Genomic DNA, 288,358 nt, shown 5'->3' on the forward strand with positions numbered 1-288,358 from the left:
TGTCTATGTACAGACCCAGCGTGCGACAGAGCTGTAGGTGTTGTGACCCGTTTTTGTTGGTTATGTTGTCATAGTTGTGTCTAGGGGGGCATATGGGGGAGAGAATGCTGTCCCCTCCAGGTAGGTGTTGGTCCCCCTGTGTGCTGAGGGTGCCAGGTTCTTGTCCAGTTCTGGCATTTAGGTCGCCACAGACTAGTACATGTCCCTGGGCCTGGAAATTGTTGATCTCCCCCTCTAGGAAGGAAAAGCTATCATCATTAAAGTATGGGGATTATATTGGGGGGATATAGGTAGCACACATGAGAACATTATCTCTGTTAAGATAATTTCCTTATTCATTTCTAGCCAGATATAAAATGATCCTGTTTTGACTCATTTAATAGAGTGGGTTAGGTCTGCTCTATACCAAATTAGCATACCCTCTGAGTCTCTTCCCTGGTAGTTTGATGGATGCAACTACCAGCTCTCTGTAACCTAGAGGGCAACCAGTAGGTCCGTCTCCTCTATACCACACACCTGGTAGTTTGGTGGATGGGACTACCAGCTCTCTGTAACCTAGAGTGCAACCAGTGGGTCCATCTTCTTTATACCATGTTTCTTATAGGATGACAATGTCTGTATTTCCAATTTCTTTGATGAAGTCTGGGTTCCTGCTCTTTAGGCCAAAGGCAGATGACCTCTGACCTTTTATATTCCAAGATGAGATAGTAAAAGCTTTCCATGTTGTTTTTGTGTGGTTTAGGTTCCGGACCATCACAGTAGGTGTGAGCAGAGCATGTTGAGCAGCTACATTGGGGTTCGATAATTATAACAACAACAAAAAAAAATGGAGAAAGTATATTATTTTATAGTAGTACAGAAAGATTTGGTTTTACAAGTAATACTGTTTTCCTCATACAGGTAATGGTCATGCCCCCAAGACTAAACTCCTCTGTTATTGGTTATGGCGAGAGGTTAGCATGTCTTGGGGGTATGACCTTTAACCCTTCTGTAACTTTCTCACTCATCACTATTCACGATTCATTTAGGACTATGTGTAATCATGGTAGTATCTACATGAATGTAGAAGTGGTGAGAAACATATACTATTATATTATACTAAAAATGTGACTCCAAAAAGACACAATACATTATTTACCATTCATTTCTTTTTGAGCACAAATTAATCTGAAACACAAACAAAACAAAAAACAAATGCATCCAACAAGTTTGTCGAGTCACAAGGTTGATGTAGTCATTGCGTGCTAGGAATATGGGACCAAATACTAAACTTTATTTATACCAATATTTAGGGGTGTCAATAATTTGAGCCCTACCTTTGAGGGGAAAAAAAGTATTACTTGTTAAACAAAATCTTTCAAATGTGCAAATGTATTAGTATAAAATAATATAATTTCCCCCAAAAATATTGAGCATACAATATAGCTCAGTATATGAATTGTTTACTGTATATAGTCATTAGTTTGTACAGCACTTTGATATATCAGCTGATGTAAGAAGGGCTATATATATACATTTGACTTGATTTGTGTGTGTGTGTGTGTGTGTGTGTGTGTGTGTGTGTGTGTGTGTGTGTGTGTGTGTGTGTGTGTGTGTGTGTGTGTGTGTGTGTGTGTGTCACCTTACCGAGGCAGGGGTAATCTGTGTTTCCCCCCATTGTAGATGGGAGAGAACTTAATAATCATGTCATGAATTATATATTATGACCAGTAGAGGCCACTGTTGCACCACCAAAGTAACTATGCTTCATGATCTATGATGAAGCACTTACTCCAACTTGTGGGGTAGATCATATTAATCAATGCAAAAAACTCAGGCATGAATAAACTACCAATTACTTAATTTCATTTAATCCCTTAATTCATCATTTTGACCATTATTGTCATCCACACCACGCAGGTGGTATTCACAACTTTTTCCCAAGCAAATCAAACCGTCAACCACAACATGTCCACACTGATTCAAACACCTGGGATGGCAGGTAGCCTAGCCATGGGCCAGTAACCGAAAGGTCGCTGGATCGAATCCCCAATCTGACAAGGTAAAAAAATCTGTTGTTCTGCCCCTGAACACGGCAGTTAACCGGTAGGCCGTCATTGTAAATAAGAATTTGTTCTTAATTGACTTGCCTCGTTACATAAATAAAACAAATCATGGAGTGGTTTGTTGATTAAAAATGTTTGTTTAATTTAAACAGAATTGTCACATACAGAAAGGCACATAATACATGGGAACGAAAGCACAGATCAAATTCATAATCATTGCATGTACATTTTCAGGTTTATCAAAACGGAGGAACAAAGAATCTCAGTAATGCTTTATTTTACAACCCACCGTTTAGCAGGAAGTGTAGTTACTTACAAATTAAAACGGTAATTACGTGATAATTGCATTTAACACTTCGGTTTCGTTGAGATTCATTGAACCAATCAAGTACCATCTAAGGGTTACAAAATACCTCTTCTGGAGTGACCTGAATATTGTAACCCTAATACCATCTTAAACCGGGTTGTAAAATACCTCTTCTGGAGTGACCTGAATATTGTAACCCTAATACCATCTTAAACCGGGTTGTAAAATACAACGTTACCAGAATCCCATATTGTATATAGTCAGCAGCAGATGAACAACTAACAAGTCTGAGGTCAACACAAACAAACCAACAAACTAGAGGTGAAAGGTTATTAAAACAAACAAATATTAGATATGGTCCGTATTTGTAATGGAAAGTCCTCACAGATACCAGTTAGATACTAGTCCTCACACAGATACCAGTTAGATACTAGTCCTCACACAGATACCAGTGAGATACTAGTCCTCACACAGATACCAGTTAGATACTAGTCCTCACACAGATACCAGTTAGATACTAGCCCTCACACAGATACCAGTTAGATACTAGTCCTCACACAGATACCAGTTAGATACTAGTCCTCACACAGATACCAGTTAGATACTAGTCCTCACACAGATACCAGTTAGATACTAGTCCTCACACAGATACCAGTTAGATACTAGTCCTCACACAGATACCAGTTAGATACTAGCCCTCATACCAGTCTCTCCTCTCCTCAGACTCAGAATCACACATCAGTCCATAGACTCTTTTCAAGGCTCATCTTGAAGTACACCTGTAGTGTCCTCTGTCCACTGTGGAGTACACCTGTAGTGTCCTCTGTCCACCTGTAGTGTCCTCTGTCCACTTTGGAGTACACCTGTAGTGTCCTCTGTCCACCTGTAGTGTCCTCTGTAATAGAGTAGCTGGGCCGTTCCACAAAGTGAGTGTCTTTTGGGTCCCGTTGAAAATCCCAGTTATTTTGTTGCTTTGAGGTCATTTCTGAAGATGATTATTTATTGTGATTAGTCTTTAGGTCTGTCGCTCATTTTAAGGAAAAGGTGTGGAGTTAGTTGTCCAACTGAATGTATTCAACTGAAATGTGTCTTCCACATTTAACCCAACCCCTTTGAATCAGAGGTACGCTTTACACACATCGACAGAACAGTTAGTAGAACAACAGATTTTTACCTTGTCATCTCTGGGATTTGATCCAGCAACCTTTCGGTTACTGCCCCAACACTCTAACCACTAGGCCACCTGTCGCTCGGTCAACCCTGTTACATGAACTGAACTCTCGTTTTAATAAGGTGGAACTACTCCTTTAAAAAAAAAAAAAATCAAACGAAACATTGACCATCTAATAGTTAAATCATAGTCAAAGCAGGTGAGCTGGTCCTGCTCTTTTTGGCCGTTTTCTGGCGTTTTCTGGTGTTTTCTGGCGTTTTCTGGCGTTTTCTGGTGTAAAAGTGAGCGTGAACATTGCATTCAACTGCCCCTCCCTGTTGCACACACCACCTTCCGTTCCACCTGTCAGGAGGTTTATGGCTGATTTGAGAATAAATCGTAACAACCATGTAACGGTCAACCCCGTTACTTTATTTGGCACTTAATATAGTACTTTTCTTTCAATTTAAACTCTTGAGATGGTAAAACATGTTGGATTTATTAAGTTTATGACAGAATGTAAACATTTGTTGAAATCAAAGTTGTTTTTAAAAACCTTTTTAAACCAAATTTACACTTCTCAAACGTCACTGAATTGGTGGAACGACCCAACTATCACAGGAAAAGTGTTTCTCAGCGGGATGGTAAAATAACCCTGATATCACAGTGTTGTAGACAGTCCACTCTACTCAGCTATTCAGATTATTTATTACTATTGGAACTCTGTAAAACCGCATGAATGAAATCCCATGAGATATGTGAGTAGTGTAAGAGACTGAAGAAGAGACACCGTCCATATGTCTTTATGCTGTTTTTTTTTACGCTGTCTTTATATTGTCTTGATGTTTATGGAGCGATAACCTGGTGGGAAAACAAACTGATAATCCCATTGGATTGATTTTGTCTCAGGCAGAAGAAGTCTTATCACAAAACCTCAGTGGCCTTAGTAAGGATTCATCAGGCAACCATATATATACCCCCCCCCCCCCCGCCCAGACAGCACCTCATCACTTCTCTATAAATTATTTTCTAAATAAAAACAACAAAGAAGTCGTAAAAAAAAAACATGTATCAAACAACATATTGCACTTTTAACATTTATCCAATAAAATAAGTAAACAAACCAAGTCCGTTTTAAAAGACGTACGTGTGACTGCAGGCAATAAGGATGAAATGACGAACGTCTGTCCGTAAGACATGAAACAAAGTCCATAGGGTACGTCCCAAATGGCACCCTCGCTATATAGTGCACTACAGGCCCCATAGGGCTCTGGTCTAAAGTTGTGCACTACAGGCCCCATAGGGCTCTGGTCTAAAGTAGTGCACTACAGGCCCCATAGGGCTCTGGTCTAAAGTAGTGCACTACAGGCCCCATAGGGCTCTGGTCTAAAGTAGTGCACTACAGGCCCCATAGGGCTCTGGTCTAAAGTAGTGCACTACAGACCCCATAGGGCTCTGGTCTAAAGTAGTGCACTACAGGCCCCATAGGGCTCTGGTCAAAAGTAGTGCACTACAGGCCCCATAGGGCTCTGGTCAAAAGTAGTGCACTACAGGCCCCATAGGGCTCTGGTCAAAAGTAGTGCACTACAGGCCCCATAGGGCTCTGGTCAAAAGTAGTGCACTACAGGCCCCATAGGGCTCTGGTCTAAAGTAGTGCACTACAGGCCCCATAGGGCTCTGGTCAAAAGTAGTGCACTATAAAGGGAATAGGGTGCCTTTTGGGAAACAATCATTAAAAACATAAAACAAGATGTCCATGTGTATGTGTGTGTGTGTGTGTGTGTGTGTGTGTGTGTGTGTGTGTGTGTGTGTGTGTGTGTGTGTGTGTGTGTGTGTGTGTGTGTGTGTGTGTGTGTGTGTGTGTGTGTGTGTCCATGAAGACCGATGAACCTCTCCGACCATGAGACAACAGTGAGGCAACAGAACTGTGCACACTTGATGATTATGTTCCGTGACCAATCCGCCAATCCCCTCAGAGACAAGGGAGATTGAGATCCTATTGTATAATGAACAGTAAGTTAGTAACCGAGGTTTAACCAAGTCCCCGGTCTAAAACCATCAGTCTCGATCCCACTTCTTCTGATCTTCATCACTTACAAATACATCATTCTGATGGAGTTCTGACTGAGTCCGGAGACCACTTGTTACAGTGTGACGGTGGACTGCATCATCCTCTTCTGACCAATGGAAATCTTAGGAGTGAACAGGAAGTAGTTTCTCGTGATATGACTTAACATTGCGAGAACCAGCATGAATCAAGGATTACAACATTCTCAGCAGACTGTTGTTATGGTGTCTGTTCTAGTTGTGTGTTCGTTCTTGCACCTCACATTGACTTGATATTCAGTGTTATTCTGCCTGGTGAGATTAACCAGTCAGTGACCATGTTTTGACAGATCCATTCTCCCCCACCAGGCAGCACCAGGACCAACGGTATACAGTAGAACCTTACCACTGTAGGTTCTAATCACCTATAAATATACTATTTTGATGTTCTGCGCTCTGAGATCCATCCGGAGATCATTTGTTGCAGTGTGTGGTTGTGGACAGCATTAGGCTGACACCAGGACACTCTCCATAGCACGCTGAAAATGATCCCAGTTCTTCCAGAATAGCACCAGCAGACACATGCCCAGGAAGGTGCCCATCACGTGGCGTCGGCTCCTCAGGAGGGGCGCGGCGAACTTGGCGGCTGTGGAGACGCACACGAGGATCACGGTGACGAGGGCGAGCATGATGTTGATGCTCTTACCCAGAAGCACCCTGGCATCACTGGACTCGAGCTGTACAGTTTGTTGTTGCTGCTGCTGGAGCTCTAGCTTAGAGACCCGCGTCTGACACGACTCTAGAGCTTCCTATAGAGGTCGGAGGGTGAGAGGGAGGGAGAGAGAAGGAGGGTGGGGGGCGAGGAGGGGGAGGGAGGGAGGGAGGGAGGGAGGGAGGGAGGGAGGGAAACAGTGATCAATAAAGCATGTCTAGCTAACACAGCCTTGGGTTTAAACAGAGGAGCAATGGGATTGATTTCATATTGAAGGAGTTTATATACCCCTTTAACATGTCCAGTCCTCCTTCTCCTAGAATAGATTAGTACTTTATTGTTCATCTTGGAAAGCAAATTATTTTGCTTCCAACCTTCCCAGACACACTCATGACACATTTTGTAAGCACAGAGTGAACTGTAGTGCAGAGCCTCTAGTGCAGAGCCTCTTTAGCCTTGCTCAAGGGCACATTGGTAGTTAAGTAAGTAGTAACTTGTCTCGGCCAAAATGGTCCATAACAATGGCCCATAATGTAGGAGCTGTTTCTGTAGTGGGAGGCAGCTTGACGTACAAGTGCACCGCCAGAACAGGGTGCTATCTATCGTTTATTACCAGACCTTGGTAAAGGATTGTATGTAGTTATTATCCAGGGTGAAAATACATTTCTTCCAGCTACAGGACCTCCTAAGCGGAACATGTTGAGCGGTCTAATCATAGAATGACATATAGAATCCCTATTTGAACCACAACCAGTCATGATGTTTTTATCTGACTGTCAAACTATCACTTCAAAAGGCCCCTGTAAAGACTGCCTGCACACTTTCGTCCACTCTAAAATAATTCTCACAGCCATACAGTGCACTGTGCACCCTGCATTTGATGAATGAAAAGAGATCTCCCTGATTATCCATCTCCCTCTAGTAGGCCCGGTAAACTACCCTCTCCTCTCCTCTCCCCTCCCCTCCCCTCTCCTCTCCTCTCCTCTCCTCTCCTCTCCTCTCCTCTCCTCTCCTCTCCTCTCCTCTCCTCTCCTCTCCCCTCCCCTCTCCTCTCCACTCCTCTCCTCTCCTCTCCCCTCCCCTCTCCTCTCCTCTCCTCTCCTCTCCTCTCCTCTCCTCTCCTCCTACAGTACCTGTATATCCCTGGCTCTCTCGTAGGCCTGGTAGGCTACTCTCTCCTCGATGCTTGCCAGCTCCTGTTTCAGGTCGGCTGTTTCCGCCTGGTGGAGCTCTGTCAGATCATTCAGCTGGTCCTCCAAACGCTCATACCTACCAGGAAATAGAAGAAGAATGGGTTATTCACTCATACCCAACAGGAAATACAAATGTATACACAATGGTGATTGGTCAGTCACCGGAAATTTAGGTACATAGCAACAAGAACCGCTGGAGACAAGCAGAACAAAACAGCCAAATAAACAGCTGTTTTCCCAGCTTGGCATATAGAGGACTAACACCGTCTGTGTACTATACAAGTACAACCTAAGGTGCTGAGCACGCCAGCCATGTTGTTCCTGCTGTTGTAGCTGATACTACCGTGTTTAAATGGAGGTTCCCATTGCTGTGTGTTCTAACCTGTAGCTCACCTCCAGTAACATTCCTACAACATTCCTACAACACTCTGTAATGGGATCCAATTGCTGCCATGTGCCAGTAGAGTTACTGAGCGTAAACACACCTGTATCTTTCCTCCTGTAGCGTCTGGGTGATGAAACCGTAGTCTTTCTTGAACTGGGTCCTGAGTGTCTCCATGTCCTCCTCCAGCTGCCCCTGAGTCTCCCTGATCTCCCTCACCTCCTCCATGGTCAGGTCATGCCTCCCCTGGCCGTCCCCAACCTCCAGGCTCTGTCCAGGAGTCACTGCAGCCCCCAAACCCCCTTCTAGACCCAGGCCAACCCCATGAGCCAAGGTGTTCCCGTTGCTGTCCGCAGACAGGGACGTGCCAGAGGAACACTCGTCGTCGCTTGTGTACTTGGGGGTCGTTGTGGCGGCGGGGGTCGCTGTCTTCCCATCCCCGATGGTGCCGCTCAGGGCCCGCCCAGTGCCTTCACAGCGGAAGGAATTGGGCGTGTCCAGGGAGGTCTTGAGGTGGGCGATGTTGTCGGCACTGCCAAACTTATTCCTGGAGAAGGAGAAGATGAACTTTCATTATCTATCGTCATAGAAACACAGAGGTCAATGAATGATGTCATGATGATTCCATATCCACTGAGACAAGCTGTCTCTTCTGTCTGAGACCCAGAATCAATCCCAGGGGGCTTTGTTAGCTCACACACACAGGTCAATGTATGGTGACCTGATAAACACGCACGCACGCACGCACGCACGCACGCACGCACGCACGCACGCACACACACACACACACACACACACACACACACACACACACACACACACACACACACACACACACACACACACACACACACACACACACACACACACACACACACACACACACACACACACACACACGGTTGAAGCAGCACAGCATCAGTACCTGAGGAGGTTGGCAAAGTCCCGGGGCTTGCTGAAGAAGAATGGCGGTGAGAGTGAGACACCAGGCCCTACAGTCTTGATCTTGTCCGTGGGGTGTCGTCCACTACCGCTGCTCACGTTGCTCATGGTGAGACTCAGCCTGTCCTTGGAGGTCTCCTTGGGACTGCTGTGGTGTTTGGAGCTGGCGTCCTTCTCACTGCTGTCCTTCATCTTCTTATGATACTGCTCCAGCTTCTTCTGCATGTTGGCGATGCTGTGTCACAACACACGTCACAAAAGACTGTATCAAATGCATGGTTGGGTTTGGTTAAAAAGAGGTATCAAGAAGCTGGGGAATGTTTTCAACGTTTCAAGTGTATTGATGTGCTTGTTTCTGCAAGACCACTGTAGCTATTCAACATGCTTCTGACATATAGTTATTTAAGCAATAAGGCCCGAGGAGGTGTGGTATATGACCAATATACCACGGCTAAGGGCTGTTCTTAAGCATGACGCAACGCTGAGTGCCTGGATACAGCCCTTAGCCGTGGTATATTGTTCATATATCACAAACCTCTGAGGTGCCTTATTGCTATTATAAACTGGTTACCAACTTAGTTAGAGCTGTAAAAATAAATGTTTTGTCATACTCGTGGTATACAGTCTGATATACCACAGCTGTCAGCCAATCAGCATTCAGGGCTTGAACGGTCCAGTTTATAATTGGATTTAAAGTGCATTTAACCCCAAGTCACAACAGCACTTCACAACATAAAAACAAGGTTACAGAGAGGTAATATAAAACAGTACCTGTGGGCTGACTTCTGGTTCTTCTTCTCAAACACCTGCTTGATGCGTCCCACCTGCATTTTCACATTTACAGAATTAGACATTCAGCAATAAGACGCTCCTATCCAGAGTGACTTGCTATCAGTGCATTCACCATAGGTAGGTTTAACAAACGCTTATTAAACTTTCTTCAGTACTTCTTCTTCAGCCACTATATTCAGCATAATCAATGCCAGCAAGAAATGAAAAGTGTTAGTCAGGGTAAGAAAAAGTTGAGTTATCCACCTGCTGCTTGTCGGCACTGTTCACCAATTTCAGGTACTCTGCCACATTGTCGTCGCGAGCCTCCTGCTCAATCTTCAACTCCTCAGTCACCTAAAATAACAGAACGAATGTTATTATCCCCATATGGACATTCTGCTATGGCCTTGTGCATGCACTAAGAAATATCAAGATGATCAAGATGAACAAGACAAGACAGTCAAAGAAAAATAATAGTTCAGTCCATGTGTGATTCACTGAGAACTTCCTGATTTACCCGGAGGATCTTCTGCTGCAGGCTGTTGAGTCCGGGGGGCAGGGAGCGGTAGGAGGAGTCTAAGCTGCGGTGGGAGGAGTCTAGGTAGCGTTGGGAGTCTGGGATACCGCTCAGATCCAGATCTAGGTTGTTCTCCGAGCTGCCTCGACACATCGACTCCGGAATGTTCAGGCTGTTCCCTTCGCCACTGCTCCTTTCCGCCTGGAACACAACCACAGAACCTTCAGTCAGACACACTGGGAGGAACACAACCACAGAACCTTCAGTCAGACACACTGGGAGGAACACAACCACAGAACCTTCAGTCAGACACACTGGGAGGAACACAACCACAGAACCTTCAGTCAGACACACTGGGAGGAACACAACCACAGAACCTTCAGTCAGACACACTGGGAGGAACACAACCCAGGAACCTTCAGTCAGACACACTGGGAGGAACACAACCACAGAACCTTCAGTCAGACACACTGGGAGGAACACAACCACAGAACCTTCAGTCAGACACACTGGGAGGAACACAACCACAGAACCTTCCGTCAGACACACTGGGAGGAACACAACCACAGAACCTTCCGTCAGACACTGGAAGGAACACAACCACAGAACCTTCAGTCAGACACACTGGGAGGAACACAACCACAGAACCTTCAGTCAGAGACACTGGGAGGAACACAACCACAGAACCTTCCGTCAGACACTGGAAGGAACACAACCACAGAACCTTCCGTCAGACACACTGGGAGGAACACAACCACAGAACCTTCAGTCAGACACTGGGAGGAACACAACCACAGAACCTTCCGTCAGACACACTGGGAGGAACACAACCACAGAACCTTCCGTCAGACACACTGGGAGGAACACAACCACAGAACCTTCCGTCAGACACTGGAAGGAACACAACCACAGAACCTTCCGTCAGACACTGGAAGGAACACAACCACAGAACCTTCCGTCAGACACACTGGGAGGAACACAACCACAGAACCTTCCGTCAGACACACTGGGAGGAACACAACCACAGAACCTTCCGTCAGACACACTGGGAGGAACACAACCACAGAACCTTCCGTCAGACACACTGGGAGGAACACAACCACAGAACCTTCAGTCAGACACTGGAAGGAACACAACCACAGAACCTTCAGTCAGACAGACACTGGAAGGAACACAACCACAGAACCTTCAGTCAGACACTGGAAGGAACACAACCACAGAACCTTCCGTCAGACAGACACTGGAAGGAACACAACCACAGAACCTTCCGTCAGACACACTGGGAGGAACACAACCACAGAACCTTCAGTCAGACACTGGAAGGAACACAACCACAGAACCTTCAGTCAGACACTGGAAGGAACACAACCACAGAACCTTCCGTCAGACACACTGGGAGGAACACAACCACAGAACCTTCCGTCAGACACTGGAAGGAACACAACCACAGAACCTTCCGTCAGACAGACACTGGAAGGAACACAACCACAGAACCTTCAGTCAGACACTGGAAGGAACACAACCACAGAACCTTCAGTCAGACAGACACTGGAAGGAACACAACCACAGAACCTTCCGTCAGACAGACACTGGAAGGAACACAACCACAGAACCTTCCGTCAGACACTGGAAGGAACACAACCACAGAACCTTCAATCAGACAGACACTGGAAGGAACACAACCACAGAACCTTCCGTCAGACACTGGAAGGAACACAACCACAGAACCTTCCGTCAGAGACACTGGAAGGAACACAACCACAGAACCTTCCGTCAGACACTGGAAGGAACACAACCACAGAACCTTCCGTCAGACACTGGAAGGAACACAACCACAGAACCTTCCGTCAGACAGACACTGGAAGGAACACAACCACAGAACCTTCCGTCAGACACTGGAAGGAGCACAACCACAGAACCTTCCATCAGACACTGGAAGGAACACAACCACAGAACCTTCCGTCAGACACTGGAAGGAACACAACCACAGAACCTTCCGTCAGACACTGGAAGGAACACAACCACAGAACCTTCCGTCAGACACTGGAAGGAACACAACCACAGAACCTTCCGTCAGACACTGGAAGGAACACAACCACAGAACCTTCAGTCAGACAGACACTGGAAGGAACACAACCACAGAACCTTCAGTCAGAGACACTGGGAGGAACACAACCACAGAACCTTCAGTCAGAGACACTGGAAGGAACAGAACAATAGAACCTTCAGTCAGAGACACTGGAAGGAACAGAACAATAGAACCTTCAGTCAGAGACACCGGAAGGAACAGAACAATAGAACCTTCAGTCAGAGACACTGGAAGGAACAGAACCACAGAACCTTCAGTCAGAGACACTGGAAGGAACAGAACAATATAACCTTCAGTCAGAGACACTGGAAGGAACAGAACCACAGAACCTTCAGTCAGAGACACTGGAAGGAACAGAACAATAGAACCTTCAGTCAGACAGACACTGGAAGGAACACAACCACAGAACCTTCAGTCAGAGACACTGGAAGGAACACAACCACAGAACCTTCAGTCAGACAGACACTGGAAGGAACAGAACAATATAACCTTCAGTCAGAGACACTGGAAGGAACATAACAATAGAACCTTCAGTCAGAGACACTGGAAGGAACAGAACAATAGAACCTTCAGTCAGAGACACTGGAAGGAACACAAGCACAGAACCTTCAGTCCGACAGACACTGGAAGGAACAGAACAATAGAACCTTCAGTCAGAGACACTGGAAGGAACAGAACAATAGAACCTTCAGTCAGAGACACTGGAAGGAACAGAACAATAGAACCTTCAGTCAGAGACACTGGAAGGAACAGAACAATAGAACCTTCAGTCAGAGACACTGGAAGGAACAGAACAATAGAACCTTCAGTCAGAGACACTGGAAGGAACAGAACCACAGAACCTTCAGTCAGAGACACTGGAAGGAACAGAACCACAGAACCTTCAGTCAGAGACACTGGAAGGAACACAACCACAGAACCTTCAGTCAGACAGACACTGGAAGGAACACAACCACAGAACCTTCAGTCAGAGACACTGGAAGGAACACAACCACAGAACCTTCAGTCAGAGACACTGGAAGGAACACAACCACAGAACCTTCAGTCAGAGACACTGGAAGGAACAGAACAATAGAACCTTCAGTCAGACAGACACTGGAAGGAACACAACCACAGAACCTTCAGTCAGACAGACACTGAAAGGAACAGAACCACAGAACCTTCAGTCAGAGACACTGGAAGGAACAGAACAATAGAACCTTCAGTCAGACAGACACTGGAAGGAACACAACCACAGAACCTTCAGTCAGACAGACACTGAAAGGAACAGAACCACAGAACCTTCAGTCAGAGACACCGGAAGGAACACAACCACAGAACCTTCAGTCAGACAGACACTGGAAGGAACACAACCACAGAACCTTCAGTCAGAGACACTGGAAGGAACACAACCACAGAACCTTCAGTCAGAGACACTGGAAGGAACAGAACCACAGAACCTTCAGTCAGAGACACTGGAAGGAACAGAACCACAGAACCTTCAGTCAGACAGACACTGGAAGGAACAGAACCACAGAACCTTCAGTCAGAGACACTGGAAGGAACAGAACCACAGAACCTTCAGTCAGACAGACACTGAAAGGAACAGAACAATAGAACCTTCAGTCAGAGACACTGGAAGGAACACAACCACAGAACCTTCAGTCAGAGACACTGGAAGGAACAGAACAATAGAACCTTCAGTCAGAGACACTGGAAGGAACAGAACCACAGAACCTTCAGTCAGAGACACTGGAAGGAACAGAACCACAGAACCTTCAGTCAGACAGACACTGGAAGGAACAGAACCACAGAACCTTCAGTCAGAGACACTGGAAGGAACAGTACCACAGAACCTTCAGTCAGACAGACACTGGAAGGAACAGAACAATAGAACCTTCAGTCAGAGACACTGGAAGGAACAGAACCACAGAACCTTCAGTCAGAGACACTGGAAGGAACAGAACCACAGAACCTTCAGTCAGACAGACACTGGAAGGAACAGAACCACAGAACCTTCAGTCAGAGACACTGGAAGGAACAGAACCACAGAACCTTCAGTCAGACAGACACTGGAAGGAACAGAACAATAGAACCTTCAGTCAGACAGACACTGGAAGGAACAGAACCACAGAACCTTCAGTCAGAGACACTGGAAGGAACAGAACCACAGAACCTTCAGTCAGAGACACTGGAAGGAACACAACCACAGAACCTTCAGTCAGAGACACTGGAAGGAACAGAACCACAGAACCTTCAGTCAGACAGACACTGGAAGGAACAGAACCACAGAACCTTCAGTCAGAGACACTGGAAGGAACAGTACCACAGAACCTTCAGTCAGACAGACACTGAAAGGAACATAACAATAGAACCTTCAGTCAGAGACACTGGAAGGAACATAACAATAGAACCTTCAGTCAGAGACACTGGAAGGAACAGAACAATAGAACCTTCAGTCAGAGACACTGGAAGGAACAGAACCACAGAACCTTCAGTCAGACAGACACTGGAAGGAACAGAACAATAGAACCTTCAGTCAGAGACACTGGAAGGAACAGAACCACAGAACCTTCAGTCAGAGACACTGGAAGGAACACAACCACAGAACCTTCAGTCAGACAGACACTGGAAGGAACAGAACAATAGAACCTTCAGTCAGAGACACTGGAAGGAACAGAACAATAGAACCTTCAGTCAGAGACACTGGAAGGAACAGAACCACAGAACCTGCAGTCAGAGACACTGGAAGGAACAGAACAATAGAACCTTCAGTCAGAGACACTGGAAGGAACAGAACCACAGAACCTTCAGTCAGAGACACTGGAAGGAACAGAACCACATCTTTATTTATCCATTTGTTTTATTTATTTAACTAGCAAGTCAGTTAAGAACAAATTCTTATTTACAATACTGGCCTACCGGGGAACAACAACAGATTTTTTTACCTTGTCAGCTTAGGGATTCAAACCAGCAACCTTTCAGTTACTGGCCCAATGCTCTAACCACTAGGCTACCTGCCACCCCAACAGTGACAATGGTGTCACAGTACCCAGTCCCACCACACAATGGATTTACTAACACTTTACATAAAGTGAAAGGGGGATACCTAGTCAGTTGTATAGGGAAAGGGGGATACCTAGTCAGTTGTATAGGGAAAGGGGGATACCTAGTCAGTTGTATAGGGAAAGGGGGATACCTAGTCAGTTGTATAGGGAAAGGGGGATACCTAGTCAGTTGTATAGGGAAAGGGGGATACCTAGTCAGTTGTATAGGGAAAGGGGGATACCTAGTCAGTTGTATAGGGAAAGGGGGATACCTAGTCAGTTGTATAGGGAAAAGGGGATACCTAGTCAGTTGTATTGGGAAAGGGGGATACCTAGTCAGTTGTATAGGGAAAGGGGGATACCTAGTCAGTTGTATAGGGAAAGGGGGATACCTAGTCAGTTGTATAGGGAAAGGGGGATACCTAGTCAGTTGTATAGGGAAAGGGGGATACCTAGTCAGTTGTATAGGGAAAGGGGGATACCTAGTCAGTTGTATAGGGAAAAGGGGATACCTAGTCAGTTGTATAGGGAAAGGGGGATACCTAGTCAGTTGTATAGGGAAAGGGGGATACCTAGTCAGTTGTATAGGGAAAGGGGGATACCTAGTCAGTTGTACAACTGAATTCCTTCAACTGAAATGTGTGTTCCACATTTAACCCAACTCCTCTGAATCAGAGAGGTGCTGGGGGGGGGGGGCTGCCTTAAATCGACATCCACGGCGCCCGGGGAACAGTGGGTTAATTACCTTCCTCAGGGGCAGAACAACACATTTTACCTTGTCAGCTCGGGGATTCGATCCAGCAACCTTTCGGTTCCTGGCCCAACGCTCTAACCACTAGGTTACCATACTTAATAAAGGACTCATAAAGGGTGTGTAAGTAGTTTATAAACTGGTAATCATTAGCTTATATATCATTTATGGACCTGCTTAAACTACAGAACCGCAAGTCAATCAGACACTCAGAGAAATGGATTTCAAAACCAAAAGGATGTTTACTGGGAATGAGAAACTGTCTGACTCATGAAGCCAACTAAGTCACAGAGAGCTGTGGAGGCCAGCTGGCCAACATCTAGACAATAATACAATGTCCCATTCAATCCCCTGACTGACGAGACACACTCCCCTGGAAAGCATGAACATATCTAGATTGACACAGAGGCTATTCCAAATATGTGTTCCAAATACCTACTTTTCTGTGTGTGTGTGTGTGTGTGTGTGTGTGTGTGTGTGTGTGTGTGTGTGTGTGTGTGTGTGTGTGTGTGTGTGTGTGTGTGTGTGTGTGTGTGTGTGTGTGTGTGTGTGTAAATCCCTTATTTGTCACGTCTATTATATTTTGGGACCCAGCTCCTAATTTCTTTACGCTGTGGCAGGATGATGGCCATATTATGAGTAATGATTATGAGAAATGGAGCCCATACATCTAGGTCAAAGATAATGACAGAGCAACACACACACACACACCCCCAGCGACACAGTCAGAAAATCCCCCTACTGTACTAGACAGTAAGCCATGGGTTTTACTGTGCTGATGCACCACTCTCCTATGACATCAACATGTTTCTCATGAATGCACCACACTCAGAAAATCTCTACTAGCAAGTAGCTAGTCATTGGTTTCACTATAATGCACCATTTTCCCATGACAACTACACAATGTACTTATCTTCCTATGACAACTACACAATGTACTTATCTTCCTATGACAACTACACAATGTACTTATTTTCCTATGACGACTACACAATGTACTTATTTTCCTATGACAACTACACAATGTACTTATTTTCCTATGACAACTACACAATGTACTTATCTTCCTATGACAACTACACAATGTACTTATCTTCCTATGACAACTACACAATGTACTTATTTTCCTATGACATCAACTGATTGTTATTATTTCTCTACGGCAATCATGTCAACTCATACTTTTCAAGTTCCTATGGAATCAACACATACAATTCCCCTCCCTATTAGGACTAGTAAGTGTTTTTCATTTGTTTTTACTGTAATGCACCATTTTCCTATGGTATCAACACACTCTTAACATGCCGATACAGTTTTGTATTTTAGGGAAGTGAAACAGCGTTACTAATCTGATATTTACATACCATGCTGACACCGGCAACTTAGAGATAGAATCTACACCACAACTGACTAGAAACAAACATAGGCCTTACATTTAAGAAATCGCTCAAATCGCTCAATTAATATTGGTTGGGATTAGGGTTTCTGTTGCAATGTGGTGTTCACGTGGCCTTCACTAAAGTACGGCCTGCTACAGAGCTAATCAAGATGAAGTGGACAAACCGTTGAGTGAGAATATTACATGATGTGTAAATATTAAACTTCATAATTACGAGAAGAAAAACAAAGCTGTAACACGTCTGTAAGTGTTTTAATATTTTATAAGATTGAGGTGACAGGGCTGAAACCATAGCAACCACAGTACGTTCTAATTAAGAGAAAAGACAAACACACCACCAACAAGCTGCTAAATCTTTATCAGTGTAGGTTCACAAAAAGCATGTACTGTTAGCCTAACCTTTTGCAACACTGATTATGACGGCAATGTGAGGTGAACACAGACATCATAAAACATACGACTGTAGGAGAAATGTTGTAACTTAACCCCTCGATCAATGTACAAATGACCCTCTATGCCCTTTATAATGCACTACTTTCACCAGGACCCAAAGGAAGTAGAGCACTGCAAAGGGCATAGGGTGTCATTTGGGACAACTCAATGTGAGGACAGACAGAACAACAACACAGCCTTATCCTTGATCAATGAACTGTCACACAGTTGGCTGGTTCTCAGACCAGCACTTAGGCTAACAACCACTAAACGCGTGGTTTTGGGTGTGTGTGTGTGTGTGTGTGTGTGCGTGCGTGCGTGCGTGCGTGCGTGTGTGGGTGTGGGTGTGTGGTGGCCCAACCAGACTTACCAGTCCTTCACTACTATTTAACATTTCAGCACATTATAAGTTACATGACAGCTACCTGCCTCATGACTGTCTGTCAGGTGAAACCTTGAGAAGGTACGGGTTACACAAACAGACTGGTTGTTTTGACACACACACACACACACTCACTAACACAAACAAAAAGACACACACACACACACACACACTCACTAACACAAACAAAAAGACACACACACGCACGCACACACGCACGCACGCACGCACGCACACACACACACACACACACACACACACACACACACAAAGAGAGAGACACTCACTAACACAAACAAAAAGACACACACACACACACACAAAGAGAGAGACACTCACTAACACACACAAAAAGACAAACACACACACACACAACCACACACACACACACACACACACACACACAAAGAGAGAGACACTCACTAACACACACAAAAAGACACACACACACACACAACCACACACAACCACACACAACCACACACACACACACAACCACACACACACACACACACACACACACACACACACACACACACACACACACACACACACACACACACACACACACACACACACTCACACACACACACACACACACACACACACACAGTCACATTCAGCTCAACACTTCTTCTTTTCATTCCTGTCACTGTCAGTATTTTGGTATGTTATAAAACTGTATCAAGCTCTTGGTAGCCTATATTTAGTAACACCAAATTGCTGTAACTCTGAAATGTGTGTTCATACAACATTTATACTGCCACCCAAGGGTTAGATGTGTTTTATAAGGCCACAACAAAGGCATACTAATATAAAAATTACTCAAGTCATCATTCACCAATCAGTTACTATCGGGCAAAACATAACCCAAAACACAACCCAAAACACAACCCAAAACATAACCCAATACACAACCCAAAACATAACCCAAAACACAACCCAAAACACAACCCAAAACACAACCCAAAACACAACCCAAAACACAACCCAATACACAACCGAAACCAACTGCAAATGCATTCAAGTCACAAACTTGATGTAGTCATTACATGCAAGAAATACGTGGAGGGGAAAAAATCTACTTTTGACTACTTTGATAAACCATTTGTGCAAATACACATGGGGAAATAGATACACTATATATACAAATGTATGTGGACATCCCTTCAAATAAGTGGATTCAGCTATTTCAGCCACAACCGTTGCTGACATGTGTATAAAATCGAGCACACAGACATGCAATCTCCATCAACAAACATTGGCAGTAGAATGGCCTTACTGAAGATCTCAGTGACTTTCAACATGGCATCGTCATAGGACGCCACCTTTTCAACAAGTCAGTTCGTCACATTTCTGCCCTGCTAGAGCTTTCTCGGTCAACTGTAAGTGCTGTTATTGTGAAGTGGAAACGTCTATGAGCAACAATGGCTCAGCCGCAGAGTGGTAGGCCACACAAGCTCACAGAATGGGACCTCCGAGTGATGAAGTGCTTAGTGTGTTTAAATTGTCTGTTCTCGGTTGTCAGCACAAAAACTGTTCGTCAGGAGCTTCATGAAATTGGTTTCCATGGCCAAGCAGCCGCACACAGCCTAAGATCACCATGTGCAATGCCAAGCATCGGTTTGAGTGGTGTAACGCTCGCCGCCATTAGACACTGGAGCAGTGGAAACTCGTTCTCTGGAGTGATGAATCACGCTTCACCGTCTGGCAGTCTGATGGACGAATCTGGGTTTGGCGGATGCCAGGAGAACACTACCTGCCCCAATGCATAGTGCAAACTGTAAAGGTTGGTGGAGGAGCAATAATGGTCTGGGGCTGTTTTTCATGGTTTGTGCTAGACCCCTCAGTTTCAGTGAAGGGAATTCTTAACGCTACAGCATACAATGACATTCTAGACGATTCTGTGCTTCCAAATTTGTGGGAAAAGTTTGAGGAAGTCAATTTCCAGTTTCAGCATGACAATGCCCCCGTGCACAAAGCTAGGTCCATACAGAAATGGTTTATCAAGATCAGTGTGAAAGAACTTGACTGGCTTGCACAGAGCCCTGACCTCAACCCCATCAAACACATTTGGGATGAATTGGAACGCCGACTGCGAGCCAGGCATAATCACCCAACATCAGTGTCCGACCTCACTAATGCTCTTGTGGCTGAATGGAAGCAAGTCCCCGCAGCAATGTTCCAACATCTAGTGGAAAGCCTTCCCAGAAGAGTGGAGGCTGTTATAGCAGCAAAGACCCATAATTTTGGAATGAGATGTTCGACGAGCAGGTGTCCACACATAACTGTACCACCTATCACACTTTCACAAAAAACATGAAGACATGGCTAAAGGTCAATCAGATTTGTGAACATAATCCCTAGCTGTGTATTGCCGCTTTCCATGTTGTCTGTTGTCTGTAGCTTGTGAGGTGTGGAAACACTTGGTTGCTTTTATGGATTTTGTCTTGTTGCTTTTTGTTCTATGTTGCTCTGTCTGTATGCTATGTCTTGCTTGTCCTATGATGCTCTGTGTGTGCACACTGCTCAATGATTGTCTGTATTGTAATTGTTTTTAATAACCTGCCCAGGGACTGCGGTTGAAAATTAGCCGGCTGGCTAAAACCGGCACTTTTACTGAAACGTTGATTAATGTGCACTGTCCCTGTAAAAATAAAATAAACTCAAACATACTTTTGGTCATGTACTGTACATATAGTGCTTTCATTTCTAAACGGTAAAATAGATATGTATGAAAATACCCATGAATAAAAGGTGACACTCTGTACTGTCGCCTCACATGAAACATTTGATCTCAAAGCCAAAATGCTGGAGTTTAGAGCGACATTGAACATTTTAGCTTCATTGTCCAAATACACTGAGTGTACAAAACAGTAGGAACACCTACGCTTCCATGACAGACTGACCAGGTGAATCCTTATTGATGTCACCGTTTAAATCTACTTCAGTCAGGGTAGATGATTGAGTGTAGGGGAGGATTATTTTTTTTAAAGTCTTGAGACAATTGAGACATGGCTTGTGTGTGTGCCATTCAGAGGGTGAATGGGCAAGACAAAATATTTAAATGCCTTTGAACAGGGTATGGTAGTAGGTGCCAGGAGCACCGGTTTGAGTGTGTCAAGAACTGCAACGCTGCTGGGTTTTTCACACTCAACCGTTTCCTGTGTGCATCAAGAATGGTCCACCACCTAATGGACATCCAGCCAACTTGACACAACTTGGGAAGAATTGGAGTCAACATGGGCCAGCATCCCTGTGGAACGCTTTCCATACCTTGTAGAGTCCATGACCCGACCAATTGAGGCTGTTCCGAGGGCAAAAGGGGGAGCAACTCAATATTAGGAAGGTGTTCCTAATGTTTTGAAGTTACTATTTTTCTGTCTATCGTAGCATGTAGCTACTGTATCTGTCATTCTATCGTAGCATGTAGCTACTGTATCTGTCATTCTATCGTAGCAGGTAGCTATTGTATCTGTCTATCGTAGCATGTAGCTACTTTATCTGTCATTCTATCGTAGCAGGTAGCTACTTTATCTGTCTATCGTAGCATGTAGCTACTGTATCTGTCTATCGTAGCATGTAGCTACTGTATCTGTCATTCTATCGTAGCATATAGCTTTATATTTTTTATTTAACCTTTATTTAACTAGGCAAGTCAGTTAAGACCTAAGACAACAACATAGCAAGGCAGCAACACATGACACACAGTATTAGGGAAGATCTGTCTTGCCGAAAAAGGTTATAACCAGAAAGGTTAACATCAGTATTCAAAACACTCTTCCTTAACCACGTCTCAATAATAACCAACACATCTGGATTGGAGCTGTGAACCCACACTTTCAATTGTTCCATTTTAAGTAATAAGCTTCTAGTGTTAACGTGCAGAAAACCCAGGATTTTACGGGAGCAGAAATCAGTGAAACAGATATCAGAGCATAAGTCAGATTTGGGGCTAGCAACAGTAGATGGGCCAGGGTGTACATGCACACTTCCAGATATCATCAACAGTAAAACAATCAAAGCACGGCAGAGGACAGGGAGAGCTCTGCAGTGCTGATTTATGACATCTGAATGTGCACCAGATGGCAACAAGATCATATTGTACAGTAATTTCATCAGGTAACATGAATACAAAGCCGGCGAGAGGTGGTTAGAATAGGATGGGAGGCCAAAAGTCTGTGTAACCAATAGAGAGTCAGAGTCCCGAGTGTGGGAACAAACAGTCTGTCCCACGGTTGGGTAAAGAAAGTTTCTAGTCAACAAAGTATGAAGGAGTCATGAGGAAAAATGCACAAGAATGTAATATATAATGACTTGAGGCTAGCCATTGTAAGTTCAGAGTCACTCGCCCCAACAGTGTGTGTGTGCTGGAGGCGAGCGAAAGCTCGGGAGAGAGGGGGGAGTGTGGTGGATGTACCTGTACCAGACAGGGGGAGACAGGCCAGGGCAGACGGTGAACAGATCGCCAGGTGGAATCCAAGCAGCAGTGCAGCAGGCAACGGGAGTAGGTGTCACAACCACTTGGAAGAAGCTTTTATTTCTGGAGTCAGATTTTTTGTAGAAAATGCAGGTAAATGGTCTTTGAACAGCAGGAGGGGGCTTCAGAGGACTCTTCAAAGACTCCTGACACTTGTTGGGCTCAAAGGCCTTGTACTTCACACCTTAGTGCTAATTGAATTTGTATCTGGTCTGTCCTTGCAAGCCTCGGGGCCTTAACTCAGCATTCAGTCCCCATAAAATAAAACATAACATTGTAATGTACTTTATTTCTATTTTCAATTTTTCTTCTTGGCTTACAAAATAGCATCAGACCAAACACTACTCACTCAGTTCCAGGATGGATGCTAGCTAGTAGCTACCTGCTACGTACCCTCTGTCCTCAGGTCTCAGGTTTGCTAGAGCACCCTCTGTATATCTTGGAAAAAGAAAACCTTGGAAGCAGTAATCTCTCTGGTTAATTTTGGTCAAAATTAGGTTGTAGGTTTGGAGATTTGATCTGATATGAAGGCCATGCTGTGGAGGGTAGCATCCTGCATATGTACCCGCCGAAAAATCCAAGTTGATCTAACTCCAGATCTATCCTTTTGTAAAAAAAAAAATGTAAAAAATGTGAGAGCTCACATTAAGCTGTGTCTCTCTCTCTGAGGGGGGCGTGTCTCTCTGTAGCTACTGTATCTGTCATTCTATCGTAGCAGGTAGCTACTGTATCTGTCATTCTATCGTAGCAGGTAGCTACTGGATCTGTAATTCTATCGTAGCAGGTAGCTACTGTATCTGTCATTCTATCGTAGCAGGTAGCTACTGGATCTGTAATTCTATCGTAGCAGGTAGCTACTGTATCTGTCATTCTATCGTAGCAGGTAGCTACTGTATCTGTCATTCTATCGTAGCATGTAGCTACTGTATCTGTCATTCTATCGTAGCATGTAGCTACTGTATCTGTCATTCTATCGTAGCATGTAGCTACTGTATCTGTCATTCTATCGTAGCAGGTAGCTACTGTATCTGTCATTCTATCGTAGCATGTAGCTACTGTATCTGTCATTCTATCGTAGCAGGTAGCTACTGTATCTGTAATTCTATCGTAGCAGGTAGCTACTGTATCTGTCATTCTACCGTAGCATGTAGCTACTGTATCTGTCATTCTATCGTAGCTACTGTATCTGTCATTCTATCGTAGCAGGTAGCTACTATATATCTTCCTATCGTAGCATGTAGCTACTGTATCTGTCATTCTATCTTAGCATGTAGCTACTGTATCTGTCATTCTATCGTAGCATGTAGCTACTGTATCTGTCATTCTATCGTAGCATGTAGCTACTGTATCTGTCATTCTATCGTAGCAGGTAGCTACTGTATCTGTCATTCTATCGTAGCATGTAGCTACTGTATCTGTCATTCTATCGTAGCAGGTAGCTACTGTATCTGTAATTCTATCGTAGCAGGTAGCTACTGTATCTGTCATTCTACCGTAGCATGTAGCTACTGTATCTGTCATTCTATCGTAGCTACTGTATCTGTCATTCTATCGTAGCAGGTAGCTACTATATATCTTCCTATCGTAGCATGTAGCTACTGTATCTGTCATTCTATCTTAGCATGTAGCTACTGTATCTGTCATTCTATCGTAGCATGTAGCTACTGTATCTGTCATTCTATCGTAGCATGTAGCTACTGTATCTGTCATTCTATCGTAGCAGGTAGCTACTGTATCTGTCGTTCTGGGGCGGACAAGGTACAAATCTGTCGTTCTGCCCCTGAACAAGGCAGTTAACCCACTGTTCCTAGGCCGTCATTGAAATTAAGAATTTCTTCTTAACTGACTTGCCTAGTTAAATAAAGGTTAAAAAAACGAAAATAATAAATTCTATCGTAGCATTTAGCTACTGTATATCTGCCTATCGTAGCACAGTATAATATGTAGAAAAACTGGAGAACAGACAACCACAGCTATGTCCGTCTCTCTCTCCAGCCTTCCTCTCTCAACATCTCCCTCTCCATCGCTTTCTCCAACCTCTCACTGTGTGTCAAAGCCTCGCTAAACAGAAACCTCTTTCTCTGCAGAGAACAACCCATTGTCCAGCCTCTGGCCCGGGATTTGGACTGCGGTCCAACGGACCACCTAATGCATATGGATCCTCTGTGCTGAATCAGTCATTCAGTGTCCTGAATCCTGTGAGTGTCCTGAATCCTGTGAGTGTCCTGAATCCCTGGGAGGGACGAGTTTAATCTTATTATAATATCTAAGATGGCGCCTATGTGACAACTCCAACAAAACACTGTATTTTAAATCCTTCGGAAACTCAAAATGGTCCACTCAGTCAGACTCCGAGAGAGAAGCTGGTCAAGTCCTCTCTGATGAGGAATTGCAGAGAAGTGTGTGTGTGTGTGTGTGTGTGTGTGTGTGTGTGTGTGTGTGTGTGTGTGTGTGTGTGTGTGTGTGTGTGTGTGTGTGTGTGTGTGTGTGTGTGTGTGTGTGTGTGTGTGTGTGTGTGTGTGTGTCAGTCTGGTCCGATTACAAGAGGTGCATTTGAGTTCAGAGAGCAACACAAACACTTGTCTGTGTCAGCCTCAGAGTTACCCAGAACGCATTGCATGTTGGTCTGACTCTGGCACCACTGGAAAATGCTTGAGGCAACATTTCTTTGATTTCATGCCTTTGGTTCGAAACAAATCGTTTTGGCTATTTTAGGTTTATATTAAAGCTGCTAATGGGGTTAAAGTACTGAAAGGTGCTATGATACGGAACATAGAAACAGACATAGATTAATTGAAGGGAGAGGTTTGGTACTCGGATGACTGCTATATTGACGACGCTTGACTCGACACTAATGGTATAGCCTGCAGCTGAGGCAAAGCCCGACACGACCGGGTCAGAAAGAATAATAGAAAGAATAAAATAAATAATAATTTAAAAAACGAAATGAGTACATTGACATTTACTGAGCACTTGCTCCTTGTCACGCTAGAACTTATGCTGCTGTTCATCTCACGTGTCTACTTTCCGTTTTACAATCTGTACTTTTCCCTGGATGAGAGGCTCTTCTAACTGAATCAAAGCTCATAAGAAAGTGCACCAACTGTACTTTCAAGTTGCCGTGGGGACGCCCTAATTTTCACTTGAGCTGTGCGTGCATATAGCCTATACCAGGGTTAGTCAACTCTTACCCAACAAGGTCCGGAGACTGCTGCTTTTCTGTTCTACCTAATAATTAATTGCACACCTGGTGTCCCAGGTCTAAAGCAGTCCCTGATTAGATGGGAACAATGAAGAAATGCAGTGAAACTGGCTCTCGAGGTCCAGAGTTGAGTTTGAGGGGCCTATACTCTTGAGGAGGCAGAGGCCAGAGGGAGAGGAGGGGGGTGTGGAGTGGGGTTCATATGGGCAGGTGCCCCCGGACTGAGGACTCCTGGCCCAACAAACAGAGAGGAGTGGAAAGAGGATTCGGAAAAAGGAGAAATTATGGGGGCGTGCAATGTTTGGGTCTCACAGGGCCATTTCCACTGCAGAGATTTACACCGGTGCTTGGCCTAAAAAGTGTCAGACATTTGTGTTACCGTGGCTGAGGCAGGGGCTGGCCAGAGAGGACGCTACTCTAACCCTGTCTGCTCTAGCACGAGGGCTCTAGATTCATAGTGTTTAGCAGGCAATGGTGTCTTCAATATGTCATGTTAGGTAGGTGTATAATTTATTAGCTGGAGGGTGTGGCAACAACAAACTCAACCTGCCTGGTGACACACACACACACACACACACACACACACACGCACACACACACGCACACACACACGCCAATCTGAGTCATCTATCCTGAGTTCTTCAGTTTAGTGGGTCAGTCAAAAGAGATTGACAACCAACGCCAACTCAACACAACCCACCCCAACACAACTCAATCCACCCAAACACACCCCAACACAACCCACCCCAACTCAACACAACCCACCCCAATCCAACCCACCCCAACACAACTCAATTCCCCCCAACACAACTCAATCCACCCAAACACACCCCAACACAACCCACGCCAACTCAACATAACCCACGCCAACACAACTCAATCCACTCAAACACAACACAACCCCCTGCAACTCAACACAACACAACCCAATCCAACCCAACCCACCGCAACTCAACTCAACCCACCCCAACACAACTCAACCCACCCCAACACAACTCAACCCACCCCAACTCAACCCACCCCAACACAACTCAACCCACCCCAACTCAACCCACCCCAACACAACACAACTCAACCCACCCCAACACAACTCAACCCACCCCAAATCAACCCACCCCAACTCAACCCATCCCAACCCAACCCCACCCAACACAACAACACCCAACAACACCCAACACAACCCAACCCAACCCTCCCCAACCCAACCCTCCCCAACCCAACACAACACAACCCCACCCAACCCCCACCCCAACCCAACCCCACCCAACACAACACAACCCGACACAAACCTCCCCAACCCACCCCATCACACATCATCATCCAGGCCCAAGGAGGTATATCTTCAAATCAAATGTATACAACAGGTGTAGACCTTACAGTGAAATGCTTACTTACAAGCCCTTAACCAACAATACAGTTTTAATACAAATAAGAGTTAAACTAAAGTAAAAAATAAAAAAGTTACACAATAAAATAACAAGGCTATACAGTGCCTTGCAAAAGTATTCATCCCCCTTGCATTTTTCCTATTTTGTTGCATTACAACCTGTAATTTAAAACTTGTTATGGCTTGGGGGCAGTATTTCGACATCTGGATGAGAAGCGTGCCCAAAGTAAACTGCCTGTTACTCAGGCACAGAAGCTAGGATATGCATATCATTGGTAGATTTGGATAGGAAACAGACTAACGTTTCCAAAACTGTTAAAATAATGTCTGTGAGTATAGCAGAACTGATATGGCAGGTGAAAACCTGAGGAAAATCCAACCAGATATATTTTGGTATATTTTTGATGTGTGTAGTTTTCAATTGAATGCATATACAGTATGTAATGGGTTAGGACCCAGATTGCAGTTCCTATGGCTTCCACTAGATGTCAACAGTCTTTAGACATTGTTTCAGGCTTGTTTTCTGAAAAATTAGGAAGAATGAGACCATTTTGTAAGTGGACTGTAGAATGAAGCGGAGCTGGTTTGCGCACGTGACCGATTGTGCACCCTTTGTTCATTTTCCTTTCTATTGAAGACGCTATTGTCCAGTTGAAATATTATTGATTATTTAGACAATAGACAACCTGAGGATTAGTTATAAACATCGTTTGACATGTTTCGACGAACTTTACCGGTACTATTAGGATGTATTCGTCTGCATGTTGCGACCACCAGTGGAATACTGAACAAAACGCGCCAACAAAACAGAGTTTTTGGGACATGAAGAGGAACTTTATCGAACAAAACAAACATTTATTGTGTAACAGGGACTCTTGTGACTGCAACCAGATGAAGATCATCAAAGGTAAGTGATTCATTTTATCGCTATTTCTGACTTTCATGACTCCTCTACTTGGCTTGAAAATGCTTGTATGCTTTTGTAAGCGGGGCGCTGTCCTCAGATAATCGCATGGTATGCTTTCACCGTAAAGCCTTTTTGAAATCTGACACAGCGGCTGGATTAACAAGAAGTTCATCTTTAAGCCGATGTATAACACTTGTATCTTTTATAAATGTTTATTATGAGTATTTCTGTATTTTGAATTTGGCGCTCTGCAATTTCACCGGATGTTGTCGAGGTGGGTCGCTAGCGTTCCGCCTGCACCACTATGATTTATACCTGAAATATGCACATTTTTCTAACAAAACCTATCCTATACAATAAATATGTCATCAGACTGTCATCTGATGAGGTTTTTTCTTGGTTAGTGGCTATCAATATCTTTATTTGGCCGAATTGGTGATAGCTACTGGTGGTGAGAAAAAATGGTGGACAAAGAAAAATGGTGATTTTTGCTAACGTGGTTAGCTAATAGATTTACATATTGTGTCTTCCCTGTAAAACATTTTACAAATCAGAAATGATTGCTGGATTCACAAGAAGTGGATCTTTCATCTGGTATCTTGGACTTGTGATTGAATGATATTTAGATGCTACTATTTAATTGTGACGCTATGCTAGTTATGCTATTCAGCTTTTTTACTGGTGGGGGAGGTGGGGGTGCTCCCGGATCCGGGTTTCTGAGTCGGTAGAAGTTAAATAAAGTCCACCTGTGTGCAATCTAAGTGTCACATGATCTGTCACATGATCTGTCAGCTCAGTATATATACGCCTGTTCTGAAAGGCCCCAGAGTCTGCAACACCACTAAGCAAGGGGCACCACCAAGCAAGCGGCACCATGAAGACCAAGGATCTCTCCAAACAGGTCAGGGACAAAGTTGTGGAGAAGTACAGATCAGGGTTGGGTTATAAAAAAAATATCAGAAACTTTGAACATCTCACGGAGCACCATTAAATCCATTATTAAAAATCGAAAGAATATGGCATCACAACAAAACTGCCAAGTGAGGGCCGCCCACCAAAACTCACGGACCAGGCAAGGAGGGCATTAATCAGAGAGGCAACAAAGAGACCAAAGATAACCCTGAAGGAGCTGCAAAGCTCCACAGTGGAGATTGGAGTATCTGTCCATAGGACCACATTAAGCCATACACTCCACAGAGCTGGGCTTTACAGAAGAGTGGCCAGAAAAAAGCCATTGCTTAAAGAAAAGAATAAGCAAACACGTTTGGTGTTCACCAAAAGGCATGTGGGAGACTCCCCAAACATATGGAAGAAGTAACTCGTCAGATGAGACTAAAATTGAGCTTTTTGGCCATCAAGGAAAACGCTATGTCTGACGCAAACCCAACACCTCATCACCCCGAGAACACCATCCTCAAAGTGAAGCATGGTGGTGGCAGCATCATGCTGTGGGGATGTTTTTCCTCAGCAGGGACTGGGAAACTGGTCCGAATTGAAGGATGGTGCTAAATACAGAGAAATTCTTGAGGGAAACCTGTTTCAGTCTTCCAGAGATTTGAGACTGGGACGGAGGTTCACCTTCCAGCAGGACAATGACCCTAAACATACTGCTAAAGCAACATTCAAGTGGTTTAAGGGGAAACATTTAAAAGTCTTGGAATGGCCTAGTCAAAGCCCAGACCTCAATCCAATTAAGAATCTGTGGTATGACTTAAAGATTGCTGTAAACCAGCGGAACCCATCCAACTTGAATGAGCTGGAGCAGTTTTACCTTGAAGAAAGGGCTAGAATCCCAGTGGCTAGATGTGCCAAGCTTATAGAGACATACCCCAGGAGACTTGCAGCTGTACTTGCTGCAAAAGGTGGCTCTACAAAGCATTGACTTTGAAAGTGAATAGTTATGCACTCTCAAGTTCTGTTTTTTTGTCTTATTTTTTGTTTGTTTCACAATAACAAATATTCTGCATCTTCAAAGTGGTAGGCATGTTGTGTAAATCAAATGATACAAACCCCCAAAAAATCAATTTTAATTCCAGGTTGTAAGGCAACAAAATAGGAAAAATGCCAAGGGGGTGAAGACTTTCACAAGCTACTGTATATACAGGGGGTACCGGTACCAAGTCAATGTGCAGGGGTACGGGTTAGTTGAGGTAATATGTACATGTATGCTACCGTTCAAAAGTTTGGGGTCACTTAGAAATGTCCTTGTTTTTGAAAGAAAAGCAAATGTTTTTGTCCATTAAAATAACATCAAATGGATCAGAAATACAGTGTAGACATTGTTAATGTTGTAAATGACTATTGTAGCTGGAAACGGCTGATTTTTTAAATGGAATATCTACATAGGCGTACGGAGGCCCATTATCAGCAACCATAATTTTTTACTTAAGCCATATGTTTGACACCCCTGATGTAGAACCAACCAACAACACATCCCCTGCCAGACAACTTGTTGTTTGGCCAAGGTCAGAGCCAATAGAGCACTCTGTACTTATAGAACATATTGCTCTAATACCTTGCACTGCGAATCCCTAGAATCAGTGATTTGAGTTTTAATTCAATTTGATATATTAACTAACATTAGGCTCATATGTACACTACGATGGGTGCATTAAGAAGGGCCAGTTATACTGCTGTTATAATCTGCCATAGACTTGGATGGATATCTATACTACAATCTGCCTAAATTTAAACACTTCCAGTTCTTATGCCTGGACGATGGAGTTTAGCACGCCGATTCTAGATTACGACAATGGACGCTCCAAAACTGGAATCAGTCAACAAGCAAAGTTCGAAATATGTTCTACTCTCTTGTGGCTTTGAGTCTCTAGTGCAGGGGTCAGGAACCTTTTTGACTAAGAGAGCCATGAAAGCAAAAAATTCTGAAATTTATTTCAGTGAGAGCCATATAATATATTTTAAAAGTGAATTCAACTAAATGTCAGTATAATAAGCCTCAGAATTTGTCGAAGTGCCGCTTTACATTCGACCGTTTTATCGATGTAATTTTGTCATTGCAAATTAGACACACCGCAGAACCTGCTCTCTCCACAAAGGCGAATTCTTCGGTCCATTCGTCCTGAAATGTACGATACTCGTCATCTTTTTTTCTTTTCGCCATCTTCTTCGTCGAAGGGTTAACTTTGAGCTAATGACCGAGCAGACTGATTCAAAAGGAGGCGTTTACCTGTTTTACCTAGCAACGGCCAACGTAGGCCAGTATCATTTAATTAAAATAATGGAAAATTGCTCCTGCAGCCCTGAACAGGACATGAGCAGTGAAAAATCGATGGATGGATTAAAACAAGTGAGAATAGGCCTCCCGGGTGGCGCAGTGGTCTAGAGCTGCGCCACCAGAGTCTCTGGGTTCGCGCCCAGGCTCTGTCGCAGCCGGCCGCGACCGGGAGGTCCGTGGGGCGACGCACAATTGGCTTGGCGTCGTCCGGGTTAGGGAGGGTTTGGCCGGTAGGGATATCCTTGTCTCATCGCGCTCCAGCGACTCCTGTGGCGGGCCGGGCGCAGTGCGCGCTAACCGAGGGGGCCAGGTGCACGGTGTTTCCTCCGACACATTGGTGCGGCTGGCTTCCGGGTTGGAGGCGCGCTGTGTTAAGAAGCAGTGCGGCTTGGTTGGGTTGTGCTTCGGAGGACGCATGGCTTTCGACCTTCGTCTCTCCCGAGCCCGTACGGGAGTTGTAGCGATGAGACAAGATAGTAATTACTAGCGATTGGATACCACGAAAATTGGGGAGAAAAGGGGATAAATTTTTTTATTTTATTTTAAAAGTGAGAATATTTTGTTTTATCTGAGAGCCAGATGCAATCATCAAAAGAGCCACACCTGGCTCGGGAGCCATAGGTTCCCAACCCCTGCTCTAGTGAAGCGGGTAGAACCCATGTCAAACTTTGCTTGTTGAATTGAATTGCATTTATTTGGGTTAAAACATATACAGCAAGAAGCACACTGTATTCCCAGAGTTTAGCAGTTGTTTCCAAAGTGGTCATTCGATGGTAAATAACTATGAGTTATGTCATAAATAGTGTGAATAAGCCATATACTAAAGAGTATTAAACTGATAAATAAGGGGCGGCCATTTTAACATATTGAGCTGTGTGTGGTTGGGTAGCTAGAGGGGGAAGGACAAAGTTAAACTGATAAATAAGGAACAGACATTTTAACATAATGAGCTGTGTGTGGTTGGGTAGCTAGAGGGGGAAGGACTAAGTTAAACTGATAAATAAGGAACAGACATTTTAACATAATGAGCTGTGTGTGGTTGGGTAGCTAGAGGGGGAAGGACTAAGTTAAACTGATAAATAAGGAACAGACATTTTAACATATTGAGCTGTGTGTGGTTGGGTAGCTAGAGGGGGAAGGATTAAGCCAGATCCACACTGAACCCATTGTACCTCCACAGGGAATGTTTTCGTGAAATACACACACAGACATTTTCTTAAGCAAACAGGAAGCTATGGCCCTTTGTTGTTATAAGGATGTATATTCTGCAAGTCCACACCAATAGACACAATAGAGAGACCTTATCTGTTCTATCATAACAACCTTAATACAAGCACATCATTTTTTGATTCATTACAAGTGGGTAAAGGTAGGACAGGGACTCCTCTCTCTATCTCTATCTCTCTCTCTCTCTCTCTCTCTCTCTCTCTCTCTGAGAACAAAACAGCCCTTCATTTCACACCACTGCAGAGAAGAAGAACACACATTATGAGAGAGAAGAAGGATCCTGTGGTGCTTTATTGGTATTCCTTCCAGGCAGCTGGTCAAAACTGATCCTCATGGAGACAGACACACTCCTCTCCCCTAATGCTAGAGACATCCCTCTAGCTAGCCTCAGTGGAACGAGGGAGAGGGGGAAGGAGAGAGAGAGAGACAGACACACTCCTCTCCCCTGCTGCTAGAGACATCCCTCTAGCTAGCCTCAGTGGAACGAGGGAGAGGGGGAAGGAGAGAGAGAGAGAGACAGACACACTCCTCTCCCCTGCTGCTAGAGACATCCCTCTAGCTAGCCTCAGTGGAACGAGGGAGAGGGGGAAGGAGAGAGAGAGAGACAGACACACTCCTCTCCCCTGCTGCTAGAGACATCCCTCTAGCTAGCCTCAGTGGAACGAGGGAGAGGGGGAAGGAGAGAGAGAGAGACAGACACACTCCTCTCCCCTGCTGCTAGAGACATCCCTCTAGCTAGTCTCAGTGGAACGAGGGAGAGGGGGGAGGAGAGACAGACAGACACACTCCTCTCCCCTGCTGCTAGAGACATCCCTCTAGCTAGCCTCAGTGGAACGAGGGAGAGGGGGGAGGAGAGACAGACAGACACACTCCTCTCCCCTGCTGCTAGAGACATCCTGTTAACTAGCGAAGGGGAAAAAAAATAGATACAGTTACATATCAATATTATTTTGGACAATATTATATTGATATTTTGACTCAAAGTATCAATTTGCTTGGTAGTGTTAGCTCGCGCTAATCGGCTGTACCTGCACCAAGACTGGTATTTGTCATCCTATAGCTTGTCCTCCATTTTCTTTTTTAAATAGTTCGCCAGCATGTTTTCAGCACTTTTATTTCCATTACTTTTATGGCTCTCTTGTCTCTCTGCAGCAGACATATACTGAACAATATGTTTGAAACATGGGACGTGGACTAGACCTAACACACATGGGACGTGGACTAGACCTAACACGCATGGGACGTGGACTAGACCTAACACACATGGACTAGATCTAACACACATGGACTAGACCTAACACACATGGGACGTGGACTAGACCTAAGACACATGGGACGTGGACTAGACCTAACACACATGGGACGTGGACTAGACCTAACACACATGGGACGTGAACTAGACCTAACACACATGGGACGTGGACTAGACCTAACACACATGGGACGTGGACTAGACCTAACACACATGGGACGTGGACTAGACCTAACACACATGGGACGTGGACTATACCTAACACACATGGGACGTGGACTAGACCTAACACGCATGGGACGTGGACTAGACCTAACACATATGGGACGTGGACTAGACCTAACACACATGGACTAGACCTAACACACATGGACTAGACCTAACACACATGGACTAGACCTAACACACATGGACTAGACCTAACACACATGGACTAGACCTAACACACATGGACTAGACCTAACACACATGGGACGTGGACTAGACCTAACACACATGGGACGTGGACTAGACCTAAAACACATGGGATGTGGACTAGACCTAACACACATGGGACGTGGACTAGACCTAACACGCATTGGGACGTAGACCTAACACGCATTGGGATGTGGACTAGACCTAACACACATGGGATGTGGATTAGACCTAACACACATGGGACGTGGACTAGACCTAACACATATGGGACGTGGACTAGACCTAACACACATGGGACGTGGACCTAACACACATGGGACGTGGACTAGACCTAACACACATGGGACGTGGACTAGGCCTAACACACATGGACTAGACCTAACACACATGGACTAGACCTAACACACATGGGACGTGGACTAGGCCTAACACACATGGGACGTGGACTAGACCTAACACACGTGGACTAGACCTAACACACATGGGATGTGGACTAGACCTAACACACATGGGACGTGGACTAGACCTAACACACGTGGACTAGACCTAACACATATGGGACGTGGACTAGGCCTAACACACATGGGACGTGGACTAGACCTAACACACGTGGACTAGACCTAACACACATGGGACGTGGACTAGACCTAACACACATGGGACGTGGACTAGACCTAACACACATGGGACGTGGACTAGGCCTAACACACAGACAGACAACCTGGTTCATTCAGGAACTAATCAATAGCATATTAACAATACATAGGGTGACCTTTCAACACATAACCCTCCCAGAAGCCCTGCTCTCCCCTGTGGACTGACAGAGCACAGAGTGGAATCACTTTTAGACCTAGTTAAATACTGCTATCTCTATTAGACTAAATCAAGTGAAAATACTACTTAAAAGGACTGAACTCAACTTTAAATTGTCTCCTTCATGTCGACAGCATCCTCGTTTTCCAAACTTGCTGGTCTACATATAGGGCCTACATAGTAGTGAAAACAGCAAAACAGTGAGTGGAATTCTACTCTCCTTCAACAACAACAAGGGGAAAAGGGGATGAATGCTGCATTGAGACCAGAAAATCAGGAGTCAACATCCAGCCATGTGTATCATATAGACTAGACCTACTGTAGGCCTCCAGCCATGTGTATCATATAGACTAGACCTACTGTAGACCTCCAGCCATGTGTATCATATAGACTAGACCTACTGTAGGCCTCCAGCCATGTGTATCATATAGACTAGACTTAGACCTCCAGCCATGTGTATCATATAGACTAGACCTACTGTAGACCTCCAGCCATGTGTATCATATAGACTAGACTTAGACCTCCAGCCATGTGTATCATATAGACTAGACCTACTGTAGACCTCCAGCCATGTGTATCATATAGACTAGACTTAGACCTACAGCCATGTGTATCATATAGACTAGACTTAGACCTCCAGCCATGTGTATCATATAGACTAGACTTAGACCTCCAGCCATGTGTATCATATAGACTAGACCTACTGTAGACCTCCAGCCATGTGTATCATATAGACTAGACCTACTGTAGACCTCCAGCCATGTGTATCATATAGACTAGACTTAGACCTCCAGCCATGTGTATCATATAGACTAGACCTACTGTAGACCTCCAGCCATGTGTATCATATAGACTAGACTTAGACCTCCAGCCATGTGTATCATATAGACTAGACCTACTGTAGGCCTCCAGCCATGTGTACAGCCTGAAATGATTGACACCCTTGATAAAGATGAGCAAAAATCACTGTATAAAATATAATTCAAACACTGAGCTATATTGTATGCTCAAAAAAATACTACTACTACTACAATTGTTCAGAGACATTTTTTGTTAAACAAGCATTTTTTTTCTCTCGAAAAGGGTAGGGGTCAAAATGATTGGCCCGTCTGTTTTTCAATACCTCACCTTGCGAGGATAACGGCACTGAGCATTTTTCTGAAATGTTTTATGAGTTGGAGAACCCATTGGGAGGGATTGTAGACCATTCCTCTGTACAGAATACTTCTATATCATTGATATCCTTTGCCTGCGCTTATGGACTGCACTCTTCAAGTCAAACCACAGGTGTTCAATGGGCTTCAAGTACGGAGACTGAGATTTGCCATTGTAAATATGTAGATTTTGTGGTCAGTATACAATTTCTTTGTGGATGTTGATGTGTGCTTAGAGTTATTGCCTTGCTGGAAGATCTCTCCTGGCAAACAGGTTTTGGAGCAAAAATAACCTGGTAGTGGATAAAGATACCGTTAACAACGGCCCCAGGACCAGTGGAAGCAAAATAGCCCCATAACATCAAAGATCCACCATATTTGCAGTAGGTATGGGGTTATTTTCTGCTCATACATTCTCATTTCGACGCCGAACCCACCACTGGTGTGCGTGTCCAAAGAGCTCTATTTTCATGTCATTCAACAAACGTAAACGCCCGGGGTTTGCTAAACAGCCGTGGCTCTTGGATTGAAACTGGTGTTTTGGTCATGAAAATAGAGCTGTTTGACTACGCTCACCAGCAGTCGGTTTAGCATCTGAAATATACAGTCATTTTTGCTAATCTTTTTCAATGGTGTCAATGATTTCGGATCCCACTGTATGTACTGTAGGGCCAAATCAGTTTAAACCAAGAGCCACCGTTGTAAGGAAAGCTGGGACATTATCAAGTTATGGAAACACGGACACATTGTCTAACAGCAACAACAAAAAATATGGTGAGCAAAAAAGGCTGAGTTCCAGTAGGGATAGTTACAGTCCATCAATCTTCTGAGAAAGTACTATAGACCTCAATCAGTAAAAAAAAATAAAAAAAAATAAATAAATTGACCTTTATTTAACTAGGCAAGTCAGTTAAGAATAAATTCTTATTTTCAATGACAGCCTAGGAACAGTGGGTTAACTGCCTTGTTCAAGGGCAGAACAACAGATGTGTACCTTGTCAGCTCGGGGATTCGAACTCGCAACCTTTCGGTTACTAACGCCCAACGCTCTAACCACTAGGCTTAAATCGTAGACTTAAAGACTAGAGCCACAGCTGCAAGGAGGCTGTGGAAATGTAAAATACTGTAAAACAGTACTGCAGTCTACAGCACGAGCTGAAGGAGGGCTTGTATCACCGCTGGGCCCCCCCAATCCCTGCATCTAGTTGAAGTTGGGGATTTCAAGGAAAAGTGTAGTCGTTTTCTACAGAAAGAAGGAAGGAAATAATGAAAGAAAGGAAAGGAGGAAAGCAAGTTTCAAGTTTAAATTAGAGGTCGACCGAGTATGATTTTTCAACGCCGATAGCGATTATTGGACAACCAAAAAAAGCCGATACCGATTAATCTGCAATTTTTATATATATATATATAAATATATATATTTGTAATAATGACAATTACAACAATACTGAATGAACACTTATTTTAACTTAATATAATACATCAATAAAATCAATTTAGTCTCAAATATATAATAAAACAGGTTCAATTTTGGTTTAAATAATGCAAAAACAAAGTGTTGGAGAAGAAAGTAAAAGTGCAATATGTGCCATGTAAAAAAGCTAACATTTAAGTTCCTTGCTCAGAACATATGAAAGTTGGTGGTTTCTTTTAACATGAGTCTTCGATATTCCCAGGTAAGAAGTTTTAGGTTGTAGTTTTTATAGGACTATTTCTCTCTATTCCATTTGTATTTCATATACCTTTGACTATTGGATGTTCTAATAGGTACTTTAGTATTGCCAGCCTAATCTCGGGAGTTAATTGGCTTGAAGTCATAAACAGCGCAATGCTTGAAGCACAGCGAAGAGCTGCTGGCAAATGCAGTAAAGTGCTGTTTGAATGAATGCTTACGAACCTGCTGCTGCCTACCACCGCTCAGTCAGACTGCGCTGTCAAATCATAGACTTAATTATAATATAATAATACACAGAAATACGAGCCTTAGGTCATTAATATGGTCAAATCCGGAAACTATCTGTCACATTCCTGACCTGTTTTCCCTTGTTTTGTATTTATTTAGTTGGTCAGGGCGTGGGTTGGGTGGGTTGTCTATGTGTGATTTTCTATGTTGGGATTTTGTGTTCGGCCTGGTATGATTCTCAATCAGAGGCAGCTGTCAATCGTTGTCCCTGATTGAGAATCATACTTAGGCAGCCTGGGTTTCACGTGTGTTTGTTTTCCGTGTCAGTAGTTGTGCCACACGGGACTGTTTGTCGGTTAGATTCTCTTTTGTTATTTTGTTTTGTGTAGTGTTCAGTTTATTTGATAATAAAACATGGACACTTTCCACTCTGCGTCTTGGTCCGATCCCTCCTACCTCTTCAGACGAAGAGGAGGAAATCAGCCGTAACACTATCATTTCGAAAACAAAACATTTATTCTTTCAGTAAAATACGCAACCGTTACGTATTTTATCTAACGGGTGGCATCCCTAAGTCTAAATATTGCTGTTACATTGCACAACCTTCAATGTTATGTCATAATTATGTACAATTCTGGCAAATTAATTATGGTCTTTGTTAGGAAGAAATGGTCTTCACACAGTTCGCAACGAGCCAGGCGGCCCAAACTGCTGCATTCACTCTGACTCTGCTTGCACAGAACGCAAGAGAAGTGACACAATTTCCCTAGTTAAAAGAAATTCATATTAGCAGGCAATATTAACTAAATATGCAGGTTTAAAAATATATACTTGTGTATTGATTTTAAGAAAGGCATTGATGTTTATGGTTAGGTACATTGGTGCAACGACAGTGCTTTTTTTGCGAATGCGCTTGTTAAATCACCTGTTTGGCGAAGTAGGCTGTGATTCAATGATAAATTAACAGGCACCGCAATGATTATATGCAACGCAGGACAAGCTAGTTAACCTAGTAATATCATCAACCGTGTGTAGTTAACTAGTGATTATGTTAAGACTGATTGTTTTTTATAAGATAAGTTTAATGCTAGCTAGCACCTTACCTTGGCTCCTTGCTGCACTCACATAACAGGTAGTCAGCCTGCCACGCAGTCTCCTCGTGAAGTACAACGTAATCGGCCATAATCGGTGTCCAAAAATGCCGATTACCGATTGTTATGAAAACTTGAAATCGGCCCAAATTAATCGGCCATTCCGATTAATCGGTTGACCTCTAGTTTACAAAGTTTTTTTATTTTATTTAACCTTTATTTAACTAGCCAAGTCAGTTAAGAACAAATGTTTATTTACAATGATGGCCTACCCCCGGCCAAACCCGGACGACACACGACAATTGTGCGCGGACCTCCCAATCACGGCCAGATGTGATGCAGCCTGGATTCGAACCAGGGACTGTAGTGCGCACAAGTACAGTGAAATGCCTTTCTTGCAATCTCTAAACCTAATGCAGTAATCAATATCAACGTAGTAGATCAAAAACACGAGATAAATAGAAAATAAGAAATCAGATTTGTTATCTTATATGACCTGAAGAAGACACAGGTCATCCTGTTCCTCGTCGGACTGCCTCTTGAGTGGTTTTTCCACTACACAGGGTTTGCTCCAATACCATATTTCCAATGTACAGGGATACTGGAGTGATAGAGGTAGATATGTATAGGGGTAAGGTGACTAGGCATCAGGATATATGATAAACAGAGTAGCAGCAGCGTATATTTGTATTTATTATGGATCCCCATTCATTCCTGCCAAGGCAGCAGCTACTCTTCCTGGTGTCCGGCAGAATTAAGGCAGTTATACAATTTTAAAAACATCACAATACATTCATTACAGAATTCCCAACACACTAATGTGTGCCCTCAGGCCCCTACTCCACTACCACATATCTACAACACAAAATCCATGTGTACGTGTGTGAATAGTGCGTATGTCATCATGTTATCATGCGTGTGTGTGTGTGTGTGTGTGTGTGTGTGTGTGTGTGTGTGTGTGTGTGTGTGTGTGTGTGTGTGTGTGTGTGTGTGTGTGTGTGTGTGTTTATATATAGAGTCATGTGAGTGTACATGAAGACAGAATAAATCAAATTTCTAAAATATAAATACAATTCAAGGCTCAACTCAGATAGAGCGGGTAGCCATTTAAAAAAAAAAGCTATTTAGCAGTCTTATGGCTTGGGGATAGACGCTGTTCAGGAGCCTGCTGGTGTCAGACTTGATGCACTGGTACTGCTTGACGCGCGGAAGCAGAGAGAACAGTCTATGGCTTGGGTGGCTGGAGTAAACGTGAATGAAGTGTGAGGAACTTAAAGGAATAAGTAAGCACCAGTCAGACAGCTTGTGAATGTTAAAGGTGTAGTAGTATAGTATAGGAGTAGGTCTAGTTATAAAGGCTTGTGAAAACCTGACTTGGCATAGATTAAGTACAGGTAATTCATTATCGGCAGAAAGAAGGAAGTTAAGCATAAACGTAAGGAGGTAAAGAAGTAAAGAGGTAATGAAGAAGAAGTGAGAACCAGTCAGACAACTTACGAATGTGAAACTTTAATCGTGTCATTAAGTATAACCGCTAGTTGAGTTATGACGTCTTAATATGTTGAGCTCTTAGTCAGGGGGATTATCAAGGTACATTATAAAGTGACAACCATAGTTTGAGTTATAGGCCTCATAATGTTCAACTGTATTGCATCCTGGTTAAAAGTTGTCCGGCTGGCAAGAACAGGAAAGATAAGTAGGCTACAAGGTTATTATAGTAAACAAAAACTGAAACTAAAAAAATATAAATTGGAAGTTAAAAACTAAAACAATCCTGAAACTATTATCTTTGGCTGCAAAAATACAATAAAATTAAAAATTATTATTATGTTTAGTTTGAGTTTTTCTTCATTCTAAACTTTGGAGAAAATCTACTGGGGTTTTCAAGCTGTTATTATGCGGTCCTTGAGCTTCTGAATCTGGCGGGTAAATGCTGCCAGTAGATGCCGATGCGGCAAATAGGCCTAGCTAGTGCATCACTAACACTAGCTATCACTAGCTAGCAGGGAAGAAATCTGAGGGCGAGCACGGAGCGTGACTGGGCCAAGCTAGAACAGCTTGTGATGTTGCTGGAGCCATTCGCAATCCCCACCGACCCACTTCAAAGTGACAGCCAGTCACTGTCTGATGTGGTGCCATGCATTCTCAACTTTGAGGCACACTTGCAGTCACCTACTGCTGCAAAACAGTTGGCACGGATCCTCCTGAAGTCACTGCATGAGTGCTTCGCATGCATACTTAAGTCCTCTGGCAGCAAACTTCGATCCAACCCCTGCAGCAGCTTGCCTGATGACCGAAGTGTGTCTCTGGCACTTCGCTCCACAGAGATAGAGCCACTGATCAGGGAAGCAGTCTTTTGTACTTCAGCAAATGAGAGAGTACAGTCGTGTAGCAGAAGGACCCCAGCACGATGCCAGCACGTTGAATCCAGCAAGAATCTCAACCACAGAAATATAGCTTCCTCGCATAGAAGATTGAGGGTGGTGCGGTCTGCACAACGCATGACCGGGGGCAAACTACCTGCCCTCCAGGACACCTACAGCACCCGATGTCACAGGAAGGCCAAAAAGATCATCAAGGACATCAACCACCCGAGCCACTGCCTGTTCACTCCGCTACCAGTACAGGTCAGTACAGGTGCATCAAAGTTGGGACCGAGAGACTGAAAAACAGCTTCTATCTGTAACGGTTGTCTTTCGGTGAGAGAGTGGACCAAGGCGCAGTGGGTGATGAATACATAATGATTTATTTGACAAGACGAAGATGAAACAAAATACACTTGAATAATTAACAAAATAACAAACGCAGTCAACAGACCTGGACACGAACTTACATATAACGTGAAGAACGCAATAACAGGAAAACTGACTACATAAAACGAACAAACAAACAAAACCGAAAACAGTCCCGTGTGGCGTAACATACACTTACACAGACACAGGAGACAACCACCCACAAACAGTGTGAAAACACCTACCTTAATATGGCTCTCAATCAGAGGAAATGAAAACCACCTGCCTCTAATTGAGAGCCATATCAGGTCACCCTTAACAAACACAGAAACACACAACATAGACTACCCACCCAAAACTCACGACCTGACCGTACTAAATAAATACAAGAAAAAAGGAAAACAGGTCAGGAACGTGACACTATCTCAAGGCCTTCAGACTGTTAAACAGCCATCGCTAACATAGAGAGGCTGCTGCCTACATACAGACTTGAAATCATTGGCCACTTTAATAAATGGATCACTAGTCACTTTAATAATGCCACTTAAATAATGTTTACATATCTTGCATCACTCATCTCATATGTATATACTGTATTTTTTACCATCTATTGCATCTTGCCTATGCGGCTCTGTCATTGCTCATTCATATATTTATATGTACACTAACGTTCAAAAGTTTGAGGTCACTTAGAAAGGTCCTTGTTTTTGAAAGACTTTTATCCATAAAATTTTGTCCATTAAAATAACATCAAATTGATCAGAAATACAGTGTAGACATTGTTAATGTTGTAAATGACTATTGCAGCTGGAAACGGCAGATTTTTAATGAAATATCTACATAGGCGTACAGAGGCCCATTATCAGCAACCATCACTCCTGTGTTCCAATGGCACATTGTGTAAGCTAATCCAAGTTTATAATTTTAAAAGGCTAATTGATCATTAGAAAACCCTTTTGCAATTATGTTAGCACAGGTGAAAACTGTAGTGCTGATTAAAGAAGCAATAAAACTGGCCTTCTTTAGACTAGTTGAGTATCTGGTGCATCAGCATTTGTGGGTTCGATTACAGGCTCAAAATGGACAGAAACAAAGAACTTTCTTCTGAAACTCGCCAGTCTATTTTTGTTCTGAGAAATTAAGGCTATTCCATGTGAGAAATTGCCAAGAAACCGAAGATCTTGTACAACGCTGTGTACTACTCCCTTCACAGAACAGCGCAAACTGGCTCTAACCAGAATAGAAAGAGGAGTGGGAGGCCCGGTGTACAACTGAGCAAAAATAGCTTTTCTTTCATAAACAAGGACATTTCTAAGTGACCCCAAATTTTTGAACGGTAGTATATATATTCTTATTCCATTCCTTTACTTAGATTTGTGTGTATTAGGTAGTTGTTGTGGAATTGTTAGATTACCATGTTAGATATTGCTGCACTGTAGGAATTAGAAGCACAAGAATTTCGCTACACTCGCAATACCATCTGCTAAACATGTGTATGTGACCAATCAAATTTGATTTGCTTGTGTTTGAGGTCACTGTCCATTTGAAGGGTCAACGTGGCAGGGCATTAAGTGACCTGTGTGAGCTGCGGAAATACCTGGAATAGGTAAAAGGGGAAATGTTTACTATGTCACCTCTCCAGTTCTGGCAGGTAAGCATGGCTGTTAACTCTAATCTGTTCTCTGTGGCAGTGGATCTGGTTTCTGTCCCTGCATCCCAAGCATTTGTGGAGAGAATATTCAGCCTGTCATCAGGCTTGAGAAACCGCCTCTCTGGAACCCAGAGTCTTCTTGAAGATAAACCAGAAAATCGTGTTTGGTTGAACGGAAACTCCCCCTACACAAACACAAGCTGGCTGTGACACGAGAGATTTGTGAAGAAGTGTTGTATTGTTTATGTTTTTGCCGTTGTTGCAGCTGTTTTCATCAACCCTATTTGAACGGGTTAGATACATGTTTAATATTACAGAAACATAACTTTACATAACATAACTTCATTTGTTGTTTCCTCTCTCTGTCAGATAAAGTTAAAGGTACTGGATTCTTCTTACATCTAATACTAAAGTTTTTTTTTAAAGAGTTCTTATCCTTTAAATCCACATTAGGATAGTTTTAATATTTAAACCTAACCAAACCTATGTCCTGACCATGGAGTTGTATGGAGTCCTCTAGTGGCCAAAAGTCTGTGTTAGCATGGGGGACTTCCAACTTCATTGGCTAATCCCTCCTGATGTCCCGGTTGGCATGACTTGATGACCCGGTTGGCATGACTTGGATTCCCAGTTGGCATGACTTGATGACCCGGTTGGCATGACTTGATGACCCGGTTGGCATGACTTGATGAGCCGGTTGGCATGACTTGATGACCCGGTTGGCATGACTTGGTGTCCCGGTTGGCATGACTTGGTGTCCCGGTTGGCATGGCTTGGTGTCCCGGTTGGCATGACTTGGTGTCCCGGTTGGCATGACTTGATGACCCGGTTGGCATGACTTGGTGTCCCGGTTGGCATGACTTGGTGTCCCGGTTGGCATGACTTGGTGTCCCGGTTGGCATGACTTGATGACCCGGTTGGCATGACTTGATGAGCCGGTTGGCATGACTTGATGACCCGGTTGGCATGACTTGATGACCCGGTTGGCATGACTTGGTGTCCCGGTTGGCATGACTTGATGACCCGGTTGGCATAACTTGATGACCCGGTTGGCATGACTTGATGACCCGGTTGGCATGACATGATGACCTAGTTGGTATGACTTGGTGTCCCGGTTGGAGTCGTGACAGCCGGGTCATCAGGAGGGATCAGCCAATTCATTTTATTTGTGAAGAAGATAATTGACTATTTAAGAAGGCGATGGCCGCCTCAATGGCGCTGCCCATGCTCTCATAGACGCCATCATGACACCGATACAGAGATGTATGTCTATCGCCTTATGTCGTACTGACCCCCCCAGTGGCAAGAAGTGACATCCTAAAAACACATAAATGGCTCCTAACACTAAAACTGAAACTAAGCAATATACAAAAGAAATAGAAATGTTTTTATCAAACTTAAACTAAATAACAAATTCTAAATCATGTCTGAAAATATTAAATCACAAAACTATATTAACCTTGGTAGGCTAAGGGATAAAACATGTATATCAATGCAGATACATTTGCCTATAAAGTATATCAAGCATAGGCCTACAGTTGGATTGCAGGCCAGTGCAATGCATTAAGGACATTGGTGTTAGACAGATCCACAGATGATGCAATCTCAATCGCTCTCCACACCGCCCTTTCCCACCCTGGACAAAAGGATCACCTATGTGAGAATGGTGTTCATTGACTACAGCTCAGTGTTCAACACCATAGTGCCCACAAAGCTAATCACTAAGCTAAGTACCCTGGGACTAAACACCTCCCTCTGCAACTGGATCCTGGACTTCCTGACGGGCCGCTCCCAGGTGGTGAGGGTAGGCAACAACACATCTGCCACGCTGATCCTCAACACAGGGGCCCCTCAGGGGTGCGTTTGTAGTCTCCTCCTGTACTCCCTGTTCACCCACGACAGTGTGGCCAAGCAAAACTCCAACACCATCATTAAGTTTGCTTACGACACAACAGTGGTAGGCCTGATCACCAACAACGATGAGACAGGGAGGAGGTCAGAGACCTGGCAGTGTGGTGCCAGGACAACAACCTCTCCCTCAACGTGAGCGAGACAAAGGAGCTGATCGTGGAATACAGCAAAAGGAGGGCCGAACACGCCCCCATTCACATCAACGGGGCTGTAGTGGAGCGAGTCAAGAGTTTCAAGTTCCTTGGTGTCCACATCACCAACAAACTATCATGGTCCAAACACACCAAGACAGTCATGAAGAGGGCACGACAAAATCTTTTCCCCCTCAGGTGACTGAAAAGATTTGTCATGGGTCCCCAGATCCTCAAAAAGTTCTACAGCAGACTGGTACTACATCCTGACTGGTTGCATCACCGCCTGGTATGGCAAATGCTCGGCATCCGACCGTAAGCCGCTACAGAGGGTTGTGCGTACGGCCCAGTACATCCCTAGGGCCAAGCTTCCTGCCATCCAGGACCTAAATACCAGGCGGTATTAGGCCCAATTTTTTTTCAAAGACTCCAGTCACCCGTCATAACGTTTCTCTCTGCTACCTCATGGCAAGAGGTACCGGAGTGCCATGTCTAGGACCAAAAGGCTTCTTAACAGCTTCTACCCCCAAGCCATAAGACTGCTGAACAATTCATAAAATGGCCACCCGGACTATTTACATTGACACCCCCCCCCCTTTATTTTACCACTGCTGCTACTCGCTGTTTATTATCTATGCATGGTTACTTTACCCCCACCCACATGAACAAATTACCTCGACTAACCTGTACCCCCGCACTCGGTTCCCGGTACCCAATGTTTATAACCTCGTTATTGATATTTTATTGTGTTACTTTTTATTTTATTTTTTACCTTAGTTTATTTAGTAAATATTTTCTCAACTCTATTTCTTGAACTACATTGTTGGTTAAGGGCTTTTAAGTAAGCATTTCACAGTAAGGTCAACAACTGTTGTATTCGGCGCACGTGACTAATAAAATTGGACTTGAAGTGGGATCTGTGTAGCTATAATTGAGGTGATAAATGTCAAAAGTGACCAGATGAACCATGTGGATGTTAATGTTTTACTCATATTGTGAAGGAGAGGTGAGACAGTGAGTGATCTAATAAAAGGAACTTGGACTTGACACTTTTAACAACCAGGTCAAGACATCACTCAGGTTCAAACATGATAAACAGCCTGGAAATAACCAGTCAGTCAACAGTCATACAAATCAGTTAATCCATGAAATGTAATTTGCCCTGAAGGCACGATCGCTACAGCAGAAAGAGAAACAACTTGCTCTCGCTTTAACAGTTGAGTGAATTTCTGGTTTGTAATGTCTCCACAAACAATCACGAGACACACCGTGCTCCAGGCAGGAGGAAACAGTGTGTGTGCGCGCGCGCGTGTGTGTGTGTGTGTGTGTGTGTGTGTGTGTGTGTGTGCGTGCGTGCGCGCGCGTGCGTGCGTGCGTGCGTGCATGCGTGCGTGCGTGTGTGTGTGCGTGTGTGGCCTATAAGAGGGTTTTGTTTTAGATTTGCATGATGGCCTAGTATTAGGATCAGTGTTCAACGATGACTTCCTTAATTGTGCCACTCTGATATTAACAACCATTTAAATGCATCTTGAAACATAAGGCTGTTTTATCCTCTACTTGAAATAAGGCGTAAACTATCAATACAATTACCAAGTGCTCAAGTCGTTTACATAATGTGCACAAGTTCATGTTATTCAATAAGACCCTCGGGGATTTCATAATACTTGTACAGCTGTAACATTGTAATAACATGGAATGAGCTAAAACTCTCCAGCTGTTAAAACATGTATCTGACTCCTAACATGTCTATACACCTGTTAAAACATTTATCTGACTCCTAACATGTCTATACACCTGTTAAAACATTATTCTGACTCCTAACATGTCTCTACAGCTGTTAAAACATTATTCTGACTCCTAACATGTCTATACACCTGTTAAAACATTTATCTGACTCCTAACATGTCTATACACCTGTTAAAACATTATTCTGACTCCTAACATGTCTCTACAGCTGTTAAAACATTATTCTGACTCCTAACATGTCTATACACCTGTTAAAACATTATTCTGACTCCTAACATGTCTATACACCTGTTAAAACATTTATCTGACTCCTAACATGTCTATACACCTGTTAAAACATTATTCTGACTCCTAACATGTCTCTACAGCTGTTAAAACATTATTCTGACTCCTAACATGTCTATACACCTGTTAAAACATTTATCTGACTCCTAACATGTCTATACACCTGTTAAAACATTATTCTGACTCCTAACATGTCTATACACCTGTTAAAACATTTATCTGACTCCTAACATGTCTATACACCTGTTAAAACATTATTCTGACTCCTAACATGTCTCTACAGCTGTTAAAACATTATTCTGACTCCTAACATGTCTATACACCTGTTAAAACATTTATCTGACTCCTAACATGTCTATACACCTGTTAAAACATTATTCTGACTCCTAACATGTCTCTACAGCTGTTAAAACATTTATCTGACTCCTAACATGTCTCTACAGCTGTTAAAACATTTATCTGACTCCTAACATGTCTATATAGCTGTTAAAACATTTATCTGACTCCTAACATGTCTATACACCTGTTAAAACATTATTCTGACTCCTAACATGTCTCTACAGCTGTTAAAACATTATTCTGACTCCTAACATGTCTATACACCTGTTAAAACATTATTCTGACTCCTAACATGTCTCTACAGCTGTTAAAACATTTATCTGACTCCTAACATGGCTATACACCTGTTAAAACATTTATCTGACTCCTAACATGTCTATATAGCTGTTAAAACATTATTCTGACTCCTAACATGTCTATACAGCTGTCATTTGGAGCAGTAACCATTGTAATAGATCAGAACAGAAGAACAGAAAACGGAACAGAGAAGAGAGAACAGAACATTGCTTTCGACACCAGAAGGGCACATTTGCATTGAACCAAAACCATTCTACTATGTTATTTTTTTTAACTGTTAAAAAAATGTAAATCACAGTTAAATACAATTTTCTTATTTTTTCTCAAATATCAACCAAACATGTATTAGGAAATTATGAATGGTATGATTGACTTTTTTAAAAATTTGTTAAAAATATGAACAGGGCTGAAAATAATAGACGAGTTTCCCCTAAAATGTAATGAACACAAGCAATGGTACACAATGTAGCCTACATACTAGAGAGCCTCAATACGCTAAGATAGCAGACCAATTCATGCGCGCAAAAGCCTACATAAGAAATGAATGACCCAGTGAGTAAAATCAGATTTGATCAGATTTGAACGAAAACTGGGACACAGCAGGTGTTCGCATATTGATGCTTTCGCTGCACTATGATGACGATACAGTACAATGCCTCCTTATGTTTGAGCAGCGTAGGCTATATGGAGTAGAAGAAATAATGAAAAAAGTCGTTATTACCATTTCGTTCCGGCTGTTAAGGTATTTTTCGACTTCTGATAAACTTCTCACTGCTGAGTCAGCGGTGGCCATAATCATCGAGTCGGTCTCGCGGTTGGGTTTAGGAATTTGAGTCGGTGTAGTGTTCCGTTCACGATGTTTCATCATTTGTAGTCTGACACGATCCTTGTCGACCGACCCTTCACACAGACTGATATGACCATTCTCTCTCTCCTTCCAAAGCCGAAAACACTAAACAATGTGCACCCAGACTCCGCCCAGTTGAAGGTCTGCTGAGCAGGAGGAGGAGGTTAACCCTATCGTTCTGCCGTGGGTGAGGTTAAGGACACAGCCGACGCTTAAACCGACCAGCCAAAACCTACAACTGACCTTTACCGTAACCCTAACCTTAACCAATAAATTCTGAAATTAAATATCAGTTTGGGCGTCATGCGTGTCCTTATAACATTTCCCTGCTGTCATTCCACCCTCCACCATACTGGAGACTGACTTAAGCTGTTTGCAAACGTCTCAGCCTATCATAATCCTATCACTACTCCAACCATTCCAAACATGTTAAACAACAGAAACTGATGTCACCATAATAAAATCTGAAAGGACAAATGTAGGCTGCCACAGTAGTCTCTTCTCGCACGCACACACACACACGCACACACACACACACACACACCTTATCTAACCCATTCCCCCTAGAGCCAGTATCAAACAAAACAAAGCTAGCCCTCAAAGCAATTAAGGACTAGAAACAAAAAGGACAAAGGACAGTGCCTTGAGTGTTTACTCTTTACGCATAGAGATCCACCCTACCAGGACCAGAGGCCATGGGATTGGGAACAGGCCAACCATTCTAGTCTTGGCCAAGTCCCACAAGCCTTTTTCATTCATGTATTCATGTAGATTGCTTAGTGTTTACGACTAGTTTCATCCGCCCAACTCGGTGGTTCTCCAACTGTGAAACTGTGAAAATATAAATGTGCTTTTAAGGTGTTGAAAGTCTTCCTACCTGAATAGAATACCTTATCTGTAATCCACACAGGCGTGTTGTTGCTGTAATCCTTCCTCTCTTGATTTACTGGTGAGGCTTGGGTTGTGCCTAAAATGACACCCTATTCCCTTTATAGTGCACTACTTTTGACCAGAGCCCTGGTAGTGCTCTATAAAGGGAATAGGGACCAGAGCCCTGGTAGTGCACTATAAAGGAAATAGGGACCAGAGCTCTGGTAGTGCACTATAAAGGGAATAGGGACCAGAGCCCTGGTAGTGCTCTATAAAGGAAATAGGGGCCAGAGCTCTGGTAGTGCACTATAAAGGGAATAGGGACCAGAGCCCTGGTAGTGCACTATAAAGGGAATAGGGACCAGAGCCCTGGTAGTGCACTATAAAGGGAATAGGGACCAGAGCTCTGGTAGTGCTCTATAAAGGGAATAGGGACCAGAGCCCTGGTAGTGCACTATAAAGGGAATAGGGACCAGACCTCTGGTAGTGCACTATAAAGGAAATAGGGACAGAGCTCTGGTAGTGCACTATAAAGGAAATAGGGACAAGAGCTCTGGTCAAAAGTAGTGCACTATAAAAGAAAAAGGGTAACATTTTGGTTACATGCAAAAACATATTTTTTGAGTGATGGGTCACCAGAATGGACACAGACAAAGAACAGGGCCCATACTCATAAAGAGTCCTGATATAGGATCAGTTCTGATTATATGGACAAGGAGGACCTGATCCTAGATCAGCACTTCTACTCTGAGATTCCTTTTTGAATACGGCGTAATGCAGTACGAGATAGTCCCACTACCAAAAGGCAATTGATTGATAATACGATAGGGACCTTTTTTATTTATTTAACTAGGCAAGTCAGTTAAGAACATATTCTTATTTAGAATGACTGCCTACCCCGGCCAAACCTGGACGACGCTGGGCCAATTGTGCGCCACCCTATTGGACTCCCAATCATGGCTGGATGTGATACAGCCTGGATTCGAACCAGGGACTGTAGCAACACCTCTTGCACTGAGATGCAGTGCCTTAGACCGCTGCACCACTCGGGATCCTTGCAGAATCGGTACAATCAGCTTTGAGGATATTGGATCCCTGGCTACCTGACAAACACAAGCCAGCAACGTATTCACTAGGTCATCAAGTTTTAATGTGCTTACCAATGAGTTTCATTAGTAGGACACGTTCACCAGGTGGCTACAGCAAAGCAGGGATTAGGGCTACAGTCAGTGTGTGTAGACAGGGTCATAGTAACACACACACACAGGGGTGTATAAGGGGTTGTGTGTGTGTGTGTGTGTCTGTGTGTGTGTGTGTCACTGCTACCCCCTCATAAAATATTGATCGACAAATACGACTAACTGTAAGTCTATGCCATCCCTTTCACTGACGCTTCTTCCACCTTAGACATTAGACTGAAAATAAACACCAGAAGAAGCTATCAGATACCTTGAGATACACATTTTGCATTATTGAAAAGATTCAAGGTACCGATATGGAAATAATCTGTGGTGGATAACAGATGAGCTATAATAATAGCGTTTCCCCTATATTTATATATTTTTAATCGTGGCCACCTGTCACGTTCCTGACCTGTTTTCCTTTGTTTTGTATTCATTTTAGTTGGTCAGGGCGTGAGTTGGGTGGGTTTGTCTATGTTTGTATTTCTATGTGGGGTTTTGTGTTCGGCCTGGTATGATTCTCAATTAGAGACAGGTGTGTATTGTTTGTCTCTAATTGAGAGTCATACAAAGGCAGCCAGGGTTTCACTGGTGTTTTGTGGGTGTTTGTTCCTGTGTCCTCACAGGACAGTTGAAGGTTAGTCTCATTTGTTGTTTGGTAGTGTATTGTTTTGCTGTTTTCATTAAAAGATGGCTTATTTCCCTCAATCCGCATCTTGGTCCTATCCATGCTCCTCCTCGTTTGAGGAGGAGAACAACAATGACTGCCTTTACAGAAACACCCACCACAACAGGACCAAGCGGATTGAGGAGAGAGAAAAGGAACTACAGCAATGGGGAAAAGAGGAATGGACTTGGGAGGAGATTCTGGACGGAGAAGGACCCTGGGCACAGCCAGTGGAGTGTCGCCGCCCCAAAGCGGAGCTGGAGGCAGCGAAAGCGGAGAGGCGGCATTATGAGGCGCTTGCAAGGCAGAGTGGCTGGAAACCCGAGAGGCTCACCCAAAAATTTCTTGGGGGGGGGGGCTAAAGGGGAGTGTGGCGAAGCCGGGTTGGATACCTGAGCCAACTCCCCGGGCTTGCCGTGGAGTAAGAGGGCGTCGTACTGGTCAGACACCGTGTTATGCGGTGAAGCGCACGGTGTCCCCAGTACGCGTGCTTAGCCCAGTGCGGGCTATTCCACCTTGCCGCACTGGGAGGGCTAGGTTGGGCATCGAGCCGGATGCCATGAAGCCGGCCCAACGTATCTGGCCTCCAGTACGTCTCCTCGGGCCGGCGTACATGGCACCAGCCTTACAGGTGGTGTCCCCGGTTCGCCTGCATAGCCCAGTGCGGGCTATTCCACCTCGCCGCACTGGCAGGGCTACGGGGTCCATTCAACCTGGTAAGGTTGGGGAGGCTCGGTGCTCAAGAGCACGTGTCCTCCTTCACGGTCCGGTATATCCGGCGCCACCTTCCCACCCCAGCTCAGTACCACCAGTGCCTACACCACGCACCAGGCTTCCAGTGCATCTCCAGAGCCCTGTTCCTCTTCCACGTACTCTCCCTATGGTGCGTGTCTCCAGCCCGGTGCCTCCAGTTCCGGCACCACGCACCAAGCCTCCTGTGCGTCTCCAGAGCCCTGGACGCACTGTTCCTTCTCCCCGCACTCGCCCTGAGGTGCGTGCCCTCAGCCCGGTACCTCCAGTTCCGGTACCACGCACCAGGCCTAGAGTGCGCCACGAGAGTCCAGTGTGCCCTGTTCCCCGCACTCGCCCTGAGGTGCGTGCCCTCAGCCCGGTACCTCCAGTTCCGGTACCACGCACCAGGCCTATAGTGCGTCTCAGCCGGCCAGAGTCTGCCGTCTGCCCAGCGGTGCCTGAACGGCCCGTCTGCCCAGCTCCGTCTGAGCCATCTGTCTGCCCAGCTCCGTCTGAGCCATCTGTCTGCCCAGCGCCGTCTGAGCCATCTGTCTGCCCAGCGCCGTCTGAGCCATCTGTCTGCCCAGCGCCGTCTGAGCCATCTGTCTGCCCAGCGCCGTCTGAGCCATCTGTCTGCCCAGCGCCGTCTGAGCCATCTGTCTGCCCAGCGCCGTCTGAGCCATCTGTCTGCCCAGCGCCGTCTGAGCCATCTGTCTGCCCAGCGCCGTCTGAGCCATCTGTCTGCCCAGCGCCGTCTGAGCCATCTGTCTGCCCAGCGCCGTCTGAGCCATCTGTCTGCCCAGCGCCGTCTGAGCCATCTGTCTGCCCAGCGCCGTCTGAGCCATCTGTCTGCCCAGCGCCGTCTGAGCCATCTGTCTGCCCAGCGCCGTCTGAGTCATCCGTCTGCCACGAGCCATTAGAGCCGCCCGTCTGTCCCGAGCCAGTAGAGCCGTCCGTCAGTCAGGAGCCGCTAGAGCCGTCCGTCAGTCAGGAGCTGCCAGAGACGCCCGCCAGTCAGGAGCTGCCAGAGACGCCCGCCAGTCAGGAGCTGCCAGAGACGCCCGCCAGTCAGGAGCTGCCAGAGACGCCCGCCAGTCAGGAGCTGCCAGAGACGCCCGCCAGTCAGGAGCTGCCAGAGACGCCCGCCAGTCAGGAGCTGCCAGAGACGCCCGCCAGTCAGGAGCTGCCAGAGACGCCCGCCAGTCAGGAGCTGCCAGAGATGTCCGACAGTCCGGAGCTGTCCTACAGTCCGGAGCTGCCCTACAGTCCGGAGCTGCCCTACAGTCCGGAGCTGCCACTCAGCCCGGACCTGCCGGAGTCCCTCAGCCAGGACCTGCAGGAGTCCCTCAGCCAGGACCTGCCGGAGTCCCTCAGCCAGGACCTGCCGCCCCTTATCCCGGTGCTGGTCCTTATCCCGGTGCTGCCCCTTATCCCGGTGCTGCCCCTTGTCCCGGTGCTGCCCCTTGTCCCGGTGCTGCCCCTTGCCCTTGTCCCGGTGCTGCCCCTTGTCCCGGTGCTGCCCCTTATCCCGGTGCTGCCCCTTGTCCCGGTGCTGCCCCTTGTCCCGGTGCTGCCCCTTATCCCGGTGCTGCCCCTTATCCCGGTGCTGCCCCTTCATTTAGGTGGGGTTAGTGGGAGGGTGGTCATTGGGAGGGGGATAAAGAAGCGGGGATTGATTATGGTGGGGTGGGGACCTCGTCCACCGCCAGAGCCGCCACCGTGGACAGACGCCCACCCAGACCCTCCCCTAGACTTTGTGCTGGTGCGCCCGGAGTTCGCACCTTAAGGGGGGGGGGTTCTGTCACGTTCCTGACCTGTTTTCCTTTGTTTTGTATTCATTTTAGTTGGTCAGGGCGTGAGTTGGGTGGGTTTGTCTATGTTTGTATTTCTATGTGGGGTTTTGTGTTCGGCCTGGTATGATTCTCAATTAGAGACAGGTGTGTATTGTTTGTCTCTAATTGAGAGTCATACAAAGGCAGCCAGGGTTTCACTGGTGTTTTGTGGGTGTTTGTTCCTGTGTCCTCACAGGACAGTTGAAGGTTAGTATCATTTGTTGTTTGGTAGTGTATTGTTTTGCTGTTTTCATTAAAAGATGGCTTATTTCCCTCAATCCGCATCTTGGTCCTATCCATGCTCCTCCTCGTTTGAGGAGGAGAACAACAATGACTGCCTTTACACCACCACTGCAAAACATTTCAAATAGAAATGATGCACCAAGAATACCAGAAATAGCATCTCTGACTCTGGAAGACTGCATTGTGGGTAAATAATTGCCCCTTTTCTGATCCTCACAGAGAGAACATTAATGCAGATTGGTGACCTTCCCAATTTAAACAAACATCAGTCCAGCAGCTCAATCAATAGAAATTGCAATTCTCATGTCGTGTATCACCTACTAAAACTGTATGAAATTAAGCAATATCACTTCTTTCAAATTCTATTACAATTTAAATGCGTATAGCCTTTGCGCTATACACTCTTTTTTAGCTGCTATACATAGCCTATATAAAGCTGCTTATAGACAGATCTCTTCGCTTTATAGCTTATAGCCTCTCAGAATACAAGTGGGGGTATGGGTTGGACAGGCTAATGGGACACTTGATGTAACCATTTAGCTGAGAGCATGTGTTTACCTCCAATTCACCTCATCTACAGATCAATATCAGTGAAATTCCATGGTAACAGAATGATGCAGACTCAGATTTTTCCACTTTAGAATGTACGTCAGACAAAAATCAATGATTGCAAAGTTAAACAAACCAACTCTATGCATAAGGATTCTTTTAAGAACATCCACAGAAAATGTGCATAAAAACACATGTACAGTGAAAGTATTCTGACCCCTTCACTTTTTCTACATTTTGTTACGTTACAGCCTTATTCTAATTTTTTATTTTTTTTATTTAAATCCTCATCAATCTACACACAATCCCCATAATGACAAAGCAAAAACGGGTTTAATAATAAAATGTAGCAAATTTATTTTTTAAAAATAAACGGAAATATCACATTTACGTAAGTATTCAGACCCTTTACTCAGTACTTTGAAGCACCTTCGGCAGCGATTACAGCCTCAAGTCTTCTTGGGTATGACGCTACAAGCTTGACACACCTGTATTTGGGGAGTTTCTCCCATTCTTCTCTGCAGATCCTCTCAAGCTCTGTCAGGTTGGATGGGGAGCGTCGCTGCACAGCTATTTTCAGGTCTCTCCAGAGATGTTCGATTGGGTTCAAGTCTGGGCTCTGACTGGGGCACTCAAGGACATTCAGAGACTTGTCCTGAAGCCACTCCTGCGTTGTCTTGGATGTGAGCTTAGGGTCCTTGTCCTGTTGGAAGGTGAACCTTCACCTCAGTCTGAGGTCCTGAGCACTCTCAAGCAGGTTTTCATCAAGGATTTCTCTGTACTTTGCTCCGTTCATCTTTCCCTCAATCCTGACAAGTCTCCCAGTCCCTGCAGCTGAAAAACATCCCCACAGCATTATACTAGAGGCAACCATGCATCACCGTAGGGATGGTGCCAGGTTTCCTCCAGACGTGATGCTCGGCCTTCAGGCCAAAGAGTTCGATCTTGGTTTCATCAGACGAGAAAATCTTGTTTTTCATAGTCTGACAGTCCTTTAGGTGCCTTTTGGCAAACTCCAAGCGGGCTGTCATGCTTTAACTGCGGAGTGGCTTCCGTCTTGGTAATCTCGCTGACCAAGGCCCTTCTCCCCCAATTGTTCAGTTTGGCCAGCTCTAGGAAGAGTCTTGGTGGTTCCAAAATTCTTTAATTTAAGAATGATGGAGGCCACTGTGTTCTTGGGGACCTTCAATGCTACATAAATGTTTTGGTAACCTTCCTCAGATCTGTGCCTCGACATAATCCTGTCTCGGAGTTTACGGACAATTCCTTCGACCTCATGGCTTGGTTTTTGCTCTGACATGCACTATCAACTGTGGTACCTTATATAGACAGATGTGTGCCTTTCCAAATCATGTCCAATCAATTGACTTTACTACAGGTGGACTCCAATAAAGTTTTAGAAACATCTCAAGGCTGATAAAGGGAAACAGGATGCACCTGAGCTCAATTTCGAGTCCCATAGCAAAGGTTCTGAATACTTATGTAAATAAGGTGTGTGTTTTGTATTTGTAATACATTTACAAACATTTCTGAAAACCTGTTTTTGCTTTGTCATTATAGGATATTGTGTGTAGATTGATGAGGTAAAAAAATTATTGAATACATTTTATAATAAGGCTGTAACGTAACAAAATGTGGAAAACGGAAGTGGTCTGAATACTTTCCGAATGCACTGTACTTGAAGAATAGTGCAGATGCAAAGTTTGGAACAGAATGACAGCAAAAACAGAGCAAACCGTCATTCTGCACTGTTCCTCAAGTAAATGTGGTTTTGCACAATTTTTTGTGGAAACGGTTCAAATTCATCCTTGTGCATTGAGTTGTATGGTTTGTTTAACTTTGCAATCATTGGTTTTTGTTTGACATACATTTTAAAGTTAAAAAACTGTTACCGTGGATTCTGTTACCATGGAATTGCCCTGATATTGATCTGTAGATGGGGTGAATTGGGGGTAAACATAATCTCAGCTAAATGGTTACATCATTAAGGGTGCGTTCGTAAATTCAGAATAATTGACACATTTACAAACGCTGAACACCCGTTGAATATGGCCGATGTCAGTAAACGTTGGCAAAAAAAAGCGTAATTAAATTGTTGCCAGCGGCACAGTTACAGTCACCAATGCTCTGGATAACATGAAAACAGCCTAACCAGCTCTGCTAGGGAGAGTAAACTGGTCAGAGTGAGGCGTTCTCTCATTTATGTCTAGAAGTAGCTAGAAAGCTAGCCAACGTTAGCCAGTTAGCTTGAGTGCTTGACTGCCGTTGTGAGGTCAGAACGCTCGGACTAACCCTACTCCTCGACCAGAGCGTCCAGTGTGTGCGCTTTGACCGCTCTTAGAGCGAAACGCTCTGAATTTACGAACACCCAGTGGGCACTCTGAGCACACTTTGGCACTCCAGATTGATTTTACAAACACACCCCAAGTATCATCATCATTCTTTTACCATGGAATTGCAACACAAGCGTTCCATAAAATAGTTATCGAACTTCTTGAATACGAGTAAAATCTTGGAGATGGGGGAGGTCACCATCAATAAATCTTAAAGTCAGTTTCCCAGACTCAGATTAAACATGGTCCTGGACTATAAAGCACTTTAAATGTAGAATCGCCATTGATTTTGAAACCAAGACTTTGATCAGTATCTGGGAAACCGGACCCATATGTATTGAACTCCGGAATTTTCTCTGCCTCCTAATTTACCCTGAATGTAATACAGACCAGTTGAACCACCATCGTACACTACACAACCAAAAGTATGTGGACACCTGCATGTCGAACATCTCATTCCAAAGTCATGGGTATTAATATGGAGTTGATCCCCCCCTTTTCTGCTATAACATCCTCCACTCTTCTGGGAAGGCTTTCCACTAGATGTTGGAACATTGCTGTGGGGACTTGCTTCCATTCAGCCATAAGAGCATTAGTGAGGTCAAGGCTGGCTCGCAGTCGGCGTTCCAATTCATCCCAAAGGTGTTCAACAGGGGTTGAGATCAGGGCTCTGTGCATGCCAGTCAAATTCTTTCACACCGATCTCGACAAACCATTTCTGTATGGACCTTGCTTTGTGCACGGGGGCATTGTCATGCTGAAACAGGAAAGGGACTTCCCCAAACTGGTGCCACAAAGATGGAAGCACAGAATCGTCTAGAATGTCATTGTATGCTGTAGCGTTAATATTTCACTTCACTGGAACTAAGTGGCCTAGCCAGAACCATGAAGAACTGCCCAAGATTATTCCTCCTCAACCAAACTTTACAGTTGGCACTATGCATTCGAGCAGGTAGCGTTTTCCTGGCATCTGCCAAACCCAGATTCGTCCATCAGACAGCCAGATGGTAAAGCATGATTCATGACTTCAGAGAACAAGTTTCCACCGCTCCAGTCTCTAATGGCGGCGAGCTTAACACAAACTCCAACCGATGCTTTGCATTGCGCTAGGTGATCTTAGGCTTGTGTGCAGCTGCTTGGCCATGGAAACCAATTTCACAAAGCTTCCGACAAACAGTTTTTGTGCTGACGTTGCTTCCAGAGGCAGTTTGGAACTCAGTAATGAGTGTTGCAACTGAGGAAAGACAATTTTTACACTCTACACGCTTCAACACTCGGCAGTCCCCGTTCTGTGAGCTTGTGTGGCCTACCACTTTGCAGCTGAGCCGTTGTTGCTCCTAGACGTTTCCACTTCACAATAACTTACAGTTGACCGGGTCCACTCTAGTAGCGAAGAAATTTGACAAACTGACTTGTTGGAAAGGTGACAGCCTATGATGGTGTCACATTGAAAGTCACTAAGCTCTTCAATAAGGCCACACTACTGCAAAAATGTTTGTCTATGGAGATTGCATGGCTTTGTGCTCGATTTTATACACCTGTCAGCAACGGGTGTGGCTGAAATAGCCAAATCTACTAATCTGAAGGAGTGGCCACCTACAGTACGTACATAAAAGTACCAATTTGTAAGTCGCTCTGGATAAGAGCGTCTGCTAAATGACTTAAATGTAAAATGTAAATGTATCTGGCGTCGCTCAAGTGACGCCATAACACAATTCCCCTTTGATGTGAAAAGCTAATGCAGTAATCATAAAAGGAAACACCTATTTGAAAAGGTGATTTTTTTAAACATTTATTGTAAAATAAATGTGATTGACAATTGAAAGTTTCAATTTTATTTTCAAATGACATCACAACTGTTTCAGTAACTACATGTCCGAAAGCTGGAATTCTTGTAATATGCTATTGCCCATGATAGCTTCTTCTTCTTCTTCATTTCATTCTATATACATATTTATATATACACACACACACACGATTCTATGAGTTCCACATGTTGCATATTCCATATGTTCCACGTTCAAGAAGAGTCGACTCATGATGCAAGCCTGTTCCTTCGGACTGGCAAACAAACTATAACATCTAAAAACGGTTATAACCTTAATACACTGACCAAATATCATCATCATCATGACAAACGCAATTCAAATTTTTACAAAATAAAAAAGCGCAAAGTTGAAAGCAGATGAAGGGGCTGTTGGAAAAAAAAGAAGCTAACGGCTCCTCTGTCCGTTCACTCATCAAAATACAAACAAAACCAGAAACACAAAATGAAAGGATGAAGAATAAAATAAAGCTGTACACATGAATAAAAAAGCTCTACGATGCTTGACTGATTCAAAGTTCATTTTGTGAATGGACAACGCTAGGCAAGCCTCGATCTGTGTGTACTAAATAGTCTTCTGAGCTAAGAGGGGGGGGGGGGGACAAAGAGGAGGATTGTTTCAGCAAGTCGTCGTCAGATTCCATTGAGAAAACCTTTAGATTCTGTTGAGGGGAGGTGGTCAAAATGCAACCAAACTGGTTCCTGTTTCAGTTGGCACCAAACAGAAAGAAAACAGATAGAAAAACAGGCAGGTACTACCTGAACCTGTCCAATAAAATAAATGCTCCAATGGTCCGTCGCAAAACGTTTTGCTAATGGTGTGCCCTAATGAACACGACCCGGCAGTTTTACCCCCCCCCCCCCTGAAGAATGTTAACGTTTCCATGGCCGTTTGCCTACATTGGCCTGCAGGTGATGTTGCCATGGTGAACAGGTGATGCTGTTACCATGGTGACCTTGTGACGCTGGTGGTTGCCGTGTTAGACCAGGGTCGGAGTGGGGTCAGGTCAGAGGTCAGACGCCAGTGCCCACCTGGCTGTTGTAGTCAGTGGACTCCATCTTGAGGATGTAAGGGATGATGCTGTCTATCTGTACGTTGCCGATGAGGCCAGTAAAGAACAGCTCCTCTGTCACCGCTGCATTCATAAGCCGCAGGGCAGGAAGACGAAGCAGCAGCTTGGATAACCTGAGGGGAAAGAGGAAGGGAGGGCTGTTATTAATGGACAATATATCCATACATTCCATGCCAATAAAGCATTTGAATTTGACAATTTAATTGAGAAGAGGAGAGACACAGAGAGATACAGAGAGACAGCGAGAGAGCGTGATACAGAGAGAGAGAGAGCGATAGAGAGCACAATGCTTTGCCAGTGATGTACAGTGAGACATAGTGATGAGTAATGAGATGTTATAATGAGATGTTATAATGAGATGTAGTGATGCGTAATGAGATGTTATATTGAGATGTAGCGATGCGTAATGAGATGTTATAATGAGATGTAGTGATGCGTAATGAGATGTAGTGATGCGTAATGAGATGTAGCGATGCGTAATGAGATGTTATAATGAGATGTAGTGATGCGTAATGAGATGTTATAATGAGATGTAGTGATGCGTAATGAGATGTTATAATGAGATGTAGCGATGCGTAATGAGATGTTATATTGAGATGTAGCGATGCGTAATGAGATGTTATAATGAGATGTAGCGATGCGTAATGAGATGTAGTGATGCGTATTGAGATGTAGCGATGCGTATTGAGATGTAGCGATGCGTAATGAGATGTAGCGATGCGTATTGAGATGTAGCGATGCGTAATGAGATGTAGCGATGCGTAATGAGATGTAGCGATGCGTAATGAGATGTAGCGATGCGTAATGAGATGTAGCGATGCGTAATGAGATGTAGCGATGCGTAATGAGATGTAGCGATGCGTAATGAGATATTATAATGAGATGTAGCGATGCGTAATGAGATGTAGTGATGCGTATTGAGATGTAGTGATGCGTATTGAGATGTAGCGATGCGTATTGAGATGTAGCGATGCGTAATGAGATGTAGCGATGCGTAATGAGATGTAGCGATGCGTAATGAGATGTAGTGATGCGTATTGAGATGTAGCGATGCGTAATGAGATATTATAATGAGATGTAGCGATGCGTAATGAGATGTAGTGATGCGTAATGAGATGTAGTGATGCGTAATGAGATGTAGTGATGCGTAATGAGATGTAGCGATGCGTAATGAGATATTATAATGAGATGTAGCGATGCGTAATGAGATGTAGTGATGCGTATTGAGATGTAGTGATGCGTATTGAGATGTAGCGATGCGTAATGAGATGTAGCGATGCGTAATGAGATGTAGTGATGCGTATTGAGATGTAGTGATGCGTATTGAGATGTAGCGATGCGTAATGAGATGTAGCGATGCGTAATGAGATGTAGCGATGCGTAATGAGATGTAGCGATGCGTAATGAGATGTAGCGATGCGTAATGAGATGTAGCGATGCGTAATGAGATATTATAATGAGATGTAGCGATGCGTAATGAGATATTATAATGAGATGTAGAGATGCGTATTGAGATGTTATAATGAGATGTAGCGATGCGTAATGAGATGTTATAATGAGATGTAGTGATGCGTAATGAGATGTTATAATGAGATGTAGCGATGCGTAATGAGATATTATAATGAGATGTAGTGATGCGTATTGAGATGTAGCGATGCGTATTGAGATGTAGTGATGCGTAATGAGATGTTATAATGAGATGTTATAATGAGATGTAGCGATGCGTAATGAGATGTTATAATGAGATGTAGCGATGCGTAATGAGATATTATATTGAGATGTAGTGATGCGTAATGAGATGTTATAATGAGATGTAGTGATGCGTAATGAGATATTATAATGAGATGTAGTGATGCGTAATGAGATGTTATAATGAGATGTTATAATGAGATGTTATAATGAGATGTTATAATGAGATGTTATAATGAGATGTAGTGATGCGTAATGAGATGTAGTGATGTTATATTGAGATGTAGTGATGTTATATTGAGATGTAGTGATGTTATAATGAGATGTTATAATGAGATGTAGTGATGCGTAATGAGATGTTATAATGAGATGTAGTGATGTTATAATGAGATGTTATAATGAGATGTAGTGATGCGTAATAAGATGTTATAATGAGATGTAGTGATGTTATAATGAGATGTTATAATGAGATGTTATAATGAGATGTAGCGATGCGTAATGAGACGTTATAATGGAATGTAGTGATGCGTAATGAGATGTTATAATGAGATGTAGCGATGCGTAATGAGATGTTATAATGAGATGCAGCGATGACTAATGAGATGTTATAACGAGATGTAGCGATGCGTAATGAGATGTTATAACGAGATGTAGCGATGCGTAATGAGATGTAGCGATGCGTAATGAGATGTTATAACGAGATGTAGCGATGCGTAATGAGATGTTACTGACCGATATGAGTCTTCAGGGTAGGTCCGAGTTACATAATCCTGTAGCTCCATGTAGGCTTTCTCCTGGAAACGCTCAATCTGTAGGGTGTTGTCTATACCTGGGTGGTCTACGACACACACACACACACACACACACACACACACACACACACACACACACACGTACGTTAAATAAAAGGAAATGTGGTCTACAGCAAAGAGAAACACAGAATCGTTCACCATGGTTACCAAACAACTGTCCCTGACAGTGTGCATGATTCCATTTCACCGCTATTATAGTTTTATAGTTGTCCTTCATTATAGTCAGGGGCGCAACTTTGTTTTTAGAATTGGGGGGGGTGGGGGGACGGGGGGCATAATTATTTTATTTTTAATTCAGTCGGATAAACATTCCAAACAGCCTACCCGACTGCTCAGCACACCGTTGCCTCATTTTGTATCACATTCCAATAATAAAACCGGGGGGGGGAGGGGACAAAAATGCAACTTCAGAATGTATGGGGGGATAGTTGCACCCCCCCTGATTATAGTCGCCGCCCTCCTCCACTATAGTCGTCTATTATATTTTGCAGTAGGCGTTTTCATATCAAACATTTCTTGGCAAAGACACACAGAACAATTAGATTCAACAAAAGGAAAGGGCGCAACTCTCCAGTATTGATTATAACTCTCCCTTTATGTACACAGTTAACCCAGAGAGAGACCGGAGTTACTTGACTTTGTTTAAATAGTTAACCCATAGGGAGACCTGGGTTACTTGACTTTGTTTAAATAGTTAACCCAGAGAGAGACCGGAGTTACTTGACTTTGTTTAAATAGTTAACCCATAGAGAAACCTGAGTTACTTGACTTTGTTTAAATAGTTAACCCATAGGGAGACCGGAGTTACTTGACTTTGTTTAAATAGTTAACCCATAGGGAGACCTGAGTTACTTGACTTTGTTTAAATAGTTAACCCATAGGGAGGGAGACCTGAGTTACTTGACTTTGTTTAAATAGTTAACCCATAGGGAGGGAGACCTGAGTTACTTGACTTTGTTTAAATAGTTAACCCATAGGGAGACCTGAGTTACTTGACTTTGTTTAAATAGTTAACCCATAGGGAGACCGGAGTTACTTGACTTTGTTTAAATAGTTAACCCATAGGGAGACCTGAGTTACTTGACTTTGTTTAAATAGTTAACCCATAGAGAAAACTGAGTTACTTGACTTTGTTTAAATAGTTAACCCATAGGGAGACCTGAGTTACTTGACTTTGTTTAAATAGTTAACCCATAGAGAAAACTGAGTTACTTGACTTTGTTTAAATAGTTAACCCATAGAGAAACCTGAGTTACTTGACTTTGTTTAAATAGTTAACCCATAGGGAGACCTGAGTTACTTGACTTTGTTTAAATAGTTAACCCATAGAGAAAACTGAGTTACTTGACTTTGTTTAAATAGTTAACCCATAGAGAGACCTGAGTTACTTGACTTTGTTTAAATAGTTAACCCATAGAGAAAACTGAGTTACTTGACTTTGTTTAAATAGTTAACCCATAGAGAAAACTGAGTTACTTGACTTTGTTTAAATAGTTAACCCATAGAGAAAACTGAGTTACTTTACTTTGTTTAAATAGTTAACCCATAGAGAAAACTGAGTTACTTGACTTTGTTTAAATAGTTTGCTGAGAATCTGGGAACTGTTGTCTGAAGGGCAGCACCTAGCTACACTAAGAAGTGATGTGTGACAGAGGACAAGTCGCCATGCTAACGCATAGGGCGCACACGTTTAAACCAATTACAGCACTTTTCCCCGACAATGAATCACGTCACATCACATATCCTTCCTTTTCTCTTTCATCAGCACGTTTCCCCCTATCATTTACATAATGAACACGACTCCAATCCCCCAACCAGTTCTGAAGAGAACCAGGTCTTTGAGTTAGGCATAACTCCTAGGCATAACTCCTATGTTACAGAACTGTAAAAAAAAAAAAAAACACGAATGGCTCGCCTGTTTACTTCTCTTCCCACTCTCCCTCCTTGCTGACTGGCAGCACCCAGCTACACTAAGAAGGTGTGAAAGTACACAGGCACCTTCTCTTTTGTTTTTCCCATCAGACACCAGGGTAAGACGAAGCAGCACAACAATCGTGGTCATCTTGACTCATCTTTCTCAGAGTGTGATAGAGATCTAGCCAGTCAACGTGTCGTCTCAGCGGGTCCCTTAAAAAGCAGCCAGCACCTCCCAGCTGGCCACATACACAACCACAGAGTCACTGTATGCAGCCATGGCACACCAGAACCGCCCCGCAGCGAGACTGGACGGCTTAATATGCCACAGGGACACACACACACACACACTTTTTATCCACAGAACAATTCGTCATGTTACTGCATAAGAGTCACTGTGTGCATGTTTAAACCAATGGCCGTGTTCCAGACAATCTTCAAAGCAGTCACACTGTATCCTATTGATGCGGTTAGTGACGTGTTAAACACTTGGCCAGGCCGGGTGGGCGTTGTGTGATGATTTTGTACGCGGTTGTTTTTTCTTTGCAGATGCTCTGGGACGTGGCCAACGATATCACTTTTTCGCAGCAGTGAGTTGCATCATGCATCGTTCTTTCATAACAACAACCCATAATTAACCTGTAAGCTCCTCTCTTCATCCCTTCTCCCCCTCCTCCCCTCTACTCACCAGGGCTGAAGAGGATGATGGCTTTAAGGTAGGCGTATTCATAAACGTCAGGGGATAGCTTGGCCATGCTGTTACAGAACTCCTGCATCCTCCAGATGTGTTCCATCACCAGCTTCACTCTCTCTGGGGACAGCTTCTCTGTAGGGGGGGGACAAGTCAATGAAACATGATAATTACACGCTGCTTTGTAGACCCTTTTTTTAAATGGTAATTCACATTTTATTTAGCAAATATAAATCACCAGCAAAACAGAAATACATAGAAAATGAAGTTTTACAACCCTCATCCCAATCCCAACGAAGACTTAAAAGCATCTTGCTGGTAAATATTGTGAAGAATATATTGTATTCATTTTTCACCATCACCTCCTGTACCATCTTGTAGGCTGGTCTGAAGGTGGTTGATGATGGCAGCCAGGATGGTGGAGACATTCATGACATTGGAGCATTGAGCCAGGCCCAGAGCAAACAGCTCGTTCCAACACGCCTTCATCAGGTTAATGTCATTATCCTGACCACTGGGAGATAGAAATGAAGAGGATTTATTACATAAATCATTTTTTTAAAATAAAAACTGGGTGGTTTGAGCACTGAATTCTGATTGGCTGAAAGCCATGGTATATCAAAACGTTTAGTTTTATTGCTGTGATTACATTTGCAACCAGTTTATAATAGCAATTAGGCACCTCGGGGGTTTGTGGTAATTGGTCAATATACCACTCCTCCTCAGGCCTTATTGCTTAAGTATATTTAATATGATAATGTATATTTTTTACTTGGTGATTTAGCAGTGTATTTGATCATTTAACAGATACAATACCAGTGGATACACTATTTTAAAATCATGGAGGATAACACATTATACAATTTATCTGCATTTTGGTTCACTGACTTTGGTCAGTAGGCAGGAAAAGACTTAGTGATAAACAGATATATAAAAGTTTACAACTACATTAGATAGATGAATGTAGACTAATAGAATAACAGCGGTACGCATTAGCTAGGTACTCACCCCAAGGCTTGGAAGGCAGGTATGGAGCGTGCCCAGTGCATGGACAGGAAGAGGAGCCGGGAGGCCGACTCACAGATGTAGTTCACATTAAGGTACTCCGGCATGGGCAACGGCATCATTAGCTAGAGATAGAGGGATAAAGAGACGAGAGAGAAAGAGAGAAAGAGAGAGAGAGATAGAGGGATAAAGAGAGAGAGAGAGAGAGAGAAAGAGAGCGATAGAGATAGATAAGAGAGAGAGAGAGACAGAGAGAGAGAGATAGATAGAGATAGATAAGAGAGAGAGACAGAGAGAGAGAGCGATAGAGAGAGAGCGATAGAGATAGATAAGAGAGAGAGAAAGAGAGCGATAGATAGATAAGAGAGAGAGAGAGATAAATAAGAGAGAGATAGAGATAAATAGATAGGAGAGACTTGAACAGTTTCTAAACGTCTCAGCCTATCACAATCCTATCACTACTCCAACCATTCTAAACATGTTAAACAACAGGTAGCGATAGAGACGGCATGACATGAGGGAGAAAGAATGGGCCTAGACATCATTAGAGACAAGTCTGAAACTTGATTAAATAATGAAGTACACTTTATTAATCCCGACTTAGTCCCTCATGATTCTTGAATCACTCTTTTTAAAGACACACTGAGAATACATCTACCTTCCTTCAAAATAACTTTAATTGCTCGGCCTCCGACCGCAAGGCACTACAGAGGGTAGTGCGTACGGCCCAGTACATCACTGGGGCAAAGCTGCCTGCCATCCAGGAACTCTACACCAGGCGGTGTCAGAGGAAGACCCTAAAAATTGTCAAGGACCCCAGCCATCCCAGTCATAGACTGTTCTCTCTACTCCCGCATTGCAAGCGGTACCGGAGTGCCAAGTCTAGGACAAAAAGGCTTCAACAGTTTTTACCCCCAAGCCATAAGACTCCTGAACAGGTAATCAAATGGCTACCCGGACTATTTGCATTGTGTGCCCCCCCCTCCCAACCCCTCTTTTTTTGGTTAGAGCCTGTAAGTAAGCATTTCACTGTTGTATTCGGCACACCAGACAAATAAACGTTGATTTGAATGAACTTTCAATCAGATGTTATGGTAAGCTCCTGACCCGTTGAGAGGAGTAGTGTCCCAAATGGCACCCTATTCCCTATATAGTGCACTACTTTTAACCCAAACCCATTGGGCTCTGGTCAAAAATAGCGCACTATATAGGGAATAGGGTGCCATTTGGGATGGACTCTGGGTGTTACGGGCGTTGTCCCCAGACCCTCACCTTGAAAGGGACGTGGCTGTCTAAGAGTAGAGGCCCCTCCAGCTCCACCACGGGGCCAGACTGGTCTCCTGACATCAGCTGCATGGTGGCTTCCAGAGAGTCTCCTGCTGAGCCGTCCCCAGGGTTCAGGGCCTTGGCCAGAGTGTCAAACGCTCTGGGGGGTGGTGGGGGAGACACAATGGACAGGTCAGTTCACGATGTAGGACCCGTAATAATCCCTAAGAGGGCTCCACCGTCTAGTCTTTTCCTGGAACTTGATTGGTCCAAACCCAATCATCTCCTCGGCTACTTCTCAACCGTTCCCTCCCCTCAGACCTTCTTCAAAACATTTTGAGAAGGAGGTGAGGAGAGAGGGATTAAGGAAAGGGATTAAGGAAAGATGAATAGATAAAAGAACAGATCTGATCATTATGTGGTTCCTTTGTAAACCTGTGACTCAGTGATGAACACATTACCTAAGAACACAAGCTTGACAGTAAGGTTATTCTGATGGCAAATCTGAAACCAGCGAGTCTTGCGCAACCTAATTAAGCATGCACACACACACACACACACACACACACACACACACCTCCGGCAAGTCAAACTAGAAACCTTAAAGGGCAATTCCACCGCTTTTCATCCTTACGTTTATATTAAGTTAAAAAGTTCTGCCCCATGTGTTAAAACATTTTAAAAACAGCGATTTTCAAACACTATGGGATTTGCTGTAACGTGGGGAGCAAGAAAATACCCTTCATCTGGCTAGAAACTTGTGGAAGGTTTTGAGTGAAAAAATATATATTCTTTTAATGTCACAGAGAAGCATTTCTTTAGGACCTTTTCTTCTTCTCTTTTTAACCACAAATCCTAGAAACGCACTGTATTTACACACAGTAGCAGTGACGGAAAAGCACTGCATGTAGGTTTGGTGCTGAAGATAATGAATATGAGGATGAAAAGTGGCGGAAAGAATCAATTTGAGCCCTATAATATAAAGAACCCCAAAGATCCTTCTGATACACTCAGAACATCTAATATACCTGTCGGTTAAAAGATCAGTACAGCTATTAGTCAATTCATGTTGCATAATTATATTACATATTTGACTGTACTATAGTTGTATTGGTGTTTTGTGTCCTTGACTTTTTAGGCTATATTAACAATGTTATAAAAAGTTTATCATAAAATGTAAAAAAAATAGATATATAAATCCGGTATGAAACCTCTCCTCACCGGGTGATGTCACAGGCAGTCTGTTCGTCTCCTTGGAGATCCGTCATGGAGCTGTCTCCATTGCTAAGGGTGTCTTCCGCGCCCATCAAGTCATTGCTGTCGGTACCATCGTTCATCTCCCGGGCCTTGTTCAGGTGGGCCAGTGACGTCACCACGTTGGCCAGCGTGCTCAGGTCGTCCTGACACGGGTCATTCTACGGAGGGGCACCAGGGACAATCAGCTCCATTATCAACAATCAAAACATTTCTATTAAATCACCTCATCTTTAAGGTTATTACAGACAGGTACAGTTGAAGTCGGAAGTTTACATAAACCTTAGCCAAATACATTTAAACTCAGTTTTTCACAATTCCTGACATTTAATCAGAGTAAAAATTCCCTGTCTTAGGTCAGTTAGGATCACCAGTTTATTTTAAGAATGTGAAATGTCAGAATAATAGTAGAGAGAACGATTTATTTCAGCTTTTATTTCTTTCATCACATTCCCAGTGGGTCAGAAGTTTACATACACTCAATTAGTATGTGATAGCATTGCCTTTAAATTGTTTAACTTGGGTTAACCGTTTTGTGTAGCCTTCCACAAGCTTCCCACAATAAGTTGGGTGAATTTCGGCCCATTCCTCCTCACAGAGCTGGTGTAACTGAGTCAGGTTTGTAGGCCGCCTTGCTCGCACACGCTTTTCAGTTCTGCCAACAGATTTTCTATAGGATTGAGGTCAGGGCACCGTGATGGCCACTCCAATACCTTGACTTGGTTGTCCTTAAGCCATTTTGCCGCAACTTTGGAAGTACGATTGGGTCATTGTCCATTTGGAAGACCCATTTGCGACCAAGCTTTAACTTCCTGACTGATGTCTTGAGATGATGCTTCAATATATCCACATAATTTTACTTCCTCATGATGCCATCTATTTTGTGAAGTGCACCAGTCCCTCCTGCAGTAAAGCACCCCCACAACATGATGCTGCCACCCCCGTGCTTCACGGTTGGGATGGTGTTCTTCCTCCAAACATAACAATGGTCATTATAGCCAAACAGTTCTATTTTTGTTTCATCAGACCAGAGGGCATTTCTCCAAAATGTACACTTTGTCCCCATGTGCAGTTGCAAACCATAGTCTGGCTTTTTTATGGCGGTTTTGGAGCAGTGGCTTCTTCCTTGCTGAGCGGCCTTTCAGGTTATGTTGATACAGGACTCGTTTTACTGTGGATATAGATACTTTTGTACCCGTTTCATCCAGCATCTTCACAAGGTCCTTTTGGTGTTGTTCTGGGATTGATTTGCTCTTTTCGCCCCAAAGTACGTTGATCTCTAGGAGACAGAACGCATCTCCTACCTGAGTGGTATGACGGCTGCGTGTTCCCATGGTGTTTATACTAGCGAACTATTGTTTGTACAGATGAACGTGGTACCTTCAGGCGTTTGTAAATTGCTCCCAAGGATGAACCAGACTTGTGGAGGTCTACAATTTTTTCTGAGGTCTTGGCTGATTTCTTTTGATTTTCCCATGATGTCAAGCAAAGAGGCACTGAGTTTGAAGGTAGTCCTTGAAATACATCCACAGGTACACCTCCAATTGACTCAAATGTTGTCAATTAGCCTATCAGAAGCCGTGACATTTTCTGGAATTTTCCAAGCTGTTTAAAGGCACAGTCAACTTAGTGTATGTAAACTTCTGACCCACTGGAATTGTGATACAGTGAAATAATAATAATAATAATCTGCCTGTAAAAAATTGTTGGAAAAATGACTTGTGTCATGCAAAGTATGCACAAAGTAGATGTCCTAAGTGACTTGCCAAAACTATAGTTTGTTTGTTAACAAGAAATTTGTGGAGTGGTTGAAAAACGAGTTTTAAATGACTCCAACCTAAATGTATGTAAACTTCCGACTTCAACTGTATATATGCTACTTTATCCATTATATGCTACTTCATCCATTTCAGCTTCATGATTTTAAGATTGAATTGCTAGATGTTGTAAATGTCATCCCGACAAGCCAGATCATTCTACAGAGGGGCACACAGAATACTGTCTATCACACATTTTGTATTAGAGACTGTGTAGGAGGTCCTTGAGGGAGCCAGGTCAGAATGACATATTAGCAACAGAATGCTATATTCTCAATCATGTTCTGTGCAATCTGTTTAGAAAATGTTCTGTTTGAAAATGTTGCAAATAACGCAGATGCCAATGAACAATACACACAAAGCTATCTATTAAAAAATGTTAATTATGTGTTTTTATTGACTGGCAACTTTGTTATTTGCAAATGTTTTGGATCAGATTTTAAAGAACATGTTCTTGGTAATATACCAACCCTTAGCACAGTGTTCCCCAACCCTGGTTCTCCAGTACCCCAACAGTGTTCCCAAACCCTGGTCCTCCAGTACCCCAACAGTGTTCCCAAACCCTGGTTCTCCAGTAGTCCAACAACGTTTCCCAACCCTGGTTCTCCAGTACCCCAACAGTAGTTCCCAACCCTGGTCCTCCAGTACCCCCAACCCTGGTCCTCCAGTACCCACAACAGTGATCCCCAACCCTGGTTCTCCAGTACCCCAACCCTGGTTCTCCAGTACCCCCAACAGTGGTTCCCAACCCTGGTCCTCCAGTACCCCCAACCCTGGTCCTCCAGTACCCACAACAGTGATCCCCAACCCTGGTCCTCCAGTACCCCAACAGTACACATTCTTACAAGCACACATGATAATCCTCAAGCCCTCAATGAGTTAAATGAGGTGTGTTTGTCCAAGGCTATAACAACGTGTACTTTTGGGGATACTGGAGGACCAGGGTGGGGAAACACTGTTGGGGATACTGGAGGACCAGGGTGGGGAAACACTGTTGGGGGTACTGGAGGACCAGGGTGGGGAAACACTGTTGGGGATACTGGAGGACCAGGGTTGGGAAACACTGTTGGGGATACTGGAGGACCAGGGTTGGGAAACACTGTTGGGGATACTGGAGGACCAGGGTAGAGGAACACTGTTGGGGCTACTGGAGGACCAGGGTGGGGAAACACTGTTGGGGATACTGGAGGACCAGGGTAGAGGAACACTGTTGGGGCTACTGGAGGACCAGGGTTGGGAAACACTGTTGGGGTACTGGAGGACCAGGGTTGGGAAACACTGTTGGGGATACTGGAGGACCAGGGTAGAGGAACACTGTTGGGGCTACTGGAGGACCAGGGTTGGGAAACACTGTTGGGGTACTGGAGGACCAGGGTTGGGAAACACTGTTGGGGATACTGGAGGACCAGGGTGGGGAAACACTGTTGGGGTACTGGAGGACCAGGGTGGGGAAACACTGTTGGGGATACTGGAGGACCAGGGTTGGGAAACACTGTTGGGGGTACTGGAGGACCAGGGTGGGGGAACACTGTTGGGGATACTGGAGGACCAGGGTTGGGGAACACTGTTGGGGATACTGGAGGACCAGGGTAGAGGAACACTGTTGGGGCTACTGGAGGACCAGGGTAGAGGAACACTGTTGGGGATACTGGAGGACCAGGGTTGGGAAACACTGTTGGGGATACTGGAGGACCAGGGTTGGGAAACACTGTTGGGGATACTGGAGGACCAGGGTTGGGAAACACTGTTGGGGATACGGGAGGACCAGGGTAGGGGAACACTGTTGGGGCTACTGGTGGACCAGGGTTGGGAAACACTGTTGGAGTTACTGGAGGACCAGGGTGGGGAAACACTGTTGGAGTTACTGGAGGACCAGGGTTGGGAAACACTGTTGGAGTTACTGGAGGACCAGGGTGGGGAAACACTGTTGGGGTTACTGGAGGACCAGGGTTGGGAAACACTGTTGGAGTTACTGGAGGACCAGGGTTGGGAAACACTGTTGGAGTTACTGGAGGACCAGGGTGGGGAAACACTGTTGGGGTTACTGGAGGACCAGGGTGGGGAACAATGTTGGGGATACTGGTGGACCAGGGATGGGGAACACTGTTGGGGTACTGGAGGACCAGGGTTGGGAAACACTGTTGGGGTTACTGGAGGACCAGGGTTGGGGGGTACTGGAGGACCAGGGTTGGGGGGTACTGGAGGACCAGGGTTGGGGGGTACTGGAGGACCAGGGTTGGGGGGTACTGGAGGACCAGGGTTGGGGAACCCTTTTGGGGGTACTGGAGAACCAGGGTGGGGCTGGAGGACCAGGGTTGGGGAACCTTGCCTTAGCAATTACCAAATGAAAGTGAGCCATCTGTTGTGTGCTGCAGTTCCTCACCGATTCAGGGGATGTGGGGGCCAGGATGCTGTTCTCTAGCTTGGGAAAAGGCTGCTGGATGTTCAGGAGCATGCTCGACTCCAGCAAACTGGCTGACCTGCAAACACATACACACTTCAATTCTACCTTCCAATCACAGAGATCTCAAATGGCTCTACAGTTGGTTGGTGAAAATAGGTGGTCCTCATTCTGTTAACGCTCTCCACATCTTCTTGTCTTCATCTGCAATGGTCACCTAATAATCCCCAGTTTACAATTGGCTCATTCATCCCCCTCCTCTCCCCTGTAACTATTCCCCAGGTCGTTGCTGCAAATGAGAACGTGTTCTCAGTCAACTTACCTGGTAAAATAACGGTAAAATAAATAAATAAATTTTAAAAAAAATGATCTGAATGAAAACCATCCAAGTAAACCCCAGTCTAAATGGTGAGCTACTACCACCATATTGTTTTCACCTGTCAAGTATTGTCCAATCAGATGAAGGGGAGGAGACACCTATTATGCCAATTGCCCCACTGCTGAAGCAGGGGTCAGCCACGGGTCGATCCTTTCTTGAGCGGATGTTCGGGGGCGGAACATAATGACTAATAATGTATACACTGCAAATTGACCGCAAGAAGCCCAAACAGATATAATATTTAAAGCAAAATCATTTCAAATGTCGTTGTTTTTTGGCTCAGAAAACTTGGGGTGGGGGGGGAACGACGACAAATAACCATGGCATCAGAGCCTAAAATTAACACCCACCACCTGCCAAACGCGGGCAGATTTTGGCATTGGCGGTAAAGAATGTCTAATTCGCCAGCCACGTTGGCGTGGCAACACTCTGGGCTCTACAGTGCAAGGCTTTAGTAGAGATAGTCAAGTATGGGAAGTAGCAGTTGTGATTTATAGCTAAATAAATGTCGCAGATAGCTGTTTTCAAAGTATTTCTGCAATTTTGGTAATGCACAAAGAAATCTGAATCCTAACATTATCGCTATCCCACCTCGCGCAGCAACACTGCCTTTCTGGGGGGCACAGAGCACTGAAAGATGTGTTTTTAGACAATGGGCACAAAAGTTGGTCCAATTTACTCGAACATCTACTAAAGTGAGACTTGGTCGTCATGTTCCTTGGCTAATTACATTGTTTTGTTCACAAGCTTAGCTGATTTTCTGTTTGAGTGTGCTCCCACTGCTAGCAAAAAGAGACATCGTTGGCCTCTACTAGCGACATTCTCACAGGCACACATGATGACTCAAGTGGCCTTGTTACCAAGGTAACGTTAAAGGAGCAGCTAGATATTTGTCTGATATTTTTGTTAAAATACTTAGGTCACAGAATATTAAATAAAATCTAGTAATATTACTTCTTACTAGAAATACATTTCTTGTTTTAGAAACATTACTAAGCATGCTCATCCATTTTTTTTGGTGTAATTATGGCAAAACAAATATTTTGGTTGATAAAAAAAAATTAGAGTGGCTGGTAGATTGTCTAATCTACCTGCCCCAGTGGCTGTTATAAAATATATATATGTTTTAGGCCCTGTCTGACATAGAGAATGAAAGAGGCCTCTTCTTTGTATCTGTCCCATTATGGCTCCTGTGAGAACATTTAGGCCATCTCCATTTTGAAGTACTCAATGTTCTTCTTCTACTACTACTTCTAAGAGTTGGTAAATAAACAAAGAGCGCATTACTGCCACCCAGAGTGTCTTGTTTGAACATGTATAAAGCCAAGGTTGGCAATTTACTGCCACCTACAGTTATGGAATGTTGGCTCACGAGTTAAAATTGGCTGATACCTGCTGATGACCTGGGCCCAGTTTTTCAAAAGTGATCCATCTCGCCGATAAGATGAAATGCATAGAAATAGAATGAACAGAACGGACGAATCATTGACTTGCATGGGGACTCACGTTCTATTTATTCTATTTAATTAATCCTGTCCGATAAGCAAAATCCAGATAAATAGCTTTGGAAAAACTGTGCCCTAGATGGAATTATCACCTAACCTGGCAATGCATCCCACACAGAGCTAACGGAGGAGTATGCACTATGTGCGTTTTGAGGCCGGGTTTGGTACGACCCTCATGCTCCTATATTCAGCCACTTCAACCCAACTTCCTAATTGAAATAAATTGAGTTTTTTAAATTTAATTTCACCTTTATTTAACCAGGTAGACCAGATGAGAACAAGTTCTCATTTACAACTGCGACCTGGCCCAAGGTAAAGCAAAGCAGTGCGACAAAAACAACAAAGAGTTACAGATGGGATAAACAAACGTACAGTCAATAACACAATAGAAAAATCTATGTACAGTGTGTGCAAATGTAGTAAGATTAGGGAGGTAAGGCAATAAATAGGCCCTAGTGGCAAAATAATTACAATTTAGTATTAACACTGGAGTGATAGACGTGCAGATGATGTGCAAGTAGAGAATACTGGGGTGCAAAAGAGCAAAATAAATAAATAATAGGGGGATGAGGTAGCTGGGTGGGCTATTTACAGATGGGCTGTGTACAGGTGCAGTGATCGGTGAGCTGCTCTGACAGCTGATGTTTAAAGTTAGAGCGGGAGATATAAGTCTCCAGCTTCAGTGATTTTTGCAATTCGTTCCAGTCATTGGCAGCAGAGAACTGGAAGGAAAGGCAGCCAAAGGAAGTGTTGGCTTTGGGGATGACCAGTGAGATATACCTGCTGGAGCACGAGCTACGGGTGGGTGTTGCTATGATGACCAGTGAGCTGAGATAAGGCGGGGCTTTACCTAGCAAAGACTTTTAGATGACCTGGAGCCAGTGGGTTTGGCGACAAATATGTAACGAGGGCCTGCCAACGAGAGCGTACAGGTCGCAGTGGTGGGTAGTATATGGGGTTTTGGTTGACATAACGCATGGCACTGTGATAGACTACATCCAATTTGTTGAGTAGAGTGTTGGAGGCTATTTTGTAAATGACTTTGCCGAAGTCAAGGATCGGTAGGATGGTCAGTTTTACGAGGGTATGTTTGGCAGCATGAGTGAAGGAGGCTTTGTTGTGAAATAGGAAGCCAATTCTAGATTTAATTTTGGATTGGAGATGCTTAACGTGAGTCTGGAAGGAGAGTTTACAGTCTAACCAGACACCTAGGTATTTGTAGTTGTCCACATATTCTATGAACCGTCCAGAGTAGTGATGCTAGTCGTTGGCCCCGTCATTGCTCAGTGTGAATGGGGCCCTTTAAGCCAGCTGTAGTACCTGGCTGTCTCCTTGTAGTACCTGGCGGTCTCCTTGTCAGTGACGAAGGTGGGCGTGGCAGCCAGGGGACTACACAGGTTCTTCCTAATGTAGATCTTCTCTGTAGATGCAGCACAGTTGATAGACTTCTCTCTGGAGACCTCCACCGGCTTCCTCTCACACTGGACAGCTACACAGACAGAGAAGGGGGGGTTGATCCACCATGCTAGCTAATGTGCATGCTGATTCACATAATGACTACATTACAGTCAAACTGGGCAGAATCACTGATTTACAAAACCCCATCCCAAATAATGCCATCAATATTAGCGATTCCGCACCTCAACCTTGCCCAAACCGATCCCTCTCAAACATGTTGTCTAATAAAAGCAACTCAGGGCATTGTGGAACACTGCAGATGTTGACACAAACAGAGAGGACATGATTCCTTGATTTCCATGTTTGATCAACATAATATTTCAGTATGTGAACGTCAGTAAGTGGGCAGGTACTCACAGTCCTGTTTCATGCCCAGGACCATGCAGCGCTGCAGTCTGCAGTACTGGCAGCGGTTCCTATGGTGCTTGTTGATGACACATTCTCCAGACCCCCGGCATGTATAAACCAGGTTCTTCCTGATGCTGCGCTTGAAGAAGCCCTTACAGCCCTCACAGCTCACTGCCCCGTAGTGACGGCCTGGGGCCGGAGGAGGAGAGGGAACAGAGTCAGTCACACAAGGAGAAGAGAGGGGGTGTGTGTGTACAAGTTAAACTGTATTTCCTTCCTACCTGAGGCCCTGTCTCCACACACCACACAGTACTCCACCACAGGCTTGGCAAGTGCCTGGTCTGACCCTTCTGTCACAAACTGGAAATACAACACACACAAAAAAAAAGCAAAACAGGCATTCATATCAGATGTCAAAGGTACTTTTAGGGCCTGTTTCCCCGACACAGATTAAACATAGTCCTGGACTAAATGGACTGCCGGTCTCATCCAGAACGCAGGCTAATATGAATTAGAGAGGTGTGACCCCATCCATCAGCTGTATACCAAAACGGGCAAGATTGTATCTGCCCTGGGGACACCAGCCCTTTGTGACTAACAGCAATAGTCTAAGTATGTACAAAGTAAGACTAGACCAGGGGTGTCAAACTCATTCCATGGAGGAACTAGTGTCTGCTGGTTTTATTATTCTCTGTCAAGTTGTGTCCAATTAACCACTTCTCTACACATGAGTAGTGGCCTTTATGGATAGGGCTACAATGAAATGTTTCTTCACACACACATCTATGTTACTTCAGTTCCTTTTCTTCTTCTTTTTTTACAACAAAATCATACATAGACAAAACAATAGAGAACCAACTTAACATGTACATACATTTCAACAAACATGAATGACATCACACTTCCTCAGATCCACATGTTCCCACTGTATCCACACCCAATGTTGTTTCTAATGCTCGTTAGACTCTGCCCCATTGGACTTCAAATTGTGTTGTTGCTTTAATTTATTTTACTAGGTAAGTTGACTGCGAACACATTCTCATTTACAGAAACGACCCGGGGAATAGTTACAGGGGAGAGGAGTGAATGAGCCAATTGGAAGCTGTTTTGGCACTTGCAATGCCAGGGTTGTGGGTTCAATTCCCACGGGGGACCAGCACAAACAAATATGAAAATGTACACACTCACTACTGTAAGTCGCTCTGGATAAGAGAGTCTGCTAAATGACATAATTGTAAAAATGTAAATGTCCGTAGACAGATTATTAAGTATTTGATTCTTCCATTCCATTAATGTCCGAGTAACATTTAACTTCTAGTATTACACCTAAATGTTTTTCTTACAGAAGAAATAAGAAAAGTAGTAACTGAAAGTGAAGAGTTTGGAGATGATGGGGAAAATGAGTAAAGTTCAAAGTTCACCTGACAAGACTGAATCCAAACATTACAGTTGATTTTGTGCATTTTAAATGTACTGTACTTTTAGCCACATTTGTTGATAACGCAATGTGAAAATAATCTATATACATTCCACCTCTTTAAAGTGTGCACAGTCCCTACATAATTTCTATGAACTTTTATGATTTAAAGAAGAGTCTTCAACCATAAGGTGTTTTTTTAAGCTCTCCTAGCTGTGCCGTTGAGGAACTAGAGAAAGCACACTTGTAGTTGTTTAGGTTGGAAAACAATCCTGCATCCCCGCCAACACACAATTACAGTTGTTGTTTACGCAATCCAAAAACAGTCCATTATAAATCCCAATCCGGGTCAGGTGGGCATCATTTGAAAGCTTGTTCTATTGGCAACACGACTAGCTAAGTTATAAAATCCAATCTTACAGTGTTAGGCTTTCACTGGGCAATTCAGAGAAATATCATGTTGGTGCTCATAGAAAGGAGTCATGCGTGCATTCAGGTCTGTGTTCCACGGAAAATGTTCTTCACAATAAACAAACATAGGCTCATTCTGTTCAGAACACCACAGGGTATCGAGTACCACAGGATGAGTCATAATACCCATAAAACCTAGGGGGTCAAACAAGGAAATGGTTCCATTATTCATTTTTCCCATAGGAGATTTTAGAAACCCTATAAATAAGGGCTGTGTTTTTTGTAGGCTTACCCTGGCGTGACGTTTTGATAACTGTAAATCTCTCTAGGACAAGGTGACTTTTATCAACATAGTCACCTGTATTATCCCCACAAAAATGAAATGCTAATTATCTTATAGTGTGACTATCATAAAAAAACTACAAATGTCATGATGATCTGGAGGAGACTGCCAAATTGAGGAAAACGTAAGAATCTCTGGAATAACCATGTAATGTTAGCTAAATTTAGTAATGAATAAATTGGCGACATTTCTTTCAATTGATAATTCTGTGAACTGTTTTGTTCAAGTTTTAAATTGACACAATACCTGTTAGCAAAGGTGTCAGCTAGAGATGACATGCAGGAGCTTGCAGGGATTTGTAGTCTCGCATGATGTCTAATTTGATGCTAATTAGCATTTTCGAATCTGAGAGTAAATAGAGCCGAATATATTGATATAAGTCACCTTGTCTGAGAGATTTACATGGTTATCAAAACATCACGTCAGGGTAAGCCTACACGAAACACAGCCCTTATTTTAAGTGTTTCCTAAACTCTCCATGGGAAAAATGTATGGTGAAAAAACAAATTTCATCTGTTTGACCGCTAGGTTTTATGGGTATTATGACACCTCCACCGTGGGGCTCTATGACGCCATGTCATCTTGTAACTGTACATCAAACATAGTGATCATAAACGTTGACACTGTGTATGACATGAGTTTTATGATATGGAAACATAAAGTGCATATTTGGGCTTACGGGTGTTTGGCTTGCTTGTATTACAGCAAAGTGGTATTTATTATAATCCTTGTCTCATCTTTCAAAATACACAGAGTTCTCCAAATTTACAGCATTTCCCCTCACAGTTGTCCAATTAGCAGGACGGATGGGGGCAACCTCTTGTCGCACGGTGCTTAAGTTCAGAATGGTCAATCAAAACCCATACAGAGCTGTGAAGCACAGAGCCAGAGCTCTGACGTCATTTACTGTACAGTCACTACGTTCCAATTTAGGCACTTATCAGTGCCCAAATCTGACATTTTGACCCGTTTATGGGTATGAGTGTAAAGGGCTACGACTTAAACAACCAGGTGAGTTCCAAACTAGTCAGTGACATTATTTGATAAATCAAGTACAAGGGACTTGTCTAAGCCTGTAGAAACTACCCTCCATGGATACAGTTTGAATTCTGCTGACTAGAATATCATTGGTGGTGCAGGTCAAGGCTTCTACCTGGATCTGCTGGCCAGACAGGTCAGGTGAGGCAAACAGCAGCTGGTTGACCCCTGAACCGTCTGGGGCCGCCAGGATCATCTTTCCCGGGGACGAGGCCTCTTGCTTGGCTAGGATTACCTTGCCTGGCGTAGAGTAGTCTGCATTAGCCAGGATAAACTGCTGCTTGCCACCAGAACCCTGCTCCAACGCCGTCACGATCTGGATCTTCTGGCCCGTCGCCTGGTCCGTCACGATCTGGAGGGGAAGGGGAGGAGAAGAGTCAAGTCAAATGAGAATGACAGAAACCAACAAGTAATATTGGGTCTGAAGCTAATATGCTCCGTTTTTTATTATTATTTGTTTTATTCTGAACATAACCACTATATTTTGGGTCCGTCCCACTGTTCTGACGAGCAAAATAAAGTTCTGAACCAGTTTGAAACCAAAATCAATTACTTCCCCAATCAGTGCGGATAAAGCAGCTAAGCTAGTTTACATGCGTGATGGACAGACAAATATAACCTATGGCGCAAGATGCGACTGACATTTTGTGGCTGGGGAAAGAGCGAGAGAGGGTTGAGGAGGCTTGAAACACTGGGCATCTTGTTATCTTGTGGGTGAAGAGTGGCACCAGAATTAAAAACAAGTTTGACCTTTTGTAGTAAATAAATCCAACGTGAAACGTGATAACTTGGGCTACAGTATCCTTAATTAGCATTGACAAAGTTAATCCATTCTTCTGTAGCAAAATTTTCTCCCCATCTTATGAATCACGTTAGTAATGTCAGTACAGTTCCCTATGCTTCGGATGGGGGAGGGGCAGGCAGCCTAAACACACACACCGGCAAAGATTTTCAGCTTGCAGATAGATACTGTAATACATTTGAGTGACAAAGTGGGGTCTTTGCATAGGTGCTTTGTTGCGTTTTTACGTGGTACTAGAAAAATGCCTGGAACGTAAAATAACGTTATTAACCAGTTCCCATTATTTTAAAATGACGGTTCTTTTCCAGAACAGTATGGATCACTTTTGTTCCAGGTTCTGTTTCTGTTCCTTGAAAATGTGCATTATTTTTCTGTTTTCGGATCTGTTCCCTAAACCGGTTCCAATCCCCGGTTAGGATACTGTCTGAAGCTAATACGCTCCATTAAGGGTTGTTGAATGCTGATGATAAACAGTATTCTGTTTATAGTGTCCCGTACCTTTACAATGGAATCCAACCCTGAAGCTAATAGTTCTGCTACTTGCTAACCTTAAAGTCATACGAAGCTACTCGCCATGCATATGTTGACTCATAAAAGCCTTGACCTAGGGAGAAGAGATGACCTGAGACATGGATGTCACGCCATTGGAGTCTACAGCCATGTCTCAGGGTCCCGGTCCATTATATTACCTGGATACGATGTCCCATCATGCCACCGTCAGCTGACACCAGCTGAATCCTCTGAGTGTGTCCGTCCATGACGCCGATTCTGTTTCCTTCTGCTGCTCACATCAAAGCCCCATAAGGCACATCAAACTGCAGTAGAGGGAAGGAATGTTTCACACAGTTAGTAGTTACTCAAGGGTATGCATTCATAATCAAAAATAAATATGTTGTGATCAGAGCACGGTTCCAGTAGAGTCAAGGTTGAGAAAATCTGCATTGAAAGCTTTTTGTTGTGCATTGCATAAGGAAGACAACATCAGGAAACAGTATGTATATGCATACAATGAGTGGGACTCATACAGTGATCCTTACGTGTGTTTGAACATCTGCCAGTTCTAGCAACATTTGGACATCTCACTGTACTTGTGCACGTGACATTGGAACATGTTTTGAGGTGCCCATGTCCTAACTTCAGCTAGCTATCTAGCTAACTTAGCTAGAAAGAGTCAAATACAGGAAGCTACCTAGGAAGTTCATGGCTTCTTATGTGAGCAAACATGGTTGAGTTAAAGTAAATGTTGCGCAGCTAGTTAACCTTTGGGGGATGCAGGGTTATATGAGCAACTATTGACAGGTTAGCTGGCTAACGTTAGTTAACTGTGGCGCACACCGTGAAATGCAATGTCGCACGGCCTAGCGTGCTAAGCTAACGTTAGCTAGCTTCTGCTTTTTTGGCCTTCTACGCCAAGTTGATAAATATCACACAAAATGTAGCTCGTTATACATAAATAGCCATGGGTGTAAACACAACAAATAAGCTCTGGTCTAGTAGTTATTTAAAATCGATGCGGAAGATAAAGGTATTTCTTTTCCTGTGGGTGAAAGGTCAACATTGAAGGGTTAAAGAACGCTAGGGTTCAAGGCCCATAGGAGAACGCAGCGAACGGCGGGACTATCGCGTTTGGCAACAAGGCTCAGATCGCACACATTTGCAACGATTAAAGGTTATTGTTAGTCTGTTACAATTCAACATTTAGCTAGCTGGTTGTGTTCATACTTACAAACATTAGTTCTGGAAATCAGGACGCTTTATTTGCGCTAGTTTGAAGATCGCTAACGTTACTTAGCATCTGCGCACAGGATTCACACAGAACACTCGCTACCCAGCAAACACGTTTTAGCCAATACCTGGCACACGAATAGCGACTTGTTTGATTTAAGGTCAGATTTAATTACGTTTAGTGTCAAAGCACCGACTATCCGTGTGGTTTTGATATAATATCCTTACTTGCCGGTTTTGGTGCACTGTCTTGGTCCGGAACCGTTAGCTAAGGCTGCTAGCTACGTTAGCTAATGGCAGTTTAGGCTGCTGGCTTGGCAAATGTATTCTTCCTCCTTGTGTTACATGGCGGAGCTGACCAACGTGTCGTTTGATATGAGCTTTTGCGCGCACAATCCAGTTGTCTTACCTGTTATTGTGCGGTGCTCGTATTGTGTGTCGATGTTTAATAAATTAATGCTATTTTTTCTGTCTGCTGCTGCTTCAGGGAGGGTCAGAGTTCGTGACCTTTTTTCTCAAAACACGTTGTGTTGCTCACGCGCAGTAGCTTGGACACGGGCATGGCTAGACGGAAGGTCCCTGCTATCCAATAATGTGTATACACCATGGATGACTGACAGGGGGCGCTGTAATTGAAGCCATCTTGGTACTCCTCAATTGTAAAATATTTTGGAAGCTATAGAAAATGCATTTATTGACGTCTACATTCGTTTTGACGCATTAATTTTGTATTACAAACCCCTTTAGCCATGGATGTCGATTAAGTCAGCCCCCGCACATCTCTGATTCAGAGGGGTTGGGTTAAATGCGGAAGACACATTTCAGTTGTACAACTGACTCGGTATCCCCCTTTCCGTTTCCTTTAATGCATTGTTCTAAATTGTGTCATGTAAGCTAAACAAACAAGAACAAGTAACATTTTGCTTAAATATATATTTTTTTATACTGATGTTATTTTCCCAACTACAACTAAGGTATGAACGCCAAATGTGCTTTTTTTAAATATAAAATAATGGTTAAAATGCTGTGTAAAAGGCTTACTGTCACGAAATTTGGCATGAATGACCAGTTCCCTAAGGACATTGCAGAACGGCGTAAAGTTCTGTATCCAATTTAAGGAAAATAGAAAGGGAAACGCGTAGCTCGCGTTAATAAACTGTATTGATAACCAGTTGTTCAGAGACAGACTACTCCATGGCTATTTTAAAAATTACAACGTTTTCAGGAGGCGGCAAATAAGGAAACACACAATACTAGTCTGGTTATGGATTGTAATTATAAACTCAGCAAGAAAATAAACGTCCTCACTGTCAACTGCGTTTATTTTCAGCAAACTTAACATGTGTAAATAATTGTATAAACATAAGATTCAACAAAAAAATATATAAACTGAACAAGTCTCACAGACATGTGACTAACAGAAATGGAATAATGTGTCCCTGAACAAAGGGGGGTCAGAATCAAAAGTAACAGCCAGTATCTGGTGTGGCCACCAGCTGCATTAAGTACTGCAGTGCATCTCCTCATGGACTGCACCAGATTTGCCAGTTCTTTCTGTGAGATGTTACCCCACTCTTCCACCAAGGCACCTGCAAGTTCCCAGACATTTCTGGGGGGAATGGCCCTAGCCCTCCGATCCAACAGGTCCCAGACGTGCTCAATGGGATTGAGATACGGGCTCTTCGCTGGCCATGGCAGAACACTGACATTCCTGTCTTGCAGGAAATCACGCACAGAATGAGCAGTATGGCTGGTGGCATTGTCATGCTGGAGGGTCATGTCAGGATGAGCCTGCAGGAAGGGTACCATATGAGGGAGGAAGATGTCTTCCCTGTAATGCACAGCGTTGAGATTGCCTGCAATGGCACGCTCAGTCCGATGATGCTGTGACACACTGCCCCAGACCATGACGGACCCTCCACCTCAATCCCGCTCCAGAGTACAGGCCTCGGTGTAACGCTCATTCCTTCGATGATAAACGCATATCTGACCATCACCCCTGGTGAGACAAAACTGTGACTTGTCCGTGAAGAGCACCTTTTGCCAGTCCTGTCTGGTCCAGCAACAGTGGGTTTGTGCCTATAGGCGACATTGTTGCCGGTGATGTCTGGTGAGGACCTGCCTTACAACAGGCCTACAAGCCCTCAGTCCAGCCTCTCTCAGCCTATTGTGGACAGTCTGAGCACTGATGGAGGGATTGTGCGTTCCTGGTGTAACTTGGGCAGTTGTTGCCATCCTGTACCTGTCCCGCAGGTGTGATGTTCGGATGTACCGATCCTGTGCAGGTGTTACACGTGGTCTGCCACTGCGAAAATGATCAGCTGTCCGTCCTGTCTCCCTGTAGCGCTGTCTTAGGCATCTCACAGTATGGACATTGCAATTTATTGCCCTGGCCAAATCTGCAGTCCTCATACCTCCTTGCAGCATGCCTAAGGCATGTTCACGCAGATGAGCAGAGACCCTGGGCATCTTTCTTGTGGTGTTTTTCAGAGTCAGTAGACAGGCCTCTTTAGTGTCCTAAGTTTTCATACCTGTGACCTTACCTGCCTACCATCGGCAAGCTGTTAGTCTAAACAACCGTTCCACATGTGCATGTTCATTAATTGTTTATGGTTCATTGAACAAGCACGGGAAAAAGTGTTTAAACCCTTTACAATGAAGATCTGTGAAGTTATTTGGATTTTTACGAACTATCTTTGAAAGACAGGGTCCTGAAAAAGGGACTTTTTTTGCTGGGTTTATTTATGTTTATTTTTTCTAAATTTGCAAACATCTCAAAAAATATATTTTCGCTTTATTTATTAAACATTTAATTGACTAGGCAAATCAGTTAAGAACAAATTCTTATATACAATGACGGCCTAGCCAATTGTGCGCTGCCCTATGGTACTCCCAATCACGGCATTATGGGGTAATGTGTATAGATTGATGACTTTTTACATTACAGCCTTATTCTAAAATGTGGAAAAGGGGAAGGGGTCTGAATATGGTCCCGTGTGGCTCAGTTAGTAGAGCATGGCGCTTGCAACGCCAGGGTTGTGGGTTCAATTCCCACGGGGGGACCAGGATGAATATGTATGAACTTTCCAATTTGTAAGTCGCTCTGGATAAGAGCGTCTGCTAACTGACTTAAATGTAATGTAAATGTAATACTTTCCGAATGCACTGTATATACAGTACCAGTCAAAAGTTTGGACACCTGCTCATTCCAGTTTTTTTTTTTTGTGTGTGTGTGTGACTATTTTCTACATTATAGAATAATAGTGAAGACATCAAAACTATGAAATAACACATGGAATCATGTAGTAACCAAAAAAGAGTTAAACAAATCAAAATATATTTTAGATTCTTCAAAGTAGCCACCCTTTGCCTGGATGATAGCTTTGCACACTCTTGGCATTCTTCTCAACCAGTTTCATGAGGTAGTCACCTGGAATGCATTTCAATTTACAGGTGTTCCTTTATTAAAAGTTAATTTGTGGAATTTCTTTCCTTAAGGCTTTTGAGCCAATCAGTTGTGTTGTAAAAGGTAGGGGTGGTACACAGAAGATAGCCCTATTTGGTAAAAGAAGTACATATTATGGCAAGAACAGCTCAAATAAGCAAAGAGTCCATCCTTACCTTAAGACATTAAGGTCAGTGAATACAGAACATTTAAAGAATTTTGAAAATGTCTTCAAGTGCAGTCGCAAAAACCATCATGCGCGATGATGAAACTGTCTCTCATGAGGAATACCACAGGAAAGGAAGACCCAGTGTTACCTTTGCTGCATTGGGAACTTATCCAATTAGAGGTACCAGTCTCAGAAATTGCAGCCCAAATAAATGTTTCAGAGTTCAAGTAACAGACACATCTCAACATCAACTGTTCAGAGGAGACTGCGTGAATTATGCCTTCGTGGTTGAATTGCTGCAAAGAAACCACTACTAAAGGACACCAATAAGAAGAGACTTGCTTGTGCCAAGAAACACGAGCAATGGACATTAGACGGGTGGAGTCCAAATTTTTGATTTTTGGTTCCAACCGCTGTGTCTTTGTGCGACACAGAGTAGATGAACGGATGATCTCTGCATGTGTCGTTCCCACCGTGAAGCACGGAGGCGGAGGTGTGATGGTGACACTGTCAGTGATTTATTTAATTCAAGGCACACTTAACCAGCATGGCTACCACAGCATTCTGCAGCGATACGCCATCCCATCTGGTTCGCACTTATCTATCATCTATCACTTATCTAACAAACTATCATTTGTTTTTCAACAGGACAATCACCCAACACACTTCCAGGCTGTGTAAGAGCAATTTGACCACGGAGAGTGATGGAGTGCTGCATCAGATGACCTGGCCTCCACAATCACACAATTGAAAAGGTTTGGGATGAGTTGGACTGCAGAGTGAAGGAAAAGCAGCCAACAAGTGCTCAGCATACGTGGGAACTTCTTCAAGACTATTGCAAAAGCATTCATTATGAAGCTGGTTGAGAGAATGTGAAGAGTGTGCATAGCTGTCATCAAGGTTAAGAGCATCTACTTTGAAGAATCAAAAATATATTTTGATTTCTTTAACACTTTTTTGGTTACTACATGATTCCATGTGTGTAATTTCATAGTTTGTTTTGATGTCTTCACTATTATTCTACAATGTAGAAAATAATAAATATAAAGAAACCCTTGAATGTGTAGGTGTGTCCAAATTTGACTGGTACTGTACATATACACTACCGTTCAAAAGTTTGGGGTCACTTAGAAATGTCCTTGTTTATTTTTAAAAAGCACATTTGTCCATTGGAATAACATAACATTTATCAGAAACAGTGTAGACATTGTTAATGTTGTAAATGACTATTGTAGTTGGAAACGGCAGATTTTTTATGGAATATCTACATATGCATACAGAAGCCCATTATCAGCAACCATCACTCCTGTGTTCCATTGGCACGTTGTGTTAGCTAGAAACCCCTTTTGCAATTGTTATCACAGCTGAAAACTTTTGTTCTGATTAAAAAAGCAATAAAATTGGCCTTCTTTAAACTAGTTGAGTATCTGGAGCATCAGCATTTGTGGGTTCGATTACACGCTCAAAACGACCAGAAACAAAGACCTTTCTTCTGAAACTCGTCAGTCTATTCTTGTTCTGAGAATTGAAGGCTATTCCATGCAAGAAATTGCCAAGAAACTGAAGATCCTGTACAATGCTGTGTACTACTCCCTTCACATAAAAGCACAAACTAAGCAAGAGGATAAGTACATTAGATTGTCTAGTTTGAGAAACAGGCGCCTCACAAGTCCTCAACTGGCAGCTTCATTAAATAGTACTTGCAAAACACCAGTCTCAACGTCAACAATCCCTGATGTCTCTGGAGCGAGACTGCGTTTTGTAAACTTTACCTTTTGCACACGCACTTCACAGAGTAGGCATTCCTAATGGAAAGATGCAAATAAAGCAAGTGACGAATCACAAATCTAGAGCCATCGTTATCCTGCACATGTAATGTGTTTCCTTGTGTCTATCGTCAGAAAAAACACCAATCAACTGGCCTCACTGGCTGGACTGTCCTTTCCTTAAAAACACAAGGCAAGAGATTTACGAAGAAAGATCACAGATGTTACACTGGTGCTGAGACCAGTCTTATTGTCTTCGCTGGACAGCTGTTACACTATCACGAATCATTGGCTTAGAAGGAATCCTTGGGATGTCCCTACCCCATGGTCATGGCTAGAAGGGATCCAGCTGTTGCCAAATTCACATCAGATTTGACTTTTCGTCCAGTGGAGGCCGCTCAGAGGAGGACCATCCTAAGTGAATTTCATAAAAAATGTAAATAGTGAAACATAAAAAAAAAAAACATTCATAAAACTATACTAAATATATTCATGTCAGCAAATAATTGATTACAACACTGTTTTGCAATGCTCTACAGTAGCCTCAACAGCACTCTCTGGGGTAGCACCATGGTGTAGCTGGAAGACAGCTTGTTTCCGTCCTCTGGGTATATTGACTTCAATACAAAACCTAGGAGGCTCGTGGTTCTCACTAGAGGTCTTCATGGATCCACCTGTCTCCGAAAACCCGAGATTCGATCCGGGACCCGAGGGAGTCCAGATCCAGAATTCTAAATGCGTGTCACGGGTCTGGGTCGGATCTGATAGGATTGTCTTGGGTATGTGAAATTTTAACTGGCCCGTACAGACCAAAATGCAACTGCTGAGGTAGAGAGAGACATTTTATAATTTATGCTGCTGCTTTTCACAAGAGTGAAGCCTGTGGATCCAGCCTGTTGTTGGCCAATAGCTTGTTGTTGGCCAATCATAAGTCATCAAAGCGGCATTAGGCTGCAGTCATAGAGCCTCTGTGTGTGGCAAAAGTTAGGAGATCTAATCAATGGAAGATGGAATTAAATTGACGTAATTAAAAGTTGAAGGAGAAGGATAGGCTACAACGACCAAGAGCCAACAGGCAGGCTGCTACTTAACATGCTGAATGGAGTTGTGATTTGTAACTGTAGGATGACAAAGCACATGCCCTGCAGCCTCAGTTAGCCTAGCTAGCTTCTCCCGGTTTGATGCAGTCCAACAGGTACTACATAATCATATTTGATGATGAATAAAATAACCTAGCTATGGCAGCTATTAGTCTACTATAGCACGAGTCAGCTTTGTCGGTTGCTCTCTCGTCTCTCCCTCCCTCCTCCCTGTGTCACTCGCTCACAGTACAACCTCCCCCTTCTCTCGCGCTTTATCAGCTCCGGTTAATAAAGTAGCTTTAAAAAATAAAATACTTTTCTGCTGCTTCCCTCACTCTGATCGGGTCTGGATCTGACCAGATCGATACGGAACGGGTCTAGCTGTCCTCAGGTCCGTTCAGAAGGGGTCTGGTTGTGCTCGGGTCCATTTAGAACGGGTCTCTATTTTTAAAAATGGATATATCCACGACGGGTCCAGTTGGGAAAGCCCCAAGTCTATTTAGGAACGGGTCCCAAAAGTTGGACCCGTTCCTAGGTAAAGACCTATAGTTCTTCTCATCCCCTTCCATAGACTTACACAGTAATTATGATGACTTCCAAAGGACATCCTCCAACCTATCAGAGCTCTTGCAGTATGAACTGACATGTTGTTCACCCAATCAAAGGATCAGATAATTAATCTAGTACTGAAAGCATAAGCTACAGCTAGCTAGCACTGCAGTGCATAAAATGTGTTGAGTAGTTGAGATGCAAGAGAGAGAGAGAGAGCTAGCTATATTTTGTTGTATTTTTTTCCCACTTTCACTTACTTAGCTAGTGAATGCAGCTAGCTAGTTTAGCCTACTCAAACAGAGAGGGATTCTATGTTAGCTAGCTGGCTAAGGCTATCCAACACAGGAACTCTTCCAAGTCAAGGTAAGCTTTTAGTTGTATTAATTTATTGCCACCGGGCCCTCCGGTGTAAGTGCTAAACTGCTTGCTGTACACTGTGCTGCATGATTGTAGCGTGTTTACTAACGCATTAGTTTTAGTAGCTATGTTGACAATGACGTTAGCTAATTATGGTGACAACGATGTAGGCTGTGTGTAGCGGTTAGCAGTTATGGTATGAAGTTTTAGCTTGGAAAAGTTTTTTCGCCTGGTCACAGACAGCTGTTGTGTTGTGCACTGAAGTACACAAGCGAAGGAAAAAGGTGAGAGGAGGAGAACTGTTCAAAGTAAAGGGCAATCATAGAGATTATTCAGAACTTGATACTAATCACTTAGACCACCAAACTACAGTATCCTTCACCCAATTTGAGATCTCTGAGATTTTCTTTAAACCAATCAAATAGCCTAGTTTGCACCGTCAGAAAAAACAAGACGGGAATTCTGTCCCAGGCCCACAATTCTGTCCCGTTAGCCTACTGTTGATGGCATAAGAGATGAGACAGCGAAAATACGACAAGTGTTTATTAAAATAGGCACATAGTGCAGAAAAGGGTAATCAGACCAGTAAATATAAAATATATGTAAACTTGATTTATTTAAAATTCTATTTAAAATCAGTATCCATGATAGCAAAATGTTAGAGTTTAATAACTAGGATCGAGTGCTCTAGTGCCTAATAAAGGAATATTGAAAGGTAAACTGTTAGGATTTGATTTATTCATTCCACAGAACAAGTGCAAAGGCCCATGTGTTCATGAGTGAATTCCCCACCCCACACACACAAATGCATCAATGTTTTTCAGGTGCCCGTAAACAAACAGACGTGTCTGTACTACTGTATTGTACTACTGTATTAGCTGTATTGGTGTGAATTATGCTCTCGTTGTGTTTTCCCCTGATGACATAACTGCAATGGCATGATGAAAAGAGGTCTTATGTATCAACAACATTCCATAGAACAAGTCCTGTGATAAAACCACACATTTATTTGACTGTTCTGCATAATGCATTAAAATAAGATATTCAAATCAACCTTAACGGCAAATACTAAAAATGCAGATGTCACCAACAATGACATGTCTGAAACAAAACTCTACAGCTCTTATGTACAAGAGATGAGGGCTGACGGCATTTGAATTGGTAAAATAAGGCCAAATATGGTCTTCCACCATGTATAGTGACTTTAGCACCTGGGTTGATCCACGAAATAAGTGGCTTTTGCGTCTCTGACATTTTAAGTAGAAATTGTGCCCAAATATTGCATTTTAAAAGCCTGTTATATAAATTTTGGGCTCCCGAGTGGCCCAGCGGTCTAAGGCACTGCATCTCAGTGCTAGAGGCGTCACTACAGACCTTGGTTCGATTCCAAGCTGTATCACAACCAGAAGTGATTGGGAGTCCCATAGGGCGGCACACAATTGGCCCAGCATCGTCCTGGTTAGGGTTTGTCCAGGGTCGGCCGTCATTGTAAATAAGAATTTGTTCTTAACTGACTTGCTTAGTTAAATTAAAATAAAAAATTGAAGTGCCCTTTAATATATAGCACATGGATAATTTAATAAAAACATATTTTTCATATAAATAAAGACTTGCTAAAGTGCCAAAATGCAGAAATTTGTCATCCCTCCGTGGACCATCTATGACATCTATGAAGATTTTAACACACTTTAATCCCAACATTTATCCAAGATTTCACCATCATTGTAAAGCTCTAGTTATTTTGTTACTTTGACAAAGTAATTTCTGTAAATGTATTTATTTAATGTGATTAGTGATTCATTTACGTCTGTCCCTCATTTTGTCAACCCTGTTATGTGAGCTGAACTCTCATTTTAATATGGTGAAACTATTCCTTAAAATAAAATGTTCTGCTAAATAAATATATAATATTCAAACCAGTGTATAAGCAGGTAAGCTGGTTCTACTCATTTTGGCCATTTTCTGGGCTTTTTAAGTGGAAAAGTGAGTGGGTCGAACATAACATGTCAACCCTGTTACACATTGATGGGTTGACATACAGGCTAGAAATGTTTTAACAATAAAATAAAACAAAAATCTGAAGTTTACTTTCAATTGCTCATCCATGTGACACACAACAAACTTCTATTCCTCCTGTCACAAGGGGATTTATGGCTGTTTAAAGATGAAAATCGCCAACCCGCTTACAGCCGACCCTGTCACAGCCGACCCTGTCACAGCCGACCTTGTCACAGCCGACCCTGTCACAGCCGACCCTGTCACAGCCGACCCACTTACAGCCGACCCACTTACAGCCGACCCACTTACAGCCGACCCTGTCACAGCCGACCCTGTCACAGCCGACCCTGTCACAGCCAACCCTGTCACAGCCAACCCTGTCACAGCCAACCCTGTCACAGCCAACCCTGTCACAGCCAACCCTGTCACAGCCAACCCTGTCACAGCCAACCCTGTTACTTTATTTTGCACTTATACTATAGTATATTTTTATTCAACCTCTTGAGATGGAAAATATATATATTTTCTGAAGTTGAACATGTGCTCTTCATGTTCATGTTCAAATGAGGTGAAATCAAACGTTTTGTTTCACCACGTTACACTGCTCAAAAAGGCACCTAATTGATGCAACGACCCACCTGTGTTCTATGACCCATAATCCCACCCAAAAATCTGCATCATGTCAACAGTAAAAATTTGCATTTCATTTTTGCTTAGAAATCCTTCATTGGGGATATAGGTATGCTTGCATCAGAAATTAATGCCTCCACTGTGCTCTTATTGGTTTTCAGTAGAGACATATTAATTGTATTACAATACAATTACAAAATTCACATCATCAAGCAGTGACACGGCCACACCTTCATAACGTCACTGCTTAGGTACAGTGCATCGACTGCAGGCACAGAGAATGATGGTTAGAGCACCATGGCTTCCTTGAACGCATCTATCCATCTGTCAAAGACAAATAACACAGTTAGTAGGCTATCACGTATGTGTATCACAGTTGAGAGTATGGTATCAGCATGCTTCAGTTCTTAAAAGACCTTCGCTTGAAAAACAAGGGGGGGGGGGCGCAATAGTACTGTTTGTCCATTTTGAGATGTCGTAGCCAGTTACACTTCCTCAAAATAATCTGAATTAATCGAAGATAACTTAATAAATCTGTCATTAATTGACATTTTTGCGCAATTTTACATCTAACTAAAGTGTTTGGTGCAGTATTTTTCAATTAAAAAATATGCAGGAAAACGACTCGTCTCTTGTTCAATGACAAATACATTATTGAAGAATCTCTACTGTTCACCAATCACCGACAAAGGTGCGTAGACTTCAGCTTCGTACTTCGGTTTGCCTCCAGAAAAAAAATGGTGTGCCCGAACAGCCAAAAAACACCTCACCAAAGTCCAAAACGAACAAAAACGTCACAATATGTCATCATATTATATGCACAAACTGTTTCGGCTGGGAAGCATGTGTACATCTTTAAGCGGGAACAAATATGTATCCTATAGAGAAGCTGCAATATTATGTTCAGGTAAACTTTCCCCTGTAACTATTCCTCAGGTCGTTGCTGTAAACGAGAAAGTGTTCTCAGTCAACTTACTTGGTAAAATAAGGGGTAAATAAATAACTCTTAGAGGTAAAGTGAAGTACTGCCGCTTATAGCTCATCTCCCCAGCCCTTAAATCAATGACCTTGTTGCATCCCCCCCTTCCCTCTTCAAAAGGACCACAATGGAAATAAGCTTTTAAGTTTTGTGTTATCCTTGATGATTTTCTTAAATTGTATTTGGAGGCGTCACCGGCTGGAGCCGCCCTTATGTATGTATTTTTTTTTTAAATGGTCTAATATATTCAATGAATCAGCATCATATGATTGGCATTCAAGCCTTCTGTACTCTACCTTTGGGCAGTTTGGCTGTCGTCTGCCTTGAAAATGTAATGCAGCGTGTTTTTGTGATAGAGCTTGAACTGCTGCTTCTGAACTGCCGGTCCTGCCCCCTCTTCCTCCTCTTTCAACATGAAGCCCAGCAATGGCTGGCTCTCTAACGCTGCCACGTCCTATGACAGACAGGAGAGAGAGAGAGCGAGACAGGAGAGAGAGAGAGAGAGAGAGAGAGCGAGACAGGAGAGAGAAGTTGGATTTTGGTGAATTAAATTACTCAAACACTTATCTTTTTCATAAAAAAATAATTTAAAAAACTATAGCAGAACAGAACTGAAATAATGTCTCAAAATATAGAATAGCAGAGGCATGAGTGTTATGTGAGTAACAGGTGTAGAAAACATTTAGAAGGTCTTTGACAACATCTTGATCAGATGTAGATTGTTAGGTAGATTGTTAGGTTAGATTACTTGTTGGTTATTACTGCATTGTCGGAACTAGAAGCACAAGCATTTCGCTACACTCGCATTAACATCTGCTAACCATGTGTATGTGACAAATAAAATTTGATTTGATGTATTTACAATACAGTCTACGGCAGCACCTACCTCACTGGCAGCGTACGTATACAGGACTTTGTTCTTGATGACGAACCAAAGCCTCTTCCCCTGCTTCTTATTGACCTTTGACCTCTGCAGGTAACCACTCATAGACGAGTTGTCTGTGTTTGCTGTCACCTGAAAACAGTAAAGATCATTGGATAACGTCACTGACTAATCATCAGTAACATATCGGTCGTGTTCAAATGGGCACCGAATGGATGTAAACAGTCTGAACCGGGGAGATATCTGAATCTGAAATGCTAATTGTCCATTATGAAAGGTTTTACTATGGTGTCACTGTTCCCTAATGAATACGAACGACTCTGATTGAACTTTAGACCGGTAGACTAGTCACCTCCTTGAGGGCAGCAGGGATCTTCTTCGTTTTCCTGGTGAAAGCAAAGGAGGATTTTCCAGGGGAGAGCATTGCAGACAGGGCCTTTTCACCTGGAAAAAAGGGGAACGGACAAAAGAAACATCCTTAATGACTGGACCCAAAATGTATATAGACAAGTCCCTTTTCTGATTAAAACGGCACATAGGATCTTTTTCCATCAAGAATGTTATTACATATTAAAAGCCAATCCATCAGTTATTGACATCACGTCATTGTTGGAGATACTTTCGGAGGTACTTGTGGTAATCTGTAAAAAAAAATGGCTTCTGAATCTGCTGTTCTGTTTGGTTTATCACCTGCAGGTCTTGTGTCCAAATACATTGCTGATGCAGCAAATGACACGTTTATTGTCATAGTATGCTGTGGTGTAGCCCTGACAACTAACAGATGATCATGGTGACCCAAAGTGAACAAAGAAGCAAATCACTGTGTCATACTGGCCAGTGGTTGCCTCATCTCGTATGGCATGAACACAAAAAAGATAGAGGCTAGGGCACTGGGCCCTCTACTGTGTACCAGTGTGTTACATGGAGGCAGGCCTTACGCCTCTGCTGGCTATGATCACACACTACGGCCAGCTGGTTATTTAATACACACACCACACACACACACACACACACACACACACACACACACACACACACACACACACACACACATCTTACTTCTCTGCTGCTGTAGTACAATAAAGCACTGATCACACACTCTGGCCAGCTGGTTCTTCAGATACTCCAGACAGTGTTTGTTGGAGGAGCAGGACTGGCACACCACCTATAGATGGTATACAAACATGAATTACTATACCACGGCATTGTTGAATACTCGTTTCTGATTGGCTTGAAGGGCATTCTAGAGTGTGCGATATTTGCAATGACATTATATCTACTGCATACACAGAAACATAAACCAAAAAAGTTGGAAGGTTCAAACATAAACCAAATGGTACAGCCTTTCTTAATGACTGTGTGTGAAATTCTTAAACCCACTGAGGCATACTGTATGTTCTGTGGTCCCAGTGGAAGACGCCCCTCATCCATAGCGATACAGTATAATAATGTTTTAATTAAAATGTTCTTAATAATACTCTATGTAATTGTACCCCTCACCTTTCCACAGGCTCGGCAGTGGTGTCGTCTCCAGGTGAGGGTGAACTCACAGGTACAGACCATACACATGGTGGCCCTTGGGTCTGGGATCCAGATAGGGGCCTTAGAACCCAAAGAGGCCCCACTGTCACTGTCCTCAGACCCAGTCTGCACATAGAATAGAATAGTATAGAACAGAATAGACTTTATTGTAGAATATAATAGTATAGAACAGAATAGACTTTATTGTAGAATAGAATAGTATAGAACAGAATAGACTTTATTGTCCAATTTGTGAGAAATAGAACTCTGTCTACTCCCCATCTCAACCCCTCTGTAATACCTTATTCAAAGCCTGCAGGTATAATGCACTATGACGCAGTTATAATGCATCGTAACGCTTGTCATGTACGATCCCCTTATAATGTGCTATAATTATGTCATCACTACCTCCTCCAGAGTCTTGCTGGAGATGAAGGAAATCTTCTTCCTGGTGTAGTCATTGATCGCTGTGGAGATGGCCTCCAGCCAATCATCTCTCTCAACCGCAGAACTACAGTAGAAGAAGACAGGACGTGTCAGACTACTGCTGAACTAGACATGAAATTATTGTTTAATTCAAGGTTAAATAGATGGGTAACACTTTACTAGGCCAGCAGGTTTAATGTATTATTATGCAGTTACAATTATTTAAAATAATTGTTGTAATTAGGGCTGTGGTGGTCACGAAATTTCGTCAGCCAGTGATTGTCAAGCAAATAACTGTCGGTCTCACGGTAATTTACCCTTAATTAACATAAACACATTTAGCAACTCCTGGCTTCCACACAAGGATTGTAGGCTAATAAATCCATGTAATATAGCCTACACCTTCACAATAAATTCATTATGATGATTTGAAATAAAGTCGCTTGAAAGGCATGAGCTCTGCTTAGTTTTTTTGCGCAGGCTGTACACACGCCAATAGTCTATCATTCACAATTTGACAAGTACTTAATAATGCCTCGAATTTCATCCCCTTTGTTGCGGTAACGCACCATAAACAAATCAATGCCTTTTGCGGCCCGGAGTGCTGTGTTGTGCCCTTCTCCCTGTGTGTGCGGCGCAATCTGAAGCGTCTCTCACTCTCACCGCTCTCCGTCACGTGATCGGGTCTTTCTTATAGGCTACAAATTAAGACGGACACATCCGGGACACAACCGTGCGCGTCCTTATCCAATTACGAGTTGCATATTGAAGATATTTTTTCGTCAGCCAACAAGATGAGTAGGCCTAACAAACAGCAAAAGTACTAGCCTATGTCAATATACTATTCCCCATAGTACAACCTATTCCTATTGACCTATTCTATTCTGTGCGAGAAATAAATATTCCAAACATAGTCTGTGACAGTTGTGGGATGCGATAGATCCCAAATGAATACAAACCTGTTTTATGCAATGTGGCCGACTCAACAGATTAGAACGTTTAGAATAACATGTTGATAAACTATTAGGCTATTTCTTCACATTATAAAAGGGCAGCAATGCGCACATGGTAGTAGGCTATAAATTTAGCGGGGAAAACACCATTATCAAAAGTGACCGGAAATGCAATTATCAATCAATCAATCAATTTTATTTTATATAGCCCTTCGTACATCAGATAATATCTCGAAGTGCTGTACAGAAACCCAGCCTAAAACCCCAAACAGCTAGAATGCAGGTGTAGAAGCACGGTGGCTAGGAAAAACTCCCTAGAAAGGCCAAAACCTAGGAAGAAACCTAGAGAGGAACCCAATTATGCACGTAATGCTTTTATTATAAAAGGTGCATTTTTTATGGTGAAAATGATCTTCCCTAAACTTGAAACTAACGCTGCTTATAAATACCAGTTAGGCTCTACACCCCTTGTAAAGCGGATTAATGTGCTTCATTTTAAGAAGATATTTGGCCACTTTAGTTGTGATACAAACCTTATTAAAATAGGCCTATGGGCTATGCTACCTGAGGTGTGATACAAACCTTATTCAAATAGGCCTATGGGCTATGCTACCTGAGGTGTGATACAAACCTTATTCAAATAGGCCTATGGGCTATGCTACCTGAGGTGTGATACAAACCTTATTCAAATAGGCCTATGGGCTATGCTACCTGAGGTGTGATACAAACCTTATTCAAATAGGCCTATGGGCTATGCTACCTGAGGTGTGATACAAACCTTATTCAAATAGGCCTATGGGCTAGGCTACCTGAGGTGTGATACAAACCTTATTCAAATAGGCCTATGGGCTATGCTACCTGAGGTGTGATACAAACCTTATTCAAACAGCCCATAGGCCTAGGCTACCTGAGGTGTGATACAAACCTTATTCAAATAGGCAGACTATTCTTAATTTAATCTCGTCTTAAAATATACAAAATAATATATGTGTGACATTTGTTTTGAATTAGAATTGACCGTTATCATGCACCTGTATTGAAACAGGGGCAGCAGGGAAAAATACATGTCATCTATGCACTTAAATAACGAATGGAGGACGTGGTTTATTTTCATGCCAGCCAGGTAGGCTATACTCCTGTTGTAAATATAAGCATGGTGGTAAATATTAGGAAAGCTGAGAAATAAATGTAGTAGGCCTAGCCTATAGAAAGCTGATGGGATCCTACTCCTTTTAAGGCCATCACTCTGTTCTCGCACAATTGCATAGCCTATAGAAATGTTGCGCAACATGAGCTCTCATGGGCTCTCATTGAAGTGCTTGATTAGATTTTCTAAAACATTTGCATTGATGTCATTGTGATTAGGAGGACAATAGAGTGCCGAGTATCAGGCAGTTAAGCAAGTTTGGTAGGCTACTAATGACCAGCATCAGAGCTTAGAGACTAAAGGGTCATGTGCCCTAGTCATAAGAATGTATGAACCCTGTTATAATGTCTTATAATAATCTCATACCGATCCTGACTAAATGCCGCCAGCCATGTTCAATAATCCCTTTTATAAGAGATTATATAGCTTCATACATGCTTATAATCAGTATTATAACCTGGGTGGCTCGAGCCCTGAATGCTGATTGGCTGACAGCCATGGTATATCAGATCGTATACCACGAGTATGACAAAACATTTATTTTTACTGCTCTAACTAAGTTGGTAACCAGTTTATAATAGCAATTAGGCACCTCGGGGGTTTGTGGTAAATGGCCAATATATCACAGCTAAGGGGTGTATCCAGGCACTCCGCGTTGCATCGTGCTTAAGAACAGCCCTTAGCCGTGGTATAAACCACACTCCCTCAGGCCTTATTGCTTAACTATGAAGCATTACCACTTGCTCTATATTGTGACCGGTTCTCACCTGCCAGAGAGTATGAAGGAGCGTTCCACACTCTCAATGGTCAGCTCATTCTGAAAGGCCTCTTGGCTGGGCTTGCTGACCTGCAATTACATACATGTTTAACATAACAACTATTACAAGTTCTCTTTCCAGAGAAATAACATCGTTTTGTGGTGGAACATTAAAACTATAATCTCATCTGAAATTGATCCATACTGCTTTATGTGGCTCTGGCCAGAATTAGTGCACTATATAGGGAATAGGGTGCAATTTCAGACAGTTTATGAGCTCTCACCTTCATCCCAGTCAGAGACAGCATGTTGTTGAGTTTGAACTGGCCAGATTGAACAGGTGTGGTGTACAGCAATGTGTCGTTGAACTGGTTGAAAAAACAAACAAAAAAACATGTATTCACTGGAATTGCTCATCGAGACAGCAACACGCGAGAGTAAGTTTCAAGATTTATTAGTCGTCTGTTCAGGATACACATGGTATACGGCATCCAGCAAAATGCTTACTTGCAGGTTCCTTCGCAACAATGCAACAACAATAAGAAGTAATATCCCTCTAGTGGTGCGGGGGCTGTGCTTTGGCAAAGTGGGTGGGGTTATATCCTTCCTGTTTGGCCCTGTCCGGGGGTATCATCGGATGGGGCCACAGTGTCTCCTGTCCCCTCCTGTCTCAGCCTCCAGTATTTATGCTGCAGTAGTTTGTGTCGGGGGGCTAGAGCCAGTTGGTTATATCTGGAGTACTTCTCCTGTCTTATCCAGTGTCCTGTGTGAATTTAAGTATGCTCTCTCTAATTCTCTCCTTCTCTCTTTCTTTCTCTCTCTCGCAGGACCTGAGTCCTAGGACCATACGTCAGGACTACTGGGCATGATGACTCCTTGCTGTCCCCAGTCCACCTGGCCTTGCTGCTGTTCCAGTTTCAACTGTTCTGCCTGCAGTTATGGAACCCCTACCTGTCCCAGACCTGCTGTTTTCAACTCTTAATGATCGGCTATGAAAAGCCAACTGACATTTATTCCTGATTATTATTTGACCATGCTTGTCATTTATGAACATTTTGAACATCTTGGCCATGTTCTGTTATAATCTCCACCCGGCACAGCCAGAAGAGGACTGGCCACCCCTCATAGCCTGGTTCCTCTCTAGGTTTCTTCCTAGGTTTTGGCCTTTCTAGGGAGTTTTTCCTAGCCACCGTGCTTCTACACCTGCATTGCTTGCTGTTTTGGGGTTTTAAGCTGGGTTTCTGTACAGCACTTCGAGATATTAGCTGATGTACGAAGGGCTATATAAAATAAACTTGATTGATTGATTGATTAATAAAATATAAGAATGTAAATTAAATGGCTCAGTAGAAAATATATATTTTTGCATAATTATAATACAGGAAAGCACAGTTTATAGTCCAATATTTACACATCCTTTGGGGAAGGGGGATTGGGGGGGGCTAGTGTTTAAATTGTGCAGTATTTAGCAATAATAGTCTGGAAGCAGCAGTTGTGATGTGTGTGTGTAGCATGAATTTCACTGAGTGTACATAAACACTTTCCATGACATACAGTGCCTTCGGAAAGTATTCAGACCCCTTTCACATTTCGTTACAGCCTTATTTTCCTCATCAATACATTTTTGCTAATTTATTCAAATAAAAAAACTGAAATATTACATTTGCATAAGTATTCAGACCCTTTACTCAGTACTTTGTTGAAGCACTTTTGGCAGCGATTACAGCCTCAAGTCTTCTTGGGTATGACGCTACAAGCTTGACACACCTGCATTTGGGGAGTTTCTCCCATTCTTCTCTGCAGATCCTCTCAAGCTCTGTCAGGTTGGATGGGGAGCGTTGCTGCACAGCTATTTTCAGGTCTCTCCAGAGATGTTCTATCGGGTTCAAGTCCGGGCTCTGGCTGAGCCACACAAGGACATTCAGAGACTTGTCCTGAAGCCTCTCCTCTGTTGTCTTGGCTGTGTGCTTAAGGTAGTTGTCCTGTTGGAAAGCGAACCGTCGCCCCAGTGTGAGGTCCTGAGCACTCTGGAGCAGGCTTTCATCAAGGATCTCTCTGTATTTGGCTCCTTTCAGCTTTGCCTCAATTCTGACTAGTCTCCCAGTCCCTGCTGCTGAAAACATCCCCACAGCATGATGCTGCCACCACCATGCTTCACCGTAGGGATGGTGCCAGGTTTCCTCCAGACGTGACACTTGGCATTCAGGTCAAAGAGTTCAACCTTGGTTTCATCAGACCAGAGAATCTTTAGGTGCCTTTTGGCAAACTCCAAGCGGGCTTCGCACACATTTCTAAAAACCTGTTTTCGCTTTGTCATTATGGGGTATTGTGTGTAGATTGATGAAAAAAATCAATGTAATCCATTTTAGTATAAGGCTGTAATGTAACAAAATGTGGAAAAAGTCAAGGGGTCTGAATACTTTCCAAAGGCACTGTAGACTGACCAGGTGAATCCAGGTGAAAGCTATGATCCCTTATTGATGTCACTTGTAAAACCGACTTCAAATCAGTATAGATGGGGAGGAAACGAGTTAACGAAGGATTTTTAAGCCTTGAGACATGGATTGTGTATGTGTGCCATTCAAAGAGGGAACGGGCAAGATAAAAGTGAAGTGCCTTTGAATGGGGTATGGTAGTAGATGCCAGGCGCACCGGTTTGAGATAAGAACTGCAAAAATGCTGGCTTTTTCACACAACAGTTTCCTGTGTGTATCAAGAATGGTCCACCACCCGAAGGACATCCAGCCAACTTGACACAACTTGGGAAGCATTGAAGTCAACATGGGCCAGCATCCCTGTGGAACGCTTTCAGACACCTTGTAGAGTCCATGCCCCGAAGAATTGAGGCTGTTCTGAGGGAAAAAGGGGAGGTGTTCCTAATGTTTGGTATACTCAGTGTGTGTGTGTGGTGTAGTGTAGTGTGTATATGTGTGTGTGTGTGTTAGTGAGTGCATGTGTGCTAAGGTGTGGAGAGTCAGAGCAGGTGGTCAGTGCAGTTCAAGTGTTCAGTAGTCTGATGGCTTGTAGATAGAAACGGTCTCTGAGCCTGTTGCTATCAGACCTATGAGGGGCGAAGAGAATCTTTTCTTCCCACACTGCTGACGACTATTTTAGTCCTCTCATACAGCAGGCTTTTTGTGAGGGGGAAAAAAATGTTTTCAAGGACCCGTACTTCACACGACTATAATCTCATGCTCCGATACATGTGGTGGGAGAAAGGAAGGAGACACCGCTGGGTAGTGTTCAGTAGGGACGAATCAGAAGGCACTATCAGAACGAGTCAAATTAAGAAAGGCTCATTTTGTTTCCTACTCACCAGGAAGAACATCCTGGGCTGCATGACCTTCCTGGAGAGCTTCATCAGTACACCCTCTTTCAGGAACACCTGGAACACACCACACATCAGAACACCCTCTTTCAGGAACACACCACACATCAGACACTCTCTTTCAGGAACACCTGGAACACACCACACATCAGACACCCTCTTTCAGGAACACCTGGAACACACCACACATCAGACAGCCTCTTTCAGGAACATCTGGAACACACCACACATCAGACACCCTCTTTCAGGAACATCTGGAACACACCACACATCAGACACCCTCTTCCAGGAACACCTGGAACACACCACACATCAGACACCCTCTTTCAGGAACACACCACACATCAGACACCCTCTTTCAGGAACACCTGGAACACACCACACATCAGACACCCTCTTTCAGGAACACCTGGAACACACCGCACATCAGACACCCTCTTTCAGGAACACACCACACATCAGACACCCTCTTTCAGGAACACCTGGAACACACCACACATCAGACACCCTCTTTCAGGAACACCTGGAACACACCACACATCAGACACCCTCTTTCAGGAACACACCACACATCAGACACCCTCTTTCAGGAACACACCACACATCAGACACCCTCTTTCAGGAACACCTGGAACACACCGCACATCAGACACCCTCTTTCAGGAACACACCACACATCAGACACCCTCTTTCAGGAACACCTGGAACACACCACACATCAGACACCCTCTTTCAGGAACACCTGGAACACACCACACATCGGACACCCTCTTTCAGGAACACCTGGAACACACCGCACATCAGACACTCTCTTTCAGGAACACCTGGAACACACCACACATCAGACACCCTCTTTCAGGAACACCTGGAACACACCACACATCAGACACCCTCTTTCAGGAACACACCGCACATCAGACACCAGGGATTTAACTCTTTCATGAACACCTGGAACACACCACACATCAGACACCAGGGATTTAACTCTTTCAGTTACACACCACACATCAGACACCAGGGATTTAACTCTTTCAGTTACACACCACACATGAGACACCAGTGATTTAACTCTTTCAGTTACACACCACACATCAGACACCAGTGATTTAACTCTTTCAGTTACACACCACACACCAGTGATTTACCTCTTTCAGTTACACACCACACATCAGACACCAGCGATGTAACTCTTTCAGTTACATACCACACACCAGTGATTTAACTCTTTCAGTAACACACCACACATCAGACACCAGTGATTTAACTCTTTCAGTTACACACCACACATCAGACACCAGGGATTTAACTCTTTCATGAACACCTGGAACACACCACACATCAGACACCAGGGATTTAACTCTTTCAGTTACACACCACACATCAGACACCAGTGATTTAACTCTTTCAGTTACACACCACACACCAGTGATTTACCTCTTTCAGTTACACACCACACATCAGACACCAGCGATGTAACTCTTTCAGTTACATACCACACACCAGTGATTTAACTCTTTCAGTAACACACCACACATCAGACACCAGTGATTTAACTCTTTCAGTTACACACCACACATCAGACACCAGTGATGTAACTCTTTCAGTTACACACCACACATGAGACACCAGGGATTTAACTCTTTCAGTAACACACCACACATGAGACACCAGTGATTTAACTCTTTTAGTTACACCTGGAACACACCACACATCAGACACCAGTGCTATAACTCTTTAGAAGCCAATCCATAATCAATGAAGAACCCAAATTCCTATCAGTGAGCCAGGGAGGTCCCTGCAGATACCCACCCTCCCAGGCAGGACGATTTCACGGTGTCCGTTCAGACGGCACTGAACCTGAATCAGCTTCTGGAAGTTATCCTGAGAGAAAAGAGGACAACAAAAAGAGAGTGAATATTCCACCACAACTATAATCATAAAGGCAGTGAATTAAAAATAAGAGTAAAACTATGTTCTTCTATCTCACCCCCTGTTTCATGATGTCATTGGCATGGTTGGCCACCTCCTTCACGATGCCCAGAGCGGCTGTGGGTGGATATGGAGATACAGGGATTAGGCTACTATTATTATTACTAATATAACACATTTAATACCCCAGACTTTCTGGTTCACTTCTGTCTATTACAGCTACTACGTTTGTCGTGCTCTCTACAATAAATGTTGAGACCCCCCTGTGCTGTTGAGGGGAATAAGTCTTAGAATGATTTTATGCAGAGGACATCCTTGACCATAATACCGAGGGTTTTGCTTTACCTTGTGTGTCTTTGTAATCTGCCGAGTCTGGAGACAAGTTCTTCAGGTAGTCTGAAATGACACACCATTTTAGAGAACATAAAAACATATTCTATCCAATGATACTACACTAGGAACCGTGTAGCAGGTCAATAGGTCAATTCAGGTGCCTTTGTTACTACACAGGACAAGTGCCTTGAATTGTATAGGAAATTCTTGTAATGTAATTGGACCGTGAAAATCCTGACCTACAACAACCAAAAAGGTGCTTGTGAAATGGAATTATACAAGAGTGATGTGGTGAAAGACATTTTTTCACATTAGTCTCGTGCCCTCCCTAAGCCCTCTGACATGTTAAAGCTCGTTATGTCATCAAATCAGATTTGGACCAAGCTTCAAAATCTGAGTATGAGTGGCTTGAGGAGTAGCTGAAAAATTCTTGACATGTTTTGAACGTCTTTGACCAGTAGATGGCGATGTGACACCATTTAGCTTACTTCACAAATTTGCTTCACATAGTTCCCTCAAATAATTTGTATTTATTAAGGATCCCAGCAGCTACACTTCCTGGGGTCCAGCACCATTAAGGCAGTTATATACAATTTCAAATATTACATGACATTCGATTTCATAACACTTTTCACAACATATTAAGTGTGTTCCCTCAGGCCACTACTCCACTACTACCACACATCTACAACACAAAATCAATATGTACATGTGTGTGTGTGTCTTATCATGTGTATGCGTGTCCGTACCTGTGTGTGTCTCTTCACAGTCCCCTGTTGTTCCCTAACGTGTATTTATATCTGTTTTTAAAATCTGATTCTACTGATGGCATCAGTTACCTGATGTGGAATAGAGTTCCATGTAGTCATGGCAGTGACTAGTACTGTGTACATCCCATAGTCTGTTCTGGACATGGGAACTGTGATGAGACCTCTGGTGGCATGTCTTGTGGGGTATGCATAAGTGTCCAAGCTGTATGCAAGTAGTTTAAAAAAAACAGACATTTCTGTGCATTCAGCATGTCAACACTTCTTACAAAAACAAGTAGTGATGAAGTCATGAGAGCCATGAGAGATTTACGTGCATATTACTAATGTTAGCTCTCTGTTTACATTGAAGGGCCAGCCTTGCTGCCTTGTTCTGAGCCAATTATAAATGTTCCTAAGTCCCTCTATGTGGCAACTGACCACACGACTGGACAGTAGTTCAGGTGCAACGAAACTATGGCCTGTAGGACCTGCCTTGTTGGTAGTGTTGTTAAGAAGGCAGAGCAACGCTTTATTATGGACAGACTTCTCCCCATCTTAGCTACTGTTGCATCAACATGTTTTGGCCATGACAGTTTACAATCCAGGGTTACTCTAAGCAGTTAAGTCACCTCAACTTGCTCAATTTCCACATTATTCATTACAAGATTTAGTTGAGGTTTAGGGTTTAGTGAATAATTTGTCCGAAATACAATGCTTTTTAGTTTTAGAAATATTTAGGACTAACTTATTTCTAGCCACCCAATCTGAAACTAACTACAGCTCTTTGTTAAGTGTTGCAGTCATTTCAGTCGCTGTGGTAGCTGACGTGTATAGTGTTGAATCATCCACATACATAGACACACTGGCTTTACCCAAATTACCCATGTAATTATTAAAGATTAAAAATAGTAACGGGTTTAGACAGCTGCCCTGGGGAATTCCTGATTCTACCTGGATTATGTTGGAGAGGCTTCCATTAAAGAACACCCTCTGTGTTCTGTTAGACAGGTAACTCTTTATCCACAATATAGCAGGGGGTGTAACGCCATAACACGTACGTTTTTCCACCAGCAGACTACGATCGATAATGTCCAAGGTCGTACTGGGGTCTAACAAAACAGCTCCCACAATCTTTTTTATCATCAATTTCTCTGAGCCAATCATCAGTCATTTGTGTAAGTGTTGTGCTTGTTGAATGTCCTTCCCTATAAGCGTGCTGAAAGTCTGTTGTCAATTTGTTTACTGTAAAATAAGCATTGTATCTGGTCAAACACCATTTTTCCCAGAAGTTTACTAAGGGTTGGTAAAAGGCTGATTGGTCGGCTATTGAGCCAGTAAATGGGGTAGTGGAATGACTTTAGCTTCCCTCCAGGCCTGAGGGAACACACTTTCTAGTAGGCTTAAATTGAAGATATGGCAAATAGGAGTGGCAATATAGTCCGCTATGATCCTCAGTAATTTTCCATCCAAGTTGTCAGACCCTGGTGGCTTGTCATTGTTGATAAACACAAAAAATGTTTTGCCTCTTCCACACTCAAAATTACAATGATTGTCTTTCATGATTTGGTCAGTTATACTTAGATGTGTAGTGGCTGCATTTGTTGCTGGCATGTTATGCCTGAATTTGCTCGTCTTACCGATTTAAAAGGTGGGAGGAGTTGTTTACGGTAATTATGTGTAATGATTTAGCAATCTTGTTACATCTCTCTGTGCACTTTTTAGTAGTCTAATCCTGATATTGTCCAGGAACACGGCCCATAATAAACAGTGTACCTGTGAGCAGCATCTGATATTGAGGGATCCTCTGAACAGGTTTCAGCAGGTAATGCCTCAGAGCCAGGCTGGCACAGCGAGGACCAGCCTGAGACACAGAGTCGGAAAAACATTATTTACAACACACACTAGCAGACCCAAACATGCACAGACAGAAAGTCACACACACACACACAAACAAACAAAGCATATCACAAACAACGCCTTCAACTTCAAGCAACAAAACGGGTTGACCCAGTGAGACGGTTTACCTCAAATTCCCGCACCACTGCAGCGAAGGCTGGATTCTTCCTGCTATGCTCATCTAGTAGGGCCACATTCTTGTCAAACTCTCTGATGTATGTGGAATACATCTTCAGATAAGGCCCTTTCTTCACAAAGACGTCCGCTAGACGACCATGTTCGTCCCTGATCAATGAAACAAAGGCTCAGACATTGAGAGAGCGATGGAGTTTCTGATTTATTTCAGTTAGAGCTATCATAGTATTGGTGAAAGATGCAACATTTAGCCAGTCAAGCTTAGATTTACCGCGTGATTAGATTTTGATGTGTGGTTTACCTCAGGACTGATAGATAGTGATTTATGTAGGTGTAATTCCTTCGTCACGATTAATTAAAAGGGATGTTGATGGAGATCAGTTAGTGGTGGCTCTGATCATAGAGATTGATTCACTCTGTTAAATTTGAATTACACCCTTTTCACACTACTGAGTCAATCCAAGACCAGCTGTACTGAGGTGACCTGGCTATGCATCCACTACAGATACTGGAACCTTGCTGGAAAGGACAATTCGAAAACATAACGTCCGTTCCAGCACAGATCGGTTCAGGTTGGCACGGTACTGTGACAATTCTATTGTTCTAAACTAGTACAGTACCACTGGGCGACCCTCTCCTCCAGCTCTCTGAGCAGGTCCTGGTTCAGTTCGTAGAGCTGGGGCAGATAGTACAGGATCTGGTTCAGAATAGCCTCCTCTATAATAGGCTTCCCACTCGGACGAGAAGCCTTCGCCACCGCGTCACGGAAGTCCTGTAGGGGGATGGACGGGTCAGACGTAAAGACAGACAGACAGACACACACACCACAGACACACACACACAGACACACACACACAGACACACACACAGACAGAAGGAGTCTGTATATTGTGGCTATTCTTTTTAGAGAACACAGAAAAGTGTTAGGCTACAACCACATCAAACATTCTACATTTTGAACATTTCAGTGCACTTTAGATCTGAAGGACGAGTCATCCTCGACCTCTGACCTCTATACCAAGCAGTCTTCCAATAAAGCCCTGTTACCAGGAACCCCCCCCGCACACCCCCAGTCCTTAAAGAGTAGAGGGTAGCAGGAGGGGAGGGGATGATGAGGCACAGCTAGGGCGGCAGTGAAGCTGCTTACTACAGATTACAACACATTCCGCACCAGATTGGCTGTAAGGGGCCCAGGCCCTGTGGCAGGGAGCTCATGTAGTTTACATCTGCTGCTCACAGTCATAATACACTGCTCAGCTTAGATGGGGGGGTCAAGGTTCAAGTACTGGGGGGTGGGTGGGGGGGGGGGGGGGGGGGTGCACAGGACACCCCAATAACAAATCACGGCTCCACTATATGAATACCAATATGCCCCATCACCCCCCCCCCCCCCCAACCAATACATGTTCTATTACACTGGACACAAGTGTAGCTGATTTTGTTAAAAAGGGCTGATTGGTGAATCAAACACACGCCTACAGCATAACTTCCTGTCTCTCCCCCACAGTGTGGTTTCAGAGACAGTGACTCAGTCAGTCATGGTTCATCTGTGGCACAGCCTACAGCATAAGTCTCTCACTTCATATCCTGTGCATACCTACCACCTCTTAGTCCTTGGAATGTACTGTATGTGTAAACAACGAGAAAAAATAAACTAGTCTTGTGCAACTAATTCAAAAAAAATCCCTAGCTGAACCTAGACGTCAGCTATTATACTATTACAATTTGTTCAGATTCTGGTCTAATCAGAAAATTACTGGTTAAAACTACTGGTTAGACCAAAACATACAGTCAAGCTCTGAGTTCAACACACACCATTAAGTGACTCCAGCTCAGACCAGCTATGTATGTATGTATGTATGTATGTATGTATGTATGTATGTATGTATGTATGTATGTATGTATGTATGTATGTATGTATGTATGTATGTATGTATGTATGTATGTATGTCTCTCTCTCAAATACACATGGCGCAGTCTGGAGAACATACAGGAGTTCTCACAAGAGGAAAACTATACACTGCAGACAAACACAAACCCACAGGACTGGAGACTAAGATGGCTTCATACAACAACAACAACAACAACAACTGTGTTGATAGGCTATCAAATATGTAGAGAGGGGTTAAGTGCCAGAATACTCACGATATGGAGAAGCTTCAGGACGTTGACAAATACATTCTCGGAGCTCATGATCTCTCTGGCGATGTGGACTATCTTGTTCCGCTTGGCACCACTGGCAGCCTAGCACGGACACAGGTACAAACACGTCAAGTAAATCCCTACATTTCACCAAGGTTATTGGTTCAATACTCGCAGGGATCAGATCCTAGAAATGCATGTGTCACTGTTACCGTAAGTCCCTTTCCATACGTAGAAACGTCTGCTAAGTGGCACATTCACAGTGTCTCACCTCCCTGTCCTCAGGCTTCTCAGCATCTCACCTCCCTCTCCTCAGTGTCTCACCTCCCTCTCCTCAGGCTTCTCAGTGTCTCACCTCCCTCTCCTCAGGCTTCTCACCTCCCTCTCCTCAGGCTTCTCAGCATCTCACCTCCCTCTCCTCAGGCTTCTCAGCATCTCACCTCCCTCTCCTCAGCCTCTCACCTCCCTCTCCTCAGTGTCTCACCTCCCTCTCCTCTGGCTTCTCAGTGTCTCACCTCCCTCTCCTCAGGCTTCTCAGTGTCTCACCTCCCTCTCTTCAGGCTTCTCACCTCCCTCTCCTCAGGCTTCTGTGTCTCACCTCCCTCTCCTCAGGCTTCTCAGCATCTCACCTCCCTCTCCTCAGGCTTCTCAGCATCTCACCTCCCTCTCCTCAGGCTTCTCAGCATCTCACCTCCCTCTCCCCAGGCTTCTCACCGTCTCACCTTCCTCTCCTCAGGCTTCTCACCTCCCTCTCCTCAGTGTCTCACCTCCCTCTCCTCAGTGTCTCACCTCCCTCTCCTCAGTGTCTCACCTCCCTCTCCCTAGGCTTCTCAGCATCTCACCTCCCTCTCCTCAGCATCTCACCTCCCTCTCCCCAGACTTCTCAGTGTCTCACCTCCCTCTCCTCAGGCTTCTCAGCCTCTCACCTCCCTCTCCTCAGGCTTCTCAGCCTCTCACCTCCCTCTCCTCAGGCTTCTCAGCCTCTCACCTCCCTCTCCTCAGGCTTCTCAGCCTCCCACCTCCCTCTCCTCAGGCTTCTCAGCCTCTCACCTCCCTCTCCTCAGCGTCTCACCTCCCTCTCCTCAGCGTCTCACCTCCCTCTCCTCAGCGTCTCACCTCCCTCTCCTCAGCGTCTCACCTCCCTCTCCTCAGCGTCTCACCTCCCTCTCCTCAGCGTCTCACCTCCCTCTCCTCAGCGTCTCACCTCCCTCTCCTCAGCGTCTCACCTCCCTCTCCTCAGCGTCTCACCTCCCTCTCCTCAGCGTCTCACCTCCCTCTCCTCAGCGTCTCACCTCCCTCTCCTCAGCGTCTCACCTCCCTCTCCTCAGCGTCTCACCTCCCTCTCCTCAGCGTCTCACCTCCCTCTCCTCAGGCTTCTCACCATCACACCTCCCTCTCCTCAGTGTCTCACCTCCCTCTCCTCAGTGTCTCACCTCCCTCTCCTCAGTGTCTCACCTCCCTCTCCTCAGTGTCTCACCTCCCTCTCCTCAGTGTCTCACCTCCCTCTCCTCAGTGTCTCACCTCCCTCTCCTCAGGCTTCTCAGCGTCTCACCTCCATCTCTTCAGGCTTCTCAGTGTCTTACCTCCCTCTCTCCAGGCTTCTCAGGTTCTCACCTCCCTCTCCTCAGGCTTCTCAGCCTCTCACCTCCCTCTCCTCAGGCTTCTCACCTCCCTCTCCTCAGCGTCTCACCTCCCTCTCCTCAGCGTCTCACCTCCCTCTCCTCAGCGTCTCACCTCCCTCTCCTCAGCGTCTCACCTCCCTCTCCTCAGCGTCTCACCTCCCTCTCCTCAGCGTCTCACCTCCCTCTCCTCAGCGTCTCACCTCCCTCTCCTCAGGCTTCTCAGCGTCTCACCTTCCTCTCTCCAGGCTTCTCAGGTTCTCACCTCCCTCTCCTCAGGCTTCTCAGCCTCTCACCTCCCTCTCCTCAGGCTTCTCACCTCCCTCTCCTCAGCGTCTCACCTCCCTCTCCTCAGCGTCTCACCTCCCTCTCCTCAGCGTCTCACCTCCCTCTCCTCAGCGTCTCACCTCCCTCTCCTCAGCGTCTCACCTCCCTCTCCTCAGCGTCTCACCTCCCTCTCCTCAGCGTCTCACCTCCCTCTCCTCAGCGTCTCACCTCCCTCTCCTCAGCGTCTCACCTCCCTCTCCTCAGCGTCTCACCTCCCTCTCCTCAGCGTCTCACCTCCCTCTCCTCAGCGTCTCACCTCCCTCTCCTCAGCGTCTCACCTCCCTCTCCTCAGCGTCTCACCTCCCTCTCCTCAGCGTCTCACCTCCCTCTCCTCAGCGTCTCACCTCCCTCTCCTCAGCGTCTCACCTCCCTCTCCTCAGCGTCTCACCTCCCTCTCCTCAGCGTCTCACCTCCCTCTCCTCAGCGTCTCACCTCCCTCTCCTCAGGCTTCTCACCGTCTCACTTCCCTCTCCTCAGTGTCTCACCTCCCTCTCCTCAGTGTCTCACCTCCCTCTCCTCAGTGTCTCACCTCCCTCTCCTCAGTGTCTCACCTCCCTCTCCTCAGTGTCTCACCTCCCTCTCCTCAGTGTCTCACCTCCCTCTCCTCAGTGTCTCACCTCCCTCTCCTCAGTGTCTCACCTCCCTCTCCTCAGTGTCTCACCTCCCTCTCCTCAGTGTCTCACCTCCCTCTCCTCAGGCTTCTCAGCGTCTCACCTCCATCTCTTCAGGCTTCTCAGTGTCTTACCTCCCTCTCCCCAGGCTTCTCAGGTTCTCACCTCCCTCTCCCCAGGCTTCTCAGGTTCTCACCTCCCTCTCCCCAGGCTTCTCACCGTCTCACCTTCCTCTCCTCAGGCTTCTCACTTCCCTCTCCTCAGGCTTCTCACCTCCCTCTCCTCAGGCTTCTCAGGTTCTCACCTCCCTCTCCTCAGGCTTCACAGGTTCTCACCTCCCTCTCCTCAGGCTTCTCAGGTTCTCACCTCCCTCTCCTCAGGCTTCTCAGGTTCTCACCTCCCTGTCCTAAGGCTTCTCAGTGTCTCACCTCCCTGTCCTCAGGCTTCTCAGTGTCTCACCTCCCTGTCCTCAGGCTTCTCAGTGTCTCACCTCCCTGTCCTCAGGCTTCTCAGCCTCTCACCTCCCTCTCCTCAGGCTTCTCAGTGTCTCACCTCCCTCTCCTCAGGCTTCTCAGTGTCTCACCTCCCTCTCCTCAGGCTTCTCAGTGTCTCACCTCCCTCTCCTCAGGCTTCTCAGTGTCTCACCTCCCTCTCCTCAGGCTTCTCAGTGTCTCACCTCCCTCTCCTCAGGCTTCTCAGTGTCTCACCTCCCTCTCCTCAGGCTTCTCAGTGTCTCACCTCCCTCTCCTCAGGCTTCTCAGGTTCTCCTTTGCTAGAGGAGGAACTCTCCTCATCCTCTTCATCCGAACTCTGAACCATGACGTCCTCATCCGACTGACCATCTAGCGGGCCAACATCCTCATCTATAGAACTCCTGTTGGAACAAGAGATGATCAGTAGGAACAGACACACACACACACACCTGCAGAAACATCCTGAAACTCACAGTCTCACACCTATGGGGAAGAAGGGGTGGGAAAACAGAGTGTAACCTTGAAGTGTATAAATGTGAAAGAGGGAGAGAAGGGAACTGGGGAAGTGAGATTAGTAACAAAGTGAGATTAGTAAAACGCCTGAGTAAACATATCATTAATCATGGAGGGGGGGGGGGGGGGGGGGGGTCTTTTTAACTGAAGAATCATCATCATGTCCAGTAGTATTCCATCATGCACTGCAGTGACCACACAGTACACACATTAAATAGAGACCGACCAGGGAAAACACATTTTACTAGTCATTCCTTCACACACACAACTCAACATAAAAGAGCAAGACAAAAAGCAATGCCTTGGGTCATTTGAGGGATTTGGCTAGATGCCACCTCTGCTGCCAACCCAAACATAACAAAGGACTTATCCAAACCAGTCACTCCTCCCTACTCCTAGCTGCTTGAACTTAAGGAAATGAAAGGTGTAAGCCACAGGTCAACCCAAACATTAGAAAGCCCCGGTTCCAAACCGGTAACTCTACCCTAATCCTAACCCCTAGCAAAAGGCTAGGCAGAACTCTTGACAGGGGCTGGTAGGATTTGTTTAGAACTGGGCCACAGCAAATGGCTACCTGATGTAGTCTCCTTCTATGTGCATCCTGAGGCAATATACCCTGTTTACAGTAGAGATGCTTCTATGGCTGTTTTGTAGAAGTGAGCAGTACTGACTTAAACACTGAGCCATTGGTTCAAGGCACAGAACACAGTAAACATTTTTCAAACGCCAACTGATTTTTAGTCAGGCCATTTTTAGTGCGACCGATAACACTGATACTATACCCTTAAAGTCTGCACGGAATAGACCTAGATGGTAAAATGGTCACAACAAACCTCTAAAAGAGTGAGACAGTGATGCAAGACTATAGTCTCTAAGTAACTGTCACAAAAATGTAAATGTACGGAAATGTTGCTTATGTTTCTGAGGGAAGGGTCATCAAACAACATCCCTCATTACACGAAACTCACAGCAGCTGGATATTTTGGTGAATCTCTGAAAGATGTGTCACTCCCGAACATGCTTTAGTGCCAAGCTAGTGCCAGCTCACCAGACTGAAGTTTCCATTAACACTACATACTGAGCATACTTCCCCTTAGTCTGTCATGACTCAGAATCACTCCCACAAAGCCCTGTTTTTCAGGTGATATTTTTCACCTGAAGACTTTGATTTATTGAGAATACTATTCGAATCGCCCCCCCCCCCCCCCCTCTTTTGTATGGAACTACTTTTCATAAGACACGTTTCATCTGTTGGCAAGCTGCCCAAGAATGTATATAGCCTGTCTTTTTACTGTTGTTTTATTTCTTTACTTACCTATTGTTCACCTAATACCTTTTTTTTGCACTATTGGTTAGAGCCTGTAAATAAGCATTTCACTGTAAGGTCTACTACACCTGTTGTATTCGGCGCACGTGACAAATAAAGAGACAGAACAGGCTTTAGTACCAGTCTTCCTCCCCAGACAATAAGAAGAATGATTACCTCTCCATGCTGCTGTGCTGTTCACTGCGTCTCTTCAGGGGATGGTACGGCTCCAGTTCCTCGTAGATATTGGCATTATCATACAGGTGGTTGTGGCACTCCGACTGGTCCGGTGGTGTACCCACCCCCAGCTCACTCCCCCGTAATCCTAGTCCAACAGGCTGGTTAAAATAATCAGGTATCGCCTCGTAATAGGGTACATTTTCATACTCCACAGCCTGCTCCGCTCCGGGGTAGTGGATCTCATCCCCGTCCACGCTCTGCTCCGCCCCAACCCCGATCACCCCCAGCTGGGGACAGGAGAACTTGTGGGCGTCCCCCACCCGAATGCCCAGGCGTTCCTGGAAACAGACACCACTGTCTTGGAATACATCATCCGCATATTGTTCTGCCTCAGCTGCAGTGCTATCTAGAGACTGGCCTCCCTTGGCTAGCAGCTTGGGCAGCATCTTGACAGAGAGTTTCAGATCGAGAAGCCTCCGGAAAGAGTTCCGTTTCTGTCCCTCAGAAGGGGTCAGGTCGGCAGAGGAGAAGGACTTGGCCTTCTGCTTCCCCAGGCTGGAGGGCTTGGATGGTGACAGCGTTTCATCTGTTGGCAAGCTGCCCTTTGTCTGTGTGTTGTCCGTGCTCCTCTTACGGGATACAGGAGACACCAGCGTCTGAAAGATGCTGTTCCTTTTTGGTTTATCCTCTCCCGGGGTTGCAGGGAGCTTTCTCATAGCTTTCGTGGCCTTGGTGAGGGCACCTCCATCATCGTCACTATCGGAAGTCTTTCGTTCCGCCACTTCTCTCTCTTCTGACAGTTCATTCTTCAGTACCCTTGCTGCTGGGGAGCTGCGTCTCTGCGGTTTCTTGGGGAAGCCGGCCATCTTGTTTTGAGCACTCGCGTCTTCTTTGTAACTCCCAGTGGTTGTTAAGGTGAGGGGAAAGTGGCAGTTGGAGCTGAGCTTCAGCTGGTTGGAAAGACTGGTTGAGAGAGGATGACAACTAATCTCACCATGGATCTCCTCCTCTTCATTCCTCCCTTCCTCCTCCTCTTCCTTGTCCACTGAACACTCCAGTTCATAGACACCGTCATCCACCCATCTCAGCTCTTCCTCCTCTACATCCTGAGGGAGGTGTAGACAGGAAGAGGAGGGGAGGAGGTGCAGAGGGGAGGAGGTGGGGAGGAGGTGCTGAGAGGAGGAGAGAAGGTGCAGAGGGGAGGAGGTGGGGAGGAGGTGCTGAGAGGAGGTGGCAGAGGAGGTCGGTGCTCCTCTCTCAGGTTCAGAAAGAAAGGCTTCCTTTCTGGGAGGGGGAGCAGGAACAGGTGGTGGGCCGGGTGTCCTGGAGGATGGGAGACCCTCCCAGCTATCATTTGTACTGGCAGGACTTTCTACGATGTTGTGTGCCCGAGAAGCAGGTGCGTTGACAGACAGAGTTGGGCTGCTCTTCCTCTCCAGTGACACCTTTTTGACAGTCGTTTCCCTCCCTTGCCTCCCCTCCTCTGGGACTTCCTGTCCAACCAGAGCAGACTTCCTGGGTTTCCGTGGTACTGGGACAGGGAGGGGCTTCCTAGGGGCAGCTGGGTTTTGATTGGATGTGCCAGTGTCTCTGCCAATCCCTGTGGAGCTGGTGGGATCTTCCTGTTCTCCGTGACCAATGGCATTAGAGGAGGTGGCGACGACGTTACCGTTGGTTTCATTGCTATGCGTTCTCTGAGGAAGAGGGCGCTTTATGTCAGGGCGTGATGATGGCCTCACAATGTCTGAGTTGAGGTTCTGTTTCGGGTTTAAGAGGTGGTTATTGGTGGACAGCAACACAACCTGTACGCAAATGTCTGGTAGAGTGTTGTTGTTGATTGTTTTCCTCTTGTTGTTGACCCCTTTGTTCTCTCCAGATTGAGATCTGGGAACAGGCTTTATTCTGGATTCCTCCGTTTTGCCATTGTTATGCAATGTTTTCAAGTCCTTATGAATTGTGTTAATCACTGTATCCGTGATCACTGTATCCGTGATACTGTTCCCAACACACAGACAGTTCTTCTGGCTACACAGACAGTTCTTCTGGCTACACAGACAGTTCTTCTGGCTACACAGACAGTTCTTCTGGCTACACAGACAGTTCTTCTGGCTACACAGACAGTTCTTCTGGCTACACAGACAGTTCTTCTGGCTACACAGACAGTTCTTCTGGCTACACAGACAGTTCTTCTGGCTACACAGACAGTTCTTCTGGCTACACAGACAGATAGGAATAATATAATCCCAATCAGGTACTGTATTCCTGGACTTCAGAAGACCTATACTTGTAGACATCTCTGATGGTCTCTGAGAATAAGTCTGATGGTGATGGACAGTCTTTGAGGAAAGAGGTTTGGAGTCCATAGCGGCGGGGAGGCATGGTTTGGGTAAGCGTGGTGGTTTGGACTCCACAGAAGTGATGAGGCATGGTTTGGGTAGGCATGGTGGTTTAGGGGCCAGAGCTGGTTTAATCGTCTTTGGTGTACAGAGGGAAGCCTGAGAGAAGACATCTCTTTTGGGGGTCGAGGAGGGGGAGGGCCCTGGCCTCTGCGGCTGGGCATTCTTTGGTTTGGGGGCAACTGGTGGTTTCTGCATGCCTGGAGAGAGCGAGTGAGGGAGAGATGAAGAAACTGGTGTTAGAAATAGACAGAAACGGGCTCCATCCTCAAGACATCAAGCACTCATAAATGAAAGAAAAAAGGTAAAATTCTCAAGATTAATTCAAGTATAAGAAAATACTGAAACTGTAAAATAATAATCCATTAAACATTTAAATGCTCTGAAAAGGCAGACAGATGCTGGGTGAAAGAGGAGAAAAAGGTCAGTCCTGTTGTAAAGGTTAACAGGTTTTGTTTGTGTCCTGACGATCAAATAGGCCCTTCACCAAGTACCACAACACCACTCAGTGGGTTTGAAATACCAGGCATATCACATGACTGTTGTTTTCCACACACACACACACACACACACACACACACACACACACACACACACACACACACACACACACACACACACACACACACACACACACACACCTCAACAGTACAGTAATCCGAGGTCCGGCGCGCTATCGACTGTGCCGCAAAAGCATGCTCGAGCGGCAGAGTCGATTTCCGCGCTTATAAACCCAGGGTCGTTACAATATTAATGGCCCAGCCAACAAAGCAGCGGTAGGAATTACTATGAGGGGGAGTATGGAGCTGGTGCCTGGTCAGTGTGACTACTGAGTGGTCACGTAGACAGAGTAACTGTGTCCCAATTCTCTACCAGTCTGCCCTAAATGTGCACTTGCTCACTTTTCTTCGTGGATTTAAAAGAAACTGACTGATGTAAGAAATATGGTGGAAATTCCCTCTAGTCTACATCCATTCTTAGGTCAATTGGACCAATCCAATGCTCCAGGCACGACGACAATCAACACTAGACGAGTGTATTGGAGCCACCAAACAGCTCCAATTATTACTTTATACCAAATAAAATAGATTTTAATAAATGTATCATTGTTTAAATAACAATATTAAACGAATATGTATAGGTTTGTGTAATGTCTATTCTCTACACAGGTAAATGAAGCTTGTTTTACAAATTCGACAACCCAAACGACATCGATTGACACTTCTCATCAACTTTGTGCCAGTCAACAAACCTGCGCTCTTGACGATGAATCCTGCCGCACAATCACACTCCTCCGGCTTCTCAAAACCTTTCAACTCAACCCAGGGAAACCGCTGGTTTTCTTCATTCTTCCTTGAGACCCATTGTCAACACTCAAGTGTGGCATCAAAACTTTGTAATTAATCTTGCGATCTGCCCTTTAAAGATGACGTTATATTTCCACATTTGATCTTGAACTGGCAACAGTCGCGATGCACTGATCCACCCCGATGTTATCAACTGTGATGAGTTTATTGCTGGTCATTCACACAATGTCCACTAGGGGTCTCTTAAAGCACCAATCAGCACTTGAAACAAAAACTAAATGTTGTCCCGCCCTTGTTTCTGTTATAAAGCTGAGTGATTGGGCTGAAGAAATGAAACTACTCACAAATTCATTGACAACTATGGATGCGAGGACTGACCATCCATGATATCACAATTACAGTCTTAACCGTGTTCTGAGGCTATATATTGTTTGTTTACATTTACTTTGTTTATAAACATTGGAGTAAAACCAGCTTTTGGGGTTCTGATGGGGTAGAACAGTTTAACTAAGATCATGAGGCATTTTCCTAAGTTATATTCATCAAGAATCCATGGGTACATATCCTTCATTTATAAGTCCAAAAATGTATGTAGCAGGCTAACCTGTGGAGAAAATAGTCATTTTTGGTCGTTTATTGAATATACCAACTTTTCAATATAGTGGAGGTAGTCAAATCTCGTTTTTTTATTATTGGGTTTCACCTAAAAGGAAACTATTTGTCATTGATATTCAAATACAGGTCTCAGAAAAAGAACCTAAAACTACAACAGTTAGTTAAATTAGTGTAAATATATGATCATTAGCAGATTGTTTGGAGGGCTCTCAGATATTCATCTTAATATAGCCTATACCCTATAATGTCAAAGTGGAATAATTATAATTTTTTGACATTTTTACCAATTCATTAAAAATGAAAAGCTGAAATGTCTTGAGTCAATAAGTATTCAACAACTTTGTTAAGTCTAAATAAGTTCAGGAGTAAAAATGTACTTAATAAAGTTACATAATAAGTTGCATGGACTCACTCTGTGTTCAATAATAGTGTTTAACAATTTCAAACACAGATTCAACCACAAACACAGCGGAGATTTTCCAATGCCTCACAAAGAAGGACACTTATTCTAGACCGGGATTTTTTTTTAAAAAGCAGACATTGAATATCCCTTTGAGCGTAGAAAAGTTATTAATTACACTTTGGATGGTGTATCAATACACCCCAGTCACTACAAAGATACAGGCGTCCTTCCTAACTCAGTTGCTGGAGAGGAAGGAAACCCCTCAGGGATTTCACCATGAGGTCAATGGTGGCTTTAGAACAGTTACAGAGTTTAATGGCTGTGATGGGAGAAAACTGAGGATGGATTAACAACATTGTAGTTACACCACAATAATAACCTAAATGACAGAGTGAAAAGAAGGAAGTCAGTACAGAAAAAAAATATTCCAAACCATGCATCCTGTTTGCAACAAGGCACAAAGGTAAACCTGCAAAAAATTGGCAAAGGAATTAACTTTATGTCCTGAATACAAAGCCTTATGTTTGTGGCAAATCCAACACATCACTGAGTACCACTCTTCATATTTTCAAGCATGGTGTTGGCTGCATCATGTTATGGGTATGCTTGTCATCGGCAAGGACTAGGGAGCTAAGCACAGGCAAAATCCTAGAGGAACACCTGGTTCAGTCTGCTTTCCAACAGACACAGGGAGACAAATTCACCTTTCAGCAGGACAATAAACTTAAACACAAGGTATACACTGGAGTTGCTTACCAAGAAGACAGTGAATGTTCCTGAGTGGCCTAGTTACAGTTTTGACTTAAATCAGCTTGAAAATGTATGGCAAGACATGAAAATGTCTGTCTATCAAAAGTCAACAACCAACTTTAATTAAATATAAAAAATAATGTGCAAATAGTGTACAATCCAGGTGTGGAAAGGTCTTAGAGACTTACCCAGAAAGACTCACAGCTGTAAATGTGATTCTAACATGCATTGACTCAGGGGTGTGAATACTTGTGTAAATTAGATATTGTTGTATTTTATTTTCAATAAATTTGCTAATATTTCTAAAAACATGTTTTCACTTTGTCATTATGGGGTATTGTGTGTAAATGGGTGAGAAACATTTTTTATATTTAATCCACTTTGAATTCAGGCTGCAACATAACAAAATGTTGAATAAGTCAAGAGGTATGAATACATTCTGAAGGCACTGTAACTACATGAGGGACATTGAATCACCTCAACATTAGGGTAGACCACTTTTAGCAGCTTAAACTTGACTAACACATACATTTTCATAAGGTTATACAGACACACTTTACACACAGTTCTTATACATGTGTAGTACCTTTGTGATTATTTACATTTAGCAGCAAATTTTGCATAGGACTTTGTAAATTGCTTTATAATTGCATAATAATGGCATTATTACAATGTGTAATAACAATAATACAATGAACAGTCACTATTTCTCTTGCGTACAGTCGTTATAAAAACTCTCAGCTCATTGCAATGCAATTCAAGTTTTTATTAAGTGTCGAAAGGAAACTAAACGTAAAAAACTGCCGTCTTGAATCAACTACAGCCAAGCTAAGTGGGAAATCATGTTAGTTTGTATTCGGAGTAAACTAAGCCATTTAAAGATGGTATAGTGTATGTTTGAGACAAGAACAACTCCCCTCAGATGGACAAAGTGTTTCAAAGTTGTTTTTGCAAAGCATCCAACTTGCTGTTTGCATGTATGCAAATGGATTTGAATTACTCTGCAGTATTTTCAGGTATCATAAAATGAATTGCAGCGTTCTACCTTTTCAGTGGCATGTTGAAAGAGTCATACAGCAGTTGAGCATCTCAACTTATTTATACTTCTCTGTACAGAATATCATTGATTGGTTGATTTGACTTGATTATCTACACCTGGGGTATGTTCAGGAGAACGGACATTTACAGAATGTTCCTGTCATGCCCTGACCTTAGAGATCCTTATTATTCTCTATGTTTGGTTAGGTCAGGGTGTGACTCGGGTGGGAAATTCTATGTTTTCTGTTTCTTTGTTTTTGGCAGAGTGTGGAGAAGGACCCCGGACGCAGGCCGGAAAGTATCGCCGTCCAAGGGAGCAGATGGAGGCAGCGAGAGAGGAACGGCAACGATACGAGAAGTTAAGTCAACGACGGAAGCCCGAGAGGCGTGGGGGGGGGGGGGGGGGGCACCCGGGGAGATTGGCGGAGTCAGGGTTTAGACCTGAGCTAACTCCCCGTGCTTACCGCGGTGAGCGTTTGACCGGTCAGGCACCGTGTTATGCGGTGATGCGCACTGTCTCCAGTGTGCATTCACAGCCCGGGGGGCTCTGTCCCAGCTCCCCGCATTTGCCATGCTAGAGTGGGCATCCAGCCAGGACGGATTGTGCCTGCTCAGCGCTCCTGGTCTCCGGTGCGTCTCTTCGGTCCAGGATATCCTGCGCCGGCTCTACGCACTATGCCTCCAGTGCGCCTTCACAGCCCAGTGCATCCTGTGCCAGCGCCCCGCACTTGCCGGGCTATAGTGAGCATATAGTGAGCATCCAGCCAGGATGGGTTGTGCCAGCTCTATGCTTCAGATCTCCGGTGCGTCTCCATTGCCCGAAGCCTGCAGTGATGATCCATGGCACAAAGCCTCCAGTGACGATCCATGGCAAGAAGCCTCCAGTGATGATCCATGGCACGAAGCCTCCAGTGATGATCCATGGCACGAAGCCTCCAGCGACGATCCATGGCACGAAGCCTCCAGCGACGATCCATGGCACGGAGCCTCCAGCAACGATCCATGGCCCGGAGCCTCCAGCGACGGTCCCCGGTCCGGAGCCTGCAGCGACGGTCCCCAGTCCAGAGCTTACAGGGGGGGTTCCTAGCCTGGAGGCCCCGACGACGATTTACGATCCGGAGGCCCTGGCGACGTTCCCCGCCCCAGAGACGCCACCGAAGTGGGGGGAGCCTCAAGTGGAGCGGGGTCTGTGTCCCGCACCGGAGCCTCCACCGAGAGTAGATGCCCACCCGGTGCCTCCCCTATAGGTTCAGGTTTGCGGCCGGAGTCCGCACCTTTGTGTGTGGAGGGGGGGGGGGGGGGGGGGGGGGGGGGGGGGGTACTGTCACGCCCTGACCTTAGAGATCGTTATTATTCTCTGTTTGGTTAGGTCAGGGTGTGACTCGGGTGGGAAATTCTATGTTTTCTGTTTCTTTGTTTTTGGCCGAGTGTGGTTCCCAATCTATCATTGTCTCTGATTGGGGATCATACTTAGGCAGCCCTTTTTCCCACCATTAGGTTGTGGGATCTTGTTTTCTGTTTAGTTACTGTTGCCTGACAGAACTGTGCATTTTCGTTTTCAACTTTGTTATTTTGTTTGAGTGTTTTTTAAATTAAAATCATGAACACTTTCCACGCTGCACCTTGGTCTACTCTTTCCACCACCAACGAGAGCCGTTACAGTTCCGATATAAATGTATTGTGTAGATGAAATATGACTATCAGATAGACTGGAATAGAATAGGAGATTGTGTTTGCTCTAGTCGTTCTATTTCTATCTGCAACATGCAGTTCCTCCTACAGCCCTGCCTTTAATTGAATCCGATCGTTTCTGTTCCAGATACAACCCTCCCATTAGTTAAAATCTGTATTCAAATATATTTTTTTAACATTTAGTAGTTGCTTTCACAGATCTGTTTTCAAATAGTTAAAAAAAATGTTTTTACTTTCTTAGATTTATTTTCAAATGCCTTTTCTGGGATCTGTATTCAAATAATTGTAGTCACCTCCAAAGTAACTATAGTTACATTCCACAAAACATGATTAAAACTATAGTTATTCCAGGTTTGGTAGCGACTTCAGATTTCCCATTTAACTCCACAAATCAAATACATGCAACATCTGGCAGTCTGTAGGTGCAAAATAATTATGGAAGATTGAGTCCCATGACTTGGGGTAAAGTCAAGGCCCTTACGTACACACATTTCATTTGTTATACATGACCATAATGTCATCATCATTAATAATAGACTAGATGTAGTTGAAGCTTGATATTTGTCATCACAGCTCATACCACTGGTCAATAATACAAATAATAGCCCACAAACTTCTTTGAAATATTTCATGTGCATTTCAGCATCACATGCTGTGCTTAAATTGAACATTTCTCTCTGTCACCAGTGCTAATTAAAGCCAGTAAATAACTGAGTTTAGTGGAAAATGAAGGAATGCGTGGGAGTTCCTTTGCCGGGTCACAGATTTCTATGAGGAAGTAGGGGAAGAAGCTAACGTCAGCACTCTTATCATCAGAATATTTCTCACTCTGAACATTCCACAGTATAAACTATTCTAAAAATCCTCATTAGGCAACACTGAGTCACCCATAGTTCTCTCTCTCTCTCTCTCTCTCTCCCAGTCTCTCGTTCATCATTGGTTGATACACAGTCACTTTATCAGTCAGGAAGTGTCTCTCTCAGCTGAAACAGTATGATGTCACAACAGGAAGAAATGGGATAGCTCTGGGTTTGATATAATTGTACTGGTAGACAGATAACAGTAGATCATCATTCAGGGGTTTTTCCCACTTTGAAACAGTTTTCATTTGTTCCTGGAGGATATGAAGACAGAGAATATGGAAACAACAGTCCACATATTGACAACAGTCTTTATTTGTAGACCGTAGAAAAATAAGGAACATCTTTCCATGACGCAACTGAGTTCTATAAAGTGCTGTGATTTACAGTATGTGTAGCATTGCTTCGTTGAATTCAACTCAGTCAAAACAAGACGTGTGCAAGACAGTTATCGATGTAATACAGATCTCAAATCAAATCAAATCAAATGTATTTATATAGCGCTTCGTACATCAGCTGATATCTCGAAGTGCTGTACAGAAACCCAGCCTAAAACCCCAAACAGCAAGCAATGCAGGTGTAGAAGCACGGTGGCTAGGAAAAACTCCCTAGAAAGGCCAAAACCTAGGAAGAAACCTAGAGAGGAACCAGGCTATGAGGGGTGGCCAGTCCTCTTCTGGCTGTGCCGGGTGGAGATTATAACAGAACATGGCCAAGATGTTCAAATGTTCATAAATGACCAGCATGGTCAAATAATAATAATCACAGAAGTTATCGAGGGTGTAGCAAGTCAGCACCTCAGGATTAAATGTCAGTTGGCTTTTCATAGCCGATCATTAAGAGTATCTCTACCGCTCCTGCTGTCTCTAGAGAGTTGAAAACAGCAGGTCTGGGACAGGTAGCACGTCCCATGACATCATGACATTTACAGTGTAGTGCACCTAATATTAGACTTAGTGCCTCTCTCCCAGCAGACTGTCCATGTCCAGCCAGCTAGCCCAGCTCTGGTTGAGGTTTTTCTCCAGTGTCTCCTGATGACTTGTGACACCAGAAAGGACCTTACCTTGCAGGTCTGACATGAGCCGACTTTTGTTCAGTGTGTGAGTACGGGCAGTGAGGCTGCAGCAGAAGTCTTTTTGGCTTTTAGCAGAGTGATGTCTCTCTTTAACGTGACCGATGATGTCACAGGTCCCTGAGTCAATTTCCTGGAACACAAAGAAGTCAGCTTTACAATACGTGTTAGACATTTTAAACATAGATGTCACTCAGGGATTCTTGAAAGTTGGGAAAATCCTTGTCTGGCAGGGAAATGTCATGAAAAAAAAAGCATTTTGTTTAATCATTTGAACCTAACAAATTACATTTAAAGGGAAATAAAAATATATATTTATATTTGTTTATTAATTTCCATGTGGGCTCTCTGACAGAAAATGCTCTTGTCCGGTGCAAAAGATTACAATTTAAAACTTCCCCAAAAAGTGTCACAGTTTTTTTGAGAATATATTTACTTGCAAATATTTTTCTAAAAGCTGTGATTCCCCCCAGAAATGGTCAACTAAAATCCTAAATGAATCAGGAATGAGCAGGGCCAGCTATAACATAAGGACCCCTTATTAATGTCCTCATTACATGTAGTCAACAAGACCATTGGTGGTCTGTAAAGTTCTCTACTTTTGATTGATTTAAACAAACAATATTGAAATCACCATGGTCACTACCATAACCTGTCAACTCCATCTCCCTGAGATATTAAAATAGAATATAGATGTTGGTTTAAATGAGTTCATTTTAATTAGGTTTTAGAGTCATAAAGCAACTGAGGAAAAAACTAAATTGTATTCCACTTGAATGAAGAAGGAAAATAAGCAATTTTGTCAACTTTGTCAGATTTTTGTCTAATGTCAACTTTGTCAGATTTTTGTCTAATGTCAACTCTGCCAGAGTGCTGAAAGATCTGACAGAATGGTTATATTTGGTTGGACATTGTGAAATGAATAATTTTTCATATTTTACAAATGTTTGTTTTGAACTTTTACTTTTAAAAGACAAGAACATGTCTGTTTTGAGTATCTGTTGTCAATTCCTTCACTGAATGCTAAGATCGTTAAGATCGTTTCTTTGGGGGGGGTAAATATTCAGAAAAAATATGTTTGTCATTGTCCTTTAATATATGCTTAAACTATTGAAGTACTTGCTGTGCTAGACGTAAGATATACTGTTTATAAATCTGATTTTATGTTTTGAATCTAGAAAAACATGCCAAAATGCTAATGAAATTAGCCCTGGAGCATTATACAGTGGTATAAACCAAAATAAAAAGACTTTTGGAGATTTGCATGACATATTTTGAATAACTCTGTTAGAATGAAACAATCAAGGCCTTTAAACACTTGTTGAACAAAAAAAACATTAAATAAAATGCCATATATGGTGTCTGACAGAGTTGATATAAATCAATTTGCATTTAAAATGTTGTTAATATTAAGAAAAACTATTCAGGGGATACAAAGTTGGGATTGTCCAGTCTTTCAAGAATCCCTGCACTATTGTCAGTATGGGTAAGAATGAGGTAGTGATAGTTGATAAACCAGTGTCACAAGCACAATATTGGGTAAGTGGTATGAGAACAGGAGGTCAATCACAACGTTAAGTAATGATACTAGAGGTAACAGGGGGTAATACTTGTACCACAGAGTATTAGGTTTATGTACGTACCGCTCACTGGTTTGGGACTTTTCCCTTCTCTAACAGGGCAGGTGTTCCATGAGAGATGTCTCTTCGTCCATCAGGGACTTTTCCCTTCTCTAACAGGGCAGGTGTTCCATGAGAGATGTCTCCTCGTCCATCAGGGACTTTTCCCTTCTCTAACAGGGCAGGTGTTCCATGAGAGATGTCTCCTCGTCCATCAGGGACTTTTCCCTTCTCTAACAGGGCAGGTGTTCCATGAGAGATGTCTCCTCGTCCATCAGGGACTTTTCCCTTCTCTAACAGGGCAGGTGTTCCATGAGAGATGTCTCTTCGTTCATCAGGGACTTTCTGAGCCCCCTGGTGGCCAGGTGGGTCCCCAACAGCTGGACTCTTCACCTGGGCACTGCCAACACAGGAGAGAGGGTATTGTTCCCGTTCAACTCAATTGAACGGCCAACTAACATTTACTCCTGAGGTGCTGCTCCCTCGACAACTACTGTGATTATTATTATTTGACCATGCTGGTCATTTATGAACATCTTGGCCATGTTCTGTTATAATCTCCACCCGGCACAGCCAGAAGAGGACTGGCCAAACTCTCATAGCCTGGTTCCTCTCTAGGTTTCTTCCTAGGTTTTGGCCTTTCTAGGGAGTTTTTCCTAGCCACCGTGCTTCTACACCTGAATTGTTTGCTGTTTGGGGTTTTAGGCTGGATTTCTGTACAGCACTTTGAGATAGCAGCTGATGTACGAAGGGCTATATAAATACAACAACAAAAAATTATAATAATATTCAATTAATTTTCTCAGAAGTCGTGTGAAATATGATCACAAGAAGCAGCACCCTGGTCCCTGGAGCAGGTTACGGGTTTAGCAAGTGCCTTGCTGAAGGGCACAATGGCAGTAGGTAAGTATCACTTCAGTAGCTTTTACCTGAACTTGTAGTCTGAGGGCAGGCTCTGGCCCTGTCTGTAGTCCCCTCTAGTTTTAGAGATCTGCTTGTGGAGATCCCTCACTGAGCAGCTGTAGCCGTTGAAGATGTAGTCAGCGAACAGCAGCTTCCCTCTGATGTACATCTGTTGAATGAATAAACAGAAACATCTTATAGACTGACGGAGACTTGTTGATAATGATTGTTTCCAAAGGAAATTAGCAAAAAAAAGTTTTTTAAAAAAAAGTAAAAAAAAAAAAAAAAGACACCCACTTAAAATGACTGTAACTCAACAGCACAGCTTTATCCTAATCCTCTGTTTCTCGCTGTTCTGACCCGCCATCGGTCCTAAAGTATTTTATTCAGCTTATTTGAACCAGCCTGAATGCTGAGCTCACCATTGTTTCCCTTCTCTGGTTTAACCAGGGTTCATCCTATCTAGGCAAGCCAGATGTCAGTCAGTCATTCATATTGTAACCTGGTCTCAGGTTTACAACAGAAGAACCTGACTAGCCTGTTCTTCATTAGTTAGTCTACAGCAGCGGCTGTTCCTGTACGCAAACGGTAAGAGAAGAAGAGAAAGTCTATAAGCCTATATACATAACGTCTCATACGTGTCGGCAGTGTTCCACGTCAAAATAACTATGTGCCACTTTGATTTATAATTCTGGTATGTAGATCCATCAAAGAGTCTTTATTAAAGACAGTTACGTTATTAGCATATTGAAGACAGACAGAGTGAAACTATCTTATCTTCACGCCCAGCCAGGTTGGCTCATTTTCAGTAAGTAGCCCTTTCCTGCAGTCAAATGCCTTAGAGGCCTCATGGGTGGAATGTTATTAATATGTTGTCTTAATTTCATAATTAATAAAGATTTTTTTTTTTAAACATGACAAAAATCTGGTGTTTCAATGTCAAACAGTTTTGTTATGTTTCAGTCTTCTGTGATGTATATAAAGTGTAATATTTGAATGCAAACTCAAAATGTAATACATTTCTACTCTATATCTGACATGGTACAGGTGTCTTCTTTTTTTAAGCCCAGTACCGTGTGTGTGAGGTGTATACTTCTGTTTCAAAGTAGATTTGTTTGACTACCAAGAAACACTCTGTGTGACCCTGATTTAGCCCACTGCAGTAATAGGATAACTGAAGTTCTTGTAAAAGGTAACTACCTTCACAGTAAGACCAAGCTGGTTTCATAATGATGTCAAAGCTCTTGGATTAGTGTTTCTTTGCTGCCATCTACAGTAATATGTGGATATCAGGTGAATAAGATCAGGGCTATGTGCTGATCCTTCACACAGAAGTGTGCACTCATTCACTCCCTCTTATGGATTTTAACAGCATCTGATTGGTGCAAGCAAGGTTGTAGCTTAGGGAGATTCCATCATATTACTTCCACCAGTCCATTCATTTTAAATCCGTGAGGGGGAGCGTATTAGTACGAGTAACAATTGGGCAGAAGGGTTTTTAGTGAATCGGACCACAGCCAAGCAGTCGTGGCTGAGAGAGAGACAGCTTGTCGTGGCTGAGAGAGAGAGAGAGAGACAGCTGTTGACCAACTGGTTGTGGCTGAGAGAGAGACAGCTGTTGACCAACTGGTCATGGCTGAGAGAGAGACAGCTGTTGACCAACTGGTTGTGGTTAAGAGAGAGACAGCTGTTGACCAACTGGTTGTGGCTGAGAGAGAGACAACTGTTGACCAACTGGTCGTGGCTGAGAGAGAGACAACTGTTGACCAACTGGTCGTGGCTGAGCAAGAGAGAGAGACAGCTGTTGACCAACTGGTCGTGGCTGAGCGAGAGAGAGAGACAGCTGTTGACCAACTGGTCGTGGCTGAGAGAGAGACAGCTGTGACCACCTGGTCGTGGCTGAGAGCGAGAGAGAGACAGCTGTTGACCAACTGGTTGTGTTTAAGAGAGAGACAGCTGTTGACCAACTGGTCGTGGCTGAGAGAGAGAGACAGCTGTTGACCAACTGGACGTGGCTGAGAGAGAGACAGCTGTTGACCAAATGATTGTGGCTGAGAGAGAGAGAGCTGTTGACCAACTGGTCGTGGCTGAGAGAAAGAGAGAGAGAGAAAGCTGTTGACCAACTGGTCGTGGCTGAGAGAGAGAGAGAGACAACTGTTGACCAACTGGTTGTGGCTGAGAGAGAGAGACAGCTGTTGACCAACTGCTCGTGGCTGAGAGAGAGTGACAGCTGTTGACCAACTGGTCGTGGCTGAGAGAGAGACAGCTGTAGACCAACTTTTCGTGGCTGAGAGAGAGACAGCTGTTGACCAACTGGTCGTGGCTGAGAGAGAGCAGTTGACCAACTGGTCGTGGCTGAGAGAGACACAGCTGTTGACCAACTGGTCGTGGCTGAGAGAGAGAGAGCTGTTGACCAACTGGTCGTGGCTGAGAGAGAGAGAGCTGTTGACCAACTGGTTGTGGCTGAGAGAGTGAGAGCTGTTGACCAACTGGTCGTGGCTGAGAGAGAGACAGCTGTTGACCAACTGGTCGTGGCTGAGAGAGAGAGAGCTGTTGACCAACTGGTTGTGGCTGAGAGAGAGACGGCTGTTGACCAACTGGTCGTGGCTGAGAGAGAGACGGCTGTTGACCAACTGGTCGTGGCTGAGAGAGACAGCTGTTGACCAACTGGTCGTGGCTGAGAGAGAGAGCTGTTGACCAAATGGTTGTGGCTGAGAGAGAGGCAGCTGTAGACCAACTTGTCGTGGCTGAGAGAGAGACAGCTGTAGACCAACTTGTCGTGGCTGAGGGAGACACAGCTGTTGACCAACTGGTCGTGGCTGAGAGAGAGAGAGCGGTTGACCAACTGGTCGTGGCTGAGAGACGGAGAGCTGTTGACCAACTGGTCGTGGCTAAGAGAGAGACAGCTGTTGACCAACTGGTCGTGGCTGAGAGAGACAGCTGTTGACCAACTGGTCGTGGCTGAGAGAGACAGCTGTTGACCAACTGGTCGTGGCTGAGGGAGACACAGCTGTTGACCAACTGGTCGTGGCTGAGAGAGTGAGAGCTGTTGACCAACTGGTCGTGGCTGAAAGAGAGAGAGCTGTTGACCAACTGGTCGTGGCTGAGAGAGAGACGGCTGTTGACCAACTGGTCGTGGCTGAGAGAGAGACGGCTGTTGACCAACTGGTCGTGGCCTGAGAGAGAGATATCTGTTGACCAACTGGTCGTGGCTGAGAGAGAGAGAGAGAGAGAGAGACAACTGTTGACCAACTGGTTGTGGCTGAGAGAGAGAGACAGCTGTTGACCAACTGGTCGTGGCTGAGAGAGAGTGACAGCTGTTGACCAACTGGTCGTGGCTGAGAGAGAGAGAGCTGTTGACCAACTGGTTGTGGCTGAGAGAGACAGCTGTTGACCAACTGGTCGTGGCTGAGAGAGACAGCTGTTGACCAACTGGTCGTGGCTGAGAGAGACAGTTGTTGACCAATTGGACGTGGCTGAGAGAGAGAGAGACAGCTGTTGACCAACTGACCAGAAACATCCCAGGGGCGGCATTGTGTCTCTGCTGCAGCAGTGCATTGTGGGCAGCTGGGCAGGTCTTCCCTGTAGACAGCTCATACCTCACCAGGCGGAACGAGTCCAGCTGACTCTGAATATGAGGACAAAGTCAAGCATGAAAAGTGTGTGTGTGTGTGTGTGTGTGTGTGTGTGTGTGTGTGTGTGTGTGTGTGTGTGTGTGTGTGTGTGTGTGTGTGTGTGTGTGTCAGCGCCTAGTAATCTCAAGAGTGGAATTATATAGATACATTGTACGTCCCGATATGGAATGTACCGTCATGTAAATGTATGTAAATCAACCCCCGTGTAAATGGTCCTGTTCTTATTCATGTAAATGTGTGTAAATCAACCTGAGTGCATGGCATTGTCCTGTTCTTATTCATCCTCTCGTAGAGCAGCTCCAGCATGTCCTCATTGGGCAGCAAGGGGATGTGAGGGGCGAGGGGGGTCTGGTGCGGGCGTGTCACACACACCACCAGGATCTGTTCACTGTGGGGGGGCTGGCCCCAGATGAAGGCATCATACTCCTGATCTGTCAGGATTGGCATGGTCCTGGAGCGACAGCGACACAGCCTGTGAGTCCGGCCCTCTAACCCCAGGAGAGCGGCCCTGAGCTGGGCAGGACACGGGCTGTAGAGGGGGTAAGGGGTGGAGGGACTGGAGGATGTGTAGTGGGGGAGTTGGGCAGCGAGACGGAGCTCCGGACTGCATCTCGGGATCACTACAGACCTGGGGTGGAAAGAATAGAACATGGTTATCATCATAGGACAGAAGGAAAGGGAGGAAGTAGTCCTTGTTAGGGTCAGAAGAAGAAGAAGAAGCAGAGTTGTCTCTGGCAGTGACAGAGGTATGGTTCGGGTTCTGTTCTTACTCCAGTCTGATGTTGCTGTGGACTCTGAAGGTCCCTGACTGTGTGAAATGAAGGGGCTCCTCTCTTCCCTCCTTGCCCTGCCTCTTTGGAGAAAATGTCCTGTTGACAAATCAATAATACTCTTCATCATCAACAGAATCATCATCATCATCATCATCAAGACTTCAGTCTGAACATAATTGTCCACAAACAATTTGTTAATTTACATATCGTCGCTGTCGGATGAAGACCTTGTGAGTCCCCATTTTATTTTATTGTTTCACGTGTTGAAAGCAGGAACTCCCCTCAATGTGCTCTGAGAATGTCATAACTCTAGGACCCACATTTATTTCTTCAAAATAGCTTCTGAAGTTTCAGAATTGTATTTTCGCTAATAGGAAAATATGGCTGTTTTTTTTTACATCTCCTGAAAAGTTTGTTTTGGAAATAAGAGATTTTCATCTGGCAGCAACGATATCCAAAATCCCTCTTTTTCTATAACAACACACATCAGTCACATCATGTTACCATGACAACTTGTGGGTGGAGCCTGGCAGGAGGACATCTGTAGGTGCAGACAGAGGCAGGTGTCTGGTGCTGGCAAGTAGCGCAGTGCTTCCCCCCTCTGGTAGACCCCGGGTACTGTCTGACAGCCCTGTGGTGGGGTGGAGGGAGGGCAGGGCTGCTGACTGGCCCTCTCTCTTCAGTCTGGGCCGCATTGGACCATCAGACATCCGCTCTATATCTGGGCACTTGATACCTGATGGGCAACAGAAGATGGTCAGGACTTCATGAAGGAGACTCATAGTGGGTTTGTGGTCCTCTGTAGCTCAGTTGGTAGAACATAACGCTTGCAACGTCAGGATAGTGAGTTTGATTCCTGGGGCCACGATGCATAAAATGTATGCACACATGACCGTCACTTTGGATAAAAAAATCTGCTAAAGGGTATATATTATTATATATGATAGGAGCTCCCGTGTGGTGCAGCGGTCTAAGACACTGCAGCTCAGTGCTAGAGGTGTCGCTAGAGACCCTGGTTCGATCCCGGGCTGTATCACAACTGGCCGTGAATGGGAGTACCGTAGGGCGGCACACAATCGGGCCGGGGTAGGCTGTCATTGTAAATAACAATTTGTTCTTAACTGACTTGCCTAGTTAAGTAAAAATGTAATAAAGGAGATGACGTATATAACTAAGAACCGGAAAGTAATCACAAACCTTTTGATGATGCTGTACTTCATATAAGATTTAGAAAAAGCTCCAGTGGAACTCTTCACCCTTGACCTGTTATTGTAAAAGAGAATAATTATGTCTCTAATAAACACATTTAAATAAACCCTTTTGTACCTGTGGCGACCCGGTAGAACTCCAGCCAGTCGTCCAGGATATTACATATTCTTCTCTGGAGTCTTTTCAGCTCTCGTCCTGCCCGTCCTCCTCCTCTCCTGAAGGGACAGGGTTCTTCCAGCTTCTCCACCTCCCGGGTCAGCACCTCACTGGAACGCACTGAAACCTGGTGCATAATCAAAATCTTATTGTGTATGAATGTTGGTCAAGAGAGACTAGTACAGACATTGGAAACACCACTCAATGAGATGAAATCCTAACTGATGTCTTCTTAGCCAGGTCGTTATTGTAAAATATGGGTTCTCAAGGAGCTTCTTAGTTAAAGAAATGTGATAGATCCTCTTTAAAATGTCTTACCCTCTTGCTGTCTCTGGGCTGGTCCTGGTTCTTCTGGTGCTTCTTACTCAGGGAGAGCTCCTGGGCTGCCAGAGAGGTGAACGCCCCCTCAGTCTGCAGACAGGCCTGGAAGACAGCACGTAACTCATACAAATCACCAATCAGATTCACTAGTCACCAACCGTTCACCAATCAGATTCACCAGTCACCAACCGTTCACCAATCAGATTCACCAGTCACCAACCGTTCACCAATCAGATTCACCAGTCACCAACCGTTCACCAATCAGATTCACCAGTCACCAACCGTTCACCAATCAGATTCACCAGTCACCAACCGTTCACCAATCAGATTCACCAGTCACCAACCGTTCACCAATCAGATTCACCAGTCACCAACCGTTCACCAATCAGATTCACCAGTCACCAACCATTCACCAGTCAGATTCACCAGTCACCAACCGTTCACCAATCAGATTCACCAGTCACCAACCGTTCACCAATCAGATTCACCAGTCACCAACCGTTTACCAATCAGATTCACTAGTCACCAACCGTTCACCAGTCAGATTCACCAGTCACCAACCGTTCACCAATCAGATTCACCAGTCACCAACCGTTCACCAATCAGATTCACCAGTCAGCAACCGTTTACCAATCAGATTTGGCCATCACCAGCCATCATCAACACATTAAGCCTGAAATAGCTCTAATATATCATCATCATCATCATCATCACAGTGTTTTCTCACGGCTTCTTTAGTTGGGATGATGTTGGGCAGGGGGGACAGTGGGAGCTGGACACTCTCATTCTGACTCTTAAAGCTGAGGGTGGTACAGGTACCGCTCAACATCCGTACGGAGATCTGATCAGACACCTGGGAAAAAATAAGAATATAACGAAAAGTTATGGAATGCCACTTCGCTTAAAAATATCTTAATCTTAACTAAACCCGATTTTAATCCTATCTTAATCCTAACTAAACCCTATCTTAATCCTATCTTAATCCTAATTAAATCCTATCTTAATCCTAACTAAACCCTATCTAAATCCTATCTTAATCCTAACTAAACCCTATCTAAATCCCATCCTAATCCTATCTTAATCCTAACTAAACCCTATCTTAATTCTGTCTTAATCCTAACCTAATCCGATTTCAACCCTATCTTAATCCTAACTAAACCACAAGAGAGATTCCTAATTGGCATAAATAAATTCTCACCTCTGATGATAAATGTACTGGATGGCTGTTCCTCTATTCAAAGTTATGATTACAATAGAGGCAATAGCCCACTTTAGAACTGAAATGGACCGATCAGCCATGATGACGTAGTTGGAGTATCACAGTATCAGTGGGTAACATCGTCATGCCCCACATCCCCTGCTTTGTTACAAGCCCCCGTACCGCTGTCCCAGAGGCTATCATATGACGGCGTTGCCCAGCAACTGGGACTTCCTCTTCTTCTTGACTGAGCTTGTCAGTGAAGGGCCTTACAGATATAGGGATTACAAACAGTAGTTGTGGACTAAACTGGACTATAGCCTATTATAAACTGGTTGGGTCAAGCCCTGAATGCTGATTGGCTGACAGCCGCGGTATATCAGACCGTACACCACACCTCCTCGGGCATTATTGCTTAATTAGCTTACTCTTGGTTTCTTTACTTTACCTTAAATTAGGTGAGGTCAGATTAAAAAGACAACTATGAACGGAAATTTTCTCATTTACGTTGATCTACATCCTGTATTGACTGAACTGAAATTAAGTTGACCCCATGGAACCCTGGTCCTCACCTGAATGACTATCCTCTCCTTAACCCCAGTCTGCCAGATCCATTCCTTAGTGACAGCTCCTTCTGGGTCACACGTCATCCCACCACGCTGATCCCACACAGCAGTAACAGTCCCACTACAGACAACAACAGTTCACAACAGGTCGCAAGTAGATCCATCTATGTCTGCTTTACTCACAGCAGACATACTCACAATAAGCACACAGTGTTTACTGCCAGCTAACATAATCCCCGGGGATCCATTGATTAAAGACCAGTGGAGGCTGTTGAGAGGAGGACGGCTCATAATAATGTCTGGAACGGAGTCAATGGAATGGCATCAAACACATGGAAACCATGTGTTTGATGTATTTGATACCATTCCACCGATTCGGTTCCAGTCATTACCACGAGCCGGTCCTCCTCAATTAAGGTGCCATCAACCTCCTGTGATAAAAGATCCTTTCATGTGATCTACGCCTCGAACTAACCAGTAGTAATCCACTGATCCAATCTAAGGCTTCCTCATACAGAGGTTCGGTTTGCTTCTAGCAGAATTTGGCTAGGCTGTCTGTGCTCGCATACTCCCGAAAGACCTTCGCTTTAAAAACAAGAAAATATATTACTATTACTACTAGTAATATTAATATTACTATTGTTAGACCCTCTTGAGCCACCGTAGCAAAAACATAGCCAGAAACCACTTCCTCAAAATAGTCCAAGATAATCTAAGATAAATCAAGACATCTGTCATTCATTTTGGCATTTTTTGTAGAGGTCTTAGTCAAGCAATTTTACATCTAGCTAAGATGTTTGGTGCAGTATTTCTCAAGTGAAAAAAAAAAAGCATTACAACTAATCGTCTCTCGTTGAATGACAAGAAACACTTCATGTTCCCACTCCTACTAGGAGTAGTAGTGTTGACCAATCATCGTAGACATCGGCTACTGAACTTCGACTTGCCTCAAGAAACAGTGTTGTGTGCAAGAACAGCCGGGGGGGGGAACAGCCCGGGGGGGGGGGACAGCCGGAGACCAACATGAACAAAAACGTCACAAACTGTTATGATAATATATGAGTGAACTGTTTCGACTGGGAAGCATGCGTCAGCCTTAGCTGAACCAGGAACCTAGCTCAGCTCAACTCATTCATTAGTAATAAATAAATGGGTCCTTCGAGTCAGATACTGTACATACTGTTATTAGTGCCCCTATTTCTGTTAACTTTATTGTTTGAAAATTCTGTTGAATCTTTAACCATTTACCATGTGTTTACCTGAGTGGGTGTGTGACGGCGCCCCGTCCTACTGCGGTGATGCTGGCCAGTGTAACAGGGCTGAGTTGGTCACTGAACACGTTAGTATAGAACCCTCCACAGGACAGACCCGAGTGGCTCTGACACACTGCTACAAAACCAGACGGGTAGCTGGGAAGGGTCAAGGTGACGGCTAGATTGACACATTTAGATTTAGATATTAGAGATTTAAACATCAGTGTTGAGTTTAATTTTAGGAAGATGTTCCCCTCCCCACTGCCCTGATTCCTTGCCTTCACAGATCTCAGACAACTGGTTTCTAGTTTCTCTCATATAGCTTTCCCATACCTAGTGCTGTCAGATCTGTGAAGATTAGTGAATGAGGTCAGTAGCAAAGTAACATCCTGGAATGAAACAGCTTTAGTTGGAAACGTGAGAAAGGATACTATAGTAAGGAGGAACCATCATTTATCCTGTAGTGTAGTTTCTGCCGCGGTGAATCTTGGTCCTCCTGGTTCACCTCTGGTATCTGAGGGTAAGGCCAGGTCTTGCCTCCTCCTCCGCTTCCTCCTCCTGTCTTCTTCTGGTGTTTAACATGTGGCTTGGCATCCCCATAGTGACGGAGGATGGGTGGTTTGTTCAGCCCACTCTCTGCCTGCTCCGTTGTCTGTTTTCTAAATGAAGTCATACTGTATCATACTCAAGTCATACACATGGACAAATTGGCACACTCAAAGGAATTGAAAGAGCCATTAGGGTGACATGGGGATATGTTGTGTAGCAGGAAAAGCTGTGGAAATAGAATACAATATTGTAGAGGGAACAGCAGGGAAGTGAACCCAGGTCGCTGGCATGAATGTCAAACACGCATCGTACCAATGCGATGAACCTGTTTGGTGGGGATTGTAACATGGCTAATAACATAGTGAAGATCTCTACAACATAATAGAATAGAATAGACGTTCATACATGGGTATCTTAGCCAGTTGTAGCCTCTCTACCACCCAACGACACAGCTTAGTCCACTGAGGTTCCTCATGGATTGGCTCCTTAGGCTGGACGATCCAACCTGCATGTACAATACAATACTACTTTATTGTCCATAGGCTACAGCGTATAATGGGTATTTTTGTTCTGAAACCCCCCCCCCCCCCCTTCGCTGATAGCGCACATCTCACACACGGTAAATAGAAGCACAGTGTCAAGCAGTAGTGTAGTCAGCGGCCCCTGAATGGAGAGCATGTTGTGAGGTTAAGTGCATTGCTCAAGGGCACAATGTGGGTACACTAAATGTCCATCTACCACACACTAAGTCAAATGATAAGATAACACGTGCCACTTAACAAATTGCTTTTCATCCAAAAGTTACTTGCTGTACAGTGAGCGCATACATTTATTTTATGAGTGTGTATTCTCCCTGCGGGAATTGAACCCACGACCTTGGCTTTGGGTTCCAGCTGTGGCTCAGTTGCTAGAGCTGATAAAGCTGAGGCAGCACTACTACTGCTCTGTACCGTACATTTTTTAACATTTAATTATTTTTAAACTAGGCAAGTCAGTTTTAAGAACAAATTCTTATTTACAATGACGGTCTACACCGGCCAAACCTGGACGACGCTGGGCCAATCGTGAGCCGCCCCTATGGGACACCCAATCACAATACCAGATTCGAACCAGGGTGTCTGTAGTGATGCCTATAGCACTGAGATGTAGTGCCTTAGACCCCTTCGTCACTTGGGAGCCCCTAATCAGGTATATTGTCTGCATAGAAATGTCTAGGAGTAACATAGTGTGTGGGGTAATGTCCTACCTTGCTCTTCATAGGTTTTTGAAGAGATGGAGAAACTTATAGTTGTGGCCACATGAGCTGGAAGGAAATTGTTGAAAAACAGCTTGATGGGAATGTCAATTTGGACACAAAAGACACTAGCCTACATGTATTTCCTCAACCCTAGCCTGCATGTATTTCCTGAACACTAGCCTGCATGTATTTCCTGAACACTAGCATACATGTATTTCCTGAACACTAGCCTGCATGTATTTCCTCAACCCTAGCCTGCATGTATTTCCTGAACACTAGGCTACATGAATTTCCTCAACCCTAGCATACATGTATTTCCTGAACACTAGCCTACATGTATTTCCTGAACACTAGCCTACATGTATTTCCTGAACACTAGGCTACATGTATTTCCTGAACACTAGCCTACATGTATTTCCTGAACACTAGGCTACATGTATTTCCTGAACACTAGCCTACATGTATTTCCTGAACACTACACTGCATGTATTTCCTGAACACTACGCTACATGTATTTCCTGAACACTAGGCTACATGTATTTCCTAAACACTAGGCTACATGTATTTCCTGAACACTAGGCTACATGTATTTCCTGAACACTACGCTGCATGTATTTCCTGAACACTAGGCTACATGTATTTCCTGAACACTAGCCTACATGTATTTCCTGAACACTAGCCTACATGTATTTCCTGAACACTAGACTTCATGTATTTCCTGAACACTAGGCTACATGTATTTCCTGAACACTAGCCTTCATGTATTTCCTGAACACTAGCCTACATGTATTTCCTGAACACTAGACTTTGTGTATTGTTAAAGGATCACTTATAGAACTAAGAGGGAGCTTCAAGAGAATCATCCACCCGTTGTTTCAGTAACACCCATAATACCCCAGATGAGTGTGAGTGAATTATTAAGCAGGGAAAGTCAAAAGGCAGGAACTGGTTTTAACTGACTAAGGCCTTTTATAAACACCTGTGGCCTGTAGACCAACAATCTCTCCTGTAAACCAACCTCTCTAAGTAATTTTCATTACTTATCCCAGGTCTAAAGTGGCCATGGTGAGTTTGGTTAATTAAAGTAGATGGCCTGTGGAATTGTACTGTGTAAATGTGAGACTTTTTTCAAAGTCATAATTTGACTTCCTATTAGAAAAGATGTCAACTAATGCAGTGGGTGAGTGATGACGAGTTCATGTTGAGGGTTCACCTTTTTGTGCATGGGAAACTGAGGATCTTTTGCGTAAATTGGAGTCTTGAGGCTGCCTCTCAGACCCATTTTCCATCTTGGACGGTTTCTGTTTTGTCTTTCTCTTTCCCGCCATCTGCCGAAGAGTGTCATCGAAATTCATGGAGCACTTCGACTTGCAAGGTTTCCCGCCATCACCACTCCCGCTGCCGACACCCAACTTCCAAGATGGTTTGACATGAACTGCCCCTGCGGTCAAATCCTTCCATGAGTAATTCAGAACGTTCACAAGGCCGTGTGGAATACATCCCTCCTCACTCCCTTCATACTGCAAAAGCACACTCCCCAACTCGCTCAACAACTGAGGGGCCATATGCTTGTATGCATCCATCGGGTCCATGTCATCCAACCAGTCTGCTGGCACCGCCGCGGCCTCCGGATTCCTCTCATCACCACCCATGTCCAACGCTCCGTTGATAGAGGGCCAGGTATCTGGTTTACCAGTGGTAGAGGGATTATTTTGCACTTTGTGTGCATTGTCTTCATTCTTTGCTTCATATTTGTCATCGTTAACACACTCACTGTGAGCGCATAGAGTTTAAATTAGAATAGAAAATATTGAAATTAAGGTTTGTTAATTTATAAATCATAAATCAAGCACACACAAAACAGACATATAATTCTGGCCTGGGCAACTCCAGTCCTCGGGGTGGGCCTGATTGATGTCACAGTTTTGTCCCAGCCCCACACCAGAATTTAATAATCAACTAATCATGATATTCAGTTAAAAATGCAAGTAGTTAAGTCAGCTGTGTTTGCTAGGGATAGGAAGAAAGGTGGTGCACCAATCAGGCCGCCGATGACTGGAATGGCCCAGTCCAGCACGGTCTAACATGTAGAATGACTGGAATGGCCCAGTCCAGCACGGTCTAACATGTAGAATGACTGGAATGGCCCAGTCCAGCACGGTCTAACATGTAGAATGACTGGAATGGCCCAGTCCAGCACGGTCTAACATGTAGAATGACTGGAATGGCCCAGTCCAGCACGGTCTAACATGTAGAATGACTGGAATGGCCCAGTCCAGCACGGTCTAACATGTAGAATGACTGGACTTGCCCAGTCCAGCACGGTCTAACATGTAGAATGACTGGACTTGCCCAGTCCAGCACAGTCTAACATGTAGAATGACTGGAATGGCCCAGTGCAGCACGGTCTAACATGTAGAATGACTGGACTTGCCCAGTCCAGCACGGTCTAACATGTATAATGACTGGAATGGCCCAGTGCAGCACGGTCTAACATGTAGAATGACTGGACTTGCCCAGTCCAGCACAGTCTAACATGTAGAATGACTGGAATGGCCCAGTGCAGCACGGTCTAACATGTATAATGACTGGAATGGCCCAGTGCAGCACGGTCTAACATGTAGAATGACTGGAATGGCCCAGTCCAGCACGGTCTAACATGTAGAATGACTGGACTTGCCCAGTCCAGCACGGTCTAACATGTAGAATGACTGGACTTGCCCAGTCCAGCACGGTCTAACATGTATAACGTCTATATGAGTTTAGCCTACCTTCTGATTGGTGCCAAGCGCACGCCCCCATTTGCTAGATCAAAGCAATGCTCCAAGGGCATTCTGGGGCACTTCTTACGTCCCAGTCCTGTTGGCTGAAGAAGTTGTGAAAATGATTATCCATTGTCCCAGTTTCCTCTGTTGCATGATATAGTTAATAATAAATAGTATATTTATTGGTTACCTGATCAAAGAAATACAGAGGTCCGGGTTTAAAATCTGTCATCATCATTTGTAAATAATTCCACTCAGTTATACATTCCATAAAAGTGTTGATTAACTCCCCACATGATCTACATCTGGTGTTAAAGACAAAAATATGAATCCCAGCAGAATCTCTAAGCTTGCACTGGGTGCCTGAATAATGTTCGACAATCCACCTCCCCGTTCATCTACTGTAAATGTAACCTTTATCCCTTTGAGTTTGCTGAAGCTTGTTGCTTGGATACACACACTGCGCCCGGCCCGTCTCCAAATGAGTTTACGCACCATAAATGATCGGCTCATGGCAACAATCTGAAAGCATAACACCGACCATACAAACCACCGCCTCGTTCGGCTTCTAAAAATAGATTGCGGCTTGATCGCTTGATATTTTGCAAAAACGAGTAATGCGGCACAAGGTGGTCGCGGTCACCCAGTGCGCAGAGCGAGCGCAGTAACTTGAGATGAAAGGCTTGGGGACATAATTGGATGAGAATTGTTTAGAGAGAAAGTGGTTATTCGATTCTGGCCTGCTTCCGTTATGGACCATTCACTGAGTGAGGAGATCAGTAGGGACCACATGCCAGGCTATTGGCTCATGATTTATATTTTATGTAGCCTTTTAAATGGCTGCTTTTCTTATTGTTTATACATGTCTAATTATATTATATTGAGCAACTAATGTCACTGTGTCGATTTGTGTCGATTTGTAAATGACAACATGATCATCTATTTGACTTAGATTATACATAATAGTTCCTCTCCTACTATAACCTTGAAATAGGCCTATTATGATGAAAGACGAACCGCCTCAATAAAAGTTAGTAGCATATACTCTCCAGACTTTAAGCACTACACTCCTATCTTGTCACTTGAGAAATGAAGATAGGACGGGCTTAGTTTTCTCTATTGAGGTCAAGCAGCTGCACAAAGTGCCTAATAGCTCATTATTGGCTCAGCTGCCTGTCTGCCTCGAGCACAGTTTCAGAATGTGGCCACTGGAGGCTCCCAGCAGTTTATGCGTCACTTCATTCCGAACGCCGATGATGGCGGAGCTCGAGATAGTGCAGCCTGAACCGGAGGCGCCCGAAGTTCTCAATGGGGACGCCGACGAAAACGAAGCGAAAGAGGACGCGGAGCCCTCGGAAACAGGGAAGAAAAAGAGAAGAAAAAAGAAGAAGAATAAGACCGCTGTCCCAGGTAAGAAAAAATGCATGATAGTGAGGATAAATTCCCGTTTTGGACATAGCGCATTATTGAGGGGTCCCCTGTTGTGCCACAGCGTAAAAAGACCAGTAAAAATGAGAAGCATGGGACTTTACTACCTGTCAGAAAGTGATAATGTTCTGCCGCAGCTGTCACGGCTGTCCCGCACCTGGAAGTGAACGGGTACCGGTGCCGTTATGAGGGCTAAAGGGGAGATGCACATCTGGAAACGGGACAATGCCTCTCTCGAGGCTTGAAATCGCTTCTTCTATTGGTTTAATGGAATGCTGTCAAATTCGAAAATTGAAGAATGTTGCAGCGATGACATGACAGTCATATTAAAGGACTTTTCAGCACTTGTCTTCTTGCCTGTTAAAAGAGCTCCACTAGGGAGGAAAAAAACCATGCGTTTAGCACTAAATGAATTGCTGACAAGACTATGTGACAAGCATAGGCTATACATTATCTTGTAAAAACACATGTGGGCATGATATTATTTTCTGGTGTGTGTTAAACTATGTATCTATATAGTCCTGTTTCTGAAGGGCTATAGATGGCATGGCATAATGCTGCAGGGTACCTACATATGCCCTTGGGATATTGATTCTAGGTATAGATACAAATTATGCATTGCTCCTGCCAAGTTCTGTTCACAGTAGATGCACTTTCTCAAAATGTATCAATTTACCCACTTTAAATGTGTGTGTGTGTGTGTGTGTGTGTGTGTGTTGCGCACACACGTGCGCTTGGGTATTTGTGTGTGTGTTGCATGTGTGTGTGTGTTGCATGTGTGTGTGTGTGTGTGTGTTGTGTGTGTGTGTTGCATGTGTGTGTGTGTGTTGCACGTGTGTGTGTGTGTTTGTGTTTGATTGTGTGCGTGTATGACTTTGCAGCAGGGACAAATGAGTCTGAGGGGGATGGAGATACGGGAGGAGGTGTTGGTGATGTGACGAAACAGTTGGAGCAGCAAGCCCTGCCTGAGGACATAGATAAGGAGGATGATGGAGAGGAGGGTATGAGTCTATGACTTCATCATTATCATCATCATTCACCATTGTCCTTCTCATACTCAAACTCAACATGTGACCTGCGACATGAGTTTGGTGTCATTTAGTGTTGTGCGTTCACCAACTAGCTACATCACCTGCTAGCATTCTAGTGGCCAACGTGACTGACTGAACCACTTCTCAGTTCCTCTTTCACTTTATCATCCTTATCGTTCTCATACGGATCTTGAAGTCCCGATTTGGCCCTTAATAAACCTAAACAAATGTATAATTTGACCTGTGACGTGAGTTGGCGTCTGCTGCTGCTGCCCATTACAGTGACTTCTTAAGTGCGAACAGTTAATTACAAGCGTACGTGAATTGTGACTGACCACGTTATGTCACGTTTGGTTAAGAGAATCTAAAAAGTGTATGTTTTCGACAGATGGAGAAGAGGAGGAAAACTCAGCAGGGAAGAAGAAGAAGAAGAAGAAGAAGAAGAAGGGAGGTGAGTTTGTTGTCGTTGTCATGGTTTCTCCCTCTGCATGGTTTGACTTCCTTTTGTTACCGTGTTTATATGTCTCGACTTGATTAGTTATTTTGCTTGAGAAGAGGTTTCCCCTACTAGACTTTTACTGCATCTGTATTAGTGATAAGAGTGCATTCGGAAAGTATTTAGACCTGTGAACTTTTTCCACATTTTGTTACGTTACAGCCTTATTCTGAAATGGATGAAATAGATCTTTTAAACCCTCTCATCAATCTGCTCACAATACCCCATCATGACAAAGCAAAAACAGGGTTTTATCAAATGTAGCAAATGTATTAAAATTATAAAACTGAAATATCATATTTACGTAAGTATTTAGACCCGTGTTAAATATCAGGGTTAGGGATAGTTATATACATGGTGTTATGCAGGTGTAGCAGGTGTCTAAGCTTTTATTGCCATACACCATGTACCATGTGTTGCTAATAGCAACAATGTGTTGCACATCTGCAGACGCTAACCTCTCTCTCATACACCCTGTACCATGTGTTGCGACCATATGGGACCATGTGTTGCTAATAGCAACAATGTGTTGCACATCTGCAGACGCTAACCTCTCTCTTCTCCCTCCTTCTCTCTATCTGACCCCTCTTTGCCCTCTTCCCCTTGTCCTCCTCTCTTCTCATCCTCCCCTCTCTCTCTCTCCCTCCATCTCCCTCTCTCTATCTGACCCCTCTTTGCCCTCTTCCCCTTGTCCTCCTCTCTTCTCATCCTCCCCTCTCTCTCTCTCCCTCCCTCCATCTCCCTCTCTCTATCTATCTGACCCCTCTTTGCCCTCTTCCCCTTGTCCTCCTCTCTTCTCCTCCTCCCCTCTCTCTCCCTCCCTCTCTCCATCTGACCCCTCTTTGCCCTCTTCCCCTTGTCCTCCTCTCTTCTCATCCTCCCCTTTCTCTCTCTCCCTCCCTCCATCTACCTCTCTCTATCTGGGGAACAGTGAAGGGACAGACTGACCCTCCCACTGTCCCTATTTGTGAGCTGTATCCCAGTGCTATCTACCCAAAGGGAGAGGAATGTGAATATCCTCCATCTAAAGACGGGTATGTCACCTCTACCAAGTCCATTGGCCTTATGTAGTGTGATGGATATACATCTTATGTAGTGTGATGGCCATAGATCTTATGTAGTGTGGAGGCCATAGATCTCATGTAGTGTGGTGGCCATTGATCTTATGTAGTGTGATGGCCATAGATCTTATGTAGTGTGGAGGCCATAGATCTCATGTAGTGTGGGGGCCATAGATCTTATGTAGTGTGGTGGCCATAGATCTTATGTAGTGTGGTGGCCATAGATCTTATGTAGTGTAAATGGCCATCGATCTAATGCAGTGTGATGGCCATCGATCTTATGTAGTGTGGTGGCCATAGATCTTGTGTGGTGGGCATATATATTCTGTTATGTGGTGTCCATATATCTTATGTAGGCTGGTGGCCATAGATCGTATGCAGTGTGGTGGCCATAGATCTAATGCAGTGTGGTGGCCATAGATCCAATGTAGTGTGGTGGCCATAGATCTAATGCAGTGTGGTGGCCATATATCTAATGTAGTGTGGTGGCCATAGATCTTATGCAGTGTGGTGGCCATATATCTTATGTAGTGTGGTGACTATAGATCTTATGTAGTGTGGTGGCCATAGATCTTGTACAGTGTGGTGGCCATAGATCTTATGTAGTGTGGTGTCCATAGATCTAATGCAGTGTGGTGTCCATAGATCTTATGTAGTGTGGTGTCCATAGATCTAATGCAGTGTGGTGTCCATATATCTTATGTAGTGTGGTGACTATAGATCTTATGTAGTGTGGTGGCCATAGATCTTGTACAGTGTGGTGGCCATAGACCCTATGTGGTGGCCATACATTTTATGCAGTGTGATGGCCATAGATCTTATGCAATGTGGTGCGTGGCCATAGATCTATGGCCGTGTGATGGCCATATATCTTATGTAGTGTGGTGGCCATAGATCTTATGTAGTGTGGTGGCCATAGATCTTATGTAGTGTGGTGTCCATAGATCTAATGCAGTGTGGTGTCCATAGATCTAATGCAGTGTGGTGTCCATATATCTAATGCAGTGTGGTGTCCATAGATCTAATGCAGTGTGGTGTCCATAGATCTAATGCAGTGTGGTGTCCATATATCTAATGCAGTGTGGTGTCCATAGATCTAATGCAGTGTGGTGTCCATAGATCTAATGCAGTGTGGTGTCCATATATCTAATGCAGTGTGGTGTCCATAGATCTAATGCAGTGTGGTGTCCATAGATCTAATGCAGTGTGGTGTCCATAGATCTAATGCAGTGTGGTGTCCATAGATCTAATGCAGTGTGGTGTCCATAGATCTAATGCAGTGTGGTGTCCATAGATCTAATGCAGTGTGGTGTCCATATATCTAATGCAGTGTGGTGTCCATATATCTAATGCAGTGTGGTGTCCATATATCTAATGCAGTGTGGTGTCCATAGATCTAATGCAGTGTGGTGTCCATAGATCTAATGCAGTGTGGTGTCTTTAGATCTAATGCAGTGTGGTGGCCATAGATCTAATGCAGTGTGGTGTCCATAGATCTAATGCAGTGTGGTGGCCATAGATCTAATGCAGTGTGGTGGCCATAGATCTAATGCAGTGTGGTGTCCATAGATCTAATGCAGTGTGGTGTCCATAGATCTAATGCAGTGTGGTGTCCATAGATCTAATGCAGTGTGGTGTCCATAGATCTAATGCAGTGTGGTGTCTTTAGATCTAATGCAGTGTGGTGTCCATAGATCTAATGCAGTGTGGTGTCTTTAGATCTAATGCAGTGTGGTGGCCATAGATCTAATGCAGTGTGGTGGCCATAGATCTAATGCAGTGTGGTGTCTTTAGATCTAATGCAGTGTGGTGTCCATAGATCTTATGCAGTGTGGTGTCCATAGATCTAATGCAGTGTGGTGGCCATAGATCTAATGCAATGTGGTGGCCATAGATCTAATGCAGTGTGGTGTCCATAGATCTAATGCAGTGTGGTGTCCATAGATCTAATGCAGTGTGGTGGCCATAGATCTAATGCAGTGTGGTGGCCATAGATCTAATGCAGTGTGGTGTCCATAGATCTAATGCAGTTTGGTGTCCATATATCTAATGCAGTGTGGTGTCCATAGATCTTATTGAGGTCACTGTGGTTTACAGATCATCATACTTCATACTCTAAAACATAATATAAATATTGGATGTGCCTCAGTCACCCAAGATAACACAATAACATGTTATTCACAATAAGGTTCCTTCTCGTTCACAATACCAGGTCTCTCTTGCCAATGAGATTTAATCGCAATGACACCAGGTTAAATCAAGGTTAAATGAAACGTATGCACACATATGCGTACGCACACACACACACATATGCACACATATGCACACATATGCACACATATACACACATATACACATTTACACACACACACACACACACACACACACACACACACACACACACACACACACGCTATGTTAATCTATACCTGCATTATAAACTGCAGTGTTTGCTGCTTCCTTTCCTGAAGGTGTTTGACATCCCAATCCCATTAGAAGATAAAGAATGTGCTGTCTGTGGTGTGGATGTGTGTGTGTGTGTGTGTGTGTGTGTGTGTGTGGTATGTGTGTGTGTGGTGTGTGTGTGTGTGTGTGTGTGCATGCTTGCTTGCCTGTATGTGTTTGTGTGCGTGCATATTTGTATGTACATGCCTGGGTGTGTGTGTCTGCATGTGTGCCTGCATGTGCGTGTGTGTGCGCGTGTGTGCGTGCACGTGCGTGTGTGTGTGTGTGTGTGTGCGCCTGTGCGTATGTCTGTGCGTGTGCGTGTGTATATGTGTGTGTCCCAGGCGCAGTGCAGCGTGGCGGACCACCCATGAGGAGAAGAGGGTCCTTGACAAGGCCAACGAGGAGATGTGGAGTGACTTCCGTCAGGCTGCCGAGGCCCACAGACAGGTCCGAAACTACATCAACACCTGGATCAAACCTGGGATGACCATGATCAACATCTGGTGAGGGTCATTTGGTTTACTATATCATACAGGCCCCTTGGTACGAACTGGCCTGACAGTAGTGTACTGCGTTGACGTTCACTTTAGTCAAAAATTGTGTATTGTTGTAGTTGAGTAATTTGAGCTATTCTCAATTCTGCTCTTGTAGAGTAGCAGTACTGCAGGTTTTTGTTCCAGCTCAGCAGTAAAACACCTGATTCGGTTCATCAACTGATCTACTCCTTCATTAGCTGAATCAGGTGTTTCACTGATGAGCTGGTGCTGTACCCTCCTCAGTAGCCGCATCGAGGATCATCGAGTGAGTCTGCATTAACCTACATGGTTACCCTGTGTTGCTGAAGTTGTCATGTCCTGAATGTGACACCTGTCCCTGTCCCTGTCTTTCCCTGTCTGTCTGATCTGTCCCTGTGCCTGTCTGTCTGGTCTGTCCCTGTCTGTCTGGTCTGTCCCTGTCTGTCTGGTTTGTCTCTGTCTGTCTGATTTGTCCCTGTGCCTGTCTGTCTGGTCTGTCCCTGTCTGTCTGGTCTGTGCCTGTCTGTCTGGTCTGTCCCTGTCTGTCTGGACTGTCCCTGTCTGTCTGGTCTGTCCCTGTCCCTGTCTGTCTGGTCTGTCCCTGTCCCTGTCTGTCTGGTCTGTCCCTGTCTGTCTGGTTTGTCCCTGTCTGTCTGGTTTGTCCCTGTGCCTGTCTGTCTGGTCTGTCCCTGTCTGTCTGGTCTGTGCCTGTCTGTCTGGTCTGTGCCTGTCTGTCTGGTCTGTCCCTGTCTGTCTGGTCTGTCCCTGTCCCTGTCCCTGTCTGTCCCTGTCCCTGTCTGTCTGGTCTGTCCCTGTACCTGTCTGTACCTGTCTGTCCCTGTACCTGTCTGCCTGGTCTGTCGCTGTCTGTCAGTGAACGACTGGAGGACTGCAGTAGGAGGCTAATCAAAGAGAATGGTCTGAAGGCTGGCCTGGCATTCCCCACGGGCTGCTCTATCAACCATGTTGCTGCCCACTACACCCCTAATGCTGGTGACCCCACAGTCCTGCAGTACAACGACGTCTGCAAGATAGACTTCGGCACGCACATCAACGGTCAGTGAGCACACACTGAGTTTCAGTTCAGTTCAGTCTGTAGTTTTGTTTTGTGTTCAATCAATCAATCAATCACATGTATTTCTATAAATAGACTGGCAGGCACATCAATGGTCAACACTGGCACTGAGTTCTGTCAATCAATCAAATATATTCAGCAGGGTTGTCACAAAGTGCTTTACAGTTACCCGGGCTAATGTCTGTATCTGATGGCACTTGCATTTTACAGCAGTAATAGCCAATCCGCAATACTGAAGGTTTTTGATCCAGCATTTTAATGCTATTACACCTGACTCAACTAATCAACTGACCTTCAACCCCTTGATGAGCTGAATCAGGTGTTTAACTGCTGAACTGGGACAAAACCCCGGCAGTGGTGCAGTTCTACAAGGATCACAATTTAAAAGTCTTCCTTTATCTTGTGAGACTTTATTTAGATGTTATATATTAAAATAGAGCTGTAATGATCTGATACATTGTAATCACACTTCTTACCCATACTTTTGTAAATACCACCTGAAACAGGAAGGTGAGATGAAACTTTACGTCATGTCGTTGTACTTGGCTGATATTCATGTTTGTCTGTGTTTCAGGTCGAATCATTGACTGTGCCTTTACCGTGACCTTTAACCCAAAGTACGACAGATTACTGGAGGCTGTGAGAGACGCTACCAACACAGGCATCAGGGTAAAACAACCCATTTATCCATCCATGCACTATGACTTTGGTTCCCATTGTTCAGTGGGTTAGACTAGAGCATGTAAAAAAAAAAAAAAAGACCCTTCTTTTCAGCCAATCATCAGGTTTAAATGGACATTTTGACTATGGCCCCTCCCACTCAAGGTTAGAGTGGTTATAGTTGTTGACAGATGAAGAAGCAAGTTTGGCTTGCGACCAGTGTGTTTTACTTTTATGATGTGTGTGTGTGTGTGTGTGTGTGTGTGTGTGTGTGTGTGTGTGTGTGTGTGTGTGTGTGTGTGTGTGTGTGTGTGTGTGTGTGTGTGTGTGTGTGTGTGTGTGTGTGTGTGTGTGTGTGTGTGGTGGTGACCAAGAGATAATACACCTCTGGATATGGACACATCTGCCTGGTTCTTGCCGGACCTTATGTAGTGGGGTTAGACCAAAGAAGACCGTCTGTAGTGGGGTCAGATCAAAGTAGACCGTCTGTAGTAGGGTCCGACCAAAGTAGACCTTCTGTAGTGGGGTCAGACCAAAGTAGACCGTCTGTAGTAGGGTCCGACCAAAGTAGACCTTCTGTAGTGGGGTCAGACCAAAGTAGACTGTCTGTAGTGAGGTCCGACCAAAGTAGACCTTCTGTAGTGGGGTCAGACCAAAGAAGACCTTCTGTAGTAGGGTCAGACCAAAGTAGACCGTCTGTAGTGGGGTCAGACCAAAGTAGACCGTCTGTAGTGGGGTCAGACCAAAGTAGACCGTCTGTAGTGGGGTCAGACCAAAGTAGACCGTTTGTAGTAGGGTCAGACCAAAGTAGACCGTTTGTAGTGGGGTCAGACCAAAGTAGACCTTCTGTAGTGGGGTCAGACCAAAGTAGACCGTCTGTAGTAGGGTCCGACCAAAGTAGACCTTCTGTAGTGGGGTCAGACCAAAGTAGACTGTCTGTAGTGAGGTCCGACCAAAGTAGACCTTCTGTAGTGGGGTCAGACCAAAGAAGACCTTCTGTAGTAGGGTCAGACCAAAGTAGACCGTCTGTAGTGGGGTCAGACCAAAGTAGACCGTCTGTAGTGGGGTCAGACCAAAGTAGACCGTCTGTAGTGGGGTCAGACCAAAGTAGACCGTTTGTAGTAGGGTCAGACCAAAGTAGTCCATTTGTAGTGGGGTCAGACCAAAGTAGACCATCTGTAGTGGGGTCAGACCAAAGTAGACCGTTTGTAGTGGGGTCAGACCAAAGTAGACTGTCTGTAATTGGGTCAGACCAAAGTAGACTGTTTGTAGGGGGGTCAGACCAAAGTAGACCGTCTGTAGTGGGGTCAGACCAAAGTAGACCGTTTGTAGGGGGGTCAGACCAAAGTAGACCATCTGTAATGGGGTCAGACCAAAGTAGACCGTTTGTAGTGGGGTCAGACCAAAGTAGACCGTTTGTAGTGGGGTCAGACCAAAGTAGACCGTCTGTAGTGGGGTCAGACCAAAGTAGACCGTTTGTAGTGGGGTCAGACCAAAGTAGACCGTTTGTAGTGGGGTCAGACCAAAGTAGACCGTCTGTAGTGGGGTCAGATCAAAGTAGACCATCTGTAGTGGGGTCAGACCAAAGTAGACCGTCTGTAGTGGGGTCAGACCAAAGTAGACCGTCTGTAGTGGGGTCAGACCAAAGTAGACCATCTGTAGTGGGGTCAGACCAAAGTAGACCGTCTGTAGTGGGGTCAGACCAAAGTAGACCATCTGTAGTGGGGTCAGACCAAAGTAGACCGTTTGTAGTAGGGTCAGACAAAAATAGAGCCAGCATTAAGTCACATCTACAGCCATCCGCTGAGACAACTCTAGCTAGCTGTTTTTACAGTGCACACAACATCAGGGTTGTGGGTTCAACTCCCGCATGGGCCACATAATACTGAATATATCTGTTAATGTTGACAGTTCTGTAATCCGCTTTGGATAAAAGCTTCTGCTAAATGACCATATTTTGGATGCTAGCTAACATCCTAAGAGGATATGTGATGTAACTCTCACTCCCCACTCGTCTGATAATGAGCTCTGCAGAGATGGTTGGTTGATGTTTGCTTGTGTAACTGTCAACTCTTGTCTATTTTGTGACCCCTGTGGAGAGAGCTTGTGTAACTGTCAACTGTTTTCTGTGCCAGTGTGCGGGGATAGATGTGCGCCTGTGTGATGTGGGTGAAACCATCCAGGAGGTCATGGAGTCTTATGAGGTGGAGATAGATGGGAAAACATACCAAGGTATCAGTCTCTCTGTCTCTGTCTCTGTCTCTCTCTCTGTCTCTCTCTCTCTTTGTCTCTCTCTCTCTTTGTCTCTCTCTCTTTGTCTCTCTCTCTCTCTCTTTGTCTCTCTCTCTTTGTCTCTCTCTCTTTGTCTCTCTGTCTCTCTCTGTATGTATAATATATATATATATATATATTACTGTATGTATATACACAGTGCCTTGCAAAAGTATTCATCCCCCTTGGCGTTTTTCCTATTTTGTTGCATTACAACCTGTAATTTAAATAGATTTTTATTTGGATTTCATGTAATGGACATACACAAAATATTCAAAATTGGTGAAGTGAAATATAAAAAATAACTAGTTAAAAAAAAAGACAAAAAACTGAAAAGTGGTGTGTGCATATGTATTCACCTCATTTGCTATGAAGCCCATAAATAAGATCTGGTGCAACCAATTACCTTCAGAAGTCACATCATTAGATTTTTTTTAAATTGAAAGAATATGGCACCACAACAAATCTGCCAAGTGAGGGCCGCCCACCAAAACTCACGGACCAGGCAAGGAGGGCCTTAATCAGAGAGCAACAAAGAGACCAAAGATAACCCTGAAGGAGCTGCAAAGCTCCACAGCGGAGATTGGAGTTTCTGTCCATAGGACCACTTTAAGTCATACTCTCCACAGAGCTTTGCTTTACGGAAGAGTGGCCAGAAAAAAGCCGTTACTTAAAAAAAAAAATAAGCAAACACGTTTGGTGTTTGCCAAAAGGCATGTGGGAGACTCCCCAAACATATGGAAGAAGGTACTCTGGTCTGATGAGACTAAAATTGAGCTTTTGGTCATCAAGGAAAACGCTATGTCTGGTGCAAACCCAACACCTCCCATCACACCGAGATGTTTTTCATCGGCAGGGACTGGGAAACTGGTCAGAATTGAAGGAATGATGGATGGCGCTAAACACAGGGAAATTCTTGAGGGAAACCCGTTTCAGTCTTCCAGAGATTTAAGACTGGGACGGAGGTTCACCTTCCAGTAGGACAATGACCCTAAGCATATTGCTAAAGCAACACTCGCGTGGTTTAAGGGGAAATCCAATTGAGAATCTGTGGTATGACTTAAAGTTTGCTGTAAACCAGGGGAACCCATCCAACTTGAAGGAGCTGGAGCAGTGTATGTACACTTCTGACTTCAACTGTATATACACATAGATATATTACTGTGTGTATGTGTATATAGATATATTACAGTATGTGTATGTACAGTTGAAGTCGGAAGTTTACATACACTTAGTTTGGAGCCACTCCACAAATTTCTTGTTAACAAACTATAGTTTTGGCAAGTCGGTTAGGACATCTACTTTGTGCATGACAAGTAATTTTTCCAACAATTGTTTACAGACAGATTATTTTACGTATAATTCACTTAATCACAATTCCAGTGGGTCAGAAGTTTACATTCGCTAAGTTGACTGTGCCTTTAAACAGCTTAGAAAATTCCAGAAAATTATGTAATGGCTTCTGATAGGCTAATTGACATAATTTGAGTCAATTGAAGGTGTACCTGTGGATATATTTCAAGGCCTACCTTCAAACTCAGTGCCTCTTTGCTTGACATCATGGGAAAATGAAAAGAAATCAGCCAAGACCTCAGAAAAAAATTTGTAGACCTCCACAAGTCTGGTTCATCCTTGGGAGCAATTTCCAAACGCCTGAAGTTACCACGTTCATCTATACAAACAATAGTACGCAAGTATAAACACCATGGGACCATGCAGCCGTCATACCACTCAGGAAGGAGACGCGTTCTGTCTCCTAGAGATCAACGTACTTTGGTGCGAAAAGAGCAAATCAATCCCAGAACAACACCAAAAGGACCTTGTGAAGATGCTGGAGGAAACAGGTACAAAAGTATCTATATCCACAGTAAAACGAGTCCTATATCGACATAACCTGAAAGGCCTCTCAGCAAGGAAGAAGCCACTGCTCCAAAACCGCCATAAAAAAGCCAGACTACGGTTTGCAACTGCACATGGGAACAAAGATCGTACTTTTTGTAGAAATGTCCTCTGGTCTGAAAGAAGAATAGAACTGTTTGGCTACGACCATCGTTATGTTTGGAGGAAAAAGAGGGAGTCTTGCAAGCCGAAGAACACCATCCCAACCGTGAAGCAAGGGGGTTTGCTGCAGGAGGGTCTGGTGCACTTCACAAAATAGATGGCATTATGAGGCAGGAAAATGATGTGGATATATTGAAGCAACATCTCAAGACATCAGTCAGGAAGTTAAAGCTTGGTCGCAAATGGGTCATCCAAATGGACAATGACCCCAAGCATACTTCCAAAGTTGTGGAAATTGGCTTAAGGACAACAAAGTCAATCCTATAGAAAATTTGTGGGCAGAACTGAAAAAGTGTGTGCGAGTAAGGAGGCCTACCTGACTCAATTACACCAGCTCTGTCAGGAGGAATGGGCAAAAATTCACCCAATTTATTGTGGGAAGCTTGTGGAAGGCTACCCGAAACGTTTGACCCAAGTTAAACAATTTAAAGGCAACGCTACCAAATACTAATTGAGTGTATGTAAACTTCTGACCCACTGGGAATGTGATGAAATAAATAAAAGCTGAAATAAAACATTCTCTCTACTATTATTCTGACATTTCACATTCTTAAAATAAACTGGTGATCCTAACTGACCTAAGACAGGGAATTTTTACTAGGATTAAATGTCAGGAATTGTGACAAACTGAGTTTAAATGTATTTGGCTAAGGTCTATGTAAACTTCTGACTTCAACTGTGTGTATATATATATATATATATATATGTATTTTTTCTTCCTATGTAGTAAAGCCAATCAGGAACCTCAATGGCCACTCCATCGGCCAGTACAGGATACACGCAGGCAAGACTGTCCCCATCGTCAAGGGAGGAGAAGCTACCAGAATGGAGGTGGGTACTGACTGGTGACTGACTGGTGACTGACTGAGTATTGACTGGTGACTGACTGAGTACTGTCTGATGACTGAGTACTGACTGAGTACTGACTGGGTTCTGACTGGGTACCGACTGGGTACCGACTGGGTACTGTCTGGGTACCATCTGACGATTGACCGGCGACTGACTGGAGACTGACTGGAGACTGACTGATGATTAGGGCTCCCGAGTGACACAGTGGTCTAAGACAATGCATCTCAATGTAGGAGGCGTCACTGCAGTACCTGGTTTGAATCCAGGCTGCATCACATCCGATCATGATTGGGAGTCCCATAGGGCAGCGCACAATTGACCAAGTGTCGTCCTGGTTTGGCCAGGGGTCGGCCGTCATTGTAAATAAGAATTTGTTCTTAACTGACTTGCCTAGTTAATTAAAGGTTAAAAAAAAAAGACTGAGTACTGACTGGTGGCTTCTTTCGCTCATTTGAACAGAGGCCTTTTCAGATGTTACCTCAGTACCATGTAGTTAAACTTCTTCTTTTCTTATTTTTTTTTACATCACGTCTGCGACAACATACTCAAGCTACACATCTCCTCTCTTGCAGGTTCATTCTGTTCAAGTGAAATTATATATACAAGTAATAAAATCCTAATTATATATACAAGTAATAAAATCCTAGAGTATAAATAAAACCCTTAAGGAAGTGTAATAGCGAGAACATCTCTATAGAGTTACAAGATGTCGAGATCAGCTCAGATTAATATCTCGCACGCACGCACGCACGCACGCACGCACGCACGCACGCACGCACGCACGCACACACACACACACACACACACACACACACACACACACACACACACACACACACACACACACACCTCCTTAGTCACCTCCTTCAGTTCTTTAATTACACTTTTAGCCACATTATTGCACCTTTAAAATCACATTATTACACTTATAAGCACATTACCAGCCGGAAGAATCAAGTAGCAATTACATTTCTAAACACATCGAGTTCTCACCACTCAAAGTCAATTAATGACCAGTTAACTCACTAAAGCAGATATCAGCTAGATACCTGCCACATATCTTTAGAGATACCTAGATACCTGAGGATCTAAGTATATTGCCCAGATAAGGACCATATTGGTGAGGTCACAGAGGTCAATTAGCCTGGTACCAGATTTGTCTGTGCTGTTTTGCCAACTCCTAAGGTGTGAGAATGACCACATGAGTTGGCAACATAAACAGATCCGGGGTTTCAGGCTTTAACCACCCACCCTGACACACACAGCTGCAATGCTTAACTCCGTTTGGACAGAACTGAACATTTTAATTGGCGGGCTGCTGAGTGGTACGTTTTTGCTGAGGTTTTCAGCTAAGCCAGGAAGCGATGGATGGAGTTGCTGATGTGCCAGGTTAGAAGGTTTTATATTTAGCTGGAGTGAGTGGTGTTGGGTTTGGGCCATTACCCTCTTTGTGTGTGCGTGTGTGTCTTTGTGTGTGTGTGTGTGCAGGCTTGCTTGCCAGCATGTGTGTGTGTGTGTGTGATCATAGTGCTCTCTGTTCTGCTGGAGTGTCAGCAGGGTGTGATGCGAGGCTGCTCTCACTGGAGTGGACTTTCAGCAGGGTGTGCTGTGAGGCTGCTCTCACTGGAGTGGAGTGTCAGCAGGGTGTGCTGTGAGGCTGCTCTCACTGAGTGATTATCTGAGCAGAGAGGAAGGGTGTCAGTGTTATCAGCTAATACAACAGGGCCTTGAATCCCCACCACCTGATATGGTGCTTTTCCATTGAGACTTACCCCCACACCAGTGGGACGGGTCGGACTTACCATTGCTTAATGGTACACTATAAGAACACAATTAGAGATGACTTACTGTAATGAACACTATAAGAGATGAGTTTCTGTAATGAACACTATAAGAGATGAAGTTACTGTAATGAACACTATAAGAGATGAGTTTCTGTAATGAACACTATAAGAGATGAGAGTTACTGTAATAAACACTATAAGAGATGAGTTACTGTAATGAACACTATAAGAGATGAAGTTACTGTAATGAACACTATAAGAGATGAGTTACTGTAATGAACACCATTAGAGATGAGTTACTGTAATGAACACTATAAGAGATGAGTTACTGTAATGCACACTATAAGAGATGAGTTACTGTAATGAACACTATAAGAGATGAGTTACTGTAATGAACACTATAAGAGATGAAGTTACGGTAATGGCCACTATAAGAGATGAGTTTCTGTAATGAACACTATAAGAGATGAAGTTACTGTAATGAACACTATAAGAGATGAGTTACTGTAATAAACACTATAAGAGGTGAGTTTCTGTAATGAACACTATAAGAGGTGAGTTTCTGTAATGAACACTATAAGAGGAGTTACTGTAATGAACACTATAAGAGATGAGTTACTGTAATGAACACTATAAGAGATGAGTTACTGTAATGAACACTATAAGAGATGAAGTTACTGTAATGAACACTATAAGAGATGAAGTTACTGTAATAAACACTATAAGAGGAGTTACTGTAATGAACACTATAAGAGATGAAGTTACTGTAATGAACACTATAAGAGATGAAGTTACTGTAATGAACACTATAAGAGATGAAGTTACTGTAATAAACACTATAAGAGGAGTTACTGTAATGAACACTATAAGAGATGAAGTTACTGTAAAGAACACTATAAGAGATGAAGTTACTGTAATGAACACTATAAGAGATGAGTTACTGTAATGAAGACTATAAGAGATGAGTTACTGTAATGGACACTATAAGAGATGAGTTACTGTAATGAACACTATAAGAGATGAGTTACTGTAATGAACACTATAAGAGGAGTTACTGTAATGAACACTATAAGAGGAGTTACTGTAATGAACACTATAAGAGATGAAGTTACTGTAATAAACACTATAAGAGATGAAGTTACTGTAATGAACACTATAAGAGATGAGTTACTGTAATGAAGACTATAAGAGATGAGTTACTGTAATGAACACTATAAGAGATGAGTTACTGTAATGAACACTATAAGAGATGAAGTTACTGTAATGAACACTATAAGAGATGAAGTTACTGTAATGAACACTATAAGAGATGAGTTACTGTAATAAACACTATAATAGATGAAGTTACTGTAATGGCCACTATAAGAGGTGAGTTTCTGTAATGAACACTATAAGAGGAGTTACTGTAATGAACACTATAAGAGATGAGTTACTGTAATGAACACTATAAGAGATGAGTTACTGTAATGAACACTATAAGAGATGAAGTTACTGTAATGAACACTATAAGAGATGAAGTTACTGTAATAAACACTATAAGAGGAGTTACTGTAATGAACACTATAAGAGATGAAGTTACTGTAATGAACACTATAAGAGATGAAGTTACTGTAATGAACACTATAAGAGGAGTTACTGTAATGAACACTATAAGAGATGAAGTTACTGTAATGAACACTATAAGAGATGAAGTTACTGTAATGAACACTATAAGAGATGAGTTACTGTAATGAAGACTATAAGAGATGAGTTACTGTAATGAACACTATAAGAGATGAGTTACTGTAATGAACACTATAAGAGATGAGTTACTGTAATGAACACTATAAGAGATGAAGTTACTGTAATGAACACTATAAGAGATGAAGTTACTGTAATGAACACTATAAGAGATGAGTTACTGTAATGAACACTATAAGAGATGAGTTACTGTAATGAACACTATAAGAGGAGTTACTGTAATGAACACTATAAGAGGAGTTACTGTAATAAACACTATAAGAGATGAAGTTACTGTAATAAACACTATAAGAGATGAAGTTACTGTAATGAACACTATAAGAGATGAGTTACTGTAATGAACACTATAAGAGATGAGTTACTGTAATGAACACTATAAGAGATGAGTTACTGTAATAAACACTATAAGAGATGAAGTTACTGTAATAAACACTATAAGAGATGAAGTTACTGTAATAAACACTATAAGAGATGAAGTTACTGTAATGAACACTATAAGAGATTAGTTACTGTAATGAACAGTATAAGAGATGAAGTTACTGTAATGGCCACTATAAGAGATGAGAGTTACTGTAATGAACACTATAAGATATGAGTTACTGTAATGAACACTATAAGAGATGAGTTACTGTAATGAACACTATAAGAGATGAGTTACTGTAATGAACACTATAAGAGATGAGTTACTGTAATGAACACTATAAGAGATGAAGTTACTGTAATAAACACTATAAGAGATGAAGTTACTGTAATGAACACTATAAGAGATTAGTTACTGTAATGAACACTATAAGAGATGAGAGTTACTGTAATAAACACTATAAGAGATGAGTTACTGTAATGAACACTATAAGAGATGAAGTTACTGTAATGAACACTATAAGAGATGAGTTACTGTAATGAACACCATTAGAGATGAGTTACTGTAATGAACACTATAAGAGATGAGTTACTGTAATGCACACTATAAGAGATGAGTTACTGTAATGAACACTATAAGAGATGAGTTACTGTAATGAACACTATAAGAGATGAAGTTACGGTAATGGCCACTATAAGAGATGAGTTTCTGTAATGAACACTATAAGAGATGAAGTTACTGTAATGAACACTATAAGAGATGAGTTACTGTAATAAACACTATAAGAGAAGAAGTTACTGTAATGGCCACTATAAGAGGTGAGTTTCTGTAATGAACACTATAAGAGGAGTTACTGTAATGAACACTATAAGAGATGAGTTACTGTAATGAACACTATAAGAGATGAGTTACTGTAATGAACACTATAAGAGATGAAGTTACTGTAATGAACACTATAAGAGATGAAGTTACTGTAATAAACACTATAAGAGGAGTTACTGTAATGAACACTATAAGAGATGAAGTTACTGTAATGAAAACTATAAGAGATGAAGTTACTGTAATGAACACTATAAGAGATGAAGTTACTGTAATAAACACTATAAGAGGAGTTACTGTAATGAACACTATAAGAGATGAAGTTACTGTAATGAACACTATAAGAGATGAAGTTACTGTAATGAACACTATAAGAGATGAGTTACTGTAATGAAGACTATAAGAGATGAGTTACTGTAATGGACACTATAAGAGATGAGTTACTGTAATGAACACTATAAGAGATGAAGTTACTGTAATGAACACTATAAGAGATGAGTTACTGTAATGAACACTATAAGAGGAGTTACTGTAATGAACACTATAAGAGGAGTTACTGTAATGAACACTATAAGAGATGAAGTTACTGTAATAAACACTATAAGAGATGAAGTTACTGTAATGAACACTATAAGAGATGAGTTACTGTAATGAACACTATAAGAGATGAGTTACTGTAATGAACACTATAAGAGATGAGTTACTGTAATAAACACTATAAGCGATGAGTTACTGTAATAAACACTATAAGAGATGAAGTTACTGTAATAAACACTATAAGAGATGAAGTTACTGTAATAAACACTATAAGAGATGAAGTTACTGTAATGAACACTATAAGAGATTAGTTACTGTAATGAACAGTATAAGAGATGAGTTACTGTAATAAACACTATAAGAGATGAAGTTACTGTAATGAACACTATAAGAGATGAAGTTACTGTAATAAACACTATAAGAGGAGTTACTGTAATGAACACTATAAGAGATGAAGTTACTGTAATGAACACTATAAGAGATGAAGTTACTGTAATGAACACTATAAGAGATGAGTTACTGTAATGAAGACTATAAGAGATGAGTTACTGTAATGAACACTATAAGAGATGAGTTACTGTAATGAACACTATAAGAGATGAAGTTACTGTAATGAACACTATAAGAGATGAAGTTACTGTAATGAACACTATAAGAGATGAGTTACTGTAATAAACACTATAATAGATGAAGTTACTGTAATGGCCACTATAAGAGGTGAGTTTCTGTAATGAACACTATAAGAGGAGTTACTGTAATGAACACTATAAGAGATGAGTTACTGTAATGAACACTATAAGAGATGAAGTTACTGTAATGAACACTATAAGAGATGAAGTTACTGTAATAAACACTATAAGAGGAGTTACTGTAATGAACACTATAAGAGATGAAGTTACTGTAATGAACACTATAAGAGATGAAGTTACTGCAATGAACACTATAAGAGATGAAGTTACTGTAATAAACAGTATAAGAGGAGTTACTGTAATGAACACTATAAGAGATGAAGTTACTGTAATGAACACTATAAGAGATGAGTTACTGTAATGAACACTATAAGAGATGAGTTACTGTAATGAACACTATAAGAGATGAGTTACTGTAATAAACACTATAAGAGATGAAGTTACTGTAATAAACACTATAAGAGATGAAGTTACTGTAATAAACACTATAAGAGATGAAGTTACTGTAATGAACACTATAAGAGATGAGTTACTGTAATGAACAGTATAAGAGATGAGTTACTGTAATAAACACTATAAGAGATGAAGTTACTGTAATGAACACTATAAGAGATGAAGTTACTGTAATGAACACTATAAGAGATGAAGTTACTGTAATAAACACTATAAGAGATGCAGTTACTGTAATGAACACTATAAGAGATGAGTTACTGTAATGAACAGTATAAGAGATGAGTTACTGTAATAAACACTATAAGAGATGAAGTTACTGTAATGAACACTATAAGAGATGAAGTTACTGTAATGAACACTATAAGAGGAGTTACTGTAATGAACACTATAAGAGATGAAGTTACTGTAATGAACACTATAAGAGATGAAGTTACTGTAATGAACACTATAAGAGATGAGTTACTGTAATGAAGACTATAAGAGATGAGTTACTGTAATGAACACTATAAGAGATGAGTTACTGTAATGAACACTATAAGAGATGAAGTTACTGTAATGAACACTATAAGAGATGAAGTTACTGTAATGAACACTATAAGAGATGAGTTACTGTAATGAACACTATAAGAGATGAGTTACTGTAATGAACACTATAAGAGGAGTTACTGTAATGAACACTATAAGAGGAGTTACTGTAATAAACACTATAAGAGATGAAGTTACTGTAATAAACACTATAAGAGATGAAGTTACTGTAATAAACACTATAAGAGATGAAGTTACTGTAATGAACACTATAAGAGATGAGTTACTGTAATGAACACTATAAGAGATGAGTTACTGTAATAAACACTATAAGAGATGAAGTTACTGTAATAAACACTATAAGAGATGAAGTTACTGTAATAAACACTATAAGAGATGAAGTTACTGTAATGAACACTATAAGAGATTAGTTACTGTAATGAACAGTATAAGAGATGAGTTACTGTAATAAACACTATAAGAGATGAAGTTACTGTAATAAACACTATAAGAGATGAAGTTACTGTAATAAACACTATAAGAGATGAAGTTACTGTAATGAACACTATAAGAGATTAGTTACTGTAATGAACAGTATAAGAGATGAAGTTACTGTAATGAACACTATAAGAGATGAAGTTACTGTAATGAACACTATAAGAGATGAGTTACTGTAATGAAGACTATAAGAGATGAGTTACTGTAATGAACACTATAAGAGATGAGTTACTGTAATGAACACTATAAGAGATGGAGTTACTGTAATGAACACTATAAGAGATGAAGTTACTGTAATGAACACTATAAGAGATGAGTTACTGTAATGAACACTATAAGAGATGAGTTACTGTAATGAACACTATAAGAGGAGTTACTGTAATGAACACTATAAGAGGAGTTACTGTAATAAACACTATAAGAGATGAAGTTACTGTAATAAACACTATAAGAGATGAAGTTACTGTAATAAACACTATAAGAGATGAAGTTACTGTAATGAACACTATAAGAGATGAGTTACTGTAATGAACACTATAAGAGATGAGTTACTGTAATGAACACTATAAGAGATGAGTTACTGTAATAAACACTATCAGAGATGAAGTTACTGTAATAAACACTATAAGAGATGAAGTTACTGTAATAAACACTATAAGAGATTAGTTACTGTAATGAACACTATAAGAGATTAGTTACTGTAATGAACAGTATAAGAGATGAGTTACTGTAATAAACACTATAAGAGATGAAGTTACTGTAATAAACAGTATAAGAGATGAAGTTACTGTAATAAACACTATAAGAGATGAAGTTACTGTAATGAACACTATAAGAGATTAGTTACTGTAATGAACAGTATAAGAGATGAAGTTACTGTAATGGCCACTATAAGAGATGAGAGTTACTGTAATGAACACTATAAGATATGAGTTACTGTAATGAACACTATAAGAGATGAGTTACTGTAATGAACACTATAAGAGATGAGTTACTGTAATGAACACTATAAGAGATGAGTTACTGTAATAAACACTATAAGAGATGAAGTTACTGTAATAAACACTATATGAGATGAAGTTACTGTAATGAACACTATAAGAGATTAGTTACTGTAATGAACACTATAAGAGATGAAATTACTGTAATAAACACTATAAGAGATGAAGTTACTGTAATAAACACTATAAGAGATGAAGTTACTGTAATAAACACTATAAGAGATGAAGTTACTGTAATAAACACTATAAGAGATGAGTTACTGTAATGAACACTATAAGAGGAGTTACTGTAATGAACACTATAAGAGATGAAGTTACTGTAATAAACACTATAAGAGATGAGTTACTGTAATGAACACTATAAGAGATGAAGTTACTGTAATGAACACTATAAGAGATGAAGTTACTGTAATAAACACTATAAGAGATGAAGTTACTGTAATAAACACTATAAGAGATTAAGTTACTGTAATAAACACTATAAGAGGAGTTACTGTAATGAACACTATAAGAGATGAAGTTACTGTAATAAACACTATAAGAGATGAAGTTACTGTAATAAACACTATAAGAGATGAAATTACTGTAATGAACACTATAAGAGATGAAGTTACTGTAATGACATCAGCATTTATTGAATCGTCTGGAAAACCAATTGCTCATCTATGATGTTTATTCTTGTAAAAAGGAAAAATATAATCTCGAAACATCTACATTCGTTACCAGAAGGATTTCAATGACATAAAAAGTGCTGTGAGTTTCTCTCCCTTTTTCCTTCTGCCAATAAAGGCTTTCAGTTTCAAGGACTTTGGTCTTATGTAAGTTGCAGATGGATTACGGTCAATCAGTTGTTTCTAGGATCTGCTGAGTTTTCGGTGTCCTCCTCTACCCTTCTGCTCTACAGGAAGGTGAGGTGTACGCAATCGAGACGTTTGGCAGCACTGGGAGGGGAGCTGTTCATGGTGACATGGACTGCTCGCATTACATGAAAAACTTCAACGTTGGACACGTGCCAATAAGGTCGGTCGCTCAGTTCGGTCGACGCTCACTGAGTGCGAGCCTCACCTAATTTTAATGCTGAATGATAAGACTGAACATCGATGCTAAGTAGAAATCTATACTGTAGATGTCATTCTGTTCACCATCGAGGACGATCGAGGGCGAATGACCCTGTTCAGTCCGATCCCTTCCAACGTGCTGATTCTTACAGTATACACCTGAACTGAATACTACTGTACCAATATAACAGTGCACCCATAAACTACAGACACAAATTAGCCAGCTGGCTAAATATGGCATATTTACATAAATGTTGATCAATGTGGATTATCCCACTGCACTGCTCTCATAATCCTTATCTCTCTCCCCTCCTCCCCTCTGTGTCCCTGCCTCCTCCCATTGTGCTGTGTGTCCCTGTCACAGGCTCCCCAGAGCTAAGCATCTGCTCAACGTGATCAACGAGAACTTCGGGACGTTGGCGTTCTGCCGCCGCTGGTTGGACCGGCAGGGAGAGAGCAAGTACCTGATGGCCCTGAAGAACCTGTGTGACCTGGGCATCATAGACCCATACCCTCCGCTCTGTGACACCAAGGGCTCCTACACTGCCCAATACGAACACACCATCCTTCTCAGGCCCACCTGTAAGGAAGTGGTGAGCAGGGGTGATGACTACTGAGTACGTTCCCGTGGGCCAGCTGGCCTCGAACCAGGAAGAACAGGAAGACGAAGAATGAGAGAAGATAAATCAGGGTCATGTTCATTGGATGCCATAACACTGATCTATTCACCACATGCAAATTCCACTCCGTTTATGTCCCTTTAATAGCGTTTGTTATTGGACAAGTCTACGTAGTCCTTCTGTGTTTCCGTGCGTTTTCTTTCAGTTTGGTGCCTAATGAACACGATCCCTGAAATATGTCCTCGACTGATGAGAACATTTATGCAACGTTATTATTGTGATGTCATTTTAAGTTGCTTGAATCCTACCTTCTACACCTACCGTCAAGTGTTTTAGCAAGAGACCGTTAATTATTACTTAACTTATGTATTAATATAAGTATTATTTCAAAGGATCAAGCCAATAAATAAGGGCATATAAAAAGCAAGAAATATAATCGGAATTTTCTTTATTATACTTACTTGATTCCTGTATTGCTTATTTAGAATTAAATGAAATATGCAAAATGACTCCCTATGTTTGGGTGGACACCTCAATGTATTATTTAATAATTCAAAGCATATTCAATGCCTTGAAAATAACCTGTGATATGACTATAATAATGCTATGAAATTATTTATATTTCTATATTTTGTTTCTCTGTCCTTATTTATTTTTGAGGTGATTTTTTTCAAAAATAAATCAATTGAATTGTTGCACATCTTAAACCTGTTTTTGTATATTGTATTCATGTTTGAATGTAAAGTGATCATGCCAAAGCCAACGATTCAAATTCCGGAGTAGAAGTGTTCTATTCTCACATTTAACCAAAGGAGGGCGATATTTTTACATAAAGTACGGCCTCCAGTGGTTTCAGTGGCAAGACAACAGAAATGCACATTCAAATTGAGCTTCAAAGATGTAGTGAACCATGTCAGAAACGAATTCCTAACAACACGTAGGACATAAACCATTGACTTATTTATTAAACGTAATGCATACATGCATGTCAGGTATCACATATAGACAGAAATACAGATGTCCCTTTAAAAGGTGGAGTTCGTTGATTCCACATGATATCTGTGCATTCGCCATCAAATGCAAATTGTAGCTCATTTATGTAAATCTAATGAAAATGTAAGACTTAAACTAATCAGGTAGCCTAGTGATTAGAGCGTTGGGCCAGTAACCGAAAGGTTTCTAGATCAGAATCCCTGAGCTGACAAGGTAAAAATCTGTTGTTCTGCCACTGAACAAGGCAGTTAACCCACTGTTCTTAGGCCGTCATTGTAAAATAAGAATATGTTCTTAAATGACCTGCCTAGTTAAATAAAAAAATATCTATTTTTTTTATAACAACTAATACTTACAGTTACAGTATGTAGCTACGTAGGACATGCAGGTGATATGATTGTGATGATATGTCCCCTTTCATTAATGATATTCATACCTCGGCTTCATTCACCACTTGCAAACTCCTTTAATAAAGTCTTTGGGACAAGGGCGAAGCATTGGGATGATGTCACAGTGCCGGAATGCATGGTGTCTCTTCAGCCAGGCCAGCAGCTACTGACCGAGCTAATCCTTAGGCAGCGTTGACACAGGCAGCCCACTATGCTGACCGTTTTCAGAGCAAATCTGAAAAACAATATTAGAATTGGTCTGCTTGTGTAAACGCAGCCTTAGAGACAGCAACACAGACCTATTCTTAACCAGGGCTCTGGTTAAAAGTAGTGCACTATGTAGGGAATAGGGTGCCATTTGAGAAGCAAGCTAGGTCTGGGTCAAATATGTACTGAGCCGCTCCAGATCCAGATCAGACAGACTGACGTCAATTCATCCCTTCCTTTCTTAGCTAAGTAGCGCCATGTTTATTTTGGGATTCATGGATGGTTGGGTCGTTTACTAATGAGAGAAACACATAGGGGGTTATTTTCTGTCTTCCCTAACAACAACAACCTGATGCAGAGTGGAATCGGCGCTGCAGTGAAGGATAAACTCGTGTTTACACAGTGAAGGATAAACTCGTGTTTACAGTGAAGGATAAACTCGTGTTTTCACAGTAAAGGATAAACTCGTGTTTACAGTGAAGGATAAACTCGTGTTTACACAGTGAAGGATAAACCTGTGTTTACACAGTGAAGGATAAACTCGTGTTTTCACAGTAAAGGATAAACTCGTGTTTACAGTGAAGGATAAACTCGTGTTTACAGTGAAGGATAAACTCGTGTTTACACAGTGAAGGATAAACTCGTGTTTACAGTGAAGGATAAACTCGTGTTTACAGTGAAGGATAAACTCGTGTTTACACAGTGAAGGATAAACTCGTGTTTACACAGTGAAGGATAAACTCGTGTTTACACAGTGAAGGATAAACTCGTGTTTACAGTGAAGGATAAACTCGTGTTTACACAGTGAAGGATAAACTCGTGTTTACACAGTGAAGGATAAACTCGTGTTTACAGTGAAGGATAAACTCGTGTTTACACAGTGAAGGATAAACTCGTGTTTACACAGTGAAGGATAAACTCGTGTTTACACAGTGAAGGATAAACTCGTGTTTACACAGTGAAGGATAAACTCGTGTTTACACAGTAAAGGATAAACTCGTGTTTACAGTGAAGGATAAACTCGTGTTTACACAGTGAAGGATAAACTCGTGTTTACAGTGAAGGATAAACTCATGTTTACACAGTAAAGGATAAACTCGTGTTTACACAGTGAAGGATAAACTCGTGTTTACACAGTGAAGGATAAACTCGTGTTTACACAGTGAAGGATAAACTCGAGTTTACACAGTGAAGGATAAACTCGTGTTTACATAGTGAAGGATAAACTCGTGTTTACACAGTAAAGGATAAACTCGTGTTTACACAGTAAAGGATAAACTCGTGTTTACAGTGAAGGATAAACTCGTGTTTACACAGTGAAGGATAAACTCGTGTTTACAGTGAAGGATAAACTCGTGTTTACACAGTAAAGGATAAACTCGTGTTTACACAGTAAAGGATAAACTCGTGTTTACACAGTGAAGGATAAACTCGTGTTTACACAGTGAAGGATAAACTCATGCTCATGAGTGGTGCAGCGGTCTAAAGCACTGCATCTCAGTGCAAGAGGTGTCACTACAGTCCCTGGTTCAAATCCAGGCTGAATCACATCTGGCTGTGATTGGGAGTACCATAAGGTGGTGCACAATTGGCACAGTGTTGTCTGGGGTAGGCTGTCATTGTAAATAAGAATTTGTTCTTAACTGACTTGCCCGTATAAATAAAAGTAAGTTCACCATTCTAAATCTGAGTACATGGACATCTCCTGACTTTGCCACATGATCTGTAGGATTAATTCCTTGTGCTGCAGTGAACCATGTGATTAGATCACACCAATAAATAGAGTCCTATTTACCCCTTATATGGGGTAACCCGTCTGTTTAAGGTGTTCAGGTTGCGTCCCTAATTTAGTTTTCTTTACCACTACATCCCTGAGTGCAATAGAAGTGAGGACACCAACCCATGTGAGTAAGTAGACAACATCATTGAAATCAGACTGAGAGTGAGGGAAGACGTGAAGTCAGTTCAATTCTAACTGAGAGCGTCTTCCGTGCTTTAGTACCAGAGGGGTCTAGACAGACGGACAGACATTCTCTTTTCTGTTCTCTCTCTACTCTTCTTCCGCTCCAGGAGATACTACCTGTTAAGGCCTGCTCAGTCCCTTCGAGCCAAGGGCAGCAAGTTTGTGCGCACACACACACACACACACACACACACACACACACAATGATGCTTCTGCAGGTTTACTGCCAATAACTCCAGGAACAACTGAGGATACAAACATCAGGACTCCAAAATGAAACCTTGGCTAGATCAGAAGGTTAATCATAGAACATAGAGATCTCGGTCATTTGATAGATAGTATGATAAAACATTCATTAATAAAATCCTTTTGGTTCTATATATTTGGCTTCGTTTCAACTATAGTCTGAGACAAATCTAAAGTGGATTTAAACACCAGCCCAGTAGCGCTTATGTCTTTGGGACTGGAACAATCCAAGGTCCGAATGAGAAGTCAGATCAATCAATCAATCTCCCTCATACAGTAAACCTTCACTCAGGACTTCTGGTCTTCCCTTTGGAAAGTTATTTTCCTCTTCCTGTAAAAAAGGAGATGACAGTCTGTACTCTGTCTCTGTGCAGCTGCCTGTCATCATATTATATAATCCAATATATACCACTAAGCAGATTCACGCGTTTAACCAAAGTGACTTGCAATACAGTGAGAGCATACATTTTTTTGCATATGTTTTTGTTTATGATCCCTGCAGGAATTGAACCCACAACCTCAGTTTTGCCAGCGCCATGCTATTTCCAACTGAGTCACACAGCGCCATTCAGCACAGAACACCATCCATCATGGTCCTGCCGTGGAGGTCATCGTTTCAGAAATGTGTTCCGTGGGTCTGTGGATGAAACAGGCAAATGAGGCCCTGAATGGCAAAAGAGTTCTGCTTTCCCCATATTACCCGAGCTGTGGCTGTATCCCCATGTCCAGCCCACATTCGTCCAAAAATACACTCTCACACGTCTTTATAGTCGACTCATCGTCCTTCTCATGCAATCCACCAAAACATGGATAACTTTTAACTCTCCACCCCTCTCTATATCCTTCTCTTCATCTTGTTCCATGGCTCTAGTCTTTCTTCTGCAGACTAAAGACGTTTGCATTCTGCAGTCTCTCTGCTGCAGTCTTCCTTGAAGAGGAAGAGGAGGAGGAAGAGCTACAGTGTTTGTTGAGGAGGTGCAGGAGCTTGCGTCCCAGGCTGGGCCTCCAGGGTTTGACCAGGCTCTTGGTGTTCACCAGCAGACGACCCGTCCTCCGGTCCTCGTGGCCCCCCACCAGATACTCTGATCCTGGGGGAGTAGAATCGAGAGAGCAGGGTCAATTCCATTTTCTATTCAGTCAATTGACTTTTAATGGACACTGATAGAGAGGGGTATTAGCCCGGCTTTAAATCGGCATAATGTTTAAAAAAATCATAGAATGCTATAGTGAAACAGATCAATGTTGCAGTGAGGTATCTAATGTACAAGTGTCTAGTGTGAGGCCTATTTACCCATATATGGGGTTACCCATCTGTTTAAGGTGCTCAGAGTTTGCATACCTACCTACAAGGCAGGTATGCATCCAGAGACGTCAGAGAAAATAACTATTGGGGCAAGAAGCAGTCGAGGTCCAGTTGCCTGGCCAAAACGTAAGAGCTCACCTGGGTTAAGGAGGGGGCAGGTGCACCCTCGGGTGGTCCAGGATTCTGGGTAGAGGGTGATGTGACCTTTCTTGATGTTCACCTGGCTGCCGTGGTACAGGACCTTCTTTACCTTGACCTCCACCTCAGCATGGGAGCCCTGATCACGGGCCGCCATGATCCTCACCATCAGCACTGTGAACACACACACACACACACACACACACACACACACACACAATCTGATCAATCAATCTCAATACTGTTGGCGTCAACCCCTTTTCAATTCTGCTGGCACCATCTACTACTGAAACATGCAGTGAGTTAGCATTTCCTGTTAGCATTTCCGGTTAGCATTTCTGGTTAGCGTTTCCTGTTAGCGTTTCCTGTTAGCGTTTCCTGTTAGCGTTTCCTGTTAGCGTTTCCTGTTAGCGTTTCCTGTTAGCGTTTCCTGTTAGCGTTTCCTCTTCAATTCTGTATTATTATCAATTTTTTTGTAAGATTTTATTTGATATTTTATGAACAATACAAAACATACACATACAAACGACAACGTCATACAAACATCAACTACATCAACCCTGCCCAGACCCACACTGTTATCTCCAGCGTCCACATCATTTCCCGCCACATCAAATGGCAACATTTTGTAAACATCTTTAGATTTTTCCATTGTGTTAACGATGGAGGATTGATTGATTTCCAAGTTTTTAGTATATACGTTTTTTTTTTTTTTTTTACAGATGATTGACAAGAGAATCGTCCAACCAATTGGGTCTCACTGCACCCTCATATGCCATGTCTTGAAATATGCAGACAGACGGATTAAAAGTAAATTTATATTGTAATTCTTCTGACAACTGACTTTCTAGCTCCACCCATAACTTTTGGACTTTATAGCACTCCCAGAAGTCATGAATTATTGAGTCATTGTTAGTTTTACACATGACTCTGCCATTGTGCTGTAAAATTTGTGAATTTTGTCTCTTGTATAATATATATTCTATACATTAGTTTATACTGGATGAAGCGTACATTTTAGTAAACTGTAATTTTGTTCGTTATGCTCCAACTTTCCTTCCATCTTGAGCCAACAGCAGTTCTTTTTAAGTCTTGGTTCTAATTGTTAATATTTTTTTTCTAAGAGATTGTCAGTTGGATAGACTCTCTGCAGGGTATTGTATATCTTACCTATCACATGGATATCCTTTTCTGACTCAAATAACATGCCCTTAAGGGTTCTCTGATGTCCAAAATTACTTTTTAATTCTGTCATGGAAATAAGTGGATTTCCTGTTACCAAGTCAATTACGGTTTCTATGCCTTTAGTTTTCCATGTGGACCATTTTATCAGTGAATTCTGAAAAGCTATCTTAGGATTGTTTCATGAGGTTGTGCTTTATGAAGTGATATTGGTTGTTGTAGAATACGTTTAATTTTCTTCCATATTGTTATAGCGTTCTTAAAGATGAAGTTGTTCATGTTTTTAGCTTTGTTCTTTCAAAACAGACACAGAAAGACTCTGGGGATGAGCATGCACATCTTTAATATGTACCCATTGTTCCTCTTAAGTGCATTAAACTATTTGCCTCAAGTAAAAGCCTTGAGTGGCGAGTTGATACAATTCCAAGTCTGGAAGGTTTAAACCAACCATAGACTTCGGAAGATGTAAAACGTTCCTTTTTATATATCTCGTATTTTTTATGGTCCAAAATATTTCATATTTTTTATGGTCCACTTTAAAGGATTGCTGTAAATGGTGATTTATTTTTTTCTTATTCAAATTTACATTATTTCAGGGGTGGTTTCCACGTTAATTATATATCCTAAGATTTTTGAGTATTCAGAAAATATTTTTAGCAAAGTGGTCATTAAGTTTTCAATTTTGGTCAGGTATATCAAATCAAATCATATTTTATTGGTCGCATACACATATGTAGCAGATGTTATGGCGGGTGAAGCAAAATGCTTGTGTTCCTAGCTCCAACAGTGCAGTAGTATCTAACTAAATGCTTGTGTTCCTAGCTCCAACAGTGCAGTAGTATCTAACTAAATGCTTGTGTTCCTAGCTCCAACAGTGCATTAATATCTAACAATTCACAACAATAACACACAAATCTAAAAGTAAAAGAATGGAATTAAGAAATATATAAATATTAGGACGAGCAATGTTGGAGTGGCATTGACTAAAATACAGTAGAATAGAATACAGTACATACATATGAGATGAGTAAAGCAGTATGTAGACATTATTAAAGTGACCGGTGATTCCATGTCTATGTATATAGGGCAGCAGCCTCTAAGGTGCAGGGTTGAGTAACTGGGTGGTAGTTGGCTAGTGATGGCTATTTAACAGTCTGTTGGGGGGAAAAAAGGGGGGCCTGCCTTTTTGTTTCTGGTTTGAGACTAACAATAAATTCTGTGTCTTACCTTTGTCTTCAAGAATGCTACATTAATTTGATAGCGATTTGTTCTGTTATAATGGTCTATTTAACAGTCATTGAGATAGAAGCTGTTTTTCAGTCTCTCGGTCGCAGCTTTAATGCACCTGTACTGACCTCGCCTTCTGGATGATAGCGAGGTGAACAGGCCGTAGCTCGGGTGGTTGATGTCCTTGATGATCTTTTTGGCCTTCCTGTGACATCGGGTGCTGTAGGTGTCCTGAAGGGCAGGCAGTGTGCCCCCGGTGATGCATTAGGCAGACCACACCACCCTCTGGAGAGCTTTGCGGTTGCGGGCGGTGCAGTTGCTATACTAGGCGGTGATACAGCCCGACAAGTTCCCCTCAATTGTGCATCTATAAAAGCTGTTGTGGGGTGAACAGGCCTTGGCTGTTGCGCCTTTTTAAACCACACTGTCTCTGTGGATGGACAATATCGGATTGTCTGTGATGTGTACGCCGAGGAACTTGAAGCAGTTCACCTTCTCCACTGCGTTCCCGTTGATGTGTTTCATGAAGTCCATGATCAGCTCCTTCATTTTGTTAACGTTGAGGGAGAAATTATTTCCTGGCACCACTCCGCCAGGGCCCTCACCTCCTCCCTGTAGGCTGTCTCGTCATTGTTGGTAATTAGGCTTACTACTGTTGTGTCGTCTGCAAACTTGATGATAGAGTTGGGGGAGTGCTTGGCCACGCAGTCATGGGTGAACAGGGAGTACAGGAGGGGACTGAGCACGCACCCTTGTGGGGCCCCTGTGTTGAGGATCAGCAAAGTGGAGGTGTTGTTTCCTACCTTCACCACCTGGGGGCGGCCCGTCAGGAAGTCCAAGACCCAGTTGCACAGGGCGGGGTTCAGATCCAGTGCCCCGAGCTTAATGATTGAATATGTCGGTAAACACTCCAGCCAGCTGGTCTCCGCATGCTCCGAGGATGCAGCTAGGGAGGCCATCTGGGCCGGCACCCTTGCGAGGGTTAACACACTTAAATATCTTACGTCGGTCACAGAGAACAATAGCCCACAGTCCTTGGGAGTGGGCCGCATCGGAGGCACTGTGTTATTCTTAAAACGGGCGAAGAAGGTGTTCAAATTGTCCAGGAGCAAGACTTCGGTGTCCTCCATGTGGCTGGTTTTCCTTTTGTAATCCGTGATTGTCTGAAGACCCTGCTACATATGTCTTGTGTCTGAGCCGTTGAATTGCAATTCACTTTGTCTCTGTACTGATGTTTTGCCTGTTTGATTGCCTTACGGATGGAATATCTACACTGTCTGTATTCAACCATGTTCCTAGTCACCTTGCCATGGTTAAATGAGGTGGTTCTCGCTTTTAGTTTTGCACAAATGCTGCCATCTATCCATGGTTTCTGGTTTGCGTAGGTTTTAATAGTCACAGTGGGAACATCCCCTATACATTTCCTGATGAACTCAGTCATCGTGTCCATGTATACGTCAATGTTATTCTCAGAGGCTACCCGGAACATATCCCAGTCCGCGTGATCAAAACAATCTTGAAGCATGCATTCCGATTGGTCAGACCAGCGTTGAATAGACTTTAGCACGGGTACTTCCTGTATGAGTTTTTGCCTATAGGAAGGGAGGAGCAAAATGGAGCTGTGATCTGATTTGCCGAAGGGCGGGGGAGGGCCTTGTAGGCATCCCGGAAGCAACGGTAAAGCATTTTTCCAGCACAAGTACTACAGTCAATGTGTTGATAGAACTTCAGTAGCATTTTCCTCAAATTTGCTTTGTTAAATTCTCCAGCTACAATAAATGTGGCCTCAGGATATGTGGTTTCCAGTTTGCACAAAGTCCAGTGTAGTTCCTTAAGGGTGGTCGTGGTACAGGCTTGAGGGGGAATATACACTACCGTTCAAAAGTTTGGGGTCACTTAGAAATGTCCTTGTTTCTGAAAGAAAATCTATTTTAAAATAACATCAATTTGATCAGAAATACAGTTTAGACATTGTTAATGTTGGAAATTACTATTGTAGCTGAAAATGACAGATTTTTTATGGAATATCTACATAGGCGTACAGAGGCCCATTATCAGCAACTATCACTCCTGTGTTCCAATGGCACATTGTGTTAGCTAAGCCAAGTTTATCATTTTAAAAGGCCAATTGATCATTAGAAAACCATTCTGCAATTATGTTAGCACAGCTGAAAACTGTTGTTCTGATTATGTTATGCTGGTGAATGAGGACCCAAAAGCGACTTAACAGAAACAGAGTCTTTATTCCAGTCTTAAACAAAAACGATACTCCTGGATCTATCTTAGGTAAATACAAAACAGGAAAACTGAAATCCTCTCGTCAGTAGAGAGGAACGACTGGAGACGCGACCACTGACTGCAGGTCGCTTCGGGAAGGCACAGGTCGTAGCTGACATAGACACCTGCTCACACGCAGCATCTGAAGAAGGCAAAAACTCGACAGGGCGGAACAAGGACACAGAACAGCAAACATCAAACAAGGATCCGACAAGGACAGAAGCGGAAAACAGAGGGAGAAATAGGGACTCTAATCAGAGGGCAAAATAGGGGACAGGTGTGAAAGAGTAAATGAGGTAGTTAGGAGAATGAGGAACAGCTGGGAGCAGGAACGGAACGATAGAGAGAGAGAGCGAGAGAGGGAGAGAGGGAGGGGGAGAGAGAGGGATAGAAAGAGGGAAAGAACCTAATAAGACCAGCAGAGGGAAACGAATAGAAGGGAAGCACAGGGACAAGACATGATAATCAATGACAAAACATGACAGATTAAGTCTATTCAGTCTATTCTTGTTCTGAGAAGTGAAGACTATTCCATGTGAGAAATTGCCAAGAAACTACTCCCTTGCATGGAACCAAAACCAGCTGCACGCGTGCGCTATCGTGCATACATTTATTTTGTCCCCCCTACACCAAACACGATCACGACATGCAGGTTAAAATATCAAAACAAACTCTGAACCAATGACATTCATTTGTGGACAGGTCGAAAAGCATTAAACATGTATGGCAATTTAGCTAGTTAGCTTGCTGTTGCTAGCTAATTTGTCCTATTTAGCTAGCTTGCTGTTACTAGCTAATTTGTCCTGGGATATAAACATTGAGTTGTTATTTTACCTGAAATGCACAAGGTCCTCTACTCCGACAATTAATCCACACATAAAACGGTCAACCGAATCGTTTCTAGTCATCTCTCCTCCTTCCAGGCTTTTTCATCTTTGAACTTATATGGTGATTGGCATCCACACTTTCATAGTATTACCACACAACCTGCAAAACAGTTTGTCTTTCAATCACCTACGTGGGTATAACCAATGAGGAGACGGCACGTGGGTATCTGCTTCTATAAACCAATGAGGAGATGGGAGAGGCAGGACTTGCAGCGCGATCTGCGTCAGAAATAGGAATGATATTTTAGCCCTTGGCAACGCAGAGGCTCGTTGGCGCGCGTGCGCGAGCAGTGTGGGTGCAATAATTGAATAACATGGATTTCTAAATTTATTTTGCAACACTCGCGCACACGGCGTGACCGGTTGGTCAGCATGTTAAGAGACCGCACAAACTGGCTCTAACCAGAATAGAGAGAGGAGTGGGAGATCCCGGTGCACAACTGAGCAAGAGGACAAGTACATTAGAGTGTCTAGTATGAGAAACAGACGCCTCACAAGTCCTCAACTGGCAGCTTCATTAAATAGTACCCACAAAACACAAGTCTCAACGTCAACATTGAAGAGGCGACTCCGGGATGCTGGCCTTCTAGCCAGAGTTGCAAAGAAAAAGCCATATCTCAGACTGGCCAATAAAAAGAAAAGATTAAGATGGGCAAAAGAACACAGACACTGGAGAGAGGAAGATTGGAAAAAGTGTTATGGACAGACAAATCTAAATTTGAGGTGTTCGGATCACAAAGAAGAACATTCGTGAGACACATACATTTTTTTAAAGATGCTGAAGGAGTGAACCATCTGTCAATCATGGTGGAGGCAATGTGATGGTCTGGGGGGGCTTTAGTGGTGGTAAAGTGGGAGATTTGTACAGGGTAAAAGGGATCTTGAAGAAGGAAGGCTATCACTCCATTTTGCAATGCCATACCATACCCTGTGGACGGCGCTTAATTGGAGCCAATTTCCTCCTAGAACAGGACAATGAACCAAAGCACAGCTCCAAACAATGCAATAACTATTTAGGGAAGAAGCAGTCAGCTGGTATTCTGTCTATAATGGAGTGGCCAGCACAGTCACTGGATTTCAACCCTAATGAGCTGTTGTGGGAGCAGCTTGACCGTATGGTAGAAGTGCCCATCAAGCCAATCCAACTTGTGGGAGGTGCTTCAGGAAGCATGGGGTGAAATCTATTCAGATTACTAGAATACTAGAATGCCAAAGGTCTGCAGGGCTGTAATTGCTGCAAACCCGAGGATTCTTTGACGACAGCAAAGTTTGAAGGACACAATTATTATTTTGAATTAAAAATCATTATTATAACCTTGTCAACATCTTGACTATATTTCCTATCCATTTTGCAACTAATTTCAAGTATGTTTTCATGGAAAACAAGGACATTTCTAAGTGACCCCAAACTTTTGAACAGTAGTGTACACGGCTGTGACTATAACCGAAGATAATTCTCTTGGAGGGTAATACGGTCAGCATTTGATTGCTAGGTATTCTAGGTCGGGTGAACAAAAGGACTTGAGTTTCTGTATGTTATCACAATTACACCCTGAGTGGTTAATCATGAAACATACACCATCGCCTTTCTTCTTCCCGGAGAGTTCTTTATTCCTGTCTGTGCGATGCGCTGAGAACCCAGCTGGCTGTATGGACGGGGACAGTATTTTCAGAGAGAGCCATTATTCCATGAAACCGAGTATGTTACAGTCCCTGATGTCTCTCTGGAAAGAGATCCTCGCCCTGAGCTTGTCCACATTATTGTCCAGAGACTGAACATTAGCAAGAAATATACTAGGAAGCCGTGGATGGTGTGCATGCCTCCTGAGTCGGACTAGAAGTCCACTCAGAATACCTCTTCTCCGCCGGCGGCGTCTTGGAGCAGCTTCTGGGATAAGTTCAATTGCCCTGGGGGATACGAACAAGGATCCAATTCGGGAAAGTCGTGTTCCTGGTCGTAATGCCGCCGCTCTGATATCCAAATGTTATTTCCGTCTGTATGTAATAACACAAAAAAACATTCTGGGCTAATAATGTAAGAAATAACAGCCCAAAAAACTAAATACTGCAAAGTTGCTTAGGAGTTAGAAGCAGAGCTGCCATGTCTGTCACCGCCATCTTGCCAGTAGATCATCAGCAAATAAGTAAAATTGATATTCATGTTTACCAATACTGATACCTGTTACATTTGAGTCCTGTCTAATTCTTTCTGCAAGCGTTTCAATTGCCAGTGTAAACAGGTGGGGGGGGGGGATTCCCTTTTCAATTCTGCTGGCATCGTTCTCTACAGTCTGGTTCCAGATTTGTTTGTGCTTTATAGCCAACTTCTATGGTCGTTGTTATGCATAGCAGGCCCATAGGAGTTGGCTAACATAGGAGTGGTTAACCTCAAACATCTCCTTTTCATCTACAACCAACTCTGCTTTATGTTCTCCTATTGTTTAAGTCTTTTCATATCTTGTAAAGTTCTCAGACAAAGAAGAGTACAACACCAGGTGGATCCACAGGAGACAAATTAAGACATTTGGCTTTTTAACATGCATGGATAATGCAAAGATTAATATTATTATTGTATTCCCAGGAACTTTTCCCACTCTTTTCCCACGTGTATATTTCTTAATATTACTGTATGTCCCACCTACCATAGTCATACTCGTTGGCACAGAAGAGTTTGGGGCTGCCTATAGTCATCACCTTACACTGACATTTCTCTGGAAAGACAGGGGAAAAATAACATGTACATTACGCTTATACATTGTATATCCGTGTGTGTGCATAGATGTGTGTGTGTGTATAGATGTGTGTGTCTGCTTTCTTGCATGTGTGCGTGCCCATGCTTTTGTGTATAACCCATGACTCACCAGAGTGGTGCAGTGCAGAGAACAGCTCCTCCACCCTAAACAGTGTTGCTAGCTCACTACTGCTAGGTCCTCTGTGTATGTGGCTGTCACCTCCTGTATGGTACACGTCCAGATCTGAGCTGTAACACAACACATCACATCACAACTCATCACAGAGAAAACTCTGGTCAAACATAGCACTGCTAGCCATACAATCGATGAATACACTTCTACATACTTACCTTGCATTAAGATAAAGACTACTCCATTAATAACGTCATCCCCAGGTTCAATTTCTACCACAGAGAGAGCCGTCTGGGTAGAGGAGACTACACCACAGAGAGAGGAGACTACACCACAGAGAGAGCCGTGTAGGTAGAGGAGACTACACCACAGAGAGAGCCGTCTTGGTAGAGGAGACTACACCACAGAGAGAGCCGTCTAGGTAGAGGAGACTACACCACAGAGAGAGCTGTGTAGGTAGAGGAGACTACACCACAGAGAGAGCCGTCTAGGTAGAGGAGACTACACCACAGAGAGAGGAGACTACACCACAGAGAGAGCCGTCTAGGTAGAGGAGACTACACCACAGAGAGAGCCGTCTAGGTAGAGGAGACTACACCACAGAGAGAGCCGTCTAGGTAGAGGAGACTATACCACAGAGAGAGGAGACTACACCACAGAGAGAGCCATGTAGGTAGAGGAGACTACACCACAGAGAGAGCCGTCTAGGTAGAGGAGACTATACCACAGAGAGAGGAGACTACACCACAGAGAGAGGAGACTACACCACAGAGAGAGCCGTCTAGGTAGAGGAGACTACACCACAGAGAGAGCCGTCTAGGTAGAGGAGACTACACCACAGAGAGAGCCGTCTAGGTAGAGGAGACTACACCACAGAGAGAGCCGTCTAGGTAGAGGAGACTATACCACAGAGAGAGGAGACTACACCACAGAGAGAGCCGTCTAGGTAGAGGAGACTACACCACAGAGAGAGCCGTGTAGGTAGAGGAGACTACACCACAGAGAGAACCGTGTAGGTAGAGGAGACTACACCACAGAGAGAGCCGTGTAGGTAGAGGAGACTACACCACAGAGAGAGCCGTGTAGGTAGAGGAGACTACACCACAGAGAGAGGAGACTACACCACAGAGAGGAGACTACACCACAGAGAGAGCCGTGTAGGTAGAGGAGACTACACCACAGAGAGAGGAGACTACACCACAGAGAGGAGACTACACCACAGAGAGAGCTGTGTAGGTAGAGGAGACTATACCACAGAGAGAGCCGTCTAGGTAGAGGAGACTACACCACAGAGAGAGCTGTGTAGGTAGAGGAGACTATACCACAGAGAGAGCCGTGTAGGTAGAGGAGACTACACCACAGAGAGAGGAGACTACACCACAGAGAGAGCCGTGTAGGTAGAGGAGACTACACCACAGAGAGAGGAGACTACACCACAGAGAGAGCCGTGTAGGTAGAGGAGACTACACCACAGAGAGAGCCGTCTAGGTAGAGGAGACTACACCACAGAGAGAGGAGACTACACCACAGAGAGAGCCGTCTAGGTAGAGGAGACTACACCACAGAGAGAGCCGTGTAGGTAGAGGAGACTACACCACAGAGAGAGCCGTCTAGGTAGAGGAGACTACACCACAGAGAGAGCTGTGTAGGTAGATGAGACTACACCACAGAGAGAGCCGTCTAGGTAGAGGAGACTACACCACAGAGAGAGCTGTGTAGGTAGAGGAGACTACACCACAGAGAGAGCCGTCTAGGTAGAGGAGACTACACCACAGAGAGAGGAGACTACACCACAGAGAGAGCCGTCTAGGTAGAGGAGACTACACCACAGAGAGAGCCGTCTAGGTAGAGGAGACTACACCACAGAGAGAGCCGTCTAGGTAGAGGAGACTATACCACAGAGAGAGGAGACTACACCACAGAGAGAGGAGACTACACCACAGAGAGAGGAGACTACACCACAGAGAGAGCCATGTAGGTAGAGGAGACTACACCACAGAGAGAGCCGTCTAGGTAGAGGAGACTATACCACAGAGAGAGGAGACTACACCACAGAGAGAGCCGTCTAGGTAGAGGAGACTACATCACAGAGAGAGCCGTGTAGGTAGAGGAGACTACACCACAGAGAGAGCTGTGTAGGTAGATGAGACTACACCACAGAGAGAGCTGTGTAGGTAGATGAGACTACACCACAGAGAGAGCCGTGTAGGTAGAGGAGACTACACCACAGAGAGAGCCGTGTAGGTAGAGGAGACTACACCACAGAGAGAGCCGTCTAGGTAGAGGAGACTACACCACAGAGAGAGGAGACTACACCACAGAGAGAGGAGACTACACCACAGAGAGAGCCGTGTAGGTAGATGAGACTACACCACAGAGAGAGCCGTCTAGGTAGAGGAGACTACACCACAGAGAGAGCTGTGTAGGTAGAGGAGACTACACCACAGAGAGAGCCGTCTAGGTAGAGGAGACTACACCACAGAGAGAGGAGACTACACCACAGAGAGAGCCGTCTAGGTAGAGGAGACTACACCACAGAGAGAGGAGACTACACCACAGAGAGAGCCGTCTAGGTAGAGGAGACTACACCACAGAGAGAGCCGTCTAGGTAGAGGAGACTACACCACAGAGAGAGCCGTCTAGGTAGAGGAGACTATACCACAGAGAGAGGAGACTACACCACAGAGAGAGCCGTCTAGGTAGAGGAGACTACACCACAGAGAGAGCCGTCTAGGTAGAGGAGACTACACCACAGAGAGAGGAGACTACACCACAGAGAGAGCCGTCTAGGTAGAGGAGACTACACCACAGAGAGAGCCGTCTAGGTAGAGGAGACTACACCACAGAGAGAGCCGTCTAGGTAGAGGAGACTACACCACAGAGAGAGCCGTCTAGGTAGAGGAGACTATACCACAGAGAGAGGAGACTACACCACAGAGAGAGCCGTCTAGGTAGAGGAGACTACACCACAGAGAGAGCCGTGTAGGTAGAGGAGACTACACCACAGAGAGAGCTGTGTAGGTAGAGGAGACTATACCACAGAGAGAGCCGTCTAGGTAGAGGAGACTACACCACAGAGAGAGCCGTCTAGGTAGAGGAGACTACACCACAGAGAGAGGAGACTACACCACAGAGAGAGCTGTGTAGGTAGATGAGACTACACCACAGAGAGAACCGTGTAGGTAGAGGAGACTACACCACAGAGAGAGCTGTGTAGGTAGAGGAGACTACACCACAGAGAGAGCCGTCTAGGTAGAGGAGACTACACCACAGAGAGAGCCGTCTAGGTAGAGGAGACTACACCACAGAGAGAGCCGTGTAGGTAGAGGAGACTACACCACAGAGAGAGGAGACTACACCACAGAGAGAGGAGACTACACCACAGAGAGAGCCGTGTAGGTAGAGGAGACTACACCACAGAGAGAGCCGTCTAGGTAGAGGAGACTACACCACAGAGAGAGGAGACTACACCACAGAGAGAGCTGTGTAGGTAGAGGAGACTATACCACAGAGAGAGCTGTGTAGGTAGAGGAGACTACACCACAGAGAGAGCCGTGTAGGTAGAGGAGACTACACCACAGAGAGAGCCGTGTAGGTAGAGGAGACTACACCACAGAGAGAGCCGTCTAGGTAGAGGAGACTACACCACAGAGAGAGGAGACTACACCACAGAGAGAGGAGACTACACCACAGAGAGAGGAGACTACACCACAGAGAGAGCCGTGTAGGTAGAGGAGACTACACCACAGAGAGAGCCGTCTAGGTAGAGGAGACTACACCACAGAGAGAGGAGACTACACCACAGAGAGAGCCGTGTAGGTAGAGGAGACTACACCACAGAGAGAGCCGTCTAGGTAGAGGAGACTACACCACAGAGAGAGCCGTGTAGGTAGAGGAGACTACACCACAGAGAGAGGAGACTACACCACAGAGAGAGCCGTGTAGGTAGAGGAGACTACACCACAGAGAGAGGAGACTACACCACAGAGAGAGGAGACTACACCACAGAGAGAGCCGTGTAGGTAGAGGAGACTACACCACAGAGAGAGCCGTCTAGGTAGAGGAGACTATACCACAGAGAGAGCTGTGTAGGTAGAGGAGACTACACCACAGAGAGAGCCGTGTAGGTAGAGGAGACTATACCACAGAGAGAGCTGTGTAGGTAGAGGAGACTATACCACAGAGAGAGCCGTGTAGGTAGAGGAGACTACACCACAGAGAGAGGAGACTACACCACAGAGAGAGCCGTCTAGGTAGAGGAGACTACACCACAGAGAGAGCCGTGTAGGTAGAGGAGACTACACCACAGAGAGAGCTGTGTAGGTAGATGAGACTATACCACAGAGAGAGCTGTGTAGGTAGAGGAGACTACTTCATTAAGGGTCTGATTCAGGTTCGGGATAAGCGTCTGATTAATTATTCATTGATGTCAATGAGAGACTTTCAGGTGAGTTACAGAATACTAAAAGCACTAGTGAATATGCATAGGCTGTGTCTCAAATGGCTCCCTGTTCACTATACAGGGCCAATAGAGAATATAGGGTGCTATTTGGAACGCAATCTACTATATTTTTTCGTCTTGCTTTTCAACCGTTACTCTGAAAAATGGTAACCCTGTTTTTAGTTTCCAGAAAATAAGTGAAGCAGAGGTTCTAATTGCCCTGTGTGCCATTGATACTAAGAAATCCTTAGGCGCTGACAATTTAGACCCGTACTTACTTAAGTGTGCTGCACCTATTATTGCTGGTTCAGTAACACACATTTTTAATCTAACATTAAGCACAGGAAATATCCCTAAGGTGTGGAAAGCAGCTTTTGTTCTGCCATTACATAAGGGAGGTGACGGTAGTGATTTGGATAACTATCGACCCATCTCTAGGCTCCCTTGTCTGGTAAAGATTCTAGAATCTATAGTCAACAAACAGTTACAATCTTTTCTTTCTGCTAACAGTATTCTTAGTACCAATCAATCTGGTTTTAGACCTAAACACAGTACCACATCGGCCACTATGCTTGTTGTAAATGATATTGCAAATGCCTTAGACGATAGAAAGCACTGTGCTGCGTTGTTTGTAGATTTGTCAAAAGCTTTTGACACTGTAGACCATGCTATCCTTTTGAGTAAGCTGTCATCTATAGGACTGGGCACTGATGCCTGCCGATGGTTTTATGACTCTCTTAAAGATAGAACTCAAGCCGTCATGGTCGATGGGGTCAAGTCTGACCCCTTACAGTTACTTAAAGGGGTCCCTCAGGGTTCAATAATTGGCCCACTATTGTTCTCACTTTATATAAACAACATTGGTGATGATGTCAGATATTGTAAATTCCATTTATATGCAGATGACACAGTGATGTACTCTATTGCTCCAACAGCGGACCAAGCTTTAATGCAGTTGGAGTCTGATTTTAGGATACTACAGGGGTCTCTTTTACAGCTTAAACTTGTTTGAAACGCTAAGAAAACAAATGTCATGTTTTTTTCTAGGTCTAAACTCTCAGGTAGAAACACGTTTGTAATCACTAGCTTGGATGGTACTCAAATCAATAAGGTCTCTGCATATAAATACTTAGGGGTATGGTTAGATGATAGGCTTTCTTTTAAAAAACATGTTACTGAATTGGGAAAAAAGCTCAAATTCAAGATAGGATTCCTTTACAGAAACAGGGCTTGTCTGTCCTCTGTAAATAGGAAAAAAATTGTGCAGGCTACTTTTATGTCCGTTTTAGATTATGGTGATATTATCTATATGCATGCATCGGCAAACACATTAAATCCACTGGATGCTATTTACCATTGTGCACTCAGGTTTATCACGGGTGATAGTTACAGAACTCATCACTGTATCCTATATCAACATGTGGGTTGGGTCTCTCTATCTGTGAGGCGAGAGCAACATGCTCTCTTGTTTATTTATAAAGCACTTCTTTTAAAACTACCTCCATATATATCATCATTCATTTCCACAAGATGTACTAATTTTAAAACCAGATCACAGATGTGGATTACATTAGAGACTCCTGTGGTCTCCACAGAGTTGGGTAGGACTGCCTTCAGTTCCTTTGCACCTTATTTATGGAACAAACTGCAGATCCAACTTAAGTTAGACACTCTGGTGTCCCTTGCCCATTTTAAAATGTTTATGGAGGATCAATATGATGTTGTCTGTGATTGTTTCTGTTGAATTGTGTATGTTTTGAAATGTTCTTGTCTGTATGTCTAAAACTGTACATGTCAACATGTTTACACAGGGCACAGCCGTAAAAGAGATCCAGGTCTCAGTCTGTTTTCCCTGTTAAAATAAAGATAAAAAAAAAAAAAAAAAAAAATATGAATCCATAGACACTTACCCAGACAAGCAGTCCCCAGTGTAGGGGTCACAGTCCCCCCCTGTACAGTCACACGGTCTGCACCCGTAACCATGGAAGCCCCAGAACCCTACAATGCATCTGTCACAGAGAGGACCGCCCACGCCCGATCTGCAGGTGCATGCCCTGTTGCTAGGGTTACAGAGGTCCTGGCCACCTGAGATCGCAGGTCTAGACCCTGCAGGGTGGCAGGCGCATGCTGTTGGTATGGGGTAAGAGGAGGGACAAACAGAACAGAGAGGGAGAGTTTAGCACATTCCTTCCATTGTATCCAACATACGGAACTCATTTATTCATGTCTTTAATAGTGTCGCCTTCGGGAAAGGTTTCCTGACTTTATTCAGAAACAAATACTCCATACCATACGTCCCAGAACGAACAACAGCACACACACACACACACACACACACTCACATGAACACACACACACACACAACACACACAAACAAACACATCAACACACACACACTCACATGAACACACACACACACACTCACATGAACACACACACACATGAACACACACACACACACACACACACACACCCACATGAACACAAACAAACACACACACACACACACATGAACACACACACACACATGAACACACACACAAACACATCAACACACACACACTCACATGAAGACACACAAACACACACATACACATACACACAGGCACGCAAACACGTGCGCACACACATACACACACACACACTCACATGAACACAAACAAACACACACACACACAAACACACACTCACATGAACACACACACAGACATGAACACACACACAGACATGAACACACGCATATTGTACACTCCCTATAAACTAGAAAAACAAACTCCCTAAGTGGCGGGACAGCGACAGGACGGGAGGGAGTATGTATTTAACCCTGAGGATATATCACACACTACTGTAAAAGCACACTACTGTAAAAACACACTACTGTAAAAGCAAAAAGTAAATAATTCTCCACACTGTCATTTTAATGGTTGATGGACTCCCCTAATGAAGGATAGGCTTTTAGTGTGTGTGTGTGTGTGCGTTTGCGTGCTGTGTGTATGTATGTGTGTGCGCACGCGTTTGCGTGCCTGTGTGTATGTGTATGTGTATGTGTATGTGTGTGTGTGTGTGTGTGTGTGTGTATGTGTGTGTATGTTTGTGTGTTTGTATGTGTGTGTGCATGCATGTGTGTGTGTGTGTACAGTATCTATGTGTGTATGCGTGCCTGTGTGTGTGTACAGTATCTATGTGTGTATGCGTGCCTGTGTGTGTGTATGCGTGCCTGTGTGTGTGTACAGTATCTATTTGTGTATGCGTGCCTGTGTGTGTGTACAGTATCTATTTGTGTATGCGTGCCTGTGTGTGTGTATGCGCGCCTGTGTGTGTGTATGCGTGCCTGTGTGTGTGTATGCGTGCCTGTGTGTGTGTATGCGTTCCTGTGTGTGAGCACACTTGAGTTTCTCTTTCTCTCAAACACAGTTAGTTTGTTCTTTAAAAGGCCGAAGCGAAAGAGCATGCCTGGGGAAAAGGACAGGAATGGGAGAAATGTGCCTCGCATGGAGCATGGGGCATGGAGCATGGGGCATGGGGCATGGAGCATGGAGCATGGAGCATGGGGCATGGGGCATGGGGCATGGAGCATGGGGCATGGAGCATGGGGCATGGGGCATGGAGCATGGGGCATGGAGCATGGAGCATGGAGCATGGAGCATGGAGCATGGAGCATGGGGCATGGAGCATGGAGCATGGGGCATGGGGCATGGAGCATGGAGCATGGAGCATGGAGCATGGAGCATGGGGCATGGAGCATGGAGCATGGGGCATGGAGCATGGAGCATGGAGCATGGAGCATGGAGCATGGGGCATGGGGCATGGGGCATGGGGCATGGAGCATGGAGCATGGAGCATGGGGCATGGGGCATGGAGCATGGAGCATGGAGCATGGGAAACTCATCTATTGTTTTCAATTACTGTCACATTCCTCAAAGATGTGGTTGATCTTCTAGTCCTGCATCGAAAAGTACTCAAGGAATCAGTATTGTATAAGTTGGCAATGTGATCGCAGTGGTTCTATATTACTTAACTAGGCAAGTCGGTTAAGAATAAATTCTTATTTACAATGACGGCCTAGGAACAGTGGATTAATTAACGGCCTTGTTCCCGGGGCGGAAATACAGATTATTACCTTGTCAGTTTAGGGATTCGATCTTGCAACCTTTCGGTTACAAGTCCATTGATCTAACCACTAGGCTACCTGCCGGGCACAACTAACCTTGGTGGCTGCTTATATTTCTCCTATATTTTTTGTTGTTGTTGTTGTTGCATATCCCAACTCCCCCTGAGATTCACTCTGAGAGTGGGGTCACGACCAGGGTCACGGCCAGGGTCAGCCATTAACAGCGACTGTTTCGAACTAGCGACCTTTCGATGGCTGGCCCCCAACGCTCTAACCTCTAGGCTGCCTGCCACTAACCTTCCACTACTGCAGGTTTTTGTTCCAGCTTAGTGCCGTCATCACACCTGATTCAACTAACCAACTGCTCTTCAACACCTTGATGAGCTGAATCAGGTGGTTCACTGCTGAGCTGGAGTTTAGACCTGCGGTACTGCACCTCCTCAAGAGCATTATTGACTATCACTGCTGTAGACAACCCATGTCTGACTTGTTATTACTACGGTGTTACTATGTTATTACTACGTTAGTTTGTTGCTACTACGTTGTTATTACGGTGTTACTACGTTGTTACTACGTTGATGGTTTGTTGTTACTATGTTATTACTTTGTTGTTACTTTGTTGTTACTATGTTATTACTACGTTGTTACTACGTTGTTACTACGTTGTTAGTTTGTTGTTACTACATTGCTAGTTAGCTGTTACTATGTTGTCATTACGTTACTTTGTTGTTACTATGTCATTACTATGTTGTTACTATGTTGCTACTATGTTGTTACTATGTTGCTTTGTTGTTACTATGTTGTTACTATGTTGTTACTACGTTACTTTGTCGTTACTATGTCATTACTATGTCATTACTATGTCATTACTATGTTGTTACTATGTTGTTACTATGTTGCTACTATGTTGCTACTATGTTGCTACTATGTTGCTACTATGTTGCTACTATGTTGTTACTATGTCGTTACTATGTCATTACTATGTCATTACTATGTTGTTACTATGTTGTTACTATGTTGTTACTATGTTGCTTTTTTGTTACTTTGTTGTTACTTTGTTGTTACTATGTTGTTACTATGTTATAACTATGGTTTTACTTTGTTGTTACTATGTTAGTACATTATTAGTTTGTTGTTACTATGTTGTTACTATGTTGTTAATTTGTTGTTACTATGTCATTACTATGTTGCTTTGTTGTTACTATGTTGTTACTATGTTGCTTTGTTGTTACTATGTTGTTACTACGTTACTACTAGGTTTTTACTTTGTTGTTACTACGTTGTTAGTACATTATTAGTTTGATGTTACTACATTGCTAGTTTGTTGTTACTACATTGCTAGTTAGCTGTTACTATGTTGTTACTATGTTGTTACTACGTTGTTAGTTTGTTGTTACTACATTGCTAGTTAGCTGTTACTATGTTGTTATTACGTTACTTTGTTGTTACTATGTCATTACTATGTTGTTACTATGTTGCTACTATGTTGTTACTATGTCGTTACTATGTTGTTACTATGTTGCTATGTTGTTACTATGTTGTTACTATGTTGTTACTATGTTGTTACTATGTTGTTACTACGTTGTTACTATGTTGTTACTATGTTGCTTTGTTGTTACTATGTTGTTACTACGTTACTATTATGTTTTACTTTGTTGTTACTACATTGTTACTACATTGTTAGTTTGTTGTTACTATGTTGTTACTTCGTTGTTACTATGTTGTTACTTTGTTGTTACTACGTTTTTACTATGTTGTTCCTACGTTTTTGCTATGTTGTTACTACGTTACTAGCGTGTTGTTACTATGTTGTTACCATGTTGTTGCTATGGTCTGAGGGGTATACTACAAAGCAGGTTCAGGAAGTTGGCCAAAATAAGATGGGCATGGTCTAATTGATTCAACAATCAAAAACACAGGCAGAGGCAGAGGGTATGTTCTGTTCTCTTACGTGTGCAGGAGTCAGCGGCAGAGCTAGGTCTGCTGGGGTGTCTGTAGAACCCTCTACGGCAGCTCTGGCAGTGTCTGCCCTCTGTGTTGTGGCGGCAGACGTCACACACACTCCCACTACGCCGTCCCGATGCCAGCCACACACCACGGTCAAAGTGACAGCTATCTGCATGGCCGTTACACTTGCACTCTGTAAAAGAAAGAGGAAGTGCCTAAGATAAGCGTGCAAAACTCATTATTGACGTCAATGGGAGACTTGTACAACACATTTGAGTTAAGTGAAAAGATCTCAAGTCAGAATACCACCGTAGAAGAATTTCTGGGCCTCCCGGGTGGCGCAGTGGTCTAGGGCACTGCATCGCAGCGCTAGCTGCGCTACCAGAGACTCTGGGTTCGCGCCCAGGCTCTGTCGCAGCCGGCCGCGACCGGGAGGTCCGTGGGGTGACGCACAATTGGTCTAGCGTCGTCCGGGTTAGGGAGGGTTTGGCCGGTAGGGATATCCTTGTCTCATCGCGCTCCAGCGACTCCTGTGGCGGGCCGGGCGCAGTGCGCGCTAACCAAGGGGGCCAGGTGCACGGTGTTTCCTCCGACACATTGGTGCGGCTGGCTTCCGGGTTGGAGGCGCGCTGTGTTAAGAAGCAGTGCAGCTTTTCGGAGGACGCATGGCTTTCGACCTTCGTCTCTCCCGAGCCCGTACGGGAGTTGTAGCGATGAGACAAGATAGTAATTACTAGCAATTGGATACCACGAAAAGGGGGGTGAAATGTAATTTAAAAAAATAAAATAAAATAAAAAAAGAAGCATTTCTGTTTTCCCATTGCTTCCTTTCTCTCAAAGGTAAAGTAAAGGTTTCATTGACATTTGCATCAAGGGGTCATTTCTGAATGTGAATGTTTCAACAACAACAAAAAGACAGATCCCTTTGAGAGCATTGAATAGGTGAAAGAAAATACACCTACTGAATTCTACAAGAGTACTACAACTACTTGTCACGATCGCGTTGACATGAACGAGAGGACCAAGGCGCAACATGATTTGAATACATCCTCTTTTTTAATAACAACGACGAAGATGAACACTACACACTTATACAACACTAACGAAAACAACAAACGATCGTGAAAACTTCAAACGTAAGTGCACACACAAACTACTTACGTCGAACTATACATATACACAAACAATGACCCACAAACAGCTAAAGCCTATGGCAGCCTTAAATATGGCTCCCAATTAGAGACAACCGAAATCAGCTGTCTCTAATTGAGAACCCATTCCGGCCACCATAGACTTTCCTAGAACTACACCCAACATAGACACAGCTAGACACATACACTCAACACAAAACCATAAACTACAACAAACACCCCCTCTACCATATAATACCCCAAAATACACACATACCCCATGTCACACCCTGACCTAACTAAAATAATAAATAAAACAAATAATACTAAGGCCAGGGCGTGACACTACTAAAAAAAAGACATCTGGCTGTGTGTATTGGGTAATGTACTTGTTGTGTACGTGGTTCTGCTGGTTGACCTTCCTGGCCTTGTAAGAACTCACTCTTGCATTCATGAGGAGCTCCTATGATGCCGTTGGCAGCTTGCCAGGGTTGGTCATTGTAGAGGGGGACACAGTGCTCACAGTGGTCGCCGGCAGTGTTGTGTTTACACACACATTTCCCATGGACCTGCCGCAGGGGAGAGAGCAGTGTAGTTATGTATTTATTACTGAATTACGGTTACAGACGGTTACACACACATTTCCCATGGACCTGTCGTAGGGGAGAGAAAGAAAGCGATGTTTACTGTAATAGGGAACACAGATAGACACACATGCAGTAAACACACACACACATTTCCCATGGACCTGCTGCAGGGGAGAGAGAGAAAGCGATGTTTACTGTAATAGGGAACACAGATATAGACACACATGCAGTAAACACACACACACATTTCCCATGGATCTGCCGCAGGGGAGAGAGCAGAGGGGAGAGACTGAAAACATGGTTCATTGTAATAGACAAGCCACACACAGTAGTAGTGCAGTGGTGACCCGTCATTCAGGAAAGAGCCCCACCTGTTTTGAGCCCCACAAATATTTTGCACCCCAATTTTATTTATTTATATATATCTATATCTATATCTATATATATATATATTGTTTGCAAATTGATATGTGACACGTATCAATGCCAAAATAACATGCAAAACAGGCAAGCCCCCCCCCAAAAAAATATAATTTTAAAAAATGTGGGGGGGCTTGCCTGTTTTGCATGTTATTTTGGCATTAATACGTGTCACATATTAGTTTGCAAACAATGTAAAAAAATATATATATATATATATCGTTGAGCTAATAAGCCTGCATACAAACAGGCAGCTCCAAAACGCAGGTGTTTCAGCCTAGCTCAGTGCTTTCTGTGATGATGGGGTAGGCCAGCAGAAAATAGGAGCATTGCACCGTGATTGGCTCAGCATTTCACCGTGATTGGTTCAGTGTTCTGTCACTCATGGGGACACTGTCACCAGCCTTTAGTGTGGGTAGACATCAAGAATGTGAGCCCTTTGGAAGCTGCCATAGAGTTGCATTAGAAGTTCCCTTCCAAGAAGGCTCAAGGTCCGATAAAATGACATCAAATGACGTAGCTTTGATTGGACTGTCAACATCATACTTTCAAAGTCTTAGCTAGCAGTCATCATCAAAAACAAAGTAGACAATATACTGGCAAATCCTTTTTAATCCTTGTCATATGAAGATAAATAATGAAGAGAAATTATAGATAAATGTATCGGTGCTCATCGGCCATTGGACATAAACATTACGCAACAAGTTCGAAATCGCAAATTCAACAATGAGTTGTTTGGAAGGAATGGGTGACAGTGGCTAACCGCAAACATTGCAACTGGGAAGTCAGACTGGGAAAAAAGATTTTGTATGGTCATCCAACTCAAAATTGTAAATATTTTTCATTGATGACAAAATTTGCCTACGAAGGACCGCCGCGTACAACAAGTTGAGTCCAAAAATGTCTTATATGCTGCTGCATAAATGATAGTAAGATATGGTCAGCTATATCAGCGATGTTTTTTTAAAGAGGCAGTAAACGAGGCTGAATTCATTTTTTGGCTGCCAGACAAGGCTCCGCTGATAGCCAGGTGTAGAGTTGGTAAGGATTCACTCCATGGTGTTGGAAAGAAAGCTCTGCTGTTGGGACAGCTTTATGTAGGCCCTAAACCTTTGTGGGCACTGCTTGTCGCCGTTATAGTGCAATTCATGTATTGTTTAGTGTTGTGTAGTGACTTTGCTGGCATGCATCTAAAAAAAGAATTGGTTGAGTTTGCCCCACCATGATTGACATGCTAAAATCGCCAGTGTAGCAGTGTATTTTCTACTTTGCAGTAAATGTGGAACACCCTGAATTATCTTCCCACCACTGTTTGACTAAAGCCTCCAATGTTTACTATATGAGAAATGCTGATGTTATTCCACTGGTAGTTTCTACTCTCAGTGGGAAAAATATGTTTAAGCTACTATATGGCGTTTTACACTATAATTAAGGTTTCCTCATAGTCATAATCCCGTAATGGAAGGTAAATCTGTGGGTAAATATAGTCTTCAGTAAAGCCTAGAGGCTCCGCATTAAAACACCACTACACAGATGTAGAACCCAAGGGGTGGTGGGAATGGAGAGTGCCAGAAACAATAACACATTTACACACCCTGACACAATCACACACACACACACACACACAGGAATCAACACAAGCCGCTCCATTACCACAAACATTCGGCAGCACAAACACACAAATACACCACATGCCTGACTGCTTTTGTTAACAGAGTGTGATGTGATGATTGCAGTCTTTTGAAGAAGCGCTAATAGACACAGTTGTGGTCAGTTGTGATTGGTTGTTCGTGCTGCTCTTCACCCTTACTCACCACGTGATTGATCCTCTGCCTGGCGGGGCGGTACCCATTGGCTGGCACACAGTGCTCGGCGTGCCCGTTGCAGAGGCAGCTGCCCTTGACGATGAAGTCATAGATGGCATAATGGTTTGTGGGCAGTGTCTGGGTATCTGGGTCTTTAGCCTGGCAGGGGCAAGGCTGGCGCTGCAGCAGACGCACCCGCAGGTTGGTGACCATCAACTGAGTCTGGGCTGCTGGGCCGTAGGGGTCCAGTGAGTGCCAGGGGGACAGGGCGCGATAGATCACCTAGAGAGGGGAGAAGAGTGGGTCAGTGTTCCCAGTAACAAAATCTGGCAGATCAAATCAAACTTTATTTGTCACATGTGTAGACCTTACCGTGAAATGCCTACTTACATGCCCTTAACCAACAGTGCAGTTCAAGAAGAGTTAAGAAAATATTTACCAAATAAACTAAAGTAAAAAATAACAATAACATAATAACAGCAGTGTACAAAACACAAGGAGGGGTGGGGGGGGGGGGGGGGTCAATGTAATAATCCGGTGGCCATTTGATTAATTGTTCAGCAGTGTTATGGCTTGGAGGTAGAAGCTGTTAAGGAGCCTTTTGGTCCTAGACTTGGCGCTCCGGTACCGCTTTCCGTGCAGTAGCAGAGAAAACAGTCTCCCCCCCCCCCACCCCTCCTTGTGTTTTGTACACTGCTGTTATTATGTTATTGTTATTTTTTACTTTAGTTTATTTGGTAAATATTTTCTTAATATTTTCTCTTGGGTGACTGGTGTCTCTGACAATTTTAATGGGCTTTCCTCTGACACCGCCTAGTATATTGGTCCTGGATTTTAATTTTTCACCTTTATTTAACCAGGTAGGCCAGTTGAGAACAAGTTCTCATTTACAACTTGGAACTGGCCAAGATAAAGCAAAGCAGTGCGACAAAAACAACAATACAGAGTTACACATGAAATAAACAAACATACAATCAATAACACAATAGAAAAATATATGTACAGTGTGTGCAAATGTAGAAGAGTAGGGAGATAAGGCAATAAATAGGCCATGGAGGCGAAATAATACAAATTTAGCATTAACACTGTAGTGATAGATGTGCAGATGATGATGTGCAAGTGGAGATACTGGGGTGCAAAAGAACAAGAGGATAAACAACAATATGGGGATGAGGTAGTTGGGTGGGCTATTGACTGATGGGCTGTGTACAGGTACAGTGATCGGAAAGCTACTCTGACAGCTGATGCTTAAAGTTAGTGAGGGAGATATAAGACTCCAGCTTCAGTGATTTTTGCAATTCGTTCCAGTGATTGGCAGCAGAGAACTGGAAGGAAAGGCGGCCACCAAAGGAAGTGTTGGCTTTGGGAGTGACCAGTAAAATATACCTGCTGGAGTGCGTGCTACGGGTGGGTGATGCTATGGTGACCAGTGAGCTGAGATAAGGCAGGGCTTTACCTAGCAAAGACTTTTAGATGACCTGGAGCCAGTGGGTTTGGCAATGAATATGTAGTGAGGGCCAGCCAACGAGAGCATGCAGGTCGCAGTGGTGGGTAGTATATGGGGCTTTGGTGACAAAACGAATGGCACTGTGATAGACTATATCCAAACTGAATGCAGTCTGAGTAGAGTGTTGGAGGTTATTTTGTAAATTATATCGCCGAAGTCAAGAATCGATAGGAGAGTCAGTTTTACGAGGGTATGTTTGGCAGCATGAGTGAAGGAGGCTTTTTTTGCGAAATAGGAAGCCAATTCTAGATTTCATTTTTGGATTGGAGATGTTTAATGTGAGTCTGGAAGGAGAGTGTACAGTCTAACCAGACACCTAGGTTTTTGTAGTTGTCCCCATATTCTAAGTCAGTACCGTCCAGAGTATTGACGCTAGTGAGGGCAGCAATCAGTTGAAGAGCATGCAATTAGTTTTACTTGCATTTAAAAGCAGTTGGAGGCTTCGAAAGGAGTGTTGTAATAGCATTGAAGCTCGTTTGGAGGTTTGTTAGCACAATGTCCAAAGAAGGGCCAGATGTATACAGAATGGTGTCGTCTGTGAAGAGGTCGTCTGCGTAGAATCCCCAGCAGCAAGAGCAACATCATTTATGTATACAGAGAAAAGAGTCGGCCCGAGAATTGAACCCTGTGGCACCACAATAGAGACTGCCAGAGGTCCAGACAACAGGCCCTCCAATTTGACACAGTGAACTCTATCTGAGAAGTAGTTGGTGAACCAGGCGAGGCAGTCATTTCAGAAGCCAAGTCAGTCATTTCAGAAGCCAAGGCTATTGAGTCTGCCGATAAGAATGCGGTGATTGACAGAGTCGAAAGCCTTGGCCAGGTCGATGAAGACGGCTGCACAGTACTCTCTTTTATCGATGGCGGTTATGATATCGTTTAGGACCTTGAGCGTAGCTGAGGTGCACCCATGACCACCTCAGAAACCAGATTGCATAGTGGAGAAGAAACGATGGGTTTCGAAATGGTCAGTGATCTATTTGTTAACTTGGCATTCGAAGATTTTAGAAAGGCAGGGCAGGATGGATATAGGTCTATAACAGTTTGGGTCTAGAGTGTCTCCCCCTTTGAATGGGGGGGATGACCGCGGCAGCTTTTCAATCTTTGGGGATCTCAGACTATACGAAAGAGTGGTTGAATAGGCTAGTAATAGGGGTTGCACCAATTTCGGCAGATAATTTTAGAAAGAGAGGGTCCAGATTGTCTAGCCCAGCTGATTTGTAAGGATCCAGATTTTGCAGTTCTTTCAGAACATCAGCTGTCTGGATTTGGGTGAAGGAGAAGCAGGGGGCTTGGGCAAGTTGGGTGCTGAGATGTTGGCCGCGGTAGTTGTAGCCAGGTGGAAAGCATGGCCAGCCGTAGAAAAATGTTTATTGAAATTATCGATTATCGTAGATTTATCGGTGGTGACAATGTTTCCTATCCTCAGTGCAGTGGGCAGCTGGGAGGAGGTGCTCTTATTCTCCATGGACTTCACAGTGTCCCAAAACTTTTTGGAATTAGTGCTACAGGATGCAAATTTCTGTTTGAAAAAGCTAGGCTTAGCTTTCCTAACTGACTGAGTATATTGGTTCCTGACTTCCCTAAAAAGTTGCCTATTGCGGGGGCTATTCGATGCTAATGCAGAATGCCACAGGATGTTTTTGTGCTGGTCAAGGACAGTCTGGGGTGAACCAAGGGCAATATATGTTCTTAGTTCTACATTTTTTGAATGGGGCATGCTTATTTAAGATGGAGAGGAAATCACTTTTAAAGAGAAACCAGGCATCCTTGACTGACGGGATTTGGTCAATATCCTTTCAGGATACTCGGGCCAGGTCGATTAGAAAGGCCTGCTCGCTGAAGTGTTTTAGGGAGTGTTTGACAGTGATGAGGGGTGGTCGTTTGACCGCAGACCCATTACACACGCAGGCAATGAGGCAATGATCGCTGAGATCCTGGTTGAAGACAGCAGAGGTGTATTTAGAGGGCAAGTTGGTCAGGATGATATCTAAGAGGGTGCCCATGGTTATGGATTTAGGGTTGTACCTGGTAGGTTCCTTCATAATTTGTGTGAGATTGAGGGCATCTATCTTAGATTGTTATAGTTAGGGATGGAAATTTCTGGATTTTTGGCGGCCTTCCTAAGCCAGGATTCAGACACGGCTAGGACATCTGGGTTGGCGGAGTGTGCTAAAGCAGTGAATAAAACAAACTTAGGGAGGAGGCTTCTAATGTTAACATGCATGAAACCAAGGCTTTTACGGTTATAGAAGTCAACAAATGAGAGTGCCTGGGGAATCGGAGTGGAGCTAGCGCTGCAGGGCCTGGGTTAACCTCTACATCAGAGGAACAGAGGAGGAATAGGATAAGGGTACGGCTAAAGGCTATAAGAACTGGTAGTCTAGTGCGTTCGGAACAGAGAGAAAAAGGAGCAGATTTCTGGGCCCGGAAGAATGGATTCAAGGCATAATGTACAGACAAGGGTATGGTAGGATGTGAATACAGTGGAGGTAAAACATAGGCATTGAGTGACGATGAGAGAGATATTGTCTCTAGAGGCACTATTTAGGCCAGGTGAAACATCATTTAAACCAGGTGAGGTCACCGCATGAGTGAAGGGTGGAACAAAAGGGTTAGCTAAGGCATATTGAGCAGGGCTGGAGGCTCTACAGTGAAATAAGACAATCACTAGCCAAAACAGCAATGGACAAGGCATATTGACATTAGGGAGAGGCATGCGTAGCCAAGTGAGCTGGAGACACTGCGATTCAGACAGCTAGCGGGCAAGGGCTAGCAGAAGGGCCTTCGGGGGACGACGGAAGAGCCTGTTTAGATCACCTCGGACGGTTATGTTGGCAGACCAGTCATGATGGATCGGCGGTGCTCCATGTCGGCAGTAAAAGGGTCCAGGCCAATTGGCAAAATAGGTATTGTAGCCCAAGGAATTGACTGATGGACCTCTTCAGCTAGCCGGGAGACGGGCCTAGCTCGAGGCTAGCTCCTGGCTAAGTGGTGCTTGTTTCAGGACAGAGATGTTAGCCAGGAGTAGCCACTCGGATTGCAGCTAGCTAGCTGCGATTATCCAGTGTAAAGGTTCAGAGCTTGCGGTAGGAATCCTGAGATGTGGTAGAGAAAAAGCAGTCCGAAATGCTCTGGGTTGATATCGCACTGTGCAAACTGGCAGGAATTTTTCCGGGCTGAGGCTGGCTGATGTCCAAGTTAACATTGATGACCGCTAGCTGTGGCTAACTGACTACTACCAAGTAGCTAGTTAGCTGGCTAGCTTCTGATGGGGTTCCGGTTCTAAAGTGTAAAAAAAAATTGCAGATCCGTACCACTTTGGGTGAGGCGGGTTGCAGGAGAGTATGTTCAATCCGTAGATGGGAATTGAGATAAAAAAAATAATAAAAAAGATATACAAAGAAAAAGATATATACATGGGACCGGACGGGACAAGACAACAGACGTCTGACTGCTACGGATTGCAGGAAGCTTGGCCCCAGTGATGTACTGGGCCGTACGCACTACCCTCTGTAACGCCTTATGGTCAGATGCCAAGCAGTTGCCATGCCAGGCGGTGAAGCAACCGGTCAGGATGCTCTCGATGGTGCAGCTGTAGAACTTTGAGGATCGGGGGACCCATGCCAAATCTTTTCAGTCTCCTGAGAGGGAACAGGTTTTGTCGTGCCCTCTTCACAACTGTCTTGGTGTGTTCGGACTATGATAGATTGTTGGTGATGTGAACACCAAGGAACTTGAAACTCTCGACTCGCTCCACTACGGCCCCGTTGATGTTAATGGGGGCCTGTTCGGCACGCCTTTTCCTGTAGTCCACGATCATCTCCTTTGTCTTACTCACATTACGGGAGAGGTTGTTGTCCTGGCACCACACTGCCAGTTCTCTGACCTCCTCTCTATAGGCTGTCTCATCGTTGTGGGTGATCAGGCCTACCACTGTTGTGTCGTCTGCAAACTTAATCATGGTGTTGGAGTCGTGTTTGGCCATGCAGTCGTGGGTGAACAGATAGTACAAGAGGGGAGTAAGTACACACCCCTGAGGGGCCCCAGTGTTGAGGATCAGCATGGCAGATGTGTTGTTGCCTACTCTTACCACCTGAGGCGGCCCATCAGGAAGTCCAGGATCCAGTTGCAGAGGAAGGTGTTTAGTCCCAGGGTCCTGAGCTTAGTGATGAGCTTCATGGGCACTATGGTGTTGAACGCTGAGCTGTAGTCAGTGAACCGCATTCTCTCATAGGTGTTGCTTTTGTCCAGGTGGGAAAGGGCAGTGTGGAGTGCGATTGAGATTGTGTCGTCTGTGGATCTGTTGGGGCAGTATGCGAATTGGAGTGGGTCGAGGGTATCTGGGAGGAACTGTTGATGTGAGCCATGACCAGCCTTTCAAAGCACTTCATGGCTACCGACGTAAGTGCTACAGGGAGGTAATCATTTAGGCAGGTTACCTTCGCTTCCATGGGCACAGGGATTATGGTGGTCTGCTTGACATATGTAGGTATTACAGACTCAGTCAGGGAGAAGTTGAAAAGACACTTGCCAGCTGATTTGAGCATGCTTTGAGTACATGTCCTGGTAATCCATCTGGCCCCTTGGCTTTGTGAATGTTGACCTGTTTAAAGACCTTGCTCACATCGGCTACCGGGAGCGTTATCACACAGTCATCCAGAACAGCTGGTGCTCTCATGCATGCTTCAGTGTTGCTTGCCTCGAAGCAAGCATAAAAAGGCATTTAGCTCATCTGGTAGCTTCGTGTCACTGGGCAGCTCGCGTCTGGGTTTCCCTTTGGAGTCCGTAATAGTTTTCAAGCAATGGATAATCCAACAAGCATCAGAACCGGTGCAGTATGATTCCATCTTAATCCTGTATTGACGCTTTGCTTGTTTGATTGTTCGTCTGAGGGCATAGCGGGATTTCTTATAGGCGTCCCGATTAGTATCCCGCTCCTTGAAAGTGGCTAGTCATTAGCTTGATGTGGATGTTGCCTGTAATCCATGGCTCCTGTTTGGGGTATGTACGTACAGTCACTGTGGGGACAACGTTATCGATGCACTTATTGATGAAGCCGATGACTGAGATGGTATACTCCTCAACGCCATTGGATGAATCTCAGAACATATTTCAGTCTGTGCTAGCAAAACATTCCTGTAGCGTAGCATCCACTTCATCTGACCACTTCCGTATTGAGCGAGTCACTGGTACTTCCTGCTTTAATGGCTTGTCAGCAGCAATCAGGAGGATAGAATTATGGTCAGATTTGCCAAATGGAGGGCAGGGGAGAGCTTTGTATGCATCTCTGTGTGTGGAGTAAATGTGGTCTATAGTTTTTTTCCCTCTGGTTGCACATGTGACATGCTGGTAAATATTTGGTAAAACTGATTTAAGTTTTGCATTAACGTCTGCATTAAAGCCTGCATTAAAGTCCCTGGCCACTAGGAACGCTACTTCTGGGTGAGCATTTTCTTGTTTGCTTATGGCCTTATAGATTTGGTTGAGTGCGGTCTTAGTGCCAGCATCAGTCTGTGGTGGTACAGTGCCTGGCAAAAGTATTGATCCCGCTTGGCGTTTTTCCTATTATGTTGCATTACAACCTGTAATTTAAATTGATATTTGTTTGGATTTCATGTAATGGACATACACAAAATAGTCCATCTTGGTGAAGTGAAATGGAAAAGAAAATGTTTAAGTGGTGCGTGCATATGTATTCATCCCCTTTGCTATGAAGCCCCTAAGTAAGATCTGGTGCAACCAATTACCTTCAGAAGTCACATAATTAGTTAAATCAAGTCCACGTGTGAAATCTAGGACAGGTACGGTCTCTCTCTCTCTCCCTCTAATCCCTGTTAGTGAGCATTTCTCCTTTGCAAAACAATCCAGCCACCTGACAGGTGTGGCATATCAAGAAGCTGATTAAACAGCATGATCATTACAGAGGTGCACCTTGTGCTGGGGACAATAAAAGGACAGCCTAAAATGTGCAGTTTTGTCACACAACACAATGCCACGTCTCAAGTTTTGAAGGAGCGTGCAACTGGCATGCTGACTGCAGGAATGTCCACCAGAGCTGTTGCCAGATAATTTCATGTTAATTTCTCTGCCATAAGCATGTAACCACTCCAGCCCTGGACCTCCACATCCGGATTCTTCACCTGCGGGATCGTCTGAGACAAGCCACCCGGACGGCTGGACCTGGCCCCCCTGTGGGTGGGCCTTTGCCCCTGCCCAGTCATGTGAAATCCATAGATTAGGTACTAATTTATTTATTTTAATTGACCTATTTTCCTTATATGAACTGAAATTGTAGTATTTTGCATTTATATATTTTTGTTCAGTATATATATATCATTATAAAATAATTAGAGGGGGGCATAACCTGACACAGCCCAACACATAGCATAACCTGACAAAGCCCAACACACAGCATGACCTGACACAGCATGACCTGACACAGCATGACCTGACACAGCCCAACACACAGCATGACCTGACACAGTATGACCTGACACAGCATGAAATGACACAGCCCAACACACAGCATGACCTGACACAGCATGACCTGACACTGCCTAACACACAGCATGACCTGACACAGCCCAACACACAGCATGACCTGACACAGCATGACCTGACACAGCCCAACACACAGCATGACCTGACACAGCCCAACACACAGCATGACCTGACACAGTATGACCCGACACAGCATGACCCGACACAGCATGACCTGACACAGCATGACCTGACACAGCATGACCTGACACAGCATGACCTGACACAGCATGACCTGACACAGCCCAACACACAGCATGACCTGACACAGCATGACCTGACACAGCCCAGCACACAGCATGACCTGACACAGCCCAACACACAGCATGACCTGACACAGCCCAACACACAGCATGACCTGACAGAGCCCAACACACAGCATGACCTGACACAGCCCAACACACAGCATGACCTGACACAGCCCAACACACAGCATGACCTGACACAGCCCAACACACAGCATGACCTGACACAGCCCAACACACAGCATAACCTGACACAGCCCAACACACAGCATGACCTGACACAGCCCAACACACAGCATGACCTGACACAGCCCAACACAGCATGACCTGACACAGCCCAACACACAGCATGACCCAACACAGCATGACCTGACACAGCCTAACACACAGCATGACCTGACACAGCCCAACACACAGCATGACCTGACACAACATGACCTGACACTGCCCAACACACAGCATGACCTGACACAGCCCAACACACAGCATGACCTGACACAGCCCAACACACAGCATGACCTGACACAGCCCAACACACAGCATGACCTGACACAGCCCAACACACAGCATGACCTAACACTGCCCAACACACAGCATGACCTGACACAGCATGACCTGACACAGCCCAACACACAGCATGACCTGACACTGCCCAACACACAGCATGACCTGTCACAGCATGACCTGACACAGCCCAACACACAGCATGACCTGACACAGCCCAACACACAGCATGACCTGACACAGCCCAACACACAGCATGACCTGACACAGCCCAACACACAGTATGACCTGACACAGCCCAACCACACAGCATGACCTGACAGAGCCCAACACACAGCATGACCTGACACAGCATGACCTGACAGAGCCCAACACACAGCATGACCTGACACAGCCCAACACACAGCATGACCTGACACAGCATGACCTGACACAGCCCAACACACAGCATGACCTGACACAGCCCAACACATAGCATGACCTGACACTGCCCAACACACAGCATGACCTGACACAGCATGACCTGACACAGCCCAACACACAGTATGACCTGACACAGCCCAACACACAGCATGACCTGACACAGCCCAACACACAGCATGACCTGACACAGCCCAACACACAGCATGACCTGACACTGCCCAACACACAGCATGACCTGACACAGCCCAACACACAGCATGACCTGACACAGCCCAACACACAGCATGACCTGACACTGCCCAACACACAGCATGACCTGACACAGCCCAACACACAGTATGACCTGACACAGCCCATCACACAGTATGACCTGACACAGCCCATCACACAGTATGACCTGACACAGCCCAACACACAGCATGACCTGACACGGCCCAACACACAGCATGACCTGACGCGGCCCAACACACAGCATAACCTGACACGGCCCAACACACAGCATAACCTGACACAGCCTAATACACAGCAGATACACTACAATTATGATGAGTTCAGTTAAACCCTTTTCATATTCATGACATTTAAACGTCTCCCGTCCTAACTTGGTCCAGAGCCCTATTGGAACACTACAAAATACATTCTGCTGCCTCTCTCTCTCTCTCTACCTTTCTTTCTCCCCTCTCTCTCTCTCTCTACCTTTCTTTCTCCCCTCTCTCTCTCTCTGCCATCTCTCTCTACCTTTCTCTCCTCTCTCTCTCTACAATCTCTCTCTACCTTTCTCCCCTCTCTCTCTCTACAATCTCTCTCTACCTTTCTCCCCTCTCTCTCTACCTTCTTTCTCCCCTCTCTCTCTCTTATCATCTCTCTCTACCTTTCTCAAATCGAATCAAATTTTATTCTCCCCTCTCTCTCTCTACAATCTCTCTCTACCTTTCTTTCTCCCCTCTCTCTCTCTTATCATCTCTCTCTACCTTTCTCAAATCAAATCAAATTTTATTCTCCCCTCTCTATCTTTCTTTCTCCCCTCTCTCTCTCTACCTTTCTTTCTCCCATCTCTCTCTCTACCTTTCTTTCTCCCCTCTCTCTCTCTACCCTTCTTTCTCCCCTCTCTCTCTCTACCCTTCTTTCTCCCCTCTCTCTCTCTTATCATCTCTCTCTACCTTTCTCAAATCAAATCAAATTTTATTCTCCCCTCTATCTTTCTTTCTCCCCTCTCTCTCTCTACCTTTCTTTCTCCCCTCTCTCTCTCTACCTTTCTTTCTCCCCTCTCTCTCTCTACCCTTCTTTCTCCCCTCTCTCTCTCTTATCATCTCTCTCTACCTTTCTCAAATCAAATCAAATTTTATTCTCCCCTCTCTATCTTTCTTTCTCCCCTCTCTCTCTCTACCTTTCTTTCTCCCCTCTCTCTCTCTACCTTTCTTTCTCCCCTCTCTCTCTCTTATCATCTCTCTCTACCTTTCTTTCTCCCCTCTCTCTCTCTTATCATCTCTCTCTACCTTTCTCAAATCAAATCAAATTTTATTCTCCCCTCTCTATCTTTCTTTCTCCCCTCTCTCTCTCTACCTTTCTTTCTCCCCTCTCTCTCTCTACCCTTCTTTCTCCCCTCTCTCTCTCTTATCATCTCTCTCTACCTTTCTCAAATCAAATCAAATTTTATTCTCCCCTCTCTCTCTGCCATCTCTCTACCTTTCTTTCTCTTCATCTCTCTCTACCTTTCTTTCTCCCCTCTCTCTCTCTCCTCATCTCTCTCTACCTTTCTTTCTCCCCTCTCTCTCTCTCTCTCTACCACCTCTCTCTCTCCCTTTCTCTCTCTCCTCATCTCATCTATTTGAGTCCCACAATCAGGCCAACATGATTTAGGGCTTCCAACCCCTTTTAAACATTGTGTGTTTGAGCTACATATTTTTGTGCAAAATTAACATCCGCTGAGCTAGAGCGGTGTTTGTGAGACACGGGCGGATCGTAAAAACGGTTCTTCTTATAAAAAGTAATTTAAGTCGCTCTGGATAAGAGCGTCTGCTAAATGACTTAAATGTAAATGTAAAAGTAAAGTCTGAATGGTTTGAGCTATAAACTATTATGACCCCACGAATGTGCACATGTAATCTGTTTTGCTCTATGACACTCACAGGCCCACACTAAATCCCAGGACATAGTATCTATAATACTGTAAGGGGTTCTTCTACATAGAAGACCATAGTAAATCCCAGGACATAGTATCTATAATACTGTAAGGGGTTCTTCTACATAGAAGACCACACTAAATCCCAGGACATAGTATCTATAATACTGTAAGGGGTTCTTCTACATAGAAGATCATAGTAAATCCCAGAACATAGTGTCTATAATACTGTAAGGGGTTCTTCTACATAGAAGACCACAGTAAATCCCAGAACATAGTGTCTATAATACTGTAAGGGGTTCTTCTACATAGAAGACCATAGTAAATCCCAGGACATGGTGTCTATAATACTGTACGGGGTTCTTCTACATAGAAGACCATAGGAAATCCCAGGACATAGTATCTATAATACTGTAATAAGCTCACATAGTTATTGTCACAAACTCCAAACAGTTGACAGTGACTAGTTGGATATTCATTTTCCCACTGAACAAACCATTTCTGTACTTACAGCATTCTCATAAAAACATTTGTTATTAGGTTTTTCTTGGCAGACCTTATTCTATTATTGACATTTGTCAGTAAAACTCATGAATGCAACAGTTTATGTCCAATAGTTTTGTGTTCTACTTCTAGCCCTGGCTGGCCTGAAAATGAAATGGTAAAACACTTCATTGTGAGGCAAAATATAACAGCTGGACATGCAGATACATTGAAGTAGTGAAAAAAAAAGCAGATTTTTTTGCTGGAGTCCCTAGGACTGATGAGGAATGAAAATCATGATGCTCATGAATAAACCAACAATGCCTGTTGCTCTCTGGCTCAAACTTTCCTCTGTCCGATGACACGGCACGTCTAAAAAAGCCTCAGGGAGCAACATCAGAGGAATAAGGTGAACATTGATATTCTATTGATGCATGGATGTCGTCATGGGCTTTGTGCAGCTGAGAAATGCGATCTGAAAAGCCTCAGTTCAGATCTGTTTACTTTAAACACACAGCTTAGTCTGTTTGTTCAACGCTTGTCCCACACCCACACCCACACACACCCACACACACAACAGCAATGATGTATTTGAGCACCACAGCAAACAATTAGATACCACAGATGCTATGCATTACCGCTGTGAAGCATTGAGATTGTTTGACAGGTTGTTTTGAACGGGCCACTTTGAAATCTGTCTCAGCTCGGTTCTATTCAACCCCCTGTGTCCTGTCCTCCATCTTCCCTGCAACCACAACGTCCAGCTGGATGTTGCCTTCACCTGTGTCCAAAGGCTGTGTGTCTGGGCTCTCAACAATCTTAGTAGCCACAAGGAACTTAAGCTAAGCTTGAAAACAGGCGTTAGACAGTCAGAAGTGGTATAGGTCTCTGCCTTATGTGTCAGCAGACATGAAGAGGATAGGTAAGTGCAATCAGAGACCCCACAATACACAACTCTAACCTCTCCTCGGGTACATGGGAACGCGCCTGAGTATTTGGAGGTGCAGGCCGCCCCGCTCCCTCCTTTCTCCTTCACACGAGCCTCCTCTGCCAGGCCGAAGGTGTCCTCACAGTCCCTCGCAAAGTACCTGGGTAGAAAACAATACATCCATCAATAAGATGTGTATTTGACCCCAGAGGGTAATACATCAATTAAAACAGTAATTTCCAAAGTGGTCCTCGATGGTACCTGAGGGTCTTCCAGGTCCTCCCGTGGTCCTGAGAACGCTCCAGCAACATAGCGGCGGGCCGGGGGGAGCGGAACACCAGGATCAGATGTGTCAAGTAGAACTCTGTCTCCAGGTTTAGTTGGAGGGTTTCTGTCTGCGACCCCTCGGCAGACTGCCACCAGGTATCTGGGTATCGGAATGAGGAATCGCTCATGGCAGAGGCCAGGTGAGCCTGGTGGGGGAGAGCTGCGTTGCACTTGCTGCATTTGGGTGCTGCTGGACAGGAAGTGTCTCTGTGGAAGGAAGGGGTAGAACTAAACATCTGCTGGTAGGAGCAGTAGGGCTCAGTGGAGTTGGCTCCACACACAGACTGGGTGAGTAGTCCTCGGCCCAAGGCGAGGTTCCCCATGGGAGGGTTACAGGCCCGGCCAGCACAGCGGCTCTGGGTCTCTGAGACTGGACCTGAAGAGCTGGAAGGACCTGGGGGGATAGAGAGAGAGAGAGAATATATTTTTGGGGGATAACTGTATTTGTATTTAACACAAAATTCACTGTTCCAATTTAAATGAATCTTCACAGATTACGATACCAGCTTAATTAGCCAAAACAATACCCAATATTACATTGCCATTTTAAAATGATCTATTGGACAGACATTAAAGCTTTTTTTAGATGGGAGAGATGCAAGATAGCCAACAAACATTTCAAAGTAACATACTCTACGCTATAATCAAAATCATCCTCAATGCCTGCATCTGCACTTGGACAGACTCGCGCTAAAGTTTGCGAGTACCATCTCAATCCAAGACCGCACAAGGATGAGAAAAAAATAAACTTTACTATTCCTTTACTTACCAGCCAATAGAAACGGAGAAGCACAAAGAGCAATCACGACAAGTAAAGACCATCGTCTCATCTTGAACATCCTTGAAGACTGTTCTAGAACATATTGAGACAGTCAGGTAGCCTAGCAGCTTCTTGTGTGAACAGTTGAGAGAGAACAGCGATGAAGGGCTGTTTTTATAGTGGCAACAAGTGAAGGCACGTTTCGTCAAGACGATTGACTTTAGCCAAGTGAGCTGTCTCCGAAGCGGCACGACGCTTCCAATATTAACAAACCGAAACCGTAATTAGTCCTATTGAAGAATAAAACACTCACTATCGATTGGATGTCGATCATAAACGATGTCTGCTACCTATCGAATATCATTCAGTTATAAATAAGTCATCACTGTGCATTAATCTAGGCTAACAGGTACGCGTCACCGTCTTCAACTTGTTAAAGTGTCCAATATCGTTTGTAAAAAGTTGAGCATTCCTGAGTACTCAAATACATCATCGATGTTTGAAAAATAAAATATACATGTGGAAAGGTTGAAAGCCTAGGCATTTAATAGTCTTTCCCAACAACTGTATGGTTCTTTTCCAAATGCTACCCTTATCCCCTCCCTCAGCCCTCTAAATAGGGTTAAATCTCAAATGGCACCCTATTCTCTCTTGTCAAAAGTATAGCGCACTATAGGGAATAGGGTGCCATTTGGGAATCTACCCTACTTAGACCCCTTGACTTGTTCCACATTTTGTTACGTTACAACCTTATTCTAAAATTGATTAAATTATTATTTTCCTTCATCGATCCACACACAATACCCCATAATGACAAAGCATTTTTTTTTACTAATTAATTAAAAGCAAATTCTGAAATATGACATATACATTAGTATTCAGACCCTTTAATCAATACTTTGTTGAAGCACCTTTGGTAGCAATTACAGTCTTGAGTATTTTTGGGTATGACGCTACAAGCGTGGCACACCTGTATTTGGGGAGTTTCTCCTAATATTCTCAGCAGATCCTCTCAAGCTCTGTCAGGTTGAATGTGGAGAGTCGCTGCACAGCTATTTTCAGTTCTCTCCAGAGATGTTGGATCGGGTTCAAGTCCGGGCTCTGGCTGAGCCACTCAAGGACATTCAGAGACTTGTCCCGAAGCCACTCCTGCGATGTCTTGGCTGTGAGCTTAGGGTTGTTGTCCTGTTGGAAGGTGAACTTTAGCCCCAGTCTGAGGTCCTGAGCACTCTCCAGCAGGTTTTCATCAAGGATTTCTCTGTCCTTTGCTCCATTCATCTTTCTCTTGATCCTGACTGGACTCCCAGTCCCTGCCGCTGAAAAACATCCCCACAGCATGATGCTGCCACCGCCATGCTTCACCTTAGGGATGGTGCCAGGTTTCTTCCAGACGTGACGCTTGGCATTCAGGTCAAAGAGTTCAATCTTGGTTTCATCAGACCAGAGAATGTTTATCATGGTCTTTGAGTCTTTAGGTGCCTTTTGGCACTCCAAGCGGGCTGTCATGTGCCTTTTACTGAGTAGTGGCTTCCGTCTGTCCACTCTACCATAAAGGCCTGATTGGTGGAGTGCTGCAGAGAGGGTTGTACTTCTGATAGTTTATCCCATCTCCACAGAGGACCTCTAGAGCTCTGTCAGAGTGACCAGCGGTCACCTCCCTGACCAAGGCCCTTTTCCCCCGATTGCTCAGTTTGGCCGGGAGGCCAGCTCTAGGAAGAGTCTTGGTGGTTCCAAACTTCTTCAATTTAAGAATGATGGAGGCCACTGTGTTCTTGGGGAACATCAATGCTGCAGACATTTTTTGGTACCCTTCCCCCCCCAGATCTGTGCCTCGACACAATCCTGTCTCGGATCTCTATGGACAATTCCTTTGACCTCATGGCTTGGTTTTTGCTCTGACATGCACTGTCAACTGTGGGACCTTATAAAGACAGGTGTGTGCCTTTACAAAGCATGTACAAGCAATTGAATTTACCACAGGTGGACTCCAATCAAGCTGTTGAAACATTTCAAGGACGATCAATGGAAACAAGATGCTCAATTTCGTGTCTCATAGCAAAGGGTCTGAATACTTATGTAAATAAGGTATTTCAGTTTTGTATTTTGTATAAATTTGCTGAAATTTGGAAAAACCTGTTTTCGCTTTGTCATTATGGTGTATTGTGTGTAGATTGCTGAGGAAAACGTTTTAATTGATCCATTTTAGAATATGTCTGTAATGATTTTTACCAAATAAATGCTCTTAGTTTGGGCTCCCGAGTGGCGCAGTGGTCTAAGGCACTGCATCACAGTGCTAGAGGTGTCACTACAGACATGGGTTTAAACCCAGGCTGTATCACAACCGGCCGTGATCGGGAGTCCCATAGGGCAGCGCACAATTGGCCCAGTGTCGTCTGGGTTAGGGAAGGGTTTAGCCGGGGGAGCTTGACTTGGCTCATCGTGCTCTAGCGACTTCTTGTGGCCGGCCGGGTGCCTGCAGGCTGACCTCAGTCGTCAGTTGGACAGTGTTTCCTCTGACACATTGGTGCATTCTGGCTTCAGGGTTAAGCGGGCGGGTTTTTAGTGCGGTTTGACGGGTCATTTTTCGGAGGACACAATACTCGACCTTCGCGTCCCGAGGCTGTAGGGAAGTTGCAGCGATGAGACAATATCGAAATTGGGGAGAAAAAGGGGGTAAAATACAACATATATATACATATATAATAATACAAAAAGAATAAGGCTGTAATGTAACAAAATGTGGAAAAATTCAAGGTGTCTGAATACTTTGAAGGCATTGTATATCTGGGTCTTTCCCTCTCTCCATCCCTCCCTCAGCCTTTAAAACATCACTGAGTAGATTGTATCAGTGACATTGTGAAGATGTTTAAATGAAAGTAATAAATTGTTGATAAAATGTTTTAAGGTATTATTCAATGTGAATATTAATACTGTATTATTTTCCCTTGACAAATTACTCCTACAAGTGGCCCCGGAGAAGAAGGCAGACGTTTTACGTGCCCCCAACTGACTGTGTTTTTTGTTTGTTTATTTGCTTTGTTTGTAACTTATTTTTTTACTTATTTTGTACATAATGTTGCCGCTACCGTCTCTTATGACCGAAAATAACTTCTGGACATCAGGACTGTGACTACTCACCATGGACTGGCAGAATCCTTTTTTTCCTTTAACGAGTCTGACGAGCCCGACGCGAACGATATACGGCTTTCTCGGGAACAGGCCCAGATCTCCGTGATTTGCGTGAAGAGGAGACGGCAAAGAGAGGGCAGGCTGCCTTCTGAGAATTCATAGGCGATCGAATAAACCCCCACTTCCTTCAATTTTGCTAGTTATTGTACAATCTTTGGACAATAAAATAGATGACTACCAATGGGATATTCAAAACAGTAATATCTTATTCTTCACGGAGTCGTAGATGAACGACGACACTATCAACATACAGCTGGCTTGTTATACTCTGTACCGGCAGGATAGAACAGCGGCGTCTGGTAAGACAAGGGGCGGCCGACTATGTATTTTTGTAAATAACAGCTGGTGCACGATATCTAAGGAAGTCTCAAGTCATTGCTCGCCTGAGGTAGAGTATCTCATGATAAGCTGTAGACCCCACAATCTACCTAGAGAGTTTTCATCTGTATTTTTCGTAGCTGTTTACATACCACCACAGTCAGAGGCTGGCACTAAGACAGCATTGAATGAGCTGTATTCCGCCATAAGCAAACAAGAAAATGCTCACCCAGAGGCGACGCTCCTAGTAGCCGGGGACTTAAATGCAGGGAAACTTAAATCCGTTTTACCGAATTTCTATCAGCATGTTAAATGTGAAACCAGAGGGGGAAAAACTCTGGACCACCTTTACTCCACACACAGAGACGCACACAAAGCTCTCCCTCGCCCTCCATTTGGCAAATCTGACCATAATTATATCCTCCTGGTTCCTGCTTACGAGCAAAAACTAAAGCAGGAAGTACCAGTGACTAGATCAATAAAAAGTGGTCAGATGAAGCAGATGCTACAGGACTGTTTTCGAGCACAGACTGGAATATGTTCCGGGATTCCTCCAATGACATTCACATCACATCCACATCAAGCTAAAGACTAGAGTTGCCGCTTTCAAGGAGCAGGAAACTAATCGGGACACCTATAAGAAATCCCGCTATGCCCTCAGACGAACAATCAAACAAGCAAACAGTCAATACAGGATTAAGATTGAATCGTACTACACCGACTCTGACGCTTGTCGTATGTGGCAGGGCTTGCAAACCATTACGGACTACAAACGGAAGCACAGCTGAGAGCTGCCCAGTGACACGAGCCTACCAGATGAGCTAAACTACTTCTATGCTCGCTTTTAAACAGGTCAACATTCACAAGGCCGCAGGGCCAGACAGATTACCAGGACGTGTACTGCAAGCATGTGCTTACCAACTATCAAGTGTATTCACTAATATTTTCAACCTCTGCCTGTCCAATACTGTAATACTAACATGTTTTAAGCAGACCATCATAGTGCCTGTGCCCAAGAACACTAAGGTAACCTGCCTAAATGACTATAGACCCGTAGTAGCACTCACGTCTGTTGCCATGAAGTGCTTTGAAAGGCTGATCATGGCTCACATCAACACCATTATCCGAGAAACCCTAGACCCACACCAATTTGTATACTGCCCCAACAGATCCACAGACGATGCAATCTCTATTGCACTCCACATTCTCCACTATGTGAGAATGCTATTCATTGACTACAGCTCAGCGTTCAACACCATAGTGCCCACAAAGCTCATCACTAAGCTAAGGACCCTGGGACTAAACACCTCCCTCCGCAACTGGATACTGGACTTCCTGACGGGCCGCCCCCAGGTGGTGAGGGTAGGTAACAACACATTCGCCATGCTGATCCTCAACACACGGGCCCCTCAGGGGTGCGTGCTCAGTCCCCTCCTGTACTCCCTGTTCACTCATGAGTGCACGACCAGGCATGACTTCAACACCATCATTAAGTTTGCCGATGACACAACAGTGGTAGGCCTGATCACCGACAATGATGAGAAAGCCTAAATGGGGGAGGTCAGAGACCTGGTCGTGTGGTGCAAAGATAACAGCCTCTCCTTTAACATGATCAAGACAAAGGAGATGATTGTGGACTACAGGAAAAATAGGACGGAGCACGCTCCCATTCTCATCGACGGGGCTGCAGAGGAGCAGGTTGAGAGCTTCAAGTTCCTTGGTGTCCACATCACCAACCAACTAACATGGTCCAAGCACACCAAGACAGTCGTGAAGAGGGGACGACCAAACCTATTCCCCCTCAGGAGACTGAAAAGATTTGGCATGGGTCCTCAGATCCTCAAAAGGTTCTACAGCTGCATCATCGAGAGCACCCTGACTGATTGCATCACTGCCTGGTATGGCAACTGCTCAGGGGTAGTGCATATGGCCCAGTACATCACTGGGGCCAAGCTTCCTGCCATCCAGGACCTCTGTACCAAGCGGTGTCAGAGGAAGGCCCTAGAAATGGTTAAAGACTCCAGCCACCCTAGTCATAGACTGTTATCTCTGCTACCGCACGGTACGCGGTACCGGAGCGCCAAGTCAAGGTCCAAGAGGCTCTAAACAGCTTCTACCCCCATAAGACTCCTGAACAGCTAATCAAATGGCTACCCAAACTATTTGCGTTGCCCCTCCCCTCTTTTACACTGCTGCTACTCTCTGTTGCTATTATCTATGCATAGTCACTTTAATAACTCTTCCTTCATGTACATATTACCTCAACTAACCGGTACCCCCGCACATTGATTCTGTACCAGTACCCCCTGTATATAGTCTTGCTATTGTTATTTTACTGCTGCTCTTTAATTACTTGTTCCTTTTATTTCTTATTCTTATCTGTTTTTTTAAACTGCATTGTTTGTTAGGAGGAGGTAAGTAAGTATTTCAATGTAAGGTTTACACCCGTTGTATTCAGCGCATGTGACTGATAGAATTTGATTTGAAGTCTTTGTTTTAAAAAACAAGTTTTCAGTTTGTGAACCTCCAAAAACCACACAGTGGCTGTGGTCCAAACAGTTAAAAGACACACCCTCGTCCACTTACCCTCTCGCCTTATGTCCTTGGGGGAATCCCCATCGCCATCTTGGAGGGTGGTCCAAATGATTAGCCAACCAAGGGAAGTTTGCAATGTAAGCTCCTCAGCCCTCGTTTTTAGTCGGCTTTGCGAGTGTCATGGTTGTCGTAAGTACCCCCCCCCAAAAGGTGCAGACTCCGCCCGCAAAACCTGAAACCAAATGGGGGGGTTAGGGGGGGTGACTAGTGTCGGTTCCAGTGCGGGTCATAGCCCCCCCAGACCCCGGATCCGACCATGGCGCCGGGCTGAACGCCGTGCCTGGACCGGGCACCGGCGCAGGGGAGGGCCCCGACCCTGGAGCTGGGTTGGACGCCGTGCCTGGACTGGGCATCGGCGCAGAAGAAGGCTCCGGCCATGGAGCTAGACTGGACACCATGCCTGGACTGGGCACCGGCGCAGAGGAAGGCTCCTGCCCTGGAGCAGGACTGGACGCCTTGCCTGGAAGCTCCGGACCGTTGACCGTCGCTGGAGGTTCCGGACCGTTGACCGTCGCTGGAGGTTCCGGACCGTTGACCGTCACGGGAGTTTCCGGACTGTGGACCGTCGTGGGAGGTTCCGGACTGTGGACCGTCATGGGAGGTTCCGGACTGTGGATCGCCGGAAGCTCTGGACTGGGAACCGTCGCCGGAAGCTCTGGACTGTAAAATGCGTACTGGAGGTCTAGTGCGTGGAGCCGGCACAGGTGGACCCGGACTGATGACACGCACCTTCAGGGAGATTGCGGGAAGCTGGCACAGGATGTACCGGACTGGGGAGCTGGTGCGTGGAGCCGGTACAGGTTGTACCAAACTGGTAACCTGCTCTTCAGGGCCAATGCGGTGGCGAACACACCAAACCAACATCTCTCCTCTCTCTCTCTCCCAACTTCTCCATTGCCTCCCTGACGGTCTCTGGCTCTTCAGGGCTAGTGCAGTGAGTAGGCACAGTACGTACCGGGCTGGGGACACGCACTTCAGGGAGAGTGCGAGGAGGAGACACAGGACGTACCGGACTGGGGAGGCACACTGGAGGCCAGATGCGTGGAGCCGGCCCAGGTTTCACCGGACTGATGACACGCTCCTCCAAACGCCTGCATTGCCGCATACTCCTAGCCAACTCCATTCTCCGGTATCCCTCCTCACATTGTTCCATCGACTCCCAGGCGGGCTCTGTCACTCTCCTTGGGTTGACCGACCACTTCTCTATCGCCTCCCTGACAGTCTCTGGCTCTTCCCTCTGCTCGGACGCCAGCTCCATGTACCCCCCCCCCCCCAAAAAAAATCTTGGGATTTCTGTGGCTGCGGTCCCCGGCGTCGTCGCCTTTCTTCTTGCGTCCTCTGCGACTCCTGCCAAGGAAGGGTCTTGTGTCCTCCCATGATCTCCTCCCAGGTCCAACTTACTTTACCCATCATTGCACGCTGCTTGGTCCTTGTTCGGTGGGATATTCTGTCACGGTTGTCGTAAGAACAGGACCAAGGCGCAGCGGATGTTGAGTTCCACATATTTATTTCCAAGTGAAACTTCAGCAAAACAAAAATATACCAATAAACAAACAACTAAACATGACTACGTGGTGCACATGCACAAACACAAAACAATATCCCACAAACACAGGTGGGAAAAATATCTACTTAAATATGATCCCCAATTAGAGACAACGATTACCAGCTGCCTCTAATTGGGAACCATAGAAAACACCAACAAAGAAAATATAAACTAGAGCATAACATAGAAATTTTAAACTAGAATATCCCCTAGTCACGCCCTGACCTACTACACCATAGAGAAACAAGGGCTCTCTATGGTCAGGGCGTGACAGCGAGTGTCACATTCCTGACCGGTTTTCTGTTATTTTGTATGTGTTTGACGGTCAGGGCGTGAGTTTGGGTGGGTAGTCTATGTTATGTGCTTCTATGTTTGTATAAGGGTGACCTGATATGGCTCTCAATTAGAGGCAGGTGGTTTTCATTTCCTCTGATTGAGAGTCATATTAAGGTAGGTGTTTTCACACTGTTTGTTTGTGGGTGGTTGTCTCCTGTGTCAGTGTCTGTATGTTACGCCACACGGGACTGTTTCGGTATCGTTCGTTCGTTCGGTTTGTATGTAGTCTGTTTCCTGTTCATGCGTTCTTCGTGTTATATGTAAGTTCGTGACCAGGTCTGTCTACGTTGTTTGTTGTTTTGTAGTTAATCAAGTATAGTTCGTTTTGTGTCTTGTTTAATAAATCATTATGTCACATAACCACGCTGCATTTTGGTCGAATCACTACTCCTCCTCTTCGTATGAAGAGGAGGAAAGCCGTTACAGCGAGTGTACAATTATGTTCACTCCGGGTCTGAAACTCCCCATAATTCAATTTGCGACGATTGTACATCCGCTAAAAAAAGTCAGCGAAAACTTTAAAACGACATCAATGGAGAAGTCAACATACAAGTGTAAGCAAAAACGAATGCAAATAAGTTAGACATTTTGCTACTACGTAAAAAGTCAATATGTTTTTGTTTGGTTATCTGTTGGAAATTGTAGAAATAAAACATTTCCTTTCTTCAGAAGTTCCAGCTAGGCATGCTAACGTTAGTTAGCTAATTAATTTGCTAGCTATCATACAGTAGGCATGCTAACGTTAGTTAGCTAATTAATTTGCTAGCTATTATACAGTAGGCATGCTAACGTTAGTTAGCTAATTAATTTGCTAGCTATCATACAGTAGGCATGCTAACGTTAGTTAGCTAATTAATTTGCTAGCTATCATACAGTAGGCATGCTAACGTTAGTTAGCTAATTAATTTGCTAGCTATCATACAGTAGGCGTATATTAATAATTATATATTTAATATAAGTAGACATGCAAACATAATTGAACGTAGCGCATATAAAGAACCCACAAGCCACCGGTGGCTGAAAATACAATCATCGCGGGATGAATGAGTGACGAATTTCCAGCCAAGGGTGGTTCATTTAAAAATCGTTCCTGCCTCCCTCGCCCTTCGCCCTGCAAGTGTATACTCGTCAGACGTCATGATACGTCATCAGAAGTGTCCACTTAATTTGAGGGCTGACGGGATAGGGTGTGTCTTTTAAGTGTTTGGACCGCAGCCTGTGAGTCGGGTGGGCATTTTACTAACAGGCCAGCGTGTCTTTCTAGTGCATTCCTGTCACCGCTTATTACCAACTGTCACTCATTTAAAACACACACACACACACACACACACACACACACACACACACACACACACACCACCTGCCAGTTGTCAGGTATACAACCCTGGACCTGGAGTCATCTGACCCTTGACCCCAATAATCAGCCATTTGTGAGCCAGTTCTTTACCTCGTAATGACATCACCAGAGAGAGGGGAAGAAATAGAGATTTGCAAGAGTTGATAGATACACTGTGTGTGTTTGCATAAATGAAATAATGTAGGCTGAGAGAGGAGGGCTCAGGAGACACTATGGCCCCATCCGATCTCAAGGCCCTGTACTCTTGTGTGTCCATGTATGCTGATCATTCAACCATATACGCATCAGCATCCACAGCTAATGAAGTCACTGAAACCCTTAACAAAGAGTTGCAGTCTCTTTTGGAATGGGTGGCCTGTAATAAACTGGTCCAGAACATCTCTAAAACAATTTAACTAGACAAGTCAGTTAAGAACAAATTCTTATTTACAATGTTGGCCTACACCGGCCAAACACAGACGACGCTGAGCCAATTGTGATCCGCCCAATGGGACTCCCAATCACAGCCGGTTGTGAACCAGCCTGGATTTGAACCATGGTGTTTGTAGTGACACCTCTCACACTGAGATGCAGTGCCTTAGACCGCTGCGCCACTCGGGAGCCAAAATTAAGAGCATTGTATTTGTATCAGCTCAATCTGGTAATGAATGAACAGTGTGGCTGTTGAACAAGTTGAGGAGACTAAATGACTTGGTGTTATCTTAGATTGTAAACTGTCATGGTCAAAACATATAAATTAAATGGTTGTAACGTTGGGGAGAAGTCTGTCCGTATTAAAGAGATGCTCTGCTTTTTTGACACCACACTCAACAAAGCAAGCCCTGTAGGCTCTAGTGTTATCTTATATAGAGCAAGTGAACAGCAAACCTGGTTTAAACTAATAAAGCAAAGCCTCGCGGCACAACGCCTCTCCCCCATGTGACCTACTTGTTGTGTGTATGTACTGACATGCATGTGTAACTGATAGATCCACGCAAACACACTACATGTTAATGTTTTTAAATGTATGTTAATTGTACATTATTTTGTCTGGAATTAATATTTTGTTATGTGTCGGACCCCAGTAAGACTAGCTGGCGCCATTGGTGTTGGCTAATGGGGATCCCCAGTAAGACTAGCTGTCGCCATTGGTGTTGGCTAATGGGGATCCCCAGTACGACTAGTTGTCACCATTGGTGTTGACTAATGGGTCTCCCCAGTAAGACTAGTTGTCGCCATTGGTGTTGGCTAACGGGGATCACCAGTACGACTAGTTGTCGCCATTGGTGTTGGCTAACGGGGATCCCCAGTAAGACTAGTTGTCACCATTGGTGTTGGCTAATGGGGATCCCCAGTAAGACTAGTTGTCACCATTGGTGTTGGCTAATGGGGATCCCCAGTAAGATTAGTTGTCACCATTGGTGTTGGCTAATGGGGATCCTAATAAATCAAAACAAATTAAATCAAAATTATGATGAGAGTGCCTGATGGGTGCCTGGTGGGCTAAAATGAATAGGTGAGGGTTAGAGAGAGAAAGAGGAAGAAAGAGAAAGAGAGAGAGAAAGAAGACAGAGAGAGAAAGAAAGAGAGAAAGAGAGAGAAAGAAAGAAAGAAAGGAAAGCGAGAGAGTTAGAGAGAGAATGACAGAGTTAGAGGGAAAGAAAGAAAGAAAGAAAGAAAGAAAGAGAAAGAAAGAAAGAAAGAAAGAAAGGAAAGAGAGAGAGTTAGAGAGAGAATGACAGAGTTAGAGGGAAAGAAAGAAAGAGAGAAAGAAAGAAAGAAAGAAAGAAAGGAGCAGTGGTTACTGGGTGACAAGATGAACAGGTGAGGTTGTCTGAAAGGCCATGCTGTAAACGCAGCACATTAGGAGTAGTCACTTCTCACAGTGAACACAACCTGTCACTAACTTACTGAATCATTATCTCTCTCTGTTTCTCTGTTCTCTCACTCTTGCCTGACTGTTTGGCATGTGTAGTTAGTACATACACTACCGTTCAAAAGTTTGGGGTCACTTAGAAATGTCCTTGTTTTTGTCCATTAAAATAGCATCAAGTTGATCAGAAATACAGTGTAGACATTGTTAATGTTGTAAATGACTCAACGTCAACAGTGAAGAGGCGACTCCGGGACGCTCCGGGACCTCGGCAAGACGGAGCTGCTCTTCCTCCCGGGGAAGGACTGCCCGTTCCATGATCTCGCCATCACGGTTGACAACTCCATTGTGTCCTCCTCCCAGAGCGCTAAGAACCTTGGCGTGATCCTGGACAACACCCTGTCGTTCTCAACTAACATCAAGGCGGTGGCCCGTTCCTGTAGGTTCATGCTCTACAACATCCGCAGAGTACGACCTTGCCTCACACAGGAAGCGGCGCAGGTCCTAATCCAGGCACTTGTCATCTCCCGTCTGGATTACTGCAACTCGCTGTTGGCTGGGCTCCCTGCCTGTGCCATTAAACCCCTACAACTCATCCAGAACGCCGCAGCCCGTCTGGTGTTCAACCTTCCCAAGTTCTCTCACGTCACCCCGCTCCTCCGCTCTCTCCACTGGCTTCCAGTTGAAGCTCGCATCCGCTACAAGACCATGGTGCTTGCCTACGGAGCTGTGAGGGGAACGGCACCTCAGTACCTCCAGGCTCTGATCAGGCCCTACACCCAAACAAGGGCACTGCGTTCATCCACTTCTGGCCTGCTCGCCTCCCTACCACTGAGGAAGTACAGTTCCCGCTCAGCCCAGTCAAAACTGTTCGCTGCTCTGGCCCCCCAATGGTGGAACAAACTCCCTCACGACGCCAGGACAGCGGAGTCAATCACCACCTTCCGGAGACACCTGAAACCCCACCTCTTTAAGGAATACCTAGGATAGGATAAAGTAATCCTTCTGACCCCCCCCCCCCCCCCCCTTAAAAGATTTAGATGCACTGTTGTAAAGTGGCTGTTCCACTGGATGTCATAAGGTGAATGCACCAATTTGTAAGTCGCTCTGGATAAGAGCGTCTGCTAAATGACTTAAATGTAATGTAATGTTGCTGATAATGGGCCTCTGTACGCCAATGTAGATATTCCATTTAACATCAGTCGTTTCCAGCTACAATAGTCATTTACAACATTAACAATGTCTACACTTTGTTTTTGATCAATTTGATGATATTTTTTCCTTCAAAAACAATGACATTTCTAAGTGACCCCAAACTTTGAACGGTAGTGTGTGTGTTGTAGGGAGTAGTGTGTGTGTATCAGTGAATGATTCACTCTGTGAGCACGACCTTTCACTGTCACACTGAATCATTCTCTGCTTCTCTGTTTCCTCCGCTTGTGTGTAGGCTATGTAACACCGCGTCAGTCTCGTCTCCATGCTCGTCTCCATCCACGATTTGTTTTGTTACGAAAGTCAGCGATATTGTCTATCCGATGTTGGTGTGTGTGTGTTGGCAGGAGCATTCGCTGTCTCTCCCCTAGGCATCCCATCCCAAGCAGATCAGGATCAGAACATTCTTAGAATGTTGTGACTCTTGTGACTGACAGGCTTCTGTTTGATGTCTCGGGGGAACAGGGTTTATGTCTGTGTTACTTTCAGAGTCCTCTAATGATTAGACAGGTCAGGGCAGTGGGGATGCACCTTTAATGATTAGACAGGTCAGGGGTGATGCACCTTTAATGATTAGACAGGTCAGGGGTAGAGCACCTTTAATGATTAGACAGGTCATGAGTAATGCACCTTTAATGATTAGACAGGTCAGGGGTGATGCACCTTTAATGATTAGACATGTCAGGGGTAGAGCACCTTTAATGATTAGACAGGTCATGAGTAATGCACCTTTAATGATTAGACAGGTTAGGGGTAATGCACCTTTAATGATTAGACAGGTCAGGGGTGATGCACCTTTAATGATTAGACAGGTTAGGGGTAATGCACCTTTAATGATTAGACAGGTCAGGGGTGATGCACCTTTAATGATTAGACAGGTCAGGGGTGATGCACCTTTAATGATTAGACAGGTTCAGGGGTAATGCACCTTTAATGATTAGACAGGTCAGGGGTAATGCCCCTTTAATGATTAGACAGGTTAGGGGTAATGCACCTTTAATGATTAGACAGGTCAGGGGTGATGCACCTTTAATAATTAGACAGGTCAGGGGTAATGCACCTTTAATGATTAGACAGGTCAGGGGTAATGCACCTTTAATGATTAGACAGGTTAGGGGTAATGCACCTTTAATGATTAGACAGGTTAGGGGTAATGCACCTTTAATGATTAGACAGGTCAGGGGTAATGCACCTTTAATGATTAGACTGGTTAGGGGTGATGCACCTTTAATGATTAGACAGGTCAGGGGTGATGCACCTTTAATGATTAGACAGGTCAGGGCAGTGGGGATGCACCTTTAATGATTAGACAGGTCAGGGGTAATGCACCTTTAATGATTAGACAGGTCAGGGGTAATGCAACTTTAATGATTAGACAGATTAGGGGTAATGCACCTTTAATGATTAGACAGGTTAGGGGTAATGCACCTTTAATGATTAGACAGGTTAGGGGTAATGCACCTTTAATGATTAGACAGGTCAGGGGTAATGCACCTTTAATGATTAGACTGGTTAGGGGTGATGCACCTTTAATGATTAGACAGGTCAGGGGTAATGCACCTTTAATGATTAGACAGGTCAGGGGTAATGCAACTTTAATGATTAGACAGATTAGGGGTAATGCACCTTTAATGATTAGACAGGTTAGGGGTAATGCACCTTTAATGATTAGACAGGTCAGGGGTAATGCACCTTTAATGATTAGACTGGTTAGGGGTGATGCACCTTTAACCTTTGACTCTATACATCAGTAACATGTTTTCAATCCACAAATCCCAAGAGCAAATTCCCAAAGCATGTAAAACCAGCAGACAGACAGACAGACAGGCAGGCAAACGGGACAGACAGACAGACAAGACAGACATACATGACAGACAGACAGATGGGACAGACAGACAGACAGACGGGACAGATAGACAGACGGGACAGACAGACGGGACAGAGAGACAGTTCCTCCACCACCACTGGTTTGCTTTATTTCCAGACTGTAAAAGGATATCGCTCCCCCTTTCCCTCCCTCCCTCCCTCCCTCCCTCCCTCCCTCCCTCCCTCCCTCCCCTTTCCCTCCCTTCCCTTCCCAAAGCATGTAAAACTGGCAGACAGACGGGACAGACAGACAGACAGACAGACAGACAGACAGACAGACAGACAGACAGACAGACAGACGGGACAGACAGATGGGACAGACAGATGGGACAGACAGACAGTTCCTCCACCACCACTGGTTTGCTTTATTTCCAGACTGTAAAAGGATATCGCTCCCCCTTTCCCTCCCTCCCTCCCTTCCCTCCCTCCCACGGCAGTACATGTCACCTAGTACCTCATGCTTACTGAACGGGAGAGACCCTTGGAGGGCATCTGTCTACCTCCTTGTAGAAACCAGACTTACAGCCAGACATGCTAGGAGGCTAGGCTGGGATGTATATCCCTCTGTAATGCTATAAATATAAGACGAATCCTACAGGGAACTTGAAATGACCCCCATATGCAGTGGTGGAAAAAGTACCCAATTGTCATACTTGAGTAAAAGTAAATACTTTTAGACTTTTACTCAAGTAATATTTTACTGGGTGACTTTCACTTTTACTTGAAAGTACCCCAAAAAACTACTTAACTAATTCTTTAAAGTATTTTTTACTTAAGTACTTTACACCACTGCCCATATGCCCCTGCTGTATCCTTCTATCTGTCATCCCTCACCTCTCTTTTCCCATTTTCCTGTCTTTCCTCTTACCCCTCTGGCCTGTATCGCTCCTAGTCACCTTCTCTTCTGAATAATATTTCAAACAGGCATTCCATGGAACAGTACCGACAGTTCTGGATGTTTACACTCATTTTTTTTTTCTCTTCACCTTGTGACTTCCTCTCTTGATGCCCAGGAAAGATTGGCCGTTCACATGACTGAGCGCTGGCCTAAATTAGCAACAAGCGAGCGAGGTAGAGACAAGGGAATAGTAGTAAAGAGTTTCACCTTCAAGAAAGCCAGACCCGCGGCACAGCTCTGTCCCATATTTTGGATTATTAAAGATAGTATAGTATATTATACAGGATTATTAAAGAGAGGACAGTATATTATACAGGATTATTAAAGATAGTATAGTATATCATGTAGGATTATTAAAGAGAGGATATGGGGTACAGAGAGAATGGTATATTATACAGGATTATTAAAGAGAGGATATGGGGACAGAGAGAATGGTATATTATACAGGATTATAAAGATAGTATAGCATATTATACAGGATTATTAACGAGAGGATAGTATATTATACAGGATTATTAAGAGAGGATACGGGGACAGAGAGAATGGTATATTATACAGGATTATAAAGATAGTATAGTATATTATACAGGATTATTAAAGAGAGGATAGTATATTATACAGGATTATTAAAGATAGTATAGTATATTATACAGGATTATTGAGAGAGGATATGGGGGACAGAGAGAATGGTATATTATACAGGATTATTAAAGAGAGGATATGGGGGACAGAGAGAATGGTATATTATACAGGATTATTAAAGAGAGGATATGGGGACAGAGAGAATGGTATATTATACAGGATTATAAAGATAGTATAGTATATTATACAGGATTATTAACGAGAGGATAGTATATTATACAGGATTATTAAGAGAGGATACGGGGACAGAGAGAATGGTATATTATACAGGATTATAAAGATAGTATAGTATATTATACAGGATTATTAAAGAGAGGATAGTATATTATACAGGATTATTAAAGATAGTATAGTATATTATACAGGATTATTGAGAGAGGATATGGGGGACAGAGAGAATGGTATATTATACAGGATTATTAAAGAGAGGATATGGGGGACAGAGAGAATGGTATATTATACGGGATTATAAAGAGAGGATATGGGGGACAGAGAGAATGGTATATTATACGGGATTATTAAGAGAGGATATGGGGGACAGAGAGAATGGTATATTATACAGGATTATTAAGAGAGGATATGGGGACAGAGAGAATGGTATATTATACAGGATTATTAAGAGAGGATATGGGGGACAGAGAGAATGGTATATTATACAGGATTATTAAGAGAGGATATGAGGGACAGAGAGAATGGTATATTATACAGGATTATTAAGAGAGGATATGGGGGACAGAGAAAATGGTATATTATACAGGATTATTAAGAGAGGATATGGGGGACAGAGAGAATGGTATATTATACAGGATTATTAAGAGAGGATATGGGGGACAGAGAAAATGGTATATTATACAGGATTATTAAGAGAGGATATGGGGGACAGAGAGAATGGTATATTATACAGGATTATTAAGAGAGGATATGGGGGACAGAGAGAATGGTATATTATACAGGATTATTAAAGAGAGGATATGGGGGACAGAGAGAATGGTATATTATACAGGATTATTAAGAGAGGATATGGGGGACAGAGAGAATGGTCTGCTTCTTTTCATAGACACTTTATTGTATAAATGATCTTCATAGTTTCCTCCCTTTTGTATCAGATAGACTTAATATGAGACACTTCATCAAAAGCTACAGAACACAACTTTTGGTCCCCAAAGAAGTATATTGTATTTTTGGAGTTGGAATGAGAAGGTTGAATCAGGTTTCCAGTGTAGCATGACGTATGTGAGTGTTTTATTTTGCCTCTGCCCAGAGGCCTTGGCTTTTTATGGGCACAGTTTGTCAGACACTCACCTCTAGACTGTAGGAGCAGCAGACAGGCAGAACATCTCTGTCTTTCTCTTACCAAACTCACTTTTTCTTTCAGCCACTTTCTTCGATCCTCAGTGTCTGTAACGTTTCTTAATGAGGACAGAAATCATTACTAACGTCGTAGAAGGAGCACTGTGGCAGTCTGTGGGTTAAAGGGGAGTATTGATTGTTAATGAGGGAACTTGAAAACGGAGTGAATAAATGAACGTACAGTATCACTGAATTAAGAAACGATTACAAGGTGAAAGGGTCACGTGAGAGAGCGAGAGAGAGAAAAGTCTGCAGGCAGGTAGAAAAAAGTCAAGTGGACTTTTCAGTACGGCGGATATTTACCCAGAACTGTACTTCAGGGTGTGTCTCTCTTCCGACGGGCCAAGGCCACACAGCATGCGGATGTGACGGAGCTAGTAACCTTGTAGAGCAAAAAACAAGGTATGTAACTGAAAAAACATAATGATAATATTTAGGTATAGAGATGGTAAGTGATAAAAAAATATATATACACTACTGTTCAAAAGTTTGGGGTCACTTAGAAACGTTCTTGTTTTTGAAAGAAAAGCACATTTATTGTCCATTAAAATAACATCAAATTGATCAAAAACACAGTGTAGACATTGTTAATGTTGTAAATGACTATTGTAGCTGGAAACAGCAGATTTTTTTTATGGAATATCTACATTGGCGTACAGAGGCCCATTATCAGCAACCAACCATGTTCCAATGGCATGTTGTGTTAGCTAATCCAAGTTTATAATTTTAAAAGGCTAATTGATCATTAGAAAACCCTTTTCCAATTATGTTAGCACAGCTGAAAACTGTTGTCCTGATTAAAGAAGCAATGACAGTAACTAACTGTACTGTAGCACGTTGAGGGCATCTGTTTGTTTGATGAATGAGGTCTCAGACCCCATACCATCACCTCCCGTCTCGTCCCCCCGCCCTACCCTCAGGCAGACAGGACAGGGGGTAATCAGAGCTTCTCTTGGACCCTGCACAGGGGACACGAAGGACCAAACAGAAGGATAATCTCGGTTAAGGATGGGGAAGGAGCTGGGAGCGTGTGTTATGATCGGAATGTCTACTGCCCCGACGCAGTGATCCTGTTTTAGACTCCACGTCTGTCTGTCTGTCTGTCTGTCTATCTGTCCCGTCTGTCTGTCTGTCTGTCCCGTCTGTCTGTCCCGTCTGTCTGTCCCGTCTGTCTGTCTGTCTGTCTGTCCCGTCTGTCTGTCCCGTCTGTCTGTCTGTCTGTCTGTCTGTCTGTCTGTCTGTCCCGTCTGTCTGTCTGTCCCGTCTGTCTGTCCCGTCTGTCTGTCTGCATGTGCGTGTGTGTCTGTGTGAGGTAGTGTGTAGAGTAGAGTAACACCTGGATGCTGTGTGTGTGTGTGGGGGGGGGGGGGGACATGTCTCAGACACTAAACATGTTTTATTACATATTTTGATTGCTAATTACATGCTGGCCTTCTGTGAAGAAAGTGGACACTAGGTCACTACCTCATATCTTGTTCATTGGTACAACCCCTATACTTGGAAAGTCAACACCTGCAGCACCCACTGAGTAGTCCAGAATCAAGGCTGTATGAAAACATTTAGGGAGTTCTTTTTAAAGTGTTAAATCTTGCTGAGGTAAGTTAAGTGTTAATTATTGCTGAAAGTAAATCTTGCTCACTGGTCTGTGTGCACCAGGCTGCCTCTGGCAGAGTTCTACTGGGATGCTGCCAGACTGTTCCAGCAGAGCAGAGTGTTGTCTTAACAGATTGGTCTCTCCATCAACAACAGGTGCAGTTCAGGGATGGGTTTCAGTATGTTACTGTATCTTTACTACATAGCTCTTTAATGATACAGCTCATTTCTCAGATTGTACTTTCCCCTGGTAGATGATGAATGTACAATAGGATTACTGACTGTAGTAGAAACGTGTTCTAACAATGAGGATCAATGCTGCTGAGACATATCCTCTGTTTGGGTGGGAATCAGACCTGGGTTCAAATACAATTTTAAATCAATTCAAAATGCGTTATCTGTGATTTATTCATGTTGCCTGCTTTAATTGAACCACTAGAAAAGTCTCAGAAGTACAAACCCTTTCACTCTGTCACTCCAGGCAGGCTAGAGAAAACTCTCAAAGAATTGTAAAGATTTGAAAAGTATTTGAGCCTGGTGGTCTGGTGGGAATTGTCAAGTATTGCAGGACTGCAGCCAAGCTTGTCATAGCTGAGATTGCGTGTACTGTAACTGAATCTGTTGCCTAGGGGAATTTGAACACAGTAAATGTTTTTTTGAGTCTTTATAAGTCAACTAGGATCTATCACGTTACTTATATTCAAGGAGTTTGTGACGGTTCACACGGTTCAGTTTAGTTTATTAATTCGACCATTTAAAAAAACAAGCCACACAAAACTTGCAAAACCCATACAATCATAGAGGATAACACACAATCAAGTCTGGGACTTATTTCCATTGTTGAATCATAGAGGATAACACACAATTAAGTCTGGGACTTATTTCCATTGTTGAATCATAGAGGATAACACAAAATAAAGTCTGGGACTTATTTCCATTGTTGAATCATAGAGGATAACACAAAATAAAGTCTGGGACTTATTTCCATTGTTGAATCATAGAGGATAACACACAATACAGTCTGGAACTTATTTCAATTTTTGAATCATGGAGGATAACACACAATCAAGTCTGGGACTTATTTCCATTGTGGTCCTCTTGAAACAAGATGGCTAGGCAAGATCCAGCACGGTTGAACACAGTACGACAGCGAGATAATAAAACATTTAAAAGAAGAAGAACATCTATCTCATCATTGGAGTTACATCGTAGGGGTCATTGATATGGGCACGGCAGACATCAAACAGTTTTTTACTTTAATTTTGAAGCTGCTCAGAGAGGATGTCGTTTTTATGGTCAGAAGAAACTCATTCCACTCTGAGGCGCCTGTATAGTAGACAGTACCTTTCCCAGCATTACTCCTGAACCTGTATAAGCACACATTAGCAACACGGTTCACACGGTTCATATGGTTCACACGGTTCACACGGTTCATATGGTTCACACGGTTCATACGGTTCATATGGTTCACACGGTTCATACGGTTCACACGGTTCATATGGTTCACACGGTTCATATGGTTCACACGGTTCATACGGTTCAAACGGTTCACACGGTTCATATGGTTCATGAGGTTCACACGGTTCAAACGGTTCATATGGTTCACACGGTTCATATGGTTCACACGGTTCATATGGTTCATACGGTTCATACGGTTCACACGTTCATATGGTTCACACGGTTCACACGGTTCATATGGTTCACACGGTTCAAACGGTTCATATTGTTCATATGGTTCACACGGTTCATATGGTTCACACGGTTCATATGGTTCACACGGTTCATATGGTTCACACGGTTCATATGGTTCATATGGTTCATATGGTTCACACGGTTCATATGGTTTACATCTGATGAACAATAGACATACACAGACAATAATACCATCAACAACAGCTGGAGGAAAACATCATTGCAATGAAATACCACGACCCAAGCCTTTGGCTATGTCTCTTATAATGGACCTTCCTTCATTGTAACTGAAAACGGATTGGTTTCTGTCCAAAGCATAGACACCAGAGATGGTCTATAATTGTAGCAACTGGGTTTTTAGACTCCTTATACAGGAATTCTACCCTATTCCATGTCCTTGCCCTGGCTGTTTATCAACTTGTAAATCCCACCACTCATCACCCTGTCTGTGTAGTGTGTTTGTGGTTTGTTTGACTTGAAGTTGCGGTCCATTTGTTAGATTCCTGGTCCTCAGGCACATCTTTTGATAGGTTAAAACATGTAATCAACAACCCACCCAGTGGAGCATTGAGACTATCCAATAATTGTCCGTACCCATATCTTGGATCCTAACATAGATATGATTTTGTGTCACAGCCAAAGATATATAGCCTAGGTTACATCCAGGGGAGAACGACTGCCCCCGACTGCCCCATCCAGGGGAGAACGACTGCCCCATCCAGGGGAGAATGACTGCCCCCGACTGCCCCATCCAGGGGAGAACGACTGCCTCCGACTGCCTCATCCAGGGGAGAACGACTGCCCCCGACTGCCCCATCCAGGGGAGAACGACTGCCTCCGACTGCCCCATCCAGGAAGAACGACTGCCCCATCCAGGGGAGAATGACTGCCCCCGACTGCCTCATCCAGGGGAGAACGACTGCCCCTGACTGCCCCATCCAGGGGAGAACGACTGCCCCATCCAGGGGAGAACGACTGCCTCTGACTGCCCCACCCAGGGGAGAACGACTGCCTCCGACTGCCCCACCCAGGGGAGAACGACTGCCTCCGACTGCCCCATCCAGGGGAGAACGACTGCCTCCGACTGCCCCATCCAGGGGAGAACGACTGCCCCATCCAGGGGAGAACGACTGCCCCATCCAGGGGAGAACGACTGCCTCCGACTGCCCCATCCAGGGGAGAACGACTGCCTCCGACTGCCCCATCCAGGGGAGAACGACTGCCCCATCCAGGGGAGAACGACTGCCCCATCCAGGGGAGAATGACTGCCTCCGACTGCCCCACCCAGGGGAGAACGACTGCCTCCGACTGCTCCACCCAGGGGAGAACGACTGCCCCATCCAGGGGAGAACAACTGCCCCACCCAGGGGAGAACGACTGCCCCATCCAGGGGAGAACGACTGCCTCCGACTGCCCCATCCAGGGGAGAACGACTGCCCCCGACTGCCCCATCCAGGGGAGAACGACTGCCCCCGACTGCCCCATCCAGGGGAGAACGACTGCCCCCGACTACCCCATCCTGGGGAGAACGACTGCCCCCGACTGCCCCATCCAGGGGAGAACGACTGCCCCATCCAGGGGAGAACGACTGCCCCATCCAGGGGAGAACGACTGCCTCCGACTGCCCCATCCAGGGGAGAACGCCTGCCCCATCCAGGGGAGAACGACTGCCCCATCCAGGGGAGAACGACTGCCTCCGACTGCCCCATCCAGGGGAGAACAACTGCCTCCGACTGCCCCATCCAGGGGAGAACGACTGCCCCATCCAGGGGAGAACGACTGCCTCCGACTGTCCCACCCAGGGGAGAACGACTGCCTCCGACTGCCCCACCCAGGGGAGAACGACTGCCCCATCCAGGGGAGAACAACTGCCCCACCCAGGGGAGAACGATTGCCCCATCCAGGGGAGAACGACTGCCTCCGACTGCCCCATCCAGGGGAGAACGACTGCCCCCGACTGCCCCATCCAGGGGAGAACGACTGCCCCCGACTGCCCCATCCAGGGGAGAACGACTGCCCCATCCAGGGGAGAACGACTGCCCCATCCAGGGGAGAACAACTGCCCCACCCAGGGGAGAACGATTGCCCCATCCAGGGGAGAACGACTGCCTCCGACTGCCCCATCCAGGGGAGAACGACTGCCCCCGACTGCCCCATCCAGGGGAGAACGACTGCCCCCGACTGCCCCATCCAGGGGAGAACGACTGCCCCATCCAGGGGAGAACGACTGCCCCATCCAGGGGAGAACGACTGCCCCATCCAGGGGAGAACGACTGCCTCCGACTGCCCCATCCAGGGGAGAACGACTGACCCATCCAGGGGAGAACGACTGCCCCATCCAGGGGAGAACGACTGCCCCATCCAGGGGAGAACGACTGCCCCATCCAGGGGAGAACGAAGCCATTGTTAGCAGAAAACAGCTAATGGAAAGATGGCAATCTCTGTGGTCAATCTTAAATAAATCAAATAAAACGTGTAAATAAAAAAATGTTTCAAAGACAATCATGGTACCAATAATTGCTTCTTATACACCAGATGTATGTCCTCGAACTGATTATTTAAAAATCGCACACAGGAGAAGTACCTCGGGCGGCCTTCAAATTGAATTACTCAATGTGTAACGGTAGTCCTCCTCTACAACCGAAGAGGAGGAGTAGTGATTGAACCAAGGCGCAGCGGGTTGTGAATACATAATTTATTTAAAGAAAACACGAAAACACGAACTTCACTATAAACTAACAAAACAACAAACGGAGTAGACAGACCTGGATGACGAACTTACATTAAACACGAAGAACGCACGAACAGGGAAAATAGACTACACAAAATGACGATGTACAAAACAAACCGAACAGTCCCGTATGGTGCGACAAACACTGACACAGGAGACAACCACCCACAACTAACACCATGAAACAACCTACCTAAATATGACTCTCAATTAGAGGAACGCCAAACACCTGCCTCTAATTGAGAGCCATACCAGGCAACCCTAAACCAACATAGAAACAGACAACATAGAATGCCCACCCAAACTCACGTCCTGACCAACTAACACATACAACAAACTAACAGAATTAGGTCAGGAACGTGACATAACCCCCCCCCCCTAAGGTGCGAACTCCGGGCGCACCAGCACAAAATATAGGGGAGGGTCTGGGTGGGCATCTGACCACGGTGGTGGCTCAGGCTCTGGGCGAGGTCCCCACCCCACCATAGTCAATCCCAGCTTTCGTCTTCCCCTTAGAATGACCACCCTCCTATTACACCCACTTAATTTACATGGTACCATCAAGATAAGGGGCAGCACCAGGATAAGGTAGCGCAGGACAGAGAGATAGCTCAAGACAGAGAGGTAGGTCAAGATAGAGAGGTAGCTCAGGATAGAGGGGCAACTCCGGACTGAAGGGCAGCTCCGGACAGAGAGACAGCTCTGGACTGAGGGGCAGTTCAGGATTAATGGCCGCTCTGGGCTGAGAAGCAGCTCATGGCTGGCTGACGGCTCTGGACGCTCATGGCTGGCTGACGGCTCTGGACGCTCATGGCTGGCTGACGGCTCTGGACGCTCATGGCTGGCTGACGGCTCTGGACGCTCATGGCTGGCTGACGGCTCTGGACGCTCATGGCTGGCTGACGGCTCTGGACGCTCATGGCTGGCTGACGGCTCTGGACGCTCATGGCTGGCTGGCGGCTCTGGACGCTCATGGCTCGCTGGCGGCTCTGGACGCTCATGGCTCGCTGGCGGCTCTGGACGCTCATGGCTCGCTGGCGGCTCTGGCAGATCCTGTCTGGTTGGCGGCTCTGGCAAATCCTGTCTTGTTGGCGGCTCTGGCAGATCCTGTCGGGTTGGCGGCTCTGGCAGATCCTGTCTGGTTGGCAGCTCTGGCAGATCCTGTCTGGTTGGCGGCTCTGGCAGATCCTGTCTGGTTGGCGGCTCTGGCAGATCCTGACTGACGAATGGCTCTAGCGGCTCCTGACTGACTAATGGCTCTGACGGCTCGGGACAGACGGGCGGCTCTAATGGCTCGGGACAGACGGATGGCTCAGACGGCGCTGGGGAGACGGATGGCTCAGACGGCGCTGGGGAGACGGATGGCTCAGACGGCGCTGGGGCGACGGATGGCTCAGACGGCGCTGGGGAGACGGATGGCTCAGACGCGCTGGGGAGACGGATGGCTCAGATGGCGCTGAGGAGACGGATGGCTCAGACGGCGCTGAGGAGACGGATGGCTCAGATGGCGCTGAGGAGACGGATGGCTCAGATGGCGCTGCGGAGACGGACAGTTCAGGCGCCATTGGGCAGACGGCAGACTCTGGCCGGCTGAGACGCACTGTAGGCCTGGTGCGTGGTGCCGGAACTGGAGGCACCGGACTGGAGACACGCACTTCAAGCCTAGTGCGGGGAGCAGGGACAGGGCACACTGGACTCTCAAAGCGTACTATATGCCTGGTGCGTGATACCGGCACTGGTGGCACCGGGCTGAGTGCACGCACATCAGGACGAGTACGGGGAGAAGGAATAGTGTGTACAGGGCTCTGGAGACGCACAGGTGGCTTAGTGCGTGGTGCCGGAACTAGAGGCAATGGGCTGGAGACACGCACCATAGGAAGAGTGCGTGGAGGAGGAACAGTGCTCTGAAAACGCACTGGAAGCCTGGTGCGTGGTGTAGGCACTGGTGGTACTGGGCTGGGGCGGGGAGGTAGCGCCGGAAATACCGGACCTTGCAGGCGTATTGGCTCCCTTGAACACTGAGCCTGCCCAACCTTACCTGGCTGAATGCTCCCCGTCGCCCGACCAGTGCGGGGAGGTGGAATAACCCGCACCGGGCTATGTAGGCGAACCGGGGACACCATGCGTAAGGCTGGTGCCATGTAAGCCGGCCCAAGGAGACGTACTGGTGGCCAGATATGTAGAGCTGGCTTCATGGCACTTGGCTCAATGCTCAATCTAGCCCTACCAGTGCGGGGAGGTGGAATAACCCGCACTGGGCTATGCACACGTACAGGAGACACCGTGCGCTCTACTGCGTAACACGGTGTCTGCCCGTACTCCCGCTCTCCACGGTTAGCCTGGGAAGTGGGCGCAGGTCTCCTACCTGCCCTTGGCCCACTACCTCTTAGCCCCCCCCCCCCCAAGAAATTTTTGGGTAGTACTCACGGGCTTTTCGGGCTTCCGTGCTAGACGTGTCCCCTCATAACGCCGGTTCCCTTCTCCGGTTCCCTCTGCTCTCCTCAGTGCCTCCAGCTGTTCCCATGGGAGGCGATCCCTTCCAGCCAGGATCTCCTCCCGTGTGTAGCAACCTTTACCGTCCAAAACATCCTCCCATGTCCATTCCTCCTTCTTGCGCTATCCCTTCCTCCCGTTACACCGCTGCTTGGTTCTGGTTATTTGGTGGGTGGTTCTGTAATGGTAGTCCTCCTCCTCTACAACCGAAGAGGAGGAGTAGTGATTGAACCAAGGCGCAGCGGGTTGTGAATACATAATTTATTTAAAGAAAAGACGAAAACACGAATTTCACTATAAACTAACAAAACAACAAACGGAGTAGACAGACCTGGATGACGAACTTACATTAAACACGAAGAACGCACGAACAGGGAAAATAGACTACACAAAATGACGATGTACAAAACAAACCGAACAGTCCCGTATGGTGCAACAAACACTGACACAGGAGACAACCACCCACAACTAACACCGTGAAACAACCTACCTAAATATGACTCTCAATTAGAGGAACGCCAAACACCTGCCTCTAATTGAGAGCCATACCAGGCAACCCTAAACCAACATAGAAACAGACAACATAGAATGCCCACCCAAACTCACGTCCTGACCAACTAACACATACAACAAACTAACAGAATTAGGTCAGGAACGTGACACAATGAAAGAGGTAGGCACTGATCTAGCTTGCAACGTCACTCCTGGAGTAGCTCAAACTGCACATGTTACCGTTCAATAAGATGCCATCTGAACCGACTTCATTGGACTTCAATGCGCTGAGTCTTCACATAGGAATGAATGGTGTCACGTGATCGATGGCTATTGCACGCTCATGATATTTTTTGTGGGTTTTTTTGGTCGGTGACCATCGTTGGCCACTGCCTTTCAATGGCTGTTGGTGGGATAAAAAATTGTGTGACTTGCGCCTACATGTCGACTGCATGGACTTTACAAAAATCATGTGATCAAAAGGTGACAAACTTTTGACCGCAGTTGCTCTTTACCAGCTTCATCCTGGGGAGGATCATAGAGATAGATAGAGGACTGCAGCCATGGTCTGCCTTGTTGGAGACTCATAGAGATAGATAGAGGACTCATCTTTATATCTGTGCCATTATAGCGTCTGTGACAGCATGGACAGTGACATTAAGGCTACAACCCATACAAATCTACACCCACTTGACTACTTTAAAATGGCGGAAGCATGGTGGAAGCCCTCAATGGCGCTGCCCATGCTAAAAACAGCCTTTTGGCAACTAGAGGCCTATCTCATTCTCTATGGGGAGGATCTATTACCAGCCAATCATTAGGGAACCAACTTTGTGACGATTCGTGGATACAGTGGATATATACAAATGAATGTGATATTTGATGCTCTCTCTCATTGATTGATTGTACAATGTACACACATATGATTTCAGTCTGTGAGTGTTTGATATGGGGGTTGAAGCCATGTTTATGTCGGGCATTATAAAGAAAAACTTTTATAAACAATGGAATCACTGCCATGTTGACGTGAGCATTGCTGTTGGAAAATCACATTAGTGTCCGACTTTCGGCTGTCGCAGATGCAACTCCCCTGACTTTACTCCTCAACTTTCGGTGCATCTGCGATAGCCAAAATGTGGACACCGATGTGGTTTTCCAACAGCAAGTCCCAGTGCAATATGACAGTTTTTCCATTGATAATAAACAGAAATGTCTTTATAATGTCGAAATAAACATGTCTCCAACACCCATATCACATTCATATTTCGTAGTTTTGATGTCGTCACTAATATTCTACAAATGTAGAAAATAGTAAAATAAAGAAAAACCCTTGAATGAGTAGGTGTGTCCAAACTTTTGACTGGTACTGTATGTGTGTGCATTGTACAATCAATTGGTGAGAGTGTCACGGTCGTGAGGAGAGACGGACCAAGGCGCAGCGTGATTAAAGTTCCACATCTTTTAATAAAGCGAAACAATAAACAAACAACGAAACGTGACATCAGTGGTGCTACATGCACATACACAAAACAAAATCCCACAACCCAGGTGGGAACAATGGAGAACTTAAGTATGATCCCCAATTAGAGACAACGATAATCAGCTGCCTCTAATTGGGAACCATACCTAGCACACCACCATAGAAATAGGAAAACTAGAACACCCCCTCTAGTCATGCCCTGACCTACAACACCATAGAGAACCAAGGGCTCTCTATGGTCAGGGCGTGACAGAGAGACCTGGACGGATTGGCAGTCTGGCCATTCTGGCACATGCCTTTTATTGTGGTGGGCTGGTCGAAAAAATACATAAATAATATACGTACATAAAACATAAAAAACATTTTTTTAAAGTACACAAACATTTAGACACTACTTGTAATATAGCCTAACAAGTCATTAGATTGGCTTTTATAAAAACATATGTAAGGCAATAGCCATCTACTAGACATTTATACAAAGCTTTTTAATAAACAAAAGTCAATACGTATTACAATAAAGGTCAATTCAGGGACTGTCTGTGTATTTAATTGTTTTATCAATGTTTATTCGCTTCTGAATCTCAGTCTCTTCAGCCCAGCCCATGAGTTTATGAGCTGAATTAAGGAGTGACTCTGGTATCTTATTACATTACATAGCTACCACCACTGAAGGCTGGAAAGTCCCGCCTATCTACAGTTTATTTAATTCACCGAAAGGCCCGTCCCTTCTTGGCAGAAAGATATGCATATGCGTGCGGCAATGTCAAACGAAGCACAACGCTAGATATCCATCCGCACCCACATAAACTAGTCCCGCCATCGTTCTTTGACAAACACAGAAGGCTGTATATTGAATTAAATAGAAGAAAACAGAGAGAGAGGAAGACAGAGAGAATGCCAGTTCCTTAATGTAGCCATTGACTGTATTATACAGCCAAAACATTAGGGAACAGGCAGTCGCTCTCCTCTCTCTGTTTTATTCTATTGAATTATATGTAGCCTAATATTTAAACACTCAGCTAAGTGGGCAGGAGGAACACATGAAACATGTAGGTATTATATAAGCCCTTATACTCAACTGGCGGACCACAGTCCAGAACAGGGTCAATACGGACAGCGGGTCCCAACTACAAAAAACAAACGCTCTTCGACCACTGGTAGGATATAAACACACATAAGACATGGAAAAATTTGTAGAATTGCAGGAAATTAACTTTAAAAGAGGAAACAAATTCTCTGCCCCATGAAAAATTTGTAGAATTATGGGAAGTTAGCTTAAAAACGAAAACATTTTCACTCCACATTCAAGAGGGTGTGAACAGTTTGGTGTCGCAGGGGTTGTGAGGTGGGGGTTTGCTACTACGTCGACAAATGACAATATCTATCTGGACCTAGGAAATTTGTGTGACCGGACCGTAACGTCTGCTTCCAACTCACACTCTGAAACACGTAGATCCCCTGAATGCAGCTCACTTTCCAGCTCACACTCTGATCACCTGTTCACACACCTGTATGTCATTATCACACACTATTTAGTTCAGTTCTTTGCACCCCATCACTGTGAGGTATTGTTTGTTTTGTGACACACTTCTATTCGGAGCGCTGTTTTTCCCGTAATTTAATCCTCCTGTGTATGATAGTGAGGCAGGCAAAAACTAACAACGCCTTTTGCCTATTCCCTGCCTGTACTTTAGCCTATCGGATTTCCTGTTATCAACCTATTGCCTGATCTCCCGGACAACGTTACTAGCCTTTTCCCTGCCTGTACTGTTGCCTTTTTGGACCCCCTGTGCATGACCTTTTGCCTGCCCCTGGACCCAGCTACCTGCCTACTCCTGTGGTCTTTTACAAATAAATCTCTGCTGTGCCCTGCGCTTGAAACCAGCTCTCTGTCTCCCATCGTGTCCATTACATGGATCTTCTCAAATAGTACTGGAGTAGCCTTGTTATAATCCAATGGTCCTGTATAAGGCATTCATTCAGTGATGTTCTTATTTGTCTAATATATGTGTTAATTCATTCACAACTAGGACAGGTAACACTTTATTTTATGGGTCCACAATAAACCATTTATAAATTGTGCGTTCACCATTTATGAATCATTACTCCCACATTAACAAACCATTTACTAATTATTAGTAAACGTATTTTTTCGGTCCCTAATCTAAAGTGAGTGCTATTTATACTTTATAAAGTGTTTATTATTGACCCTTAAAATAAAGTGTTACCCTAGGATGTTGCTGTACAGGCAGTGTGGTCCCACTGGTCTTCTGGTCAGTGTGGTCCCCCCTGGTCTTCTGGGCAGTGTGGTCCCCCCTGGTCTTCTGGTCAGTGTTGTCCCCCTGGTCTTCTGGGCAGTGTGGTCCCCCTGGTCTTCTGGGCAGTGTGGTCCCCCTGGTTCTTCTGGTCAGTGTGGTCCCCCTGGTCTTCTGGGCAGTGTGGTCCCCCCTGGTCTTCTGGGCAGTGTGGTCCCCCTGGTCTTCTGGGCAGTGTGGTCCCCCTGGTCTTCTGGGCAGTGTGGTCCCCCTGGTGTTCTGGGCAGTGTGGTCCCCCCTGGTCTTCTGGGCAGTGTGGTCCCCCCTGGTCTTCTGGGCAGTGTGGTCCCCCTGGTCTTCTGGGCAGTGTGGTCCCCCTGGTCTTCTGGGCAGTGTGGTCCCCCTGGTCTTCTGGGCAGTGTGGTCCCCCCTGGTGTTCTGGGCAGTGTGGTCCCCCCTGGTCTTCTGGGCAGTGTGGTCCCCCCTGGTCTTCTGGGCAGTGTGGTCCCCCCTGGTCTTCTGGGCAGTGTGGTCCCCCTGGTCTTCTGGGCAGTGTGGTCCCCCCTGGTCTTCTGGGCAGTGTTGTCCCCCCTGGTCTTCTGGGCAGTGTGGTCCCCCCTGGTCTTCTGGGCAGTGTGGTCCCCCCTGGTCTTCTGGGCAGTGTGGTCCCCCTGGTCTTCTGGGCAGTGTGGTCCCCCTGGTCTTCTGGGCAGTGTGGTCCCCCCTGGTCTTCTGGGCAGTGTGGTCCCCCTGGTCTTCTGGGCAGTGTGGTCCCCCCTGGTTCTTCTGGGCAGTGTGGTCCCGCTGGTCTTCTGGGCAGTGTGGTCCCCCCTGGTCTTCTGGGCAGTGTGGTCCCCCTTGGTCTTCTGGGCAGTGTGGTCCCCCCTGGTCTTCTGGGCAGTGTGGTCCCCCCTGGTCTTCTGGGCAGTGTGGTCCCCCCTGGTCTTCTGGGCAGTGTGGTCCCCCCTGGTCTTCTGGGCAGTGTGGTCCCCCCTGGTCTTCTGGGCAGTGTGGTCCCCCCTGGTCTTCTGGGCAGTGTTGTCCCCCCTGGTCTTCTGGGCAGTGTGGTCCCCCCTGGTCTTCTGGGCAGTGTGGTCCCCCCTGGTCTTCTGGGCAGTGTGGTCCCCCTGGTCTTCTGGGCAGTGTGGTCCCCCTGGTCTTCTGGGCAGTGTGGTCCCCCCTGGTCTTCTGGGCAGTGTGGTCCCCCTGGTCTTCTGGGCAGTGTGGTCCCCCCTGGTTCTTCTGGGCAGTGTGGTCCCGCTGGTCTTCTGGGCAGTGTGGTCCCCCCTGGTCTTCTGGGCAGTGTGGTCCCCCCTGGTCTTCTGGGCAGTGTGGTCCCCCTGGTCTTCTGGGCAGTGTGGTCCCCCCTGGTCTTCTGGGCAGTGTTGTCCCCCTGGTCTTCTCGGCAGTGTGGTTCCCCTGGTCTTCTGGGCAGTGTGGTCCCCCTGGTCTTCTGGGCAGTGTGGTCCCCCTGGTCTTCTGGGCAGTGTGGTCCCCCCTGGTTCTTCTGGGCAGTGTGGTCCCCCCTGGTTCTTCTGGGCAGTGTGGTCCCCCCTGGTCTTCTGGGCAGTGTGGTCCCCCTGGTCTTCTGGGCAGTGTGGTCCCCCTGGTCTTCTGGGCAGTGTGGTCCCCCTGTTCTTCTGGGCAGTGTGGTCCCCCTGGTCTTCTGGGCAGTGTGGTCCCCCTGGTCTTTTGGGCAGTGTGGTCCCCCTGGTCTTCTTGGCAGTGTGGTCCCCCCTGGTCTTCTGGGCAGTGTGGTCCCCCTGGTCTTCTGGGCAGTGTGGTCCCCCTGTTCTTCTGGGCAGTGTGGTCCCCCCTGGTCTTCTGGGCAGTGTGGTCCCCCCTGGTCTTCTGGGCAGTGTGGTCCCCCCTGGTCTTCTGGGCAGTGTGGTCCCCCCTGGTCTTCTGGGCAGTGTGGTCCCCCCTGGTCTTCTGGGCAGTGTGGTCCCCCTGGTCTTCTGGTCCCAGTGATGCTAGGCTTAACAACACAGACATATCAGCTGCTGCTGCAGCAGTCAAGTGTAGTGGACATGGAGATAAAACAGAGAAAGAGAGAAAGAGAGAGACTTACTGCTGTTCTGCCATAGAGCAAGGCAGTTAACCCCCAACAATTGCTCCATGGGCACCTCTCTGATTCAGAGGGGGCTGGTGTGGATAAAATGCCAGGGCTGAATTTTTGTCCCAGTTCGCCCCTGGTGAGAGAGAGCCTCAAATATCCCATTCATTTGTACATATCTACTGTATACATGAATTGCGGTAAAGTTGGTTCCTGTTTCAGTCACGTCTTTGGTCACGTTTGCATGGGACAAACAAAAACACCCTAACCATCAAGGGTGCTCTCAAGCAGCTAGATGTTCTTTACCATTCGGCCATCAGATTGGCAACCAATGCTCCTTATAGGACGACATCACTGCACTCTATACTACTCTGTAACCCCGTCGCAAGACCCACTGGTTGATGCTTATTTATAAAACCCTCCAAGGCCTCATTCCCGCCCTATCTGAGATACCTACTGCAGCCCTCATCCTCCACATACAACACCCGTTCTGCTAGTCACATTCTATTAAAGGTCCCCAAAGCACACACATCCCTGGGTCCCTAGTCTTTTCAGTTCGCTACAGCTAGCGACTGGAACGAGATGCAAAAAACACTCAAACTGGACAGTTTTATCTCCATCTCTTCATTCAAAGACTCAATCATGGACACTCTTACTGACAGTTGTGGCTTCTTCGCGTGATGTATTGTTGTCTCTACCTTCTTGCCTTTGTGCTCTTGTCTGTGCCCAATAATGTTTGTACCGTGTTTTGTGCTGCTGCCATGTTGTGTTGCTACCATTGTTGTTGTCATGTTGTGTTGCTACCATTGTTGTTGTCATGTTGTGTTGCTACCATTGTTGTTGTCATGTGGTGTTGCTACCATGCTGTGTTGTCATGTGTTGCTGCCATGTTATGCTGTTGTCTTTTTCATGATGTGTGTAGTGTCCTATATTTTTATTTTTAATCCCAGCCCCGTCAGGAGGCCTTTTGACTTTTGGTAAATAAGTTTGTTCTTAACTGATTTGCCTAGTTAAATAAAGGTTAAATAAATACAATAAAGCCTTCCACAATGCAGGCCAAGGCTGCCGGAGGAAGTTGGTGAAGAGCAACTGCAGAAAGTTGCCGTCGACTGCAGTCAAAACTTCATTACCTTTGATCTCTTGATTTTTATCAAGTTCATGCAGGTAGACATGTAGGCGTAATTCGGACAATTTCTATCCCCATAATGCAACACACTTTGAAAGTTGGAGATTGACAAAAGTGATCCGCTCGAACACGGCCAGAGACATAGAGAGAATTTGATCTATCTTGTGTCAAAAATTACATGACATTCACAATGAACTACAGTACAGCAATAGCACAAGCAACAATCTGCGGGTGAATTTCAATTTACATTTAAATAAACATTCCAAAATAACCAACATTCTTTAGGCTACTATGTGGCTGCCAATATTGATTATCATAATATAAGTTACATCTTTAAAAGGAGATACAAGGTTCCATAAAAGTTTATCTTATGTTATGCAAATCACTGACAATGGTTGGGAGTGTTGGCTACTTCAATCCATTTGAGAACATTACCTCCTAGTGGTCACAACTGGATCTGCAACTGCTGTTGTCTAGCCCGGCGAGCAAGAGAGACTATATTGTAAAATTCCCGTCTGTTCTTCTCTCCGGTTCTGTGGCCAATCAGGATGAACAATTGCAAAAACTGAACCAATCACAGTGCTGTTTTGTACGGAACAGAGTTCAGAGTTCACCACTACTTCCGGTATCCAATAACGGCGTGCAATCGTCGTTGAAGCTCATACAGAATCAAAATGGTAAATATTCTAGACTATATTATGAGGTGTTTGATGAGGATTGGTAATATATGTAGTGAACGTCCAGGCTTTCATAGCTAACTACTCAAATTCAAGTTTTCATAAATTCGCATTATGCGCCTTTGTTGTGATTATCCAACTAGCTAGCTACGGTAGCTAGTTAGAGTGGTAAGATGTACTTTGTTGTGCTTTGCACTGGATGTGAAAGGCTAGTTTGATTATCTAAGTAGCTAGCTGTGAGATACAGCTGTGTTTGGGTCCTGGATGCTGGTTGTCTGAAAGCCATGGGATATTTAAGCAATAAGGCCCGAGGGGGTGTGGCATATGATCAATATACCACGGCTAAGGGTTGTTCTCTGCACGACGCAACGAGGAGTGCCTGGACACAGCCCTTAGCCGTGGTATATTGGCCATATATCACAAACCCCAGAGGTGCCTTATTGCTATTATAGACTGGTTACCAATGTAATTAGAGAAGTAAAAATAAACGTTTTGTCATACCCGTGGTATACAGTCTGATATACAATGGCTGTCAGCCAATCAGCATTCAGGGCTCAAACCACCCAGGTTATAATAGACCATATACCATGGGTATGACAAAAATGTGTATTTAATGCTCTAATTACATTGGTAACCAGTTTATAATATCAATAAGGCACCTCTGGGGTTTGTGATATATGGCCAATATACCACGGCTAAGAGCTGTGTCCACATCCCCTCGTGCATTATTGCTGAAATATAACGACTTAATTATCGTTAATATTATGACTATAATATAATTAAGCAATAAGGCCCGAGGAGGTGTGATATATGGCCAATATACCAAATCAAAGAACTTTGTCACATGCGCCGAATACAATAGGTGTAGAAATGGTTACTTACAAGTCCTTAACCAACAGTACAGTTCACGAAAGAGTTAAGAAAATATTTACCAAATAAACTAAAGTTAAAAAAAAATATTAAAGGCTATATACATGGGGTACCAGTACAGAGTCAATTTGCGATGTACAGGTTAGTCGAGGTAATTTGCAGCCACAACTGTCAGTAAGAATGTCCATGATGTGTACATAACAGCAAGTAGCAGCAGTGTAAAAACAAATGGGGGGGTGTTCAATGTAAATAGTTCGGGTGGCCATTTGATTAATTGTTCAGCAGTGTTATGGCTTGGAGGTAGAAGCTGTTAAGGAGCCTTTTGGTCCTAGACTTGGCACTCCGGTACCGCTTGCCATACCAGTTGTCATACCAGGTGGTGATGCACCGGTCAGGATGCTCTCGATGGTGCAGCTGTAGAACTTTTTGAGGATCTGGGGACCCATGACAAATCATTTCAGTCTCCTGTTGTTGTACACTATTCACGACTGTCTTGGTGTGTTTGGACCATGATAGTTCATTGGTGATGTGGACACCAAGGAACTTGAAACTCTCGAGGGAGAGGTTGTTGTCCTGGTACCACACTGCCAGGTATCTGACCACCTCCCTATATGCTGTCTCATCGTTGTCGGTGATCAGGCCTACCACTGTTTTGTCGTCAGCGAACTTAATGATGGTGTTGGAGTCGTGTTTGGCCACGCAGTCGTGGGATGAACAAGGAACACAAGAGGGGACTAAGCACACACCCCTGAGGGGCACCAGTGTTGAGGATCAGCGTGGCAGACGTGTTTTTGCCTACCCTTACCAGCTGGGGGAGGCACATCAGGAAGTCCAGGATCCAGTTGCAGAGAGAGGTGTTCAGTACCAGGGTCCTTTGCTTAGTGATGAGCTTCGTGGGCACTATGGTGTTGAACGCTGAGCTGTAGTCAATGAACAACACTCTCATGTAGGTGTTCCTTTTGTCCAATAATATCTGCTAAATATATATATGTGACCAATAACATGTGAATAATGTCATTTCAGAGTTTACCACTGAATCCCAAACCGTTCCTGAACGGTCTGACTGGCAAGCCCGTGATGGTGAAGCTGAAGTGGGGCATGGAATACAAAGGATACCTGGTGTCCGTGGACAGCTACATGAACATGCAGGTAGGTGTGTGTGTGTGTGTGTGTGTGTGTGTGTGTGTGTGTGTGTGTGTGTGTGTGTGTGTGTGTGGACCAGAACGATGCATACAGTAAAATATGTGAAAACATCACATCAATGCATAATTCCCTACAGCTGGAATCCCTCATGTGCAAACAGGTGTACATCTAGAGAGAGCTTGCCCATCTGAATCTCTAGCTATATGGCTCTGGTTGCATCACTGTGGGCCATTCATTTAGTTTGATTAAAACAGGTGTACATTTTGTACAGCATTCATATCAATTTATAACATCTAACAATATATTGTCTCTGATTTTATAGTTGGCCAACACTGAAGAGTATGTGGATGGAGCATTGGCTGGTCACCTAGGAGAAGTGCTCGTCAGGTAAGTTCAGTGGAATACTCCCTTTTTCGCAGAGTTCATGATTAAACACATTAGCCTGGTCTCAGATCTGTTTTGTGCTGTCTTGACAACTCCTATGGTCATGGATTGGAGTAACGATAATCAAATGAGTTGCAAGACAGCACAAACAGATCTGGGACCAGTTTACACACATAAAGGGCTTTGAGAACGTATTTCACACCCCCTTGACTTTTTTCCCACATTTTGTTGTTACAGCCTGAATTAAACATGTATTACATTGAGATGATGTCACTGGCTTGCACACGATACTCCGTGATGTCAAAGTGGAATTATGTTTGTAGACTTTTTTTAATACAAATGTAAAAAAAAAAAAAAAAAAAAAATATGAAAAGCTGTCAATAAGTCAATAAGTATTCAACTTCTTTGTTATGGAAACGCCTAAATTAGTTCAGGGATAAACATGTGCTTAACAAGTCACATAAAAAGTTGCATGGACTCACTCTGTGTGTAATAATAGTGTTAAACATGACTTTGAAAGACTACCTCATCTCTGTACCCCACACATACAATTATTTGTAAGTCGATTAGTGAATTTCAAACAACGACTCAACCACAAAGACCACAGAGGTTTTCCAATGCCTTGCGAAGGGCACCTCTTGGTATATGGGTAATAACAAAAAAAGCAGACATTGAAGGTCTTTTTGAGCATGGTGAAGTTATTAATTACACTTTGGGTGGTATATCCATACACCCAGTCACTACAAAGATACAGGCATCCTTCCTAACTCAGTTGCTGGAGAGGAAGGAAACTGCTCAGGGATTTCACCATGAGGCCAATGGTGACTAAAACTGTTACCAAGTTTAAATGCTGTAATAGGAGAAAACATTGAAGTTGCTCCACAATAATAACCTAAATGACAGTGAAAAGAAGGAAGCCTGTACATAATAAAACTATTCCAAAACATGCATCCTGTTTGCAATAAGGAACTAAAATAAAACTGCTAAAAATGTGACAAAGAAATGCACTTTGTCCTGAATACAAAGACTTATGTTTGGGGGTAATCCAATACAACACATTACTGAGTACCACTCTTCATATTTTCAAGCATGGTGGTAGCTGCATCATGTTATGGGTATGCTCGTCATTGACAAGGACTAGGGAGTTGTTTTAGGATTAAATATACGGAATAGAGCTAAGCACAGGAAAAATCCTAGAGGAAAACCTGGTTCAGTCCGCTTTCCAACAGACACTGGGAGACCAATTCACCTTTCAGCAGGACAATAACCTAAAACACAAGGTCAAAATATACACTGGAGTTGCTTACCAAGACAACATTGAATGTTCCTTGGTGGCCTAGTTACAGTTTTGACTTAAATCGCCTTGAAAATCTATGGTAAGACTTGAAAATGGCTCTCAAGGAATGATCAACAACCAATTTGACAGAACTTGAAGAATTTAAAAAATAAAATGCAAATATTGTACAATCCTGGTGTGCAAAGCTCTTAGACTTACCCAGAAAGACTCACAGCTGTAATTGCTGCCAAAGGTGATTCTAACATGCATTGACTCCTCGGTGTGAATACTTATGTAAATTAGAGATTTCATTTTCAATAAATTAGCAAAAAAAATCTCTAAACATGTTTTCACTTTGTCATCATGGGGTAGTGTGTGTAGATGGGTGAAGGGGAACAAAATATATTTTGAATTCAGGCTGCAACAAAACAAAATGTGGAATAAGTCAAAGGTTGTGAATACTTTCTGATAGCACTGTATCTCCAATTTTTAATTGCAGAATTAGCACAATGTTTAATCATTTCCTTTCTGACATACCAGCCCACGGTGAGCTAACAGTACCCTATTTTTTCCCTCCACAGATGCAACAATGTCTTGTTCATTAGAGGGGTAGAAGAGGAGGAGGAGGATGGTGAAATGAAAGACGTTTGAAAGATGCATGCTACTGCAAGCTTCTTTTTGGTGTCTGGTTGCTAATCTTGTTTGCTGATTTTGTTGCCATGTTTTATGAAAATGTCTCGTTTTGAAAACATCTGAGAAGCAGTTGTCTTTTTTTATATGATGTTGAAGCACGTTGTTGTGCCCCTTTTGAGCACAAGGATAATAAAATTGTGCATATTGCACTTTTCAGTAATATCTTGTATGGCATTATTTTGTGCAATTTACCTACTTTCTATCTGTAAATGATCATATTTAGGAAACAATAACAGAATGTACTAAGGTAAAAAATAACTGCTTTTTATTTATAATCAAAATATTTTAATTAACAATCTAACTGTTGTATAGCATTAGATAATATTGTATAGGCCAAATCAGTGAGTGAATCTAAATGCTCCTTGGTGACCTGGGCTAATTGAAATATAGACCTAATGTACAGTACCAGTCAAAAGTTTGGACACCTACTCCTTCCAGGGTTTTTATTTTTTATATTTTCTACATTGTAGATTAATAATGAAGACATCAACTATGAAATAACACATGGAATTATATAGTAACCCCCAAAAAGTGTTAAACAAATCAAAATATATTTTAGATTCTTCAAAGTAGCCACCCTTTGCCTTGACAGCTTTGCACACTCTTGGCATTCTCTCAACCAATTTCATGTAGTCACCTGGAATGCATTTAAATTAACAGGTGTGCCTTGTTAATTTGTGAAATGTCTTTCCTTAATGCATTTGAGCCATTCAGTTCTGTTGTGACAAGGGGCGGGTGGTAGACAGAAGATAGCCCTATTTGGTAAAAGACCAAGTCCATATTATGGCAAGAACAGCTCAAATAAGCAAAGAGAAATGACAGTCCATTACTTTAAGACATGAAGGTCAGTCAATACAGAACATTTCAAGAACTTTGAAAGTTTCTTCAAGCGCTATGAAATAACTGACTGCCACAGGAAAGGAAGATCCAGAGTTTCCTCTGCTGCAGAGGATAAGCTCATTAGAGTTACCAGCCTCAGAAATTGCAGCCCAAATAAATACTTCAGAGTTCAAGTAACAGACACATTTCAACATCAACTGTTCAGAGGAGACTGCGTGAATCAGGCCTTCATGGTCGAATTGCTGCAAAGAAACCACCACTAAAGGACACCAATAAGAAAAAGAGACTTGCTTGGGCCAAGAAACACGAGCAATGGACATTAGACCGGTGGAAATCTCCTTTGGTGTGATGAGTCCAAATTCTAGATTTTTGGTTCCAACCGCTGTGTCTTGGTGAGAAGCAGAGTAGGTGAACAGATGATCTCCACATGGGTGGTTCCCACCGTGAAGCATGGAGATGGTGTGGTGTGCTTTGCTGCTGCAACTGTCAGTGATTTATTTAGAATTCAAGGCACACTTAACCAGCATGGCTACCACAGCATTCTGCAGCGATACGCCTTCCCATCCGATTTGCGCTTAGTGGGACTATCATTTGTTTTTCAACAGGACAATGACCCAACACACCTCTAGGCTGTGTAAGGGCTATTTGACCAAGAATAGAGAGTGATGGAGTGCTGCATCAGATGACTTGGCCTCCACAATCACCCGACCTCAAACCAATTGAGATGGTTTCAGATGAGTTGGACCGCAGAGTGAAGGAAAAGCAGCCAACAAATGCTTAGGATATGTGGAAACTCCTTCAAGATTGTTTGAAAAGTATTCCAGGTGAAGCTGGTTGAGAGAATGCCAAGAGTGTGCAAAGCTTTCATCAAGGCAAAGGGTGGCTACTTTGAAGAATCTAAAATATAGATTTGTTTAACACATTTTGGGTTACTACATGATTCCATATGTGTTATTTCATCGTTTTGATGTCTTCAGAAAATATATATATATTTTTTTAAATAAGAAAAACCCTTGAATGAGTAGGCGTGTCCAAACTTTTGATTGGTACTGTATACAAAAGCTAATTTAAAATCAGTCACTGTCTGTGAATACTGATGGTTTAAAATAATCAGGCAAAGAAGTACAAGGCGTCTTCTTGCTCTCTAGTGGTCAACGCGTGCGTCTTGTCCTTCTTCTTGATCTCTGATGGCTCCGATCGTGGCATCAGCCTTCTGCCCGTCTACAAGCCAGAGAAAACAGGATAAATGGAGACTGGCTGTGTATCAAACTGTCTGTTACAGTTCTGTAATATTAGGTGTCATTGCAAAGGCATTTAGTCCTGGAGAAGCATGTTTCATCAATGCAAAGGTAGATACTGTATTCTAGGTTGATTCTCTATGCCCACCAGTCTATAAACAGTCTATATTTACTCAAACTGTATTATAGCAATTGATATGTGTCCTGTTTGTTGCACAGTTTGACACACTGACTACACTAACCCTCTTCTTGCTGTCAGAGGTGGCTCTCTCCAGAGCCATTCGGAGTCTCTCCTCTTGGTGGTGTTTCTTCATCAACAGCTTCTCCTCACGCATCCTGAAAGGAGATTAGAGGGTTGGGAGCATTATTGTCAAGACGGCACAACAGCCTTTTATAGCCTTCTTCCTGAGATTGCTGAGGAAGTTTGGGATAATGAATACTCTGGTCAACTTCTACCGCTGGCGGCACAATTGAGAGCATTCATCCTGAATGTGCATTACAGTGTGGTATGTTGTTGGCAACTATTAATTAATCAATCACATTTATTTTATAAAGACCTTTTTTACACCAGAAGTTGTCACAAAGGTTGCGTTTACTCAGGCAGACCAATTCTGATGTTTTACCCAATTATTGGCAAAATAGATGATCTGATTGGTCAAAAGAACAATTAGTGTGGGGGGAAAAATAGCAGAATTGGACTGCCTGTGTAAACGCAGCCAACGAGCTTTACGGTTACTCGTTGGTGTATGACCCCAAAGAGCTGTGAGGAAGGACACACACTTGATCCTCTTCTCCTTCTCCCTCCGGGTGCGGACGGTGTCAATGTTGTCCGGGGGCAGCGTCTCCAGTCGGTCCAAAACTTCCTCCATTCTGCTCTCGATGTTGGCCAGCATATGAAGAGTGCTGATATTGGAGTCCACCTCTCCCACACACACCCTGTACACTTCCTTCACCTTCTTGTGCAGCACATTGAGCATCACATCCTGTGATAAAGGAAGAGGTGAAATTGACTACGAAATGGTTTAATCTCAATTTTGGGTGTATTTGTAAATTCACTCTACACCGATTTCAGAGCACTCGTCTGAGTGTGCCAGAGCACAGAATAACAGATTAATTTACGAACGCTCAACACCCGTTGAATATGGCAGTTGTCAGTAAAAAAGCACAATGAAAATGTTGCCAGCAGCACAGTTACAGTCACCAACGCTTTGGATAACATGAAAACAGCCTAACCAGCTCTGCTAGGGAGAGTAAAATGGTCAGAGTGAGGTGTTCTCTCATTTGTGTCTAGAAGTAGATAGAAAGCTAGCCAACGTTAGCTAGTTAGCCAGTTAGATTGGGTGCTTGACTGCCATTGTGAGGCCAGAACGCTCGGACCAGCCCTACTCCTCGGCCAGAGCTTCCAGTGTGCACTGAACGCTCTGAGAGTGAAACGCTCTGAATTTACTAATAGACAATCTGACAACACTCTGATTTTACTAACGGACAACCTGACAACACTCTGATTTTACTAACGGACAATCTGACAACACTCTGAATTTACTAATAGACAATCTGACAACAACCTGAGTTTACAAACGCCCAGAGCGCATTCTAAGCACACTCTGGCACTCCAGATTGAATTTACAACACAACATGTATTTCCTTTGAATTCTTGCATCCTCTTTCCTAGTCTCCCTCTCAAAATGCAGTGAAAGGAAAAGGTCTGGGGAGATTGAGGTACCTTTGGATCTTCTTCTCTGATGCATTTTAGGAAGTAGACCAATGAATCAAATCAGCCAATCAAAGGCGTCCATGTAACCTGCTGTTGCAATTTCGTCACCGAGAGTGATGCCGATCATCAAACTCGCTCATCCATTGGGCCTGCAGCAACGACGTGGACCATAGTACTAACCTGTTTGTCAGCTCTGTACTCTCCATAGGAGAAGATCCTGGACTTGAGCTCCAGCTCAGAGGTCTTCTCCTCCTCCCTCTGGATGGTGTTCTTCAGGATGTCTACCTGCTGCAGCAAGATCCGTGCCTCACTGTTCCTGTACATTACACACGTAAATAAACACACACCACATGCTGTTAGCACACACACACATCTGCTATGGATGACACCTGGCTCGTGTTTATTAGGCATGAAATTAACTGAATTAAAAAAAGGTGGAGTTGCCCAAGGAGACCATGGACTCGTCGATAAGAAACACTCATCTTCGTTTCTGTGGCATGCTCTGAGGAACACAGCGCTGTGGTATTCCGGAGAGGACTTGATTCAAATAGGGAGTATAACAGCATAGATTATGTGCCCTTCCTTACATTCTTTCCTGTGTCAACTGGATGGTTTTGCTGATCTCATCCATGACCTCCTCTGTTTCCTGGAAGTTCTGGATGTAGGACAGGTTCTGCTCCTCCAGATCAGTCAGCAAATTCAGCATGTCCCTGGGGTTGGAGTAACAGAACTCTGGCTCCTTGGAGGAGAGGAGCCACAGCAGAGAACAACATGGAAGAGTTCATGACAACGCATATGTCTGGTCCCAGTCGGATCGGTTTGTGCTGTCTTCAACCCAAGTAAACCCAGTTTCCTTGTCTTCATTTATGAATAGGGTTTACCCACTTATTACGGTAGTTAGATATGTATGGTTTTTTTTGCATTAGGGGGTTTGCTAAATTTACCTCCGGTTTACCCAAAATTTTTAACCACTACCCTGGTTGGTTACATACATTATGTCATCAAACACACCAAAACTCAAGATGGTTCATTAATTAAAAAAACAGGAACGTTTAATCCATACCTCGTCACTGTCTGAGGTCTCTGCTGTCTCCGGCACCTCAGGGGTGGTGGACCCCTGTCTCTCCTGGTGGTGAAGTATGCTGCTGACTTTGCCACTGACAGGGGACAATCAAATGCACACAGTAGCACTGAACTATTTTAAATTTTTACTTTCAATTTTACTTGATCAATTACATTGATTGATTTTATGATTATAATCCACACACAAAAATATATGTTCCCCATCCTCTTACCTTTTGCTTTGATGTTTTATCTGAGAATGTTTTGTGACTCTTGAATTGCGTCTGGCATACGCTGGACCTTTTTTATGTTCGTCTTGGAATCAGGAAAATAATACAAAATGTCAGACTTCTGTCAATAGATTTAATCCACCTACGTGGATTAACTCTAATCCTAGATTTAATTTAAACCATTTTGCTGCAACCCACCCTTTTAGTCTACTATTGCATATTTCCTATTGCACACATTTATATCATTCTCAAATAAATCCAAGGAAAGTATTTAAACTCCCATACCTTTGACCGATGAAGGAAGACAGAAAATGTTTGTATTATCTCTCTCCCTCTGCTTGGTTGCTCTCCTGTCCTCCCTCTTGCGCTTCTGTTCCTCGCGCCACTCCAAGGGTCCGACGGCCATGAGAAACGTTTTGTAGGTCTGGTACTCCTTCAGGATTTCTTGATACTTTGAGATGTCGCTAAAGGGGATATGCTTGCATTATGTGGGGTGACATTTACTACCACTGAAAAAAAAACATGTCGACTCCACCCCACTCCCCAATTGAAATGAATGAGTTCAGCGCGATGGCGGCGTGTTCTCTAAACACTAGCCTAGCTAACGCGCATGCTAGCTCATCCATTCTGAAAAAACTTCACGTGGTTAGGTAGTTTTCACTACTACATTAGTCAAATATGTTAAAACCGAGCAGCGTTACCAGGGGGGAAAATACTGAAAATATGAAATATTTCACAACTGTCGAGTTCCTCTAATGGCATCTTTAAATACCCTATTTTTTCCATGTTATTCAGCGTCCCTTCGATAGCTCAGTTGGTAGAGCGGAGGACTGTAGATGGTATCAGAGCTGAAATCCTTAGGTCGCTGGTTCAAATCCGGCTCGAAGGAGACACATTTTTATTTTTTCATTTCTAGTATAGCGTACATGATACAGTACCTTTTCATCGCCATCATTTGTACTGTTAATTTTTTAATTTCTGCTGTTTTCTCCATTTTCATCATAGTCTCTTTCTCTGCCCTGGAAAGAAATATAACAGAATATACATGTGATGTTTTTATTTAAATTAAATAAAAATAAATGTATTGTTCACATACACGTGTTTAGCAGACGTTATTGCGGATGTGGCGTAATGCTCGTGTTTCTATCCCTTGACAGTGCAGTAACATCTAACAAGTAATATCTAACAATTTCACAATATATACCCAATACACACAAATCTAAGTAAAAGAATGTTATTAAGAATATATACATATTTGGACAAGCAATGTCAGAGCGGCATAGACTAAGATACAGTAGAATAGTATATAATACAGTATATACATATGAGATGGTAATGATTAACTTATTGTAACATTGTGCATTTACCATGATCTACCTGTGGTGGACCTATCATGACTAAATTAACTAACTACTGTAACTATTACTGTAAACTATAGGTTATTTGTCAATCGGGTAGCTAGAGATATTTTAAAAGCTAATACAAAATCATGTGTAGGCTACTATTTATTGGTAATAATAATGATAGGCCTACTAACAACTTGACAGCTCCCACTGAGCTCTGGTCGTTTTCCTTGATGAACTTTTCAAAGGCGACCGAGTCCTGTTCCAGATGTTTCTCAGCATGTCTGATCAACTGAAGCTCTATCACCGTGTCCTTCTCCAGCTTCTTGATGGTGTCTTGCTTCACTGACAGAGAGTACTATAGAGACATGGATAGACAGAGAGCCTGGAATTCCTTAAAACCTTCTACATCAGAAATGAGGGCATTTTTAAAAAATCATATTGAATTGAAATGAAATTGGCTTTGCATAACTACGGCACTGCAGGTTTGATTGAATTCATTACACCTAGCCACAGCTTATGTTACATTTTAGACGATAATTGTTTTACCTGCTGCATAAACTTTTCTCGCTGTTTAGACAAGTAGTCCCTAATGTTCTCCCTCTCTTGACTACAACCTGCAAAACGACAAGAGATAATCTGGTCAACACTCTGTTAAAACATTGATGTATGTTCCTTTATTGTGACTGCTGTCTAAGTCCAATAATTTAAATGAAATAATGATAGATACTCCTATAATAAAATGTATAGTAGACTATAGTTTTATCATAGGTGTACCTATTATACAATCATCTTAATTATAGGACCCAGACAGCAATGCAAATACATTCATATTTAGATAATTAAAATGTACATTTTGATTCTAGACTGTTGTCTGTCATATACAGTACTTTTAGTGACCACAGTGGCCCATGTTGTTTTTTCCCGTTTGCATTTCTCTGGTTCGGGGATTGTGTCTTCCACAGCACTCCTCATAGGGGCGGAGCGGCACCTGAGTCGGGACAGGTAGGTACTCTTCATCTGGGTCGGCAGGCTGCTGAAGAACTTCTTCTCCTGAGAGAGAGAGAGAGAGAGAGAGAGAGAGAGAGAGAGAGAGAGCGAGAGCGAGATTTGCAAAATGGTATTCCTGTAATCACTTGATAGGCTCACAGGCCTCGATCTGAAGACCCGGCATACTGTGGTAATCATGGCTCAGATTCTATTTTTTATTATTTTCTATTATAGTCTAGAGATGGAAGCATAAAAGTCCCCAAGGGTATTACAGTAGCCTACGTACTTGTTGTTTGATTACAGAGTCCATCTCTCTCTTTTTGAAGATGTTACGATCCATTGGAAGCACAAACGGGTTGTTAGCTCTTCTGTCGTCATCTGCATATCAGAGATAAGAAAAACATGTCTCCATCGCTGGTGTGTATTCATTAAACCATTGGTTCTCAAACCTCTCCTCGGGGATACCCAACCATTCCATGTATTGGATCTATTCCAGAGCTAGCACACCTGATTCAATTGGTCAACTAATAACCATGCCCCTTGACTAGGGCAATCAGGTGAGCTAGTTCAGGCCCACAAAAAAATGGTTAAATGTCTAGGGGTCCCCAAAGAGAGTTTTGAGAAACATGCAATAATAACATTATCATGAAAGTAAGAACAATGACATTTGCCATTGTTCAATTATTTGCATGCATATGTTAAGTGTTACCTGTACTATTTCTTGATTTCAGCCAGACTGTATCCAATGTTGGCTTTGCAGTCTCCTCAAGACTGTCTGTAAGAAGTTAGATGTTTATTTGTTTGTTATTCATAATAAACGTTTTAGTCACAGTTAAAATCACCCATAAATTGTATATTTGTCCTCAAATTAAATACCTGCCATTCCACGCCTTCTCCTTAAGAGGTATTCAGCATCAGGAGTGTGTTTGGGAGAACTTATCTTCACTGGAAGAACATAAATGGTATCATAACATGTCGACAAATAAAGCTTATATATAGAAAAAGTAACATCTGTTTAAATGATTGGCTTACCTTTCTTTATATCAGGCATGCTCAAAGGGGAGCGAAGAGGGGAGTGAATGTCCATTCCTAGTTTGTGTTCAGAATAGGTACTATAACTTACAATAATTAATATCTGAGGGAATGAAATATAACAAATAATTTTGAGTTTGCAGTCAAAAATAGTGACTACTTTTATTGTCTAAATACTCAATTGCCTACATCTTATAGTTTTGCATTTGTTAGAATGTGAATCTGATGTTGCTATTCAGATCACAGTGTTAGGAAACACATGTTCTGTGCGGGATATTGTTGTTTACAGAATGGGGTCTATAATGCCTGAATCCCTGGTTTTATCTCTGTCCACTTGCCTGAAATGTTTTCTCAATAGCTTTCTGGGGTGAAATGTCTAATGTCTAATTTGTTCCAATCTCTGGGTAAATGAGGCTAAAATGAGCGGTGCGCGTTTCAAATGTAAACAACTCACGCAATATTGCGCACTGTAGTTATGTAGTTCATTACAAAAGAATGTCAGGGAAATATTGATTCCATTCACTGAAGCACGAGTTCGCTCATGGCGTCTTTCAACATTTTCGATGTAAAGTATTTAAATCCATTAGTTTATTTATATATACATACATAGGCCTATATAATATTTGATTATTTACAGATACAATTTTTTTTTTTATGTCTACAGAATTGTTTAACTTCAACTGAATCGTCTATCGCCACCATCAATCAAAGTGTATATGTCAAGTACACAGGATACAGCAGGTGTAAACAGTGCAGTGAAATGCTCACTTGCACGCTTTTCCTCAACAATACACTAAGTCCTTTGTAGCTCAGTTGGGTTTATGGCAAAATGGACCACCCATAAGTAAAATGTATTGTAATGAAACAGCAGGGAGCAGGTCTCGAACCCTCGACCTTCTAGCCCGAGGTCCGGCGCGCGATCGACTGTGCCGCAAAAGCATGTTCGTGCGGCAAAATCGATTTCCGCGCTTACAAACCCAGGGTCGTTACACTATGTACGCAAATCGTCTAATGGCATAGTCTTGTATTAGATTCTATCAGAAAGAAAAACACAGTTAAGTCCATCGTTACAACAGTACGCCTACATTTGATGTACGCCTCATTAAATTAAATCCAGTGGTAATTTACCAGTGTGGTTACATTACCTCCTTTCATGTAAATTCACAATCGGAATGTGATCACACTCAATGGGGTGAAATGGGGAGGGGGGGGGGGGTAGTTTCTCTCCATGCCCCAATGAAATGGCTTGCCACCGCATTTTCTTGTACAGTAGCAGCATACAGGAACTTATCGATTTGTTCCTTTGCATTTCTCAGAAAATGCATTACATAGCCTCTGTGTTTGACAGTTGGCCCCTAGCGTTTCTTTTGAAGTAGGCCTATATGTTCTTAGTCTGAATGCCAGTCTCTTTAGCTAACGTTTCACTACTCCTTATCACTTCCTTGTCAATGCCAAAGAGACTGACCTTTCAGCAATCTCAACGTCCTTGCGCTGGATTTACGGCGGAGTTGCTCGTTGGTTGTTGTAAATAACGTGAATATTTTCCATGACCACATGTGGAGCCTCGAAAATATAATTGGAATTTATAACAAAGTCAAAAACAAAGATTTTAACAAAGTCAAAAACAAACATTTAGCTGTTAGCTAGGCCCGTTGTTGTATTTTGAGACTAAATACGTTTTGTGGTTGGAATTGCAGTATGTATTTAGTTTGAGAATTTAGAAGTGAGCTAGCAAATTTTGACAGACTGGTTTTAGCAACATGGTCTGTGGAGAAAAAGTGAGTTTCATTATTTACATAATCGTTGTGATAGGACGATAGCTGTGTGAGTGATCGAATCAGGATCAAATCCTCTGTTCTCATCGAGCTCATTAATGATATAACGTTTATATTTGAAGATGGCAGAAACTAAGACCAGTCCCCTGGCACATCACACGGGTACAGGGTGTGGATTAGGTAAAGAGACTGGTACCCAGGCTAGCTTGTTCTACCACCAACTACCAAATCCACTTTAGCGAGGGCGTGATAAAAATTCAGTTGTTGGAAATTCATTGTAGAATTTCAATGGGAACAGTTTAATGCATATTCCACAATAATTATGATCATGTTATTAGCACTTTATTCAGTGCTAAAATGTAAAGGATGCAACCTATTTTGCATAAACATGCAGAATACAGTGTGCACATGTAGGCCTTATGTTGTATAAATTACATTTGTTCAGAAAAATCTTCAGGTGTTGGTAAATTCCAGTAAAAACACATAAAACCACTGCCTTAGATTGACTGACTGTATTTACTGTTTAGATTATTCAGGTGGACATTGTAGTTTTAAATCACTACGTACATAGTAATTTCTGTGTACAATAAGTTCCCCAAATTACTATTAAATAAAGTATGTATATATGAAATAACTAAGGTAATAATAAGGCATAAAGTTATTGTAGTTTATTGAAAAATAAATTCACATTGCTTTTGTGAATAAAGTTTAATACATTAAATCAAGCTTTATCTAGTTTCCTGTGACGAATAAGATTACAAATCTACTGTCTAGCCTCAATCAATGTTATCCGACAACTCTTTGTTCAAAACTAGCATGGAATACATGATAATTATTGAAGCCGCTGGGGTTGCGGAAGGAAGAAAACATTTGTCTGAAAAACAGGAAGACAAAAAGCATATATTTAGACAGATGATGATTTCACTCAAGTCGGATGCGTTTCCGTGGTGATGCTGGGGGATCCAATGAGAAGGCAGTAGGAGAGATGGGGCGGGACTCAGGAAGAAGCTCCATGTTATACTTCTCAATGTATGGCTGAGCCACGTTCCACACCTGAATAACCACACAAAATACACAAACTTGGACAAAAGCGTGTGCTAAATTAACAATTTCATTTATTTAAATGAATAGAGGCTCAGAGTTATGACCCCACACTATTATGACCCCACACTTGCCTTCTGGTCTAGAAGAAGACGATGGACCGCCTCAATGTCTGGAGACATGAACCTATCCTTGATCCAGGGCCTGAGAAGAGGGGAGGCAGAGCGGGTGAGGTGAAGAGGGGGAGGCAGAGAGGGTGAGAAGAAGAGGGGGAGGCAGAGAGGGTGAGGAGAAAAGAGGTAGGCAAAGAAGGTGAAGAGAAGAGGGGGAGGCAGAGAAGGGGAGCGAATCGGTAGGAGGCAGAGAGGGTGAGGAGAAGAGGGGGAGGCAGAGAGGGTGAGGAGAAGAGGGGGAGGCAGAGAGGGTGCGGAGAAGAGGGGAAGGCAGAGAAGGTGAGGAGAAGAAGGGGAGGCAGAGAGGGTGAGGAGAAGAGGGGTAGGCAGAGAAGGTGAGGAGAAGAGGGGGAGGCAGAGAAGGGAAGCGAATCGGTGGGAGGCACATAATGAGGGGAAGAGGAGGCACAGAAAGAAGAGGGACATTGGATAAATATTAACCAACTTTGTCAATCATTTCAGGGGAATGAGACATGTGTTGTGTGCGTTACATTGTGTACACACTGCCCGGATCTGTTTGACTTACTTGACTACGCTGCGTACAAGGTCATAGACCTTCTCCAGTGGTGTTGTAGTACGCAGGGGGCGGAGGAACTCAATTCCCTGGCAGGCAGCTAGCAGCTCGATTGCTAGGACTGACGAGGGGGAGAGGAAGGGACAGGTTATGTACCAATTGTGGACCCTCAGAATAACACTTTATTCACATAAATAAACACATTTTTTTGATTGGAAAAGTATCATCAACAACAGTATTATACAAGCTATTATATAGGACAACATCTAATACAAATTTTCTTGTATTTCTTAGTAATGTTCAATGCATAGCAATATACCAAAATAGAGACCAAAAAAGCCAAAAGTTCCTTTTTGACATAGAGGTAAAAAGTATTTTAAATGTCCAGTGCAGTCAAAAAAAACATGATTTTCCTGTGTTGTATATATATTTCCACAGTATGAGGTTGGACTAATACTATGCAATTGTGAAAAGGATGATAATGTCCTTTTAGTGTAAGAGCTGTTTGTAAAAGGTCGCCTGAAATTTCAGCCTGTTTTGGTGGGATGGAGTTTTGACCGGCCTGGTGACATCACCAGTCGGTAAATTAGTTTATAGACCAATAATAGCTCGATTTCAGTTTCCCCCTCCCCATTCAGACCACTCCCAAAACCTAGCAACATTCTTGCTTGAGAAATATCTCTTTGCTAAGAAGCCATTTTTGTTTCTTTTTGACAATTTTAATTGAAAGCAATCACAGTACGATACTTAATTGTTACCCAGAAATGATCTGATATTACATTATATTTTTAACACTGGTTGAGCTCTCTAAATGTGGGCTAGTTTTTAAAACGGCCACACTGGTAGAAATCCACTTTTATTTAGCTGAAAGACGATGGCCAGAGTTTACACATGATGTTGCACAATGATTTAAGTCAACGTGCATTTCATCTCTAGGACAAGCCAATACGTTGAAATAGTGGCAGCAACTTCCTCTGGGGGTGTCTTTTAAATATCGCTGACTTCTTGTTTTTCTGTGTTTGCTTGAACTCCACTACTGCAGGTGTCAGTATCACCGTGAAGTTACATATTACCCAGAATGCCCACAGTCAGTAGAAGTAGGACATTTTCATAGTAACTGGGTAAATGTTTCCGAATTCAGATTAAGAAGAACAACCCTGATTACAACAGGTGTAGACCTTACAGTGAAATGCTTACTTACAAGGCCTTAACCAACAATGCAGTTTTAAGAAAATACCCCCCCCCCCCCCCCCCCCCCCCCCCCCAAAAAAAGTGAGAGATAAGAATAACAAATAATTATAGAGCAGCAGTAAATAACAATAGCGGGGTTATATACAGGGGGTACCGGTACAGAGTCAATGTCAATGTGCGGGGGCACCCGTGTCGAGGTAATTGAGGTAATATGTACATGTAAGTAGAGTTATTAAAGTGACTATGCATAGATAATAACAGAGAGTAGCAGCAGTGTAGAAGGGGGGGGGGGGCAATGCAAATAGTCTAGGTAGCCATTTGATTAGCTGTTCAGCAGTCTTAAGGCTTGGGTGTAGAAGCTATTTAGGAGCCTCTTGGAACTAGACTTGGCGCTCCGGCACCACTTGCTGTGCGGTAGCAGAAAGAACACTCTATGACTAGGGTGGCTGGAGTCTTAAACAATTTTCAGGGCCTTCCTCTGACACCGCATGGTATAGAGGTCATGGATGGCAGGAAGCTTGGCCCCGGTGATGTACTGGGCCGTATGCACTACCCTCTGTAGTGCCTTGCGGTCGCAGGCCGAGCAGTTGCCATACCAGGCAGTGATGCAACCTGTCAGGATGCTCTCGATGGTGCATCTGTAAAACCTTTTGAGGATCTGAGGACCCATGCCAAATTTTTTCAGTCTCCTGAGGGGGAATAGGTTTTGTCGTGCCCTCTTCACAACTGTCTTGGTGTGCTAGAAAGATGTTAGTTTGTTGGTGATGTGGACACCAAGGAACTTGAAGCTCTCAACCTGCTCCACTACAGCCCCGTCGATGAGAATGGGGGCGTGCTCGGTCCTCCTTTCCCTGTAGTCCACAATCATCTCCTTTGTCTTGATCACGTTGAGGGAGAGGTTGTTGTCCTTCCACCACATGATCAGTTCTCTGACCTCTTCCCTATAGGCTGCATCATCGTTGTCGGTGATCAGGTATTCCACTGTTGTGTCATCAGCAAACTTAATGATGGTGTTGGAGTTGTACCTCATGAGTGAACAGGGAGTACAGGAGGGGGCTGAGCACACACCCCTGAGGGGCCCCCGTGTTGAGGATTAGCGTAACGGATGTGTTGTTACCTACCCTTACCACCTAGGGGCGGCCCATCAGGAGGTCCAGGATCCAGTTGCAGAGGGAGGTGTTTAGTCCCAGTGTCCTTAGCTTAGTGATGAGCTTTGTGGGCACTATGGTGTTGAACGCTGAGCTGTAGTCAATGAATAGCATTCTCACATAGGTGTTCCTTTTGTCCAGGTGTGAAAGGGCAGTGTGGAGTGCAATAGAGATTGCATCGTCTGTGGATCTGTTGGTGCGGTATGCAAATTGGAGTGGGTCTAGGGTTTCTGGGATAATGGTGTTGATGTGAGCCATGACCAGCCTTTCAAAGCATTTCATGGCTACAGACGTGAGTGCTACGGGTCGGTAGTCATTTAGGCAGGTTACCTTAGTGTTCTTGGGCACAGGGACTATGGTGGTCTGCTTGAAACATGTTGGTATTACAGACTCAGACAGGGAGAGATTGAAAATGTCAGTGAAGACACTTGCCAGTTGGACAGCACATGCTCAGAGTACATGTCCTGGTAATCCGTCTGGCACTGCGGCCTTGTGAATGTTGACCTGTTTGAAGGTCTTACTCACACCAGCTGCGGAGAGCGTGATCACACAATCGTCCGGTACAGCTGATGCTCTCATGCATATTTCACTTTTACTTTCCTCGAAGCGAGCATAGAAGTTACTTAGCTCGTCTGATAGACTCGTGTCACTGGGCAGCTTGTGCCAAGCTTGTAGAGTCATACCCAAGAAGACTCCAGGATGTAATCGCTGCCGAAGGTGCTTCAACAAAGTTCAACAGAGGTGATATTTCAGGATTTTTTTAATATTTTTTTTTTTAAACTATATTTTTGCTTTGTCATTATGGGGTATTGTGTATATATTGATGAGGGGAAAAAACTATTTAATCAATTTTAGAATAAGGCTGTAACGTACTAAATGTGGAAAATGTCAAGGGGTCTGAATACCTCCCCGAATGCACTATACATCAGTACACATCATTTACTTCTGTTTGTTTGCTACTCTCTATTTACATTAAATGCTCAAAAGCAGATAACTTTGAGGTTTAGTGACCAATATAGTACACAGCTCGTGTCAGAAAAACTATTCACCAATTAATTGCGACCTTGCGCAGACAATTCCCACCCCAGGCTAGAACTAATTAAATTATTTTGTTGTTTTTTCCACTTTGTGTGTGAACCCAGCCCCAAAAATATTTCTGTGTGAATTTCACAGAAAGAAATCTTGACAGGTAACTAATTAATATCTAGTATCAAAATATTGCTTCTTTTCAACTGTAACAAATAATCAAGACGAATATCTACTGTATCAAATCCAAATCAATGGTTAGTTTCCCACCTTGTTCCACATGTTCCACCACCCTCAGGGCTTTCCTGGCGGCCCAGCCTCCCATGGAGACGTGGTCCTCTGTGGCTGCGCTGGTGGACAGGGAGTCCACTGAAGACGGGTGGCACAGCACCTTGTTCTCTGATACTACACAAGTGAAACAGGATATAACGATTTAAAAAAAAATAATGAATTTAGGAGTAATGTTTCGGACACGTTTCAGCCATCAAGCCTTTGTAGACAATTTTACAAACATTACAATACATTCACAACACACTGTGTGCCCTCAGGCCCCTACTCCACCACTACCACATATCTACAGTACAAAATCCATGTGTATGTGTGTGTATAGTGTGTATGTTATCTTGTGTGTGTGTATGCATGTGTCTGTGCCTATGTTTGTGTTGCTTCACAGTCCCCGCTGTTCCTTAAGGTGTATTTGTATCTGTTTTTAAAAATCTAATTTTACTGCTTGCGCCAGTTACTTGATGTGGAATAGAGTTCCATGTAGTCAAGGCTCTATGTAGTACTGTTCGCCTCCCATAGTCTGTTCTGGACTTGGGGACTGTGAAGAGACCTCTTGTGGCATGTTTTGTAGGGTATGCATAGGTGTCCGAGCTGAGTGCCAGTAATTCAGACAGACAGCGCGGTGCATTCAACATGTCAATACCTCTCAGAAATACAAGTAGTGATGAAGTCAATCTCTCCTCCACTTTGAGCCAGGAGAGATTGACATAAATATTATTAATATTAGCTCTCTTTTTAGGCAGTTAAGTCACATGAATTGAGAAATTTAGTCACATGATTTCTCAATTTGCAATACGTTTGCCAATCCGGTTGTGCAGCCAGACTTATTGTCAAATGTCTAGGTGATGCAGGTAAGGCGGAGTCAGGACACAGAGATGAGTAAAAACCGTAACTTTACTCAAAAACAATATTCCACTAAGGAGTCAAATAATCCAGTTCACATAAACGAGACAACTTGACATGAACAAACACGCACAAAACCAAGGGGGAAACCAGAGGGTTAAATAGGGAACAATAATTATGGAATGGAAACCAGGTGTACAATGAAGACAAAACAAATGGAAAATGAAACGTGGATCGGTGGCTACTAGAAAACCGGCGACGTCGACCGCCAAACGCAGCCGTAACAAGGAGAGGGACCAACTTCGGCGGAAGTCGTGACAGTACCCCCCCTTGATGCGCGCCTCCAGCAGCGCGCCGACACCGGCCTCGGGGATGACCCGGAGGATGAGGCGCAGGACGATCCGGGTGGAGACGGTGAAACTCCCACAGCATAGAAGGGTCCAGAATGTCCTCCACCGGCACCCAGCATCTCTCCTCCGGACCGTACCCCTCCCACTCCATGAGGTACTGAAGGCCCCTCGCCCGACGCCTTGAGTCTATGATGGCTCGAACAGCATATGCCGGGGCCCCCTCAATGTCCAGAGGGGACGGAGGAACCTCCCGCACCTCAGATTCCTGGAGTGGACCAGCCACCACCGGCCTGAGGAGAGACACATGGAACGAGGGGTTAATACGGTAATCAGGGGGGAGCTGTAATCTATAATAAACCTCGTTCAGTCTCCTCAGGACTTTAAATAGCCCCACAAACAGCGGACCCAGCTTCCGGCAGGGCAGGCGGAGTGGCAGGTTTCTAGGTGCCTTGCACTGGGCGCACACCGAGCAGGAGGAAACATAAACCCTCACGTCCTTAGACAGGGTAGACCACCAGTACTTCCCACTAAGACAACGCACTGTCCGACCGATGCCAGGATGACTAGAGGAGGGAGACGTGTGGGCCCAACAGATCAAACGGTCGCGGACAGCAGACGGAACGTACAGACGTCCAACTGGACACTGGGTGGGAGTGGGCTCTGTATGTAACGCCCGCTCAATGTCCGCGTCCACCTCCCACACCACCGGTGCCACCAGGCAAGAATCCGGAAGTATGGGAGTGGGATCCGTGGACCACTCCTCTGTGTCATACATCCGGGAAAGTGCGTCTGCCTTAGCGTTCTGGGAACCTGGTCTGTAGGATAGGGTGAAAACAAAACGGGTGAAAAACATGGCCCACCTTGCCTGGCGAGGGTTCAGTCTCCTCGCCCGCCGGATGTACTCCAGATTGCGGTGGTCAGTCCAAATTAGAAAAGGGTGTTTAGCCCCCTCAAGCCAATGCCTCCACGCCTTCAGAGCCTTGACGACAGCCAACAGCTCCTGGTCCCCCACATCATAGTTACGCTCCGCCGAGCTGAGCTTCTCCGAAAAGAAAGCACAGGGGCGGAGTTTTGGTGGCGTACCCGAGCGCTGAGACAGCACAGCTCCTATCCCAGCCTCGGACGCGTCCACCTCCAATATAAATGCCAAGGAAGGATCAGGATGAGCCAGCACGGGAGCCGAAGTAAACAGAGCCTTCAGGTGACCAAAAGCCCTGTCCGCCCCAGCTGACCACTGCAGTTGCACCGGTCTCCCCTTCAGCAAGGAGGTAATGGGAGCCGCTACCTGACCAAAGCCCCGGGTAGTAGTTGGCAAACCCTAAGAACCGCCGCACCTCCTTTACCGTGGTTGGAGTCGGCGAATTACGCACGGCTGGAATGCGGTCACTTTCCATCTCCACCCATGACGCGGAAAAGCGGTACCCTAGGAAAGAGACGGACTGTTGGAAGAACAGACAATTCTCAGCCTTGACGTACAGGTCATGCTCCAGCAGTTGACCAAGCCCCCTGCGTACAAGGGACACATGCTCGGCGCGTGTAGTGGAGTATATTAGAATGTCATCTATATACACCACTACACCCTGCCCATGTAGGTCCCTGAAAATCTCGTCTACAAAGGATTGGAAGACTGATGGAGCATTCATCAACCCGTACGGCATGACGATGTACTCATAGTGCCCAGAGGTGGTACTAAATGCCGTCTTCCACTCATACCCCTCCCGGATACGCACCAGATTGTAAGCGCTCCTGAGATCCAATTTTGTGAAGAAGCGTCCCCCCGTGCATTGACTCTATTGCACTGGCTATGAGAGGCAGCGGGTAACTGTACCTCACAGTGATCTGATTGATACCTCGATTGTCAATACACGCGCGTAAACCTCCGTCCTTCTTCTTCACAAAAAAGAAACTTGAGGAGGCAGGTGAAGTGGAAGGCCGAATGTATCTCTGTCCCAGAGATTCGGAGACATATGTTTCCATAGCCGCCGTCTCCTCCTGTGACAGAGGATACACGTGACTCTTGGGAAGTGCTGCGTCTACCAGGAGATTTATCGCACAATCCCCCTGTCGATGGGGTGGTAGTTGAGTCGCCTTCTTCTTACAGAAGGCGAGAGCCAAATCGGCATATTCAGAGGGGATGTGCACGGTGGAGACCTGGTTTGGACTTTCCACCGTAGTTGCACCTATGGAAACACCTACACACCTCCCCGAGCACTTACGTGACCATCCCTTGAGAGCCCTCTGTTGCACGAAATAGTGGGGTCATTATAGGCCAACCAGGGTAGGCCCAGCACCACGGGAAACGCAGGAGAATCAATAAGGAAGAGATTAATTCTCTCCTCATGACCCTCCTGCGTTATCATGCATAGGGGAACGGTGGCCTCCCTAATCAGCCCTGACCCTAATGGTCGACTATCTAAGGCGTGCACAGGGAAGGGCATATCAACAGGAACAATAGGGATCCCTAAACTATGTGCAAATGAATGATCAATAAAGTTCCCAGCTGCGCCTGAATCTACTAGCGCCTTATGCTGGGATTGTGGGGAAAACTCAGGAAATTCTATGAACACAAACATGTGAGCAACAGGAAGCTCTGGGTGAGTCGGGTTCCTCCCAGCACTGACCAGCAGTGTGCCCTCTGCGGCCACAGGTGGTGCAGGGAATGACACCCCCCCCCCCCCCCCCCTCCGGTCCCCCTCAGAGCAGCACCTCCTAGCTTCATAGGTGATGGATCGGAGGTGCTGGCGGATGGAACGGACGGACCCCGATCCGGACGTCCGCGGGAGGCCAACAGGTTATCCAGCCGGATGGATAGGTCCACCAGCTGGCCAAATGTAAGGGTGGTGTCTTTGCAGGTTAGCTCCCGACGAACGTCCTCACGTAGACTACACCTGTAGTGGTCGATCAGGGCCCGCTCATTCCTTCCCGCGCCGGCGGCCAGAGTTCGAAAGTCCAGTGCAAAGTCTTGTGCGCTCCTCATCCCCTGTCTAAGATGAAACAAGCGTTTCTCCACTGCTCTCCCTTCAGGTGGATGATCGAAAACCGCCCGGAAGCTCATAGTTGTCCAACGCCGCTCCTTCCCTTCCCCAGACGGCGTTGGCCCATTCAAATGCTTTCCCAGACAGACAGGAGATGAGGGCGTTCACACTCTCGCGTCCCGAAGGAGCCGGGTGGACGGTAGCCAGGTAGAGCTCCAGCTGGAGTAGGAACCCCTGGCACCCGGCAGCCGTCCCATCATATTCGCTCGGGAGCGGGAGTCGAATCCCACTGGGTCCAGGTGAAGGAGGGGTGGACAGCAGTGTGGGTTGTTGTGGGAGCTGGGGTGATGATGATGGGGTTGCTGGAAAACCCCCCCTCTCCCATCGCTCCATGGTTTGCAGCACGCGATCCATGGCTGTGCCGAGACTTTGCAACATAGTGCTGCTGGACGCGCTCCTCCACAGGTAGAGGAGGGCTGTGTACACCTGCTGACTCCATTGGTTTTGGTGCAGGTTTCTGTCAAATGTCTAGGTGATGCAGGTAAGGCGGAGTCAGGACACAGAGATGAGTAATAACCGTAACTTTACTCAAAAACAATATTCCACTAAGGAGACAAATAATCCAGTTCACATAAACGAGACAACTTGACATGAACAAACACGCACAAAACCAAGGGGGAAACCAGAGGGTTAAATAGGGAACAATAATTATGGAATGGAAACCAGGTGTGTACAATGAAGACAAAACAAATGGAAAATGAAACGTGGATCGGTGGCGACTAGAAAACCGGTGACGTCGACCGCCGAACGGCGCCCGAGCAAGGAGAGGAACCAACTTCGGCGGAAGTCGTGTCACCTATTTACCATTCCTTTTGCCTCATCCCTCTCAACCATACCATTTTTCAATTCCTCATCAATTCACGTGGTTTTAACAGTTTTTACAGTCCTTTTCTTAATGGGTGCATGCTTAACACCATAGTACCCCTCAAAACTCGTCATTAACCTCGAGACCCTGGGTCTCGACCCCGCCCTGTGCAACTGGGTCCTGGACTTTCTGACTGGCTGTTCCCAGGTGGTGAGGGTAGGAAACAACATCTCCACCCCGCTGATCCTCAACACTGGGGACCCACAAGGGTGCGTTCTTAGCCCTCTTCTGTCCTCCCTGTTCAACCATGACTGCGTGGCCATGCACGCCTCCAACTCAATCATCAAGTTTGCAGACGACACTACAGTGGTAGGCTTGATTACCAACAACGACGAAACGGCCTACAGGGAGGAGGTGATGGCCCTCAGAGTGTGGTGTCAGGAAAATAACCTCACACTCAATGTCAACAAAACAAAGGAGATGATCGTGGACTTCAGGAAACAGCAGAGGGAGCACCCACCTATCCACATCGACAGGACAGTAGCGGAGATGGAAAGTTTTAAGTTCCTCGGCGTACCCATCACGGACAAGCTGAAATGGTCACCACACAGACAGTGTGGTGAAGAAGGCGCAACTTCAAACTCAGGAGGCTGAAGAAATTTGTCTTGTCACCTAAAACACTCACAAACTTTTACAGATGCACAATCGAGAGCATCTTGTCTCCAGAGGGTAGTGAGGTCTGCACAACGCATCACTGGGGTTAAACTACCTGCCCTCCAGGACACCTACAGCACCCGAAGTCACAGGAAAGCCAAAAAGATAATCAAGGACAACAACCACCTGAGTTCACCCTGTTACCATCCAGAAGGCGAGGTCAGTACAGGTGCATCAAAGCTGGGACCAAGAGACTGAAAAACAGCTTCTATCTCAAGGCCATCAGACTGTTAAACAGCCATCACAAACATGGCTGCTGCCAACATACTGACTCAATCTCTAGCCACTTTAATAATAAAAAATTGGATGTAATAAATGTATCACTAGTCACTTTAAACAATGCCACTTTTTTTTTTTTTTTTTTTTTTTTGAATCCCCTTTTCTCCCCAATTTTCGTGGTATCCAATCGCTAGTAATTACTATCTTGTCTCATCGCTACAACTCCCATACGGGCTCGGGAGAGACGAAGGTCGAAAGCCATGCGTCCTCCGAAGCACAACCCAACCAAGCCGCACTGCTTCTTAACACAGCGCGCCTCCAACCCGGAAGCCAGCCGCACCAATGTGTCGGAGGAAACACCGTGCACCTGGCCCCCTTGGTTAGCGCGCACTGTGCCCGGCCCGCCACGGGAGTCGCTGGAGCGCGATGAGACAAGGATATCCCTACCGGCCAAACCCTCCCTAACCCGGGCGACGCTAGGCCAATTGTGCGTTGCCCCACGGACCTCCCGGTCGCGGCCGGCTGCGACAGAGCCTGGGCGCGAACCCAGAGACTCTGGTGGTGCAGCTAGCACTGTGCTCTAGCAGTGCTCTAGACCACCGAGCCACCCGGGAGGCCGAGGAACAATGCCACTTTATGTAATGTTTATATACCCTACATTACTCATCTCATATGTATATACTGTACTCTATACCATCTACTGCATATCGCCTATGCCGCACGGCCATCACTCATCCATATATTTATATGTACATATTCTTATTCATTCATCACTACTCTGGACGGTTCTGACTTAGAATATGTGGACAACTACAAATACCTAGGTGTCTGGTTAGACTGTAAACTTTCCTTCCAGACTTACATTAAGCATCTCCAATCCAAAATTAAATCTAGAATCAGCTTCCTATTTCGCAACAAAGCATCCTTCACTCATGCTGCCAAACATACCCTCGTAAAACTGACTATCCTACCGATCCTTGACTTCGGCGATGTCATTCACAAAATAGCCTCCAACACTCTACTCAGCAAATTGATGCAGTCTGTCACAGTGCCATCCGGCCCTCGCTTCATATTCGTTGCCAAACCCACTGGCTCCAGGTCATCTATAAGTCGTTGCTAGGTAAAGCCCCACCTTATCTCAGCTCACTGGTCACCATAGCAGCACCCACCCGTAGCACGCGCTCCAGCAGGTATATTTCACTGGTCACCCCCAAAGCCAATTCCTCCTTCGGCCGCGTTTCCTTCCAGTTCTCTGCTGCCAATGACTGGAACAAACTGCAAAAATCACTGAAGCTGGAGACTCATATCTCCCTCACTAGCTTTAAGCACCAGTCAGAGCAGCTCATAGATCACTGTACCTGTACATAGCCCATCTGTAATTAGCCTATCCAACTACCTTATCCCCATACAAAACCTATTGTATGACCTCTTATACACTATATTAGACCCAGCCTTTGGAACTTTGGCTTAGATATGGCTACTGTGATCACTACATCTGATGGATCTGGATACTGCTTTAAAGCTAACTTCTGCAGCATTAGTAAAGATGTGATCAATACATGTTGATGGGTGTGTTTAAATCTAAGTAATACTTTATTTCTCAGTGATAGCCTTCTTTATCACACAATGGGGTTTACTACTGGGCACCCAAAGATGTAATTACATACGTTAGTAAGAGCTGATCCTTTACTAACCCAGGGAGGCAGCTGTACAGTGTGCGATCATGAATCCAGAGTTGAGCCCTCCCTCGTTGACTAGGAAGGCTGGCAGCTCACTGAGAGACGGGTTACACAGACGCTCAATCCTCCTCTCACTGATGGCTGCCAGCTCATGGACACCTATAGCCAAGAAGTCCAGGGCCTAGAGACAGAAAGAGAGAGAGAACAATAGAGGTATAGGACTCATATCAAATCAAAGTGTATTGGTCGCGTACACAGATTTATACATATTTTTACACAGTTGAAGTCGAAAGTTTACATACACCTTAGCCAAATACATTTAAACTCAATTTTTCACAATTCCTGACATTTAATCATAGTAAAAATTCCCTGTCTTAGGTCAGTTAGTATCACCAGTTTCTTTTAAGAATGTGAAATGTCAGAATAATAGTAGAGAGAATAATTTATTTCAGCTTTTATTTCTTTCATCACATTCCCAGTGGGTCAGAAGTTTACATACACTCAATTAGCAATTGGTATATATTTGGAAATATATTTTCCATAACCCCAAATATTGTGTTTTCATCTGTTTGATGCTGGTGTACAAAACCGAAAGAAAAATATGCAAAAAACGAAACTTAAGAACAGGAAGCATAGAAATAGTGCCACATAAAACAGATCTACCTCTTCTTAGACTTGCTTTCAATGATAATTAAATATAATTAATTATAATAGAAATGTCTATACATTTCTCTGTGAATTTGGTCGAGTCACCAAAAAGTTCCATATTGCATCTTTAACTTTGACAGGTGTGTGGTTAAAAAGAAAGGCTTATACCAGGGTTAGCCAACTGGCTGTGAATTTGTGCACCATGTCTCCTAAAGGCCTGAACCAAGAGTTTGATATCAGACCATTTCTTCGAATTTGGCCCGTGGGTGGTTTTATTTGCCCCCCCCCCCCCCCCAACACTTTTTTGGGGTGGAATTTTCATTGTTGGACATAAAAGACTGTAAAAATAACAGGAAATCAACTCCAAGTGATTTTATGCAAAAATATAAACAAACCAGTAAAATGTTTGTTTCATGAGCTGAAATAAAAGATCCCAAAAACGCTCCATATTGTCACGCCCTGACCTTAGAGATCCTTTTTATTCTCTATTTTGGTCAGGTCAGGGTGTGACTAGGGTGGGCCATCTATGTGTTCTATTTCTTTGTTGGCCGGGTATGGTTCCCAATCAGAGGCAGCTGTCTATCGTTGTCTCTGATTGGGGATCATATTTAGGCAGCCTGTTTTCCACCTGAGTTTGTGGGATCTTGTTTTTGCATAGTTGCTGTCTAGCCCTGCAGAACGTTATGTTCGGTTTTGTATTTTGTTGTTTTGTCGGAGTTCAGTATTAAAAATCATGAACACTTTCCACGCTTCACTTTGGTCTCATTCATCTAATGCCGGACGTAACACATTTTCACAAAAATATTATTTCTCTCCAATTTTGTGCACAAATTTGTTTACATCCATGTAATTGAGCATTCCTCTTTGACAAGATAATCCATACACCTGACAGGTTTGGCATATCAAGAAGCTGATTAAACAGCATGATCATTACAGAGATGCACCTTGTGCTGGGGACTATAAAAGGACACTGTAAAATGTGCAGTTTTATCACACAACACAATGCCACAGAATTGTCAAATTTTGAGGGAGCATGCAATTGGCATGCTGACTACATGAATGTCCATCAGAGCGGTTTCCAGAGCATTGAATGTTCATTTCTCTACCATAAGCCACCTCAAATGTCGTTTTTGAACATTTGACAGTACATCCAACCAGCAGACTACAAGTAACCACGCCAGCCCAGGACCTCTACATTCAGCTTCTTCACCTGCAGGATTGTCTGAGACCAGCCACCCGAACAGCTGATGAAGCTGAGGAGTATTTGGGTCTCTAATAAAGCCCTTTTGTAGGGAAAAACAAATTCTGATTGACTGGGCCTGACTCCTGTGGGTGGGCCTATGCTCTACCAGGCACCCCTGCCCAGTTATGTGAAATCCATAGATTAGGGTCAAATGTATTTCAATTGACTAATTTCCATGTGAACTGTAACTCAGTAAAAAAAAAAATAATTGTTGCATATTGCATTTATATTTGTGTTCAGCTTAACTTTAGAAATCTGTTCCCAAGTGGAGGCTCGTCACAACATCAGCTCTCTGAAATACATTGGTATCGAGCATGTTAAGACTCCTAGGAGTGAGGAGATACTGACCATCTATTATTGAGAAGAGAATTGTATTGGATTCACCGTTTGTGCCCCATGTCTCCTAAAGTTCTGAACCAAGAGTTTGATGCCATTTCTAATATTAATATGTCACGCTGACTTGTCCTGCCATCCAGGTCTCAACTTGGTCATTTTGTACATGTATATTAGATTCTGTAACTACTACATGTGCCCATGTCATTGATAGAGATACACAAATAGTTTTTGGGGTCACTGGAATTATGTTTACGTTCACCGCGCCTCCTCGTAATGGTCATATGGCCGGGTATTCCAACAGTTTTCAACATAATCTTTTCTACTGTTGCCTAGGTTTTAACTTGGCCCCATTTGTATGCATATAATCCTTAAAGACCATATGTGCCTCTGTGATTAATTCTGATTGATTGTGCATAAAAGTGAATTGTTTCCACACCCACCGTGCTTCACGTGCGTAACGGTCATGTGAGGTGAAATGTGTACGTTTTGAGATGTGAGCACTCAGTTTGTTTGTTTGACCTGTCAATAAATCGGTGAATTGGGAGCTTTAACAGTGTCTTCTTGTTCTTTATTCATATTCTTTATTAGCCCAGCATCTACTGGATGTTTTTAAGGATGTGCGTATGACCACAAACTTTCCCAAGTATTCCCACCCATAATAGAGAGATACGTGATCGTATACAAATGCAGGTTTGAAATTATTATGTTTTAGTCAAACATTATATACATTTGCAGTGTATAAACATTATATCAATATGCAGTCTATAAATGATTTGTAGTTATGTTCTGGCCCCCCAAACATCTGCTCCAGGAAAAAATCATCCCTCGGCTGAATCTAGTTATACTATGTATTTTATCGTCTCACATAGTTCTAAAACTCAGGAATACTCAGTTCACCAGAAGCTTTTGATACCTTTGCTGGGTATTCTCCATGGAAGTTTCCTCCTGAGATGGTCTCTCCTCTCTCTGCAAACACCATCTGTTTCAGACATTTAAGGATTAAACTGGCACAGAAGGTAGAAATTGTCAAATTTGGTCAGGGGGTAATAATTGGTGAATAGTTTGGTCACACACACCACACACCACACACAGTGAAAGATACAGGGTTGTCGGTGGCGCTGTTGATCTCGGTGTTGATGATTTTCTGGGTAAAATCTATTGTGTCGTTCACAATACCGTGGACCTGTGGATGAAAAGACCAGGCTGAGTTGAGTCCTGACCCGGAGGGGAAACTCTGTGAACTAAATATGAAACTCTGTGACCTCTGACCCCTGTGTTAAGTCACCTGAGGACAGCAACGCATGGTGTAGGCATCCTGGACTCTGTCACAGAACCGATGGCTCTCTGTAGAGGAACAAGAACATGACTTTTATTGTCCAATTTATACTTTATCCCAACTCCTCCAAAAGACAGGCACACACACCAATGGACGCACGCACGCACGCACGCGCGCACGCACGCTTACACACACACACACACACACACACACACACACACACACACACACACACACACACACACACACACACACACACACACACACACACACACACACACACACACACACACACACACACACACACACACACACAGGTTGGAGCAGAGGGTCAGCCATAGTACAGCACCCTGATCCATTCACTCACCTGCGATCTCTGAGGGGTGGTGGTCTGAGTCCAGTAAGGCGCGGAACCTCATGGCCACTTCTATCTGTCCTGGATGGGGCCGCAGAGCGTGGATATCTAGAATGATGGAGGACTGAGTTAGCATAGCGTAGCTAAATCAGTCCTCAATCATGATGTTTTAGATCGGCCGTTGTGGTCGGCAGTTGGCAAAAGTGCTAGAAAATGCCAAAGGTGTGGTTGTATGTCCCTCAGTGATCACCTACACACACTAAAAATATATAACTTTTTTATTTAACCTTTATTTAACTAGGCAAGTCAGTTAAGAACAAATTCTTAATTACAATGACGGCCTACGCCAGCCAAGCCCGGATGACGCTGGGCCAATTGTACGCTGCCCTATAGGACTCCCAATCACGGCCGGTTGCGATACAGCCTGGATTCGAACCAGGGTGTCTGTAGTGACGCCTCAAGCACTGAGATGCTGTGCCTTAGACCGCTGCGCCACTCGGGAGTCCTTACATGCACTTACTGATCCCCTTGAGCGCCTCAGCAGGGTTAACTAACGCTAACTTTAGAGTGAACACTAACCCTCCATGCTCAAAGGCTTGGAAAGTCCCCTTGAAAACCTCCAGGGTGATTGGGTGAAAGCACACACATACACACGCATCCCTCCGTCTCGTCTCACCACTGTCGAAGGCCTTGGAGGTCCCCTTAAGCACCTCCAGGGTGATAGCAGCGATGATGTCCGCCTGCCTGGCGATGGCCTGGGCTCTCTCCACCGCCTCTGCCCCCAGAGACGTGATCATCTGGGTACCATTAATTAACGCCAGGCCCTATGGGCAGGGGAGAGACATGGCTTTTAACCCAATCCCCACACAGACATGCCCTTGGAAACCAGGGTTAGCCCCAACAACTGTGGTCCAGAGAGCTGAACTGAAGAAGAGTTGATCCAACACGAGCCCAGTGACATGCCAAATATAGGAGTCTCATCTCATCAAAACACCTATCTCAAGGACTGGAGTTAAACACCTTTGTTGTGGAAAATCAGAGAACATTCTGTTTTATCAGCAGCCATTTGCAAACTGATTGAAGTTGGTTTGTTGTAAATGGTACACAAATACACAGTGTGAACTCAAATCAACCGCTCCATAGAGTAACAAAGAACATGAATAGATGAGTGTGTTCGCTTTACCTCCTTGGGCTTCAGTGATATTGGCTTGAGTCCATGAGCCTCTAGTACCTGGGCAGAGGGATGAAAGGGGAAAAGAGGGGGAAAGCAAATGTAAAAGGTCAAGGGTTGTAGAAAAACAAACATGTTTTCTCATCTGACCTCTTAGTAGTCAGTCTACCACTGTGTTGATCCCAATGTCAACATTTTCACCGGGGATATTGTGCAATGTCCCAATCATCCAGGCTCATTGAGAAGTTCCAGTGACATCGGTTTGTTAGTTTTACAGTTACATGCTGTCGTTATAAGAATTTGTCCTGGTAAAATAGAACATTAAATGCAGTGACATGGCTTACGTATTTGGCGTCGGCCCATCCACTCTTGGGCGACCACATCTTGCCTTCTCCCATCAGCCCCAGAGCCAGGTGGGAGAGAGGGGCCAGGTCTCCGCTGGCACCTACTGTCCCCTTCTCAGGGACGAAGGACAGGCAGGACGCTATGAGGAGAAGACAATCAGAGATGTGAGAGATAGACCCGAGTCAACGTTTCCCTGTTTCTGTTTGTTTAACGTTGTTGTTGTTTTTTCAATGAAAGACTCTCTGAAGTGGCCCCTTCAATGGGAAGCAAAAGTAATGGAAGGAAAATAAGTAATGGAACCAAAAGAACCAATGGAAGCAATGGAAGAAAATAACTTACGGAACCAAAATAACATATGGAACCAATGGTTACTCCTAGGAGTGACATTGGATGGTCAGTTATCATGGTCAAGTCATATTGACAAAGTTGCTGTGAAGATGGGGAGAAGTACACTATATATACAAAAGTATGTGGACAACCCTTCAAATGAGTGGATTCGGCTATTTCAGCCACACTTGTTGCTGACAAGTCTATAAAATCGAACACATAGCCATGCAATCTCCATAGACAAACATCGGCAGTAGAATGGCCTTACTGAAGAGCTCAGTTAATTTCAACGTGGCACTGAAGTCAGTTTGTCAAATTTCTGCCCTGCTAGAGCTGCCCCGGTCAACTTTAAGTGGTGTTATTGTGACGTGGAAACTTCTAGGAGCAACAATAGCTCAGCCGCAAAGTGTTAGGCTACACAAGCTCATAGAACGAGACCGCCAAGTGTTGTAGTGCGTTAAAATCGCCTGTCCTCGGTTGCAACAATCACTACCGAGTTCCAAACTGCCGCTGGAAGCAAAGTCAGCACAACTGTTCGTCGGGAGCTTCATGAAATGGGTTTCCATGGCAGAGCAGCCGCACACAAGCCTAAGATCACCATGCGCAATGCCAAGCATCGGTTGGAGTGGTGTAAAGCTCGTCACCATTGGACTCTGGAGCAGTGGAAACGCGTTCTCTGGAGTGATGAATTCACGCTTCACCATCTGGCAGTCCGAACGGATGAATCTGGGTTTGGCGGATGCCAGGAGAATGCTACCTGCCCCAATCTCCTTCTCTTCATTCAAAGACTCAATCATGGACACTCTTACTGACAGTTGTGGCTGCTTCGCGTGATGTATTGTTGTCTCTACCTTCTTGCCCTTTGTGCTGTTGTCTGTGCCCAACAATATTTGGACCATGTTTTGTGCTGCTACCATGTTGTGCTGCTGCCATGTTGTTGTCATGTTGTGTTACTACCATGTTGTGTTGTCATGTGTTGCTGCCTTGCTATGTTGTTGTCTTAGGTCTCTCTTTATGCAGTGTTGTGGTGTCTCTCTTGTCGTGATGTATGTTTTGTCCTATATTTTTATATTTTTAATTCCCCATCCCAGCAGGAGGCCTTTTGGTAGGCCATCATATTTAAAAAAAAAAAAAGATTTTTTTTTAAATTACCTTTATTTAACTAGGCAAGTCAGTTAAGAACAAATTCTTATTTAGAATGACGACCTACCCCGGCCAAACCTGGACGATGCTGGGACAATTGTGCGTCGCCCTATGGGACTCCCAATCACGGCCAGATGTGATTCAGCCTGGATTTGAAGTGACACCTCTTGCACTGAGATGCAGTGCCTTAGACCACTGCCCCACTCTGGATCTTAAATGACTTGCCTAGTTAAATAAAGGTTAAATGAAAAATAAAAGAAAGAAAGAAAATGCATAGTGTCAACTGTAAAGTTTGGTGGAGGAGGAATAATGGTCTAGAGCTGTTTTCATGGTACGGGCTAGGTTCTTTAGTTCTAGTGAAGGGAAATATTAATCGATGTCGATGAGAATGGGGGCGTGCTCGGTCCTCCTTTTCCTGTAGTCCACAATCATCTCCTTAGTCTTGGTTACGTTGAGGGATAGGTTGTTATTCTGGCACCACCCGGCCAGGTCTCTGACTTCCTCTCTTTAGGCTGTCTCGTCATTATTGGTGATCAGGCCCGAAGCCATTCCTGCGTTGTCTTGGCTGTGTGCTTCGGGTCGTTGTCCTGTTGGAAGTTGAACCTTCACACCAGCCTGAGGTCCTGAGCGCTCTGGAGCAGATTTTCATCAAGGATCTCTCTATACTTTGCGCCGTTCATCTTTCCCTCGATCCTGACTAGTCTCCCAGTCCTTGCCGCTGAAAAACATCCCCACAGCATGATGCTGCCACCACCATGCTTCACCTTAGGGATGGTGCCAGGTTTCCTCCAGACGTGACGCTTGGCATTCAAGTACAATCTTGGTTTCATCAGACCAGAGAATCTTGTTTCTCGTTGTCTGAGAGTCCTTTAGGTGCGTTTTGGCAAACTCCAAGTGGGCTGTCATATGCCTTTTACTGAGGGTTGGTTACGTCTGGCCACTACCATAAAGGCCTGATTGGTGGAGTGCTACAGAGATGGTTGTCCTTCTGAAAGGATCTCCCATCTCCACAAAGGAACTCTGTCAGTGACCATCGGGTTCTTGGTCACCTTCCTGACCAAGGCCCTTCTTCCCCCATTGCTCAGTTTGGCCGGGCGGCCAGCTATAGGAAGAGTCTTGGTGGTTCCAAACTTCTTCCATTTAAGAATGATGGAGGCCACTGTGTTCTTGAGGAACTTCAATGCTGCAGACATTTTTTGGTACCTCGACACAATCCTGTCTCGGAGCTCTACGGACAATTCCTTCGACCTCATGGCTTGGTTTTTGCTCTGACATGCACTGTCAACTGTGGGACCTTATATAGACAGCTGTGAGCCTTTCCAAATCACGTCCAATCAATTAAAATTACTACAGTTGGACTCCAATCAAGTTATAGAAACATATCAAGGAGGATCAATGGAAACATGATGCACCTGAGCTCAATTTCGAGTCTCATAGGAAAAGGTCTGAATACTTATGTAAATGTGATATTTCTGTTGTTGTTTTTTAAAATACATTTGTAAACATTTCTAAAAACCTGTTTGAGCTTTGTCCTTATGGGGTATTGTGATGTCATTATGGGGTATTGTTTGAGGATTGATGAGAAGAAAAAAAATATTCATCCATTTTAGAATAAGACTGTAATGTAACAAAACGTGGAAAAAGTCAAGGGGTCTGAATACTTTCCCGAATGCACTGTATGTCTGTTACAAAAATATGTTCAGCCATTTTTGACACAAATATCTTCTGGTACTACTTGTTCAGGCTTTGATCTTGTCCCATCTTGATTACTGTCCGGTAACATGGTCAGTTGCAGCCAACAAAGACCTAGCAAAGCTGCAGCTGGTCCCAAACAAAGCAGCACACCTGGTCCTGAGCTGCACACACACCACTAACATCAACAATATGCATGATAGTCTTCCATGGTTGAGGGATGACGAGAAATTGACTACTCCTCTTCTAGTCTTTTGAAGAAACACTGTGCTGAAAATGCCCGAACCACTTGTATAATCTATTTGCATTAACTTACGACAAACATACATACCCCATCAGACCAGTGGAGGCTGCTGATGGGAGAGGACGGCTCATAATAATGGATGGAACGGGACGAATGGAATGGCATCAAATACCTAGAAACCATGTGTTTGATGTATTTCATACCATTCCATTAATTCCACTCCAGGTATTACCACGAGCCCGTCTTCACAAATTAAGGATCCACCAACCTCCTGTGTACCAGACACGCCGCTATGGGTTTCTTCACGGTACCCAATCCAAAAACAGATGTAATGCTTCGCTCAGTTATCTAGTCTCACGTATACTCCCTCTCCGGCCTCTAGGTCATCAGGCTGCTGATTATCCCGCACACCTGTCACCATCGTCACGCACACCAGCGCCTCGTGACACTCACCTGGACTCCATCACCTCCTTAATCATCTTCCCTATATCTGTCCCTCCCCTTGGTTCTTTCCTCAGGTGTTATTGACTCTGTTTTCATGTCGATGTGTTGTTTGTGTTTCGTTTACTTATTAAAAATATCCCTCCCGGGACTTGCTCTCAGCTCTCAGTGCACTCACATCTATAGAGAATGGAACGTATCGTGGAATGCTCTGCCACTAGAAGTTACAAAGGCAAAAAGCAAGCTTAGCTTTAAAAACAGATTTAAAAAAATAATAATAATTGTATCACAGCGTCTCTCCTTTTTCTAAAGATCTAATTTTTTTATTTATTTATTTTTTAAATAAATTTTTATCCCATTTTCTCCCCAATTTTTCATGGTGTCCAATCGCTAGTAATTACTACCTTGTCTCATCGCTACAACTCCCGTACGGGCTCGGGAGAGACGAAGGTCGAAAGCCATGCGTCCTCCGAAGCACAACCCAACCAGCCGTACTGCTTCTTAACACAGCGCGCCTCCAACCCGGAAGCCAGCCGCACCAATGTGTCGGAGGAAATACCGTGTACCTGGCCCCCTTGGCTGGCGCGCACTGCGCCCGGCCCGCCACAGGAGTCGCTGGAGCGCGATGAGACAAGGATATCCCTACCGGCCAAACCCTCCCTACCCCGGAAGACGCTATGCCAATTGTGCGTCGCCCCACGGACCTCCCGGTCGCGGCCGGCTGCGACAGAGCCTGGGCGCGACTAAAGATCTAATTTAACTGTACTGTACATAAGAATATGAATCGTGTGTAAATAGTATTTTTGTTGTTTCTTGGATTCTTTCCTATATACAGTTTAACATTTTATTTTAAATGTAATGTTATCTTATGTTGTTCTTGTCTATTACTGTTCTGTACTTTATGTATTTACACGTTTTAAGTGGACCCCAGGAAGCGTAGCTGCTGCATGTGTAGTAGCTAATGGGGATCCTAATAAACTAAACGGAACCAAAATAACTAATGGAATCAACGGAACCAATGGAACCAAAATAACTAATGGAACCAGCTGTACCAATGGAACCAAAATAACTAATGGAATCAACGGAACCAATGGAACCAAAATAACTAATGGAACCAGCTGTACCAATGGAACCAAAATAACTAATGGAATCAACGGAACCAAAATAACTAATGGAACCAGCTGTGCCAATGGAACCAAAATAACTAATGGAACCAACAGAACCAATAGCACCAATGGAATCAATGGAATGTAGGCTATCCCTGAGGTGAAGCTGAGGTGAAAGTCAGGGTTAAAGAGTTTACCGTTGAAGGCCTGGATCATTCTGTGCAGGGTTTCCAGGGAGATTCCACTGTATCCTTTAGCCAGGACATTGATCCTCAGCGCCAACAACATCCTGGTCCTTTCTGGGCTCAGTGGGTTGCCCACACCTAGACACCAGAGTGGAATGGGAAAGTTTCAAATGAATGAGGTCCTATCTATGGTATTATATGAGCCCCAAAACAAGACCAGTGAATATAAAAGAATGGATATATTCATAGCGAATATACAAGTATGACAAAAAGACAGACTTGCATGAATTAAAATCTGTTTTTTTAGGTATATGCTTTAGGTAGTGGAACACATGGGACAGTTAGATATTAGTACCTGTAGCTCGGTTATACATTAGGTCACTAACCTGCAGAGTGTGATCGCACCAGATTTTCCTGTAGCTCCCTAAGGGAATACAACACATGGACACATTGTAAGCAAACAATGCATCAATCTTATCAGACAATATTCAGAGAAAAAAGAGAAAGTACTATACTTGAGCTTGTGGACAGGAATGACAGTCCGGGCAAATTTACCAAACCCTGTAGTGATCCCATAGACAACTAGAGAGACGAAAGACGGTTGCATATAGGTCAATTCTCTGATGACAGTGGACAATTTGTTGCACTCTCGCACCCAGGATAACTTTAATCAGGTGTTACCATCACAGTCTATTGCATATTATGTTAAAATTAGTGCAAATTTCATTATAAATGTGGTGGATTGTCAACAGTATGGTTTCCAGATAATATATGCTAGTCTATAACCAATTTGACATATGTGTGTTATACTGTTATTCAGTGTTATTTGTTTCTTTTTCGATTGACCTTCTTCTGTTATGGGTACATGAATAGTTCCATGATCATCATGACAGGATTCTAACTTGGATTCTAAGGATTCTAAATTGGATTATAACTAGGATTCTAACTTGGATTCTAACTCGGATTCTAGGGATTCTAACTCGGATTCTAACTTCTCTCACCTTTGTTCTCCTTGACGATGGTGTCCAGAAGCTCTCTGGATTTCACAACTCCGTTCTCTGCCTCTGAGGTCAGCTGAAAGGTTAGGTACAGGAGGAAAGGAGAGGACAGGAAGAGAAAGATTGGGTAATGATAGTGTAACAGTATAACTTTACAGCGTCCCCTCGCCCCGACCCGGGCGCGAACCAGGGACCCTCTGCACACATCAACAACGGTCGCCCACGAAGCATTGTTACCCATCGCTCCACAAAGGCCGCGGCCCTTGCAGAGCAAGGGGCAACACTACTTCTAGGTTTCAGAGCAAGTGACGTAACTGATTGAAACGCTAGTAGCGCGTACCCGCTAACTAGCTAGCCATTTCACATCCGTTACAATAGGATCAGCACATCATGGACATGATAGCACAACTAGACTACAAGCTTGTTGATCATTACCTTAAATCTGTTTTTGGTGATCAACTGTTTATACGTTTTTTTTTTTGTTGAAACAGTTACAAAACGGGCAAATACAGACAACTTACTTTTTCCAAGAAATGCCTCAAAATGAATATATATATATCTAATAACCAGTGAAAAATCTGAAATAAATAATTACCTTAATCTTGTACAGACCCCGTCCTAAATTCACCAGGTCTGTCGAAGTCAGGCTGTTACCGTCTAGGAAAAGGTTCTGAAGAGAAGAAAGCACGTGTTGCTTATGAACTGATTAGATATGAATAAAATAGCATGTGAGGCAGTGTTTTACGTCAGTAATACTCACATCGTCGGATTCTCTGTATGCAGCTGTCCTGTTTGATAATGGTTAGGGATATGGACCAGAAATTACGCTATATTAACCCTCAAATGACTACAGCATAATGTCTCAATCAATAACTTAAGTACTCACCTGGCATAAGCAGTCTACTAGGACATATTCTGACATGGGTATAATGACTACCTATCTTCCATTTATGACTAGCTAATATGAGATTTATTAAAAAGATTGTGACACACATTTGCAGTCAAATTATACTCATAATCCAAATGCGTATCTGGTAAATACATTCAATTCCAACATTGACATGAGCAGTTCAATGTGACACAAGAAGGATACAGGTGTGAAACTCCAGGCTGGTATGGAATGAAGTCTGGAGACATGGTATCCCCTTCGATGGCTACAAATGGATTATATAAATCAATATATTCATATTAATAGACATTCTACCAAAAAAATACATAGGCTTTCTATTGTATTGCGCACTCAAATCCTATTCTATTGTAGACAATTCCATGTTTCCTGAAGTTTTCCAAGGGAGAAAATAAGTTATTCTGTCTACCTTCTAAGTGGTACCAAATTAAAATAAATTGAATGTAGACTAATTACCAATTTCGACGAAGTCATTGTCCTCGAGGACATCCTCTATGGTGTCATCGCCGTCCAACAGACCCTGTCCCTGGCACCTCCTCGCGACAAACCGAATGTCTTTCACCGCGTTGATGCCTCCGTTGTCGGGCTTGTTCTTGGTGTAGCGTTTGAGCGCCTCGTAGCCCAGCCACTGGATGGTGTAGGTCGGGTCGCGGCAGGGAACAGCCAGCCACTCGTCCCGAATGTGAACCGTATAGCGAGGCATGGCGCGTCAGTTAGGATTAGGTTAGTGTAGTGTACTAAAATGACTCTCGGGCGTCTTTCGCTATCCAAGGTACCAGGTTCAGGGGCCAAACAGGCAACAGCCAATCAGGGGTGCGCACGGGAACCACGCCTCATTGTTTAGCTTGTTCCAAGGTACAGTGGAATTTACTGGATTCATGGAAAACCTTGGTGCGTGTAGGTCCTACAGTCTATATACAAAAGTATGTGGACAACCCTTAAAATGAATGGATTTGGCTATTTCAGCCACACCCGTTGCTGACAGGTGTATAAAATCAAGCACACGGCCATGCAATCTCCATGTACAAACATTGGCAGTAGAATGGCCTTACTGAAGAGCTCAGTGACTTTCAACATGGCACAGTCATAGGATGCTACCTTTCCAACAAGTCAGTTTGTCAAATTTCTGCCCTGCTAGAGCTTTCTCGGTCAACTGGAAGTGATGTTATTGTGAAGTGGAAATGTCTAGGAGCAACAACGTCTCAGCCGCAAAGTGGTAGGCCACACAAGCTCACAGAATGGGACCTCCGAGTGCTGAAGTGCGGAAAAAACGTCTGTCCTCAGTTGCAACACTCACTACCGAGTTCCAAACTGCCTCTGGAAGCAAAGTCAGCACAATAACTGTTCGTCTGGAGCTTCATGAAATGGGTTTCCATGGCCGAGCAGCCACACACAAACCTAAGATCACCATGCACAATGCCAAGCGTCGGCTGGAGTGGTGTAAAGATCGCCGACATTGGACTCTGGAGCAGTGGAAACGCGTTCTCTGGAGTGATGAATCACGCTTCACCATCTGGCAGTCTGACAGACAAAACTGTGTTTGGCGGGTGCCAGGAGAACACTACCTGTACGAATGCATAGTGCCAACTGTACAGTTAGGAGGAGGGATAATGGTCTGGAGCTGTTTTTCATGGTTCAGGCTATGCCCCTTAGATCCAGTGAAGGGAAATATTAACACTACAGCATACAATGACATTCTAGATGATTCTGTGCTTCCAACTTTGTGGCAACAGTTTGGGGAAGGCCCTTTCCTGGTTCAGCATGACAATGCCCCCGTGCACAAAGCAAGGTCCATACAGAAATGGTTTGTCGAGATCGGTATTGAAAAAGTTGACTCGCCTGCACAGAGCCCTGATCTCAACCCCATCGAACACCTTTGGAATAAATTGGAACGCCTACTTCGAGCCAGGCCTAATCTCCCAACATCAGTGCCCGACCTCACTAATGCTCTTGTGGCTGAATGGAAGCAAGTCCCCACAGCAATGTTCCAACATCTAGTGGAAAGCCTTCCCAGAAGAGTGGAGGCTGTTATAGCAGCAATGTTCCAACATCTAGTGGAAAGCCTTTCCAGAAGAGTGGAGGCTGTTATAGCAGCAAAGGGGGGGATCAACTCCATATTAATACCCATGACTTTGGAATGAGATGTTCGACAAGCAGGTGTCCACATACTTTTGGTTACGCAGTGTACCTCACTGGGCACCGACGTCATTTCATCGTCTATTCCACGTTGGTTCAACTTCACAAACAACATTGATTCGATCAGTGTGTGCCCAGTGGGATGGTGCTGTCAATACTAAAGGCTTTGTGTTATAACAAAACCACCATGGGCATTTTATCAACAGGCCAATTGAAATTGTAGGCACTGCAGGCATTTGTCTCTTTTTGTGCCTAAATGACACCTATTGATTTTGAAATCATGTTCTTTAATGAATATATCCTTGCTAGATTTAAATGAACATATCCTGTCTGGATGCGGGTTATCTCATTCCTACTCCAGTTACTTACACACAGGTCCTGTTTGTGAAAAGTAGCCTGCAGGCAATTTGTTATGTCTTCGACTCCAAACCTCATTTTACCAGTAAACGACTCTGTGCTTCCAACTTTGTGGCTACACAAGCAATAACATGTGCTAAACACGTGTATGTGACCAATAACATTTGATTTGTTTTGATTTCTAAATAAATACCTTGTCAAAAGTTGGCTATCGTGTTCAATAGGTTTGCTTTCACCGTATTAAAATGTACCTTTGCCCTCATGTACCCACTCTGGTTTAGTCTAGTTCCAAAATCAATGTACCTGGCCCCGACAATGACACACCATAACGCACACAACCTTGAGGAGTGGACAATGTCTTTTAGTGTCCCCTTTGATATCAATGTAAATGTAATTAAACTGGACTATGTAAAGAGTTACCTAGAATATCTATTCACTAGATACTATCCTATTTTGGCTAAATAACTCTCCCCCCTACCTATAAAACATACCATTTAGCAGTACTTTAGAATAAGCCATGACTTTGACTATGCTCTAAACTGTATGTTCTGTGTTATATGTTCTATGTTCTATACTGTATGTTCTATGTTCTATACTGTATGTTCTATGTTCTATACTGTATGTTCTATGTTCTATACTGTATGTTCTATACTGTATGTTCTATGCTCTGTACTGTATGTTCTGTGTTATATGCTCTATGTTCTATACTGTATGTTCTATGTTCTATACTGTATGTTGTATACTGTATGTTCTATACTGTATGTTCTATGTTCTATACTGTATGTTCTATGTTCTATGACTATGTACCGCTACAGAGGGTAATGCATACGGCCCAGTACATCACTGAGGCCGATCTCCCTGCCATCAAGGACCTCTATACCAGGCGGTGTCAGAGGAAGGCCCTAAAAACACTCCAGTCACCCAAGTCATTGACTTGGCAAGAGGTACAGATGCACCAAATCTGGACCCACCAGGACACTGAACAGCTTTTGCCCCCAAAGCCATAAGATTGCGAAATAGTTAGTTAAATAGTTACGCTCACCCGGACTATCTGCATTGACCCTTTTTGCACTAACTCTTTTGACTCGTCACACACGCTGCAGCTACTGTTTATCTATCCTGTTGCCTAGTCACTCTATCCCTACCTATATGTACACATCGATCTCAATCACCTCTTACCCCTGCACATCGTCTTGGTCCTGATATAGCCATATAGCCAAGTTATCGTTACTCCTTGTGTTCCTTATTTATTCCTTGTGTTATTATTTTTCTATTACTTCTCTTTCTTCTTGTCTGTATTGTTGGAAGGGCCCATAAGCATTTCACTAGATTTCCATTGAACAAGGTTAACTAGACAAAAGCAATGTTGCAACAACAACAACAAAAATCCTTGCGACATGTGTAATGGAAACAGCAGCTATAGGAGAAACTTTCTAAAGATCGACAAAACATTTTTTATCGGTTCGATAAGAGTTAATTTTTATTTTGTTGGACTTTATTTAATGCGACAAATGATGTGGTAAATGTTGTTTTTGTTTTTGTTGAATGAATGATGATTGCAGAATCATTTTTGAAGGTACGCAGGGCACATGTCACAATGTGCAAATCCTTTTGCCCATGCTGGTGCTGCAGCCTGCTATATCATCCACTAATACAGAGCTATTAAAGGCTCTGTGCACCACTTTTGTGAGAAATTCTTATTTTCATTTTTTTTCTCCTCCATTTTTTAAATATAGATTTTTAATTCAGATTTTTCAGGGCGTGCTGCAGCACCATCAGCACACCTACTTCCTGCGACTATGTATACCTGAGACATTAAATAGATAGATGGGAGTTAAGTTATTCATGTGTAATTTGTCTAAATGGGTAATGGAAACACTTCAACCTCTACATTTCTATTGGACACTTTCAGTTTTGACAGCTGTTTTTAATCCACACAAGATAGTTTAACGGAAACACAATAAACTATCCAAACTTTCTAAATGTCCGCAGAAAAACAACTGAACTTAATGGAAACCTAGCTACTGTTAGTCTACACTTGTTGTTTACGAAACATGTGACAAATACAATTGTATTTGATTGGATGTCAGCTTAACTGTTGAGTAAGTTGGAGAGTTACAATATTACCATGTGTGTTATAATTGTCAGCAATGTTGGCTATCGGCGCGTAGAGCGAGAGAGAGAGTGAGAGAGCGAGAGAGAGAGAGAGCGAGAGAGAGAGGAAAGGCGTGTTTACATAGACGTCAACACGCCTGGGGAATCGTAGGGAAGAGGAAGCCAGCCGGCTCTCTGTCTGCCTGCTCTAACTTCCTGCTCAGAAAAAGAAAAAGAAGCCAGGATCCTATTTCAGTCCAGCAGAGCCGTGTAGCCTAGCTAGACGGCAGTCAGTCAGCATGGAAAAACAAGGGCTCATACACATTTAATCAGAAACGTTTTCAAGGAGTGGAAGGAAAGGCAAACAAGAGATCGCAGGTAATGTGAAAACAAGTGAATGTGTTTTTATGTTAAGTTATTATGGTTTTTCATTGTTTCTTTGATAGTGAAAAGTCAACATGGATTTTGAAAGGTAGGTTGATGAATTAGGTAAACTGATCTCAATTATTGTAGATTATATGTCTGAGTAGGCCACAGGTGGACAGGTTGTTTTGTTTCTAGTCTATACCAAAGTTCAACAGACATAAAGCTATATGTGTTGCTGTTTATTCACATGTTTTACTGTAAACTCAGTGTAACAGAGGAATAGAATAGGATCTTTCAGCAAGAGAGTTTCTAGTTTGTCTGGTCTGGAGTAGACTACACAACACTTCTACGAGCTTCCGGTTTGCATCTGTCTGGTAGTGAAAACATCTTCAAACTGTGTCAGTGAGACAGAAAAATAAATAGACAGTATTGGAGTCTGTCTACTTCAACTCTGTCTAATCTCCCGTGTGAATTATGTTTTAGTCATACTATTCTATTCAAAAGTAAGAGAACGAGACAGTTAGATAAATAGATCATAAAAAAGAAGATGGGTATTATACAGAGCTACCGAGATTCAACTCAAAACACCACTTTAGCATTCTGAAGCTGGCCGTATGTAACGACTATGGGGTTCACTCGCAATCGGTGGATGGATTTTCCAGCGAGCGACGGACTGTGAACAGGAAGAGAGCAGATTTAGTCATGGTTGTCTCCACACACAGCACCTAATCACATTAGGAGTTTCCGTTCCCCAAAACACTGGATGGCTTTGTGTGAACTCAAAATAATCAGGAAGATCATGGTTCATATTACAAAGGTGACAAATGTTTTCGCACAAAACTGTGTTTAAATGATTGCTGAGATGACGTGGAAAGTTGAACTTAATTAAATCAAATAAAATTTTATTTGTCACATGCGCCGAATACAACACTTGTAGTAGACCTTACAGTGAATGCTTACTTACAAGCCCTTAACCAACAATGCAGTTATAAGAAAATACCTAGCCATTTGATTAGCTGTTCAGGAGTCTTATGGCTTGGGGGTAGAAGCTATTTTGAAGCCTCTTGGACCTAGACTTGGCATTCCGGTACCGCTTCCATGCGGTAGCAGAGAGAACACTCTATGACTAGGGTGGCTGGAGTCTTTGACAATTTTTAGGGTCTTCCTCTGACACCGTCTGGTATAAAGGGCCTGGATGTCAGGAAGCTTGGCCCTGGTGATGTACTGGGCTGTACGCACTACCCTCTATAGTGCCTTGCGGTCAGAGGCCAAACAGTTGCCATACCAGGCAGGGATGCAACCTGTCAGGATGCTCTCGATGGTGCATCTGTAAAACCTTTTGAGGATCTGAGGACCCATGTCAAATCTTTTCAGTCTCCTGAGGGGGAATAGGTTTTGTCGTGCCCTCTTCACGACTGTCTTGGTGTGCTTGGACCATGTTAGTTTGTTGGTGATGTGGATGCCAAGGAACTTGAAGCTCTCAACCTACAGCCCTGTCGATGAAAATGGTGGCATGCTCGGTCCTCCTTTCCCTGTAGTCCACAATCATCTCCTTAGTCTTGATCACTTTGAGGGAGAGGTTGTTGTCCTTGCATCACACGGTCAAGTCTCTGACCTCCTCCCTATAGCTGTCTCAGCGTTGTCGGTGATCAGGTCTACCACAGTGTCATCAGCAAACTTAATGATGGTGTTGGAGTCGTGCTTGGCCACGCAGTCATGAGTGAACAGGGAGTACAGGAGGGGGCTGAGCACGCACCCCTGAGGGGCCCCCGTATTGAGGATCAGTGTGGCGGATGTGTTGTTACCTACTCTTACCACCTAGGGGCGGCCCATCAGGATGTCCAGGATCCAGTTGCAGAGGGAGGTGTTTACTCCCAGGGTCCTTAGCTTAGCGATGAGCTTTGAGGGCACTATGGTGTTGAACGCTGAGCTGTAGTCAATGAATAGCAGTCTCACATAGGTGTTCCTTTTGTCCAGGTGGGAAAGGGCAGTGTGGAGTGCAATAGAGATTGCGTCATCTGTGGATCTGTTGGTGCGGTATGCAAATTGGAGTGGGTCTAGGGTTTCTGGGATGATGGTGTTGATGTGAGCCATGTCCAGGCTTTCAAAGCATTTCATGGCTACAGAAGTGAGTGCTACGGGTTTGTAGTCATTTAGGCAAGTTACCTTGGTGTTCTTGGGCACAGAGACTATGGTGGTCTGCTTGAAACATGTTGGTATTACAAACTCAGACAGGGCGAGGTTTAACATGTCAGTGAAGACACTTGTCAGTTGGTCAGCACATGCTCGGACTACACGTTCTGGTAATCCATCTGGCCCTGCAGCCTTGTGAATGTTGTGAACCTTTTTCAAGGTCTTAATCACATCGGCTGCGGAGAGCGTGATCACACAGTCGTCAGGAACAGCTGATGCTCTCATGCATGTTT

The 288,358-nt window shown here is 44.1% G+C and overlaps 11 protein-coding genes, 1 long non-coding RNA gene and 2 other non-coding genes across 20 annotated transcripts in view; 5 read left to right on the plus strand and 9 right to left on the minus strand.

Annotated features, from left to right (window-relative positions):
- Nucleotides 1-3,982: 3,982 nt before the first annotated feature.
- Nucleotides 3,983-49,277, minus strand: LOC129861990 (transmembrane and coiled-coil domain protein 3-like). The gene is made up of 8 exons (XM_055933247.1): nt 49,026-49,277; nt 10,066-10,266; nt 9,813-9,902; nt 9,549-9,601; nt 8,761-9,012; nt 7,939-8,382; nt 7,394-7,529; nt 3,983-6,357 (listed from the first exon to the last, which is right to left on the minus strand). The coding sequence occupies exons 1-8, from the start codon at nt 49,170-49,172 to the stop codon at nt 6,055-6,057; spliced, it is 1,626 nt and encodes a 541-aa protein (XP_055789222.1). The 5' UTR covers nt 49,173-49,277; the 3' UTR covers nt 3,983-6,054.
- A 10,100-nt stretch (nt 49,278-59,377) lies between these two features.
- Nucleotides 59,378-83,515, minus strand: LOC129861991 (nuclear receptor subfamily 2 group C member 1-A-like). Of its 7 annotated transcripts, none has more exons than XM_055933255.1 (14): nt 83,141-83,515; nt 81,696-81,821; nt 80,320-80,556; nt 77,277-77,355; nt 77,005-77,184; nt 76,531-76,678; nt 73,288-73,384; nt 69,055-69,248; nt 67,840-67,993; nt 66,571-66,692; nt 65,919-66,076; nt 65,560-65,697; nt 62,878-62,983; nt 59,378-60,569 (listed from the first exon to the last, which is right to left on the minus strand). In XM_055933255.1, the coding sequence occupies exons 2-14, from the start codon at nt 81,762-81,764 to the stop codon at nt 60,398-60,400; spliced, it is 1,854 nt and encodes a 617-aa protein (XP_055789230.1). In that variant the 5' UTR covers nt 81,765-81,821; nt 83,141-83,515; the 3' UTR covers nt 59,378-60,397. The 7 variants fall into 7 exon arrangements, with proteins under 7 accessions (XP_055789230.1, XP_055789224.1, XP_055789229.1 ...); XM_055933249.1 differs by having other exon boundaries at nt 76,510-76,678; nt 83,141-83,513; XM_055933254.1 differs by having other exon boundaries at nt 65,925-66,076; nt 76,510-76,678; nt 83,141-83,510.
- On the minus strand, nt 65,067-65,199 carry LOC129863044 (small nucleolar RNA SNORA70). Its single transcript, XR_008760911.1, has one exon. It is a non-coding gene; the product is annotated as a small nucleolar RNA SNORA70 (small nucleolar RNA).
- Nucleotides 82,485-87,763, plus strand: LOC129861992 (uncharacterized). Its single transcript, XR_008760695.1, has 2 exons — nt 82,485-82,675; nt 86,994-87,763. It is a non-coding gene; the product is annotated as an uncharacterized LOC129861992 (long non-coding RNA).
- A 1,833-nt stretch (nt 87,764-89,596) lies between these two features.
- Nucleotides 89,597-118,691, minus strand: LOC129861993 (FYVE, RhoGEF and PH domain-containing protein 6-like). Its single transcript, XM_055933256.1, has 20 exons — nt 118,586-118,691; nt 114,935-117,533; nt 113,204-113,339; nt 109,912-110,010; nt 108,387-108,538; nt 107,760-107,916; nt 107,509-107,596; nt 104,999-105,049; nt 104,712-104,770; nt 104,534-104,605; nt 102,713-102,781; nt 99,681-99,764; nt 99,407-99,486; nt 96,522-96,624; nt 96,093-96,239; nt 95,652-95,757; nt 94,945-95,036; nt 94,596-94,724; nt 94,006-94,163; nt 89,597-93,054 (listed from the first exon to the last, which is right to left on the minus strand). Exons 2-20 carry the CDS (start codon nt 117,529-117,531, stop codon nt 93,018-93,020), a joined length of 4,416 nt encoding a protein of 1,471 aa, XP_055789231.1. The 5' UTR covers nt 117,532-117,533; nt 118,586-118,691; the 3' UTR covers nt 89,597-93,017.
- A 4,165-nt stretch (nt 118,692-122,856) lies between these two features.
- On the minus strand, nt 122,857-131,406 carry LOC129862942 (uncharacterized). The gene is made up of 5 exons (XM_055935046.1): nt 131,401-131,406; nt 131,104-131,220; nt 127,619-127,761; nt 126,714-127,089; nt 122,857-125,203 (listed from the first exon to the last, which is right to left on the minus strand). The coding sequence occupies exons 1-4, from the start codon at nt 131,404-131,406 to the stop codon at nt 126,717-126,719; spliced, it is 639 nt and encodes a 212-aa protein (XP_055791021.1). The 3' UTR covers nt 122,857-125,203; nt 126,714-126,716.
- LOC129861994 (uncharacterized) lies at nt 131,346-142,214 on the minus strand. Its single transcript, XM_055933258.1, has 14 exons — nt 141,445-142,214; nt 141,261-141,355; nt 139,703-140,262; nt 138,499-138,555; nt 137,658-137,757; nt 137,135-137,362; nt 136,710-136,859; nt 135,457-135,571; nt 134,414-134,539; nt 133,684-133,788; nt 133,327-133,492; nt 132,505-132,736; nt 131,998-132,096; nt 131,346-131,855 (listed from the first exon to the last, which is right to left on the minus strand). The coding sequence occupies exons 1-14, from the start codon at nt 141,523-141,525 to the stop codon at nt 131,453-131,455; spliced, it is 2,517 nt and encodes an 838-aa protein (XP_055789233.1). The 5' UTR covers nt 141,526-142,214; the 3' UTR covers nt 131,346-131,452.
- Nucleotides 142,215-142,422: 208 nt separating this feature from the next.
- Nucleotides 142,423-165,941, plus strand: LOC129861996 (methionine aminopeptidase 2-like). Its single transcript, XM_055933260.1, has 11 exons — nt 142,423-142,664; nt 143,564-143,683; nt 144,102-144,164; nt 145,141-145,243; nt 148,060-148,221; nt 149,108-149,289; nt 149,883-149,977; nt 152,104-152,200; nt 155,028-155,131; nt 164,461-164,576; nt 164,979-165,941. The coding sequence occupies exons 1-11, from the start codon at nt 142,454-142,456 to the stop codon at nt 165,229-165,231; spliced, it is 1,506 nt and encodes a 501-aa protein (XP_055789235.1). The 5' UTR covers nt 142,423-142,453; the 3' UTR covers nt 165,232-165,941.
- A 250-nt stretch (nt 165,942-166,191) lies between these two features.
- Nucleotides 166,192-207,796, minus strand: LOC129861995 (netrin-4-like). Its single transcript, XM_055933259.1, has 11 exons — nt 207,203-207,796; nt 206,368-206,827; nt 206,140-206,266; nt 193,361-193,633; nt 190,982-191,108; nt 189,414-189,602; nt 185,262-185,478; nt 178,908-179,026; nt 178,689-178,757; nt 170,474-170,647; nt 166,192-170,120 (listed from the first exon to the last, which is right to left on the minus strand). The coding sequence occupies exons 1-11, from the start codon at nt 207,270-207,272 to the stop codon at nt 169,900-169,902; spliced, it is 2,046 nt and encodes a 681-aa protein (XP_055789234.1). The 5' UTR covers nt 207,273-207,796; the 3' UTR covers nt 166,192-169,899.
- A 33,050-nt stretch (nt 207,797-240,846) lies between these two features.
- Nucleotides 240,847-245,475, plus strand: LOC129861997 (small nuclear ribonucleoprotein F-like). The gene is made up of 4 exons (XM_055933261.1): nt 240,847-240,949; nt 242,843-242,968; nt 243,285-243,349; nt 245,204-245,475. Exons 1-4 carry the CDS (start codon nt 240,947-240,949, stop codon nt 245,271-245,273), a joined length of 264 nt encoding a protein of 87 aa, XP_055789236.1. The 5' UTR covers nt 240,847-240,946; the 3' UTR covers nt 245,274-245,475.
- Nucleotides 245,476-245,558: 83 nt separating this feature from the next.
- On the minus strand, nt 245,559-254,212 carry LOC129861998 (cilia- and flagella-associated protein 100-like). The gene is made up of 16 exons (XM_055933262.1): nt 253,765-254,212; nt 253,609-253,677; nt 253,442-253,507; nt 253,019-253,110; nt 252,633-252,795; nt 252,292-252,359; nt 251,937-252,100; nt 251,338-251,418; nt 250,685-250,863; nt 250,403-250,484; nt 250,171-250,264; nt 249,695-249,846; nt 249,288-249,423; nt 248,174-248,376; nt 247,636-247,729; nt 245,559-247,376 (listed from the first exon to the last, which is right to left on the minus strand). Exons 1-16 carry the CDS (start codon nt 253,817-253,819, stop codon nt 247,266-247,268), a joined length of 1,809 nt encoding a protein of 602 aa, XP_055789237.1. The 5' UTR covers nt 253,820-254,212; the 3' UTR covers nt 245,559-247,265.
- On the plus strand, nt 251,199-251,288 carry trnay-gua (transfer RNA tyrosine (anticodon GUA)). Its single transcript is given in 2 exon segments — nt 251,199-251,235; nt 251,253-251,288. It is a non-coding gene; the product is annotated as a tRNA-Tyr (tRNA).
- Nucleotides 254,213-256,192: 1,980 nt separating the features above from the next.
- On the minus strand, nt 256,193-281,727 carry hal (histidine ammonia-lyase). Its single transcript, XM_055933263.1, has 20 exons — nt 281,436-281,727; nt 281,166-281,226; nt 280,833-280,860; nt 280,668-280,742; nt 280,076-280,148; nt 279,590-279,656; nt 279,461-279,498; nt 279,087-279,212; nt 273,936-274,075; nt 273,604-273,651; nt 273,097-273,244; nt 272,433-272,528; nt 272,075-272,133; nt 271,892-271,972; nt 271,703-271,768; nt 268,578-268,743; nt 260,903-261,037; nt 257,280-257,388; nt 256,715-256,784; nt 256,193-256,592 (listed from the first exon to the last, which is right to left on the minus strand). Exons 1-20 carry the CDS (start codon nt 281,680-281,682, stop codon nt 256,461-256,463), a joined length of 1,965 nt encoding a protein of 654 aa, XP_055789238.1. The 5' UTR covers nt 281,683-281,727; the 3' UTR covers nt 256,193-256,460.
- Nucleotides 281,728-285,711: 3,984 nt separating this feature from the next.
- Nucleotides 285,712-288,358, plus strand: part of LOC129862000 (ETS domain-containing protein Elk-3-like) — a 24,632-nt gene continuing 21,985 nt past the window's right edge. Inside the window, exon 1 of the mRNA XM_055933266.1 lies at nt 285,712-285,944. The gene's annotated coding sequence lies outside the window, so the exon portion shown is untranslated. The remainder of the gene's footprint in view (nt 285,945-288,358) is intronic.

This window comes from Salvelinus fontinalis, chromosome 9 (assembly GCF_029448725.1).
Source record: "Salvelinus fontinalis isolate EN_2023a chromosome 9, ASM2944872v1, whole genome shotgun sequence".
In the NCBI taxonomy this organism is placed as follows: domain Eukaryota; kingdom Metazoa; phylum Chordata; class Actinopteri; order Salmoniformes; family Salmonidae; genus Salvelinus; species Salvelinus fontinalis.

Coding starts and splice junctions, on each gene's coding strand:
- LOC129861990 (XM_055933247.1), bottom strand. CDS start 49,172: ATGATGAAACATCGTGAACGGAACACTACACCGACTCAAATTCCTAAA. Junction 9,602..9,812: donor ACAGTGCCGACAAGCAGCAG/GTGGATAACTCA, acceptor GTGAAAATGCAG/GTGGGACGCATCAAGCAGGT. Junction 6,358..7,393: donor AGAGAGCCAGGGATATACAG/GTACTGTAGGAG, acceptor CGACCTCTATAG/GAAGCTCTAGAGTCGTGTCA.
- LOC129861991 (XM_055933249.1), bottom strand. CDS start 81,764: ATGGACGGACACACTCAGAGGATTCAGCTGGTGTCAGCTGACGGTGGC. Junction 67,994..69,054: donor ACTGCCTGTGACATCACCCG/GTGAGGAGAGGT, acceptor ACCACCCCCCAG/AGCGTTTGACACTCTGGCCA. Junction 65,698..65,918: donor AGATGGTACAGGAGGTGATG/GTGAAAAATGAA, acceptor CCCCCCCTACAG/AGAAGCTGTCCCCAGAGAGA.
- LOC129861993 (XM_055933256.1), bottom strand. CDS start 117,531: ATGCAGAAACCACCAGTTGCCCCCAAACCAAAGAATGCCCAGCCGCAG. Junction 107,917..108,386: donor GAGGAGAGGGTCGCCCAGTG/GTACTGTACTAG, acceptor TTCATTGATCAG/GGACGAACATGGTCGTCTAG. Junction 94,164..94,595: donor ATACGTACGCTGCCAGTGAG/GTAGGTGCTGCC, acceptor TGTCTGTCATAG/GACGTGGCAGCGTTAGAGAG.
- LOC129862942 (XM_055935046.1), bottom strand. Junction 127,762..131,103: donor CCGCCCCTGGGATGTTTCTG/GTCAGTTGGTCA, acceptor TTCATTCAACAG/ATGTACATCAGAGGGAAGCT. Junction 127,090..127,618: donor CCCTCAGACTACAAGTTCAG/GTAAAAGCTACT, acceptor CTGTGTTGGCAG/TGCCCAGGTGAAGAGTCCAG.
- LOC129861994 (XM_055933258.1), bottom strand. CDS start 141,525: ATGGAATGTATAACTGAGTGGAATTATTTACAAATGATGATGACAGAT. Junction 133,789..134,413: donor TCATCCCAACTAAAGAAGCC/GTGAGAAAACAC, acceptor GCTGTCTTCCAG/GCCTGTCTGCAGACTGAGGG. Junction 131,856..131,997: donor CACAGCAACATCAGACTGGA/GTAAGAACAGAA, acceptor TTTCCACCCCAG/GTCTGTAGTGATCCCGAGAT.
- LOC129861996 (XM_055933260.1), top strand. CDS start 142,454: ATGTGGCCACTGGAGGCTCCCAGCAGTTTATGCGTCACTTCATTCCGA. Junction 148,222..149,107: donor ATGACCATGATCAACATCTG/GTGAGGGTCATT, acceptor GCTGTCTGTCAG/TGAACGACTGGAGGACTGCA. Junction 149,978..152,103: donor CTACCAACACAGGCATCAGG/GTAAAACAACCC, acceptor TTTCTGTGCCAG/TGTGCGGGGATAGATGTGCG.
- LOC129861995 (XM_055933259.1), bottom strand. CDS start 207,272: ATGTTCAAGATGAGACGATGGTCTTTACTTGTCGTGATTGCTCTTTGT. Junction 189,603..190,981: donor AGCTCCTCATGAATGCAAGA/GTGAGTTCTTAC, acceptor TTTCTTTTACAG/AGTGCAAGTGTAACGGCCAT. Junction 179,027..185,261: donor ACTGGGGACTGCTTGTCTGG/GTAAGTGTCTAT, acceptor GTTGTGTTACAG/CTCAGATCTGGACGTGTACC.
- LOC129861997 (XM_055933261.1), top strand. Junction 242,969..243,284: donor ACAGCTACATGAACATGCAG/GTAGGTGTGTGT, acceptor CTGATTTTATAG/TTGGCCAACACTGAAGAGTA. Junction 243,350..245,203: donor CTAGGAGAAGTGCTCGTCAG/GTAAGTTCAGTG, acceptor TTCCCTCCACAG/ATGCAACAATGTCTTGTTCA.
- LOC129861998 (XM_055933262.1), bottom strand. CDS start 253,819: ATGGACATTCACTCCCCTCTTCGCTCCCCTTTGAGCATGCCTGATATA. Junction 253,678..253,764: donor CATGCCTGATATAAAGAAAG/GTAAGCCAATCA, acceptor ATGTTCTTCCAG/TGAAGATAAGTTCTCCCAAA. Junction 249,847..250,170: donor AGACCTCAGACAGTGACGAG/GTATGGATTAAA, acceptor CTCTCCTCCAAG/GAGCCAGAGTTCTGTTACTC.
- hal (XM_055933263.1), bottom strand. CDS start 281,682: ATGCCTCGCTATACGGTTCACATTCGGGACGAGTGGCTGGCTGTTCCC. Junction 279,499..279,589: donor ATTCCTGTCCACAAGCTCAA/GTATAGTACTTT, acceptor GTATTCCCTTAG/GGAGCTACAGGAAAATCTGG. Junction 274,076..279,086: donor AATGATCCAGGCCTTCAACG/GTAAACTCTTTA, acceptor TTCTCCTCATAG/CGTCCTGCCTGTCCTTCGTC.